Here is a 288,358-nt window from a genome sequence, read left to right as displayed (position 1 = left end):
TAAGTTTAACTCAAAAATCTCATTTTCTTTCAAAGATTCAATCTTTATACATTGGAAAGGTCTAGTAACAGAATTGGCAGCTTTATTGTGGTATTTTTCAATCAAAGATTCAATCTTCAGTCATTAAAACACTCTTCGCGATTTCATAGGTAACTCGAATAAGTTAAACTCAAAACACTCATTTTCTTTCAAAGATTCAATCTTTATACATTACAAAGGTCTAGTGGTAGAATAGGTACCTTGATTGAGGTAATTTCATTCAAAGATTTAATCTTTACTCATTAAAACACTCTTCATGACGTCAAAGTTAACTCGAATAACTTTAACTCAAAACTCTCATTTCTTTTCAAAGATTCAATCTTTATACAATAAAAATTTCTAGTGACTTAATAGGTACCTCGATTGAGGTAATTTCATTCAAAGATTCAATCTTTATTCATTAAAACACTCTTCGGGATGTCAAAAGGAACTCGAATAAGTTTAACTCAAAACTCTAATTTTCTTTCAAAGATTCAATCTTTATACATCAAAAAGATCTAGTAACATAATAGGTTCCTGTATTGAGGAATTTTCATTTGAAGATTCAATCTTTGGTCACAAAAACACTCTTCGCGACTTCATAGGTAACTCGAATAAGTTAAACTCAATACTCTCATTTTTTTCAAAGATTCCATCTTTATACACTAAAAAGGTCTACCGACATAATAGGTACATTGATTGAGATAATTTCGTTCAAAGATTCAATCTTTACTAATTAAAACACGCTTCGTGACGTCAAAGGGAACTCAAATAACTTTAACTCAAAACTCGTAGTTCTTTACAAATATTCAATCTTTATACATTAAAAAGGTCTAGTGACATAATAGGTACCTGGATTGAGGTAATTTTATTCAAAGATTCAATATTTACTCTTTAAAACACTCTTCGAGACGTCGCAGGGAACTCGAATATGTTTAACTCCAAACTCTCATTTTCTTTCAAAGATTAAACCTTTATACATTAAAAATGTCTAGTGACATAATAAGTACCTCTATTGAGGTAATTTCATACAAAGATTCAATCCTTACGCGTTAAAACACTATTCGGGACGTCATAGGGAACTCGGATAGGTTTAACTCATAACGTTTATTTCTTTTTAAAGATTCAATCTTTATATATAAAAGGTCCAGGAACAAAATAAGTCCCTTGATTCAAGTAATTTCAATCAAAGATTCAATCTTTACTCGTTGAAATACTCTTCGGGATGTCATAGGGAACTCGAATAAGTTTAACTCAAAACAGTCATTTTCTTTCCAAGATTCAATCTTTATACATTAAAAAGGTCTTGTAACATAATAGGCACCTTTACTAAGGTATTTTCATTCAAAGATTCATTATTTAGTCATTAAAACACTGTTCACGACTTCATAGGTAAATCGAATAAGTTGAACTCAGAACTATCATTTTATTCCAAAGATTCAATCTTTAGACATTAAAAAGGTCTAGTAACGTAATAGGTACCTTTATTGAGGTGTTTTCATTCAAAGATTCAATCTTTATTCATTAAAACACTCTTCGCGACTTCATAGGTAACAAGAATAAGTTAAACTCAAAACTCTCACTTTCTTTCCAAGATTCAATCTTTGTACATTAAAAAGGTCTAGTGACATAATAGCTACTTTGATTGAGGTAATTACATTCAAAGATTCGATATTTACTCATTAAAACACTCTTTGGGACGTTACAGGGAACGTGAATAAGTTTAACTCAAAACTCTCATTTTCTTTCAAAGATACAGTCTTTATACATTAAAAAGGTCTACTAACAAAATAAGTACCTTTATTGAGGTATTTTCATTCAAAGATTTAATCTTTAGTCATTAAAACACTCTTCGCAACTTCATAGGTAGCTCGAATAAGTTGAACTCAAAACTCTCATGTTCTTTCAAAGATTCAATCTTTATACATTAAAAAGGTTTAGTGACAGAATAGGTACCTTGATTGAGGTAATTTCATTCAAAGACTCAATCTTTACTCATTAAAACACTCTTCGTGACGTCAAAGGGAACTGGAAAAACTTTAACTCGAAACACTCATTTCTTTTCAAAACGTCAATCTTTATAAATTAAAAAGGTCTAGTGATGTAATAGCTACCTTGATTGAGGTAATTTCATTCAATGATTCAATCTTTACTCATTAAAACACTCTTCGGGACGTTACAGGGAACTCGAATAAGTTTAACTCAAAAATCTCATTTTCTTTCAAATATTAAATCTTTATACATTGGAAAGGTCTAGTAACAGAATTCGTACCTTTATTGTGGTATTTTTCATTCAAAGATTCAATCTTAAGTCATTAAAATACTCTTCGCGATTTCATAGGTAACTCGAATAAGTTAAACTTAAAACACTCATTTTCTTTCCAAGATTCAATCTTTATACATTACAAAGGTCTAGTGGTAGAATAGGTACCTTGATTGAGGTAATTTCATTCAAAGATTCAATCCTTACTCATTAAAACACTCTTCGTGACGTCAAAGGGAACTCGAATAACTTTAACTCAAAACTCTCATTTCTTTTTAAAGATTCAATCTTTATACAATAAAAATTTCTAGTGACTTAATAGGTACCTCGATTGAGGTAATTTCATTCAAAGATTCAATCTTTATTCATTAAAACACTCTTCGGGATGTCAAAAGTAACTCGAATAAGTTTAACTCAAAACTCTAATTTTCTTTCAAAGATTCAATCTTTATACATCAAAAAGATCTAGTAACATAATAGGTTCCTGTATTGAGGAATTTTCATTTGAAGATTCAATCTTTGGTCACTAAAACACTCTTCGCGACTTCATAGGTAACTCGAATAAGTTAAACTCAATACTCTCATTTTTTTCAAAGATTCCATCTTTATACATTAAAAAGGTCTACCGACATAATAGGTACATTGATTGAGATAATTTCGTTCAAAGATTCAATCTTTACTCATTAAAACACGCTTCGTGACGTCAAAGGGAACTCAAATAACTTTAACTCAAAACTCGTAGTTCTTTACAAATATTCAATCTTTATACATTAAAAAGGTCTAGTGACATAATAGGTACCTTGATTGAGGTAATTTTATTCAAAGATTCAATATTTACTCTTTAAAACACTCTTCGAGACGTCGCAGGGAACTCGAATATGTTTAACACCAAACTCTCATTTTCTTTCAAAGATTAAACCTTTATACATTAAAAATGTCTAGTGACATAATAAGTACCTCTATTGTGGTAATTTCATACAAAGATTCAATCCTTACGCATTAAAACACTATTCGGGACGTCATAGGGAACTCGGATAGGTTTAACTCATAACGCTTATTTCTTTTTAAAGATTCAATCTTTATATATAAAAGGTCCAGGGACAAAATAAGTCCCTTGATTCAAGTAATTTCAATCAAAGATTCAATCTTTACTCGTTGAAATACTCTTCGGGATGTCATAGGGAACTCGAATAAGTTTAACTCAAAACAGTCATTTTCTTTCCAAGATTCAATCTTTATACATTAAAAAGGTCTTGTAACATAATAGGTACCTTTACTAAGGTATTTTCATTCAAAGATTCATTATTTAGTCATTAAAACACTGTTCACGACTTCATAGGTAAATCGAATAAGTTAAACTCAGAACTATCATTTTATTCCAAAGATTCAATCTTTAGACATTAAAAAGGTCTAGTAACATAATAGGTACCTTTATTGAGGTGTTTTCATTCAAAGATTCAATCTTTATTCATTAAAACACTCTTCGCGACTTCATAGGTAACTCGAATAAGTTAAACTCAAAACTCTCACTTTCTTTCCAAGATTCAATCTTTGCACATTAAAAAGGTCTAGTGACATAATAGCTACCTTGATTGAGGTAATTACATTCAAAGATTCAATATTTACTCATTAAAACACTCTTTGGGACGTTACAGGGAACGTGAATAAGTTTAACTCAAAACTCTCATTTTCTTTCAAAGATACAGTCTTTATACATTAAAAAGGTCTACTAACAAAATAAGTACCTTTATTGAGGTATTTTCATTCAAAGATTCAATCTTTAGTCATTAAAACACTCTTCGCAACTTCATAGGTAGCTCGAATAAGTTGAACTCAAAACTCTCATGTTCTTTCAAAGATTCAATCTTTATACATTAAAAAGGTTTAGTGACAGAATCGGTACCTTGATTGAGGAAATTTCATTCAAAGATTCAATCTTTACTCATTAAAACACTCTTCGTGACGTCAAAGGGAACTGGAATAACTTTAACTCGAAACACTCATTTCTTTTCAAAACGTCAATCTTTACAAATTAAAAAGGTCTAGTGATGTAATAGCTACCTTGATTGAGGTAATTTCATTCAATGATTCAATCTTTACTCATTAAAACACTCTTCGGGACGTTACAGGGAACTCGAATAAGTTTAACTCAAAAATCTCATTTTCTTTCAAAGATTCAATCTTTATACATTGGAAAGGTCTAGTAACAGAATTGGTACCTTTATTGTGGTATTTTTCATTCAAAGATTCAATCTTCAGTCATTAAAACACTCTTCGCGATTTCATAGGTAACTCGAATAAGTTAAACTCAAAACACTCATTTTCTTTCAAAGATTCAATCTTTATACATTACAAGTCTAGTGGTAGAATAGGTACCTTAATTGAGGTAATTTCATTCAAAGATTCAATCTTTACTCATTAAAACACTCTTCGTTACGTCAAAGGGAAATCGAATAACTTTAACTCAAAACTCTCATTTCTTTTCAAAGATTCAATCTTTATACAATAAAAATTTCTAGTGACTTAATAGGTACCTCGATTGAGGTAATTTCATTCAAAAATTCAATCTTTATTCATTAAAACACTCTTCGGGATGTCAAAAGGAACTCAAATAAGTTTAACTCAAAACTCTATTTTTCTTTCAAAGATTCAATCTTTATACATCAAAAAGATCTAGTAACATAATAGGTTCCTGTATTGAGGAATTTTCATTTGAAGATTCAATCTTTGGTCATTAAAACACTCTTCGCGACTTCATAGGTAACTCGAATAAGTTAAACTCAATACTCTCATTTTTTTCAAAGATTCCATCTTTATACATTAAAAAGGTCTACCGACATAATAGGTATATTGATTGAGATAATTTCGTTCAAAGATTCAATCTTTACTCATTAAAACACGCTTCGTGACGTCAAAGGGAACTCAAATAACTTTAACTCAAAACTCGTAGTTCTTTACAAATATTCAATCTTTATACATTAAAAAGGTCTAGTGACATAATAGGTACCTTGATTGAGGTAATTTTATTCAAAGATTCAATATTTACTCTTTAAAACACTCTTCGAGACGTCGCATGGAACTCGAATATGTTTAACTCCAAACTCTCATTTTCTTTTAAAGATTAAACCTTTATACATTAAAAAGGTCTAGTGACATAATAAGTACCTCTATTGAGGTAATTTCATACAAAGATTCAATCCTTACGCGTTAAAACACTATTCGGGACGTCATAGGGAACTCGGATAGGTTTAACTCATAACGCTTATTTCTTTTTAAAGATTCAATCTTTATATATAAAAGGTCCAGGGACAAAATAAGTCCCTTGATTCAAGTAATTTCAATCAAAGATTCAATCTTTACTCGTTGAAATACTCTTCGGGATGTCATAGGGAACTCGAATAAGTTTAACTCAAAACAGTCATTTTCTTTCCAAGATTCAATCTTTATACATTAAAAAGGTCTTGTAACATAATAGGTACCTTTACTAAGGTATTTTCATTCAAAGATTCATTATTTAGTCATGAAAACACTGTTCACGACTTCATAGGTAAATCGAATAAGTTGAACTCAGAACTATCATTTTATTCCAAAGATTCAATCTGTAGACATTAAAAAGGTCTAGTAACATAATAGGTACTTTTATTGAGGTGTTTTCATCCAAAGATTCAATCTTTATTCATTAAAACACTCTTCGCGACTTCATAGGTAACTCGAATAAGTTAAACTCAAAACTCTCACTTTCTTTCCAAGATTCAATCTTTGTACATTAAAAAGGTCTAGTGACATAATAGCTACCTTGATTGAGGTAATTACATTCAAAGATTCAATATTTACTCATTAAAACACTCTTTGGGACGTTACAGGGAACGTGAATAAGTTTAACTCAAAACTCTCATTTTCTTTCAAAGATACAGTCTTTATACATTAAAAAGGTTTACCAACAAAATAAGTACCTTTATTGAGGTATTTTCATTCAAAGATTCAATCTTTAGTCATTAAAACACTCTTCGCAACTTCATAGGTAGCTCGAATAAGTTGAACTCAAAACTCTCATGTTCTTTCAAAGATTCAATCTTTATACATTAAAAAGGTTTGGTGACAGAATAGGTACCTTGATTGAGGTAATTTCATTCAAAGATTCAATCTTTACTCATTAAAACACTCTTCGTGACGTCAAAGGGAACTGAAATAACTTTAACTCGAAACACTCATTTATTTTCAAAACGTCAATCTTTATAAATTAAAAAGGTCTAGTGATGTAATAGCTACCTTGATTGAGGTAATTTCATTCAATGATTCAATCTTTACTCATTAAAACACTCTTCGGGACGTTACAGGGAACTCGAATAAGTTTAACTCAAAAATCTCATTTTCTTTCAAAGATTCAATCTTTATACATTGGAAAGGTCTAGTAACAGAATTGGTACCTTTATTGTGGTATTTTTCATTCAAAGATTCAATCTTCAGTCATTAAAACACTCTTCGCGATTTCATAGGTAACTCGAATAAGTTAAACTCAAAACACTCATTTTCTTTCAAAGATTCAATCTTTATACATTACAAAGGTCTAGTGGTAGAATAGGTACCTTGATTGAGGTAATTTCATTCAAAGATTCAATCTTTACTCATTAAAACACTCTTCGTGACATCAAAGGGAACTCGAATAACTTTAACTCAAAACTCTCATTTCTTTTCAAAGATTCAATCTTTATACAATAAAAATTTCTAGTGACTTAGAGGTAATTTCATTCAAAGATTCAATCTTTATTCATTAAAACACTCTTCGGGATGTCAAAAGGAACTCGAATAAGTTTAACTCAAAACTCTAATTTTCTTTCAAAGATTCAATCTTTATACATCAAAAAGATCTAGTAACATAATAGGTTCCTGTATTGAGGAATTTTCATTTGAAGATTCAATCTTTGGTCACTAAAACACTCTTCGCGACTTCATAGGTAACTCGAATAAGTTAAACTCAATACTCTCATTTTTTTCAAAGATTCCATCTTTATACATTAAAAAGGTCTACCGACATAATAGGTACATTGATTGAGATAATTTCGTTCAAAGATTCAATCTTTACTCATTAAAACACGCTTCGTGACGTCAAAGGGAACTAAAATAACTTTAACTCAAAACTCGTAGTTCTTTACAAATATTCAATCTTTATACATTAAAAAGGTCTAGTGACATAATAGGTACCTTGATTGAGGTAATTTTATTCAAAGATTCAATATTTACTCTTTAAAACACTCTTCGAGACGTCGCAGGGAACTCGAATATGTTTAACTCGAAACTCTCATTTTCTTTCAAAGATTAAACCTTTATACATTAAAAAGGTCTAGTTACATAATAAGTACCTCTATTGAGGTAATTTCATACAAAGATTCAATCCTTACGCGTTAAAACACTATTCGGGACGTCATAGGGAACTCGGATAGGTTTAACTCATAACGCTTATTTCTTTTTAAAGATTCAATCTTTATATATAAAAGGTCCAGGGACAAAATAAGTCCCTTGATTCAAGTAATTTCAATCAAAGATTCAATCTTTACTCGTTGAAATACTCTTCGGGATGTCATAGGGAACTCGAATAAGTTTAACTCAAAACAGTCATTTTCTTTCCAAGATTCAATCTTTATACATTAAAAAGGTCTTGTAACATAATAGGTACCTTTACTAAGGTATTTTCATTCAAAGATTCATTATTTAGTCATTAAAACACGGTTCACGACTTCGTAGGTAAATCGAATAAGTTGAACTCAGAACTATCATTTTATTCCAAAGATTCAATCTTTAGACATTAAAAAGGTCTAGTAACATAATAGGTACCTTTATTGAGGTGTTTTCATTCAAAGATTCAATCTTTATTCATTAAAACACTCTTCGCGACTTCATAGGTAACTCGAATAAGTTAAACTCAAAACTCTCACTTTTTTTCCAAGATTCAATCTTTGTACATTAAAAAGGTCTAGTGACATAATAGCTACCTTGATTGAGGTAATTACATTCAAAGATTCAATATTTACTCATTAAAACACTCTTTGGGACGTTACAGGGAACGTGAATAAGTTTAACTCAAAACTCTCATTTTCTTTCAAAGATACAGTCTTTATACATTAAAAAGGTCTACAAACAAAATAAGTACCTTTATTGAGGTATTTTCATTCAAAGATTCAATCTTTGGTCATTAAAACACTCTTCGCAACTTCATAGGTAGCTCGAATAAGTTGAACTCAAAACTCTCATGTTCTTTCAAAGATTCAATCTTTATACATTAAAAAGGTTTAGTGACAGAATAGGTACCTTGATTGAGGTAATTTCATTCAAAGATTCAATCTTTACTCATTAAAACACTCTTCGTGACGTCAAATGTAACTGGAATAACTTTAACTCGAAACACTCATTTCTTTTCAAAACGTCAATCTTTATAAATTAAAAAGGTCTAGTGAAGTAATAGCTACCTTGATTGAGGTAATTTCATTCAATGATTCAATCTTTACTCATTAAAACACTCTTCGGGACGTTACAGGGAACTCGAATAAGTTTAACTCAAAAATCTCATTTTCTTTCAAAGATTCAATCTTTATACATTGGAAAGGTCTAGTAACAGAATTGGTGCCTTTATTATGGTATTTTTCATTCAAAGATTCAATCTTCAGTCATTAAAACACTCTTCGCGATTTCATAGGTAACTCGAATAAGTTAAACTCAAAACACTCATTTTCTTTCAAAGATTCAATCTTTATACATTACAAAGGTCTAGTGGTAGAATAGGTACCTTGATTGAGGTAATTTCATTCAAAGATTCAATCTTTACTCATTAAAACACTCTTTGTGACGTCAAAAGGAACTCGAATAACTTTAACTCAAAACTCTCATTTCTTTTCAAAGATTCAATCTTTATACAATAGAAATTTCTAGTGACTTAGAGGTAATTTCATTCAAAGATTTAATCTTTATTCATTAAAACACTCTTCGGGATGTCAAAAGGAACTCGAATAAGTTTAACTCAAAACTCTAATTTTCTTTCAAAGATTCAATCTTTATAAATCAAAAAGATCTAGTAACATAATAGGTTCCTGTATTGAGGAATTTTCATTTGAAGATTCAATCTTTGGTCACTAAAACACTCTTCGCGACTTCATAGGTAACTCGAATAAGTTAAACTCAATACTCTCATTTTTTTCAAAGATTCCATCTTTATACATTAAAAAGGTCTACCGACATAATAGGTACATTGATTGAGATAATTTCGTTCAAAGATTCAATCTTTACTCATTAAAACACGCTTCGTGACGTCAAAAGGAACTCAAATAGCTTTAACTCAAAACTCGTAGTTCTTAACAAATATTCAATCTTTATACATTAAAAAGGTCTAGTGACATAATAGGTACCTTGATTGAGGTAATTTTATTCAAAGATTCAATATTTACTCTTTAAAACACTCTTCGAGACGTCGCAGGGAACTCGAATATGTTTAACTCCAAACTCTCATTTTCTTTCGAAGATTAAACCTTTATACATTAAAAAGGTCTAGTGACATAATAAGTACCTCTATTGAGGTAATTTCATACCAAGATTCAATCCTTACGCGTTAAAACACTATTCGGGACGTCATAGGGAACTCGGATAGGTTTAACTCATAACGCTTATTTCTTTTTAAAGATTCAATCTTTATATATAAAAGGTCCAGGGACAAAATAAGTCCCTTGATTCAAGTAATTTCAATCAAAGATTCAATCTTTACTCGTTGAAATACTCTTCGGGATGTCATAGGGAACTCGAATAAGTTTAACTCAAAACAGTCATTTTCTTTCCAAGATTCAATCTTTATACATTAAAAAGGTCTTGTAACATAATAGGTACCTTTACTAAGGTATTTTCATTCAAAGATTCATTATTTAGTCATGAAAACACTGTTCACGACTTCATAGGTAAATCGAATAAGTTGAACTCAGAACTATCATTTTATTCCAAAGATTCAATCTGTAGACATTAAAAAGGTCTAGTAACATAATATGTACTTTTATTGAGGTGTTTTCATTCAAAGATTCAATCTTTATTCATTAAAACACTATTCGCGACGTCATAGGTAACTCGAATAAGTTAAACTCAAAACTCTCACTTTCTTTCCAAGATTCAATCTTTGTACATTAAAAAGGTCTAGTGACATAATAGCTACCTTGATTGAGGTAATTACATTCAAAGATTCAATATTTACTCATTAAAACACTCTTTGGGACGTTACAGGGAACGTGAATAAGTTTAACTCAAAACTCTCATTTTCTTTCAAAGATACAGTCTTTATACATTAAAAAGGTTTACTAACAAAAGAAGTACCTTTATTGAGGTATTTTCATTCAAAGATTCAATCTTTAGTCATTAAAACACTCTTCGCAACTTCATAGGTAGCTCGAATAAGTTGAACTCAAAACTCTCATGTTCTTTCAAAGATTCAATCTTTATACATTAAAAAGGTTTAGTGACAGAATAGGTACCTTGATTGAGGTAATTTCATTCAAAGATTCAATCTTTACTCATTAAAACACTCTTCGTGACGTCAAAGGGAACTGAAATAACTTTAACTCGAAACACTCATTTCTTTTCAAAACGTCAATCTTTATAAATTAAAAAGGTCTAGTGATGTAATAGCTACCTTGATTGAGGTAATTTCATTCAATAATTCAATCTTTACTCATTAAAACACTCTTCGGGACGTTACAGGGAACTCGAATAAGTTTAACTCAAAAATCTCATTTTCTTTCAAAGATTCAATCTTTATACATTGGAAAGGTCTAGTAACAGAATTGGTACCTTTATTGTGGTATTTTTCATTCAAAGATTCAATCTTCAGTCATTAAAACACTCTTCGCGATTTCATAGGTAACTCGAATAAGTTAAACTCAAAACACTCATTTTCTTTCAAAGATTCAATCTTTATACATTACAAAGGTCTAGTGGTAGAATAGGTACCTTGATTGAGGTAATTTCATTCAAAGATTCAATCTTTACTCATTAAAACACTCTTCGTGACATCAAAGGGAACTCGAATAACTTTAACTCAAAACTCTCATTTCTTTTCAAAGATTCAATCTTTATACAATAAAAATTTCTAGTGACTTAGAGGTAATTTCATTCAAAGATTCAATCTTTATTCATTAAAACACTCTTCGGGATGTCAAAAGGAACTCAAATAAGTTTAACTCAAAACTCTAATTTTCTTTCAAAGATTCAATCTTTATACATCAAAAAGATCTAGTAACATAATAGGTTCCTGTATTGAGGAATTTTCATTTGAAGATTCAATCTTTGGTCACTAAAACACTCTTCGCGACTTCATAGGTAACTCGAATAAGTTAAACTCAATACTCTCATTTTTTTCAAAGATTCCATCTTTATACATTAAAAAGGTCTACCGACATAATAGGCACATTGATTGAGATAATTTCGTTCAAAGATTCAATCTTTACTCATTAAAACACGCTTCGTGACGTCAAAGGGAACTAAAATAACTTTAACTCAAAACTCGTAGTTCTTTACAAATATTCAATCTTTATACATTAAAAAGGTCTAGTGACATAATAGGTACCTTGATTGAGGTAATTTTATTCAAAGATTCAATATTTACTCTTTAAAACACTCTTCGAGACGTCGCAGGGAACTCGAATATGTTTAACTCGAAACTCTCATTTTCTTTCAAAGATTAAACCTTTATACATTAAAAAGGTCTAGTTACATAATAAGTACCTCTATTGAGGTAATTTCATACAAAGATTCAATCCTTACGCGTTAAAACACTATTCAGGACGTCATAGGGAACTCGGATAGGTTTAACTCATAACGCTTATTTCTTTTTAAAGATTCAATCTTTATATATAAAAGGTCCAGGGACAAAATAAGTCCCTTGATTCAAGTAATTTCAATCAAAGATTCAATCTTTACTCGTTGAAATACTCTTCGGGATGTCATAGGGAACTCGAATAAGTTTAACTCAAAACAGTCATTTTCTTTCCAAGATTCAATCTTTATACATTAAAAAGGTCTTGTAACATAATAGGTACCTTTACTAAGGTATTTTCATTCAAAGATTCATTATTTAGTCATTAAAACACGGTTCACGACTTCGTAGGTAAATCGAATAAGTTGAACTCAGAACTATCATTTTATTCCAAAGATTCAATCTTTAGACATTAAAAAGGTCTAGTAACATAATAGGTACCTTTATTGAGGTGTTTTCATTCAAAGATTCAATCTTTATTCAATAAAACACTCTTCGCGACTTCATAGGTAACTCGAATAAGTTAAACTCAAAACTCTCACTTTTTTTCCAAGATTCAATCTTTGTACATTAAAAAGGTCTAGTGACATAATAGCTACCTTGATTGAGGTAATTACATTCAAAGATTCAATATTTACTCATTAAAACACTCTTTGGGACGTTACAGGGAACGTGAATAAGTTTAACTCAAAACTCTCATTTTCTTTCAAAGATACAGTCTTTATACATTAAAAAGGTCTACAAACAAAATAAGTACCTTTATTGAGGTATTTTCATTCAAAGATTCAATCTTTGGTCATTAAAACACTCTTCGCAACTTCATAGGTGGCTCGAATAGGTTGAACTCAAAACTCTCATGTTCTTTCAAAGATTCAATCTTTATACATTAAAAAGGTTTAGTGACAGAATAGGTACCTTAATTGAGGTAATTTCATTCAAAGATTCAATCTTTACTCATTAAAACACTCTTCGTGACGTCAAATGGAACTGGAATAACTTTAACTCGAAACACTCATTTCTTTTCAAAATGTCAATCTTTATAAATTAAAAAGGTCTAGTGAAGTAATAGCTACCTTGATTGAGGTAATTTCATTCAATGATTCAATCTTTACTCATTAAAACACTCTTCGGGACGTTACAGGGAACTCGAATAAGTTTAACTCAAAAATCTCATTTTCTTTCAAAGATTCAATCTTTATACATTGGAAAGGTCTAGTAACAGAATTGGTACCTTTATTATGGTATTTTTCATTCAAAGATTCAATCTTCAGTCATTAAAACACTCTTCGCGATTTCATAGGTAACTCGAATAAGTTAAACTCAAAACACTCATTTTCTTTCAAAGATTCAATCTTTATACATTACAAAGGTCTAGTGGTAGAATAGGTACCTTGATTGAGGTAATTTCATTCAAAGATTCAATCTTTACTCATTAAAACACTCTTTGTGACGTCAAAAGGAACTCGAATAACTTTAACTCAAAACTCTCATTTCTTTTCAAAGATTCAATCTTTATACAATAGAAATTTCTAGTGACTTAGAGGTAATTTCATTCAAAGATTTAATCTTTATTCATTAAAACACTCTTCGGGATGTCAAAAGGAACTCGAATAAGTTTAACTCAAAACTCTAATTTTCTTTCAAAGATTCAATCTTTATAAATCAAAAAGATCTAGTAACATAATAGGTTCCTGTATTGAGGAATTTTCATTTGAAGATTCAATCTTTGGTCACTAAAACACTCTTCGCGACTTCATAGGTAACTCGAATAAGTTAAACTCAATACTCTCATTTTTTTCAAAGATTCCATCTTTATACATTAAAAAGGTCTACCGACATAATAGGTACATTGATTGAGATAATTTCGTTCAAAGATTCAATCTTTAGTCATTAAAACACTCTTCGCAACTTCATAGGTAGCTCGAATAAGTTGAACTCAAAACTCTCATGTTCTTTCAAAGATTCAATCTTTATACATTAAAAAGGTTTAGTGACAGAATCGGTACCTTGATTGAGGAAATTTCATTCAAAGATTCAATCTTTACTCATTAAAACACTCTTCGTGACGTCAAAGGGAACTGGAATAACTTTAACTCGAAACACTCATTTCTTTTCAAAACGTCAATCTTTACAAATTAAAAAGGTCTAGTGATGTAATAGCTACCTTGATTGAGGTAATTTCATTCAATGATTCAATCTTTACTCATTAAAACACTCTTCGGGACGTTACAGGGAACTCGAATAAGTTTAACTCAAAAATCTCATTTTCTTTCAAAGATTCAATCTTTATACATTGGAAAGGTCTACTAATAGAATTGGTACCTTTATTGTGGTATTTTTCATACAAAGACTCAATCTTCAGTCATTAAAACACTCTTCGCGATTTCATAGGTAACTCGAATAAGTTAAACTCAAAACACTCATTTTCTTTCAAAGATTCAATCTTTATACATTACAAACGTCTAGTGGTAGAATAGGTACCTTGATTGAGGAAATTTTATTCAAAGATTCAATATTTACTCTTTAAAACACTCTTCGAGACGTCGCAGGGAACTCGAATATGTTTAACTCCAAACTCTCATTTTCTTTCGAAGATTAAACCTTTATACATTAAAAAGGTCTAGTGACATAATAAGTACCTCTATTGAGGTAATTTCATACCAAGATTCAATCCTTACGCGTTAAAACACTATTCGGGACGTCATAGGGAACTCGGATAGGTTTAACTCATAACGCTTATTTCTTTTTAAAGATTCAATCTTTATATATAAAAGGTCCAGGGACAAAATAAGTCCCTTGATTCAAGTAATTTCAATCAAAGATTCAATCTTTACTCGTTGAAATACTCTTCGGGATGTCATAGGGAACTCGAATAAGTTTAACTCAAAACAGTCATTTTCTTTCCAAGATTCAATCTTTATACATTAAAAAGGTCTTGTAACATAATAGGTACCTTTACTAAGGTATTTTCATTCAAAGATTCATTATTTAGTCATGAAAACACTGTTCACGACTTCATAGGTAAATCGAATAAGTTGAACTCAGAACTATCATTTTATTCCAAAGATTCAATCTGTAGACATTAAAAAGGTCTAGTAACATAATATGTACTTTTATTGAGGTGTTTTCATTCAAAGATTCAATCTTTATTCATTAAAACACTCTTCGCGACGTCATAGGTAACTCGAATAAGTTAAACTCAAAACTCTCACTTTCTTTCCAAGATTCAATCTTTGTACATTAAAAAGGTCTAGTGACATAATAGCTACCTTGATTGAGGTAATTACATTCAAAGATTCAATATTTACTCATTAAAACACTCTTTGGGACGTTACAGGGAACGTGAATAAGTTTAACTCAAAACTCTCATTTTCTTTCAAAGATACAGTCTTTATACATTAAAAAGGTTTACTAACAAAAGAAGTACCTTTATTGAGGTATTTTCATTCAAAGATTCAATCTTTAGTCATTAAAACACTCTTCGCAACTTCATAGGTAGCTCGAATAAGTTGAACTCAAAACTCTCATGTTCTTTCAAAGATTCAATCTTTATACATTAAAAAGGTTTAGTGACAGAATAGGTACCTTGATTGAGGTAATTTCATTCAAAGATTCAATCTTTACTCATTAAAACACTCTTCGTGACGTCAAAGGGAACTGAAATAACTTTAACTCGAAACACTCATTTCTTTTCAAAACGTCAATCTTTATAAATTAAAAAGGTCTAGTGATGTAATAGCTACCTTGATTGAGGTAATTTCATTCAATGATTCAATCTTTACTCATTAAAACACTCTTCGGGACGTTACAGGGAACTCGAATAAGTTTAACTCAAAAATCTCATTTTCTTTCAAAGATTCAATCTTTATATATTGGAAAGGTCTAGTAACAGAATTGGTACCTTTATTGTGGTATTTTTCATTCAAAGATTCAATCTTCAGTCATTAAAACACTCTTCGCGATTTCGTAGGTAACTCGAATAAGTTAAACTCAAAACACTCATTTTCTTTCAAAGATTCAATCTTTATACATTACAAAGGTCTAGTGGTAGAATAGGTACCTTGATTGAGGTAATTTCATTCAAAGATTCAATCTTTACTCATTAAAACACTCTTCGTGACGTCAAAGGGAACTCGAATAACTTTAACTCAAAACTCTCATTTCTTTTCAAAGATTCAATCTTTATACAATAAAAATTTCTAGTGACTTAGAGGTAATTTCATTCAAAGATTCAATCTTTATTCATTAAAACACTCTTCGGGATGTCAAAAGGAACTCGAATAAGTTTAACTCAAAACTCTAATTTTCTTTCAAAGATTCAATCTTTATACATCAAAAAGATCTAGTAACATAATAGGTTCCTGTATTGAGGAATTTTCATTTGAAGATTCAATCTTTGGTCACTAAAACACTCTTCGCGACTTCATAGGTAACTCGAATAAGTTAAACTCAATACTCTCATTTTTTTCAAAGATTCCATCTTTATACATTAAAAAGGTCTACCGACATAATAGGTACATTGATTGAGATAATTTCGTTCAAAGATTCAATCTTTACTCATTAAAACACGCTTCGTGACGTCAAAGGGAACTAAAATAACTTTAACTCAAAACTCGTAGTTCTTTACAAATATTCAATCTTTATACATTAAAAAGGTCTAGTGACATAATAGGTACCTTGATTGAGGTAATTTTATTCAAAGATTCAATATTTACTCTTTAAAACACTCTTCGAGACGTCGCAGGGAACTCGAATATGTTTAACTCGAAACTCTCATTTTCTTTCAAAGATTAAACCTTTATACATTAAAAAGGTCTAGTTACATAATAAGTACCTCTATTGAGGTAATTTCATACAAAGATTCAATCCTTACGCGTTAAAACACTATTCAGGACGTCATAGGGAACTCGGATAGGTTTAACTCATAACGCTTATTTCTTTTTAAAGATTCAATCTTTATATATAAAAGGTCCAGGGACAAAATAAGTCCCTTGATTCAAGTAATTTCAATCAAAGATTCAATCTTTACTCGTTGAAATACTCTTCGGGATGTCATAGGGAACTCGAATAAGTTTAACTCAAAACAGTCATTTTCTTTCCAAGATTCAATCTTTATACATTAAAAAGGTCTTGTAACATAATAGGTACCTTTACTAAGGTATTTTCATTCAAAGATTCATTATTTAGTCATTAAAACACGGTTCACGACTTCGTAGGTAAATCGAATAAGTTGAACTCAGAACTATCATTTTATTCCAAAGATTCAATCTTTAGACATTAAAAAGGTCTAGTAACATAATAGGTACCTTTATTGAGGTGTTTTCATTCAAAGATTCAATCTTTATTCAATAAAACACTCTTCGCGACTTCATAGGTAACTCGAATAAGTTAAACTCAAAACTCTCACTTTTTTTCCAAGATTCAATCTTTGTACATTAAAAAGGTCTAGTGACATAATAGCTACCTTGATTGAGGTAATTACATTCAAAGATTCAATATTTACTCATTAAAACACTCTTTGGGACGTTACAGGGAACGTGAATAAGTTTAACTCAAAACTCTCATTTTCTTTCAAAGATACAGTCTTTATACATTAAAAAGGTCTACAAACAAAATAAGTACCTTTATTGAGGTATTTTCATTCAAAGATTCAATCTTTGGTCATTAAAACACTCTTCGCAACTTCATAGGTGGCTCGAATAGGTTGAACTCAAAACTCTCATGTTCTTTCAAAGATTCAATCTTTATACATTAAAAAGGTTTAGTGACAGAATAGGTACCTTAATTGAGGTAATTTCATTCAAAGATTCAATCTTTACTCATTAAAACACTCTTCGTGACGTCAAATGGAACTGGAATAACTTTAACTCGAAACACTCATTTCTTTTCAAAATGTCAATCTTTATAAATTAAAAAGGTCTAGTGAAGTAATAGCTACCTTGATTGAGGTAATTTCATTCAATGATTCAATCTTTACTCATTAAAACACTCTTCGGGACGTTACAGGGAACTCGAATAAGTTTAACTCAAAAATCTCATTTTCTTTCAAAGATTCAATCTTTATACATTGGAAAGGTCTAGTAACAGAATTGGTACCTTTATTATGGTATTTTTCATTCAAAGATTCAATCTTCAGTCATTAAAACACTCTTCGCGATTTCATAGGTAACTCGAATAAGTTAAACTCAAAACACTCATTTTCTTTCAAAGATTCAATCTTTATACATTACAAAGGTCTAGTGGTAGAATAGGTACCTTGATTGAGGTAATTTCATTCAAAGATTCAATCTTTACTCATTAAAACACTCTTTGTGACGTCAAAAGGAACTCGAATAACTTTAACTCAAAACTCTCATTTCTTTTCAAAGATTCAATCTTTATACAATAGAAATTTCTAGTGACTTAGAGGTAATTTCATTCAAAGATTTAATCTTTATTCATTAAAACACTCTTCGGGATGTCAAAAGGAATTCGAATAAGTTTAACTCAAAACTCTAATTTTCTTTCAAAGATTCAATCTTTATAAATCAAAAAGATCTAGTAACATAATAGGTTCCTGTATTGAGGAATTTTCATTTGAAGATTCAATCTTTGGTCACTAAAACACTCTTCGCGACTTCATAGGTAACTCGAATAAGTTAAACTCAATACTCTCATTTTTTTCAAAGATTCCATCTTTATACATTAAAAAGGTCTACCGACATAATAGGTACATTGATTGAGATAATTTCGTTCAAAGATTCAATCTTTAGTCATTAAAACACTCTTCGCAACTTCATAGGTAGCTCGAATAAGTTGAACTCAAAACTCTCATGTTCTTTCAAAGATTCAATCTTTATACATTAAAAAGGTTTAGTGACAGAATCGGTACCTTGATTGAGGAAATTTCATTCAAAGATTCAATCTTTACTCATTAAAACACTCTTCGTGACGTCAAAGGGAACTGGAATAACTTTAACTCGAAACACTCATTTCTTTTCAAAACGTCAATCTTTACAAATTAAAAAGGTCTAGTGATGTAATAGCTACCTTGATTGAGGTAATTTCATTCAATGATTCAATCTTTACTCATTAAAACACTCTTCGGGACGTTACAGGGAACTCGAATAAGTTTAACTCAAAAATCTCATTTTCTTTCAAAGATTCAATCTTTATACATTGGAAAGGTCTAGTAACAGAATTGGTACCTTTATTGTGGTATTTTTCATTCAAAGATTCAATCTTCAGTCATTAAAACACTCTTCGCGATTTCATAGGTAACTCGAATAAGTTAAACTCAAAACACTCATTTTCTTTCAAAGATTCAATCTTTATACATTACAAGTCTAGTGGTAGAATAGGTACCTTAATTGAGGTAATTTCATTCAAAGATTCAATCTTTACTCATTAAAACACTCTTCGTTACGTCAAAGGGAAATCGAATAACTTTAACTCAAAACTCTCATTTCTTTTCAAAGATTTAATCTTTATACAATAAAAATTTCTAGTGACTTAATAGGTACCTCGATTGAGGTAATTTCATTCAAAAATTCAATCTTTATTCATTAAAACACTCTTCGGGATGTCAAAAGGAACTCAAATAAGTTTAACTCAAAACTCTATTTTTCTTTCAAAGATTCAATCTTTATACATCAAAAAGATCTAGTAACATAATAGGTTCCTGTATTGAGGAATTTTCATTTGAAGATTCAATCTTTGGTCATTAAAACACTCTTCGCGACTTCATAGGTAACTCGAATAAGTTAAACTCAATACTCTCATTTTTTTCAAAGATTCCATCTTTATACATTAAAAAGGTCTACCGACATAATAGGTATATTGATTGAGATAATTTCGTTCAAAGATTCAATCTTTACTCATTAAAACACGCTTCGTGACGTCAAAGGGAACTCAAATAACTTTAACTCAAAACTCGTAGTTCTTTACAAATATTCAATCTTTATACATTAAAAAGGTCTAGTGACATAATAGGTACCTTGATTGAGGAAATTTTATTCAAAGATTCAATATTTACTCTTTAAAACACTCTTCGAGACGTCGCAGGGAACTCGAATATGTTTAACTCCAAACTCTCATTTTCTTTCGAAGATTAAACCTTTATACATTAAAAAGGTCTAGTGACATAATAAGTACCTCTATTGAGGTAATTTCATACCAAGATTCAATCCTTACGCGTTAAAACACTATTCGGGACGTCATAGGGAACTCGGATAGGTTTAACTCATAACGCTTATTTCTTTTTAAAGATTCAATCTTTATATATAAAAGGTCCAGGGACAAAATAAGTCCCTTGATTCAAGTAATTTCAATCAAAGATTCAATCTTTACTCGTTGAAATACTCTTCGGGATGTCATAGGGAACTCGAATAAGTTTAACTCAAAACAGTCATTTTCTTTCCAAGATTCAATCTTTATACATTAAAAAGGTCTTGTAACATAATAGGTACCTTTACTAAGGTATTTTCATTCAAAGATTCATTATTTAGTCATGAAAACACTGTTCACGACTTCATAGGTAAATCGAATAAGTTGAACTCAGAACTATCATTTTATTCCAAAGATTCAATCTGTAGACATTAAAAAGGTCTAGTAACATAATATGTACTTTTATTGAGGTGTTTTCATTCAAAGATTCAATCTTTATTCATTAAAACACTCTTCGCGACGTCATAGGTAACTCGAATAAGTTAAACTCAAAACTCTCACTTTCTTTCCAAGATTCAATCTTTGTACATTAAAAAGGTCTAGTGACATAATAGCTACCTTGATTGAGGTAATTACATTCAAAGATTCAATATTTACTCATTAAAACACTCTTTGGGACGTTACAGGGAACGTGAATAAGTTTAACTCAAAACTCTCATTTTCTTTCAAAGATACAGTCTTTATACATTAAAAAGGTTTACTAACAAAAGAAGTACCTTTATTGAGGTATTTTCATTCAAAGATTCAATCTTTAGTCATTAAAACACTCTTCGCAACTTCATAGGTAGCTCGAATAAGTTGAACTCAAAACTCTCATGTTCTTTCAAAGATTCAATCTTTATACATTAAAAAGGTTTAGTGACAGAATAGGTACCTTGATTGAGGTAATTTCATTCAAAGATTCAATCTTTACTCATTAAAACACTCTTCGTGACGTCAAAGGGAACTGAAATAACTTTAACTCGAAACACTCATTTCTTTTCAAAACGTCAATCTTTATAAATTAAAAAGGTCTAGTGATGTAATAGCTACCTTGATTGAGGTAATTTCATTCAATGATTCAATCTTTACTCATTAAAACACTCTTCGGGACGTTACAGGGAACTCGAATAAGTTTAACTCAACAATCTCATTTTCTTTCAAAGATTCAATCTTTATACATTGGAAAGGTCTAGTAACAGAATTGGTACCTTTATTGTGGTATTTTTCATTCAAAGATTCAATCTTCAGTCATTAAAACACTCTTCGCGATTTCATAGGTAACTCGAATAAGTTAAACTCAAAACACTCATTTTCTTTCAAAGATTCAATCTTTATACATTACAAAGGTCTAGTGGTAGAATAGGTACCTTGATTGAGGTAATTTCATTCAAAGATTCAATCTTTACTCATTAAAACACTCTTCGTGACGTCAAAGGGAACTCGAATAACTTTAACTCAAAACTCTCATTTCTTTTCAAAGATTCAATCTTTATACAATAAAAATTTCTAGTGACTTAGAGGTAATTTCATTCAAAGATTCAATCTTTATTCATTAAAACACTCTTCGGGATGTCAAAAGGAACTCGAATAAGTTTAACTCAAAACTCTAATTTTCTTTCAAAGATTCAATCTTTATACATCAAAAAGATCTAGTAACATAATAGGTTCCTGTATTGAGGAATTTTCATTTGAAGATTCAATCTTTGGTCACTAAAACACTCTTCGCGACTTCATAGGTAACTCGAATAAGTTAAACTCAATACTCTCATTTTTTTCAAAGATTCCATCTTTATACATTAAAAAGGTCTACCGACATAATAGGTACATTGATTGAGATAATTTCGTTCAAAGATTCAATCTTTACTCATTAAAACACGCTTCGTGACGTCAAAGGGAACTAAAATAACTTTAACTCAAAACTCGTAGTTCTTTACAAATATTCAATCTTTATACATTAAAAAGGTCTAGTGACATAATAGGTACCTTGATTGAGGTAATTTTATTCAAAGATTCAATATTTACTCTTTAAAACACTCTTCGAGACGTCGCAGGGAACTCGAATATGTTTAACTCGAAACTCTCATTTTCTTTCAAAGATTAAACCTTTATACATTAAAAAGGTCTAGTTACATAATAAGTACCTCTATTGAGGTAATTTCATACAAAGATTCAATCCTTACGCGTTAAAACACTATTCAGGACGTCATAGGGAACTCGGATAGGTTTAACTCATAACGCTTATTTCTTTTTAAAGATTCAATCTTTATATATAAAAGGTCCAGGGACAAAATAAGTCCCTTGATTCAAGTAATTTCAATCAAAGATTCAATCTTTACTCGTTGAAATACTCTTCGGGATGTCATAGGGAACTCGAATAAGTTTAACTCAAAACAGTCATTTTCTTTCCAAGATTCAATCTTTATACATTAAAAAGGTCTTGTAACATAATAGGTACCTTTACTAAGGTATTTTCATTCAAAGATTCATTATTTAGTCATTAAAACACGGTTCACGACTTCGTAGGTAAATCGAATAAGTTGAACTCAGAACTATCATTTTATTCCAAAGATTCAATCTTTAGACATTAAAAAGGTCTAGTAACATAATAGGTACCTTTATTGAGGTGTTTTCATTCAAAGATTCAATCTTTATTCAATAAAACACTCTTCGCGACTTCATAGGTAACTCGAATAAGTTAAACTCAAAACTCTCACTTTTTTTCCAAGATTCAATCTTTGTACATTAAAAAGGTCTAGTGACATAATAGCTACCTTGATTGAGGTAATTACATTCAAAGATTCAATATTTACTCATTAAAACACTCTTTGGGACGTTACAGGGAACGTGAATAAGTTTAACTCAAAACTCTCATTTTCTTTCAAAGATACAGTCTTTATACATTAAAAAGGTCTACAAACAAAATAAGTACCTTTATTGAGGTATTTTCATTCAAAGATTCAATCTTTGGTCATTAAAACACTCTTCGCAACTTCATAGGTGGCTCGAATAAGTTGAACTCAAAACTCTCATGTTCTTTCAAAGATTCAATCTTTATACATTAAAAAGGTTTAGTGACAGAATAGGTACCTTAATTGAGGTAATTTCATTCAAAGATTCAATCTTTACTCATTAAAACACTCTTCGTGACGTCAAATGGAACTGGAATAACTTTAACTCGAAACACTCATTTCTTTTCAAAATGTCAATCTTTATAAATTAAAAAGGTCTAGTGAAGTAATAGCTACCTTGATTGAGGTAATTTCATTCAATGATTCAATCTTTACTCATTAAAACACTCTTCGGGACGTTACAGGGAACTCGAATAAGTTTAACTCAAAAATCTCATTTTCTTTCAAAGATTCAATCTTTATACATTGGAAAGGTCTAGTAACAGAATTGGTACCTTTATTATGGTATTTTTCATTCAAAGATTCAATCTTCAGTCATTAAAACACTCTTCGCGATTTCATAGGTAACTCGAATAAGTTAAACTCAAAACACTCATTTTCTTTCAAAGATTCAATCTTTATACATTACAAAGGTCTAGTGGTAGAATAGGTACCTTGATTGAGGTAATTTCATTCAAAGATTCAATCTTTACTCATTAAAACACTCTTTGTGACGTCAAAAGGAACTCGAATAACTTTAACTCAAAACTCTCATTTCTTTTCAAAGATTCAATCTTTATACAATAGAAATTTCTAGTGACTTAGAGGTAATTTCATTCAAAGATTTAATCTTTATTCATTAAAACACTCTTCGGGATGTCAAAAGGAACTCGAATAAGTTTAACTCAAAACTCTAATTTTCTTTCAAAGATTCAATCTTTATAAATCAAAAAGATCTAGTAACATAATAGGTTCCTGTATTGAGGAATTTTCATTTGAAGATTCAATCTTTGGTCACTAAAACACTCTTCGCGACTTCATAGGTAACTCGAATAAGTTAAACTCAATACTCTCATTTTTTTCAAAGATTCCATCTTTATACATTAAAAAGGTCTACCGACATAATAGGTACATTGATTGAGATAATTTCGTTCAAAGATTCAATCTTTAGTCATTAAAACACTCTTCGCAACTTCATAGGTAGCTCGAATAAGTTGAACTCAAAACTCTCATGTTCTTTCAAAGATTCAATCTTTATACATTAAAAAGGTTTAGTGACAGAATCGGTACCTTGATTGAGGAAATTTCATTCAAAGATTCAATCTTTACTCATTAAAACACTCTTCGTGACGTCAAAGGGAACTGGAATAACTTTAACTCGAAACACTCATTTCTTTTCAAAACGTCAATCTTTACAAATTAAAAAGGTCTAGTGATGTAATAGCTACCTTGATTGAGGTAATTTCATTCAATGATTCAATCTTTACTCATTAAAACACTCTTCGGGACGTTACAGGGAACTCGAATAAGTTTAACTCAAAAATCTCATTTTCTTTCAAAGATTCAATCTTTATACATTGGAAAGGTCTAGTAACAGAATTGGTACCTTTATTGTGGTATTTTTCATTCAAAGATTCAATCTTCAGTCATTAAAACACTCTTCGCGATTTCATAGGTAACTCGAATAAGTTAAACTCAAAACACTCATTTTCTTTCAAAGATTCAATCTTTATACATTACAAGTCTAGTGGTAGAATAGGTACCTTAATTGAGGTAATTTCATTCAAAGATTCAATCTTTACTCATTAAAACACTCTTCGTTACGTCAAAGGGAAATCGAATAACTTTAACTCAAAACTCTCATTTCTTTTCAAAGATTTAATCTTTATACAATAAAAATTTCTAGTGACTTAATAGGTACCTCGATTGAGGTAATTTCATTCAAAAATTCAATCTTTATTCATTAAAACACTCTTCGGGATGTCAAAAGGAACTCAAATAAGTTTAACTCAAAACTCTATTTTTCTTTCAAAGATTCAATCTTTATACATCAAAAAGATCTAGTAACATAATAGGTTCCTGTATTGAGGAATTTTCATTTGAAGATTCAATCTTTGGTCATTAAAACACTCTTCGCGACTTCATAGGTAACTCGAATAAGTTAAACTCAATACTCTCATTTTTTTCAAAGATTCCATCTTTATACATTAAAAAGGTCTACCGACATAATAGGTATATTGATTGAGATAATTTCGTTCAAAGATTCAATCTTTACTCATTAAAACACGCTTCGTGACGTCAAAGGGAACTCAAATAACTTTAACTCAAAACTCGTAGTTCTTTACAAATATTCAATCTTTATACATTAAAAAGGTCTAGTGACATAATAGGTACCTTGATTGAGGTAATTTTATTCAAAGATTCAATATTTACTCTTTAAAACACTCTTCGAGACGTCGCATGGAACTCGAATATGATTAACTCCAAACTCTCATTTTCTTTTAAAGATTAAACCTTTATACATTAAAAAGGTCTAGTGACATAATAAGTACCTCTATTGAGGTAATTTCATACAAAGATTCAATCCTTACGCGTTAAAACACTATTCGGGACGTCATAGGGAACTCGGATAGGTTTAACTCATAACGCTTATTTCTTTTTAAAGATTCAATCTTTATATATAAAAGGTCCAGGGACAAAATAAGTCCCTTGATTCAAGTAATTTCAATCAAAGATTCAATCTTTACTCGTTGAAATACTCTTCGGGATGTCATAGGGAACTCGAATAAGTTTAACTCAAAACAGTCATTTTCTTTCCAAGATTCAATCTTTATACATTAAAAAGGTCTTGTAACATAATAGGTACCTTTACTAAGGTATTTTCATTCAAAGATTCATTATTTAGTCATGAAAACACTGTTCACGACTTCATAGGTAAATCGAATAAGTTGAACTCAGAACTATCATTTTATTCCAAAGATTCAATCTGTAGACATTAAAAAGGTCTAGTAACATAATAGGTACTTTTATTGAGGTGTTTTCATCCAAAGATTCAATCTTTATTCATTAAAACACTCTTCGCGACTTCATAGGTAACTCGAATAAGTTAAACTCAAAACTCTCACTTTCTTTCCAAGATTCAATCTTTGTACATTAAAAAGGTCTAGTGACATAATAGCTACCTTGATTGAGGTAATTACATTCAAAGATTCAATATTTACTCATTAAAACACTCTTTGGGACGTTACAGGGAACGTGAATAAGTTTAACTCAAAACTCTCATTTTCTTTCAAAGATACAGTCTTTATACATTAAAAAGGTTTACCAACAAAATAAGTACCTTTATTGAGGTATTTTCATTCAAAGATTCAATCTTTAGTCATTAAAACACTCTTCGCAACTTCATAGGTAGCTCGAATAAGTTGAACTCAAAACTCTCATGTTCTTTCAAAGATTCAATCTTTATACATTAAAAAGGTTTGGTGACAGAATAGGTACCTTGATTGAGGTAATTTCATTCAAAGATTCAATCTTTACTCATTAAAACACTCTTCGTGACGTCAAAGGGAACTGAAATAACTTTAACTCGAAACACTCATTTATTTTCAAAACGTCAATCTTTATAAATTAAAAAGGTCTAGTGATGTAATAGCTACCTTGATTGAGGTAATTTCATTCAATGATTCAATCTTTACTCATTAAAACACTCTTCGGGACGTTACAGGGAACTCGAATAAGTTTAACTCAAAAATCTCATTTTCTTTCAAAGATTCAATCTTTATACATTGGAAAGGTCTAGTAACAGAATTGGTACCTTTATTGTGGTATTTTTCATTCAAAGATTCAATCTTCAGTCATTAAAACACTCTTCGCGATTTCATAGGTAACTCGAATAAGTTAAACTCAAAACACTCATTTTCTTTCAAAGATTCAATCTTTATACATTACAAAGGTCTAGTGGTAGAATAGGTACCTTGATTGAGGTAATTTCATTCAAAGATTCAATCTTTACTCATTAAAACACTCTTCGTGACATCAAAGGGAACTCGAATAACTTTAACTCAAAACTCTCATTTCTTTTCAAAGATTCAATCTTTATACAATAAAAATTTCTAGTGACTTAGAGGTAATTTCATTCAAAGATTCAATCTTTATTCATTAAAACACTCTTCGGGATGTCAAAAGGAACTCGAATAAGTTTAACTCAAAACTCTAATTTTCTTTCAAAGATTCAATCTTTATACATCAAAAAGATCTAGTAACATAATAGGTTCCTGTATTGAGGAATTTTCATTTGAAGATTCAATCTTTGGTCACTAAAACACTCTTCGCGACTTCATAGGTAACTCGAATAAGTTAAACTCAATACTCTCATTTTTTTCAAAGATTCCATCTTTATACATTAAAAAGGTCTACCGACATAATAGGTACATTGATTGAGATAATTTCGTTCAAAGATTCAATCTTTACTCATTAAAACACGCTTCGTGACGTCAAAGGGAACTAAAATAACTTTAACTCAAAACTCGTAGTTCTTTACAAATATTCAATCTTTATACATTAAAAAGGTCTAGTGACATAATAGGTACCTTGATTGAGGTAATTTTATTCAAAGATTCAATATTTACTCTTTAAAACACTCTTCGAGACGTCGCAGGGAACTCGAATATGTTTAACTCGAAACTCTCATTTTCTTTCAAAGATTAAACCTTTATACATTAAAAAGGTCTAGTTACATAATAAGTACCTCTATTGAAGTAATTTCATACAAAGATTCAATCCTTACGCGTTAAAACACTATTCGGGACGTCATAGGGAACTCGGATAGGTTTAACTCATAACGCTTATTTCTTTTTAAAGATTCAATCTTTATATATAAAAGGTCCAGGGACAAAATAAGTCCCTTGATTCAAGTAATTTCAATCAAAGATTCAATCTTTACTCGTTGAAATACTCTTCGGGATGTCATAGGGAACTCGAATAAGTTTAACTCAAAACAGTCATTTTCTTTCCAAGATTCAATCTTTATACATTAAAAAGGTCTTGTAACATAATAGGTACCTTTACTAAGGTATTTTCATTCAAAGATTCATTATTTAGTCATTAAAACACGGTTCACGACTTCGTAGGTAAATCGAATAAGTTGAACTCAGAACTATCATTTTATTCCAAAGATTCAATCTTTAGACATTAAAAAGGTCTAGTAACATAATAGGTACCTTTATTGAGGTGTTTTCATTCAAAGATTCAATCTTTATTCATTAAAACACTCTTCGCGACTTCATAGGTAACTCGAATAAGTTAAACTCAAAACTCTCACTTTTTTTCCAAGATTCAATCTTTGTACATTAAAAAGGTCTAGTGACATAATAGCTACCTTGATTGAGGTAATTACATTCAAAGATTCAATATTTACTCATTAAAACACTCTTTGGGACGTTACAGGGAACGTGAATAAGTTTAACTCAAAACTCTCATTTTCTTTCAAAGATACAGTCTTTATACATTAAAAAGGTCTACAAACAAAATAAGTACCTTTATTGAGGTATTTTCATTCAAAGATTCAATCTTTGGTCATTAAAACACTCTTCGCAACTTCATAGGTAGCTCGAATAAGTTGAACTCAAAACTCTCATGTTCTTTCAAAGATTCAATCTTTATACATTAAAAAGGTTTAGTGACAGAATAGGTACCTTGATTGAGGTAATTTCATTCAAAGATTCAATCTTTACTCATTAAAACACTCTTCGTGACGTCAAATGTAACTGGAATAACTTTAACTCGAAACACTCATTTCTTTTCAAAACGTCAATCTTTATAAATTAAAAAGGTCTAGTGAAGTAATAGCTACCTTGATTGAGGTAATTTCATTCAATGATTCAATCTTTACTCATTAAAACACTCTTCGGGACGTTACAGGGAACTCGAATAAGTTTAACTCAAAAATCTCATTTTCTTTCAAAGATTCAATCTTTATACATTGGAAAGGTCTAGTAACAGAATTGGTGCCTTTATTATGGTATTTTTCATTCAAAGATTCAATCTTCAGTCATTAAAACACTCTTCGCGATTTCATAGGTAACTCGAATAAGTTAAACTCAAAACACTCATTTTCTTTCAAAGATTCAATCTTTATACATTACAAAGGTCTAGTGGTAGAATAGGTACCTTGATTGAGGTAATTTCATTCAAAGATTCAATCTTTACTCATTAAAACACTCTTTGTGACGTCAAAACGAACTCGAATAACTTTAACTCAAAACTCTCATTTCTTTTCAAAGATTCAATCTTTATACAATAGAAATTTCTAGTGACTTAGAGGTAATTTCATTCAAAGATTTAATCTTTATTCATTAAAACACTCTTCGGGATGTCAAAAGGAACTCGAATAAGTTTAACTCAAAACTCTAATTTTCTTTCAAAGATTCAATCTTTATAAATCAAAAAGATCTAGTAACATAATAGGTTCCTGTATTGAGGAATTTTCATTTGAAGATTCAATCTTTGGTCACTAAAACACTCTTCGCGACTTCATAGGTAACTCGAATAAGTTAAACTCAATACTCTCATTTTTTTCAAAGATTCCATCTTTATACATTAAAAAGGTCTACCGACATAATAGGTACATTGATTGAGATAATTTCGTTCAAAGATTCAATCTTTACTCATTAAAACACGCTTCGTGACGTCAAAAGGAACTCAAATAGCTTTAACTCAAAACTCGTAGTTCTTAACAAATATTCAATCTTTATACATTAAAAAGGTCTAGTGACATAATAGGTACCTTGATTGAGGTAATTTTATTCAAAGATTCAATATTTACTCTTTAAAACACTCTTCGAGACGTCGCAGGGAACTCGAATATGTTTAACTCCAAACTCTCATTTTCTTTCGAAGATTAAACCTTTATACATTAAAAAGGTCTAGTGACATAATAAGTACCTCTATTGAGGTAATTTCATACCAAGATTCAATCCTTACGCGTTAAAACACTATTCGGGACGTCATAGGGAACTCGGATAGGTTTAACTCATAACGCTTATTTCTTTTTAAAGATTCAATCTTTATATATAAAAGGTCCAGGGACAAAATAAGTCCCTTGATTCAAGTAATTTCAATCAAAGATTCAATCTTTACTCGTTGAAATACTCTTCGGGATGTCATAGGGAACTCGAATAAGTTTAACTCAAAACAGTCATTTTCTTTCCAAGATTCAATCTTTATACATTAAAAAGGTCTTGTAACATAATAGGTACCTTTACTAAGGTATTTTCATTCAAAGATTCATTATTTAGTCATGAAAACACTGTTCACGACTTCATAGGTAAATCGAATAAGTTGAACTCAGAACTATCATTTTATTCCAAAGATTCAATCTGTAGACATTAAAAAGGTCTAGTAACATAATATGTACTTTTATTGAGGTGTTTTCATTCAAAGATTCAATCTTTATTCATTAAAACACTCTTCGCGACGTCATAGGTAACTCGAATAAGTTAAACTCAAAACTCTCACTTTCTTTCCAAGATTCAATCTTTGTACATTAAAAAGGTCTAGTGACATAATAGCTACCTTGATTGAGGTAATTACATTCAAAGATTCAATATTTACTCATTAAAACACTCTTTGGGACGTTACAGGGAACGTGAATAAGTTTAACTCAAAACTCTCATTTTCTTTCAAAGATACAGTCTTTATACATTAAAAAGGTTTACTAACAAAAGAAGTACCTTTATTGAGGTATTTTCATTCAAAGATTCAATCTTTAGTCATTAAAACACTCTTCGCAACTTCATAGGTAGCTCGAATAAGTTGAACTCAAAACTCTCATGTTCTTTCAAAGATTCAATCTTTATACATTAAAAAGGTTTAGTGACAGAATAGGTACCTTGATTGAGGTAATTTCATTCAAAGATTCAATCTTTACTCATTAAAACACTCTTCGTGACGTCAAAGGGAACTGAAATAACTTTAACTCGAAACACTCATTTCTTTTCAAAACGTCAATCTTTATAAATTAAAAAGGTCTAGTGATGTAATAGCTACCTTGATTGAGGTAATTTCATTCAATGATTCAATCTTTACTCATTAAAACACTCTTCGGGACGTTACAGGGAACTCGAATAAGTTTAACTCAAAAATCTCATTTTCTTTCAAAGATTCAATCTTTATACATTGGAAAGGTCTAGTAACAGAATTGGTACCTTTATTGTGGTATTTTTCATTCAAGGATTCAATCTTCAGTCATTAAAACACTCTTCGCGATTTCATAGGTAACTCGAATAAGTTAAACTCAAAACACTCATTTTCTTTCAAAGATTCAATCTTTATACATTACAAAGGTCTAGTGGTAGAATAGGTACCTTGATTGAGGTAATTTCATTCAAAGATTCAATCTTTACTCATTAAAACACTCTTCGTGACGTCAAAGGGAACTCGAATAACTTTAACTCAAAACTCTCATTTCTTTTCAAAGATTCAATCTTTATACAATAAAAATTTCTAGTGACTTAGAGGTAATTTCATTCAAAGATTCAATCTTTATTCATTAAAACACTCTTCGGGATGTCAAAAGGAACTCGAATAAGTTTAACTCAAAACTCTAATTTTCTTTCAAAGATTCAATCTTTATACATCAAAAAGATCTAGTAACATAATAGGTTCCTGTATTGAGGAATTTTCATTTGAAGATTCAATCTTTGGTCACTAAAACACTCTTCGCGACTTCATAGGTAACTCGAATAAGTTAAACTCAATACTCTCATTTTTTTCAAAGATTCCATCTTTATACATTAAAAAGGTCTACCGACATAATAGGTACATTGATTGAGATAATTTCGTTCAAAGATTCAATCTTTACTCATTAAAACACGCTTCGTGACGTCAAAGGGAACTAAAATAACTTTAACTCAAAACTCGTAGTTCTTTACAAATATTCAATCTTTATACATTAAAAAGGTCTAGTGACATAATAGGTACCTTGATTGAGGTAATTTTATTCAAAGATTCAATATTTACTCTTTAAAACACTCTTCGAGACGTCGCAGGGAACTCGAATATGTTTAACTCGAAACTCTCATTTTCTTTCAAAGATTAAACCTTTATACATTAAAAAGGTCTAGTTACATAATAAGTACCTCTATTGAGGTAATTTCATACAAAGATTCAATCCTTACGCGTTAAAACACTATTCAGGACGTCATAGGGAACTCGGATAGGTTTAACTCATAACGCTTATTTCTTTTTAAAGATTCAATCTTTATATATAAAAGGTCCAGGGACAAAATAAGTCCCTTGATTCAAGTAATTTCAATCAAAGATTCAATCTTTACTCGTTGAAATACTCTTCGGGATGTCATAGGGAACTCGAATAAGTTTAACTCAAAACAGTCATTTTCTTTCCAAGATTCAATCTTTATACATTAAAAAGGTCTTGTAACATAATAGGTACCTTTACTAAGGTATTTTCATTCAAAGATTCATTATTTAGTCATTAAAACACGGTTCACGACTTCGTAGGTAAATCGAATAAGTTGAACTCAGAACTATCATTTTATTCCAAAGATTCAATCTTTAGACATTAAAAAGGTCTAGTAACATAATAGGTACCTTTATTGAGGTGTTTTCATTCAAAGATTCAATCTTTATTCAATAAAACACTCTTCGCGACTTCATAGGTAACTCGAATAAGTTAAACTCAAAACTCTCACTTTTTTTCCAAGATTCAATCTTTGTACATTAAAAAGGTCTAGTGACATAATAGCTACCTTGATTGAGGTAATTACATTCAAAGATTCAATATTTACTCATTAAAAAACTCTTTGGGACGTTACAGGGAACGTGAATAAGTTTAACTCAAAACTCTCATTTTCTTTCAAAGATACAGTCTTTATACATTAAAAAGGTCTACAAACAAAATAAGTACCTTTATTGAGGTATTTTCATTCAAAGATTCAATCTTTGGTCATTAAAACACTCTTCGCAACTTCATAGGTGGCTCGAATAAGTTGAACTCAAAACTCTCATGTTCTTTCAAAGATTCAATCTTTATACATTAAAAAGGTTTAGTGACAGAATAGGTACCTTAATTGAGGTAATTTCATTCAAAGATTCAATCTTTACTCATTAAAACACTCTTCGTGACGTCAAATGGAACTGGAATAACTTTAACTCGAAACACTCATTTCTTTTCAAAATGTCAATCTTTATAAATTAAAAAGGTCTAGTGAAGTAATAGCTACCTTGATTGAGGTAATTTCATTCAATGATTCAATCTTTACTCATTAAAACACTCTTCGGGACGTTACAGGGAACTCGAATAAGTTTAACTCAAAAATCTCATTTTCTTTCAAAGATTCAATCTTTATACATTGGAAAGGTCTAGTAACAGAATTGGTACCTTTATTATGGTATTTTTCATTCAAAGATTCAATCTTCAGTCATTAAAACACTCTTCGCGATTTCATAGGTAACTCGAATAAGTTAAACTCAAAACACTCATTTTCTTTCAAAGATTCAATCTTTATACATTACAAAGGTCTAGTGGTAGAATAGGTACCTTGATTGAGGTAATTTCATTCAAAGATTCAATCTTTACTCATTAAAACACTCTTTGTGACGTCAAAAGGAACTCGAATAACTTTAACTCAAAACTCTCATTTCTTTTCAAAGATTCAATCTTTATACAATAGAAATTTCTAGTGACTTAGAGGTAATTTCATTCAAAGATTTAATCTTTATAAATCAAAAAGATCTAGTAACATAATAGGTTCCTGTATTGAGGAATTTTCATTTGAAGATTCAATCTTTGGTCACTAAAACACTCTTCGCGACTTCATAGGTAACTCGAATAAGTTAAACTCAATACTCTCATTTTTTTCAAAGATTCCATCTTTATACATTAAAAAGGTCTACCGACATAATAGGTACATTGATTGAGATAATTTCGTTCAAAGATTCAATCTTTACTCATTAAAACACGCTTCGTGACGTCAAAGGGAACTCAAATAACTTTAACTCAAAACTCGTAGTTCTTAACAAATATTCAATCTTTATACATTAAAAAGGTCTAGTGACATAATAGGTACCTTGATTGAGGTAATTTTATTCAAAGATTCAATATTTACTCTTTAAAACACTCTTCGAGACGTCGCAGGGAACTCGAATATGTTTAACTCCAAACTCTCATTTTCTTTCAAAGATTAAACCTTTATACATTAAAAAGGTCTAGTGACATAATAAGTACCTCTATTGAGGTAATTTCATACAAAGATTCAATCCTTACGCGTTAAAACACTATTCGGGACGTCATAGGGAACTCGGATAGGTTTAACTCATAACGCTTATTTCTTTTTAAAGATTCAATCTTTATATATAAAAGGTGCAGGGACAAAATAAGTCCCTTGATTCAAGTAATTTCAATCAAAGATTCAATCTTTACTCGTTGAAATACTCTTCGGGATGTCCTAGGGAACTCGAATAAGTTTAACTCAAAACAGTCATTTTCTTTCCAAGATTCAATCTTTATACATTAAAAAGGTCTTGTAACATAATAGGTACCTTTACTAAGGTATTTTCATTCAAAGATTCATTATTTAGTCATTAAAACACTGTTCACGACTTCATAGGTAAATCGAATAAGTTGAATTCAGAACTATCATTTTATTCCAAAGATTCAATCTTTAGACATTAAAAAGGTCTAGTAACATAATAGGTACCTTTATTGAGGTGTTTTCATTCAAAGATTCAATCTTTATTCATTAAAACACTCTTCGCGACTTCATAGGTAACTCGAATAAGTTAAACTCAAAACTCTCACTTTCTTTCCAAGATTCAATCTTTGTACATTAAAAAGGTCTAGTGACATAATAGCTACCTTGATTGAGGTAATTACATTCAAAGATTCTATATTTACTCATTAAAACACTCTTTAGGACGTTACAGGGAACGTGAATAAGTTTAACTCAAAACTCTCATTTTCTTTCAAAGATATAGTCTTTATACATTAAAAAGGTCTACTAACAAAATAAGTACCTTTATTGAGGTATTTTCATTCAAAGATTCAATCTTTAGTCATTAAAACACTCTTCGCAACTTCATAGGTAGCTCGAATAAGTTGAACTCAAACCTCTCATGTTCTTTCAAAGATTCAATCTTTATACATTAAAAAGGTTTAGTGACAGAGTAGGTACCTTGATTGAGGTAATTTCATTCAAAGATTCAATCTTTACTCATCAAAACACTCTTTTCAAAACATCAATCTTTATAAATTAAAAAGGTCTAGCGATGTAATAGTTACCTTGATTGAGGTAATTTCATTCAATGATTCAATCTTTACTCATTAAAACACTCTTCGGGACGTTATAGGGAACTCGAACAAGTTTAACTCAAAAATCTCATTTTCTTTCAAAGATTCAATCTTTATACATTGGAAAGGTCTAGGAACAGAATTGGTACCTTTATTGTGGTATTTTTCATTCAAAGATTCAATCTTCAGTCATTAAAACACTCTTCGTGATTTCATAGGTAACTCGAATAAGTTAAACTCAAAACACTCATTTTCTTTCAAAGATTCAATCTTTATACATTACAAAGGTCTAGTGGTAGAATAGGTACCTTGATTGAGGTAATTTCATTCAAAGATTCAATCTTTACTCATTAAAACACTCTTCGTGACGTCAAAGGGAACTCGAATAACTTTAACTCAAAACTCTCATTTCTTTTCAAAGATTCAATCTTTATACAATAAAAATTTCTAATGACTTAATAGGTACCTCGATTGAGGTAATTTCATTCAAAAATTCAATCTTTATTCATTAAAACACTCTTCGGGATGTCAAAAGGAACTCAAATAAGTTTAACTCAAAACTCTATTTTTCTTTCAAAGATTCAATCTTTATACATCAAAAAGATCTAGTAACATAATAGGTTCCTGTATTGAGGAATTTTCATTTGAAGATTCAATCTTTGGTCATTAAAACACTCTTCGCGACTTCATAGGTAACTCGAATAAGTTAAACTTGAATAACTCGAAGATTCAAAGATTCCATCTTTATACATTAAAAAGGTCTACCGACATAATAGGTACATTGATTGAGATAATTTCGTTCAAAGATTCAATCTTTACTCATTAAAACACGCTTCGTGACGTCAAAGGGAACTCAAATAACTTTAACTCAAAACTCGTAGTTCTTTACAAATATTCAATCTTTATACAATAAAAATTTCTAGTGACTTAATAGGTACCTCGATTGAGGTAATTTCATTCAAAGATTCAATCTTTATTCATTAAAACACTCTTCGGGATGTCAAAAGGAACTCGAATAAGTTTAACTCAAAACTTTAATTTTCTTTCAAAGATTCAATCTTTATACATCAAAAAGATCTAGTAACATAATAGGTTCCTGTATTGAGGAATTTTCATTTGAAGATTCAATCTTTGGTCATTAAAATACTCTTCGCGACTTCATAGGTAACTCGAATAAGTTAAACTCAATACTCTCATTTTTTTCAAAGATTCCATCTTTATACATTAAAAAGGTCTACCGACATAATAGGTACATTGATTGAGATAATTTCGTTCAAAGATTCAATCTTTACTCATTAAAACACGCTTCGTGACGTCAAAGGGAACTCAAATAACTTTAACTCAAAACTCGTAGTTCTTTACAAATATTTAATCTTTATACATTAAAAAGGTCTAGTGACATAATAGGTACCTTGATTGAGGTAATTTTATTCAAAGATTCAATATTAACTCTTTAAAACACTCTTCGAGATGTCGCAGGGAACTCGAATATGTTTAACTCCAAACTCTCATTTTCTTTCAAAGATTAAACCTTTATACATTAAAAAGGTCTAGTGACATAATAAGTACCTCTATTGAGGTAATTTCATACAAAGATTCAATCCTTACTCGTTAAAACACTATTCGGGACGTCATAGGGAACTCGGATAGGTTTAACTCATAACGCTTATTTCTTTTTAAAGATTCAATCTTTATATATAAAAGGTGCAGGGACAAAATAAGTCCCTTGATTCAAGTAATTTCAATCAAAGATTCAATCTTTACTCGTTGAAATACTCTTCGGGATGTCATAGGGAACTCGAATAAGTTTAACTCAAAACAGTCATTTTCTTTCCAAGATTCAATCTTTATACATTAAAAAGGTCTTGTAGCATAATAGGTACCTTTACTAAGGTATTTTCATTCAAAGATTCATTATTTAGTCAGTAAAACACTGTTCACGACTTCATAGGTAAATTGAATAAGTTGGACTCAGAACTATCATTTTATTCCAAAGATTCAATCTTTAGACATTAAAAAGGTCTAGTAACATAATAGGTACCTTTATTGAGGTGTTTTCATTCAAAGATTCAATCTTTATTCATTAAAACACTCTTCGCGACTTCATAGGTAACTCGAATAAGTTAAACTCAAAACTCTCACTTTCTTTCCAAGATTCAATCTTTGTACATTAAAAAGGTCTAGTGACATAATAGCTACCGTGATTGAGGTAATTACATTCAAAGATTCAATATTTACTCATTAAAACACTCTTTGGGACGTTACAGGGAACGTGAATAAGTTTAACTCAAAACTCTCATTTTCTTTCAAAGATACAGTCTTTATACATTAAAAAGGTCTACTAACAAAATAAGTACCTTTATTGAGGTATTTTCATTCAAAGATTCAATCTTTAGTCATTAAAACACTCTTCGCAACTTCATAGGTAGCTCGAATAAGTTGAACTCAAAACTCTCATGTTCTTTCAAAGATTCAATATTTATACATTAAAAAGGTTTAGTGACAGAATTGGTACCTTGATTGAGGTAATTTCATTCAAAGATTCAATCTTTACTGATTAAAACACTCTTCGTGACGTCAAAGGGAACTTGAATAACTTTAACTCGAAACACTCATTTCTTTTCAAAACGTCAATCTTTATAAATTAAAAAGGTCTAGTGATGTAATAGCTACCTTGATTGAGGTAATTTCATTCAATGATTCAATCTTTACTCATTAAAACACTCTTCGGGACGTTACAGGGAACTCGAATAAGTTTAACTCAAAAATCTCATTTTCTTTCAAAGATTCAATCTTTACACGTTGGAAAGATCTAGTAACAGAATTTGTACCTTTATTGTGGTATTTTTCATTCAAAGATTCAATCTTCAGTCATTAAAACACTCTTCGCGATTTCATAGGTAACTCGAATAAGTTAAACTCAAAACACTCATTTTCTTTCAAAGATTCAATCTTTATACATTACAAAGCTCTAGTGGTAGAATAGGTACCGTGATTGAGGTAATTTCATTCAAAGATTCAATCTTTACTCATTAAAACACTCTTCGTGACGTCAAAGTGAACTCGAATAACTTTAACTCAAAACTCTCATTTCTTTTCAAAGATTCAATCTTTATACAATAAAAATTTCTAGTAACTTAATAGGTACCTCGATTGAGGTAATTTCATTCAAAGATTCAATCTTTATTCATTAAAACACTCTTCGGGATGTCAAAAGGAACTCGAATAAGTTTAACTCAAAACTCTAATTTTCTTTCAAGGATTCAATCTTTATACATCAAAAAGATCTAGTAACATAATAGGTTCCTGTATTGAGGAATTTTCATTTGAAGATTCAATCTTTGGTCACTAAAACACTCTTCGCGACTTCATAGGTAACTCGAATAAGTTAAACTCAATACTCTCATTTTTTTCAAAGATTCCATCTTTATACATTAAAAAGGTCTACCGACATAATGGATACATTGATTGAGATAATTTCGTTCAAAGATTCAATCTTTACTCATTCAAACACGCATCGTGACGTCAAAGGGAACTCAAATAACTTTAACTCAAAACTCGTAGTTCTTTACAAATATTCAATCTTTATACATTAAAAAGGTCTAGTGACATAATAGGTACCTTGATTGAGGTAATTTTATTCAAAGATTCAATATTTACTCTTTAAAACACTCTTCGAGACGTCGCAGGGAACTCGAATATCTTTAACTCCAAACTCTCATTTTCTTTCAAAGATTAAACCTTTATACATTAAAAAGGTCTAGTGACATAATAAGTACCTCTATTGAAGTAATTTCATACAAAGATTCAATCCTTACTCGTTAAAACACTATTCGGGACGTCATAGGGAACTCGGATAGGTTTAACTCATAACGCTTATTTGTTTTTAAAGATTCAATCTTTATATATAAAAGGTCCAGGGACAAAATAAGTCCCTTGATTCAAGTAATTTCAATCAAAGATTCAATCTTTACTCGTTGAAATACTCTTCGGGATGTCATAGGGAACTCGAATAAGTTTAACTCAAAGCAGTCATTTTCTTTCCAAGATTCAATCTTTATACATTAAAAAGGTCTTGTAACATAATAGGTACCTTTACTAAGGTATTTTCATTCAAAGATTCATTATTTAGTCATTAAAACACTGTTCACGACTTCATAGGTAAATCGAATAAGTTGAACTCAGAACTATCATTTTATTCCAAAGATTCAATCTTTAGACATTAAAAAGATCTAGTAACATAATAGGTACCTTTATTGAGGTGTTTTCATTCAAAGATTCAATCTTTATTCATTAAAACACTCTTCGCGACTTCATAGGTAACTCGAATAAGTTAAACTCAAAACTCTCACTTTCTTTCCAAGATTCAATCTTTGTACATTAAAAAGGTCTAGTGACATAATAGCTACCTTGATTGAGGTAATTACATTCAAAGATTCAATATTTACTCATTAAAACACTCTTTAGGACGTTACAGGGAACGTGAATAAGTTTAACTCAAAACTCTCATTTTCTTTCAAAGATACAGTCTTTATACATTAAAAAGGTCTACTAACAAAATAAGTACCATTATTGAGGTATTTTAATTCAAAGATTCAATCTTTACTCATTAAAACACGCTTCTTGACGTCAAAGGGAACTCAAATAACTTTAACTCAAAACTCGTAGTTCTTTACAAATATTCATTCTTTTTACATTAAAAAGGTCTAATGACATAATAGGTACCTTGATTGAGGTAATTTTATTCATAGATTCAATATTAACTTTTTAAAACACTCTTCGAGACGTTGCAGGGAACTCGAATATGTTTAACTCCAAACTCTCATTTTCTTTGAAAGATTAAACCTTTATACATTAAAAAGGTCTAGTGACATAATAAGTACCTCTATTGAGGTAATTTCATACAAAGATTCAATCCTTACTCGTTAAAACACTATTCGGGACGTCATAGGGAACTCGGATAGTTTTAACTCATAACGCTTATTTCTTTTTAAAGATTCAATCTTTATATATAAAAGGTGCAGGGACAAAATAAGTCCCTTGATTCAAGTAATTTCAATCAAAGATTCAATCTTTACTCGTTGAAATACTCTTCGGGATGTCATAGGGAACTCGAATAAGTTTAACCCAAAACAGTCATTTTCTTTCCAAGATTCAATCTTTATACATTAAAAAGGTCTTGTAGCATAATAGGTACCTTTACTAAGGTATTTGCATTCAAAGATTCATTATTTAGTCATTAAAACACTGTTCACGACTTCATAGGTAAATCGAATAAGTTGAACTCAGAACTATCATTTTATTCCAAAGTTTCAATCTTTAGACATTAAAAAGGTCTAGTAACATAATAGGTACCTTTATTGAGGTGTTTTCATTCAAAGATTCAATCTTTATTCATTAAAACACTCTTCGCGACTTCATAGGTAACTCGAATAAGTTAAACTCAAAACTCTCACTTTCTTTCCAAGATTCAATCTTTGTACATTAAAAAGGTCTAGTGACATAATAGCTACTTTGATTGAGGTAATTACATTCAAAGATTCAATATTTACTCATTAAAACACTCTTTGGGACGTTACAGGGAACGTGAATAAGTTTAACTCAAAACTCTCATTTTCTTTCAAAGATATAGTCTTTATACATTAAAAAGGTCTACTAACAAAATAAGTACCTTTATTGAGGTATTTTCATTCAAAGATTCAATCTTTAGTCATTAAAACACTCTTCGCAACTTCATAGGTAGCTCGAATAAGTTGAACTCAAAACTCTTATGTTCTTTCAAAGATTCAATCTTTATACATTAAAAAGGTTTAGTGACAGAATAGGTACCTTGATTGAGGTAATTTCATTCAAAGATTCAATCTTTACTCATTAAAACACTCTTCGTGACGTCAAAGGGAACTTGAATAACTTTAACTCGAAACACTCATTTCTTTTCAAAACGTCAATCTTTATAAATTAAAAAGGTCTAGTGATGTAATAGCTACCTATTGGGAAACGTGCTAGTTTTAAAAACTTTTCGAGGGATTTAAATTCATAGATCTTGATTCATCACATAGAGACAAGTTTTATGCAAAAAATAAAATAAAATATGATTTATTATTCAACTAAAAGATTGAATACTTACATCAAGGTTTGAGTAAACCTCAGATCTCTCCTCTAAAGTGAATGTTCTCACTTATTGTAGATCCCTTTTGCTAGACATCTTTTCCATGGATCTCCATCTTCTTGGTAATGGTCTTGCCTTTAGGAATCACTCATAAGCCTCCTTGAATGACCTTGGAAAACTAGGCTTGTGGGAGCCTCCATTAGATGAGAACATAAACCCTAATTTTCTAGAGAGAGAAAATTTATTCCTTTTTCCTTCTCATAAAAATCACCCCCTAAAATATACATAGACCATGTATATTTATAAGCAACATAAAAATAAAGAAAAAGAAACAACAAATCCTTCTCCATCTCTAATTCATATGTCTCAAATCTAATATGATTCCAATATCAAGTTGGGCTATGAGTGAGAATCCATTGGGCCTATTATTTTATTGGCTACAATGAATTAATAATTGGCCCGGTCCATGGACCCAATTCAATTAATTCATAAATTAATTTCTTCTCCACTGAAAGAAATTAATTGAACTCCAATTAAATAATAAATAACCTCTAAGTCAATATTGCACTTTGACCCCTCTATGCATAATTAGTTATCGGATAAATATAGTCATCAATCCGACTACTTAATTAATATATTTATTTTGGTACCTTTGATTATTTCTGGCTCGATCACAATAAAACATTTGTTTGACAAAAATAATAATTTAAATAAATAAATATATTATAAATCATTTTGTCTAAAAACACACGAAGGCCTTCGAATTTACTTTGTGATCAACCATAATCAATACAAAATAAATACAAGTAGCAATGATGCAAATATTGAAAATATAACCCTCTAACTATTAATTACATAACTACCCAAAGTGTCGGTCTAAGGATCCCGAAGAATCCGCCGAACAAATCAAAGTAATTATTAATTAATAAAAGAGTCTATACTTTTCTCATGCTTAAGAGTCAAATGCCATGACGGTGATAGGGAGTAATTGCATACGACGGCTCTCGCAATATATCTCAACCTAACGCGGATCCAGTTCAAGTCTTAATTAATTATGAGTCCATCCATAATTACCGACTATGAACAATTTATAATTACTATTTATATATCATGCATTGATTGTCATCACATACATATATATAAATATTTCTTGTAATTAACTGGACACTATCAATTTCATAGTGAATTGAAACATAATACATTGAATTCACCAATTATATAAATCATAAATATTTCAGATATGTCAGGAACATATGTCACTATAATCCAGATAGGAATTTGCTATGCCAGGGCATATAAATCCCAACAGCTCCCACTTGCCCTCATAGCCAATTCAAATTGCACCTAACTCCAATATTATCCAGATGATGATCAAAATTATTGATCAATGACACCTTTGATAATGGATCAACAAAGTTGTGTTCCAATGCAATGTTCTAACTACAAGTGCATTTTCTTGTCGGACAATATCATATAGAACATGATACTTCCTCTCAGTGTATTTTGTTCCTCTATGGAACCTTGGGTCATTGGTTTGGACTACTTCTGCACTATTGTCACAACATAGCTCAATAGGCAGGCTAGTATGCTCCACAACCTCTAAATCAGTGAGATCAAACCAATAGGCTTATATTGCCACCTTTAAGGCTGCAATATGTTCCACCTGCAGGTTTGAGTCAACAGTTGAAATCTGCTTGACAATCTACCAACTGATTTCCCTTCCATTAAGTGAACATACACTAAGTCATGAACCTCATAGTATCTACTTCTGATTGAAAATCAGAACTAGCATACCTGACTAGGACCATATCATCACATCCATAAATGAGTATGATATCATTGATTCTCCTTAGGTACTTAATGATATTTTTCACAATAGACCAGTTGTCAAGTCCAGTATTGGACTGATCTCTACTGACTATCCCTACCATGTAGCGGATGTCCTGTTTGGTATAGACCATGGCATATATGAGACTCTCATATGCCGAAACATATTATTCCAGTCTCATTTGCTCAATCTCCTCTGCTAGTCTTGAAAAACGACTTACTAGAGAGAGCGATCCATATCAATAAAGCAAGAACTCATTCTTTGAGTTATGCATACCAAACCTGGTCAAAACTTTATCAATGTAGGATTATTAAGATAAGCCTATTTTCCTTTTAACCTGATCTTGCAAAAGCTTGATCCTAGGAATATAGCTTACATCTTGAAAATCCTTCATTTAAAAGTAATTGAACAACTACCTTATAATTGATGACAAAACTTCCACGTCATTATAAATGAGTAGGATGTCATCAATATATAGAATTAAGAAAAAATAATGACATTCCCTTGTACACTCATGATTTATTCACTAAGAAATCTTCTGGTATCTTTTTGTAGATTAACTTGTCTTCCATAGGAATCACCCTACTAGATAGTTCTACAAGATCCCAGAATTTATTAGAATACATAGATTCCAACTCTGATTTCATAGTAACTCATCAAAACGATCTGTATCCACATCGGTTCACGCTTCCGTGTAGCTTACTGGGTCCAACTCATGTTTAACAGGGATGTCCATAATGGTCTCACCTAAAAACATGATTCTGTCGAATTGGATGATAATCCTCCCACTACATCAATGTACCGATGCAAGAATCTGTGTAATAGATGATGCTAACGCATCAATAGGGAATTCATATATTATTCTCAATCTCTATAATAAGTGTGTTCACATGTGGTACATCTGGTACTCATACCAAATTCTCTAACATTATGCTACTAAGTATGTGATTCATAATATGATTCTCCTATAGATAAACAGTGAGTCAAAACAATTTACTTTTATCTTTGAGATCATAAAATAATCCATCCTAGTGACACTTAGAGTAGCTATCAAATCTAGCATGCCTATGATCTGCTTCCAACTTACTTGTCCATATCAAGCGCACATGTGCAAGACTACCCCATATGTGCATATGATTCAAACTAATATTTAGTCAAAAACACAGCTTAACGGTATCCTTGAGACAGACTAAGATGGAATGCAGTTCATAATGCGCATCGATGTCATTAACGCTAAACTCTTAAATGAAAGAGATAATGTGGCATAACTGATCATAGATCTAACCATGTTAAGTGGAATTCTGTTATTCTTATTTGACACCTAAATTAATTTAGCGTCAATTGCGGAAAACTGGTACACAACACCCTCATTGACCATATAGTCTTTGCACTATACCAAGAAATACTCATATCCTCAATCAGATCGAAGTGTCTTGATAAGTTTACCTAATCTGTGCTCCACATTAATCTTGACCCTCTCGGAATATACCAAAAGTATAAGACTTGTGTCGCATCAGATAAACTTATCCAAAACGTGAGTAATCTTGCTTGGATGTTCATAAGACCACACGTGTTAGTGTGTACCAACTCCAATTGTCCTTTATGTCTATTTCATCTGGCTGATTAAGCCCTAAGAGTTATCTATCCTTCAAAACAGGGTTCACAAGTTTGGTTTAGGCTCCCCTGCCTCACTAGGTAATTAACCTTCTTTGACCAATCTTTGAATCTTATTTTGATTGATAACAACCCAAAAATAGACATTAAAAATACAATGAGTCAGGAATAACAAATTTTCTCTTATCACTCAATCTAGAAGATGCAACATTTGTTTATACATCCTGCAAATCTTAAGAATTTGTGATTATAGTATATTAACCATCTTTCAATACACCAGAAGTAATCGCATATCTATTCAATTTTATAAAACCAGTTTTACAAAATAACAACACAGTTTTTATAAATCACAAGTGAAACAAGAATAAGATAGCGTCTAACTTCTGTGCATAAAAATAGTTCTCTAATACTAATATCCTCATACTCTCTATTTTCAGATGTAATACTCCCACTGACTTAGCTACAACCTTGGCATCAGGTCAAAAGATAAATATATACCCATATCATCAAGGCTTCTGGATTCCTGAAATCCTTACAATAAATTGCAAACATGTTTAGTGGCTCCAAAATCTATCCATCAGGAATCAATAGATACAACCACATAACATGGCTCAATGATTAAATATATATTTTCCTATACCACGTCATTGCTTAGACAGTTTGTCCTTTAGTGTCTTAGTTAACGGCAAAAGAAACAGTTTCATTCGCCCTCAACATACACTGCCTTATTCCCTTTAACCTTTTAGATACCTATGTTTTGTGCTAGCCTAGTCCTATTATCATCATTCTTCTTTGCTTTGCCCGTCCACTTGGGCCTAGAAGAAGATGGTATAGACTAGGTTAGATTGATAGGAACGCCCATACTTTTGATTATCCCTTCTTCTGTTACCAATTCTATAAGAATATCAGCGAGTGTGAACTCAAACTGATTCCTTATTTAGTTCACTCTAACAGAGTCGAATGAGTTTGGTAACAAGGCAATAATCATGTCAACTTGAAACTTACCACCCAAGTCAGCCTTATTGATCTCCAGCTAATTTTTAAATAATAAACAATCATTTTCCAAAATTTGATTTCAAACTGGAGTTCATCAGGCTATCTTGATGGTATTTAAATTTGACACAGTACTTAGGCATATGCTCTATCTAATCTCACCAAAATATCTCATTGACATTTAATATGATGCTTGAAGAAAATAAAATAATACAAATGCTAGCTTTGGAGTGTATTTGAGCTAAACTCTAGAATATTGCACCAAGTCATATCATTTGCCTTATCTAATTTATTAAAAGCATTAATGTCAAATTTGGTATCTCAAAGTAAAAGAGATAGGTATAGGAGTAATAAACACATTTTGTACCCTTACGTTGTGAATAAAATATCTAAGTTCATTTTCCAGTCATTATAAATAAGGTCCAATATCATAGAATATGTAAGCAAGTAGATAAACTGGATTAGACATAATTAATCTGAATATAAATGCATTCATATAATATGCAAGGTGAATTATTAATTCTGTCATGCATATTTAAAATTAAAATGAGTTTGTTAACCACATAATATAATAAATCTCAATCGAACAAGAGATCATTATCATTATTGGTGAACAATCCCTTTTAATTAATGCGGGTCCCTCAACTCTGTAGCATAATAAATCAACCAATCAATATGTCAATAACTTATCCTGTTGGAGGAGTTCATTATTCCTATTATTGAGATTCATTTACTATTAGGTGAGCACTTCCATTAAAATAGTATGTGGGTCCCTTAACCACTGCATGAAAAATCGGATAACCAATACACCAATAACTTATTCGGTTGGCGAAGTTCATTATTGCTATTGGAGGGCAAATCCCATCATCTCCATATCTCTTAAGACAATGCCTTGTCTATCTATATGAAATGACTCCCGATTATGTTTAGCCTTTCTAAAATCACCTAGTGTAGACCACTCCGTTGGGGAGCTAACACTATTGATTTTAGATTGAGTGTATAACATTATTAATGCTCTAATGAAAAATAAAACATTAAATATGTTGTCATTATAATCTAGACTCTTTAAATCATGCGTAGGGCCTTATTTTTAAAGATCTAATTACAATGAACATTTAATATTTTTATTTTCATGAGACAACCATTCTTGTAATATTAAGACTCTTCAAATCATGCGTGGGGCCTTATTTTTGAAGATCTAATTACAATGGTTTTAATAACGAAGGCCATGGGGCAATGTATAAAAATCCCCGCTCCCACTCAATTTTTAATCATTCATAATTAGGGTTTTCATTTTATTCATTTACATGATATAATGCATGCAAAACGTCTTGATTTTAATCCAATTAAATTTAGAAAATATTTGGACTTTAAACGATTCACTAATATTTAACTTGAGGCACACTTCAAAAATAATTTATAAAAATAATTTTTCGTTTCCCAATAAGTGCCCTCTAATTAATTAGTAATCAAATCCAATTAATTTTCATAATTTAACTAATATAAATCAAGCCATTTAAATAAATATTATGGATCCAATGCATGAACAATAATAATTAGCAATTTATTATTTCATGCATCACATACAACAATAAATGACAGATAAAGCAAATTAAATGGCCAATGGATTCAGCTTTTAACATTTAATTACTCTAAGTATTGCGCGAGGATCTTCCATCAGCTTGCAAACACCCGCAGGAGGTAGATACGTGCTAGGAGAAGCAAAACACTGCTTGGAACGTGACTGGAGGGCCCCACACGTGCTCACACGCGCCTGGGGCATGCTGTAGGTGAAGCCACGCGCCCCCACGCGCTGGCATGCGCCTGGGGCGCGTGGGACGCGCCCCCACGCGCTGGCACGCGTGTGGGACGCGTGGGACGCGCCTCCACGCGCCTGCATGCGCGTGGAGGCCATACACACTTGGCTGGCGCGTGCAATGCACGCGCCAGCATATGTCACCTCCTGGCGCGTGTTCCTCACGCGCCAGGCTCACCCCACCGCTGCCACACCTGATTCTAGCCTCCTCCGATATCTCTTCTCGCCGCCGGTGATGCTCCGGCCACCGGAAAAACGCCGAAAAATCCAGAAAAATTAATAAAAATTTCCAAAAATTAAATTAGGTCTTAAAAAATTCCAGAAAAATTCTGAAAAATTGCTAAAAAATCCCAGAAAATTTCTGAAGCCTAATTTAACCCTCTTGGACCTTCTTGAAGCTTCATAGCATCCTTTGATGAATATTACATGGCTTTAAAATATTTACAACTTGAAATACAATGGGAAAAATAAATTACATCATTGAACTTTCAAACGGCTAAATCAAGGCCTTAATTACATTCATCCAAAGATAAAATTACATGTAATATTCCTATAAGCTTCATCCATGGCCCAATCATACATCATCATTCATTCACAATTATTCATACATCATCATGTATTAATATATATCAACATATTAAATCATACATCAACATACATCAATAAAAATATATATGAATATAATTTTGGATCCATGAATGATGATTTTCATAAAATCATGATCTCTAATAATGAATCAAACCATGCTCTGATACCACTGTTGGGAAACGTGCTAGTTTTAAAAAATTTTCGAGGGATTTAAATTCATACATCTTGATTCATCACATAGAGACAAGTTTTATGCAAAAAATAAAATAAAATATGATGTATTATTCAACTAAAAGATTGAATACTTACATCAAGGTTTGAGTAAACCTCGGATCTCTCCTCTAAAGTGAATGTTCTCACTTATTGTAGATCCCTTTTGCTAGACATCTTTTCCATGGATCTCCATCTTCTTGGTAATGGTCTTGCCTTTAGGAATCACTCATAAGCCTCCTTGAATGACCTTGGAAAACTAGGCTTGTGAGAGCCTCCATTAGATGAGAACATAAACCCTAATTTTCTAGAGAGAGAAAATTTATTCCTTTTTCCTTCTCATAAAAATCACCCCCTAAAATATACATAGACCATGTATATTTATAGGCAACATAAAAATAAAGAAAAGAAAACAACAAATCCTTCTCCATCTCTAATTCATATGTCTCAAATCTAATATGATTCCAATATCAAGTTGGGCTATGAGTGAGAATCCATTGGGCCTATTATTTTATTGGCTATAATGAATTAATAATTGGCCCGGTCCATGGACCCAATTCAATTAATTCATAAATTAATTTCTACTCCACTAAAAGAAATTAATTGAACTCCAATTAAATAATAAATAACCTCTAAGTCAATATTGCACTTTGACCCCTCTATGCATAATTAGTTATCGGATAAATATAGCCATCAATCCGACTACTTAATTAATATATTTATTTTGGTACCTTTGATTATTTCTGGCTCGATCACAATAAAACATTTGTTTGACAAAAATAATAATTTAAATAAATAAATATATAATAAATCATTTTGTCTAAAAACACACGAAGGCCTTCGAATTTACTTTGTGATCAACCATAATCAATACAAAATAAATACAAGTAGCAATGATGCAAATATTGAAAATATAACCCTCTAACTATTAATTACATAACTACCCAAAGTGTCGGTCTAAGGATCCCGAAGAATCCGCTGAACAAATCAAAGTAATTATTAATTAATAAAAGAGTCTATACTTTTCTCATGCTTAAGAGTCAAATGCCATGACGGTGATAGGGAGTAATTGCATACGACGGCTCTTGCAATATATCTCAACCTAACGCGAATCCAGTTCAAGTCTTAATTAATTATGAGTCCATCCATAATTACCGACTATGAACAATTTATAATTACTATTTATATATCATGCATTGATTGTCATCACATACATATATATAAATATTTCTTGTAATTAACTGGACACTATCAATTTCATAGTGAATTGAAACATAATACATTGAATTCACCAATTATATAAATCATAAATATTTCAGATATGTCAGGAACATATGTCACTATAATCCAGATAGGAATTTGCTATGCCAGGGCATATAAATCCCAACACTACCTTGATTGAGGTAATTTCATTCAATGATTCAATCTTTACTCATTAAAACACTCTTTGGGAAGTTACAGGGAACTCGAATAAGTTTAACTCAAAAATCTCATTTTTTTTCAAAGATTCAATCTTTATAGATTGGAAAGGTCTAGTGACAGAATTGGTACCTTTATTGTGGTATTTTTCATTCAAAGATTCAATCTTCAGTCATTAAAACACTCTTCGCGATTTCATAGGTAACTCGAATAAGTTAAACTCAAAACACTCATTTTCTTTCACAGATTCAATCTTTATACATTACAAAGCTCTTGTGGTAGAATAGGTACCTTGATTGAGGTAATTTCATTCAAAGATTCAATCTTTACTCATTAAAATACTCTTCGTGACGTCAAAGGGAACTCGAATAACTTTAACTCAAAACTCTCATTTCTTTTCAAAGATTCAATCTTTATACAATAAAAATTTCTAGTGACTTAATAGGTACCTCGATTGAGGTAATTTCATTCAAAGATTCAATCTTTATTCATTAAAACACTCTTCGGGATGTCAAAAGGAACTCGAATAAGTTTATCTCAAAACTCTAATTTTCTTTCAAAGATTCAATCTTTATACATCAAAAAGATCTAGTAACATAAAAGGTTCCTGTATTGAGGAATTTTCATTTGAAGATTCAATCTTTGGTCATTAAAACACTCTTCGCGACTTCATAGGTAACTCGAATAAGTTAAACTCAATACTCTCATTTTTTTCAAAGATTCCATCTTTATACATTAAAAAGGTCTACTGACTGACATAATAGGTACATTGATTGAGTTAATTTCGTTCAAAGACTCAATATTTACTCATTAAAACACGCTTCGTGACGTCAAAGGGAACTCAAATAACTTTAACTCAAAACTCGTAGTTCTTTACAAATATTCAATCTTTATACATTAAAAAGGTCTAGTGACATAATAGGTACCTTGATTGAGGTAATTTCGTTCAAAGATTCAATATTCACTCTTTAAAACACTCTTCGAGACGTCGCAGGGAACTCGAATATGTTGAACTCAAAACTCTCATTTTCTTTCGAAGATTAAACCTTTATACATTAAAAAGGTCTAGTGACATAATAAGTACCTCTATTGAGGTACTTTCATACAAAGATTCAATCCTTACGCGTTAAAACACTATTTGGGACGTCATATGGAACTCGGATAGGTTTAACTCATAACGCTCATTTCTTTTTAAAGATTCAATCTTTATATATAAAAGGTCCAGGGACAAAATAAGTCCCTTGATTCAAGTAATTTCAATCAAAGATTCAATCTTAACTCGTTGAAATACTCTTCGGGATGTCATAGGGAACTCGAATAAGTTTAACTCAAAACAGTCATTTTCTTTCCAAGATTCAATCTTTATACATTAAAAAGGTCTAGTAACATAATAGGTACTTTTACTAAGGTATTTTCATTCAAAGATTCATTATTTAGTCATTAAAACACTGTTCACGACTTCATAGGTAAATCGAATAAGTTAAACTCAGAACTTTCATTTTATTCCAAAGATTCAATCTTTAGATATTAAAAAGGTTTAGTAACATAATAGGTACCTTTATTGAGGTGTTTTCATTCAAAGATTCAATCTTTATTCATTAAAACACTCTTCGCGACTTCATAGGTAACTCGAATAAGTTAAACTCAAAACTCTCATTTTCTTTCCAAGATTCAATCTTTGTACATTAAAAAGGTCTACTGACATAATTGTTGGGATTTATATGCCCTGGCATAGCAAATTCCTATATGGATTATAGTGACATATGTTCCTGACATATCTGAAATATTTATGATTTATATAATTGGTGAACTCAATGTATTATGTTTCGATTCACTATGAAATTGATAGTGTCCATGTAATTACAAGAAATATTTATATATATGTATGTGATGACAATCAATGCATGATATATAAATAGTAATTATAAATTGTTCATAGTCGGTAATTATGGATGGACTCATAATTAATTAAGACTTGAACTGGATCCGCGTTAGGTTGAGATATATTGCGAGAGCCGTCGTATGCAATTACTCCTTATCACCGTCATGGCATTTGACTCTTAAGCATGAGAAAAGTATAGACTCTTTTATTAATTAATAATTACTTTGATTTGTTCGGCAGATTCTTCGGGATCCTTAGACCGACACTTTGGGTAGTTATGTAATTAATAGTTAGAGGGTTATATTTTCAATATTTGCATCATTGCTACTTGTATTTATTTTGTATTGATTATGGTTGATCACAAAGTAAATTCGAAGGCCTTCGTGTGTTTTTAGACAAAATGATTTATTATATATTTATTTATTTAAATTATTATTTTTGTCAAACAAATGTTTTATTGTGATCGAGCCAGAAATAATCAAAAGTACCAAAATAAATATATTAATTAAGTAGTCGGATTGATGGCTATATTTATCCGATAACTAATTATGCATAGAGGGGTCAAAGTGCAATATTGACTTAGAGGTTATTTATTATTTAATTGGAGTTCAATTAATTTCTTTTAGTGGAGTAGAAATTAATTTATGAATTAATTGAATTGGGTCCATGGACCGGGCCAATTATTAATTCATTGTAGCCAATAAAATAATAGGCCCAATGGATTCTCACTCATAGCCCAACTTGATATTGGAATCATATTAGATTTAAGACATATGAATTAGAGATGGAGAAAGATTTGTTGTTTCCTTTTCTTTATTTTTATGTTGCCTATAAATATACATGGTCTATGTATATTTTAGGGGTTGATTTTTATGAGAAGGAAAAAGGAATAAATTTTCTCTCTCTAGAAAATTAGGGTTTATGTTCTCATCTAATGGAGGCTCCCACAAGCCTAGTTTTCCAAGGTAATTCATGGAGGCTTATGAGTGATTCCTAAAGGCAAAATAATTACCAAGAAGATGGAGATCCAAGGAGAAGGCATCTTGCTAAGGGATCTACAATAAGTGAGAACATTCACTTTAGAGAAAAGTTTTAAAGGTTTACTCAGACCTTTGATGTAAGTATTCAATCTGTTAATTGAATGATACATCATATTTTATTTTTGCGTAAAACTTGTCTCTATGTAATGAATCAAGATCTACGAATTTAAATCCCTCGAAAAGTTTTTAAAACTTGCACATTTCCCAACAATAATAGCTACCTTGATTGAGGTAATTACATTCAAAGATTCAATATTTACTCCTTAAAACACACTTTGGGACGTTACAGGGAACATGAATAAGTTTAACTCAAAATCTCATTTTCTTTCAAAGATACAATCTTTAGACATTAAAAAGGTCTACTAAAAAAATAAGTACCTTTATTGAGGTATTTTCTTTCGAAGATTCAATCTTTAGTCATTAAAACACTCTTCGCAACTTCATATGTAACTCGAATAAGTTGAACTCAAAACTCTCATGTTCTTTCAAAGATTCAATCTTTATACATTAAAAAGGTTTAGTGACAGAATAGGTACCTTGATTGAGGTAATTTCATTCAAAGATTCCATCTTTACTCATTAAAACATTCTTCGTGGCGTCAAAGGGAACTTTAATAACTTTAACTCGAAACACTCATTTCTTTTCAAAACATCAATCTTTATAAATTAAAAAGGTCTAGTGATGTAATAGCTACCTTGATTAAGGTAATTTCATTCCATAATTCAATCTTTACTCATTAAAACACTTTTCGGGACGTTACAGGGAACTCGAATAAATTTAACTCAAAAATCTCATTTTCTTTCGAAGATTCAATCTTTATACATTAAAAAGGTCTAGTAACAGAATTGGTACCTTTATTGTGGTATTTTTCATTCAAAGATTCAATCTTCAGTCATTAAAAAACTCTTCGCGATTTCATAGGTAACTCGAATAAGTTAAACTCAAAACACTCATTTTCTTTCAAAGATTCAATCTTTATACATTACAAAGGTCTAGTGGTAGAATAGGTACCTTGATTGAGGTAATTTCATTCAAAGATTCAATCTTTACTCATTAAAACACTCTTCGTGACATGAAAGGGAACTCGAATAACTTTAACTCAAAACACTCATTTCTTTTCAAAGATTCAATCTTTATACAATAAAAATTTCTAGTGACTTAGTAGGTACCTTGATCGAGGTAATTTCATTCAAAGATTCAATCTTTATTCATTAAAACACTCTTCGGGATGTCAAAAGGAACTCGAATAACTTTAACTCAAAACACTCATTTCTTTCCAAAGATTCAATCTTTATACATCAAAAAGATCTAGTAACATAATAGGTTCCTTTATTGAGGAATTTTCATTTGAAGATTCAATCTTTGGTCATTAAAACACTCTTCGCGACTTCATAGGTAACTCGAATAAGTTAAAACTCAATACTCTCATTTTTTTCAAAGATTCCATCTTTATACATTAAAAAGGTCTACTGACTGACATAATAGGTACATTGATTGAGATAATTTCGTTCAAAGACTCAATCTTTACTCATTAAAACACGCTTAGTGACGTCAAAGGGAACTCAAATAACTTTAACTCAAAACTCGTAGTTCTTTACAAATATTCAATCTTTATACATTAAAAAGGTCTAGTGACATAATAGGTACCTTGATTGAGGTAATTTCATTCAAAGATTCAATATTTACTCTTTAAAACACTCTTCGAGACGTCGCAGGGAACTCGAATATGTTTAACTCAAAACTCTCATTTTCTTTCGAAGATTAAACCTTTATACATTCAAAAGGTCTAGTGACATAATAAGTACCTCTATTGAGGTAATTTCATACAAAGATTCAATCCTTATGCGTTAAAACAGTATTCGGGACGTCATAGGGAACTCGGATAGGTTTAACTCATAACGCTCATTTCTTTTTAAAGATTCAATCTTTATATATAAAAGGTCCAGGGACAAAATAAGTCCCTTGATTCAAGTAATTTCAATCAAAGATTCAATCTTTACTCGTTGAAATACTCTTCGGGATGTCATAGGGAACTCGAATAAGTTTAACTCAAAACTGTCATTTTCTTTCCAAGATTCAATCTTTGTACATTAAAAAGGTCTAGTAACATAATAGGTACCTTTACTAAGGTATTTTCATTCAAAGATTCAATATTTAGTCATTAAAACACTGTTCACGACTTTATAGGTAAATCGAATAAGTTAAACTCAGAACTATCATTTTATTCCAAAGATTCAATCCTTAGATATTAAAAAGGTCTAGTAACATAATAGGTATCTTTATTGAGGTGTTTTCATTCAAAGATTCAATCTTTATTCATTAAAACACTCTTCGCGACTTTATAGGTAACTCGAATCAGTTAAACTCAAAACTCTCATTTTCTTTCCAAAATTCAATCTTTGTACATTAAAAAGGTCTAGTGACATAATAGCTACCTTGATTGAGGTAATTACATTCAAAGATTCAATATTTACTCCTTAAAACACTCTTTGGGACGTTACAGGGAACATGAATAAGTTTAACTCAAAACTCTCATTTTCTTTCAAAGATACAATCTTTATACATTAAAAAGGTCTACTAACAAAATAAGTACCTTTATTGAGGTATTTTCATTCAAAGATTCAATCTTTAGTCATTAAAACACTCTTCGCAACTTCATAGGTAATTCGAATAAGTTGAACTCAAAACTCTCATGTTCTTTCAAAGATTCAATCTTTATACATTAAAAAGGTTTAGTGACAGAATAGGTACCTTGATTGAGATAATTTCATTCAAAGATTCAATCTTTACTCATTAAAACACTCTTCGTGGCGTCAAAGGGAACTTGAATAACTTTAACTCGAAACACTCAATTCTTTTCAAAACGTCAAACTTTATAAATTAAAAAGGTCTTGTGATGTAATAGCTACCTTGATCGAGGTAATTTCATTCAATGATTCAATCTTTACTCATTAAAACACTCTTCGGGACGTTACAGGGAACTCGAATAAGTTTAACTCAAAAATCACATTTTCTTTCGAAGATTCAATCTTTATACATTAAAAAGGTCTAGTAACAGAATTGGTACCTTTATTGTTGTATTTTTCATTCAAAGATTCAATCTTCAGTCATTAAAACACTCTTCGCGATTTCGTAGGTAACTCGAATAAGTTAAACTCAAAACACTCATTTTCTTTCAAAGATTCAATCTTTATACATTACAAAGGTCTAGTGGTAGAATAGGTACCTTGATTGAGGTAATTTCATTCAAAGATTCAATCTTTATTCATTAAAACACTCTTCGTGACGTCAAAGAGAACTCGAATAACTTTAACTCAAAACTCTCATTTCTTTTCAAAGATTCAATCTTTATACAATAAAAATTTCTAGTGACTTAATAGGTACCTTGATCGAGGTAATTTCATTCAAAGATTCAATCTTTATTCATTTAAACACTCTTCGGGATGTCAAAAGGAACTCGAATAAGTTTAACTCAAAACTCTAATTTTCTTTTAAAGATTCAATCTTTATACATCAAAAAGATCTAGTAACATAATAGGTTCCTTTATTGAGGAATTTTCATTTGAAGATTCAATCTTTGGTCATTAAAACACTCTTCGCGACTTCATAGGTAACTCGAATAAGTTAAAACTCAATACTCTCATTTTTTTCAAAGATTCCATCTTTATACATTAAAAAGGTCTACTGACTGACATAATAGGTACATTGATTGAGATAATTTCGTTCAAAGATTCAATCTTTACTCATTAAAACACGCTTCGTGACGTCAAAGGGAACTCAAATAACTTTAACTCAATACTCGTAGTTCCTTACAAATATTCAATCTTTATACATTAAAAAGGTCTAGTGGCATAATAGGTACCTTGATTGAGGTAATTTCATTCAAAGATTCAATATTTACTCTTTAAAACACTCTTCGAGACGTCGCAGGGAACTCGAATATGTTTAACTCAAAACTCTCATTTTCTTTCGAAGATTAAACCTTTATATATTAAAATGGCTAGTGACATAATAAGTACCTCTATTGAGGTAATTTCATACAAAGATTCAATCCTTATGCGTTAAAACACTATTCGGGACGTCATAGGGAACTCGGATAGGTTTAACTCATAACGCTCATTTCTTTTTAAAGATTCAATCTTTATATATAAAAGGTCCAGGGACAAAATAAGTCCCTTGATTCAAGTAATTTCAATCAAAGATTCAATCTTTATTCGTTGAAATACTCTTCGGGATGTCATAGGGAACTCGAATAAGTTTAACTCAAAACAGTCATTTTCTTTCCAAGATTCAATCTTTATACTTTAAAAAGGTCTAGTAACATAATAGGTACCTTTACTAAGGTATTTTCATTCGAAGATTCATTATTTAGTCATTAAAACACTGTTCACGACTTCATAGGTAAATCGAATAAGTGAAACTCAGAACTATCATTTTATTCCAAAGATTCAATCTTTAGATATTAAAAAGGTCTAGTAACATAATAGGTACCTTTATTGAGGTGTTTTCATTCAAAGATTCAATCTTTATTCATTAAAACACTCTTCGCGACTTCATAGGTAACTCGAAAAAGTTCAACTCAAAACTCTCATTTTCTTTCCAAGATTCAATCTTTGTACATTAAAAAGGTCTAGTGACATAATAGCTACCTTGATTGAGGTAATTACATTCAAAGATTCAATATTTACTCCTTAAAACACTCTTTGGGACGTTACAGGGAACATGAATAAGTTTAACTCAAAACTCTCATTTTCTTTCAAAGATACAATCTTTATACATTAAAAAGGTCTACTAACAAAAGAAGTACCTTTATTGAGGTATTTTCATTCAAAGATTCAATCTTTAGTCATTAAAACACTCTTCGGAACTTCATAGGTAACTCGAATACGTTGAACTCAAAACTCTCATGTTCTTTCAAAGATTCAATCTTTATACATTAAAAAGGTTTAGTGACAGAATAGGTACCTTGATTGAGGTAATTTCATTCAAAGATTCAATCTTTACTCATTAAAACACTCTTCGTGGCGTCAAAGGGAACTTGAATAACTTTAACTCGAAACACTCATTTCTTTTCAAAACGTCAATCTTTATAAATTAAAAAGGTCTTGTGATGTAATAGCTACCTTGATTGAGGTAATTTCATTCACAGATTCAATCTTTACTCATTAAAACACTCTTCGTGGCGTCAAAGGGAACTTGAATAACTTTAACTCGAAACACTCATTTCGTTTCAAAACGTCAATCTTTATAAATTAAAAAGGTCTAGTGATGTAATAGCTACCGTGATTGAGGTAATTTCATTCCATGATTCAATCTTTACTCATTAAAACACTCTTCGGGACGTTACAGGGAACTCGAATAAGTTTAACTCAAAAATCTCATTTTCTTTCGAAGATTCAATCTTTATACATTAAAAAGGTCTAGTAACAGAATTGGTACCTTTATTGTGGTATTTTTCATTCAAAGATTCAATCTTCAGTCATTAAAACAGTCTTCGCGATTTCATAGGTAACTCGAATAAGTTAAACTCAAAACACTCATTTTCTTTCAAAGATTCAATCTTTATACATTACAAAGGTCTAGTGGTAGAATAGGTACCTTGATTGAGTTAATTTCATTCTTAGATTCAATCTTTACTCATTAAAACACTCTTCGTGACGTCAAAGGGAACTCGAATAACTTTAACTCAAAACTCTCATTTCTTTTCAAAGATTCAATCTTTATACAATAAAAATTTCTAGTGACTTAATAGGTACCTTGATCGAGGTAATTTGATTCAAAAATTCAATCTTTATTCATTAAAACACTCTTCGGGATGTCAAAAGGAACTCGAATAAGTTTAACTCAAAACTCTAATTTTCTTTCAAAGATTCAATCTTTATACATCAAAAAGATCTAGTAACATAATAGCTTCCTTTATTGAGGAATTTTCATTTGAAGATTCAATCTTTGGTCATTAAAACACTCTTCGCGACTTCATAGGTAACTCGAATAAGTTAAAACTCAATACTCTCATTTTTTTCAAAGATTCCATCTTTATACATTAAAAAGGTCTACTGACTGACATAATAGGTACATTGATTGAGATAATTTCGTTCAAAGATTCAATCTTTACTCATTAAAACACGCTTCGTGACGTCAAAGGGAACTCAAATAACTTTAACTCAATACTCGTAGTTCCTTACAAATATTCAATCTTTATACATTAAAAAGGTCTAGTGGCATAATAGGTACCTTGATTGAGGTAATTTCATTCAAAGATTCAATATTTACTCTTTAAAACACTCTTCGAGACGTCGCAGGGAACTCGAATATGTTTAACTCAAAACTCTCATTTTCTTTCGAAGATTAAACCTTTATACTTTAAAAAGGCTAGTGACATAATAAGTACCTCTATTGAGGTAATTTCATACAAAGATTCAATCCTTATGCGTTAAAACACTATTCGGGACGTCATAGGGAACTCGGATAGGTTTAACTCATAACGCTCATTTCTTTTTAAAGATTCAATCTTTATATATAAAAGGTCCAGGGACAAAATAAGTCCCTTGATTCAAGTAATTTCAATCAAAGATTCAATCTTTATTCGTTGAAATACTCTTCGGGATGTCATAGGGAACTCGAATAAGTTTAACTCAAAACAGTCATTTTCTTTCCAAGATTCAATCTTTATACATTAAAAAGGTCTAGTAACATAATAGGTACCTTTACTAAGGTATTTTCATTCAAAGATTCATTATTTAGTCATTAAAACACTGTTCACGACTTCATAGGTAAATCGAATAAGTGAAACTCAGAACTATCATTTTATTCCAAAGATTCAATCTTTAGATATTAAAAAGGTCTAGTAACATAATAGGTACCTTTATTGAGGTGTTTTCATTCAAAGATTCAATCTTTATTCATTAAAACACTCTTCGCGACTTCATAGGTAACTCGAAAAAGTTCAACTCAAAACTCTCATTTTCTTTCCAGGATTCAATCTTTGTACATTAAAAAGGTCTAGTGACATAATAGCTACCTTGATTGAGGTAATTACATTCAAAGATTCAATATTTACTCCTTAAAACACTCTTTGGGACGTTACAGGGAACATGAATAAGTTTAACTCAAAACTCTCATTTTCTTTCAAAGATACAATCTTTATACATTAAAAAGGTCTACTAACAAAAGAAGTACCTTTATTGAGGTATTTTCATTCAAAGATTCAATCTTTAGTCATTAAAACACTCTTCGGAACTTCATAGGTAACTCGAATACGTTGAACTCAAAACTCTCATGTTCTTTCAAAGATTCAATCTTTATACATTAAAAAGGTTTAGTGACAGAATAGGTACCTTGATTGAGGTAATTTCATTCAAAGATTCAATCTTTACTCATTAAAACACTCTTCGTGGCGTCAAAGGGAACTTGAATAACTTAAACTCGAAACACTCATTTTTTTTCAAAACGTCAATCTTTATAAATTAAACAGGTCTTGTGATGTAATAGCTACCTTGATTGAGGTAATTTCATTCACAGATTCAATCTTTACTCATTAAAACACTCTTCGTGGCGTCAAAGGGAACTTGAATAACTTTAACTCGAAACACTCATTTCGTTTCAAAACGTCAATCTTTATAAATTAAAAAGGTCTAGTGATGTAATAGCTACCGTGATTGAGGTAATTTCATTCCATGATTCAATCTTTACTCATTAAAACACTCTTCGGGACGTTACAGGGAACTCGAATAAGTTTAACTCAAAAATCTCATTTTCTTTCGAAGATTCAATCTTTATACATTAAAAAGGTCTAGTAACAGAATTGGTACCTTTATTGTGGTATTTTTCATTCAAAGATTCAATCTTCAGTCATTAAAACAGTCTTCGCGATTTCATAGGTAACTCGAATAAGTTAAACTCAAAACACTCATTTTCTTTCAAAGATTCAATCTTTATACATTACAAAGGTCTAGTGGTAGAATAGGTACCTTGATTGAGTTAATTTCATTCTTAGATTCAATCTTTACTCATTAAAACACTCTTCGTGACGTCAAAGGTAACTCGAATAACTTTAACTCAAAACTCTCATTTCTTTTCAAAGATTCAATCTTTATACAATAAAAATTTCTAGTGACTTAATAGGTACCTTGATCGAGGTAATTTGATTCAAAAATTCAATCTTTATTCATTAAAACACTCTTCGGGATGTCAAAAGGAACTCGAATAAGTTTAACTCAAAACTCTAATTTTCTTTCAAAGACTCAATCTTTATACATCAAAAAGATCTAGTAACATAATAGGTTCCTTTATTGAGGAATTTTCATTTGAAGATTCAATCTTTGGTCATTAAAACACTCTTCGCGACTTCATAGGTAACTCGAATAAGTTAAAACTCAATACTCTCATTTTTTTCAAAGATTCCATCTTTATACATTAAAAAGGTCTACTGACTGACATAACAGGTACATTGATTGAGATAATTTCGTTCAAAGACTCAATCTTTACTCATTAAAACACGCTTCATGACGTCAAAGGGTACTCAAATAACTTTAACTCAAAACTCGTAGTTCTTTACAAATATTCAATCTTTATACATTAAAAAGGTCTAGTGACATAATAGGTACCTTGATTGAGGTAATTTCATTCATAGATTCAATATTTACTCTTTAAAACACTCTTCGAGACGTCGCAAGAAACTCGAATATGTTTAACTCAAAACTCTCATTTTCTTTCAGAGATTAAAACTTTATACATTAAAAAGGTCTAGTGACATAATAAGTACCTCTATTGAGGTAATTTCATACAAAGATTCAATCCTTACGCTTTAAAACACTATTCGGGACGTCATAGGGAACTCGGATAGGTTTAACTCAGAACGCTCATTTCTTTTTAAAGATTCAATATTTATATATAAAAGGTCCAGAGACAAAATAAGTCCCTTGATTCAAGTAATTTCAATCAAAGATTCAATCTTTACTCGTTGAAATACTCTTCGGGATGTCATAGGGAACTCGAATAAGTTTAACTCAAAACAGTCATTTTCTTTCCAAGATTCAATCTTTATACATTAAAAAGGTTTAGTAACATAATAGGTACCTTTACTAAGGTATTTTCATTCAAAGATTCATTATTTAGTCATTAAAACACTGTTCACGACTTCATAGGTAAATCGAATAAGTTAAACTCAGAACTATCATTTTATTCCAAAGATTCAATCTTTAGATATTAAAAAGGTCTAGTAACATAATAGGTACCTTTATTGAGGTGTTTTCATTCAAAGATTCAATCTTTATTCATTAAAACACTCTTCGCGACTTCATAGGTAACTCGAACAAGTTAAACTCAAAACTCTCATTTTCTTTCCAAGATTCAATCTTTGTACATTAAAAAGGTCTAGTGACATAATAGCTACCATGATTGAGGTAATTACATTCAAAGATTCAATATTTACTCCTTAAAACACTCTTTGGGACGTTACAGGGAACATGAATAAGTTTAACTCAAAACTCTCATTTTCTTTCAAAGATACAATATTTATACATTAAAAAGGTCTACTAACAAAATAAGTACCTTTATTGAGGTATTTTCGTTCAAAGATTCAATCTTTAGTCATTAAAACACTCTTCGCAACTTCATAGGTAACTCGAATAAGTTGAACTCAAAACTCTCATGTTTTTTCAAAGATTCAATCTTTATACATTAAAAAGGTTTAGTGACAGAATAGGTACCTTGATTGAGGTAATTTCATTCAAAGATTCAATCTTTAATCATTAAAACACTCTTCGTGGGGTCAAAGGGAACTTGAATAACTTTAACTCGAAACACTCATTTCTTTTCAAAACGTCAATCTTTATAAATTGAAAAGGTCCAGTGATGTAATAGCTACCTTGATTGAGGTAATTTCATTCAATGATTCAATCTTTACTCGTTAAAACACTCTTCGGGACGTTACAGGGAACCCGAATAAGTTTAACTCAATAATCTCATTTTCTTTCGAAGATTCAATCTTTATACATTAAAAAGGTCTAGTAACAGAATTGGTACCTTTATTGTGGTATTTTTCATTCAATGATTCAATCTTCAGTCATTAAAAACACTCTTCGCGATTTCATAGGTAACTCGAATAAGTTAAACTCAAAACACTCATTTTCTTTCAAAGATTCAATCTTTATACATTACAAAGGTCTAGTGGTCGAATAGGTACCTTGATTGAGGTAATTTCATTCAAAGATTCAATCTTTACTCATAAAAACACTCTTCGTGACGTCAAAGGGAACTCGAATAACTTTAACTCACAACTCTCATTTCTTTTCAAAGATTCAATCTTTATACAATAAAAATTTCTAGTGACTTAATAGGTACCTTGATCGAGGTAATTTCATTCAAAGATTCAATCCTTATTCATTAAAATACTCTTCAGGATGTCAAAAGGAACTCGAATAAGTTTAACTCAAAACTCTAATTTTCTTTCATAGATTCAATCTTTATACATCAGAAAGATCTAGTAACATAATAGGTTCCTTTATTGAGGAATTTTCATTTGAAGATTCAATCTTTGGTCATTAAAACACTCTTCGCGACTCCATAGGTAACTCGAATAAGTTAAAACTCAATACTCTCATTTTTTTCAAAGATTCCATCTTTATACATTCAAAAGGTCTACTGACTGACATAATAGGTACATTGATTAAGATAATTTCGTTCAAAGATTCAATCTTTACTCATTAAAACACGCTTCGTGACGTCAAAGGGAACTCAAATAACTTTAACTCAAAACTCGTAGTTCTTTACAAATATTCAATCTTTATACATTAAAAAGGTCTAGTGACATAATAGGTACCTTGATTGAGGTAATTTCATTCAAAGATTCAATATTTACTTTCTAAAACACTCTTCGAGACGTCGCAGGGAACTCGAATATGTTTAACTCAAACCTCTCATTTTCTTTCGAAGATTAAACCTTTATACATTAAAAAGGTCTAGTGACATAATAAGTACCTCTATTGAGGTAATTTCATACAAAGATTCAATCCTTACGGTTTAAAACACTATTCGGGACATCATAGGGAACTCGGATAGGTTTAACTCATAACGCTCATTTCTTTTTAAAGATTTAATCTTTATATATAAAAGGTCCAGGGACAAAATAAGTCCCTTGATTCAAGTAATTTCAATCAAAGATTCAATCTTTACTCGTTGAAATACTCTTCGGGATGTCATAGGGAACTCGAATAAGTTTAACTCAAAACAGTCATTTTCTTTCCAAGATTCAATCTTTATACATTAAAAAGGTCTAGTAACATAATAGGTACCTTTACTAAGGTATTTTCATTCAAAGATTCATTATTTAGTCATTAAAACACTGTTCACGACTTCATAGGTAAATCGAATAAGTTAAACTCAGAACTTTCATTTTATTCCAAAGATTCAATCTTTAGATATTAAAAAGGTTTAATAACATAATAGGTACCTTTATTGAGGTGTTTTCATTCAAAGATTCAATCTTTATTCATTAAAACACTCTTCGCGACTTCATAGGTAACTCGAATAAGTTAAACTCAAAACTCTCATTTTCTTTCCAAGATTCAATCTTTGTACATTAAAAAGGTCTACTGACGTAATTGTTGGGATTTATATGCCCTGGCATAGCAAATTCCTATATGGATTATAGTGACATATGTTTCTGACATATCTGAAATATTTATGATTTATATAATTGGTGAGCTCAATGTATTATGTTTCGATTCACTATGAAATTGATAGTGTCCATGTAATTACAAGAAATATTTATATATATGTATGTGATGACAATCAATGCATGATGTATAAATAGTAATTATAAATTGTTCATAGTCGGTAATTATGGATGGACTCATAATTAATTAAGACTTGAACTGGATCCGCGTTAGGTTGAGATATATTGCGAGAGCCGTCGTATGCAATTACTCCCTATCACCGTCATGGCATTTGACTCTTAACCATGAGAAAAGTATAGACTCTTTTATTAATTAATAATTACTTTGATTTGTTCGGCGGATTCTTCGAGATCCTTAGACCGACACTTTGCGTAGTTATGTAATTAATAGTTAGAGGGTTATATTTTCAATATTTGCATCATTGCTACTTGTATTTATTTTGTATTGATTATGGTTGATCACAAAGTAAATTCGAAGGCCTTCGTGTGTTTTTAGACAAAATGATTTATTATATATTTATTTATTTAAATTATTATTTTTGTCAAACACATGTTTTATTGTGATCGAGCCAGAAATAATCAAAAGTACCAAAATAAATATATTAATTAAGTAGTCGGATTGATGGCTATATTTATCCGATAACTAATTATGCATAGAGGGGTCAAAGTGCAATATTGACTTAGAGGTTATTTATTATTTAATTGGAGTTCAATTAATTTCTTTTAGTGGAGTAGAAATTAATTTATGAATTAATTGAATTGGGTCCATGGACTGGGCCAATTATTAATTCATTGTAGCCAATAAAATAATAGGCCCAATGGATTCTCACTCATAGCCCAACTTGATATTGGAATCATATTAGATTTGAGACATATGAATTAGAGATGGAGAAAGATTTGTTGTTTCCTTTTCTTTATTTTTATGTTGCCTATAAATATACATGGTCTATGTATATTTTAGGGGTTGATTTTTATGAGAAGGAAAAAGGAATAAAATTTCTCTCTCTAGAAAATTAGGGTTTATGTTCTCATCTAATGGAGGCTCCCACAAGCCTAGTTTTCCAAGGTAATTCATGGAGGCTTATGAGTGATTCCTAAAGGCAAAATAATTACCAAGAAGATGGAGATCCAAGGATAAGGCATCTTGCTAAGGGATCTACAATAAGTGAGAACATTCACTTTAGAGAAAAGTTTTAAAGGTTTACTCAGACCTTTGATGTAAGTATTCAATCTGTTAATTGAATGATACATCATATTTTATTTTTGCGTAAAACTTGTCTCTATGTAATGAATCAAGATCTACGAATTTAAATCCCTCGAAAAGTTTTCAAAACTTGCATATTTCCCAACAATAATAGCTACCTTGATTGAGGTAATTACATTCAAAGATTCAATATTTACTCCTTAAAACACACTTTGGGACGTTACAGGGAACATGAATAAGTTTAACTCAAAATCTCATTTTCTTTCAAAGATACAATCTTTAGACATTAAAAAGGTCTACTAACAAAATAAGTACCTTTATTGAGGTATTTTCTTTCGAAGATTCAATCTTTAGTCATTAAAACACTCTTCGCAACTTCATAGGTAACTCGAATAAGTTGAACTCAAAACTCTCATGTTCTTTCAAAGATTCAATCTTTATACATTAAAAAGGTTTAGTGACGGAATAGGTACCTTGATTGACGTAATTTCATCCAAAGATTCAATCTTTACTTATTAAAACACTCTTCGTGGCGTCAAAGGGAACTTGAATAACTTTAACTCGAAACACTCATTTCTTTTCAAAACGTCAATCTTTATAAATTAAAAAGGTCTAGTGATGTAATAGCTACCTTGATTGAGGTAATTTCATTCCATGATTCAATCTTTACTCATTAAAACACTCTTCGGGACGTTACAGGGAACTCGAATAAGTTTAACTCAAAAATCTCATTTTCTTTCGAAGATTCAATCTTTATACATTAAAAAGGTCTAGTAACAGAATTGGTACCTTTATTGTGGTATTTTTCATTCAAAGATTCAATCTTCAGTCATTAAAACACTCTTCGCGATTTCATAGGTAACTCGAATAAGTTAAACTCAAAACACTCATTTTCTTTCAAAGATTCAATCTTTATACATTACAAAGGTCTAGTGGTAGAATAGGTACCGTGATTGAGGTAATTTCATTCAAAGATTCAATCTTTACTCATTAAAACACTCTTCGTGACGTCAAAGGGAACTCGAATAACTTTAACTCAAAACTCTCATTTCTTTTCAAAGATTCAATCTTTATACAATAAAAATTTCTAGTGACTTCATTGGTACCTTCATCGAGGTAATTTCATTCAAAGATTCAATCTTTATTCATTAAAACACTCTTCGGGATGTCAAAAGGAACTCGAATAAGTTTAACTCAAAACTCTAATTTTCTTTCAAAGATTCAATCTTTATACATAAAAAAGATCTAGTAACATAATAGGTTCCTTTATTGAGGAATTTTCATTTGAAGATTCAATCTTTGGTCATTAAAACACTCTTCGCGACTTCATAGGTAACTCGAATAAGTTAAAACTCAATACTCTCATTTTTTTCAAAGATTCCATCTTTATACATTAAAAAGGTCTACTGACTGACATAATAGGTACATTGATTGAGATAATTTCGTTCAAAGACTCAATCTTTACTCATTAAAACACGCTTAGTGATGTCAAAGGGAACTCAAATAACTATAACTCAAAACTCGTAGTTCTTTACAAATATTCAATCTTTATACATTAAAAAGGTCTAGTGACATAATAGGTACCTTGATTGAGGTAATTTCATTCAAAGATTCAATATTTACTCTTTAAAACACTCTTCGAGATGTCGCAGGGAACTCGAATATGTTTAACTCAAAACTCTCATTTTCTTTCGAAGATTAAACCTTTATACATTAAAAAGGTCTAGTGACATAATAAGTACCTCTATTGAGGTAATTTCATACAAAGATTCAATCCTTATGCGTTAAAACACTATTCGGGACGTCATAGGGAACTCGGATAGGTTTAACTCATAACGCTCATTTCTTTTTAAAGATTCAATCTTTATATATAAAAGGTCCAGGGACAAAATAAGTCCCTTGATTCAAGTAATTTCAATCAAAGATTCAATCTTTACTCGTTGAAATACTCTTCGGGATGTCATAGGGAACTCGAATAAGTTTAACTCAAAACTGTCATTTTCTTTCCAAGATTCAATCTTTATACATTAGAAAGGTCTAGTAACATAATAGGTACCTTTACTAAGGTATTTTCATTCAAAGATTCAATATTTAGTCATTAAAACACTGTTCACGACTTTATAGGTAAATCGAATAAGTTAAACTCAGAACTATCATTTTATTCCAAAGATTCAATCCTTAGATATTAAAAAGGTCTAGTAGCATAATAGGTATCTTTATTGAGGTGTTTTCATTCAAAGATTCAATCTTTATTCATTAAAACACTCTTCGCGACTTTATAGGTAACTCGAATAAGTTAAACTCAAAACTCTCATTTTCTTTCCAAAATTCAATCTTTGTACATTAAAAAGGTCTAGTGACATAATAGCTACCTTGATTGAGGTAATTACATTCAAAGATTCAATATTTACTCCTTAAAACACTCTTTGGGACGTTACAGGGAACATGAATAAGTTTAACTCAAAACTCTCATTTTCTTTCAAAGATACAATCTTTATACATTAAAAAGGTCTACTAACAAAATAAGTACCTTTATTGAGGTATTTTCATTCAAAGATTCAATCTTTAGTCATTAAAACACTCTTCGCAACTTCATAGGTAATTCGAATAAGTTGAACTCAAAACTCTCAAGTTCTTTCAAAGATTCAATCTTTATACATTAAAAAGGTTTAGTGACAGAATAGGTACCTTGATTGAGATAATTTCATTCAAAGATTCAATCTTTACTCATTAAAACACTCTTCGTGGCGTCAAAGGGAACTTGAATAACTTTAACTCGAAACACTCAATTCTTTTCAAAACGTCAAACTTTATAAATTAAAAAGGTCTTGTGATGTAATAGCTACCTTGATTGAGGTAATTTCATTCAATGATCCAATCTTTACTCATTAAAACACTCTTCGGGACGTTACAGGGAACTCGAATAAGTTTAACTCAAAAATCACATTTTCTTTCGAAGATTCAATCTTTATACATTAAAAAGGTCTAGTAACAGAATTGGTACCTTTATTGTGGTATTTTTCATTCAAAGATTCAATCTTCAGTCATTAAAACACTCTTCGCGATTTCATAGGTAACTCGAATAAGTTAAACTCAAAACACTCATTTTCTTTCAAAGATTCCATCTTTATACATTACAAAGGTCTAGTGGTAGAATAGGTACCTTGATTGAGGTAATTTCATTCAAAGATTCAATGTTTACTCATTAAAACACTCTTCGTGACGTCAAAGGGAACTCAAATAACTTTAACTCAAAACTCTCATTTCTTTTCAAAGAATCAATCTTTATACAATAAAAATTTCTAGTGACTTAATAGGTACCTTGATCGAGGTAATTTCATTCAAAGATTCAATCTTTATTCATTAAAACACTCTTCGGGATGTCAAAAGGAACTCGAATAAGTTTAACTCAAAACTCTAATTTTCTTTTAAAGATTCAATCTTTATACATCAAAAAGATCTAGTAACATAATAGGTTCCTTTATTAAGGAATTTTCATTTGAAGTTTCAATCTTTGGTCATTAAAACACTCTTCGCGACTTCATAGGTAACTCGAATAAGTTAAAACTCAATACTCTCATTTTTTTCAAAGATTCCATCTTTATACATTAAAAAGGTCTACTGACTGACATAATAGGTACATTGATTGAGATAATTTCGTTCAAAGATTCAATCTTTACTCACTAAAACACGCTTCGTGACGTCAAAGGGAACTCAAATAACTTTAACTCAAAACTCGTAGTTCCTTACAAATATTCAATCTTTATATATTAAAAAGGTCTAGTGGCATAATAGGTACCTTGATTGAGGTAATTTCATTCAAAGATTCAATATTTACTCTTTAAAACACTCTTCGAGACGTCGTAGGGAACTCGAATATGTTTAACTCAAAACTCTCATTTTCTTTCGAAGATTAAACCTTTATACATTAAAAAGGCTAGTGACATAATAAGTACCTCTATTGAGGTAATTTCATACAAAGATTCAATCCTTATGCGTTAAAACACTATTCGGGACGTCATAGGGAACTCGGATAGGTTTAACTCATAACGCTCATTTCTTTTTAAAGATTCAATCTTTATATATAAAAGGTCCAGGGACAAAATAAGTCCCTTGATTCAAGTAATTTCAATCAAAGATTCAATCTTTATTCGTTGAAATACTTTTCGGAATGTCATAGGGAACTCGAATAAGTTTAACTCAAAACAGTCATTTTCTTTCCAAGATTCAATCTTTATACATTAAAAAGGTCTAGTAACATAATAGGTACCTTTACTAAGGTATTTTAATTCAAAGATTCATTATTTAGTCATTAAAACACTGTTCACGACTTCATAGGTAAATCGAATAAGTTAAACTCAGAACTATCATTTTATTCCAAAGATTCAATCTTTAGATATTAAAAAGGTCTAGTAACATAATAGGTACCTTTATTGAGGTGTTTTCATTCAAAGATTCAATCTTTATTCATTAAAACACTCTTCGCGACTTCATAGGTAACTCGAAAAAGTTCAACTCAAAACTCTCATTTTCTTTCCAGGATTCAATCTTTGTACATTAAAAAGGTCTAGTGACATAATAGCTACCTTGATTGAGGTAATTACATTCAAAGATTCAATATTTACTCCTTAAAACACTCTTTGGGACGTTACAGGGAACATGAATAAGTTTAACTCAAAACTCTCATTTTCTTTCAAAGATACAATCTTTATACATTAAAAAGGTCTACTAACAAAATAAGTACCTTTATTGAGGTATTTTCATTCAAAGATTCAATCTTTAGTCATTAAAACACTCTTCGGAACTTCATAGGTAACTCGAATAAGTTGAACTCAAAACTCTCATGTTCTTTCAAAGATTCAATCTTTATACATTAAAAAGGTTTAGTGACAGAATAGGTACCTTGATTGAGGTAATTTCATTCAAAGATTCAATCTTTATATATAAAAGGTCCAGGGACAAAATAAGTCCCTTGATTCAAGTAATTTCAATCAAAGATTCAATCTTTACTCGTTGAAATACTCTTCGGGATGTCATAGGGAACTCGAATAAGTTTAACTCAAAACAGTCATTTTCTTTCCAAGATTCAATCTTTATACATTAAAAAGGTCTAGTAACATAATAGGTACCTTTACTAAGGTATTTTCATTCAAAGATTCAATATTTAGTCATTAAAACACTGTTCACGACTTTAAAGGTAAATCGAATAAGTTAAACTCAGAACTATCATTTTATTCCAAAGATTCAATCCTTAGATATTAAAAAGGTCTAGTAACATAATAGGTATCTTTATTGAGGTGTTTTCATTCAAAGATTCAATCTTTATTCATTAAAACACTCTTCGCGACTTTATAGGTAACTCGAATAAGTTAAACTCAAAACTCTCATTTTCTTTCCAAAATTCAATCTTTGTACATTAAAAAGGTCTAGTGACATAATAGCTACCTTGATTGAGGTAATTACATTCAAAGATTCAATATTTACTCCTTAAAACACTCTTTGGGACGTTACAGGGAACATGAATAAGTTTAACTCAAAACTCTCATTTTCTTTCAAAGATACAATCTTTATACATTAAAAAGGTCTACTAACAAAATAAGTACCTTTATTGAGGTATTTTCATTCAAAGATTCAATCTTTAGTCATTAAAACACTCTTCGCAACTTCATAGGTAATTCGAATAAGTTGAACTCAAAACTCTCATGTTCTTTCGAAGATTCAATCTTTATACATTAAAAAGGTTTAGTGACAGAATAGGTACCTTGATTGAGGTAATTTCATTCAAAGATTCAATCTTTACTCATTAAAACACTCTTCGTGGCGTCAAAGGGAACTTGAATAACTTTAGCCCGAAACACTCAATTCTTTTCAAAACGTCAATCTTTATTAATTAAAAAGGTCTAGTGATGTAATAGCTACCTTGATTGAGGTAATTTCATTCAATGATTCAATCTTTACTCATTAAAACACTCTTCGGGACGTTACAGGGAACTCGAATAAGTTTAACTCAAAAATCTCATTTTCTTTCGAAGATTCAATCTTTATATATTAAAAAGGTCTACTAATAGAATTGGTACCTTTATTGTGGTATTTTTCATTCAAAGATTCAATCTTCAGTCATTAAAACACTCTTCGCGATTTCATAGGTAACTCGAATAAGTTAAACTCAAAACACTTATTTTCTTTCAAAGATTCAATCTTTATACAATAAAAATTTCTAATGACTTAATAGGTACCTTGATCGAGGTAATTTCATTCAAAGATTCAATGTTTATTCATTAAAACACTCTTCGGGATGTCAATAGGGACTCGAATAAGTTTAACTCAAAACTCTAATTTTCTTTCAAAGATTTAATCTTTATACATCAAAAAGATCTAGTAACATAATAGGTTCCTTTATTGAGGAATTTTCATTTGAAGATTCTATCTTTGGTCATTAAAACACTCTTCGCGACTTCATAGGTAACTCGAATAAGTTAAAACTCAATACTCTCATTTTTTTCAAAGATTCCATCTTTATACATTAAAAAGGTCTACTGACTGACATAATAGGTACATTGATTGAGATAATTTCGTTCAAAGACTCAATCTTTACTCATTAAAACACGCTTAGTGACGTCAAAGGGAACTCAAATAACTTTAACTCAAAACTCGTAGTTCTTTACAAATATTCAATCTTTGTACATTAAAAAGGTCTAGTGACATAATAGGTACCTTGATTGAGGTAATTTGATTCAAAGATTCAGTATTTACTCTTTAAAACACTCTTCGAGACGTCGCAGAGAACTCGAATATGTTTAACTCTAAACTCTCATTTTCTTTCTAAGATTAAACCTTTATACATTAAAAAGGTCTAGTGACATAATAAGTACCTCTATTGAGGTAATTTCATACAAAGATTCAATCCTTACGCGTTAAAACACTATTCGAGACGTCATAGGGAACTCGGATAGGTTTAACTCATAACGCTCATTTCTTTTTCAAGATTCAATCTTTATATATAAGAGGTCCAGGGACAAAATAAGTCCCTTTATTTAAGTAATTTCAATCAAAGATTCAATCTTTACTTGTTGAAATACTCTTCGGGATGTCATAGGGAACTCGAATAAGTTTAACTAAAAACAGTCATTTTCTTTCCAAGATTCAATCTTTATACTTTAAAAAGGTCTAGTAACATAATAGGTACCTTTACTAAGGTATTTTCATTCAAAGATTCATTATTTTGTCATTAAAACACTGTTCACGACTTTATAGGTAAATCGAATAAGTTAAACTCAGAACTATCATTTTATTCCAAAGATTCAATCCTTAGATATTAAAAAGGTCTAGTAACATAATAGGTATCTTTATTGAGGTGTTTTCATTCAAAGATTCAATCTTTATTCATTAAAACACTCTTCGCGACTTTATAGGTAACTCGAATAAGTTAAACTCAAAACTCTCATTTTCTTTCCAAAATTCAATCTTTGTACATTAAAAAGGTCTAGTGACATAATAGCTACCTTGATTGAGGTAATTACATTCAAAGATTCAATATTTACTCCTTAAAACACTCTTTGGGACGTTACAGGGAACATGAATAAGTTTAACTCAAAACTCTCATTTTCTTTCAAAGATACAATCTTTATACATTAAAAAGGTCTACTAACAAAATAAGTACCTTTATTGAGGTATTTTCATTCAAAGATTTAATATTTAGTCATTAAAACACTCTTCGCAACTTCATAGGTAAGTCGAATAAGTTGAACTCAAAACTCTCATGTTCTTTCAAAGATTCAATCTTTATACATTAAAAAGGTTTAGTGACAGAATAGGTACCTTGATTGAGGTAATTTCATTCAAAGATTCAATCTTTACTCATTAAAACACTCTTCGTGGCGTCAAAGGGAACTTGAATAACTTTAACTCGAAACACTCATTTCGTTTCAAAACGTCAATCTTTATAAATTAAAAAGGTCTAGTGATGTAATAGCTACCGTGATTGAGGTAATTTCATTCCATGATTCAATCTTTACTCGTTAAAACATTCTTCGGGATGTTACAGGAAACTCGAATAAGTTTAACTCAAAAATCTAATTTTCTTTCGAAGATTCAATCTTTATACATTAAAAAGGTTTAGTAACAGAATTGGTACCTTTATTGTGGTATTTTTCATTCAAAGATTCAATCTTCAGTCATTAAAACACTCTTCGTGATTTCATAGGTAACTCGAATAAGTTAAACTCAAAACACTCATTTTCTTTCAAAGATTCAATCTTTATACATTACAAAGGTCTAGTGGTAGAATAGGTACCTGATTGAGGTAATTTCATTCAAAGATTCAATCTTTACTCATTAAAACCCTCTTCGTGACGTCAAAGGGAACTCGAATAACTTTAACTCAAAACTCTCATTTCTTTTCAAAGATTTAATCTTTATACAATAAAAATTTCTAGTGACTTAATAGGTACCTTGATCGAGGTAATTTGATTCAAAAATTCAATCTTTATTCATTAAAACACTCTTCGGGATGTCAAAAGGAACTCGAATAAGTTTAACTCAAAACTCTAATTTTCTTTCAAAGATTCAATCTTTATACATCAAAAAGATCTAGTAACATAATAGGTTCCTTTATTGAGGAATCTTCATTTGAAGATTCAATCTTTGGTCATTAAAACACTCTTCGCGACTTCATAGGTAACTCGAATAAGTTAAAACTCAATACTCTCATTTTTTTCAAGGATTCCATCTTTATACATTAAAAAGGTTTACTGACTGACATAATAGGTACATTGATTGAGATAATTTCGTTCAAAGATTCAATCTTTACTCATTAAGACACGTTTCGTGACGTCAAAGGGAACTCAAATAACTTTAACTCAAAACTCGTAGTTCTTTACAAATATTCAATCTTTATACATTAAAAAGGTCTAGTGACATAATTGGTACCTTGATTGAGGTAATTTCATTCAAAGATTCAACATTTACTCTTTAAAACACTCTTCGAGATGTCGTAGGGAACTCGAATATGTTTAACTCAAAACTCTCATTTTCTTTCGAAGATTAAACCTTTATACATTAAAAAGGTCTAGTGACATAATAAGTACCACTATTGAGGTAATTTCATACAAAAATTCAATCCTTACGCGTTAAAACACTATTCGGGACGTCATAGGGAACTCGGATAGGTTTAACTCATAACGCTCATTTCTTTTTAAAGATTCAATCTTTATATATAAGAGGTGCAGGGACAAAATAAGTCCCTTGATTCAAGTAATTTCAATCAAAGATTCAATCTTTACTCGTTGAAATACTCTTCGGGATGTCATAGGGAACTCGAATAAGTTTAACTCAAAACAGTCATTTTCTTTCCAAGATTCAATCTTTATACATTAAAAAGGTCTAGTAACATAATAGGTACCTTTACTAAGGTATTTTCATTCAAAGATTCATTATTTAGTCATTAAAACACTGTTCACGACTTCATAGGTAAATCGAATAAGTTAAACTCAGAACTATCATTTTTTCCAAAGATTCAATCTTTAGATATTAAAAAGGTCTAGTAACATAATAGGTACCTTTATTGAGGTGTTTTCATTCAAAGATTCAATCTTTATTCATTAAAACACTCTCCGCGACTTCATAGGTAACTCGAATAAGTTAAACTAAAAACTCTCATTTTCTTTCCAAGATTCAATCTTTGTACATTAAAAAGGTCTAGTGACATAATAGCTACCTTGATTGAAGTAATTACATTCAAAGATTCAATATTTACTCCTTAAAACACTCTTTGGGACGTTACAGGGAACATGAATAAGTTTAATTCAAAACTCTCATTTTCTTTCAAAGATACAATCTTTATACATTTAAAAGCTCTACTAACAAAATATGTACCTTTATTGAGGTATTTTCATTCAAAGATTCAATCTTTAGTCATTAAAACACTCTTCGCAACTTCATAGGTAACTCGAATAAGTTGAACTCAAAACTCTCAAGTTCTTTCAAAGATTCAATCTTTATACATTAAAAAGGTTTAGTGACAGAATAGGTACCTTGATTGAGGTAATTTCATTCAAAGATTCAATCTTTACTCATTAAAACACTCTTCGTGGCGTCAAAGGGAACTTGAATAACTTTAACTCGAAACACTCATTTCTTTTCAAAACGTCAATCTTTATTAATTAAAAAGGTCTAGTGATGTAATAGCTACCTTGATTGAGGTAATTTCATTCAATGATTCAATCTTTACTCATTAAAACACTCTTCGGGACGTTACAGGGAACTCGAATAAGTTTAACTCAAAAATCTCATTTTCTTTCGAAGATTCAATCTTTATAAATTAAAAAGGTCTAGTAACAGAATTGACACCTTTATTGTGGTATTTTTCATTCAAAGATTCAATCTTAAGTCATTAAAACACTCTTCGCGATTTCATAGGTAACTCGAAGAAGTTAAACTCAAAACACTGATTTTCTTTCAAAGATTCAATCTTTATACATTACAAAGGTCTAGTGGTAGAATAGGTACCTTGATTGAGGTAATTTCATTCAAATATTCAATCTTTACTCATTAAAACACTCTTCGTGACGTCAAAGGGAACTCGAATAACTTTAACTCAAAACTCTCATTTCTTTTCAAAGATTCAATCTTTATACAATAAAAATTTCTAGTGACTTAATAGGTACCTTGATCGAGGTAATTTCATTCAAAGATTCAATCTTTATTCATTAAAACACTCTTCGGGATGTCAATAGGGACTCGAATAAGTTTAACTCAAAACTCTAATTTTCTTTCAAAGATTCAATCTTTATACATCAAAAAGATCTAGTAACATAATAGGTTACTTTATTGAGGAATTTTCATTTGAAGATTCAATCTTTGGTCATTAAAACACTCTTCGCTACTTCATAGGTAACTCGAATAAGTTAAAACTCAATACTCTCATTTTTTTCAAAGATTCCATCTTTATACATTAAAAAGGTCTACTGAATGACATAATAGGTAAACTGATTGAGATAATTTCGTTCAAAGATTCAATCTTTACTCATTAAAACATGCTTCGTGACGTCAAAGGGAACTCAAGTAACTTTAACTCAAAACTCGTAGTTCTTTACAAATATTCAATCTTTATACATTAAAAAGGTCTAGTGACATAATAGGTTCCTTAATTGAGGTAATTTCATTCAAAGATTCAATATTTACTCTTTAAAACACTCTTCGAGACGTTGCAGGGAACTCGAATATGTTTAACTCAAAACTCTCATTTTCTTTCGAAGATTAAACCTTTATACATTAAAAAGGTCTAGTGACATAATAAGTACCTCTATTGAGGTAATTTCATACAAAGATTCAATCCTTACGCGTTAAAACACTATTCGGGACGTCATAGGGAACTCGGATAGGTTTAACTCATAACGCTCATTTCTTTTTAAAGATTCAATCTTTATATATAAGATGTCCAGGGACAAAATGAGTCCCTTGATTCAAGTAATTTCAATCAAAGATTCAATCTTTAATCGTTGAAATACTCTTCGGAATGTCAAGGGAACTCGAATAAGTTTAACTCAAAACAGTCATTTTCTTTCCAAGATTCAATCTTTATACATTAAAAAGGTCTAGTAACATAATAGGTACCTTTACTAAGGTATTTTCATTCAAAGATTTATTATTTAGTCATCAAACACTATTCACGACTTCATAGGCAAATCGAATAAGTTAAACTCAGAACTATCATTTTATTCCAAAGATTCAATCTTTAGATATTAAAAAGGTCTAGTAACATAATAGGTACCTTTATTGAGGTGTTTTCATTCAAAGATTCAATCTTTATTCATTAAAAGACTCTTCGCGACTTCATAGGTAACTCGAATAAGTTAAACTCAAAACTCTCATTTTCTTTCCAAGATTCAATCTTTGTACATTAAAAAGATCTAGTGACATAATAGCTACCTTGATTGAGGTAATTACATTCAAAGATTCAATATTTACTCCTTAAAACACTCTTTGGGACGTTACAGGGAACATGAATAAGTTTAACTCAAAACTCTCATTTTCTTTCAAAGATACAATCTTTAGACATTAAAAAGGTCTACTAACAAAATAAGTACCTTTATTGAGGTATTTTCATTCAAAGATTCAATCTTTAGTCATTAAAACACTCTTCGCAACTTCATAGGTAACTTGAATAAGTTGAACTCAAAACTCTCATGTTCTTTCAAAGATTCAATCTTTATACATTAAAAAGGTTTAGTGACAGAATAGGTACCTTGATTGAGGTAATTTCATTCAAAGATTCAATCTTTACTCATTAAAACACTCTTCGTGGCGTCAAAGGGAACTTGAATAACTTTATCCCGAAACACTCATTTATTTTCAAAACGTCAACTTTATTAATTAAAAAGGTCTAGTGATGTAATAGCTACCTTGATTGAGGTAATTTCATTCAATGATTCAATCTTTACTCATTAAAACACTCTTCGGGACGTTACAGGGAACTCGAATAAGTTTAACTCAAAAATCTCATTTTCTTTCGAAGATTCAATCTTTATATATTAAAAAGGTCTAGTAACAGAATTGGTACCTTTATTGTGGTATTTTTCATTCAAAGATTCAATCTTCAGTCATTAAAACACTCTTCGCGATTTCATAAGTAACTCGAATAAGTTAAACTCAAAACACTCATTTTCTTTCAAAGATTCAATCTTTATACAATAAAAATTTCTAATGACTTAATAGGTACCTTGATCGAGGTAATTTCATTCAAAGATTCAATCTTTATTCATTAAAATACTCTTCGGGATGTCAATAGGGACTCGAATAAGTTTAACTCAAAACTCTAATTTTCTTTCAAAGATTTAATCTTTATACATCAAAAAGATCTAGTAACATAATAGGTTCCTTTATTGAGGAATTTTCATTTGAAGATTCAATCTTTGGTCATTAAAACACTCTTCGCGACTTCATAGGTAACTCGAATAAGTTAAAACTCAATACTCTCATTTTTTTCGAAGATTCTATCTTTATACATTAAAAAGGTCTACTGACTGACATAATTGGTACATTGATTGAGATAATTTCGTTCAAAGATTCAATCTTTATACATTACAAAGGTCTAGTGGTAGAATAGGTACCTTGATTGAGGTAATTTCATTAAAAGATTCAATCTTTACTCATTAAAACACTCTTCCTGACGTCAAAGGAAACTCGAATAACTTTAACTCAAAACTCTCATTTCTTTTCAAAGATTCAATCTTTATACAATAAAAATTTCTAATGACTTAATAGGTACCTTGATCGAGGTAATTTCATTCAAAGATTCAATCTTTATTCATTAAAACACTCTTCGGGATGTCAAAAGGAACTCGAATAAGTTTAACTCAAAACTCTAATTTTGTTTCAAAGATTCAATCTTTATACATCAAAAAGATCTAGTAACATAATAGGTTCCTTTATTGAGGAATTTTCATTTGAAGATTCAATCTTTGGTCATTAAAACACTCTTCGCGACTTCATAGGTAACTCGAATAAGTTAAAACTCAATACTCTCATTTTTTTCAAAGATTCCATCTTTATACATTAAAAAGGTCTACTGACTGACATAATAGGTACATTGATTGAGATAATTTCGTTCAAAGATTCAATCTTTACTCATTAAAACACGCTTCGTGACGTCAAAGGGAACTCAAATAACTTTAACTCAAAACTCGTAATTCTTTACAAATATTCAATCTTTATACATTAAAAAGGTCTAGTGACATAATAGGTACCTTGATTGAGATAATTTCATTGAAAGATTCAATATTTACTCTTTAAAACACTCCTCGAGACGTCGCAGGGAACTCGAATATGTTTAACTCAAAACTCTCATTTTCTTTCGAAGATTAAACCTTTATACATTAAAAAGGCTAGTGACATAATACGTATCTCTATTGAGGCAATTTCATACAAAGATTCAATCCTTACGCGTTAAAACACTATTCGGGACGTCATAGGGAACTCGGATAGGTTTAACTCATAACGCTCATTTCTTTTTAAAGATTCAATCTTTATATATAAAAGGTCTAGCGACAAAATAAGTCCCTTGATTCAAGTAATTTCAATCAAAGATTCAATCTTTACTCGTTGAAATACTCTTCGGGATGTCATAGGGAACTCGAATAAGTTTAACTCAAAACAGTCATTTTCTTTCCAAGATTCAATCTTTATACATTAAAAAGGTCTAGTAATATAATAGGTACCTTTATTAAGGTATTTTCATTCAAAGATTCATTATTTAGTCATTAAAACACTGTTCACGACTTCATAGGTAAATCGAATAAGTTAAACTCAGAACTATCATTTTATTCCAAAGATTCAATCTTTAGATATTAAAAAGGTCTAGTAACATAATAGGTACCTTTATTGAGGTGTTTTCATTCAAAGATTCAATCTTTATTCTTTAAAACACTATTCGCGACTTCATAGGTAACTCGAATAAGTTAAACTCAAAACTCGCATTTTCTTTCCAAGATTCAATCTTTGTACATTAAAAAGGTCTAGTGACATAATTGCTACCGTGATTGAGGTAATTACATTCAAAAATTCAATATTTACTCCTTAAAACACCCTTTGGGACGTTACAGGGACCATGAATAAGTTTAACTCAAAACTCTCATTTTCTTTCAAAGATACAATCTTTATACATTAAGAAGGTCTACTAACAAAATAAGTACCTTTATTGAGGTATTTTCATTCAAAGATTCAATCTTTAGTCATTAAAACACTCTTCGCAACTTCATAGGTAACTCGAATAAGTTGAACTCAAAACTCTCATATTCTTTCAAAGATTCAATCTTTATACATTAAAAAGGTCTAGTGATAGAATAGGTACCTTGATTGAGGTAATTTCATTCAAAGATTCAATCTTTACTCATTAAAACACTCTTCGTGGCGTCAAAGGGAACTTGAATAACTTTAACTCGAAACAATCATTTCTTTTCAAAACGTCAATCTTTATAAATTAAAAAGGTCTAGTGATCTAATAGCTACCTTGATTGAGGTAATTTCATTCAATGATTCAATCTTTACTTATTAAAACACTCTTCGGGACGTTACAGGGAACTCGAATAAGTTTAACTCAAAAATCTCATTTTCTTTCGAAGATTCAATCTTTATACATTAAAAAGGTCTAGTAACAGAATTGGTACCTTTATTGTGGTATTTTTCATTCAAAGATTCAATCTTTAGTCCTTCAAACACTCTTCGCGATTTCATAGGTAACTCGAATAAGTTAAACTCAAAACGCTCATTTTCTTTCAAAGTTTCAATCTTTATACATTACAAAGGTCTAGTGGTAGAATAGGTACCTTGATTGAGGTAATTTCATTCAAAGATTCAATCTTTACTCATTAAAACATTCTTCGTGACGTCAAAGGGAACTCGAATAACTTTAACTCAAAACTCTCATTTCTTTTCAAAGATTCAATCTTTATACAATAAAAATTTCTAGTGACTTAATTGGTACCTTGATTGAGGTAATTTTATTCAAAGATTCAATCTTTATTCATTAAAACACTCCTCGAGATTTCAATAGGGACTCGAATAAGTTTAACTCAAAACTCTAATTTTCTTTCAAAGATTTAATCTTTATATATCAAAAAAATCTAGTAACATAATAGGTTCCTTTATTGAGGAATTTTCATTTGAAGATTCAATCTTTGGTTATTAAAACTCAATACACCCATTTTTTTCAAAGATTCCATCTTTATACATTAAAAAGGTCTACTGACTGACATAATAGTTACATTGATTGAGATAATTTGGTTCAAAGATTCAATCCTTATTCATTAAAACACGCTTCGTGACGTCAATGGGAACTCAAATAACTTTAACTCAAAACTCGTAGTTCTTTACAAATATTCAATCTTTATACATTAAAAAGGTCTAGTGACATAATAGGTACCTTGATTGAGGTAATTTCATTCAAAGATTCAATATTTACTCTTTAAAACACTCTTCGAGACGTCGCAGGGAATTCGAATATGTTTAACTCAAAACTCTTATTTTCTTTCGAAGATTAAACCTTTATACATTAAAAAGGTCTGGTGACATAATAAGTACCTCTATTGAGGTAATTTCATACAAAGATTCAATCCTTACGCGTTAAAACACTATTCAGGACGTCATAGGGAACTCGGATAGGTTTAACTCATAACGCTCATTTCTTTTTAAAGATTCAATCTTTATATATAAAAGGTCCAGGGACAAAATAAGTCCCTTGATTCAAGTAATTTCAATCAAAGATTCAATCTTTACTCGTTGAAATACTCTTCGGGATGTCATAGGGAACTCGAATAAGTTTAACTCAAAACAGTCATTTTCTTTCCAAGATTCAGTCTTTATACATTAAAAAGGTCTAGTAACATAATAGGTACCTTTACTAAGGTATTTTCATTCAAAGATTCATTATTTAGCCATTAAAACACTGTCCACGACTTCATAGGTAAATCGAAAAAGTTAAACTCAGAACTATCATTTTATTCCAAAGATTCAATCTTTAGATATTAAAAAGGTCTAGTAACATAATAGGTACCTTTATTGAGGTGTTTTCATTCAAAGATTCAATCTTTATTCATTAAAACACTCTTCGCGACTTCATAGGTAACTCGAATAAGTTAAACTCAAAACTCGCATTTTCTTTCCAAGATTCAATCTTTGTACATTAAAAAGGTCTAGTGACATAATAGCTACCTTGATTGAGCTAATTACATTGAAAGATTCAATATTTACTCCTTAAAACCTTCTTTGGGACGTTATAGGGAACATAAATAAGTTTAACTCAAAACTCTCATTTTCTTTCAAAGATACAATCTTTATACATTAAAAAGGTCTACTAACAAAATAAGTACCTTTATTGAGGTATTTTCATTCAAAGATTCAATCTTTAGTCATTAAAATACTCTTCGCAACTTCATAGGTAACTCGAATAAGTTGAACTCAAAACTCTATTGTTCTTCCAAAGATTCAATCTTTATACATTTAAAAGGTTTAGTGACAGTATAGGTACCTTAACTGAGGTAATTTCATTCAATGATTCAATCTTTACTCATTAAAACGCTCTTCGGGACGTTACAGGGAACTCGAATAAGTTTAACTCAAAAATCTCATTTTCTTTCGAAGATTCAATCTTTATACATTAAAAAGGTCTAGTAACAGAATTGGTACCTTTATTGTGGTATTTTTCATTCAAAGATTCAATCTTCAGTCATTAAAACCCTCTTCGCGATTTCCTAGGTAACTCGAATAAGTTAAACTCAAAACACTCATTTTCTTTTAAAGATTCAATCTTTATACATTACAAAGGTCTAGTGGTCGAATAGGTACCTTGATTGAGGTAATTTCATTTAAAGATTCAATCTTTACTTATTAAAACACTCTTCTTGACGTCAAAGGGAACTCGAATAACTTTAACTCAAAACTCTCATTTCTTTTCAAAGATTCAATCTTTATACAATAAAAATTTCTAGTGACTTAATAGGTACCTTGATCGAGGTAATTTCATTCAAAGATTCAATCTTTATTCATTAAAACACTCTTCGGGATGTCAAAAGGAACTCGAAATATCTAGTAACATAATAGGTTCCTTTATTGAGGAATTTTCATTTGAAGATTCAATCTTGGGTCATTAAAACACTCTTCGCGACTTAATAGGTAACTCGAATAAGTTAAAACTCAATACTCTCATTTTTTTCTAAGATTCCATCTTTATACATTAAAAAGGTCTACTAACTGACATAATAGGTACATTGATTGAGATAATTTCGTTCAAAGATTCAATCTTTACTCATTAAAACACGCTTCGTGACGTCAAAGGGAACTCAAATAACTTGAACTCAAAACTCGTAGTTCTTTACAAATATTCAATCTTTATACGTTAAAAAGGTCTAGTGACATAATAGGTACCTTGATTGAGGTAATTTCATTCAAAGATTCAATATTTACTCTTCAAAACACTCTTCGAGACGTCGTAGGGAACTCGAATATGTTTAACTCAAAACTCTCATTTTCTTTCGAAGATTAAACCTTTATACATTAAAAAGGTCTAGTGACATAATAAGTACCTCTATTGAGGTAATTTCATACAAAGATTCAATCCTTACGCATTAAAACACTATTCGGGACGTCATAGGGAACTCGAATAAGTTTAACTCATAACGCTCATTTCTTTTTAAAGATTCAATCTTTATATATAAAAGGTCCAGGGACAAAATAAGTCCCGTGATTCAAGTAATTTCAATCAAAGATTCAATCTTTACTCGTTGAAATACTCTTCGGGATGTCATAGGGAACTCGAATAAGTTTAACACAAAACAGTCATTTTCTTTCCAAGATTCAATCTTTATACATTAAAAAGGTCTAGTAACATAATAGGTACCTTTATTAAGGTATTTTCATTCAAAGATTCATTATTTAGTCATTAAAGCACTGTTCACGACTTCATAGGTAAATCGAATAAGTTAAACTCAGAACTATCATTTTATTCCAAAGATTCAATCTTTAGAGATTAAAAAGGTCTAGTAACAAAATAGGTACCTTTATTGAGGTGTTTTCATTCAAAGATTCAATCTTTATTCATTAAAACACTCTTCGCGACTTCATAGGTAACTCGAATAAGTTAAACTCAAAACTCTCATTTTCTTTCCAAGATTCAATCTTTGTACATTAAAAAGGTCTAGTGACATAATCGCTACCTTGATTGAGGTAATTACGTTCAAAGATTCAATATTTACTCCTTAAAACACTCTTTGGGACGTTACAGGGAACATGAATAAGTTTAACTCAAAACTCTCATTTTCTTTCAAAGATACAATCTTTATACATTAAAAAGGTCTACTAACAAAATATGTACCTTTATTGAGGTATTTTCATTCAAAGATTCAATCTTTAGTCATTAAAACACTCTTCGCAACTTCATAGGTAACTCGAATAAGTTGAACTCAAAACTCTCATGTTCTTTCAAAGATTCAATCTTTATACATTAAAAAGGTTTAGTGACAGAATAGGTACCTTGATTGAGGTAATTTCATTCAAAGATTCAATCTTTACTCATTAAAACACTCTTCGTGGCGTCAAAGGGAACTTGAATAACTTTAACTCGAAACACTCATTTCTTTTCAAAACGTCAATCTTTATAAATTAAAAAGGTCTAGTGATGTAATAGCTACCTTGATTGAGGTAATTTCATTCAATGATTCAATCTTTACTCATTAAAACACTCTTCGGGACGTTACAGGGAACTCGAATAAGTTTAACTCAAAAATCTCATTTTCTTTCGAAGATTCAATCTTTATACATTAAAAAGGTCTAGTAGCAGAATTGGTACCTTTATTGTGGTATTTTTCATTCAAAGATTCAATCTTTAGTCATTAAAACACTCTTCGCGATTTCATAGGTAACTCGAATAAGTTAAACTCAAAACACTCATTTTCTTTCAAAGATTCAATCTTTATACATTACAAAGGTCTAGTGGTAGAATAGGTACCTTGATTGAGGTAATTTCATTCAAAGATTCAATCTTTACTCACTAAAAAACTCTTCGTGATGTCAAAGGGAACTCGAATAATTATAACTCAAAACTCTCATTTCTTTTCAAAGATTCAATCTTTATACAATAAAAATTTGTAGTGACTGAATAGGTACCTTGATCGAGGTAATTTCATTCAAAGATTCAATCTTTATTCATTAAAACACTCTTCGGGATGTCAAAAGGAACTCGAATAAGTTTAACTCAAAACTCTAATTTTCTTTCAAAGATTCAATCTTTATACATCAAAAAGATCTAGTAACATAATAGGTTCCTTTATTGAGGAATTTTCATTTGAAGATTCAATCTTTGGTCATTAAAACACTCTTCGCGACTTCATAGGTAACTCGAATAAGTTAAAACTCAATACTCTCATTTTTTTCAAAGATTCCATCTTTATACATTAAAAAGGTCTACTGACTGACATAATAGGTCCATTGATTGAGATAATTTCCTTCAAAGATTCAATCTTTACTCATTAAAACACGCTTCGTGACGTCAAAGGGAACTCAAATAACTTTAACTCAAAACTCGTAGTTCTTTACAAATATTCCAACTTTATACCTTAAAAAGGTCTAGTGACATACTAGGGACCTTGATTGAGATAATTTCATTCAAAGATTCAATATTTACTCTTTAAAACACTCTTCGAGACGTCGCAGGGAACTCAAATATGTTTAACTCAAAACTCTCATTTCCTTTCGAAGATTAAACCTTTATACATTAAAAAGTTCTAGTGACATAATAAGTACCTCTATTGAGGTAATTTCATACAAAGATTCAATCCTTACGCGTTAAAACACTATTCGGGACGTCATAGGGAACTCGGATAGGTTTAACTCATAACGCTCATTTCTTTTTAAAGATTCAATCTTTATATATAAAAGGTCCAAGGACAAAATAAGTCCCTTGATTCAAGTAATTTCAATCAAAGATTCAATCTTTACTCGTTGAAATACTCTTCGGGATGTCATAGGGAACTCGAATAAGTTTAACTCAAAACAGTCATTTTCTTTCCAAGATTCAATCTTTATACATTAAAAAGGTCTGGTAACATAATAGGTACCTTTACTAAGGTATTTTCATTCAAAGATTCATTATTTAGTCATTAAAACACTGTTCACGACTTCGTAGGTAAATCGAATAAGTTAAACTCAGAACTATCATTTTATTCCAAAGATTCAATCTTTAGACATTAAAAAGGTCTAGTAACATAATAGGTACCTTTATTGAGGTGTTTTCATTCAAAGATTCAATCTTTAGTCGTTAAAACACTCTTCGCAACATCATAGGTAACTCTAATAGGTTGAACTCAAAACTCTCATGTTCTTTCAAAGATTCAATCTTTATACATTAAAAAGGTTTAGTGACAGAATAGGTACCTTGATTGAGGTAATTTCATTCAAAGATTCAATCTTTACTCATTAAAACACTCTTCGTGACGTCAAAGGGAACTTGAATAACTTTAACTCAAAACACTCATTTCCTTTCAAAACGTCAATCTTTTTAAATTAAAAAGGTCTAGTGATGTAATAGCTACCTTGATTGAGGTAATTTCATTCAATGATTCAATCTTTACTCATTAAAACACTCTTCGGGACGTTACAGGGAACTCGAATAAGTTTAACTCAAAAATCTCATTTTCTTTCAAATATTCAATCTTTATACATTAAAAAGGTCTAGTAACAGAATTGGTACCTTTATTGTGGTATTTTTCATTCAAAGATTCAATCTTCAGTCATTAAAGCACTCTTCGCGATTTCATAGGTAACTCGAATAAGTTAAACTCAAAACACTCATTTTCTTTCAAAGATTCAATCTTTATACATTACAAAGGTCTAGTGGTAAAATTGGTACATTGATTGAGGTAATTTCATTCAAAGATTCAATCTTTACTCATTAAAACACTCTTCGTGACGTCAAAGGGAACTCGAATAACTTTAACTCAAAACTCTCATTTCTTTTCAAAGATTCAATTTTTATACAATAAAAATTTCTAGTGACTTAATAGGTACCTTGATTGAGGTAATTTCATTCAAAGATTCAATCTTTATTCATTAAAACACTCTTCGGGATGTCAAAAGGAACTCGAACAAGTTTAACTCAAAACTCTAATTTTCTTTCAAAGATTCAATCTTTATACATCAAAAAGATCTAATAACATAATTGGTTCCTTTATGGAGGGATTTTCATTTGAAGATTCAATCTTTGGTCATTAAAACACTCTTCGCGACTTCATAGGTAACTCAAATAAGTTAAAACTCAATACTCTCATTTTTTTCAAAGATTCCATCTTTATACATTAAAAAAGTCTACTGACATAATAGGTACATTGATTGAGATAATTTCGTTCAAAGATTCAATCTTTACTCATTAAAACACGCTTCGTGACGTCAAAGGGAACTCAAATAACTTTAACTCAAAACTCGTAGTTCTTTACAAATATTCGATCTTTATACATTAAAAAGGTCTAGTGACATAACAGGTACCTTGATTGAGGTAATTTCATTCAAAGATTCAATATTTACTCTTTAAAACACTCTTCGAGACGTCGCAGGGAACTCGAATATGTTTAACTCAAAACTCTCATTTTCTTTCAAAGATTAAACCTTTATACATTAAAAAGGTCTAGTGACATAATAAGTACCTCTATTAAGGTAATTTCAAACAAAGATTCAATCCTTACGCGTTAAAACACTATTCGGGACGTCATAGGGAACTCGGACAGGTTTAACTCATAACGCTCATTTCTTTTTAAAGATTCAATCTTTATATATAAAAGGTCCAGGGACAAAATCAGTTCATTGTTTCAAGTAATTTCAATCAAAGATTCAATCTTTACTCGTTGAAATACTCTTCGGGATGTCATAGAGAACTCGAATAAGTTTAACTCAAAACAGTCATTTTCTTTCTAAGATTCAATCTTTATACATTAAAAAGGTCTAGTAACATAATAGGTACCTTTACTAAGGTATTTTCATTCAAAGATTCATTATTTAGCCATTAAAACACTGTTCACGACTTCATAGGTAAATCGAATAAGTTAAACTCAGAACTATCATTTTATTCCAAAGATTCAATCTTTAGACATTAAAAAGGTCTAGTAACATAATAGGTACCTTTATTGAGGTGTTTTCATTCAAAGATTCAATCTTTATTCATTAAAACACTCTTCGCGACTTCATAGGTAACTCGAATAAGTTAAACTCAAAACTCTCATTTTCTTTCCAAGATTCAATCTTTGTACATTAAAAAGGTCTAGTGAGATAATAGCTACCTTGATTGAGGTAATTACGTTCAAAGATTCAATATTTACTCCTTAAAACACTCTTTGGGACGTTACAGGGAACATGATTAAGTTTAACTCAAAACTCTCATTTTCTTTAAAAGATACAATCTTTATACATTAAAAAGGTCTACTAACAAAATAAGTACCTTTATTGAGGCAATTTCATTCAAAGATTCAATCTTTAGTCATTAAAACACTCTTCGCAACTTCGTAGGTAACTCGAATAAGTTGAACTCAAAACTCTCATGTTCTTTCAAAGATTCAATCTTTATACATTAAAAAGGTTTAGTGACAGAATAGGTACCTTGATTGAGGTAATTTCATTCAAAGATTCAATCTTTACTCATTAAAACACTCTTCGTGGCGTCAAAGGGAACTTGAATAACTTTAACTCGAAACACTCATTTCTTTTCAAAACGTCAATCTTTATAAATTAAAAAGGTCTAGTGATGTAATAGCTACCTTGATTGAGGTAATTTCATTCAATGATTCAATCTTTACTCATTAAAACACTCTTCGGGACGTTACAGGGAACTCGAATAAGTTTAACTCAAAAATCTCATTTTCTTTCGAAGATTCAATCTTTATACATTAAAAAGGTCTAGTAGCAGAATTGGTACCTTTATTGTGGTATTTTTCATTCAAAGATTCAATCTTTAGTCATTAAAACACTCTTCGCGATTTCATAGGTAACTCGAATAAGTTAAACTCAAAACACTCATTTTCTTTCAAAGATTCAATCTTTATACATTACAAAGGTCTAGTGGTAGAATAGGTACCTTGATTGAGATAATTTCATTCAAAGATTCAATCTTTACTCACTAAAAAACTCTTCGTGACGTCAAAGGGAACTCGAATAATTTTAACTCAAAACTCTCATTTCTTTTCAAAGATTCAATCTTTATACAATAAAAATTTGTAGTGACTGAATAGGTACCTTGATCGAGGTAATTTCATTCAAAGATTCAATCTTTATTCATTAAAACACTCTTCGGGATGTCAAAAGGAACTCGAATAAGTTTAACTCAAAACTCTAATTTTCTTTCAAAGATTCAATCTTTATACATCAAAAAGATCTAGTAACATAATAGGTTCCTTTATTGAGGAATTTTCATTTGAAGATTCAATCTTTGGTCATTAAAACACTCTTCGCGATTTCACAGGTAACTCGAATAAGTTAAAACTCAATACTCTCATTTTTTTCAAAGATTCCATCTTTATACATTAAAAAGGTCTACTGACTGACATAATAGGTACATTGATTGAGATAATTTCGTTCAAAGATTCAATCTTTACTCATTAAAACACGCTTCGTGACGTCAAAGGGAACTCAAATAACTTTAACTCAAAACTCGTAGTTCTTTACAAATATTCCATCTTTATACCTTAAAAAGGTCAAGTGACATACTAGGTACCTTGATTGAGATAATTTCATTCAAAGATTCAATATTTACTCTTTAAAACACTCTTCGAGACGTCGCAGGGAACTCAAATATGTTTAACTCAAAACTCTCATTTCCTTTCGAAGATTAAACCTTTATACATTAAAAAGTTCTAGTGACATAATAAGTACCTCTATTGAGGTAATTTCATACAAAGATTCAATCCTTACGCGTTAAAACACTATTCGGGACGTCATAGGGAACTCGGATAGGTTTAACTCATAACGCTCATTTCTTTTTAAAGATTCAATATTTATATATAAAAGGTCCAAGGATAAAATAAGTCCCATGATTCAAGTAATTTCAATCAAAGATTCAATCTTTACTCGTTGAAATACTCTTCGGGATGTCATAGGGAACTCGAATAAGTTTAACTCAAAACAGTCATCTTCTTTCCAAGATTCAATCTTTATACATTAAAAAGGTCTGGTAACATAATAGGTACCTTTACTAAGGTATTTTCATTCAAAGATTCATTATTTAGTCATTAAAACACTGTTCACGACTTCGTAGGTAAATCGAATAAGTTAAACTCAGAACTATCATTTTATTCCAAAGATTCAATCTTTAGACATTAAAAAGGTCTAGTAACATAATAGGTACCTTTATTGAGGGGTTTTCATTCAAAGATTCAATCTTTAGTCGTTAAAACACTCTTCGCAACATCATAGGTAACTCTAATAGGTTGAACTCAAAACTCTCATGTTCTTTCAAAGATTCAATCTTTATACATTAAAAAGGTTTAGTAACAGAATAGGTACCTTGATTGAGGTAATTTCATTCAAAGATTCAATCTTTACTCATTAAAACACTCTTCGTGACGTCAAAGGGAACTTGAATAACTTTAACTCGAAACACTCATTTCTTTTCAAAACGTCAATCTTTTTAAATTAAAAAGGTCTAGTGATGTAATAGCTACCTTGATTGAGGTAATTTCATTCAATGATTCAATCTTTACTCATTAAAACACTCTTCGGGACGTTACAGGGAACTCGAATAAGTTTAACTCAAAAATCTCATTTTCTTTCAAATATTCAATCTTTATACATTAAAAAGGTCTAGTAACAGAATTGGTACCTTTATTGTGGTATTTTTCATTCAAAGATTCAATCTTCAGTCATTAAAGCACTCTTCGCGATTTCATAGGTAACTCGAATAAGTTAAACTCAAAACACTCATTTTCTTTCAAAGATTCAATCTTTATACATTACAAAGGTCTAGTGGTAAAATTGGTACATTGATTGAGATAATTTCATTCAAAGATTCAATCTTTACTCATTAAAACACTCTTCGTGACGTCAAAGGGAACTCGAATAACTTTAACTCAAAACTCTCATTTCTTTTCAAAGATTCAATTTTTATACAATAAAAATTTCTAGTGACTTAATAGGTACCTTGATTGAGGTAATTTCATTCAAAGATTCAATCTTTATTCATTAAAACACTCTTCGGGATGTCAAAATGAACTCGAACAAGTTGAACTCAAAACTCTAATTTTCTTTCAAAGATTCAATCTTTATACATCAAAAAGATCTAATAACATAATAGGTTCCAATGTGGAGGAATTTTCATTTGAAGATTCAATCTTTGGTCATTAAAACACTCTTCGCGACTTCATAGGTAACTCAAATAAGTTAAAACTCAGTACTCTCACTTTTTTCAAAGATTCCATCTTTATACATTAAAAAAGTCTACTGACATAATAGGTACATTGATTGAGATAATTTCGTTCAAAGATTCAATCTTTACTCATTAAAACACGCTTCGTGACGTCAAAGGGAACTCAAATAACTTTAACTCAAAACTCGTAGTTCTTTACAAATATTCGATCTTTATACATTAAAAAGGTCTAGTGACAAAATAGGTACTTTGATTGAGGTAATTTCATTCAAAGATTCAATATTTACTCTTTAAAACACTCTTCGAGACGTCGCAGTGAACTCGAATATGTTTAACTCAAAACTCTCATTTTCTTTCAAAGATTAAACCTTTATACATTAAAAAGGTCTAGTGACATAATAAGTACCTCTATTGAGGTAATTTCAAACAAAGATTCAATCCTTACGCGTTAAAACACTATTCGGGACGTCATAGGGAACTCGTACAGGTTTAACTCATAATGCTCATTTCTTTTTAAAGATTCAATCTTTATATATAAAAGGTCCAGTGACAAAATCAGTTCATTGTTTCAAGTAATTTCAATCAAAGATTCAATCTTTACTCGTTGAAATACTCTTCGGGATGTCATAGAGAACTCGAATAAGTTTAACTCAAAACAGTCATTTTCTTTCCAAGATTCAATCTTTATACATTAAAAAGGTCTAGTAACATAATAGGTACCTTTACTAAGGTATTTTCATTCAAAGATTCATTATTTAGTCATTAAAACACTGTTCACGACTTCATAGGTAAATCGAATAAGTTAAACTCAGAACTATCATTTTATTCCAAAGATTCAATCTTTAGATATTAAAAAGTTCTAGTAACATAATAGGTACCTTTATTGAGGAGTTTTCATTCAAAGATTCAATCTTTATTTATTAAAACACTCTTCGCGACTTTATAGGTAACTCGAATAAGTTAAACTCCAAACTCCCATTTTCTTTCCAAGATTCAGTCTTTGTACATTAAAAAGGTCTAGTGACATAATAGCTACCTTGATTGAGGTAATTACATTCAAAGTTTCAATATTTACTCCTTAAAACTCTCTTTGGGACGTTACAGGGAACATGAATAAGTTTAACTCAAAACTCTCATTCTCTTTCAAAGATACAATCTTTATACATTAAAAAGGTCTACTAACAAAATAAGTACCTTTATTGAGGTATTTTCATTGAAAGATTCAATCTTTAGTCATTAAAACACTCTTCGCAACTTCATAGGTAACTCGAATAGGTGGAACTCAAAAATCTCACGTTCTTTCAAACATTCAAACTTTATACAGTAAAAAGGTTTAGTGACAGAATAGGTACCTTGATTGAGGTAATTTCATTCAAAGATTCAATCTTTACTCATTAAAACACTCTTCGTGATGTTAAAGGGAACTTGAATAACTTTAACTCGAAACACTCATTTCTTTTCAAAACGTCAATCTTTTTAAATTAAAAAGGTCTAGTGATGTAATAGCTACCTTGATTGAGGTAATTTCATTCAATGATTCAATCTTTACTCATTAAAACACTCTTTGGGACGTTACAGGGAACTCGAATAAGTTTAACTCAAAAATCTCATTTTCTTTCAATGAGTCAATCTTTATACATTAAAAAGGTCTAGTAACAGAATTGGTACCTTTATTGTGGTATTTTTCATTCAAAGATTCAATCTTCAGTCATTAAAACACTCTTTGCGATTTCATAGGTAACTCGAATAAGTTAAACTCAAAACACTCATTTTCTTTCAAAGATTCAATCTTTATACATTACAAAGGTCTAGTGGTAGAATAGGTACCTTGATTGAGGTAATTTCATTCAAAGATTCAATCTTTACTCATTAAAACACTATTCGTGACGTCAAAGGGAACTCGAATAACTTTAAATCAAAACTCTCATTTCTTTTCAAAGATTCAATCTTTATACAATAAAAATTTCTAGTGACTTAATAGGTACCTTGATTGAGGTAATTTCATTCAAAGATTCAATCTTTATTCATTAAAACACTCTTCGTGACGTCAAAAGGAACTCGAATAAGTTTAACTCAAAACTCTAATTTTCTTTTAAAGATTCAATCTTTATATATCAAAAAGATCTAGTAACATAATAGGTTCCTTTATTGAGGAATTTTCATTTGAAGATTCAATCTTTGGTCATTAAAACACTCTTCGCGACTTCATAGGTAACTCGAATAAGTTAAAATTCAATACTCTCATTTTTTTCAAAGATTCCATCTTTATACATTAAAAAGGTCTACTGACATAATAGGTACATAGATTGAGATAATTTCGTTCAAAGATTCAATCTTTACTCATTAAAACACGCTTCGTGATGTCAAAGGGAACTCAAATAACTTTAACTCAAAACTCGTAGTCCTTTACAAATATTCGATCTTTATACATTAAAAAGGTCTAGTGACATAACAGGTACCTTGATTGAGGTAATTTCATTCAAAGATTCAGTATTTACTCTTTAAAACACTCTTCGAGACGTCGCAGGGAACTCGAATATGTTTAACTCAAAACTCTTATTTTCTTTCAAAGATTAAACCTTTATACATTAAAAAGGTCTAGTGACATAATAAGTACCTCTATTGAGGTAATTTCATACAAAGATTCAATCCTTAAGCGTTAAAACACTATTCGGGACGTCATAGGGAACTCGGATAGGTTTAACTCGTAACGCTCATTTCTTTTTAAAGATTCAATCTTTATATATAAAAGGTCTAGCGACAAAATCAGTTCATTGTTTCAAGTAATTTCAATCAAAGATTCAATCTTTACTCGTTGAAATACTCTTCGGGATGTCATAGGGAACTCAAATAAGTTTAACTCAAAACCGTCATTTTCTTTCCAAGATTCAATCTTTATACATTAAAAAGGTCTAGTAACATAATAGGTACCTTTACTAAGGTATTTTCATTCAAAGATTCATTATTTAGTCCTTAAAACACTGTTCCCGACATCATAGGTAAATCGAATAAGTTAAACTCAGAACTATCATTTTATTCCAAAGTTTCAATCTTTAGACATTAAAAAGGTCTAGTAACATAATAGGTACCTTTATTGAGGTGTTTTCATTCAAAGATTCAATATTTATTCATTAAAACACTCTCCGCGACTTCATAGGTAACTCGAATAAGTTAAACTCCAAACTCTCATTTTCTTTCCAAGATTCAATCTTTGTACATTAAAAAGGTCTAGTGACACAATAGCTACCTTGATTGAGGTAATTACATTCAAATATTCAATATTTACTCCTTAAAACACTCTTTGGGACGTTACAGGGAACATGAATAAGTTTAACTCAAAACTCTCATTTTCTTTCAAAGATACAATCTTTATACATTAAAAAGGTCTACTAACAAAATAAGTACCTTTATTGAGGTATTTTCATTGAAAGATTCAATCTTTAGTCATTAAAACACTCTTCGCAACTTCATAGGTAACTCGAATAGGTTGAACTCAAAACTCTCATGTTCTTTCAAAGATTCAATCTTTATACATTAAAAAGGTTTAGTGACAGAATAGGTACCTTGATTGAGGTAATTTCATTTAAAGATTCAATCTTTACTCATTAAAACACTCTTCGTGACGTCAAAGGGAACTTGAAGAACTTTAACTCGAAACACTCATTTCTTTTCAAAACGTCAATCTTTTTAAATTAAAAAGGTCTAGTGATGTAATAGCTACCTTGATTGAGGTAATTTCATTCATTGATTGAATCTTTACTCATTAAAACACTCTTCGGGACGTTACAGGGAACTCGAATAAGTTTAACTCAAAAATCTCATTTTCTTTCAAAGATTCAATATTTATACATTAAAAAGGTCTAGTAACAGAATTGGTACCTTTATTGTGGTATTTTTCATTCATAGATTCAATCTTCAGTCACTAAAACACTCTTTGCGATTTCATAGGTAACTCGAATAAGTTAAACTCAAAACACTCATTTTCTTTCAAAGATTCAATCTTTATACATTACAAAGGTCTAGTGGTAGAATAGGTACCTTGATTGAGGTAATTTCATTCAAAGATTCAATCTTTACTCATTAAAACACTCTTTGGTGACGTCAAAGGGAACTCGAATAACTTTAACTCAAAACTCTCATTTCTTTTCAAAGATTCAATCTTTATACAATAAAAATTTCTAGTGACTTAATAGGTACCTTGATTGAGGTAATTTCATTCAAAGATTCAATCTTTATTCCTTAAAACACTCTTCGAGATGTCAAAAGGAACTCGAATAAGTTTAACTCAAAACTCTAATTTTCTTTCAAAGATTCAATCTTTATACATCAAAAAGATCTAGTAACATAATAGGTTCCTTTATTGAGGAATTTTCATTTGAAGATTCAATCTTTGGTCGTTAAAACACTCTTCGCGACTTCATAGGTAACTCAAATAAGTTAAAATTCAATACTCTCATTTTTTTCAAAGATTCCATCTTTATACATTAAAAAGGTCTACTGACATAATAGGTACATTGATTGAGATAATTTCGTTCAAAGATTCAATCTTTACTCATTAAAACACACTTCGTGATGTCAAAGGGAACTCAAATAACTTTAACTCAAAACTCGTAGTCCTTTACAAATATTCGATCTTTATACATTAAAAAGGTCTAGTGACATAACAGGTGCCTTGATTGAGTTACTTTCATTCAAAGATTCAATATTTACTCTTTAAAACACTCTTCGAGACGTCGCAGGGAACTCGAATATGTTTAACTCAAAACTCTCATTTTCTTTCAAAGATTAAACCTTTATACATTGAAAAGGTCTAGTGACATAATAAGTACCTCTATTGAGGTAATTTCATACAAAGATTCAATCCTTACGCGTTAAAACACTATTCGGGACGTCATAGGGAACTCGGATAGGTTTAACTCATAACGCTCATTCCTTTTTAAAGATTCAATCTTTATATATAAAAGGTCCAGGGACAAAATCAGTTCATTGTTTCAAGTAATTTCAATCAAAGATTCAATCTTTACTCGTTGAAATACTCTTCGGGATGTCATAGGGAACTCGAATACGTTTAACTCAAAACAGTCATTTTCTTTCCAAGATTCAATCTTTATACATTAAAACGATCTAGTGACATAATAGGTACCTTTACTAAGGTATTTTCATTCAAAGATTTATTATTTAGTCATTCAAACACTGTTCACGACTTCATAGGTAAATCGAATAAGTTAAACTCAGAACTATCATTTTATTCCAAAGATTCAATCTTTAGACATTAAAAAGGTTTAGTAACATAATAGGTACCTTTATTGAGGTGTTTTCATTCGAAGATTCAATCTTTATTCATTACAACACTCTTCGCGACTTCATAGGTAACTCGAATAAGTTAAACTCAAAACTCTCATTTTCTTTCCAAGATTCAATCTTTGTACATTAAAAAGGTCTAGTAACATAATAGCTACCTTGATTGAGGTAATTCCATTCAAAGATTCAATATTTACTCCTTAAAACACTCTTTGGGACGTTACAGGCAACATGAATAAGTTGAACTCAAAACTCTCATTTTCTTTCAAAGATACAATCTTTATACATTAAAAAGGTCTACTAACAAAATAAGTACCTTTATTGAGGTATTTTCATTCAAAGATTCAATCTTTACTCATTAAAAGACTCTTCGCAACTTCATAGGTAACTCGAATAGGTTGAAATCAAAACTCTCATGTTCTTTCAAAGATTCAATCTTTATACATTAAAAAGGTTTAGTGACAGAATAGGTACCTTGATTGAGGTAATTTCATTCAAAGAGTCAATCTTTACTCATTAAAACACCATTCGTGACGTCAAAGGGAACTTGAATAACTTTAACTCGAACACTCATTTCTTTTCAAAACGTCAATCTTTTTAAATTAAAATGGTCTAGTGATGTAATAGCTACCTTGATTGAGGTAATTTCATTCAATGATTCAATCTTTACTAATTAAAACACTCTTCGGGACGTTACAGGGAACTCGAATAAGTTTAACTGAAAAATCTCATTTTCTTTCAAAGATTCAATATTTATACATTAAAAAGGTCTAATAACAGAATTGGTACCTTTATTGTGGTATTTTTCATTCACAGATTCAATCTTCAGTCACTAAAACACTCTTTGCGATTTCATAGGTAACTCGAATAAGTTAAACTCAAAACACTCATTTTCTTTCAAAGATTCAATCTTTATACATTACAAAGGTCTAGTGGTAGAATAGGTACCTTGATTGAGGTAATTTCATTCAAAGATTCAATCTTTACTCATTAAAACACTCTTCGTGACGTCAAAGGGAACTCGAATAACTTTAACTCAAAACTCTCATTTCTTTTCAAAGATTCAATCTTTATACAATAAAAATTTCTAGTGACTTAATAGGTACCTTGATTGAGGTAATTTCATTCAAAGATTCAATCTTTATTCCTTAAAACACTCTTCGAGATGTCAAAAGGAACTCAAAAAAGTTTAACTCAAAACTCTAATTTTCTTTCAAAGATTCAATCTTTATACATCAAAAAGATCTAGTAACATAATAGGTTCCTATATTGAGGAATTTTCATTTGAAGATTCAATCTTTGGTCATTAAAACACTCTTCGCGACTTCATAGGTAACTCGAATAAGTTAAACTCAATACTCTCACTTTTTTCAAAGATTCCATCTTTATACATTAAAAAGGTCTACTGACATAATTGGTACATTGATTGAGATAATTTTGTTCAAAGATTCAATCTTTACTCATTAAAACACGCTTCGTGACGTCAAAGGGAACTCACATAACTTTAACTCAAAACTCGTAGTTCTTTACAAATATTCGATCTTTATACATTAAAAAGGTCTAGTGACATAACAGGTACCTTGATTGAGGTAATTTCATTCAAAGATTCAATATTTACTCTTTAAAACACTCTTCGAGACGTCGCAGGGAACTCAAATATGTTTAACTCAAAACTCTCATTTTCTTTCAAAGATTAAACCTTTATACATTAAAAAGGTCTAGTGACATAATAAGTACCTCTATTGAGGTAATTTCACACAAAGATTCAATCCTTACGCGTTAAAACACTATTCAGGACGTCATAGGGAACTCGGATAGGTTTAACTCATAACGCTCATTTCTTTTTAAAGATTCAATCTTTATATATAAAAGGTCCAGGGAAAAAATCAGTTCATTGTTTCAAGTAATTTCAATCAAAGATTCAATCTTTACTCGTTGAAATACTCTTCGGGATGTCATGGAGAACTCGAATAAGTTTAACTCAAAAGAGTCATTTTCTTTCCAAGATTCAATCTTTATACATTAAAAAGGTCTAGTAACATAATAGGTACCTTTACTAAGGTATTTTCATTCAAAGATTCATTATTTAGTCGTTCAAACACTGTTCACGACTTCATAGGTAAATCGAATAAGTTAAACTCAGAACTATCATTTTATTCCAAAGATCCAATCTTTATACATTAAAAAGGTCTAGTAACATAATAGGTACCTCTTTTGAGGTGTTTTCATTCAAAGATTCAATCTTTATTCATTAAAACACTCTTCGCGACTTCATAAGTAACTCGAATAAGTTAAACTCAAAACTCTCATTTTCTTTCCAAGATTCAATCTTTGTACATTAAAAAGGTCTAGTGACATAATAGCTACCTTGATTGAGGTAATTACATTCAAAGATTCAGTATGTACTCCTTAAAACACTCTTTGGGACGTTACAGGGAACATGAATAAGTTTAACTCAAAACTCTCATTTTCTTTCAAAGATACAATCTTTATACATTAAAAAGGTCTACTAACAAAATAAGTACCTTTATTGAGGTACTTTCATTCAAAGATTCAATCTTTAGTCATTAAAAGACTCTTCGCAACTTCATAGGTAACTCGAATAGGTTGAAATCAAAACTCTCATGTTCTTTCAAAGATTCAATCTTTATACATTAAAAAGGTTTAGTGACAGAATAGGTACCTTGATTGAGGTAATTTCATTCAAAGAGTCAATCTTTACTCATTAAAATACTCTTCGTGTCGTCAAAGGGAACTTGAATAACTTTAACTCCAAACACTCATTTCTTTTCAAAACGTCAATTTTTTTAAATTAAAAAGGTCTAGTGATGTAATAGCTACCTTGGTTGAGGTAATTTCATTCAATGATTCAATCTTTACTCATTAAAACACTCTTCGGGACGTTACAGGGAACTCGAATAAGTTTAACTCAAAAATCTCATTTTCTTTCAAAGATTCAATCTTTATACATTAAAAAGGTCTAGTAACAGAATTGGTACCTTTATTGTGGTATTTTTCATTCAAAGATTCAATCTTCAGTCATTAAAACACTCTTCGCGATTTCATAGGTAACTCGAATAAGTTAAACTCAAAACACTCATTTTCTTTCAATGATTCAATCTTTATAAATTACAAAGGTCTAGCGGTAGAATAGGTACCTTGATTGAGGTAATTTCATTCAAAGATTCAATATTTACTCATTAAAACACTCTTCGTGACGTCAAAGGGAACTCGAATAACTTTAACTCAAAACACTCATTTCTTTTCAAAGATTCAATCTTTATACAATAAAAATTTCTAGTGACTTAATAGGTACCTTGATTGAGGTAATTTCATTCAAAGATTCAATCTTTATTCCTTAAAACACTCTTCGAGATGTCAAAAGGAACTCGAATAAGTTTAACTCAAAACTCTAATTTTCTTTCAAAGATTCAATCTTTATACATCAAAAAGATCTAGTAACATAATAGGTTCCTTTATTGACGAATTTTCATTTGAAGATTCAATCTTTGGTCATTAAAACACTCTTCGCGACTTCATAGGTAACTCGAATTAGTTAAACTCAATACTCTCACTTTTTTCAAAGATTCCATCTTTATACATTAAAAAGGTTTGGTGACAGAATAGGTACCTTGATTGAGGTAATTTCATTCAAAGATTCAATCTTTACTCATTAAAACACTCTTCGTGGCGTCAAAGGGAACTTGAATAACTTTAACCCGAAACACTCATTTCTTTTCAAAACGTCAATCTTTATTAATTAAAAAGGTCTAGTGATGTAATAGCTACCTTGATTGAGGTAATTTCATTCAATGATTCAATCTTTACTCATTAAAAACTCGTCGGGACGTTATAGGTAACTCGAATAAGTTAAACTCAAAACACTCATTTTCTTTCAAAATTTCAATCTTTATACATTACAAAGGTTTAGTGGTAGAATAGGTACCTTGATTGAGGTAATTTCATTCAAAGATTCAATCTTTACTCATTAAAACACTCTTCGTGACGTCAAAGGGAACTCGAATAACTTTAACTCAAAACTCTCATTTCTTTTCAAAGATTCAATCTTTATACAATAGAAATTTCTAGGGACTTAATAGGTAACTTGATTGAGGTAATTTCATTCAAAGATTCAATCTTTATTCATTAAAACACTCTTCGGGATGTCAAAAGGAACTCGAATAAGTTTAACTCAAAACTCTAATTTTCTTTCAAAGATTCAATCTTTATACATCAAGAAGATTTAGTAACAAAATAGGTTCCTTTATTGAGGAATTTTCATTTGAAGATTCAATCTTTGGTCATTAAAACACTGTTCGCGACCTCATAGGTAACTCGAATAAGTTAAAACTCAATACTCTCATTTTTTTCAAAGATTCCATCTTTATACATTAAAAAGGTCTACTGACAGACATAATAGGTACATTGATTGAGATAATTTCCTTTAAAGATTCAATCTTTACTCATTAAAACACCCTTCGCGACGTCAAAGGGAACTCAAATAACTTTAACTCAAAACTCGTAGTTCTTTACAAATATTCAATCTTTATATATTAAAAAGGTCTAGTGACATAATATGTACCTTGATTGAGGTAATTTCATTCAAAGATTCAATATTTACTCTTTAAAACACTCTTCGAAACGTCGCAGGGAACTCGAATATGTTTAACTCAAAACTCTCATTTTCTTTCAAAGATTAAACCTTTATACATTAAAAGGTCTAGTGACATAATAAGTACCTCTATTGAGGAAATTTCATACAAAGATTCAATCCTCACGCGTTAAAACACTATTCGGGACGTCATAGGGAACTCGGATAGGTTTAACTCATAACGCTCATTTCTTTTTAAATATTCAATCTTTATATATAAAAGGTCCAGGGACAAAATAAGTCCCTTGATTCAAGTAATTTCAATCAAAGATTCAATCTTTACTCGTTGAAATACTCTTCGGGATGTCATAGGGAACTCGAATAAGTTTAACTCAAAACAGTCATTTTCTTTCCAAGATTCAATCTATATACATTAAAAAGGTCTAGTAACATAATAGGTACCATTACTAAGGTATTTTCATTCAAAGATTCATTATTTAGTCATTAAAACACTGTTCACGACTTCATAGGTAAATCGAATAAGTTAAACTCAGAACTATCATTTTATTCCAAAGATTCAATCCTTATTCATTTAAACACTCTTCGCGACTTCATAGGTAACTCGAATAAGTTAAACTCAAAACTCTCATTTTCTTTCCAAGATTCAATCTTTGTAAATTAAAAAGGTCTAGTGACATAATAGCTACCTTGATTGAGGTAATTAGATTCAAAGATTCAATATTTACTCCTTAAAACACTCTTTGGGACGTTACAGGGAACATAAATAAGTTTAACTCCAAACTCTCATTTTCTTTCAAAGATACAATCTTTAAACATTAAAAAGGTCTACTAACAAAATAAGTTCCTTTATTGAGGTATTTTCATTCAAAGATTCAATCTTTAGTCATTAAAACACTCTTCGTAACTTCATAGGTAACTCGAATAAGTTGAACTCAAAACTCTCATGTTCTTTCAAAGATTCAATCTTTATACATTAAAAAGGTTTAGTTACAGAATAGGTACCTTGATTGAGGTAATTTCATTCAAAGATTCAATCTTTACTCATTAAAACACTCTTTGTGGCGTCAAAAGGAACTTGAATAACTTTAACTCGAAACACTCATTTCTTTTCGAAACGTCAATCTTTATAAATTAAAAAGGTCAAGTGATGTAATAGCTACCTTGATTGAGATAATTTAATTCAGTGATTCAATCTTTACTCATTAAAACACTCTTCGGAACGTTACAGGGAACTTGAATAAGTTTAACTCAAAAATCTCATTTTCTTTCGAAGATTCAATCTTTATACGTTAAAAAGGTCTAGTAACAGAATTGGTACCTTTATTGTGGTATTTTTCATTCAAAGATTCAATCTTCAATTATTAAAACACTCTTCGCGATTACATAGGTAACTCAAATAAGTTAAACTCAAAACACTCATTTTCTTTCAAAGATTTAATCTTTATACATTACAAAGGTCTAGTGACAGAATTGACACCTTGATTGAGGTAATTTCATTCAAAGATTCAATCTTTACTCATTAAAACACTCTTCGTGACGTCAAGGGGAACTCGAATAACTTTAACTCAAAACTCCCATTTCTTTTCAAAGATTCAATCTTTATACAATAAAAATTTCTAGTGACTTAATAGGTACCTTGATCAAGGTAATTTCATTCAAAGATTCAATTTTTATTCATTAAAACACTCTTCGGGATGTCAAAAGGAACTCGAATAAGTTTAACTCAAAACTCTAATTTTCTTTCAAAGATTCAATCTTTATACATCAAAAAGATCTAGTAACATAATAGGTTTCTTTATTGACGAATTTTCATTTGAAGATTCAATCTTTGGTCATTAAAACACTCTTCGCGACTTCATAGGTAACTCGAATAAGTTAAAACTCAATACTCTCATTTTTTTCAAAGATTCCATCTTTATACATTAAAAAGGTCTACTGACTGACATAATAGGTACATTGATTGAGATAATTTCGTTCAAAGATTCAATCTTTACTCATTAAAACACGCTTCGTGACGTCAAATGGAACTCAAATAACTTTTACTCAAAACTCGTAATTCTTTACAAATATTCAATCTTTATACATTAAAAAGGTCTAGTGACATAATAGGTACCTTGATTGAGGTAATTTCATTCAAAGATTCAATATTTACTCTTTAAAACACTCTTCGAGACGTCGCAGGGAACTCGAATATGTTTAACTCAAAACTCTCATTTTCTTTCAAAGATTAGACCTTTATACATTAAAAAGGTCTAGTGACATAATAAGTACCTCTATAGAGGTAATTTCATACAAAGATTCAATCCTTACGCGTTAAAACACTATTCGGGACGTCAAAGGGAACTCGGATAGGTTTAACTCATAACGCTCATTTCTTTTTGAACATTCAATCTTTATATATAAAAGGTCCAGGGACAAAATAAGTCCCTTGATTCAAGTAATTTCAATCAAAGATTCAATCTTTACTCGTTGAAATACTCTTCGGGATGTCATAGGGAACTCGAATAAGTTTAACTCAAAACAGTCATTTTCTTTCCATGATTCAATCTTTATACATTAAAAAGGTCTAGTAACATAATAGCTACCTTTACTAAGGTATTTTCATTCAAAGATTCATTATTCAGTCATTAAAACACTGTTCACGACTTCATAGGTAAATCGAATAAGTTAAACTTAGAACTATCATTTTATTCCAAAGATTCAATCTTTAGATATTAAAAAGGTCTAGTAACATAAGAGGTACCTTTATTGAGGTGTTTTCATTCAAAGATTCAATCTTTATTCATTAAAACACTCTTCGCGACTTCATAGGTAACTCGAATATGTTAAACTCAAAATCTCGTTTTCTTTCCAAGATTCAATCTTTGTATATTTAAAAGGTCTAGTGACATAATAGCTACCTTGATGGAGGTAATTACATTCAAAGATTCAATATTTACTCCTTAAAACACTCTTTGGGACGTTACAGGGAACATGAATAAGTTTAACTCAAAACTCTCATTTTCTTTCAAAGATACAATCTTTATACATTAAAAAGCTCTACTAACAAAATAAGTACCTTTATTGAGGTATTTTCGTTCAAAGGTTCAATCTTTAGTCATTAAAACACTCTTCGCAACTTCATAGGTAACTCGAATAAGTTAAACTCAAAATTCTCATGTTCTTTCAAAGATTCAATCTTTATACATTAAAAAGGTTTACTGACAGAATAGGTACCTTGATTGAGGTAATTTCATTCAAAGATTCAATCTTTACTCATTAAAACACTCTTCGTGGTGTCAAAGAGAACTTGAATAACTTTAACTCGAAACACTCATTTCTTTTCAAAACGTCAATCTTTATAAATTAAAAAGGTCTAGTGATGTAATAACTACCTTGATTGAGGTAATTTCATTCAATGATTCAATCTTTACTCATTAAAACACTCTTCGGGACGTTACAGGGAACTCGAATAAGTTTAACTCAAAAATCTCATTTTCTTTCGAAGATTCAATCTTTATACATTAAAAAGGTCTAGTAACAGAATTGGTACCTTTATTGTGGTATTTTTCATTCCAAGATTCAATCTTCAGTCATTAAAACACTCTTCGCGATTTCATAGGTAACTCGAATAAGTTAAACTCAAAACACTCATTTTCTTTCAAAGATTCAATCTTTATACATTACAAAGGTTTAGTGGTAGAATAGGTACCTTGATTGAGGTAATTTCATTCAAAGATTCAATCTTTACTCATTAAAACACTCTTCGTGACGTCAAAGGGAACTCGAATAACTTTAACTCAAAACTCTCATTTCTTTTCAAAGATTCAGTCTTTATACAATAAAAATTTCTAGAGACTGAATAGGTACCTCGATCGAGGTAATTTCATTTAAAGATTCAATCTTTTTTCATTAAAACACTCTTCGGGATGTCAAAAGGAACTCGAATATGTTAAACTCAAAACTCTAATTTTCTTTCAAAGATTCAATCTTTATACATCAAAAATATCTAGTAACATAATAGGTTCCTTTATTGAGGAATTTTCATTTGAAGATTCAATCTTTGGTCATTAAAACACTCTTCGCGACTTCATAGGTAACTCGAATAAGTTAAAACTCAATACTCTCATTTTTTTCAAAGATTCCATCTTTATACATTAAAAAGGCCTACTGACTGACATAATAGGTACCTTGATTGAGATAATTTCGTTCAAAGATTCAATCTTTACTCATTAAAACACGCTTCGTGACGTCAAAGGGAACTCAAATAACTTTAACTCAAAACTCGTAATTCTTTACAAATATTCAATCTTTATACATTAAAAAGGCCTAGTGACATAATAGGTACCTTGATTGAGGTAATTTCATTCAAAGATTCAATATTTACTCTTTAAAACACTCTTCGAGACGTCGCAGGGAACTCGAATATGTTTAACTCAAAACTCTCATTTTCTTTCAAAGATTAAACCTTTAAACATTAAAAAGGTCTCGTGACATAATAAGTACCTCTATTGAGGTAATTTCATACAAAGATTCAATCCTTACGCGTTAAAACACTATTCGGGACGTCATAGGGAACTCGGATAGGTTTAACTCATAACGCTCATTTCTTTTTAAAGATTCAATCTTTATATATAAAAGGTCCAGGGACAAAATAAGTCCCTTGATTCAAGTAATTTCAATCAAAGATTCAATCTTTACTCGTTGAAATACTCTTCGGGATGTCATAGGGAACTCGAATAAGTTTAACTCAAAACAGTCATTTTCTTTCCAAGATTCAATCTTTATACATTAAAAAGGTCTAGTAACATAATAGGTACCTTTACTAAGGTATTTTCATTCAAAGATTCATTATTTAGTCATTAAAACACTGTTCACGACTTCATAGGTAAATCGAATAAGTTAAACTCAGAACTATCATTTTATTCCAAAGATTCAATCTTTAGGTATTAAAAAGGTCTAGTAACATAATAGGTACCTTTATTGAGGTGTTTTCATTCAAAGATTCAATCTTTATTCATTAAAACACTCTTCGCGACTTCAAAGGTAACTCGAATATGCTAAACTCAAAACTCTCATTTTCTTTCCAAGATTCAATCTTTGTACATTAAAAAGGTCTAGTGACATAATAGCTACCTTGATGGAGGTAATTACATTCAAAGATTCAATATTTACTCCTTAAAACACTCTTTGGGACGTTACAGGGAACATGAATAAGTTTAACTCAAAACTCTCATTTTCTTTCAAAGATACAATCTTTATACCTTAAAAAGGTCTACTAACAAAATAAGTACCTTTATTGAGGTATTTTCATTCAAAGATTCAATCTTTAGTCATTAAAACACTCTTCGCAACTTCATAAGTAACTCGAATAAGTTGAACACGAAACTCTCATGTTCTTTCAAAGATTCAATCTTTAGTCATTAAAACACTCTTCGCAACTTCATAGGTAACTCGAATAAGTTGAACTCGAAACTCTCATGTTCTTTCAAAGATTCAATCTTTATACATTAAAAATGTTTAGTGACAGAATAGGTACCTTGATTGAGGTAATTTCATTCAAAGATTCAATCTTTACTCATTAAAACAATCTTCGTGGCGTCAAAGGGAACTTGAATAACTTTAACTCGAAACACTCATTTCTTTTCAAAACGTCAATCTTTATAAATTAAAAAGGTCTAGTGATGCAATAGCTACCTTGATTGAGGTGATTTCATTCAATGATTCAATCTTTACTCAATAAAACACTTTTCGGGACGTTACTGGGAACTCGAATAAGTTTAACTCAAAAATCTCATTTTCTTTCGAAGATTTAATCTTTATACATTAAAAAGGTCTAGTAACAGAATTGGTACCTTTATTGTGGTATTTTTCATTCAAAGATTCAATCTTCAGTCATTAAAACACTCTTCGCAATTTCATAGGTAACTCGAATAAGTTAAACTCAAAACACTCATTTTCTTCCAAAGATTCAATCTTTATACATTACAAAGGTCTAGTGGTAGAATAGGTACCTTGATTGAGGTAATTTCATTCAAAGATTCAATCTTTACTCATTAAAACACTCTTCGTGACGTCAAAGGGAACTCGAATAACTTTAACTCAAAACTCTCATTTCTTTTCAAAGATTCAATCTTTATACAATAAAAATTTCTAGTGACTTAATAGGTTCCTTGATCGAGGTAATTTCATTCAAAGATTCAATCTTTATTCATTAAAACACTCTTCGGGATGTGAAAAGGAACTCGAATAAGTTTAACTCAAAACTCTAATTTTCTTTCAAAGATTCAATCTTTATACATCAAAAAGATCTAGAAACATAATAGGTTCCATTATTGAGGAATTTTCATTTGAAGATTCAATCTTTGGTCATTAAAACGCTCTTCGCGACTTCATAGGTAACTCGAATAAGTTAAAACTCAATACTCTCATTTTTTTCAAAGATTCCATCTTTATACATTAAAAAGGTCTACTGACTGACATAATAGGTACATTGATTGAGATAATTTCGTTCAAAGATTCAATCTTTACACATTAAAACACGCTTCGTGACGTCAAAGGGAACTCAAATAACTTTAACTCAAAACTCGTAGTTCTTTACAAATATTCAATCTTTATACATTAAAAAGGTCTAGTGACATAATAGGTACCTTGATTGAGGTAATTTCATTCAAAGATTCAATATTTACTCTTTAAAACACTCTTCGAGACGTCGTAGGGAACTCGAATATGTTTAACTCAAAACTCTCATTTTCTTTCAAAGATTAGACCTTTATACATTAAAAAGGTCTAGTGACATAATAAGTACCTCTATAGAGGTAATTTCATACAAAGATTCAATCCTTACGCGTTAAAACACTATTCGGGACATCAAAGGGAACTCGGATAGGTTTAACTCATAACGCTCATTTCTTTTTGAACATTCAATCTTTATATATAAAAGGTCCAGGGACAAAATAAGTCCCTTGATTCAAGTAATTTCAATCAAAGATTCAATCTTTACTCATTGAAATACTCTTCGGGATGTCATTGGGAACTCGAATAAGTTTAACTCAAAACAGTCATTTTCTTTCCATGATTCAATCTTTATACATTAAAAAGGTCTAGTAACATAATAGCTACCTTTACTAAGGTATTTTCATTCAAAGATTCATTATTTAGTCATTAAAACACTGTTCACGACTTCATAGGTAAATCGAATAAGTTAAACTTAGAACTGTCATTTTATTCCAAAGATTCAATCTTTAGATATTAAAAAGGTCTAGTAACATAAGAGGTACCTTTATTGAGGTGTTTTCATTCAAAGATTCAATCTTTATTCATTAAAACACTCTTCGCGACTTCATAGGTAACTCGAATATGTTAAACTCAAAACTCTCGTTTTCTTTCCAAGATTCAATCTTTGTATATTTAAAAGGTCTAGTGACATAATAGCTACCTTGATGGAGATAATTACATTCAAAGATTCAATATTTACTCCTTAAAACACTCTTTGGGACGTTACAGGGAACATGAATAAGTTTAACTCAAAACTCTCATTTTCTTTCAAAGATACAATCTTTATACATTAAAAAGCTCTACTAACAAAATAAGTACCTTTATTGAGGTATTTTCGTTCAAAGGTTCAATCTTTAGTCATTAAAACACTCTTCGCAACTTCATAGGTAACTCGAATAAGTTGAACTCAAAACTCTCATGTTCTTTCAAAGATTCAATCTTTATACATTAAAAAGGTTTAGTGACAGAATAGGTACCTTGATTGAGGTAATTTCATTCAAAGATTCAATCTTTACTCATTAAAACACTCTTCGTGGCGTCAAAGAGAACTTGAATAACTTTAACTCGAAACGCTCATTTCTTTTCAAAACGTCAATCTTTATAAATTAAAAAGGTCTAGTGATGTAATAACTACCTTGATTGAGGTAATTTCATTCAATGATTCAATCTTTACTCATTAAAACACTCTTCGGGACGCTACAGGGAACTTGAATAAGTTTAACTCAAAAATCTCATTTTCTTTCGAAGATTCAATCTTTATACATTAAAAAGGTCTAGTAACAGAATTGGTACCTTTATTGTGGTATTTTTCATTCAAAGATTCAATCTTCAGTCATTAAAACACTCTTCGCGATTTCATAGGTAACTCGAATAAGTTAAACTCAAAACACTCATTTTCTTTCAAAGATTCAATCTTTATACATTACAAAGGTTTAGTGGTAGAATAGGTACCTTGATTGAGGTAATTTCATTCAAAGATTCAATCTTTACTCATTAAAACACTCTTCGTGACGTCAAAGGGAACTCGAATAACTTTAACTCAAAACTCTCATTTCTTTTCAAAGATTCAATCTTTATACAATAAAAATTTCTAGAGACTGAATAAGTACCTCGATCGAGGTAATTTCATTCAAAGATTCAATCTTTTTTCATTAAAACACTCTTCGGGATGTCAAAAGGAACTCGAATAAGTTAAACTCAAAACTCTAATTTTCTTTCAAAGATTCAATCTTTATACATCAAAAATATCTAGTAACATAATAGGTTCCTTTATTGAGGAATTTTCATTTGAAGATTCAATCTTTGGTCATTAAAACACTCTTCGCGACTTCATAGGTAACTCGAATAAGTTAAAACTCAATACTCTCATTTTTTTCAAAGATTCCATCTTTATACATTAAAAAGGTCTACTGACTGACATAATAGGTACCTTGATTGAGATAATTTCGTTCAAAGATTCAATCTTTACTCATTAAAACACGCTTCGTGACGTCAAAGGGAACTCAAATAACTTTAACTCAAAACTCGTAATTCTTTACAAATATTCAATCTTTATACATTAAAAAGGCCTAGTGACATAATAGGTACCTTGATTGAGGTAATTTCATTCAAAGATTCAATATTTACTCTTTAAAACACTCTTCGAGACGTCGCAGGGAACTCGAATATGTTTAACTCAAAACTCTCATTTTCTTTCAAAGATTAAACCTTTAAACATTAAAAAGGTCTCGTGACATAATAAGTACCTCTATTGAGGTAATTTCATACAAAGATTCAATCCTTACGCATTAAAACACTATTCGGGACGTCATAGGGAACTCGGATAGGTTTAACTCATAACGCTCATTTCTTTTTAAAGATTCAATCTTTATATATAAAAGGTCCAAGGACAAAATAAGTCCCTTGATTCAAGTAATTTCAATCAAAGATTCAATCTTTACTCGTTGAAATACTCTTCGGGATGTCATAAGGAACTCGAATAAGTTTAACTCAAAACAGTCATTTTCTTTCCAAGATTCAATCTTTATACATTAAAAAGGTCTAGTAACATAATAGCTACCTTTACTAAGGTATTTTCATTCAAAGATTCATTATTTAGTCATTAAAACACTGTTCACGACTTCATAGGTAAATCGAATAAGTTAAACTCAGAACTATCATTTTATTCCAAAGATTCAATCTTTAGATATTAAAAAGGTCTAGTAACATAATAGGTACCTTTATTGAGGTGTTTTCATTCAAAGATTCAATCTTTATTCATTAAAACACTCTTCGCGACTTCAAAGGTAACTCGAATATGTTAAACTCAAAACTCTCATTTTCTTTCCAAGATTCAATCTTTGTACATTAAAAAGGTCTAGTGACATAATAGCTACCTTGATGGAGGTAATTACATTCAAAGATTCAATATTTACTCCTTAAAACACTCTTTGGGACGTTACAGGGAACATGAATAAGTTTAACTCAAAACTCTCATTTTCTTTCAACGATACAATCTTTATACCATAAAAAGGTCTACTAACAAAATAAGTACCTTTATTGAGGTATTTTCATTCAAAGATTCAATCTTTAGTCATTAAAACACTCTTCGCAACTTCATAAGTAACTCGAATAAGTTGAACTCGAAACTCTCAAGTTCTTTCAAAGATTCAATCTTTAGTCATTAAAACACTCTTCGCAACTTCATAGGTAACTCGAATAAGTTGAACTCGAAACTCTCATGTTCTTTCAAAGATTCAATCTTTATACATTAAAAATGTTTAGTGACAGAATAGGTACCTTGATTGAGGTAATTTCATTCAAAGATTCAATCTTTACTCATTAAAACACTCTTCGTGGCATCAAAGGGAACTTGAATAACTTTAACTCGAAACACTCATTTCTTTTCAAAACGTCAATCTTTATAAATTAAAAAGGTCTAGTGATGCAATAGCTACCTTGATTGAGGTAATTTCATTCAATGATTCAATCTTTACTCAATAAAACACTCTTCGGGACGTTACTGGGAACTCGAATAAGTTTAACTCAAAAATCTCATTTTCTTTCGAAGATTTAATCTTTATACATTAAAAAGGTCGAGTAACAGAATTGGTACTTTTATTGTGGTATTTTTCATTCAAAGATTCAATCTTCAGTCATTAAAACACTCTTCGCAATTTCATAGGTAACTCGAATAAGTTAACCTCAAAACACTCATTTTCTTTCAAAGATTCAATCTTTATACATTACAAAGGTCTAGTGGTAGAATAGGTAATTTCATTCAAAAATTCAATCTTTACTCATTAAAACACTCTTCGTGACGTCAAAGGGAACTCGAATAACTTTAACTCAAAACTCTCATTTCTTTTCAAAGATTCAATCTTTATACAATAAAAATTTCTAGTGACTTAATAGGTACATTGATCGAGGTAATTTCATTCAAAGATTCAATCTTTATTCATTAAAACACTCTTCGGGATGTCAAAAGGAACTCGAATAAGTTTAACTCAAAACTCTAATTTTCTTTCAAAGATTCAATCTTTATACATCAAAAAGATTTAGTAACATAATAGGTTCCTTTATTGAGGAATTTTCATTTGAAGATTCAATCTTTGGTCATTAAAACACTCTTCGCGACTTCATAGGTAACTCGAATAAGTTAAAACTCAATACTCTTATTTTTTTCAAAGATTCCATCTTTATACATTAAAAAGGTCTACTGACTGACGTAATCGGTACATTGATTGAGTTAATTTCGTTCAAAGATTCAATCTTTACTCATTAAAACACGCTTCGTGACGTCAAAGGGAACTCAAATAACTTTAACTTAAAACTCGTAATTCTTTACAAATATTCAATCTTTATACATTAAAAAGGTCTAGTGACATAATAGGTACCTTGATTGAGGAAATTACATTCAAAGATTCAATATTTACTCCTTAAAACACTCTTTGGGACGTTACAGGGAACATGAATAAGTTTAACTCAAAATTCTCATTTTCTTTCAAAGATACAATCTTTATACATTAAAAAGGTCTACTAACAAAATAAGTACCTTTATTGAGGTATTTTCATTCAAAGATTCAATCTTTAATCATTAAAACACTCTTCCCAACCTCATAGGTAACTCGAATAAGTTGAACTCAAAACTCTCATGTTCTTTCAAAGATTCAATCTTTATACATTAAAAAGGTTTAGTGACAGAATAGGTACCTTGATTGAGGTAATTTCATTCAAAGATTCAATCTTTACTCATTAAAACACTCTTCGTGGCGTCAAAGGGAACTTGAATAACTGTAACTCGAAACACTCATTTCTTTTCAAAACGTCAATCTTTATAAATTAAAAAGGTCTAGTGATGTAATAGCTACCTTAATTGAGGTAATTTCATTCAATGATTCAATCTTTACTCATTAAAACACTCTTCGGGACGTTACAGGGAACTCGAATAAGTTTAACTCAAAAATCTCATTTTCTTTCGAAGATTCAATCTTTATACATTAAAAAGGTCTAGTAACAGAATTGGTACCTTTATTGTGGTATTTTTCATTCAAAGATTCAATCTTCGGTCATTAAAACGCTCTTCGCGATTTCATAGGTAACTCGAATAAGTTAAACTCAAAACACTCATTTTCTTTCAAAGATTTAATCTTTATACATTACAAAGGTCTAGTGGTAGAATAGGTACCTAGGTTGAGGTAATTTCATTCAAAGATTCAATCTTTACTCATTAAGACACTCTTCGTGACGTCAAAGGGAACTCGAATAACTGTAACTCAAAACTCTCATTTCTTTTCAAAGATTCAATCTTTATACAATAAAAATTTCTAGTGACTTAATAGGTACCTTGATCGAGGTAATTTCATTCAAAGAATCAATTTTTATTCATTAAAACACTCTTCGGGATGTCAAAAGGAACTCGAATAAGTTTAACTCAAAACTCTAATTTTCTTTCAAAGATTCAATCTTTATACATCAAAAAGATCTAGTAACATAATAGGTTCCTTTATTGAGAAATTTTCATTTGAAAATTCAATCTTTGGTCATTAAAACACTCTTCGCTACTTCATATGTATCTCGAATAAGTTAAAACTCAATACTCTCATTTTTTTCAAAGATTCCATCTTTATACATTAAAATGGTCTACTGACTGACATAATAGGTACATTGATTGAGATAATTTCGTTCAAAGATTCAATCTTTACTCATTAAAACACGCTTCGTGACGTCGAAGGGAACTCAAATAACTTTAACTCAAAACTCGTAGTTCTTTACAAATATTCTATCTTTATATATTAAAAAGGTCTAGTGACATAATAGGTACCGTGATTGAGGTACTTTCATTCAAAGATTCAATATTTAATCTTTAAAACACTCTTCGAGACGTCGCAGGAAACTCGAATATGTTTAACTCAAAACTCTCATTTTCTTTCAAAGATTACACCTTTATACATTAAAAAGGTCTAGTGACATAATAAGGACGTCTATTGAGGTAATTTCATACAAAGATTCAATCCTTACGCGTTAAAACACTATTCGGGACGTCATAGGGAACTCGGATAGGTTTAACTCATAACGCTCATTTCATTTTAAAGATTCAATCTTTATATATAAAAGGTCCGGGGACAAAATAAGTCCCTTGATTCAAGTAATTTCAATCAAAGATTCAATCTTTACTCGTTGAAATACTCTTCGGGATGTCATAGGAAACTCGAATAAATTTAACTCAAAACAGTCATTTTCTTTCCAAGATTCAATCTTTATAAATTAAAAAGGTCTAGTAACATAATAGGTACCTTTACTAAGGTATTTTCATTCAAAGATTCATTATTTAGTCATTAAAACACTGTTCATGACTTCATAGGTAAATCGAATAAGTTAAACTCAGAACTATCATTTTATTCCAAAGATTCAATCTTTAGATATTAAAAAGGTGTAGTAACAGAATAGGTACCTTTATTGAGGTGTTTTCATTCAAAGATTCAATCTTTATTCATTAAAACACTCTTCGCGACTTCAAAGGTAACTCGAATAATTTAAACTCAAAACTCTCATTTTCTTTCCAAGATTCAATCTTTGTACATTAAAAAGGTCTAGTGACATAATAGCTACCTTGATTGAGGTAATTACATTCAAAGATTCAATATTTACTCCTTAAAACACTCTTTGGGACGTTACAGGGAACATGAATAAGTTTAACTCAAAACTCTTATTTTCTTTCAAAGATACAATCTTTATACATTAAAAAGGTATACTAACAAAATAAGTACCTTTATTGAGGTATTTTAATTCAAAGATTCAATCTTTAGTCATTAAAATACTCTTCGCAACTTCATAGGTAACTCGAATAAGTTGAACTCAAAACTCTCATATTCTTTCAAAGATTCAATCTTTATACATTAAAAAGGTTTAGTGATAGAATAGGTACCTTGATTTAGGTAATTTCATTCAAAGATTCAATCTTTACTCATTAAAACACTCTTCGTGGCGTCAAAGGGAACTTGAATAACTTTAACTCGAAACACTCATTTCTTTTAAAAACGTCAATCTTTATAAATTAAAAAGGTCTAGTGATGTAATAGCTACCTTGATTGAGGTAATTTCATTCAATGATTCAATCTTTACTCATTAAAACACTCTTCGGGATGTTACAGGGAACTCGAATAAGTTTAGCTCAAAAATCTAATTTTCTTTCGAAGATTCAATCTTTATACATTAAAAAGGTCTAGTAACAGAATTGGTACCTTTATTGTGGTATTTTTCATTCAATGATTCAATCTTCAGTCATTAAAACACTCTTCACGATTTCATAGGTAACTCGAATAAGTTAAACTCAAAACACTCATTTTCTTTCAAAGATTCAATCTTTATACATTACAAAGGTCTAGTGGTAGAATAGGTACCTTGATTGAGGTAATTTCATTCAAAGATTCAATCTTTACTCATTAAAACACTCTTCGTGACGTCAAAGGGAACTCGAGTACCTTTAACTCAAAACTCTCATTTCTTTTCAAAGATTCAATCTTTATACAATAAAAATTTCTAGGGACTTAATAGGTACCTTGATCGAGATAATTTCATTCAAAGATTCAATCTTTATTCATTAAAACACTCTTCGGGATGTCAAAAGGAACTCGAATAAGTTTAACTCAAAACTCTAATTTTCTTTCAAAGATTCAATCTTTATACATCAAAAAGATCTAGTAACATAATAGGGTCTTTTATTGAGGAATTTTCATTGGAAGATTCAATCTTTGGTCATTAAAACACTCTTCGCAACTTCATAGGTAACTCGAATAAGTTAAAACTCAATACCCTCATTTTTTTCAAAGATTACATCTTTATACATTAAAAAGGTCTACTGACTGACATAATAGGTACATTGATTGAGATAATTTCGTTCAAAGATTAAATCTTTACTCGTTAAAACACGCTTCGTGACGTCAAAGGGAACTCAAATAACTTTAACTCAAAACTCGTAGTTCTTTACAAATATTTAATCTTTATACAATAAAAAGGTCTAGTGACATAATAGGTACCTTGATTGAGGTAATTTCATTCAGAGATTCAATATTTACTCTTTAAAACACTCTTCGAGACGTCGCAGGGAACTCGAATATGTTTAACTCAAAACTCTCAATTTCTTTCAAAGATTAAACCTTTATACATTAAAAAGGTCTAGTGACATAATAAGTACCTCTATTGAGGTAATTTTATACAAAGATTCAATCCTTACGCGTTAAAACACTATTCGGGACGTCATGGGGAACTCGGATAGGTTTAACTCATAACGCTCATTTCTTTTTAAAGATTCAATCTTTATATATAAAAGGTCCAGGGACAAAATAAGTCCCTTGATTCAAGTAATTTCAATCAAAGATTCATTCTTTACTCGTTGAAATACTCTTCGGGATGTCATAGGGAACTCGAATAAGTTTAACTCAAAACAGTCTTTTTCTTTCCAAGATTCAATCTTTATACATTAAAAAGGTCTAGTAACATAATAGGTACCTTTACTAAGGTATTTTCATTCAAAGATTCATTATTTAGTCATTAAAACACTGTTCATGACTTCATAGGTAAATCGAATAAGTTAAACTCAGAACTATCATTTTATTCCAAAGATTCAATCTTTAGATATTAAAAAGGTCTAGTAACATAATAGGTACCTTTATTGAGGTGTTTTCATTCAAAGATTCAATCTTTATTCATTAAAACAATCTTCGCGACTTCATAGGTAACACAAATATGTTAAACTCAAAACTCGCATTTTCTTTCCAAGATTCAATCTTTGTACATTAAAAAGGTCTAGTGACATAATAGCTACCTTGATGGAGGTAATTACATTCAAAGATTCAATATTTACTCCTTAAAACACTCTTTGGGACGTTACAGGGAACATGAATAAGTTTAACTCAAAACTCTCATTTTCTTTCAAAGATACAATCTTTATACATTAAAAAGGTCTACTAACAAAATAAGTACCTTTATTGAGGTATTTTCATTCAAAGATTCAATCTTTAGTCATTAAAACACTCTTCGTAACTTCATAGGTAACTCGAATAAGTTGAACTCAGAACTCTCATGTTCTTTCAAAGATTCAATCTTTATACATTAAAAAGGTTTAGTGACAGAATAGGTACCTTGATTGAGGTAATTTCATTCAAAGATTCAATCTTTACTTATTAAAACACACTTCGTAGCGTCAAAGGGAACTTGAATACCTTTAACTCGAAACACTCATTTCTTTTTAAAACGTCAATCTTTATAAATTAAAAAGGTCTAGTGATGTAATAGCTACCTTGATTGAGGTAATTTCATTCAATGATTCAATCTTTACTCATTAAAACACTCTTCGGGACGTTACAGGGAACTCGAATAAGTTTAACTCAAAAATATCATTTTCTTTCGAAGATTCAATCTTTATACATTAAAAAGGTCTAGTAACAGAATTGGTACCTTTATTGTGGTATTTTTCATTCAAAGATTCAATCTTTAGTCTTTAAAACACTCTTCGCGATTTCAAAGGTAACTCGAATAAGTTAAACTCAAAACACTCATTTTATTTCAAAGATTCAATCTTTATACATTACAAAGGTCTAATGGTAGAATAGGTACCTTGATTGAGGTAATTTCATTCAAAGATTCAATCTTTACTCATTAAAACACTCTTCGTGACGTCAAAGGGAACTCAAATAACTTTAACTCAAAACTCTCATTTCTTTTCAAAGATTCAATCTTTATACAATAAAAATTTCTAGTGACTTAAGAGATACCTTGATCGAGGTAATTTCTTTCAAAGATTCAATCTTTATTCATTAAAACACTCTTCGGGATGTCAAAAGGAACTCGAATAAGTTTAACTCAAAACTCTAATTTTCTTTCAAGGATTCATTCTTTATACTTCAAAAAGATCTAGTAACATAATAGGTTCCTTTATTGAGGAATTTTCATTTGAAGATTCAATCTTTGGTCATTAAAACACTCTTCGCGACTTCATAGGTAACTCGAATAAGTTAAAACTCAATACTCTCATTTTTTTCAAAGATTCCATCTTTATACATTAAAAAGGTCTACTGACTGACATAATAGGTACATTGATTGAGATAATTTCGTTCAAAGATTCAATCTTTACTCATTAAAACACGCTTCGTGACGACAAACGGAACTCAAATAACTTTAACTCAAAACTCGTAGTTCTTTACAAATATTCAATCTTTATACAGTAAAAAGTTCTAGCGACATAATAGGTACCTTGATTGAGGTAATTTCATTCAAAGATTCAATATTTACTCTTTAAAACACTCTTCGAGACGTCGCAGGGAACTCGAATATGTTTAACTCAAACTCTCATTTTCTTTCAAAGATTAAACCTTTATACATTAAAAAGGTCTAGTGACATAATAAGTACCTCTATTGAGGTAATTTCATACAAAGATTCAATCCTTACGCGTTAAAACACTATTCGGGACGTCATAGGGAACTCGGATAGGTTTAACTCATAACGCTCATTTCTTTTTAAACATTCAATCTTTATATATAAAAGGTCCAGGGACAAAATAAGTCCCTTGATTCAAGTAATTTCAATCAAAGATTCAATCTTTACTCGTTGAAATACTCTTCGGGATGTCATAGGGAACTAGAATAAGTTTAACTCAAAACAGTCATTTTCTTTCCAAGATTCAATCTTTATACATTAAAAAGGTCTAGTAACATAATAGGTACCTTTACTAAGGTATTTTCATTCAAAGATTCATTATTTAGTCATTAAAACACTGTTCATGACTTCATAGGTAAATCGAATAAGTTAAACTCAGAACTATCATTTTATTCCAAAGATTCAATCTTTATTCATTTAAACACTCTTCGCGACTTCATAGGTAACTCGAATAAGTTAAACTCAAAACTCTCATTTTCTTTCCAAGATTCAATCTTTGTACATTAAAAAGGTCTAGTGACATAATAGCTACCTTGATTGAGGTAATTCAGAAAGCTAATTCAGAGCTCTAAATATTTCATGTTTTGGTGGAGATCCAATTCTTAAGGATGGTTGGTCGAAAATGAAGATCAAGGCAGAATTTCATTGCTGCCAGGCAGTTCTGCGCACCTCTGGTAACAAGGCCATAACTCTCTGCTCCAAGCTCTGAATGACAAACCGTTTGAAGATTTAGAAAGATAATTCAGAGCTCTAAATCTTTCATGTTATGAGGGAAGTCCAGTTCTCGAGTTTGGAAGGTCAAAATGGCAAGCAAAGTCCAGGTTCTACTGCTGCCAGAATTCAGCATTGGCACCTTTTGTTGCTCAAGATTCCACAAGGCCTTATTCTTGTTCCATTTTGGCCAATGAACCTGAAAATGCATAAAAACATAGAAATGAAGATAATCTACATAAATTAACATACAACGGACTTTACTAATGCAATTTAGGGCGCTTGAATATACAATATTCGGCGCTTATCACACCCCCAAACTTACATTTTGCTAGTCCCTTAGCAAAACTACAATGAAAAACTTAATGAAAAGACAACCATGGGCTTGCTACTACAAAAATATCATCCATGGTAAAATAAGATATATACATTGCTCAAAAATAACTTGAAATAGAAAAAGAGCTGGAGATGGGGTCATTGGGAAGACTACCTTGCATATATGAAGCATTGATACAAAAATTGGCTAAATAGATTTCCACATATATGCATCAACATCAAAGTCTATATAAATAACTCAATTATCATCTCTTGAATGGAAATCAACTCTAGCTTCAGTGAAAGTGAATTGGATTCTCAACATGCGGCTTTTACTTTCTTTTCCAATTCCAAAGCACAAGTTTTCAAATCATTGAATTCCCCTTTAAATGAGGTCCCTAAGGCATGATTTTATTTACAAGACAACTTTTGTTGCTTGTTGACAATTTATTGTAACTTATAAGCGAAACATAGAATGGTTGTGCAATGCTGAAGTCCCTTAAGCTTTCTAACCAACCTATGTAGCAAGCGTTAGGCCAACAACTTCCAAACCAGATGGCTTTAGGGTGTTAAGTGTAAAGACACTCCATAGGGCTTAATAGCTCAAGTTGGAAAGGCTACGAACTCCAACGAACCATGTTTATTACCAGTTTATTTTTTGAATGACTGTGCAATGTTTAAGTCCTTTAAGCTTTCTAACCAACCCTTGTAGCAAGCGTTAGGCCAACAACTCCCAAACCAGATGGCTTTAGGGTGTTAAGTGTAGAGACACTCCTAGGGCTTAATAGCTCGAGTTGGAAAGGCTACGAACGTCATCTGGTCATTATTTTCTTTCCTTTTCAGTTTTTTTTTTTTTTTTTTAGACAACTTAAATCATTCCAAAGATATTCATCTATCAGGTTCATCAAATCAAATTAACTAGGCCAAGGTCAAGGTCGATCAAGTTGCATGCCTCATAGCTAAGTTTCCAATGTGCATCTGTGCATTGTGAAGCTTAAAAGAGTGTCAAATCCAGCGAGAATTTAATTGAGACATTTATACAGACTAATTTGAATCTACATGATCATTTCAACTCAAATTTTTCTTTATTTTCAAAAATGTCAATTGCTTCTATACACAAGGTATTAAACATATGCTTCGTCTCCGACAAGTTCCAAGTTACACTATCATTGCTTAGCAAAAATTATAAAACCAAAAATGTCAAAATGTGAAACCAAAAATGTCCTATTGCACCCCCAAACTTGAATGTCACATTGTCCTCAATGTGTGAAGACAAGTGAAACAAAATAAGAGTAAAGGGGGGAAAAGAACAATAATACCAAGTGGAGTGACGACGACGTAGATGGTCAGCCATGTGAGTGTGCAAATGCATCCCCCAAACTTGGACATGAAGACCTATCAAAACACAACTAATGTACACAGGTAAAAATCAAAACATAAATAATAAGAAAAACAGGACTTATTTATTTATTTATATATATATATATATTTTGTTATAATATTATTATTATATATATATAGTATTATGTTTTTTTTTTTTTTTTTTTTTTTTTTTTGGAATGAATGGCATGCATGAGTGAGAAGGTGAGGTGGGTGAGGGTGGATGCCGAGGGTGAAGGGGATAGAAGCCAAGTTTGGTTGGTTTGGGTAGGGTGGCTGCATGGTTGGCAAGGTTGGCGTGCATGATGGGAGGTTGATGTGCCGAGAGGGTGGCATGGGAGAGTGAGGTTGGGTTGTATGAAGTGGGTTGTTTGGTTGGAGATGAGAGAGGAGTTGAGGTAGGTGGTGAAGCTTGAGGAGGTTGGTTGGTTGGTTGTGAGAGGGAAGAATGGTGAGGTGAGGAGGATAGAAGATGGTGGAGCTGCCGAGAGGAGAGGTGTTTATAGGGGTGATGGTTGGATGGTTTGAGGAGTGGAAGGTGGTTTCTGCCGAGAAGGGAGAGGGTGTGTTAGGTTTAGGTGGGTTGTGGGTGGGTTGGAGGTTGGTGGAGAGGATGGTTGAGGGGCATGCATGCATGGGCGTGCATGCATGCATGCAGAAGGGTTGAGGTTGGTTGCAAGTGGGCTGGAGTTTGAGGAGATGAGTTGGTTAAGTGGTTGGCATGGTTGGTTTGAGAGGGGTAAGAGGGGCATGCAATGGGTGGCTGAGAGAGGTGGTGCCGAGAGGTGAAGAGGTGGTGATAGCTAAAGAGAGATGGTAGCATGCATGTCTTAGGGATGGGTTGGGTTGGTTGAGAGGAGGAAGAAAGGTGGTAAGGTTGGTGGTTCAATGAATGGTGAAGATGGTTGGGTGGTGTGTCTTGGGTTGTGAGTTTTGGTTGGGTTTGGATGGTTCAGGCAAGATGCCGAGAGGGTGATGTTTGTGGTAGCCGAGATTGGTTTGTGGTGGCACCTGCATGGTTGCATGCATGCATGGTGTGTGGTTAGGTTGCTTTGGTTGCATAAGGATTGCATGGTGGAAAGGGAAGTTGGTTTGTGACTCGGTTGGATGCATGGTGATTCATGCATTGTGGTTGCTTGGGTTAAGAGAGAGAGAAGAAGAAAGTTGAGTGGTGAGAGTGAAGTTGCGAGAGAGAGAAGGTGAGGGTTGGTTTGGTGAGATGTTGGTGAGGCTCGAGCACTCTAAATGGGAGCTGGAGTGCTCGAGCTCTGGGCAGTGAGATTGGCCAAGATGTGGTAGGAATGTCGAGCACTCGAAATGCCAATTCGAGTGCTCGAAATTGGATCAGTAAGCTCGGGGAAATAAGGAGGATTGTGGGATGAAATGTTGAGCACTCGGAATGGGTGCTAGAACTTTCGAGCACTCTAAATGGGTGCTAGAGCTCTCAAACTGGAGGCAGTGAGTAGGCTATTGACGTATTGAAATGGACTTATGCAACAGTGAGATGGAAGTTGTAAAGTGAGGAACATTATGCAACATAGCAACATTATTCAAATTGGATGGAAATCTCAAAAATGAAATTTTCAAGCTTCAAAACATTGCAACCTTATGCAAACTGGATTGAATTTGCAAAAATGAAATTTTCATGCATAGAGAATTTTTGAAAATGTGTATGTCATCCTAAATTCAAGCCATGCATGGAAAATTTGAAACTTTGCACATTATTCCAATCCAATGCATGGATGGATTTTTAGAAAAATTTTGAAAACTTTTCAACTTCTTTCCAATGCATGGGAAATTCTCAAACTTTTGAACTTCAATCCATTCTAATGCAAGGAGGGAAAAATTGAAATTGCATATCATCTTAAATGCATGGAAATTATTTTTTATTTTTTATTTTTTATTTTTTAAAAAAAAACTTTGCAATATCTAATGCATGGAAGAAAAAAAAAAAAAAAAAAAAAATGCCAACTTTCAGAACATCACACAAAGCATGGGTGGATGTAAGAAAATTTTCAAACCTTTGCAACATCACACAATGCATGAATGAAATTTCTGGAGAAAATTTTTAAACTTGCAAATTCATTCCATTCCAATGCATGGGAAATTGTGAAAGTTTTGTTTTGAAACCTTGCAATTTTTCAACTTTTTAAACATCTCAAATGCATGAAGAATTTTGAGAAAATTTTCAAACTTTTTAGTAAAAATGAGAAAATATGCACATGAGTCGCATTTGAAAAATCAAATGAAATTGCTAGAAAGCGATGGAGACTTCCGGGAATGAAAATTAAAGTTGAGAAGGTCTAAGAAAAATCAAATTTTTGGCTTTTCTAAACCGTTTCCCAGAAATTTTTTTTAAGGCACGAGCAATTTCAAAGAGAAGGAAGCTTGGAACATCGAAAGAATTTATTCCCTTGCTTTGCTAAATTTAATGTCGATAGCTAGACCAAGCTAGAGCAGGCACTAATCCTCATAAATTGGATCCGTCAAGAGGACTTCCTCAACTTTTCGGGTTAGAATTGTGCCGTCAATGCAAGGCTTAAGCCTTTGGCCATTTACCTTGAAGAGTGATCCACTTGCAGGATCATGAAGTTCGATTGCTCCATGAGGAAAGACGGGAGTGACAATGTATGGACCATCCCATCTTGACCGGAGTTTACCGGGAAAGAGTTTCAAGCAGGAATTGAAAAGCCAGACCTTTTGTCCCGGGGCAAAAGACTTTTTGACGATGTGTTTGTCATGAAAAGCTTTAGTCTTTGCCTTGTAAATTTTTGCGTTTTCATACGCGTCATTACGCAATTCCTCAAGTTCATTTAATTGCAACGCACGATTAGAGCCGGCTTGTTGGAGATCAAAATTGAACCTTTTTATGGCCCAATAAGCACGGTGCTCTAATTCTACTGGGAGATGATATGCTTTGCCAAAGACAAGTCGATATGGTGACATGCCAATGGGTGTCTTATAAGCTGTCCGGTAAGCCCACAGTGCATCGTTTAGCCTTAATGACCAATCTTTGCGGTCCGGTCTAACCGTTTTTTCTAAAATATGCTTAATCTCCCGGTTAGAAATCTCTACTTGACCACTCGTTTGAGGGTGGTAAGGTGTAGCAACCTTATGAATGACCGAATACTTAGCAAGGACGGATTTGAGATAACGATTTCGGAAATGAGATCCGCCATCACTAATGATTGCTCGGGGTGTACCAAAACGACTAAAGATGTGAGATTGAATGAAATGGATCACGACTTTATGATCATCAGTTTTGGTAGCCGCGGCTTCAACCCATTTAGGCACATAATCCACCGCTACAAGGATGTACTCATAGCCATAAGAAGATGGAAATAGTCCCATGAAGTTAATCCCCCACACATCAAAAATTTCAACAATTAAAATGTTGGTGAGGGGCATCATGTCTCTTCGGGACATGGATCCAAGTTTTTGACATCGTTCACACGATTTGCAAAAATTGTATGCATCCCGGAACAAGGTAGGCCAAAAGAATCCGCTTTGAAGGATTTTGTTAGCGGTCTTTTTGGCACTGAAATGGCCTCCACAAGCAAGAGTATGGCAAAAATTTAAAATGCTTGGGGCCTCAGTTTCAGGAATACATCGCCGGATGATTTGGTCCGGGCAATACTTGAATAGTTCCGGATCTTCCCAAAAGAAATGCTTGACTTGGGAGAAAAACCGGTCCCTCTCTTGTTTGGACCAATGAGCTGGAATTTTGCCAACCGCAAGATAATTGACAATATCCGCAAACCATGGAAGAGTAGAATGTGAAACTTGAAGAAGTTGCTCATCCGGAAAGGAATCACGGATGGCTGCAAATTCTGAAGATTTCTCAATAAGTAAGCGAGAGAGATGATCGGCGACAACATTGTCGGTCCCTTTTTTGTCCCGGATGTCAATGTCAAACTCTTGAAGTAAGAGGATCCATCGAATTAAGCGGGGTTTTGTCTCTTTTTTCGCTAACAAATGCCTAAGAGCGGCATGATCTGAAAAGACGATGACCTTGGAGCCAAGAAGATAGGAGCGAAATTTATCCAAGGCGTACACCACAGCTAGCAATTCTTCTTCAGTGGTGGTGTAGTTCAATTGGGCATCGCAGAGAGTTTTGCTAGCATAATAAATGACATGCGGAAGTTTATCCACACGTTGGCCCAAAACCGCCCCTAATGCATAGTCGGATGCATCACACATGATCTCAAAGGGAAGAGACCAATTAGGGGGTTTCATGATCGGGGCAGAGGAGAGGAGAATGCGAAGTTTGATGAAAGCTTCCATGCAAGCGTCATCAAAATTGAACAGAACATCCTTGGCTAAGAGATTACACAAGGGCCGTGAGATTTTGCTAAAATCTTTGATGAAGCGACGATAGAATCCGGCATGGCCAAGAAAAGAACGGATTTGACGGACGGAATTCGGAGGAGGAAGATTAGAGATTAACTCAACTTTGGCCTTGTCTACCTCGATTCCCCGCTTAGAAATGACATGTCCTAAAACAATGCCTTCTTGGACCATAAAGTGGCTTTTCTCCCAACTTAGAATGAGATTCGTCTCTTTGCATCTTTGGAGCACAAGAGATAAATTTTTGAGACACGAGTCAAAGGAGGAGCCAAATACGGAAAAATCATCCATGAAAACTTCCAAGAACCTTTCAACCATATCGGAGAATATGGACATCATGCACCTTTGGAACGTTGCTGGTGCATTGCATAGACCAAAAGGTATGCGTCGATAGGCAAAAGTACCAAAGGGACATGTGAATGTTGTTTTCTCTTGATCTTGGGGGGCGATGGCCACTTGGTTATAGCCGGAATAACCATCAAGAAAATAATAGAAGCTTTGGCCGGCTAACCTTTCTAGGATTTGATCAATAAATGGGAGTGGGAAATGATCCTTCCTAGTTGATGAGTTGAGTTTACGATAGTCAATGCACACACGCCACCCGGTGGTGGTTCATTGTGGCACGAACTCGCCCGCTGAATTTTCAACAACGGTGAGCCCGGATTTTTTGGGGACAACTTGTGTGGGGCTCACCCACTTGCTATCAGAGATAGGATAGATGATTCCCGCATCTAGCAATTTGATCACCTCTTTCATGACCACTTCCTTCATGTTTGGATTTAACCGGCGCTGGACCTCTCTAGTAGGCTTTGCGTCATCCTCCATATGAATGCGGTGCATACAAATGGAGGGGTCAATTCATTTCAAATCCGTCACTGTCCAACCAATAGCTTCTTTATGCTCTTGGAGCACCGCTAAAAGGTTGGTCTCTTGGTCTTTTTGAAGGTCCGAGGCAATAATGACCGGAAGGGTTTGCTTTGGACCAAGGAACACATACTTGAGATGGGCCGGGAGCGGCTTAAGCTCAAGTTGTGGCGGAGATAATAATGATGGGACCGGAGGAGTGGTGGAAAGTTGGCGAAGTGGTTCTTTTGGAATTTTCCAAGGAGGTACATCCATGATAGCATTAATATCAAGCAAGGAATTGACTTCTTGAATGGCTTGATCAACATCAAAGTTTGAGAAGTCAAAATGGGACATGCAAGTTTCAAGGGGATCTTTGCTTAGGATGAAGGGGAGAGATTCTTCGACCACTTCATCGATGACATCCACAAGAAAACAATCATCCTCATTGGAGGGATGTTGAGTTGCATGAAAGATGTGGAGTTTGACTTGTATGTTTCCAAAAGCAATGTCTATCACCCCGGTTTGGCAATTAATTGATGCATTAGCCGTGGCTAAAAATGGCCTACCAAGGATCACGGGAATGTGCTTTTTTGGGTCATGGACTGGTTCCGTATCAAGAACCACAAAATCTACCGGGAAGTAGAATTTGTCCACTTTGATGATAACGTCCTCAAGAATACCTCGTGGATGCTTGACCGATCTATCGGCAAGTTGCAAAACCACGGAAGTCGGCTTAAGATCTCCCAAACCAAGTTGTAGGTAGACCGAGTATGGAATTAAATTCACACTAGCTCCTAAGTCAAGGAGGGCCCTCTCGATTTTGCTGTCACCAATGACGCACGAGATTGTGGGGGCACCCGGATCCTTATACTTCGGGGGAGTGATGTGCTGAATGATAGCACTAACATTTTCAGTCAACCTCACTTTTTTTGGCAAATGATTTTTAGAAGTGCGCTTTTGAGTGCACAAATCTTTGAGAAATTTTGCATAGGGAGGGATTTGCTTGATAGCATCCAACAGGGGCAAGTTAATCTTCACTTGCTTGAAAACTTCCCACATGTCTTGAATTTTACAATTCTTGTTCCCAAAATGTGTCGACTCTTGAAGACGTTGAGGAAACGGAGCTTTTGGCTCATAAGTAGTTTCCATATTTGGGAAGACATGTATGGGATTTCCGTGAATGGTATTGGGACAAGAATTTGGATTAGAAGAGCTTGAATTTGGATTTTTCAACGGAGAAATTTCCTCACTTTTGTCTCCATCGACCTTGTTGTCAACCACTCTACCACTCCGAAGGGTGGTGATAGCTTGAACTTGTTCATGAGTCGGCCCACTCGGAGGAGGGGTTTCGTCAATCACATGCATTCCTCTAGGATTTTCAAAAGGTTGAGAGGGAAGCTTGCCCTTGTCCTTTTGAAGCAATTGATTCACTGAGTTAGCTATTTGGCCCACTTGATTTTCGAGATTAGCTATGGATTGAGTATGAGAGTGAACCATTTGGAGAGTAGGCTGCAAGGATGTCAAGAGTTGCTTGTTGGCATCCATTATTTGCTTATTTAATGATTCCATCATTTGCTTGTTTGCAGCTACTATCTCGTCAGTTGGACACACAGGAGGTTGATTGGAGACATTTGGATTGTAAGGAGGACGGTAGCTTGAAGAGGCTTGGAAAGGTCTACCTTGATATTGAGAAGAGGGCTGATTTTGCCGCCCTTGGTTTTGGAATTGGGAATTCTGTGGGGCTTGTTGCCGCCACGAGAAATTCGGATGATCTCGCCAACTCGGATTGTAGGTGTTGGAATATGGATTGTTCCCGGGCCGCGGGAACATGGCATTAGCTTGCTCTTGGTTGGGACTAGAAAATTGCTCCGGTGTGGGGCAATCTTCCGAGAGATGGAATGGACTAGTACAGGAAGCACAAACTGAACTTGCCGAATTTTGAGGCAATGAAGGAGGAAGATGTGGTGCCATCAATTGGTAGAATTTATGAGCGATGGCATCCACTTGAGATGATTCCTCCCGTATTGACTTTGGTTGACAAGGGTTGGTGTTGTTTGGAGTGGTTGCGGTCGGAGCCCTACGAGAATTGTGTTGAAGTGAATTTTCACTCAAATTCTCAAGTAAGGTCCAAGCCTCATCCGCATTGTTGGACATGAACATCCCACCACAAGAAGAATCAACCATGAATCCATGGGTTTCGGTCAAGCCAGCATAGAAAGCTTGCACTAATTGCCATTTTGGGATCAAATGATGAGGACATTTTCGAAGAAGATCTTGTAGCCTTTCCCAAGTCTCGTGGAGTTGTTCTCTATCAACTTGAGAAAAGCTTAGAATGGAACGCCTCATTTGGTTGGTTTTACTCACCGGATAGTACTTCTTAAGAAATTCTTGTTGCAATTGAGCCCAAGAAGTAATAGAGTTGGGAGCGAGGGAGTTCAACTAATATTTTGCCTTATCCTTTAGGGAGAATGGGAAAAGATGGAGATGAAGTGCATTGTCCGGAAAACCTCTCAACCGGATGGTCGAACAGATTTCAAGGAACTCATCAAGATGCTTATATGGATCTTCATTATCAAAGCCATGAAATGATGGAAGCATTTGAATGGTACTAGACTTGATCTCATATTGAGCTGCATCGATGTTTGGCATCACTATACAAGAAGGAGAAGCATAGGTGGTAGGAATGAAATGATCTCTAAGAGTCATTGGTTCTACATTAGGAATTTCAACGCGTTCATTCCCCGGATTTCCTACATTATCCCCCATTATATTGAATTCAGTTTCAAGGTCCCTTGTAAGAGTGGGTTCCCTAAGGTTCCGTCTAAGAGTTCTTTCAAGTGAATTTATATCAATAGGTGAGTCAAGTGTGGGAAGAGAGAGTGACCTACGGCCAAACATCAACAATTCACAACAACAGCATCACAACAAATCTTTATCATCAACTCCACATACGATGTTCCCTTTCTCCTCAATTATCAAGACAGAAAATAAATGGCCACGACAAGGACCGATGCTTGAACACAAAATTAAAACAATAATATAGCCTCAACAAGGGCTTGTAAATAAATTAACTACTTCTAAGCTTAACACATGCACAAAATATAACCATGCGAAACTAAAAGGTCAAGAAGCTTACCTAGGGTCCTCTAGACTTACACTTTGCTAGCGTTCCCACGGCGAGAGTCAAGTCCCTAGAATCTTACAACATAAAAATGGTTAAACCACACGAGAAATATGCACAAAACACAATATTAACAATCACACTAAGTTTAACCCTAGAACTTTGGTCGCTAAACTGTTTGCAATCCCCGGCAACGGCGCCAAAAATTGATCTGTTGATCAACTATACATCAACCTTCGCAATAGCACGAATCATTGTAAAATAGGGCTATTGGTCGGGTAAGTCGAACCACTGGGACTGCGCTAGTTTAAGGCAACCTAAGCGTCTAGAATTGTTTTAGAATGATAAGGGGGAATAGGGTGTTTGCTTGGTTTGTCACTAAAGCTACGAAATTAAGATGCATAAAATAGAACTTGCAAGAATTTAAAAGAGATAAAATGTCGGTAAAAGAGACTAGGGAAGTAACTTCACCACCTACAATATAAACATGCTAGAATATGATTCATTCGGGGAAAAACAACATAAATATGTGGCTATGATAAGTAGTTACTCATGGTTACTACATTACCTTCAAAGGATTCATGGAATCAATAGGCAAGAACAATTTATCAAAGATTTTACATGCTCAATTACCTAAACTAAAGTGTAATTTAAGACATGTTCACTAAGCTAGAAATTGTCAAACCATCAATCACATGATAAGAGCACATGAAGCTAAGAATTAAGAATAAGCCATCAAAGGAAGAACCTAAGCTATGGCCTATCAAATCTCTCAACAACATGCCATTAAAACCATTCCAAAAATCTCATCTTCATTGTCACCATGAAAATGTAAACCATACAACCATGAAAACATACATTCTAAGACAAGAAAGTAGGTCCAACATGATCATTAAATCAAAATCAATTCATTACATCAAGTAAGAGTTCTAGATTATGGAATCACCACAAAAATACATTATTTTTCCCAAACTAGAATCAAAAGTAAAGCATGCTTACAATGAGGGGTTCCATTACTTCCCTAGAGGAGGAGTTAGTTACACATAGGAGCCTTAGAATGAAGAAGAACCATAGATCCTCCTTCCATTTTCGAGCTCCCCTTTCTTGCTCCAAGAACTCTCCTTCCTTTGCTCTCTTCTCTCTCCTCTAATCTTGTAGAATGAAGCTCTCTCATATTGTGTGGCTCTTATCCCTCTTATCTACCACCCAAAAGGCCACCAACCAACATCTCCAACCACTTCATTAAAGAGGAAAACAAAATGAAGAAACCAAGGTGCAAGTGGGCTGAAATGAGCCATTTCCGAAGGGCATTCTGCCCAAAATTCGAGCACTCTAAGCAAGGCCTCGAGCACTCGAATTTAGTGTAAAAAGCTCCATGCTTCACTTGCTCCGCCCAGACCTACTTTGGTTAAACAGCCATAACTTTGCGCTCCGAACTCCGAATGATGAACCGTTTGAAGATTTAGAAATCTAATTCAGAGCTCTAAATATTTTATGTTTTGGTGGAGATCCAATTCTCAAGTATGGTTGGTCGAAAATGAAGATCAAGGCAGAATTTCATTGCTGCCAGGCAGTTCTGCGCACCTCTGGTAAGAAGGCCATAACTCTCTGCTCCAAGCTCCGAATGACAAACCGATTAAAGATTTAGAAAGCTAATTCAGAGCTCTAAATCTTTCATGTTATGAGGGAAGTCCAGTTCTCGAGTTTGGAAGGTCAAAATGGCGAGCAAAGTCCAGGTTCTACTGCTGCCAGAATTCAGCATTGGCACCTTTTGTTGCTCAAGATTCCACAAGGCCTTATTCTTGTTCCATTTTGGACAATGAACCTGAAAATGCATAAAAACATAGAAATGAAGATAATCTACATAAATTAACATACAACGGACTTTACTGATGCAATTTAGGACGCTTGAATGTACAATATTCGGCGCTTATCAGATGTCAAAAGGAACTCGAATAAGTTTAACTCAAAACTCTAATTTTTTTTCAAAGATTCAATCTTTATACATCAAAAAGATCTAGTAACATAATAGGTTCCTTTATAGAGGAATTTTCATTTGAAGATTCAATCTTTGGTCATTAAAACACTCTTCGCGACTTCATAGGTAACTCGAATAAGTTAAAACTCAATACTCTCATTTTTTTCAAAGATTCCATCTTTATACATTAAAAAGGTCTCCTGACTGACATAATAGGTACATTGATTGAGATAATTTCGTTCAAAGATTCAATCTTTACTCATTAAAACACGCTTCGTGACGTCAAAGGGAACTCAAATAACTTTAACTTAAAACTCGTAATTCTTTACAAATATTCAATCTTTATACAATAAAAAGGTCTAGTGACATAATAGGTACCTTGATTGAGGTAATTTCATTCAAAGATTCAATATTTACTCTTTAAAACACTCTTCGAGACGTTGCAGGGAACTCGAATATGTTTAACTCAAAACTCTCATTTTCTTTCAAAGATTAAACCTTTATACATTAAAAAGGTCTAGTGACATAATAAGTACCTCTATTGAGGTAATTTCATACAAAGATTCAATCCTTACGCGTTAAAACACTATTCGGGACGTCATAGGGAACTCGGATAGGTTTAACTCATAACGCTCATTTCTTTTTAAACATTCAATCTTTATATATAAAAGGTCCAGGGACAAAATAAGTCCCTTGATTCAAGTAATTTCAATCAAAGATTCAATCTTTACTCGTTGAAATACTCTTCGGGATGTCATAGGGAACTCGAATAAGTTTAATTCAAAACAGTCATTTTCTTTCCAAGATTCAATCTTTATACATTAAAAAGGTCTATAACATAATAGGTACCTTTACTAAGGTATTTTCATTCAAAGATTCATTATTTAGTCATTAAAACACTGTTCACGACTTCATAGGTAAATCAAATAAGTTAAACTCAGAACTATCATTTTATTCCAAAGATTCAATCTTTAGATATTAAAAAGGTCTAGTAACATAATAGGTACCTTTATTGAGGTGTTTTCATTCAAAGATTCAATCTTTATTCATTAAAACACTCTTCGCGACTTCAAAGGTAACTCGAATATGTTAAACTCAAAACTCTCATTTTCTTTCCAAGATTCAATCTTTGTACATTAAAAAGGTCTAGTGACATAATAGCTACCTTGATGGAGGTAATTACATTCAAAGATTCAATATTTACTCCTTAAAACACTATTTGGGACGTTACAGGGAACATGAATAAGTTTAACTCAAAACTCTCATTTTCTTTCAAAGATACAATCTTTATACATTAAAAAGGTCTACTAACAAAATAAGTACCTTTATTGAGGTATTTTCATTCAAAGATTCAATCTTTAGTCATTCAAACACTCTTCGCAACTTCGTAGGTAACTCGAATAAGTTGAACTCAAAACTCTCATGTTCTTTCAAAGATTCAATCTTTATACATTAAAATGGTTTAGTGACAGAATAGGCACCTTGATTGAGGTAATTTCATTCAAAGATTCAATCTTTACTCATTAAAACACTCTTCGTGGCGTCAAAGGGAACTTGAATAACTTTAACTCGAAACACTCATTTCTTTTCAAAACGTCAATCTTTATAAATTATAAAGGTCTTGTGATGTAATAGCTACCTTGATTGAGGTAATTTCATTCAATGATTCAATCTTTACTCATTAAAACACTCTTCGGGACGTTAAAGGGAACTCGAATAAGTTTAACTCAAAAATCTCATTTTCTTTCGAATATTCAATCTTTATACATTACAAAGGTCTAGTAACAAAATTGGTACCTTTATTGTGGTATTTTTCATTCAAAGATTCAATCTTCAGTCATTAAAACACTCTTCGCGATTTCATAGTCGAATAAGTTAAACTCAAAACACTCATTTTCTTTCAAATATTCAATCTTTATACATTACAAAGGTCTAGTGGTAGAATAGGTACCTTGATTGAGGTAATTTCATTCAAAGATTCAATCTTTACTCATAAAAACACTCTTCGCGACGTCAAAGGGAACTCGAATAACTTTAACTCAAAACTCTCATTTCTTTTCAAATATTCAATCTTTATACAATAAAAATTTCTAGTGACTTAATAGGTACCTTGATCGAGGTAATTTCATTCAAAGATTCAATCTTTATTCATTAAAACACTCTTCGGGATGTCAAAAGGAACTCGAATAAGTTTAACTCAAAACTTTAATTTTCTTTCAAAGATTCAACCTTTATACATCAAAAAGATCTAGTAACATAATAGGTTCCTTTATTGAGGAATTTTCCTTTGAAGATTCAATCTTTGGTCATTAAAACACTCTTCGCGACTTCATAGGTAACTCGAATAAGTTAAAACTCAATACTCTCATTTTTTTCAAAGATTCCATCTTTATACATTAAAAAGGTCTACTGACTGACATAATAGGTACATTGATTGAGATAATTTCGTTCAAAGATTCAATCTTTACTCATTAAAACACGTTTAGTGACGTCAAAGGGAACTCAAATAACTTTAACTTAAAACTCGTAATTCTTTACAAATATTCAATCTTTATACATTAAAAAGGTCTAGTGACATAATAGGTACCTTGATTGAGGTAATTTCATTCAAATATTAAATATTTACTCTTTAAAACACTCTTCGAGACGTCGCGGGGAACTCGAATATGTTTAACTCAAAACTCTCATTTTCTTTCAAAGATTAAACCTTTATACATTAAAAAGGTCTAGTGACATAATAAGTACCTCTATTGAGGTAATTTCATACAAAGATCAATCCTTACGCGTTAAAACACTATTCGGGACGTCATAGGGAACTCGGATAGGTTTAACTCATAACGCTCATTTCTTTTTAAACATTCAATCTTTATATATAAAAGGTCCAGGGACAAAATAAGTCCCTTGATTCAAGTAATTTCAATCAAAGATTCAATCTTTACTCGTTGAAATACTCTTCGGGATGTCATAGGGAACTCGAATAAGTTTAACTCAAAACAGTCTTTTTCTTTCCAAGATTCAATCTTTATACATTGAAAAGGTCTAGTAACATAATAGGTACCTTTACTACGGTATTTTCATTCAAAGATTCATTATTTAGTCATTAAAACACTGTTCACGACTTCATAGGTAAATCGAATAAGTTAAACTCAGAACTATCATTTTATTCCAAAGATTCAATCTTTAGATATTAAAAAGGTCTAGTAACATAATAGGTACCTTTATTGAGGTGTTTTCATTCAAAGATTCAATCTTTATTCATTAAAACATTCTTCGCGACTTCATAGGTAACTCGAATATGTTAAACTCAAAACTCTCATTTTCTTTCCAAGATTCAATTTTTGTACATTAAAAAGGTCTAGTGACATAATAGCTACCTTGATGGAGGTAATTACATTCAAAGATTCAATATTTACTCCTTAAAACACTCTTTGGGACGTTACAGGGAACATGAATAAGTTTAACTCAAAAATCTCATTTTCTTTCAAAGATACAATCTTTATACATTAAAAAGGTCTACTAACAAAATAAGTACCTTTATTGAGGTATTTTCATTCAAAGATTCAATCTTTAGTCATTAAAACACTCTTAGCAACTTCCTAGGTAAGTCGAATAAGTTGAACTCAAAACTCTCATGTTCTTTCACAGATTCAATCTTTATACATTAAAAAGGTTTAGTGACAGAATAGGTACCTTGATTGAGGTAATTTCATTCAAAGATTCAATCTTTACTTATTAAAACACTCTTCGTGGCGTCAAAGGGAACTTGAATAACTTTAACTCGAAACACTCAGTTCCTTTCAAAACGTCAATCTTTATAAATTAAAAAGGTCTAGTGATGTAATAGCTACCTTGATTGAGGTAATTTCACTCAATGATTCAATCTTTACTCATTAAAACACTCTTCAGGACGTTACAGGGAACTCGAATAAGTTTAACTCAAAAATCTCATTTTCTTTCGAAAATTCAATCTTTATAAATTAAAAAGGTCTAGTAACAGAATTGGTACCTTTAATGTGGTATTTTTCATTCAAAGATTCAATCTTCGGTCATTAAAACGCTCTTCGCGATTTCATAGGTAACTCGAATAAGTTAAACTCAAAACACTCATTTTCTTTTAAATATTCAATCTTTATACATTACAAAGGTCTAGTGGTAGAATAGGTATCTTGATTGAGGTAATTTCATTCAAAGATTCAATCTTTACTCATTAAAACACTCTTCGTGACGTTAAAGGGAACTCGAATAACTTTAACTCAAAACTCTCATTTCTTTTCAAAGATTCAATCTTTATACAATAAAAATTTCTAGTGACTTAATAGGTACCTTGATCGAGGTAGTTTCATTCAAAGATTCAACCTTTATTCATTAAAACACTCGTCGGGATGTCAAAAGGAACTCAAATAAGTTTAACTCAAAACTCTAATTTTCCTTCAAAGATTCAATCTTTATACATCAAAAAGATCTAGTAACATAATAGGTTCCTTTCTTGAGGAATTTTCATTTGAAGATTCAATCTTTGGTCATTAAAACACTCTTCGCGACTTCATAGGTAACTCGAATAAGTTAAAACTCAATACTCTCATTTTTTTCAAAGATTCCATCTTTATACATTAAAAAGGTCTACTGACTGACATAATAGGTACATTGATTGAGATAATTTCGTTCAAAGATTCAATCTTTACTCATTAAAACACGCTTCGTGACGTCAAAGGGGACTCAAACAACTTTAACTAAAAACTCGTAGTTCTTTACAAATATTCAATCTTTATACATTAAAAAGGTCTAGTGACATAATAGGTACCTTGATTGAGGTAATTTCGTTCAAATATTCAATATTTACTCTTTAAAACACTCTTCGAGACGTCGCAGGGAACTCGAATATGTTTAACTCAAAACTCTCATTTTCTTTCAAAGATTAAACCTTTATACATTAAAAAGGTCTAGTGACATAATAAGTACCTCTATTGAGGTAATTTCATACAAAGATTCAATCCTTACGCGTTAAAACGCTATTCGGCACGTCATAGGGAACTCAGATAGGTTTAACTCATAACGCTCATTTCTTTTTAAAAATTCAATCTTTATATATAAAAGGTCTAGGGACAAAATAAGTCCCTTGATTCAAGTAATTTCAATCAAAGATTCAATCTTTACTCATTGAAATACTCTTCGGGATGTCATAGGGAACTCCAATAAATTTAACTCAAAACAGTCATTTTCTATCCAAGATTCAATCTTTATACATTAAAAAAGTCTAGTAACATAATAGGTACCTTTACGAAGGTATTTTCATTCAAAGATTCATTATTTAGTCATTAAAACACTGTTCACGACTTCATAGGTAAATCGAATAAGTTAAACTCAGAACTATCATTTTATTCCAAAGATTCAATCTTTAGATATTAAAAAGGTCTAGTAACATAATAGGTACCTTTATTGAGGTGTTTTCATTCAAAGATTCAAACTTTATTCATTAAAACACTCTTCGCGACTTCATAGGTAACTCGAATAAGTTAAACTCAAAACTCTCATTCTCTTTCCAAGATTCAATCTTTGTACATTAAAAAGGTCTAGTGACATAATAGCAACCTTGATTGAGGTAATTACATTCAAAGATTCAATATTTACTCCTTAAAACACTCTTTGGGACGTTACAGGGAACATGAATAAGTTTAACTCAAAACTCTCATTTTCTTTCAAAGATACAATCTTTGTACATTAAAAAAGGTCTACTAACAAAATAATTACCTTTATTGAGGTATTTTCATTCAAAGATTCAATCTTTAGTCATTAAAACACTCTTCGCAACTTTATAGGTAACTCGAATAAGTTGAACTCAAAAGTCTCGTGTTCTTTCAAAGATTCAATCTTTATACATTAAAAAGGTTTAGTGATAGAATAGGTACCTTGATTGAGGTAATTTCATTCAAAGATTCAATCTTTACTCATTAAAACACTCTTCGTGGCGTCAAAGGGAACTTGAATAACTTTAACTCGAAACACTCATTTCTTTTCAAAACGTCAATCTTTATAAATTAAAAAGGTCTAGTGATGTAATAGCTACCTTGATTGAGGAAATTTCATTCAATGATTCAATCTTTACTCATTAAAACACTCTTCGGGACGTTACAGGGAACTCGAATAAGTTTAACTCAAAAATCTCATTTTCTTTCGAAGATTCAATCTTTGTACATTAAAAAGGTCTAGTAACAGAATTGGTACCTTTATTGGGGTATTTTTCGTTCAAAGATTCAATCTTCAGTCATTAAAACACTCTTCGTGATTTCATAGGTAACTCGAATAAGTTAAACTCAAAACACTCATTTTCTTTCAAAGATTCAATCTTTATACATTACAAAGGTCTAGTGGTAGAATAGGTACCTTGATTGAGGTAATTTCATTCAAAGATTCAATCTTTACTCTTTAAAACACTCTTCGTGACGTCAAAGGGAACTCGAATAACTTTAACTCAAAACCCTCATTTCTTTTCAAAGATTCAGTCTTTATACAATAAAAATTTCTTGTGACTTAATAGGTACCTTGATCGAGGTAATTTCATTCAAAGATTCAATCTTTATTCATTAAAACACTCTTCGGGATGTCAAAAGGAACTCTAATAAGTTTAACTCAAAACTCTAATTTTCTTTCAAAGATTCAATCTTTATACATCAAAAAGATCTAGTAACATAATAGGTTCCTTTATTGAGGAATTTTCATTTGAAGATTCAATCTTTAGTCATTAAAACACTCTACGCGACTTCATAATTAACTCGAATAAGTTAAAACTCAATACTCTCATTTTTTTCAAAGATTCCATCTTTATATATTAAAAAGGTCTACAGACTGACATAATAGGTACATTGATTGAGATAATTTCGTTCAAAGATTCAATCTTTACTCATTAAAACACGCTTCGTGACGTCAAAGGGAACTCAAATAACTTTAACTCAAAACTCGTTGTTCTTTACAAATATTCAATCTTTATACATTAAAAAGGTTTAGTGACATAATAGGTACCTTGATTGAGGTAATTTCTTCAAAGATTCAATATTTACTCTTTAAAACACTCTTCATGACGTCGCAGGGAACTCGAATATGTTTAACTCAAAACTCTCATTTTCTTTCAAAGATTAAACCTTTATACATTAAAAAGGTCTAGTGACATAATAAGTACCTCTATTGAGGTAATTTCATACAAAGTTTCAATCCTTACGCGTTAAAACGCTATTCGGGACGTCATAGGGAACTCGGATAGGTTTAACTCATAACGCTCATTTCTTTTTAAAAATTCAATCTTTATATATAAAAGGTCCAGGGACAAAATAAGTCCCTTGATTCAAGTAATTTCAATCAAAGATTCAATCTTTACTCGTTGAAATACTCTTCGGGATGTCATAGGGAACTCGAATAAATTTAACTCAAAATAGTCATTTTCTTTCCAAGATTCAATCTTTATACATTAAAAAGGTCTAGTAACATAATAGGTACCTTTACTAAGGTATTTTCATTCAAAGATTCATTATTTAGTCATTAAAACACTGTTCACGACTTCATAGGTACATCGAATAAGTTATACTCAGAACTATCATTTTATTCCAAAGATTCAATCTTTAGATATTAAAAAGGTCTAGTAACATAATAGGTACCTTTATTGAGGTGTTTTCATTCAAAGATTCAATCTTTATTAAATAAAACACTCTTCGCGACTTCATAGGTAACTCGAATAAGTTAAACTCAAAACTGTCATTTTCTTTCCAAGATTCAATTTTTGTACATTAAGAAGGTCTAGTGACATAATAGCTACCGTGATTGAGGTAATTACATTCAAAGATTCAATATTTACTCCTTAAAACACTCTTTGGGACGTTACAGGGAACATGAATAAGTTTAACTCAAAACTCTCATTTTCTTTCAAAGATACAATCTATGTACATTAAAAAGGTCTACTAACAAAATAAGTACCTTTATTGAGGTATTTTTAATGAAAGATTTAATCTTTAGTTATTAAAACACTCTTCGCAACTTCATAGGTAACTCGAATAAGTTGAACTCAAAACTCTCATGTTCTTTCAAAGATTCAATCTTTATACATTAAAAAGGTTTAGTGACAGAATAGGTACCTTGATTGAGGTAATTTCATTCAAAGATTCAATCTTTACTCATTAAAACACTCTTCGTGGCGTCAAAGGGAACTTGAATAACTTTAACTCGAAACACTCATTTCTTTTCAAAATGTCAATCTTTATAAATTAAAAAGGTCTAGTGATGTAATAGCTACCTTAATTGAGGTAATTTCATTCAATGATTCAATCTTTACTCATTAAAACACTCTTCGGGATGTTACAGGGAACTCGAATAAGTTTAACTTAAAAATCTCATTTTCTTTCGAAGATTCGATCTTTATACATTAAAAAGGTCTAGTAACAGAATTGGTACCTTTATTTTGGTATTTTTTATTCAAAGATTTAATCTTCAGTCATTAAAACACTCTTTTCGATTTCATAGGTAACTCGAATAAGTTAAACTCAAAACACTCATTTTCTTTCAAAGATTCAATGTTTATACATTACGAAGGTCTACTGGTAGAATAGGTACTTTGATTGAGGTAATTTCATTCAAAGATTCAATCTTTACTCATTAAAACACTCTTCGTGACGTCAAAGGGAACTCGAATAACTTTAACTCAAAACTCTCTTATCTTTTCAAAGATTCAATCTTTATACAATAAAAATTTCTAGTGACTTAATAGGTACCTTGATCGAGGTAATTTCATTCAAAGATTCAATCTTTATTCATTAAAACACTCTTCGGGATGTGAAAAGGAACTTGAATAAGTTTAACTCAAAACTCTAATTTTCTTTCAAAGATTCAATCTTTATACATCAAAAAGATCTAGTAACATAATAGGTTCCTTTATTGAGGAATTTTAATTTGAAGATTCAATCTTTGGTCATTAAAACACTATTCGCGACTTCATAGGTAACTCGAATAAGTTAAAACTCAATACTCTCATTTTTTTCAAAGATTCCATCTTTATACATTAAAAAGGTCTACTGACTGACATAATAGGTACATTGATTGAGATAATTTCGTTCAAAGATTTAATCTTTACTCATTAAAACACGCTTCGTAACGTCAAAGGGAACTCAAATAACTTTAACTCAAAACTCGTAGTTCTTTACAAATATTCAATCTTTATACATTAAAAAGGTCTAGTGACATAATAGGTACCTTGATTGAGGTAATTTCATTCAAAGATTCAATATTTACTCTTTAAAACACCTTTCGAGACGTCGCAGGGAACTCGAATATGTATAACTCAAAACTCTAATTTTCTTTCAAAGATTAAACCTTTATACATTAAAAAGGTTTAGTGACATAATAAGTACCTCTATTGAGGTAATTTCATACAAAAATTCAATCCTTACGCGTTAAAACACTATTCGGGACGTCATAGGGATATCGGATAGGTTTAACTCATAACGCTCATTTCTTTTTAAAGATTCAATCTTTATATATAAAAGGTCCAGGGACAAAATAAGTCCCTTGATTCAAGTAATTTCAATCAAAGATTCAATCTTTACTCGTTGAAATACTCTTCGGGATGTGATAGGGAAGTCGAATAAATTTAACTCAAAACAGTCCTTTTCTTTCCAAGATTCAATCTTTATACATTAAAAAGGTCTACTAACATAATAGATACCTTTACTAAGGTATTTTCATTCAAAAATTCATTATTTAGTCATTAAAACACTGTTCACGACTTCATAGGTAAATCGAATAAGTTAAACTCAGAACTATCATTTTATTCCAAAGATTCAATCTTTAGATATTAAAAAGGTCTAGTAACATAATAGGTACCTATATTGAGGTGTTTTCATTCAAAGATTCAATCTTTATTCATTAAAACACTCTTCGCGACTTCATAGGTAACTCGAATAAGTTAAACTCAAGACTCTCATATTCTTTCCAAGATTCAATCTTTGTACATTAAAAAGGTCTAGTGACATAATAGCTACCTTGATTGAGGTAATTACATTCAAAGATTCAATATTTACTCCTTAAAACACTCTTTGGGACGTTACAGGGAACATGAATAAGTTTAACTCAAAACTCTCATTTTCTTTCAAAGATACAATCTTTATACATTAAAAAGGTCTACTAACAAAATAAGTAACTTTATTGAGGTATTTTCATCAAAAGATTCAATCTTTAGTCATTAGAACACTCTTCGCAACTTCATAGGTAACTCGAATAAGTTGAACTCAAAACTCTCATGTTCTTTCAAAGATTCAATCTTTATATATTAAAAAGGTTTAGTGACAGAATAGGTACCTTGATTGAGGTAATTTCATTCAAAGATTCAATCTTTACTCATTAAAACACTCTTCGTCGCGTCAAAGGGAACTTGAATAACTTTAACTCGAAACACTCATTTCTTTTCAAAACGTCAATCTTTATAAATTAAAAAGGTCTAGTGATGTAATAGCTACTTTGATTAAGGTAATTTCATTCGATGATTCAATCTTTACTCATTAAAACACTCTTCGGGACGTTACAGGGAACTCGAATAAGTTTAACTCAAAAATCTCATTTTCTTTCGAAGATTCAATCTTTATACATTAAAAAGGTCTAGTAATAGAATTGGTACCTTTATTGTGGAATTTTCCATTCAAAGATTCAATCTTCAGTCATTAAAACACTCTTCGCGATTTCATAGGTAACTCGAATAAGTTAAACTCAAAACACTCATTTTCTTTCAAAAATTCAATCGTTATACATTACAAAGGTCTAGTGGTAGAATAGGTACCTTGATTGAGGTAATTTCATTCAAAGATGCAATCTTTACCCATTAAAACACTCTTCGTGACGTCAAAGGGAACTCGAATAACTTTAACTCAAAACTCTCATTTCTTTTCAAAGATTCAATCTTTATACAATAAAAATTTCTAGTGACTTAATAGGTACCTTGATCGAGGTAATTTCATTCAAAGATTCAATCTTTATTCATTAAAACACTCTTCGGGATGTCAAAAGGAACTCGAATAACTTTAACTCAAAACTCTAATTTTCTTTCAAAGATTCAATCTTTATACATCAAAAAGATCTAGTAACATAATAGGTTCCTTTATTGAGGAATTTTCATTTGAATATTCAATCTTTGGTCATTAAAACACTCTTCGCGACTTCATAGGTAACTCGAATAAGTTAAAACTCAATACTCTCATTTTTTTCAAAGATTCCATCTTTATACATTAAAAAGGTCTACTGACTGACATAATAGGTACATTGATTGAGATAATTTCGTTCAAAGATTCAATCTTTACTCATTAAAACACGCTTCGTGACGTCAAAGGGAACTCAAATAACTTTAACTCAAAACTCGTAGTTCTTTACAAATATTCAATCTTTAGACATTAAAAAGGTCTAGTGACATAATAGGTACCTTGATTGAGGTAATTTCATTCAAAGATTCAATATTTACTCTTTAAAACCTTCTTCGAGACGTCGCGGGGAACTCGAATATGTTTAACTCAAAACTCTCATTTTCTTTCAAAGATTAAACCTTTATACATTAAAAAGGTCTAGTGACATAATAAGTACCTCTATTGAGGTAATTTCATACAAAGATTCAATCCTTACGCGTTAAAACACTATTCGGGACGTCATAGGGAACTCGGATAGGTTTAACTCATAACGCTCATTTCTTTTTAAACATTCAATCTTTATATATAAAAGGTCTAGGGACAAAATAAGTCCCTTGATTCAAGTAATTTCAATCAAAGATTCAATCTTTACTCGTTGAAATACTCTTCGGGATGTCATAGGGAACTCGAATAAGTTTAACTCAAAACAGTCATTTTCTTTCCAAGATTCAATCTTTATACAATAAAAAGGTCTAGTAACATAATAGGTACCTTTACTAAGGTATTTTCATTCAAAGATTCATTATTTAGTCATTAAAACACTGTTCACGACTTCATAGGTAAATCAAATAAGTTAAACTCAGAACTATCATTTTATTCCAAAGATTCAATCTTTAGATATTAAAAAGGTCTAATAACATAATAGGTACCTTTATTAAGGTGTTTTCATTCAAAGATTCAATCTTTATTCATTAAAACACTCTTCGCGACTTCATAGGTAACTCGAATAAGTTAAACTCAAAACTCTCATTTTCTTTCCAAGATTCAGTCTTTGTACATTAAAAAGGTCTAATGACATAATAGCTGCCTTGATTGAGGTAATTACATTCAAAGATTCAATATTTACTCCTTAAAAAACTCTTTGGGACCTTACAGGGAATATGAATAAGTTTAACTCAAAACTCTCATTTTCTTTCAAAGATACAATCTTTATACATTAAAAAGTTCTACTAACAAAATAAGTACCTTTATTGAGGTATTTTCATTGAAAGATTCAATCTTTAGTCATTAAAACACTCTTCGCAACTTCATAGGTAACTCGAATAAGTTGAACTCAAAACTCTCATGTTCTTTCAAAGATTCAATCTTTATACATTAAAATGGTTTAGTGACAGAATAGGTACCTTGATTGAGGTAATTTCATTCAAAGATTCAATCTTTACTCATTAAAACACTCTTCGTGGCGTCAAAGGGAACTTGAATAACTTTAACTCGAAACACTCATTTCTTTTCAAAACGTCAATCTTTATAAATTAAAAAGGTCTAGTGATGTAATAGCTACCTTGATTGAGGTAATTTCATTCAATGATTCAATCTTTACTCATTAAAACACTATTCGGGACGTTACAGGGAACTCGAATAAGTTTAACTCAAAAATCTCGTTTTCTTTCGAAAATTCAATCTTTATACATTAAAAAGGTCTAGTAACATAATTGGTACCTTTATTGTGGTATTTTTCATTCAAAGATTCAATCTTCAGTCATTAAAACACTCTTCGCGATTTCATAGGTAACTCGAATAAGTTAAACTCAAAACACTCATTTTCTTTCAAAGATTCAATCTTTATTCATTACAAAGGTCTAGTGGTAGAATAGGTACCTTGATTGAGGTAATTTTATTGAAAGATTCAATCTTTACTCATTAAAACACTCTTCGTGACGTCAAAGGGAACTCGAATAACTTTAACTCAAAACTCTCATTTCTTTTCAAAGATTCAATCTTTATACAATAAAAATTTCTAGTGACTTAATAGGTACCTTGATCGAGGTAATTTCATTCAAAGATTCAATCTTTTTTCATTAAAACACTCTTCGGGATGTCAAAAGGAACTCGAATAAGTTTAACTCAAAACTCTAATTTTCTTTTAAAGATTCAATCTTTATACATCAAAAAGATCTAGCAACATAATAGGTTCCTTTATTGAGGAATTTTCACTTGAAGATTCAATCTTTGGTCATTAAAACACTCTTCCCGACTTCATAGGTAACTCGAATAAGTTAAAACTCAATACTCTCATTTTTTTCAAAGATTCCATCTTTATACATTAAAAAGGTCTACTGACTGACATAATAGGTACATTGATTGAGATAATTTCGTTCAAAGATTCAATCTTTACTCATTAAAACACGCTTCGTGACGTCAAAGGGAACTCAAATAACTTTAACTCAAAACTCGTAGTTCTTTACAAATATTCAATCTTTATACATTAAAAAGATCTACTGACATAATAGGTACCTTGATTGAGGTTATTTCATTCAAAGATTCAATATTTACTCTTTAAAACACTCTTTGAGACGTCGCAGGGAACTCGAATATGTTTAACTCAAAACTCTCATTTTCTTTCAAAGATTAAACCTTTATACATTAAAAAGGTCTAGTGACATAATAAGTACCTCTATTGAGGTAATTTCATACAAAGATTCAATCCTTACGCGTTAAAACCCTATCCGGGACGTCATAGGGAACTCGGATAGGTTTAACTCATAACGCTCATTTCATTTTAAAGATTCAATCTTTATATATAAAAGGTCTAGGGACAAAATAAGTCCATTGATTCAAGTAATTTATTCCAAAGATTCAATCTTTACTCGTTGAAATACTTTTCGGGATGTCATAGGGAACTCGAATAAGTTTAACTCAAAACAGACATTTTCTTTCCAAGATTCAATCTTTATACATTAAAAAGGTCTAGTAACATAATAGGTACCTTTACTAAGGTATTTTCATTCAAAGATTCATTATTTAGTCAATAGAACACTGTTCACGACTTCATAGGTAAATCGAATAAGTTAAACATAGAACTATCATTTTATTCCAAAGATTCAATCTTTAGATATTAAAAAGGTCTAGTAACATAATAGGTACCTTTATTGAGGTGTTTTCAATCAAAGATTCAGTCTTTATTCATTAAAATACTCTTCGCGACTTCATAGGTAACTCGAATAAGTTAAACTCAAAACTCTCATTTTCTTTCCAAGATTCAATCTTTGTACATTAAAAAGGTCTAGTGACATAATAGCTACCGTGATTGAGGTAATTACATTCAAAGATTCAATATTTACTCCGTAAAACACTCTTTGGGACGTTACAGGGAACATGAATAAGTTTAACTCAAAACTCTCATTTTCTTTCAAAGATACAATCTTTATACGTTAAAAAGGTCTACTAACAAAATAAGTAACTTTATAGAGGTATTTTCATTCAAAGATTCAATCTTTAGTCATTAAAACACTCTTCGCAACTTCATAGGTATCTCGAATAAGTTGAACACAAAACTCTCATGTTTTTTCAAAGATTCAATCTTTATATATTAAAAAGGTTTAGTGACAGAATAGGTACCTTGATTGAGGTAATTTCATTCAAAGATTCAATCTTTACTCATTAAAACACTCTTCGTGGCGTCAAAGGGAACTTGAATAACTTTAACTCGAAACACTCATTTCTTTTCAAAAGGTCAATCTTTATAAATAAAAAAGGTCTAGTGATGTAATAGCTACCTTGATTGAGGTAATTTCATTCAATGATTCAATCTTTACTCATTAAAACACTCTTCGGGACGTTACAGGGAACTCGAATAAGTTTAACTCAAAAATCTCATTTTCTTTCGATGATTCAATCTTTATACATTAAAAAGGTCTAGTAACAGAATTGGTACCTTTATTGTGGAATTTTTCATTCAAAGATTCAATCTTTAGTCATTAAAACACTCTTTGCGATTTCATATGTAACTCGAATAAGTTAAACTCAAAACACTCATTTTCTTTCAAAGATTCAATCTTTATACATTACAAAGGTCTAGTGGTAGAATAGGTACCTTGATTGAGGTAATTTCATTCAAAGATTCAATCTTTACTCATTAAAACACTCTTCGTGACGTCAAAGGGAACTCGAATAACTTTAACTCAAAATCTCATTTCTTTTCAAAGATTCAATCTTTATACAATAAAAATTTCTAGTGGCTTAATAGGTACCTTGATCGAGGTAATTTCATTCAAAGATTCAATCTTTATTCATTAAACCACTCTTCGGGATGTCGAAAGGAACTCGAATAAGTTTAACTCAAAACTCTAATTTTCTTTCAAAGATTCAATCTTTATACATCAAAAAGATCTAGTTACATAATAGGTTCTTTTATTGAGGAATTTTCATTTGAAGATTCAATCTTTGGTTATTAAAACACTCTTCGCGACTTCATAGGTAACTCGAATAAGTTAAAACTCAATACTCTCATTTTTTTCAAAGATTCCATCTTTATACATTAAAAAGGTCTACTGACTGACATAATAGGTACATTGATTGAGATAATTTCGTTCAAAGATTCAATCTTTACTCATTAAAACACGCTTCGTGACGTCAAAGGGAACCCAAATAATTTTAACTCAAAACTCGTAGTTCTTTACCAATATTCAATCTTTATACATTAAAAAGGTCTAGTGACATAATAGGTACCTTGATTGAGGTAATTTCATTCAAAGATTCAATATTTACTCTTTAAAACACTCTTCGAGACGTCGCAGGGAACTCGAATATGTTTAACTCAAAACTCTCATTTTCTTTCAAAGATTAAACCTTTATACATTAAAAAGGTCTAGTGACATAATAAGTACCTCTATTGAGGTAATTTCATACAAAGATTCAATCCTTACGCGTTAAAATACTATTTGGGACGTCATAGGGAACTCGGATAGGTTTAACTCGTAACGCTCATTTCTTTTTAAAGATTCAATCTTTATATATAAAAGGTCCAGGGACAAAATAAGTCCATTGATTCAAGTAATTTCAATCAAAGATTAAATCTTTACTCGTTGAAATACTCTTCGGGATGTGATAGGGAACTCGAATCAATTTAACTCAAAACAGTCATTTTCTTTCCAAGATTTAATCTTTATACATTAAAAAGGTCTAGTAACATAATAGGTACCTTTACTAAGGTATTTTCATTCAAAGATTCATTATTTAGTCATTAAAACACTGTTCACGACTTCATAGGTAAATCGAATAAGTTAAACTCAGAACTATCATTTTATTCCAAAGATTCAATCTTTAGACATTAAAAAGGTCTAGTAACATAATAGGTACCTTTATTGAGGTGTTTTCATTCAAAGATTCAATCTTTATTCATTAAAACACTCTTCGCGACTTCATAGGTAACTCGAATAAGTTAAACTCAAAACTCTCATTTTCTTTCCAAGATTCAATCTTTGTACATCAAAAAGGTCTAGTGACATAATAGCTACCTTGATTGAGGTAATTACATTCAAAGATTCAATATTTACTCCTTAAAACACTCTTTGGGACGTTACAGGGAACATGAATAAGTTTAACTCAAAACCCTCATTTTCTTTTAAAGATACAATCTTTATACATTAAAAAGGTCTACTAACAGAATAAGTAACTTTATTGAGGTATTTTCATTCAAAGATTCAATCTTTAGTCATTAGAACACTCTTCTCAACTTCATAGGTAACTCGAATAAGTTAAACTCAAAACTCTCATGTTCTTTCAAAGATTCAATCTTTATACATTAAAAAGGTTTAGTGACAGAATAGGTACCTTGATTGAGGTAATTTCATTCAAAGATTCAATTTTACTCGTTAAAACACTCTTCGTGGCGTCAAAGGGAACTTGAATAACTTTAACTCGAAACACTCGTTTCTTTTCAAAACGTCAATCTTTATAAGTTAAAAAGGTCTAGTGATGTAATAGCTACCTTAATTGAGGTAATTTCATTCAATGATTCAATCTTTACTCATTAAAACACTCTTCGGGATGTTACAGGGAACTCGAATAAGTTTAACTCAAAAATCTCATTTTCTTTCGAAGATTCAATCTTTATACATTAAAAAGGTCTAGTAACAGAATCGGTACCTTTATTGTGGAATTTTTCATTCAAAGATTCAACCTTCAGCCATTAAAACACTCTTCGCGATTTCGTAGCTAACTCGAATAAGTTAAACTCAAAACACTCATTTTCTTTCAAAGATTCAATCTTTATACATTACAAAGGTCTAGTGGTAGAAATGGTACCTTGATTGAGGTAATTTCATTCAAAGATTCAATCTTTACTCATTAAAACACTCTTCGTGACGTCAAAGGGAACTCGAATAACTTTAACTCAAAACTCTCATTTCTTTTCAAAGATTCAATCTTTATACAGTAAAAATTTCTAGTGACTTAATAGGTACCTTGATCGAGGTAATTTCATTCAAAGATTCAATCTTTATTCATTAAAACACCCTTCGGGATGTCAATAGGAACTCGAATAAGTTTAACTCAAAACTCTAATTTTCTTTCAAAGATTCAATCTTCATACATCAAAAAGATCTAGTAACATAATAGGTTCCTTTATTGAGGAATTTTAATTTGAAGATTCAATCTTTGGTCATTAAAACACTCTTCGCGACTTCATAGGTAACTCGAATAAGTTAAAACTCAATACTCTCATTTTTTTCAAAGATTCCATCTTTATACATTAAAAAGGTCTACTGACTGACATAATAGGTACATTGATTGAGATAATTTCATTCACAGATTCAATCTTTACTCATTAAAACACGCTTCGTGACGTCAAAGGGAACTCAAATAACTTTAACTCAAAACTCGTAGTTCTTTACAAATATTCAATCTTTATACATTAAAAAGGTCTAGTGACATAATAGGTACCTTGATTGAGGTAATTTCATTCAAAGATTCAATATTTACTCTTTAAAACACTCTTCGAGACGTCGTAGGGAACTCGAATATGTTTAACTCAAAACTCTCATTTTCTTTCAAAGATGAAACCTTTATACATTAAAAAGATCTAGTGACATAATAAGTACCTCAATTGAGGTAATTTCATACAAAGATTCAATCCTTACGCGTTAAAACACTATTCGGGACGTCATAGGGAACTCGGATAGGTTTAACTCATAACGCTGATTTCTTTTTAAAGATTCAATCTTTATATATAAAAGGTCCAGGGACAAAATAATTCCCTTGATTCATGTAATTGCAATCAAAGATTCAATCTTTACTTGTTGAAATACTCTTCGGGATGTGATAGGGAACTCGAATAAATTTAACTCAAAACAGTCATTTTCTTTCCAAGATTCAATCTTTATACATTAAAATGGTCTTGTAACATAATAGGTACCTTTACTAAGGTATTTTCATTCAAAGATTCATTATTTAGTCATTAAAACACTGTTCACGACTTCATAGGTAGATCGAATAAGTTAAACTCAGAACTATCATTTTATTCCAAAGATTCAATCTTTAGATATTAAAAAGGTCTAGTAACATAATAGGTACCTTTATTGAGGTGTTTTAATTCAAAGATTCAATCTTTATTCATTAAAACACTCTTCGCGACTTCATAGGTAACTCGAATAAGTTAAACTCAAAACTCTCATTTTCTTTCCAAGATTCAATCTTTGTACATTAAAAAGGTTTAATGACAGAATAGGTACCTTGATTGAGGTAATTTCATTCAAAGATTCAATCTTTACTCATTAAAACACTCTTCGTGGCGTCAAAGGGAACAAGAATAACTTTAACTCGAAACACTCATTTCTTTTCAAAACTTCAATCTTTATAAATTAAAAAGGTCTAGTGATGTAATAGCTACCTTGATTGAGGTAATTTCATTCAATGATTCAATCTTTACTCATTAAAACACTCTTCGGGACGTTACAGGGAACTCGAATAAGTTTAACTCAAAAATCTCATTTTCTTTCGAAGATTCAATCTTTGTACATTAAAAAGGTCTAGTAGTAGAATTGGTACCTTTATTGTGGAATTTTTCATTCAAAGATTCAATCTTCACCCATTAAAACACTCTTCGTGACGTCAAAGGGAACTCGAATAACTTTAACTCAAAACTCTCATTTCTTTTCAAAGATTCAATCTTTATACAATAAAAATTTCTACTGACTTAATAGGTACCTTGATCGAGGTAATTTCATTCAAAGATTGAATCTTTATTCATTAAAACACTTTTCGGGATGTCAAAAGGAACTCGAATAAGTTTAACTCGAAACTCTAATTTTCTTTCAAAGATTCAATCTTTATACATCAAAAAGATCTAGTAACATAATAGGTTCCTTTATTGAGGAATTTTCATTTGAAGATTCAATCTTTGGTCATTAAAATACTCTTCGCGACTTCATAGGTAACTCGAATAAGTTAAAACTCAATACTCTCATTTTTTTCAAAGATTCCATCTTTATACATTAAAAAGGTCTACTGACTAACATAATAGGTATATTGATTGAGATAATTTCGTTCAAAGATTCAATCTTTACTCATTAAAAAACGCTTCGTGACGTCAAAGGGAACTCAAATAACTTTAACTCAAAACTCGTAGTTCTTTACAAATATTCAATCTTTATACATTAAACAGGCTTAGTGATATAATAGGTACCTTGATTGAGGTAATTTCATTCAAAGATTCAATATTTACTCTTTAAAACACTCTTCGAGACGTCGCAGGGAACTCGAATATGTTTAACTCAAAACTCTCATTTTCTTTCAAAGATTAAACCTTTATACATTAAAAAGGTCTAGTGACATAATAAGTACCTCTATTGAGGTAATTTCATACAAAGATTCAATCCTTACGCGTTAAAACGCTATTCGGGACGTCATAGGGAACTCGGATAGGTTTAACTCATAACGCTCATTTCTTTTTAAAGATTCAATCTTTATTTATAAAAGGTCCAGGGACAAAATATGTCCCTTGATTGAAGTAATTTCAATCAAAGATTCAATCTTTACTCGTTGAAATACTCTTCGGGATGTCATAGGGAACTCGAATAAGTTTAACTCAGAACAGTCATTTTCTTTCCAAGATTCAATCTTTATACACTAAAAAGGTCTAGTAACATAATAGGTACCTTTACTAAGGTATTTTCATTCAAAGATTCATTATTTAATTATTAAAACACTGTTCACGACTTCATAGGTAAATCGAATAAGTTAAACTCAGAACTATCATTTTATTCCAAAGATTCAATCTTTAGATAATAAAAAGGTCTAGTAACATAATAGGCACCTTTATTGAGGTGTTTTCATTCAAAGATTCAATCTTTATTCATTAAAACACTCTTCGCGACTTCATAGGTAACTTGAATAAGTTGAACTCAAAACTCTCATTTTTTTTCCAAGATTCAATCTTTCTACATTAAAAAGGTCTAGTGACATAATAGCTACCTTGATTGAGGTAATTACATTCAAAGATTCAATATTTACTCCTTAAAACACTCTTTGGGACGTTACAGGGAATATGAATAAGTTTAACTCAAAACTCTCATTTTCTTTCAAAGATACAATCTTTATACATTAAAAAGTTCTACAAACAAAATAAGTACCTTTATTGTGGTATTTTCATTCAAAGATTCAATCTTTAGTTATTAAAACACTCTTCGCAACTTCATAGGTAACTCGAATAAGTTGAACTCAAAACTCTCATGTTCTTTCAAAGATTCAATCTTTATACATTAAAAAGGTTTAGTGACAGAATAGGTACCTTGATTGAGGTAATTTCATTCTAATATTCAATCTTTACTCATTAAAACACTCTTCGTGGCGTCAAAGGGAACTTGAATAACTTTAACTCGAAACACTCATTTCTTTTCAAAACGTCAATCTTTATAAATTAAAAACGTCTAGTGATGTAATAGCTACCTTGATTGAGGTAATTTCATTCAATGATTCAAACTTTACTCATTAAAACACTCTTCGGGACGTTACAGGGAACTCGAATAAGTTTAACTCAAAAATGTCATTTTCTTTCGAAGATTCAATCTTTATACATTAAAAAGGTCTAGTAACAGAATTGGTACCTTTATTGTGGTATTTTTCATTCAAAGATTCAATCTTCAGTCATTAAAACACTCTTCGCGATTTCTTAGGTAACAATCTTTATACATTACAAAGGTCTACTGGTAGAATAGGTACCTTGATTGAGGTAATTTCATTCAAAGATTCGATCTTTACTCATTAAAACACTCTTCGTGACGTCGAAGGGAACTCGAATAACTTTAACTCAAAACTCTCATTTCTTTTCAAAGATTCAATCTTTATACAATAAAAATTTCTAGTGACTTAATAGGTACCTTGATCGAGGTAATTTCATTCAAAGATTCAATCTTTTTTCATTAAAACACTCTTCGGGATGTCAAAAGGAACTCGAATAAGTTTAACTCAAAACTCTAATTTTCTTTTAAAGATTCAATCTTTATACATCAAAAAGATCTAGTAACATAATAGGTTCCTTTATTGAGGAATTTTCATTTGAAGATTCAATCTTTGGTCATTAAAACACTCTTCCCGACTTCATAGGTAACTCGAATTAGTTAAAACTCAATACTCTCATTTTTTTCAAAGATTCCATCTTTATACATTAAAAAGGTCTACTGACTGACATAATAGGTACATTGATTGAGATAATTTCGTTCAAAGATTCAATCTTTACTCATTAAAACACGCTTTGTGACGTCAAAGGGAACTCAAATAACTTTAACTCAAAACTCGTAGTTCTTTAAAAATATTCAATCTTTATACATTACAAAGATCAAGTGACATAATAGGTACCTTGATTGAGGTTATTTCATTCAAAGATTCAATATTTACTCTTTAAAACACTCTTTGAGACGTCGCAGGGAACTCGATTATGTTTAACTCAAAACTCTCATTTTCTTTCAAAGATTAAACCTTTATACATTAAAAAGGTCTAGTGACATAATAAGTACCTCTATTGAGGTAATTTCATACAAAGATTCAATCCTTACGCGTTAAAACGCTATTCGGGACGTCATAGGGAACTCGGATAGGTTTAACTCATAACGCTCATTTCTTTTTAAAGATTCAATCTTTATATATAAAAGGTCCAGGGACAAAATAAGTCCCTTGATTCAAGTAATTTCAGTCAAAGATTCAATCTTTACTCGTTGAAATACTCTTCGGGATGTCATAGGGAACTCGAATAAGTTTAACTCAAAACAGTCATTTTCTTTCCAAGATTCAATCTTTATACGTTAAAAAGGTCTAGTAACATAATAGGTACCTTTACTAAGGTATTTTCATTCAAAGATTCATTATTTAGTTATTAAAACAATGTTCACGACTTCATAGGTAAATCGAATAAGTTAAACTCAGAACTATCATTTTATTCCAAAGATTCAATCTTTAGATATTAAAAAGCTCTAGTAACAAAATAGGTACCTTTATTGAGGTGTTTTCATTCAAAGATTCAATCTTTATTCATTAAAACACTCTTCGCGACTTCATAGGTAACTCGAATAAGTTAAACTCAAAACTCTCATTTTCTTTCCAAGATTCAATCTTTGTACATTAAAAAGGTCTACTGACATAATAGCTACCTTGATTGAGGTAATTACATTCGAAGATTCAATATCTACTCCTTAAAACACTCTTTGGGACGTTACAGGGAACATGAATAAGTTTAACACAAAACTTTCATTTTCTTTCAAAGATACAATCTTTATACATTAAAAAGGTCTACTAACAAAATAAGTACCTTTACTGAGGTATTTTCATTCAAAGATTCAATCTTTAGTCATTAGAACACTCTTCGCAACTTCATAGGTAGCTCGAATAAGTTGAACTCAAAACTCTCATGTTCTTTCAAAGATTCAATCTTTATACATTAAAAACGTTTAGTGACAGAATAGGTACCTTGATTGAGGTAATTTCATTCAAAGATTCAATCTTTACTCATTAAAACAGTCTTCGTGGCGTCAAAGGGAACTTGAATAACTTTAACTCGAAACACTCATTTCTTTTCAAAACGTCAATCTTTATAAATTAAAAAGGTCTAGTGATGTAATAGCTACCTTGATTGAGATAATTTCATTCAATGATTCAATCTTTACTCATTAGAACACTCTTCAGGACGTTACAGGGAACTCGAATAAGTTTAACTCAAAAATCTCATTTTCTTTCGAAGATTCAATCTTTATACATTAAAAAGGTCTACTAACAGAATTGGTACCTTTATTGTGGTATTTTTCATTCAAAGATTCAATCTTCAGTCATCAAAACACTCTTCGCGATTTCATAGGTAACTCGAATAAGTTAAACTCAAAACACTCATTGTCTTTCAAAGATTCAATCTTTATACATTACAAAGGTCTAGTGGTAGAATAGGTACCTTGATTGAGGTAATTTCATTCAAAGATTCGATCTTTACTCATTAAAACACTCTTCGTGACGTCAAAGGGAACTCGAATAACTTTAACTCAAAACTCTCATTTCTTTTCAAAGATTCAATCTTTATACAATAAAAATTTCTAGTGACTTAATAGGTACCTTGATCGAGGTAATTTCATTCAAAGATTCAATCTTTATTCATTAAAACACTCTTCGGGATGTCAAAAGGAACTCGAATAAGTTTAACTCAAAACTCTAATTTTCTTTCAAAGATTCAATCTTTATACATCAAAAAGATCTAGTAACATAATAGGTTCCTTTATTGAGGAATTTTCATTCGAAGATTCAATCTTTGGTCATTAAAACACTCTTCGCGACTTCATAGGTAACTCGAATAAGTTAAAACTCAATACTCTCATTTTTTTCAAAGATTCCATCTTTATACATTAAAAAGGTCTACTGACTGACATAATATGTACATTGATTGAGATAATTTCGTTCAAAGATTCAATCTTTACTCATTAAAACACGCTTCGTGACCTCAAAGGGAACTCAAATAACTTTAACTCAAAACTCGTAGTTCTTTACAAATATTCAATCTTTATACATTAAAAAGGTCTAGTGACATAATAGCTACCTTGATTGAGGTAATTACAATCAAAGATTCAATATTTATTCCTTAAAACACTCTTTGGGACGTTACAGGGAACATGAACAAGTTTAACTCAAAACTATCATTTTCTTTCAAAGATACAATCTTTTTACATTAAAAAGGTCTACTAACAAAATAAGTACCTTTATTGAGGTATTTTCATTCAAAGATTCAATCTTTAGTCATTAAAACACTCTTCACAACTTCTTAGGTAACTCGAATAAGTTGAACTCAAAACTCTCATGTTCTTTCAAAGATTCAGTCTTTATACATTAAAAAGGTTTAGTGATAGAATAGGAACCTTGATTGAGGTAATTTCATTCAAAGATTCAATCTTTACTCATTAAAACACTATTCGTGGCGTCAAAGGGAACTTGAATAACTTTAACTCGAAACACTCATTTGTTTTCAAAACGTCAATCTTTATAAATTAAAAAGGTCTAGTGATGTAATAGCTACCTTGATTAAGGTAATTTCATTTAATGATTTAATCTTTACTCATTAAAACACTCTTCGGGACGTTAAAGGGAACTCGAATAAGTTTAACTCAAAAATCTCATTTTCTTTCGAAGATTCAATCTTTATTGTGGAATTTTTCATTCAAAGATTCAATCTTCAGTCATTAAAACACTCTTCGCGATTTCATAGGTAACTCGAATAAGTTAAACTCAAAACACTCATTTTCTTTCAAAGATTCAAACTTGAAACATTACAAAGGTCTAGTGGTAGAATTGGTACCTTGATTGAGGTAATTTCATTCTAAGATTCAATCTTTACTCATTAAAACACTCTTCGTGACGTCAAAGGGAACTCGAATAACTTTAACTCAAAACTCTCATTTCTTTTCAAAGATTCAATCTTTATACAATAAAAATTTCTAGTGACTTAATAGGTACCTTGATCGAGGTAATTTCATTCAAAGATTCAATCTTTATTAATTAAAACACTCTTCGGGATGTCAAAAGGAACTCGAATAAGTTTAACTCAAAACTCCAATTTTCTTTCAAAGATTCAATCTTTATACATCAAAAAGAACTAGTAACATAATAGGTTTCTTTATTGAGGAATTTTCATTTGAAGATTCAATCTTTGGTCATTAAAACACTCTTCGCGACTTCATAGGTAACTCGAATAAGTTAAAACTCAATACTCACATTTTTTTCAAGGATTCCATCTTTATACATTAAAAAGGTCTACTGCCTAACACAATAGGTACATTGATTGAGATAATTTCGTTCAAAGATTCAATCTTTACTCGTTAAAACACGCTTCGTGACGTCGAAGGGAACTCAAATAACTTTAACTCAAAACTCGTAGTTCTTTACAAATATTCAATCTTTATACATTAAAAAGGTCTAGTGACATAATAGGTACCTTGATTGAGGTAATTTCATTCAAAGATTCAATATTTACTCTTTAAAACACTCTTCGAGACGTCGCAGGGAACTCGAATATGTTTAACTCAAAACTCTCATTTTCTTTCAAAGATTAAACCTTTATACATTAAAAAGGTCTAGTGACATAATAAGTACCTCTATTGAGGTAATTTCATACAAAGATTCAATCCTTACGCGTTAAAACGCTATTCGGGACGTCATAGGGAACTCGGATAGGTTTAACTCATAACGCTCATTTCTTTTTAAAGATTCAATCTTTATTTATAAAAGGTCCAGGGACAAAATATGTCCCTTGATTGAAGTAATTTCAATCAAAGATTCAATCTTTACTCGTTGAAATACTCTTCGGGATGTCATAGGGAACTCGAATAAGTTTAACTCAGAACAGTCATTTTCTTTCCAAGATTCAATCTTTATACACTAAAAAGGTCTAGTAACATAATAGGTACCTTTACTAAGGTATTTTCATTCAAAGATTCATTATTTAATTATTAAAACACTGTTCACGACTTCATAGGTAAATCGAATAAGTTAAACTCAGAACTATCATTTTATTCCAAAGATTCAATCTTTAGATAATAAAAAGGTCTAGTAACATAATAGGCACCTTTATTGAGGTGTTTTCATTCAAAGATTCAATCTTTATTCATTAAAACACTCTTCGTGACTTCATAGGTAACTTGAATAAGTTGAACTCAAAACTCTCATTTTCTTTCCAAGATTCAATCTTTGTACATTAAAAAGGTCTAGTGACATAATAGCTACCTTGATTGAGGTAATTACATTCAAAGATTCAATATTTACTCCTTAAAACACTCTTTGGGACGTTACAGGGAATATGAATAAGTTTAACTCAAAACTCTCATTTTCTTTCAAAGATACAATCTTTATACATTAAAAAGTTCTACAAACAAAATAAGTACCTTTATTGTGGTATTTTCATTCAAAGATTCAATCTTTAGTTATTAAAACACTCTTCGCAACTTCATAGGTAACTCGAATAAGTTGAACTCAAAACTCTCATGTTCTTTCAAAGATTCAATCTTTATACATTAAAAAGGTTTAGTGACAGAATAGGTACATTGATTGAGGTAATTTCATTCTAATATTCAATCTTTACTCATTAAAACACTCTTCGTGGCGTCAAAGGGAACTTGAATAACTTTAACTCGAAACACTCATTTCTTTTCAAAACGTCAATCTTTATAAATTAAAAAGGTCTAGTGATGTAATAGCTACCTTGATTGAGATAATTTCATTCAATGATTCAAACTTTACTCATTAAAACACTCTTCGGGACGTTACAGGGAACTCGAATAAGTTTCACTCAAAAATGTCATTTTCTTTCGAAGATTCAATCTTTATACATTAAAAAGGTCTAGTAACAGAATTGGTACCTTTATTGTGGTATTTTTCATTCAAAGATTCAATCTTCAGTCATTAAAACACTCTTCGCGATTTCTTAGGTAACTCGAATAAGTTAAACTCAAAATACTCATTTTCTTTCAAAGATTCAATCTTTATACATTACAAAGGTCTACTGGTAGAATAGGTACCTTGATTGAGGTAATTTCATTCAAAGATTCGATCTTTACTCATTAAAACACTCTTCGTGACGTCGAAGGGAACTCGAATAACTTTAACTCAAAACTCTTATTTCTTTTCAAAGATTCAATCTTTATACAATAAAAATTTCTAGTGACTTAATAGGTACCTTGATCGAGGTAATTTCATTCAAAAATTCAATCTTTTTTCATTAAAACACTCTTTGGGATGTCAAAAGGAACTCGAATAAGTTTAACTCAAAACTCTAATTTTCTTTTAAAGATTCAATCTTTATACATCAAAAAGATCTAGTAACATAATAGGTTCCTTTATTGAGGAATTTTCATTTGAAGATTCAATCTTTGGTCATTAAAACACTCTTCCCGACTTCATAGGTAACTCGAATTTGTTAAAACTCAATACTCTCATTTTTTTCAAAGATTCCATCTTTATACATTAAAAAGGTCTACTGACTGACATAATAGGTACATTGATTGAGATAATTTCGTTCAAAGATTCAATCTTTACTCATTAAAACACGCTTCGTGACGTCAAAGGGAACTCAAATAACTTTAACTCAAAACTCGTAGTTCTTTAGAAATATTCAATCTTTATACATTACAAAGATCTAGTGACATAATAGGTACCTTGATTGAGGTTATTTCATTCAAAGATTCAATATTTACTCTTTAAAACACTCTTTGAGACGTCGCAGGGAACTCGAATATGTTTAACTCAAAACTCTCATTTTCTTTCAAAGATTAAACCTTTATACATTAACGCTCATTTCTTTTTAAAACACTCTTCGGGACGTCATAGGGAACTCGGATAGTTTTAACTCATAACGCTCATTTCTTTTTAAAGATTCAATCTTTATATATAAAAGGTCCAGGGACAAAATAAGTCCCTTGATTCAAGTAATTTCAATCAAAGATTCAATCTTTACTCGTTGAAATACTCTTCGGGATGTCATAGGGAACTCGAATAAGTTTAACTCAAAACAGTCATTTTCTTTCCAAGATTCAATCTTTATACATTAAAAAGGTCTAGTAAAATAATAGGTACCTTTACTAAGGTATTTTCATTCGAAGATTCATTATTTAGTCATTAAAACACTGTTCACGACATCATAGGTAAATCGAATAAGTTAAACTCAGAACTATCATTTTATTCCAAAGATTCAATCTTTATATATTAAAAAGGTCTAGTAACATAATAGGTACCTTTATTGTGGTGTTTTCATTCAAAGATTCAATCTTTATTCATTAAAACACTCTTCGCGACTTCATAGGTAACTCGAATAAGTTAAACTCAAAACTCTCATTTTCTTCCCAAGATCCAATCTTTGTACATTAAAAAGGTCTAGTGACATAATAGCTACCTTGATTGAGGTAATTATATTCAAAGATTCAATATTTACTCCTTAAAACACTCTTTGGGACGTTACAGGGAACATGAATAAGTTTAACTCAAAACTCTCATTTTTTTTCAAAGATACAATCTTTATACATTAAAAAGGTCTACTAACAAAATAAGTACCTTTATTGAGGTATTTTCATTCAAAGATTCAATCTTTAGTCATTAAAACACTCTTTGTGACTTCATAGGTAGCTCGAATAATTTGAACTCAAAACTCTCATGTTCTTTCAAAGATTCAATCTTTATACATTAAAAAGGTTTTGTGACAGAATAGGTACCTTGATTGAGGTAATTTCATTCAAAGATTCAATCTTTACACATTAAAACACTCTTCGTGGCGTCAAAGGGAACTTGAATAACTTTAACTCGAAACACTCATTTCTTTTCAAAACGTCAATCTTTATAAATTAAAAAGGTCTAGTGATGTAATAGCTACCTTGACTGAGGTAATTTCATTCAATGAATCAATCTTTACTCATTAGAACACTCTTCGGGACGTTACAGGGAACTCGAATAAGTTTAACTCAAAAATCTCATTTTCTTTCGAAGATTCAATCTTTATACATTAAAAAGGTCTAGTAACAGAATTGGTACCTTTATTGTGGTATTTTTCATTCCAAGATACAATCTTCAGTCATTAAAACACTCTTCGCGATTTCATAGGTAACTCAATTAAGTTAAACTCAAAACAGTCATTGTCTTTCAAAGATTCAATCTTTATACATTACAAAGGTCTAGTGGTAGAATAGGTACCTTGATTGAGGTAATTTCATTCAAAGATTCGATCTTTACTCATTAAAACGCTCTTCGTGACGTCAAAGGGAACTCGAATAACTTTAACTCAAAACTCTCATTTCTTTTCAAAGATTCAATCTTTATACAATAAAAATTTCTAGTGACTTAATAGGTACCTTGATCGAGGTAATTTCATTCAAAGATTCAATCTTTATTCATTAAAACACTCTTCGGGATGTCAAAAGGAACTCGAATAAGTTTAACTCAAAACTCTAATTTTCTTTCAAAGATTCAATCTTCATACATCAAAAAGATCTAGTAACATAATAGGTTCCTTTATTGAGGAATTTTCATTTGAAGATTCAATCTTTGGTCATTAAAACACTCTTCGCGACTTCATAGGTAACTCGAATAAGTTAAAACTCAATACTCTCATTTTTTTCAAAGATTCCATCTTTATACATTAAAAAGGTCTACTGACTGACATAATAGGTACATTGATTGAGATAATTTCGTTCAAAGATTCAATCTTTACTCATTAAAACACGCTTCGTGACCTCAAAGGGAACTCAAATAACTTTAACTCAAAACTCGTAGTTCTTTACAAATATTCAATCTTTATACATTAAAAAGGTCTAGTGACATAATAGCTACCTTGATTGAGGTAATTACAATCAAAGATTCAATATTTATTCCTTAAAACACTCTTTGGGACGTTACAGGGAACATGAATAAGTTTAACTCAAAACTATCATTTTCTTTCAAAGATACAATCTTTATACATTAAAAAGGTCTACTAACAAAATAAGTATCTTTATTGAGGTATTTTCATTCAAAGATTCAATCTTTAGTCATTAAAACACTCTTCGCAACTTCATAGGTAACTCGAATAAGTTGAACTCAAAACTCTCATGTTCTTTCAAAGATTCAGTCTTTATACATTAAAAAGGTTTAGTGATAGAATAGGAACCTTGATTGAGGTAATTTCATTCAAAGATTCAATCTTTACTCATTAAAACACTCTTCGTGGCGTCAAAGGGAACTTGAATAACTTTAACTCGAAACACTCATTTGTTTTCAAAACGTCAATCTTTATAAATTAAAAAGGTCTAGTGATGTAATAGCTACCTTGATTGAGGTAATTTCATTCAATGATTCAATCTTTACTCATTAAAACACTCTTCGGGACGTTAAAGGGAACTCGAATAAGTTTAACTCAAAAATCTCATTTTCTTTCGAAGATTCAATTTTTATTGTGGAATTTTTCATTCAAAGATTCAATCTTCAGTAATTAAAACACTCTTCGCGATTTCATAGGTAACTCAAATAAGTTAAACTCAAAACACTCATTTTCTTTCAAAGATTCAAACTTGATACATTACAAAGGTCTAGTGGTAGAATAGGTACCTTGATTGAGGTAATTTCATTCAAAGATTCAATCTTTACTCATTAAAACACTCTTCGTGACGTCAAATGGAACTCAAATAACTTTAACTCAAAACTCTCATTTCTTTTCAAAGATTCAATCTTTATACAATAAAAATTTCTAGTGACTTAATAGGTACCTTGATCGAGGTAATTTCATTCAAAGATTCAATCTTTATTCATTAAAACACCCTTCGGGATGTCAAAAGGAACTCGAATAAGTTTAACTCAAAACTCTAATATTCTTTCAAAGATTCAATCTTTATACATCAAAAAGATCTAGTAACATAATAGGTTTCTTTATTGAGGAATTTTCATTTGAAGATTCAATCTTTGGTCATTAAAACACTCTTCGCGACTTCATAGGTAACTCGAATAAGTTAAAACTCAATACTCTCATTTTTTTCAAGGATTCCATCTTTATACATTAAAAAGGTCTACTGCCTAACATAATAGGTACATTGATTGAGATAATTTCGTTCAAAGATTCAATCTTTACTCGTTAAAACACGCATCGTGACGTCGAAGAGAACTCAAATAACTTTAACTCAAAACTCGTAGTTCTTTACAAATATTCAATCTTTATACATTAAAAAGGTCTAGTGACATAATAGGTACCTTGATTGAGGTAATTTCATTCAAAGATTCAATATTTACTCTTTAAAACACTCTTCGAGACGTCGCAGGGAACTCGAATATGTTTAACTCAAAACTCTCATTTTCTTTCAAAGATTAAACCTTTATACATTAAAAAGGTCTAGTGACATAATAAGTACCTCTATTGAGGTAATTTCATACAAAGATTCAATCCTTACGCGTTAAAACACTATTCGGGACGTCATAGGGAACTCGGATAGGTTTAACTCATAACGCTCATTTCTTTTTAAAGATTCAATCTTTATATATTAAAGGTCCAGGGACAAAATAAGTCCCTTGATTCAAGTAATTTCAATCAAAGATTCAATCTTTACTCGTTGAAATACTCTTCGGGATGTCATAGGGAACTCGAATAAGTTTAACTCAAAACAGTCGTTTTCTTTCCAAGATTCAATCTTTATACATTAAAAAGCTCTAGTAACATAATAGGTACCTTTACTAAGGTATTTTCATTCGAAGATTCATTATTTAGTCATTAAAACACTGTTCACGACGTCATAGGTAAATCGAATAAGTTAAACTCAGAACCATCATTTTATTCCAAAGATTCAATCTTTAGATATTAAAAAGGTCTAGTAACATAATAGGTACCTTTATTGTGGTGTTTTCAGTCAAAGATTCAATTTTTATTCATTAAAACACTCTTCGCGACTTCATAGGTAACTCGAATAAGTGAAACTCAAAACTCTCATTTTCTTCTCAAGATTCAATCATTGTACATTAAAAAGGTCTAGTGACATAATAGCTACCTTGATTGAGGTAATTACATTCAAAGATTCAATATTTACTCCTTAAAACACTCTTTGGGACGTTACAGGGAACATGAATAAGTTAAACACAAAACTCTCATTTTCTTTCAAAGATACAATCTTTATACATTAAAAAGGTCTACTAACAAAATAAGTACTTTTATCGAGGTATTTTCATTCAAAGATTCAATCTTTAGTCATTAAAACACTCTTTGTAACTTCCTAGGTAGCTCGAATAATTTGAACTCAAAACTCTCATGTTCTTTCAAAGATTCAATCTTTATACATTAAAAAGGTTTAGTGATAGAATAGGTACCTTGATTGAGGTAATTTCATTCTAATATTCAATCTTTACTCATTAAAACACTCTTCGTGGCGTCAAAGGGAACTTGAATAACTTTAACTCGAAACACTCATTTCTTTTCAAAACGTCAATCTTTATAAATTAAAAACGTCTAGTGATGTAATAGCTACCTTGATTGAGGTAATTTCATTCAATGATTCAAACTTTACTCATTAAAACACTCTTCGGGACGTTACAGAGAACTCGAATAAGTTTAACTCAAAAATGTCATTTTCTTTCGAAGATTCAATCTTTATACATTAAAAAGGTCTAGTAACAGAATTGGTACCTTTATTGTGGTATTTTTCATTCAAAGATTCAATCTTCAGTCATTAAAACACTCTTCGCGATTTCTTAGGTAACTCGAATAAGTTAAACTCAAAATACTCATTTTCTTTCAAAGATTCAATCTTTATACATTACAAAGGTCTACTGGTAGAATAGGTACCTTGATTGAGGTAATTTCATTCAAAGATTCGATCTTTACTCATTAAAACACTCTTCGTGACGTCGAAGGGAACTCGAATAACTTTAACTCAAAACTCTCATTTCTTTTCAAAGATTCAATCTTTACACAATAAAAATTTCTAGTGACTTAATAGGTACCTTGATCGAGGTAATTTCATTCAAAGATTCAATCTTTTTTCATTAAAACACTCTTCGGGATGTCAAAAGGAACTCGAATAAGTTTAACTCAAAACTCTAATTTTCTTTTAAAGATTCAATCTTTATACATCAAAAAGATCTAGTAACATAATAGGTTCCTTTATTGAGGAATTTTCATTTGAAGATTCAATCTTTGGTCATTAAAACACTCTTCCCGACTTCATAGGTAACTCGAATTAGTTAAAACTCAATACTCTCATTTTTTTCAAAGATTCCATCTTTATACATTAAAAAGGTCTACTGACTGACATAATAGGTACATTGATTGAGATAATTTCGTTCAAAGATTCAATCTTTACTCATTAAAACACGCTTCGTGACGTCAAAGGGAACTCAAATAACTTTAACTCAAAACTCGTAGTTCTTTAGAAATATTCAATCTTTATACATTACAAAGATCTAGTGACATAATAGGTACCTTGATTGAGGTTATTTCATTCAAAGATTCAATATTTACTCTTTAAAACACTCTTTGAGACGTCGCAGGGAACTCGAATATGTTTAACTCAAAACTCTCATTTTCTTTCAAAGATTAAACCTTTATACATTAACGCTCATTTCTTTTTAAAACACTCTTCGGGACGTCATAGGGAACTCGGATAGTTTTAACTCATAACGCTCATTTCTTTTTAAAGATTCAATCTTTATATATAAAAGGTCCAGGGACAAAATAAGTCCCTTGATTCAAGTAATTTCAATCAAAGATTCAATCTTTACTCGTTGAAATACTCTTCGGGATGTCATAGGGAACTTGAATAAGTTTAACTCAAAACAGTCATTTTCTTTCCAAGATTCAATCTTTATACATTAAAAAGGTCTAGTAAAATAATAGGTACCTTTACTAAGGTATTTTCATTCGAAGATTCATTATTTAGTCATTAAAACACTGTTCACGACATCATAGGTAAATCGAATAAGTTAAACTCAGAACTATCATTTTATTCCAAAGATTCAATCTTTATATATTAAAAAGGTCTAGTAACATAATAGGTACCTTTATTGTGGTGTTTTCATTCAAAGATTCAATCTTTATTCATTAAAACACTCTTCGCGACTTCATAGGTAACTCGAATAAGTTAAACTCAAAACTCTCATTTTCTTCCCAAGATCCAATCTTTGTACATTAAAAAGGTCTAGTGACATAATAGCTACCTTGATTGAGGTAATTACATTCAAAGATTCAATATTTACTCCTTAAAACACTCTTTGGGACGTTACAGGGAACATGAATAAGTTTAACTCAAAACTCTCATTTTTTTTCAAAGATACAATCTTTATACATTAAAAAGGTCTACTAACAAAATAAGTACCTTTATTGAGGTATTTTCATTCAAAGATTCAATCTTTAGTCATTAAAACACTCTTTGTGACTTCATAGGCAGCTCGAATAATTTGAACTCAAAACTCTCATGTTCTTTCAAAGATTCAATCTTTATACATTAAAAAGGTTTTGTGACAGAATAGGTACCTTGATTGAGGTAATTTCATTCAAAGATTCAATCTTTACACATTAAAACACTCTTCGTGGCGTCAAAGGGAACTTGAATAACTTTAACTCGAAACACTCATTTCTTTTCAAAACGTCAATCTTTATAAATTAAAAAGGTCTAGTGATGTAATAGCTACCTTGACTGAGGTAATTTCATTCAATGAATCAATCTTTACTCATTAGAACACTCTTCGGGACGTTACAGGGAACTCGAATAAGTTTAACTCAAAAATCTCATTTTCTTTCGAAGATTCAATCTTTATACATTAAAAAGGTCTAGTAACAGAATTGGTACCTTTATTGTGGTATTTTTCATTCCAAGATACAATCTTCAGTCATTAAAACACTCTTCGCGATTTCATAGGTAACTCAATTAAGTTAAACTCAAAACAGTCATTGTCTTTCAAAGATTCAATCTTTATACATTACAAAGGTCTAGTGGTAGAATAGGTACCTTGATTGAGGTAATTTCATTCAAAGATTCGATCTTTACTCATTAAAACGCTCTTCGTGACGTCAAAGGGAACTCGAATAACTTTAACTCAAAACTCTCATTTCTTTTCAAAGATTCAATCTTTATACAATAAAAATTTCTAGTGACTTAATAGGTACCTTGATCGAGGTAATTTCATTCAAAGATTCAATCTTTATTCATTAAAACACTCTTCGGGATGTCAAAAGGAACTCGAATAAGTTTAACTCAAAACTCTAATTTTCTTTCAAAGATTCAATCTTCATACATCAAAAAGATCTAGTAACATAATAGGTTCCTTTATTGAGGAATTTTCATTTGAAGATTCAATCTTTGGTCATTAAAACACTCTTCGCGACTTCATAGGTAACTCGAATAAGTTAAAACTCAATACTCTCATTTTTTTCAAAGATTCCATCTTTATACATTAAAAAGGTCTACTGACTGACATAATAGGTACATTGATTGAGATAATTTCGTTCAAAGATTCAATCTTTACTCATTAAAACACGCTTCGTGACCTCAAAGGGAACTCAAATAACTTTAACTCAAAACTCGTAGTTCTTTACAAATATTCAATCTTTATACATTAAAAAGGTCTAGTGACATAATAGCTACCTTGATTGATGTAATTACAATCAAAGATTCAATATTTATTCCTTAAAACACTCTTTGGGACGTTACAGGGAACATGAATAAGTTTAACTCAAAACTATCATTTTCTTTCAAAGATACAATCTTTATACATTAAAAAGGTCTACTAACAAAATAAGTATCTTTATTGAGGTATTTTCATTCAAAGATTCAATCTTTAGTCATTAAAACACTCTTCGCAACTTCATAGGTAACTCGAATAAGTTGAACTCAAAACTCTCATGTTCTTTCAAAGATTCAGTCTTTATACATTAAAAAGGTTTAGTGATAGAATAGGAACCTTAATTGAGGTAATTTCATTCAAAGATTCAATCTTTACTCATTAAAACACTCTTCGTGGCGTCAAAGGGAACTTGAATAACTTTAACTCGAAACACTCATTTGTTTTCAAAACGTCAATCTTTATAAATTAAAAAGGTCTAGTGATGTAATAGCTACCTTGATTGAGGTAATTTCATTCAATGATTCAATCTTTACTCATTAAAACACTCTTCGGGACGTTAAAGGGAACTCGAATAAGTTTAACTCAAAAATCTCATTTTCTTTCGAAGATTCAATTTTTATTGTGGAATTTTTCATTCAAAGATTCAATCTTCAGTAATTAAAACACTCTTCGCGATTTCGTAGGTAACTCAAATAAGTTAAACTCAAAACACTCATTTTCTTTCAAAGATTCAAACTTGATACATTACAAAGGTCTAGTGGTAGAATAGGTACCTTGATTGAGGTAATTTCATTCAAAGATTCAATCTTTACTCATTAAAACACTCTTCGTGACGTCAAATGGAACTCGAATAACTTTAACTCAAAACTCTCATTTCTTTTCAAAGATTCAATCTTTATACAATAAAAATTTCTAGTGACTTAATAGGTACCTTGATCGAGGTAATTTCATTCAAAGATTCAATCTTTATTCATTAAAACACCCTTCGGGATGTCAAAAGGAACTCGAATAAGTTTAACTCAAAACTCTAATATTCTTTCAAAGATTCAATCTTTATACATCAAAAAGATCTAGTAACATAATAGGTTTCTTTATTGAGGAATTTTCATTTGAAGATTCAATCTTTGGTCATTAAAACACTCTTCGCGACTTCATAGGTAACTCGAATAAGTTAAAACTCAATACTCTCATTTTTTTCAAGGATTCCATCTTTATACATTAAAAAGGTCTACTGCCTAACATAATAGGTACATTGATTGAGATAATTTCGTTCAAAGATTCAATCTTTACTCGTTAAAACACGCATCGTGACGTCGAAGAGAACTCAAATAACTTTAACTCAAAACTCGAAGTTCTTTACAAATATTCAATCTTTATACATTAAAAAGGTCTAGTGACATAATAGGTACCTTGATTGAGGTAATTTCATTCAAAGATTCAATATTTACTCTTTAAAACACTCTTCGAGACGTCGCAGGGAACTCGAATATGTTTAACTCAAAACTCTCATTTTCTTTCAAAGATTAAACCTTTATACATTAAAAAGGTCTAAGTACCTCTATTGAGGTAATTTCATACAAAGATTCAATCCTTACGCGTTAAAACACTATTCGGGACGTCATAGGGAACTCGGATAGGTTTAACTCATAACGCTCATTTCTTTTTAAAGATTCAATCTTTATATATTAAAGGTCCAGGGACAAAATAAGTCCCTTGATTCAAGTAATTTCAATCAAAGATTCAATCTTTACTCGTTGAAATACTCTTCGGGATGTCATAGGGAACTCGAATAAGTTTAACTCAAAACAGTCGTTTTCTTTCCAAGATTCAATCTTTATACATTAAAAAGCTCTAGTAACATAATAGGTACCTTTACTAAGGTATTTTCATTCGAAGATTCATTATTTAGTCATTAAAACACTGTTCACGACATCATAGGTAAATCGAATAAGTTAAACTCAGAACTATCATTTTATTCCAAAGATTCAATCTTTAGATATTAAAAAGGTCTAGTAACATAATAGGTACCTTTATTGTGGTGTTTTCATTCAAAGATTCAATTTTTATTCATTAAAACACTCTTCGCGACTTCATAGGTAACTCGAATAAGTGAAACTCAAAACTCTCATTTTCTTCTCAAGATTCAATCATTGTACATTAAAAAGGTCTAGTGACATAATAGCTACCTTGATTGAGGTAATTACATTCAAAGATTCAATATTTACTCCTTAAAACACTCTTTGGGACGTTACAGGGAACATGAATAAGTTAAACACAAAACTCTCATTTTCTTTCAAAGATACAATCTTTATACATTAAAAAGGTCTACTAACAAAATAAGTACTTTTATTGAGGTATTTTCATTCAAAGATTCAATCTTTAGTCATTAAAACACTCTTTGTAACTTCATAGGTAACTCGAATAATTTGAACTCAAAACTCTCATGTTCTTTCAAAGATTCAATCTTTATACATTAAAAAGGTTTAGTGATAGAATAGGTACCTTGATTGAGGTAATTTCATTCTAATATTCAATCTCTACTCATTAAAACACTCTTCGTGGCGTCAAAGGGAACTTGAATAACTTTAACTCGAAACAGTCATTTCTTTTCAAAACGTCAATCTTTATAAATTAAAAACGTCTAGTGATGTAATAGCTACCTTGATTGAGGTAATTTCATTCAATGATTCAAACTTTACTCATTAAAACACTCTTCGGGACGTTACAGGGAACTCGAATAAGTTTAACTCAAAAATGTCATTTTCTTTCGAAGATTCAATCTTTATACATTAGAAAGGTCTAGTAACAGAATTGGTACCTTTATTGTGGTATTTTTCATTCAAAGATTCAATCTTCAGTCATTAAAACACTCTTCGCGATTTCTTAGGTAACTCGAATAAGTTAAACTCAAAATACTCATTTTCTTTCAAAGATTCAATCTTTATACATTACAAAGGTCTACTGGTAGAATAGGTACCTTGATTGAGGTAATTTCATTCAAAGATTCGATCTTTACTCATTAAAACACTCTTCGTGACGTCGAAGGGAACTCGAATAACTTTAACTCAAAACTCTCATTTCTTTTCAAAGATTCAATCTTTATACAATAAAAATTTCTAGTGACTTAATAGGTACCTTGATCGAGGTAATTTCATTCAAAGATTCAATCTTTTTTCATTAAAACACTCTTCGGGATGTCAAAAGGAACTCGAATAAGTTTAACTCAAAACTCTAATTTTCTTTTAAAGATTCAATCTTTATACATCAAAAAGATCTAGTAACATAATAGGTTCCTTTATTGAGAAATTTTCATTTGAAGATTCAATCTTTGGTCATTAAAACACTCTTCCCGACTTCATAGGTAACTCGAATTAGTTAAAACTCAATACTCTCATTTTTTTCAAAGATTCCATCTTTATACATTAAAAAGGTCTACTGACTGACATAATAGGTACATTGATTGAGATAATTTCGTTCAAAGATTCAATCTTTACTCATTAAAACACGCTTCGTGACGTCAAAGGGAACTCAAATAACTTTAACTCAAAACTCGTAGTTCTTTAGAAATATTCAATCTTTATACATTACAAAGATCTAGTGACATAATAGGTACCTTGATTGAGGTTATTTCATTCAAAGATTCAATATTTACTCTTTAAAACACTCTTTGAGACGTCGCAGGGAACTCGAATATGTTTAACTCAAAACTCTCATTTTCTTTCAAAGATTAAACCTTTATACATTAACGCTCATTTCTTTTTAAAACACTCTTCGGGACGTCATAGGGAACTCGGATAGTTTTAACTCATAACGCTCATTTCTTTTTAAAGATTCAATCTTTATATATAAAAGGTCCAGGGACAAAATAAGTCCCTTGATTCAAGTAATTTCAATCAAAGATTCAATCTTTACTCGTTGAAATACTCTTCAGGATGTCATAGGGAACTCGAATAAGTTTAACTCAAAACAGTCATTTTCTTTCCAAGATTCAATCTTTATACATTAAAAAGGTCTAGTAAAATAATAGGTACCTTTACTAAGGTATTTTCATTCGAAGATTCATTATTTAGTCATTAAAACACTGTTCACGACATCATAGGTAAATCGAATAAGTTAAACTCAGAACTATCATTTTATTCCAAAGATTCAATCTTTATATATTAAAAAGGTCTAGTAACATAATAGGTACCTTTATTGTGGTGTTTTCATTCAAAGATTCAATCTTTATTCATTAAAACACTCTTCGCGACTTCATAGGTAACTCGAATAAGTTAAACTCAAAACTCTCATTTTCTTCCCAAGATCCAATCTTTGTACATTAAAAAGGTCTAGTGACATAATAGCTACCTTGATTGAGGTAATTACATTCAAAGATTCAATATTTACTCCTTAAAACACTCTTTGGGACGTTACAGGGAACATGAATAAGTTTAACTCAAAACTCTCATTTTTTTTCAAAGATACAATCTTTATACATTAAAAAGGTCTACTAACAAAATAAGTACCTTTATTGAGGTATTTTCATTCAAAGATTCAATCTTTAGTCATTAAAACACTCTTTGTAACTTCATAGGTAGCTCGAATAATTTGAACTCAAAACTCTCATGTTCTTTCAAAGATTCAATCTTTATACATTAAAAAGGTTTTGTGACAGAATAGGTACCTTGATTGAGGTAATTTCATTCAAAGATTCAATCTTTACACATTAAAACACTCTTCGTGGCGTCAAAGGGAACTTGAATAACTTTAACTCGAAACACTCATTTCTTTTCAAAACGTCAATCTTTATAAATTAAAAAGGTCTAGTGATGTAATAGCTACCTTGACTGAGGTAATTTCATTCAATGAATCAATCTTTACTCATTAGAACACTCTTCGGGACGTTACAGGGAACTCGAATAAGTTTAACTCAAAAATCTCATTTTCTTTCGAAGATTCAATCTTTATACATTAAAAAGGTCTAGTAACAGAATTGGTACCTTTATTGTGGTATTTTTCATTCCAAGATACAATCTTCAGTCATTAAAACACTCTTCGCGATTTCATAGGTAACTCAATTAAGTTAAACTCAAAACAGTCATTGTCTTTCAAAGATTCAATCTTTATACATTACAAAGGTCTAGTGGTAGAATAGGTACCTTGATTGAGGTAATTTCATTCAAAGATTCGATCTTTACTCATTAAAACACTCTTTGTGACGTCAAAGGGAACTCGAATAACTTTAACTCAAAACTCTCATTTCTTTTCAAAGATTCAATCTTTATACAATAAAAATTTCTAGTGACTTAATAGGTACCTTGATCGAGGTAATTTCATTCAAAGATTCAATCTTTATTCATTAAAACACTCTTCGGGATGTCAAAAGGAACTCGAATAAGTTTAACTCAAAACTCTAATTTTCTTTCAAAGATTCAATCTGCATACATCAAAAAGATCTAGTAACATAATAGGTTCCTTTATTGAGGAATTTTCATTTGAAGATTCAATCTTTGGTCATTAAAACACTCTTCGCGACTTCATAGGTAACTCGAATAAGTTAAAACTCAATACTCTCATTTTTTTCAAAGATTCCATCTTTATACATTAAAAAGGTCTACTGACTGACATAATAGGTACATTGATTGAGATAATTTCGTTCAAAGATTCAATCTTTACTCATTAAAACACGCTTCGTGACCTCAAAGGAAACTCAAATAACTTTAACTCAAAACTCGTAGTTCTTTACAAATATTCAATCTTTATACATTAAAAAGGTCTAGTGACATAATAGCTACCTTGATTGAGGTAATTACAATCAAAGATTCAATATTTATTCCTTAAAACACTCTTTGGGACGTTACAGGGAACATGAATAAGTTTAACTCAAAACTATCATTTTCTTTCAAAGATACAATCTTTATACATTAAAAAGGTCTACTAACAAAATAAGTATCTTTATTGAGGTATTTTCATTCAAAGATTCAATCTTTAGTCATTAAAACACTCTTCGCAACTTCATAGGTAACTCGAATAAGTTGAACTCAAAACTCTCATGTTCTTTCAAAGATTCAGTCTTTATACATTAAAAAGGTTTAGTGATAGAATAGGAACCTTGATTGAGGTAATTTCATTCAAAGATTCAATCTTTACTCATTAAAACACTCTTCGTGGCGTCAAAGGGAACTTGAATAACTTTAACTCAAAACACTCATTTGTTTTCAAAACGTCAATCTTTATAAATTTAGAAGGTCTAGTGATGTAATAGCTACCTTGATTGAGGTAATTTCATTCAATGATTCAATCTTTACTCATTAAAACACTCTTCGGGACGTTAAAGGGAACTCGAATAAGTTTAACTCAAAAATCTCATTTTCTTTCGAAGATTCAATCTTTATTGTGGAATTTTTCATTCAAAGATTCAATCTTCAGTAATTAAAACACTCTTCGCGATTTCATAGGTAACTCAAATAAGTTAAACTCAAAACACTCATTTTCTTTCAAAGATTCAAACTTGATACATTACAAAGGTCTAGTGGTAGAATAGGTACCTTGATTGAGGTAATTTCATTCAAAGATTCAATCTTTACTCATTAAAACACTCTTCGTGACGTCAAATGGAACTCGAATAACTTTAACTCAAAACTCTCATTTCTTTTCAAAGATTCTATCTTTATACAATAAAAATTTCTAGTGACTTAATAGGTACCTTGATCGAGGTAATTTCATTCAAAGATTCAATCTTTATTCATTAAAACACCCTTCGGGATGTCAAAAGGAACTCGAATAAGTTTAACTCAAAACTCTAATATTCTTTCAAAGATTCAATCTTTATACATCAAAAAGATCTAGTAACATAATAGGTTTCTTTATTGAGGAATTTTCATTTGAAGATTTAATCTTTGGTCATTAAAACACTCTTCGCGACTTCATAGGTAACTCGAATAAGTTAAAACTCAATACTCTCATTTTTTTCAAGGATTCCATCTTTATACATTAAAAAGGTCTACTGCCTAACATAATAGGTACATTGATTGAGATAATTTCGTTCAAAGATTCAATCTTTACTCGTTAAAACACGCATCGTGACGTCGAAGAGAACTCAAATAACTTTAACTCAAAACTCGTAGTTCTTTACAAATATTCAATCTTTATACATTAAAAAGGTCTAGTGACATAATAGGTACCTTGATTGAGGTAATTTCATTCAAAGATTCAATATTTACTCTTTAAAACACTCTTCGAGACGTCGCAGGGAACTCGAATATGTTTAACTCAAAACTCTCATTTTCTTTCAAAGATTAAACCTTTATACATTAAAAAGGTCTAGTGACATAATAAGTACCTCTATTGAGGTAATTTCATACAAAGATTCAATCCTTACGCGTTAAAACACTATTCGGGACGTCATAGGGAACTCGGATAGGTTTAACTCATAACGCTCATTTCTTTTTAAAGATTCAATCTTTATATATTAAAGGTCCAGGGACAAAATAAGTCCCTTGATTCAAGTAATTTCAATCAAAGATTCAATCTTTACTCGTTGAAATACTCTTCGGGATGTCATAGGGAACTCGAATAAGTTTAACTCAAAACAGTCGTTTTCTTTCCAAGATTCAATCTTTATACATTAAAAAGCTCTAGTAACATAATAGGTACCTTTACTAAGGTATTTTCATTCGAAGATTCATTATTTAGTCATTAAAACACTGTTCACGACATCATAGGTAAATCGAATAAGTTAAACTCAGAACTATCATTTTATTCCAAAGATTCAATCTTTAGATATTAAAAAGGTCCTGTAACATAATAGGTACCTTTATTGTGGTGTTTTCATTCAAAGATTCAATTTTTATTCATTAAAACACTCTTCGCGAATTCATAGGTAACTCGAATAAGTGAAACTCAAAACTCTCATTTTCTTCTCAAGATTCAATCATTGTACATTAAAAAGGTCTAGTGACATAATAGCTACCTTGATTGAGGTAATTACATTCAAAGATTCAATATTTACTCCTTAAAACACTCTTTGGGACGTTACAGGGAACATGAATAAGTAAAACACAAAACTCTCATTTTCTTTCAAAGATACAATCTTTATACATTAAAAAGGTCTACTAACAAAATAAGTACTTTTATTGAGGTATTTTCATTCAAAGATTCAATCTTTAGTCATTAAAACACTCTTTGTAACTTCATAGGTAGCTCGAATAATTTGAACTCAAAACTCTCATGTTCTTTCAAAGATTCAATCTTTATACATTAAAAAGGTTTAGTGATAGAATAGGTACCTTGATTGAGGTAATTTCATTCTAATATTCAATCTTTACTCATTAAAACACTCTTCGTGGCGTCAAAGGGAACTTGAATAACTTTAACTCGAAACACTCATTTCTTTTCAAAACGTCAATCTTTATAAATTAAAAACGTCTAGTGATGTAATAGCTACCTTGATTGAGGTAATTTCATTCAATGATTCAAACTTTACTCATTAAAACACTCTTCGGGACGTTACAGGGAACTCGAATAAGTTTAACTCAAAAATGTCATTTTCTTTCGAAGATTCAATCTTTATACATTAAAAAGGTCTAGTAACAGAATTGGTACCTTTATTGTGGTATTTTTCATTCAAAGATTCAATCTTCAGTCATTAAAACACTCTTCGCGATTTCTTAGGTAACTCGAATAAGTTAAACTCAAAATACTCATTTTCTTTCAAAGATTCAATCTTTATACATTACAAAGGTCTACTGGTAGAATAGGTACCTTGAGTGAGGTAATTTCATTCAAAGATTCGATCTTTACTCATTAAAACACTCTTCGTGACGTCGAAGGGAACTCGAATAACTTTAACTCAAAACTCTCATTTCTTTTCAAAGATTCAATCTTTATACAATAAAAATTTCTAGTGACTTAATAGGTACCTTGATCGAGGTAATTTCATTCAAAGATTCAATCTTTTTTCATTAAAACACTCTTCGGGATGTCAGAAGGAACTCGAATAAGTTTAACTCAAAACTCTAATTTTCTTTTAAAGATTCAATCTTTATACATCAAAAAGATCTAGTAACATAATAGGTTCCTTTATTGAGGAATTTTCATTTGAAGATTCAATCTTTGGTCATTAAAACACTCTTACCGACTTCATAGGTAACTCGAATTAGTTAAAACTTAATACTCTCATTTTTTTCAAAGATTCCATCTTTATACATTAAAAAGGTCTACTGACTGACATAATAGGTACATTGATTGAGATAATTTCGTTCAAAGATTCAATCTTTACTCATTAAAACACGCTTCGTGACGTCAAAGGGAACTCAAATAACTTTAACTCAAAACTCGTAGTTCTTTAGAAATATTCAATCTTTATACATTACAAAGATCTAGTGACATAATAGGTACCTTGATTGAGGTTATTTCATTCAAAGATTCAATATTTACTCTTTAAAACACTCTTTGAGACGTCGCAGGGAACTCGAATATGTTTAACTCAAAACTCTCATTTTCTTTCAAAGATTAAACCTTTATACATTAACGCTCATTTCTTTTTAAAACACTCTTCGGGACGTCATAGGGAACTCGGATAGTTTTAACTCATAACGCTCATTTCTTTTTAAAGATTCAATCTTTATATATAAAAGGTCCAGGGACAAAATAAGTCCCTTGATTCAAGTAATTTCAATCAAAGATTCAATCTTTACTCGTTGAAATACTCTTCGGGATGTCATAGGGAACTCGAATAAGTTTAACTCAAAACAGTCATTTTCTTTCCAAGATTCAATCTTTATACATTAAAAAGGTCTAGTAAAATAATAGGTACCGTTACTAAGGTATTTTCATTCGAAGATTCATTGTTTAGTCATTAAAACACTGTTCACGACATCATAGGTAAATCGAATAAGTTAAACTCAGAACTATCATTTTATTCCAAAGATTCAATCTTTATATATTAAAAAGGTCTAGTAACATAATAGGTACCTTTATTGTGGTGTTTTCATTCAAAGATTCAATCTTTATTCATTAAAACACTCTTCGCGACTTCATAGGTAACTCGAATAAGTTAAACTCAAAACTCTCATTTTCTTCCCAAGATCCAATCTTTGTACATTAAAAAGGTCTAGTGACATAATAGCTACCTTGATTGAGGTAATTACATTCAAAGATTCAATATTTACTCCTTAAAACACTCTTTGGGACGTTACAGGGAACATGAATAAGTTTAACTCAAAACTCTCATTTTTTTTCAAAGATACAATCTTTATACATTAAAAAGGTCTACTAACAAAATAAGTACCTTTATTGAGGTATTTTCATTCAAAGATTCAATCTTTAGTCATTAAAACACTCTTTGTAACTTCATAGGTAGCTCGAATAATTTGAACTCAAAACTCTCATGTTCTTTCAAAGATTCAATCTTTATACATTAAAAAGGTTTTGTGACAGAATAGGTACCTTGATTGAGGTAATTTCATTCAAAGATTCAATCTTTACACATTAAAACACTCTTCGTGGCGTCAAAGGGAACTTGAATAACTTTAACTCGAAACACTCATTTCTTTTCAAAACGTCAATCTTTATAAATTAAAAAGGTCTAGTGATGTAATAGCTACCTTGACTGAGGTAATTTCATTCAATGAATCAATCTTTACTCATTAGAACACTCTTCGGGACGTTACAGGGAACTCGAATAAGTTAAACTCAAAACTCTCATTTTCTTCCCAAGATCCAATCTTTGTACATTAAAAAGGTCTAGTGACATAATAGCTACCTTGATTGAGGTAATTACATTCAAAGATTCAATATTTACTCCTTAAAACACTCTTTGGGACGTTACAGGGAACATGAATAAGTTTAACTCAAAACTCTCATTTTTTTTCAAAGATACAATCTTTATACATTAAAAAGGTCTACTAACAAAATAAGTACCTTTATTGAGGTATTTTCATTCAAAGATTCAATCTTTAGTCATTAAAACACTCTTTGTAACTTCATAGGTAGCTCGAATAATTTGAACTCAAAACTCTCATGTTCTTTCAAAGATTCAATCTTTATACATTAAAAAGGTTTTGTGACAGAATAGGTACCTTGATTGAGGTAATTTCATTCAAAGATTCAATCTTTACACATTAAAACACTCTTCGTGGCGTCAAAGGGAACTTGAATAACTTTAACTCGAAACACTCATTTCTTTTCAAAACGTCAATCTTTATAAATTAAAAAGGTCTAGTGATGTAATAGCTACCTTGACTGAGGTAATTTCATTCAATGAATCAATCTTTACTCATTAGAACACTCTTCGGGACGTTACAGGGAACTCGAATAAGTTTAACTCAAAAATCTCATTTTCTTTCGAAGATTCAATCTTTATACATTAAAAAGGTCTAGTAACAGAATTGGTACCTTTATTGTGGTATTTTTCATTCCAAGATACAATCTTCAGTCATTAAAACACTCTTCGCGATTTCATAGGTAACTCAATTAAGTTAAACTCAAAACAGTCATTGTCTTTCAAAGATTCAATCTTTATACATTACAAAGGTCTAGTGGTAGAATAGGTACCTTGATTGAGGTAATTTCATTCAAAGATTCGATCTTTACTCATTAAAACACTCTTCGTGACGTCAAAGGGAACTCGAATAACTTTAACTCAAAACTCTCATTTCTTTTCAAAGATTCAATCTTTATACAATAAAAATTTCTAGTGACTTAATAGGTACCTTGATCGAGGTAATTTCATTCAAAGATTCAATCTTTATTCATTAAAACACTCTACGGGATGTCAAAAGGAACTCGAATAAGTTTAACTCAAAACTCTAATTTTCTTTCAAAGATTCAATCTTCATACATCGAAAAGATCTAGTAACATAATAGGTTCCTTTATTGAGGAATTTTCATTTGAAGATTCAATCTTTGGTCATTAAAACACTCTTCGCGACTTCATAGGTAACTCGAATAAGTTAAAACTCAATACTCTCATTTTTTTCAAAGATTCCATCTTTATACATTAAAAAGGTCTACTGACTGACATAATAGGTACATTGATTGAGATAATTTCGTTCAAAGATTCAATCTTTACTCATTAAAACACGCTTCGTGACCTCAAAGGAAACTCAAATAACTTTAACTCAAAACTCGTAGTTCTTTACAAATATTCAATCTTTATACATTAAAAAGGTCTAGTGACATAATAGCTACCTTGATTGAGGTAATTACAATCAAAGATTCAATATTTATTCCTTAAAACACTCTTTGGGACGTTACAGGGAACATGAATAAGTTTAACTCAAAACTATCATTTTCTTTCAAAGATACAATCTTTATACATTAAAAAGGTCTACTAACAAAATAAGTATCTTTATTGAAGTATTTTCATTCAAAGATTCAATCTTTAGTCATTAAAACACTCTTCGCAACTTCATAGGTAACTCGAATAAGTTGAACTCAAAACTCTCATGTTCTTTCAAAGATTCAGTCTTTATACATTAAAAAGGTTTAGTGATAGAATAGGAACCTTGATTGAGGTAATTTCATTCAAAGATTCAGTCTTTACTCATTAAAACACTCTTCGTGGCGTCAAAGGGAACTTGAATAACTTTAACTCAAAACACTCATTTGTTTTCAAAACGTCAATCTTTATAAATTTAAAAGGTCTAGTGATGTAATAGCTACCTTGATTGAGGTAATTTCATTCAATGATTCAATCTTTACTCATTAAAACACTCTTCGGGACGTTAAAGGGAACTCGAATAAGTTTAACTCAAAAATCTCATTTTCTTTCGAAGATTCAATCTTTATTGTGGAATTTTTCATTCAAAGATTCAATCTTCAGTAATTAAAACACTCTTCGCGATTTCATAGGTAACTCAAATAAGTTAAACTCAAAACACTCATTTTCTTTCAAAGATTCAAACTTGATACATTACAAAGGTCTAGTGGTAGAATAGGTACCTTGATTGAGGTAATTTCATTCAAAGATTCAATCTTTACTCATTAAAACACTCTTCGTGACGTCAAATGGAACTCGAATAACTTTAACTCAAAACTCTCATTTCTTTTCAAAGATTCAATCTTTATACAATAAAAATTTCTAGTGACTTAATAGGTACCTTGATCGAGGTAATTTCTTTCAAAGATTCAATCTTTATTCATTAAAACTCTTCGGGATGTCAAAAGGAACTCGAATAAGTTTAACTCAAAACTCTAATATTCTTTCAAAGATTCAATCTTTATACATCGAAAAGATCTAGTAACATAATAGGTTTCTTTATTGAGGAATTTTCATTTGAAGATTCAATCTTTGGTCATTAAAACACTCTTCGCGACTTCATAGGTAACTCGAATAAGTTAAAACTCAATACTCTCATTTTTTTCAAGGATTCCATCTTTATACATTAAAAAGGTCTACTGCCTAACATAATAGGTACATTGATTGAGATAATTTCGTTCAAAGATTCAATCTTTACTCGTTAAAACACGCATCGTGACGTCGAAGAGAACTCAAATAACTTTAACTCAAAACTCGTAGTTCTTTACAAATATTCAATCTTTATACATTAAAAAGGTCTAGTGACATAATAGGTACCTTGATTGAGGTAATTTCATTCAAAGATTCAATATTTACTCTTTAAAACACTCTTCGAGACGTCGCAGGGAACTCGAATATGTTTCACTCAAAACTCTCATTTTCTTTCAAAGATTAAACCTTTATACATTAAAAAGGTCTAGTGACATAATAAGTACCTCTATTGAGGTAATTTCATACAAAGATTCAATCCTTACGCGTTAAAACACTATTCGGGACGTCATAGGGAACTCGGATAGGTTTAACTCATAACGCTCATTTCTTTTTAAAGATTCAATCTTTATATATTAAAGGTCCAGGGACAAAATAAGTCCCTTGATTCAAGTAATTTCAATCAAAGATTCAATCTTTACTCGTTGAAATACTCCTCGGGATGTCATAGGGAACTCGAATAAGTTTAACTCAAAACAGTCATTTTCTTTCCAAGATTCAATCTTTATACATTAAAAAGCTCTAGTAACATAATAGGTACCTTTACTAAGGTATTTTCATTCGAAGATTCATTATTTAGTCATTAAAACACTGTTCACGACATCATAGGTAAATCGAATAAGTTAAACTCAGAACTATCATTTTATTCCAAAGATTCAATCTTTAGATATTAAAAAGGTCTAGTAACATAATAGGTACCTTTATTGTGGTGTTTTCATTCAAAGATTCAATCTTTATTCATTAAAACACTCTTCGCGACTTCATAGGTAACTCGAATAAGTGAAACTCAAAACTCTCATTTTCTTCTCAAGATTCAATCATTGTACATTAAAAAGGTCTAGTGACATAATAGCTACCTTGATTGAGGTAATTACATTCAAAGATTCAATATTTACTCCTTAAAACACTCTTTGGGACGTTACAGGGAACATGAATAAGTTAAACACAAAACTCTCATTTTCTTTCAAAGATACAATCTTTATACATTAAAAAGGTCTACTAACAAAATAAGTACCTTTATTGAGGTATTTTCATTCAAAGATTCAATCTTTAGTCATTAAAACACTCTTTGTAACTTCATAGGTAGCTCGAATAATTTGAACTCAAAACTCTCATGTTCTTTCAAAGATTCAATCTTTATACATTAAAAAGGTTTAGTGATAGAATAGGTACCTAGATTGAGGTAATTTCATTCAAAGATTCAATCTTTACTCATTAAAACACTCTTCGTGGCGTCAAAGGGAACTTGAATAACTTTAACTCGAAACACTCATTTCTTTTCAAAACGTCAATCTTTATAAATTAAAAAGGTCTAGTGATGTAATAGCTACCTTGATTGAGGTAATTTCATTCAATGATTCAATCTTTACTCATTAGAACACTCTTCGGGACGTTACAAGGAACTCGAATAAGTTTAACTCAAAAATCTCATTTTCTTTCGAAGATTCAATCTTTATACATTAAAAAGGTCTAGTAACAGAATTGGTACCTTTATTGTGGTATTTTTCATTCCAAGATACAATCTTCAGTCATTAAAACACTCTTCGCGATTTCATAGGTAACTCAATTAAGTTAAACTCAAAACACTCATTGTCTTTCAAAGATTCAATCTTTATACATTACAAAGGTCTAGTGGTAGAAGAGGTACCTTGATTGAGGTAATTTCATTCAAAGATTCGATCTTTACTCATTAAAACACTCTTCATGACGTCAAAGGGAACTCGAATAACTTTAACTCAAAACTCTCATTTCTTTTCAAAGATTCAATCTTTATACAATAAAAATTTCTAGTGACTTAATAGGTACCTTGATCGAGGTAATTTCATTCAAAGATTCAATCTTTATTCATTAAAACACTCTTCGGGATGTCAAAAGGAACTCGAATAAGTATAACTTAAAACTCTAATTTTCTTTCAAAGATTCAATCTTTATACATCAAAAAGATCTAGTAACATAATTGGTTCCTTTATTGAGGAATTTTCATTTGAAGATTCAATCTTTGGTCATTAAAACACTCTTCGCGACTTCATAGGTAACTCGAATAAGTTAAACTCAAAACTCTCATTTTCTTTCCAAGATTCAATCTTTGTACATTAAAAAGGTCTAGTGACATAATAACTACCTTGATTGAGGTAATTACATTCAAAGATTCAATATTTACTCCTTAAAACACTCTTTGGGACGTTACAGGGAACATGAATAAGTTTAACTCAAAACTCTCATTTTCTTTCAAAGATACAATCTTTATACATTAAAAAGGTCTACTAACAAAATAAGTACCTTTATTAAGGTATTTTCATTCAAAGATTCAATCTTTAGTCATTAAAACACTCTTTGCAACTTCATAGGTAGCTCGAATAATTTGAACTCAAAACTCTCATGTTCTTTCAAAGATTCAATCTTTATACATTAAAAAGGTTTATTGACAGAATAGGTACCTTGATTGAGGTAATTTCATTCAAAGATTCAATCTTTACACATTAAAACACTCTTCGTGGCGTCAAAGGGAACTTGAATAACTTTAACTCGAAACACTCATTTCTTTTCAAAACGTCAATCTTTATAAATTAAAAAGGTCTAGTGATGTAATAGCTACCTTGATTGAGGTAATTTCATTCAATGATTCAATCTTTACTCATTAGAACACTCTTCGGGACGTTACAGGGAACTCGAATAAGTTTAACTCAAAAATCTCATTTTCTTTCGAAGATTCAATCTTTATACATTAAAAAGGTCTAGTAACAGAATTGGTACCTTTATTGTGGTATTTTTCATTCCAAGATACAATCTTCAGTCATTAAAACACTCTTCGCGATTTCATAGGTAACTCAATTAAGTTAAACTCAAAACACTCATTGTCTTTCAAAGATTCAATCTTTATACATTACAAAGGTCTAGTGGTAGAATAGGTACCTTGATTGAGGTAATTTCATTCAAAGATTCGATCTTTACTCATTAAAACACTCTTCGTGACGTCAAAGGGAACTCGAATAACTTTAACTCAAAACTCTCATTTCTTTTCAAAGATTCAATCTTTATACAATAAAAATTTCTAGTGACTTAATAGGTACCTTGATCGAGGTAATTTCATTCAAAGATTCAATCTTTATTCATTAAAGCACTCTTCGAGATGTCAAAAGGAACTCGAATAAGTATAACTCAAAACTCTAATTTTCTTTCAAAGATTCAATCTTTATACATCAAAAAGATCTAGTAACATAATTGGTTCCTTTACTGAGGAATTTTCATTTGAAGATTCAATCTTTGGTCATTAAAACACTCTTCGCGACTTCATAGGTAACTCGAATAAGTTAAAACTCAATACTCTCGTTTTTTTCAAAGATTCCATCTTTATACATTAAAAAGGTCTACTGACTGACATAATAGGTACATTGATTGAAATAATTTCGTTCAAAGATTCAATCTTTACTCATTAAAACACGCTTCGTGACGTCAAAGGGAACTCAAATAACTTTAACTCAAAACATGTAGTTCTTTACAAATATTCAACCTTTATACAGTAAAAAGGTATAGTGACATAATAGGTACCTTGATTGAAGTAATTTCATTCAAAGATTCAATATTTACTCTTTAAAACACTCTTCGAGACGTCGCAGGGAACTCGAATGTGTTTAACTCAAACTCTCATTTTCTTTCAAAGATTAAACCTTTATACATTAAAAAGGTCTAGTGACATAATAAGTACCTCTATTGAGGTAATTTCATACAAAGATTCAATCCTTACGCATTAAAACACTATTCGGGACGTCATAGGAAACTCGGATAGGTTTAACTCATAACGCTCATTTCTTTTTAAAGATTCAATCTTTATATATAAAAGGTCCAGGAATAAGTCCCTTGATTCAAGTAATTTCAATCAAAGATTCAATCTTTACTCGTTCAAATACTCTTCGGGATGTCATAGGGAACTCGAATAAGTTTAACTCAAAACAGTCATTTTCTTTCCAAGATTCAATCTTTATACATTAATAAGGTCTAGTAACATAATAGGTACCGTTACTAAGGTATTTTCATTCAAAGATTCATTATTTAGTCATTAAAACACTGTTCACGACTTCATAGGTAAATCGAATAAGTTAAACTCAGAACTATCATTTTATTCCAAAGATTCAATCATTAGACATTAAAAAGGTCTAGTAACATAATAGGTACCTTTATTGAGGTGTTTTCATTCAAAGATTCAATCTTTATTCATTAAAACACTCTTCGCGACTTCATAGGTAACTCGAATAAGTTAAACTCAAAACTCTCATTTTCTTTACAAGATTCAATCTTTGTACATCAAAAAGGTCTAGTGACATAATAGCTACCTTGATTGAGGTATTACATTCAAAGATTCAATATTTACTCCTTAAAACACTCTTTGGGACGTTACCGGGAACATTAATAAGTTTAACTGAAAACTCTCATTTTCTTTCAAAGATACAATCTTTATACATTAAAACGTCTACTAACAAAATAAGTACCTTTATTGAGGTATTTTCATTCAAAGATTCAATCTTTAGTCATTAAAACACTCTTCGCAACTTCATAGGTAACTCGAATAAGTTGAACTCAAAACTCTCATGTTCTTTCAAAGATTCAATCTTTATACATTAAAAAGGTTTAGTGACAGAATAGTTACCTTGATTGAGGTAATTTCATTCAAAGATTCAATCTTTACTCATTAAAACACTCTTCGTGGCGTCAAAGGGAACTTGAATAACTTTAACTCGAAACACTCATTTCTTTTCAAAATGTCAATCTTTATAAATTAAAAAGGTCTAGTGATGTAATAGCTACCTTGATTAAGGTAATTTCATTCAATGATTCAATCTTTACTCATTAAAACACTCTTCGGGACGTTAAAGGGAACTCGAATAAGTTTAACTCAAAAATGTCATTTTCTTTCGAAGATTCAATCTTTATACATTAAAAAGGTCTAGTAACAGAATTGGTACCTTTACTGTGTAATTTTTCATTTAAAGATTCAATCTTCAGTCATTAAAACACTCTTCGCGATTTCATAGGTAACTCGAATAAGTTAAACTCAAAACACTCATTTTCTTTCAAAGATTCAATCTTTATACATTACAAAGGTCTAGTGGTAGAATAGGTACCTTGATTGAGGTAATTTCATTCAAAGATTCAATCTTTACTCATTAAAACACTCTTCGTGACGTCAAAGGGAACTCGAATAACTTTAACTCAAAACTCTCATTTCTTTTCAAAGATTCAATCTTTATACTATAAAAATTTCTAGTGATTTAATAGGTACCTAAATCGAGGTAATTTCATTCAAAGATTCAATCTTTATTCATTAAAACACTCTTCGGGATGTCAAAAGGAACTCAAAACTCTAATTTTATTTTAAAGGTTCAATCTTTATACATCAAAAAGATCTAGTAACATAATAGGTTCCTTTATTGAAGAATTTTCATTTGAAGATTCAATCTTTGTTCATTAAAACACTCTTCGCGACTTCATAGTTAACTCGAATAAGTTAAAACTCAATACTCTCATTTTTTTCAAAGATTCCATCTTTATACATTAAAAAGGTCTACTGACTGACATAATAGGTACATTGATTGAGATAATTTCGTTCAAAGATTCAATCTTTACTCATTAAAACACGCTTCGTGACGTCAAAGGGAACTCAAATAACGTTAACTCAAAACTCGTAGTTCTTTACAAATATTCAATCTTTATACATTAAAAAGGTCTAGTGACATAATAGGTACCTTGATTGAGGTAATTTCATTCAAAGATTCAATATTTACTCTTTAAAACACTCTTCGAGACGTCACAGGGAACTCGAACATGCTTAACTCAAAACTCTCATTTTTTTTCAAAGATTAAACCTTTATACATTAAAAAGGTCTAGCGACATAATAAGTACCTCTATTGAGGTAATTTCATACAAAGATTCAATCCTTACGCATTAAAACACTATTCGGGACGTCATTGGGAACTCGGATAGGTTTAACTCATAACGCTCATTTCTTTTTAAAGATTCAATCTTTATATATAACAGGTCCAGGGACAAAATAAGTCCCTTGATTCAAGTAATTTCAATCAAGGATTCAATCTTTGCTTGTTGAAATACTCTTCGGGATGTCATAGGGAACTCGAATAAGTTTAACTCAAAACAGTCATTTTCTTTCCAACATTTAATCTTTATACATTAATAAGGTCTAGTAACATAATAGGTACCTTTACTAAGGTATTTTCATTCAAAGATTCATTATTTAGTCATTAAAACACTGTTCATGACTTCATAGGTAAATCGAATAAGTTAAATTTAGAACTATCATTTTATTCCAAAGATTCAATCTTTAGACATTAAAAAGGTCTAGTAACATAATAGGTACCTTTATTGAGGTGTTTTCATTCAAAGATTCAATCTTTATTCGTTAAAACACTCTTCGCGACTTCATAGGTAACTCGAATAAGTTAAACTCAAAACTCTCATTTTCTTTCCAAGATTCCATCTTTGTATATTAAAAAGGCCTAGTGACATAATAGCTACCTTGATTAAGGTAATTACATTCAAAGATTTAATATTTACTCCTTAAAACACTCTTTGGGATGTTACAAGGAACATGAATAAGTTTAACTGAAAACTCTCATTTTGTTTCAAAGATACAATCTTTATACATTAAAAAGGTCTACTAACAAAATAAGTACCTTTATTGAGGTATTTTCATTCAAAGATTCAATCTTTAGTCATTAAAACACTCTTCGCAACTTCATAGGTAACTCGAATAAGTTGAACTCAAAACTCTCATGTTCTTTCAAAGATTCAATCTTTATACATTAAAAAGGTTTAGTGACAGAATAGGCACCTTGATTGAGGTAATTTCATTCAAAGATTCAATCTTTACTCATTAAAACACTCTTCGTGGCGTCAAAGGGAACTTGAATAACTTTAACTCGAGACACTCATTTCTTTTCAAAACGTCAATCTTTATAAATTAAAAAGGTCTAGTGATGTAATAGCTACCTTGATTGAGGTAATTTCATTCAATGATTCAATATTTACTCATTAAAACACTCTTCGGGACGTTAAAGGGAACTCGAATAAGTTTAACTCAAAAATGTCATTTTCTTTCGAAAATTCAATCTTTATACATTAAAAAGGTCTAGTAACAGAATTGGTACCTTTACTGTGTAATTTTTCATTCAAAGATTCAGTCTTCAGTCATTAAAACACTCTTCGCAATTTCATAGGTAACTCGAATAAGGTAAACTCAAAACACTCATTTTCTTTCAAAGATTCAATCTTTATACATTACAAAGGTCTAGTGGTAGAATAGGTACCTTGATTGAGGTAATTTCATTCAAAGATTCAATCTTTACTCATTAAAACACTCTTCGTGACGTCAAAGGGAACTCGAATAACTTTAACTCAAAACTCTCATTTCTTTGCAAAGATTCAATCTTTATACTATAAAGATTTCTAGTGACTTAATAGGTACCTTAATCGAGGTAATTTCATTCAAAGATTCAATCTTTATTCATTAAAACACTCTTCGGGATGTCAAAAGGAACTCGAATAAGTTTAACTCAAAACTCTAATTTTATTTTAAGGATTCAATCTTTATACATCACAAAGATCTAGTAACATAATAGGTTCCTTTATTGAAGAATTTTCATTTGAAGATTCAATCTTTGTTCATTAAAACACTCTTCGTGACTTCATAGGTAACTCGAATATGTTAAAACTCAATACTCTCATTTTTTTCAAAGATTTCATCTTTATACATTAAAAAGGTCTACTGACTGACATAATAGGTACGTTGATTGAGATAATTTCTTTCAAAGATTCAATCTTTACTCATTAAAACACGCTTCGTGACGTCAAAGGGAACTCAAATAACTTTAACTCAAAACTCGTAGTTCTTTACAAATATTCAATCTTTATACATTAAAAAGGTCTAGTGACATAATAGGTACCTTGATTGAGGTAATTTCATTCAAAGATTCAATATTTACTCTTTAAAACACTCTTCGAGACGTCGCAGGGAACTCGAATATGTTTAACTCAAAACTCTCATTTTCTTTCAAAGATTAAACCGTTATACATTAAAAAGGTCTAGTGACATAATAAGTACCTCTATTGAGGTAATTTCATACAAAGATTCAATCCTTACGCGTTAAAACACTATTCGGGACGTCATTGGGAATTCGGATAGGTTTAACTCATAACACTCATTTCTTTTTAAAAATTCAATCTTTATATATAACAGGTCCAGGGACAAAATAAGTCCCTTGATTCAAGTAATTTCAATCAAAGATACAATCTTTACTCGTTGAAATACTCTTCGGGATGTCATATGGAACTCGAATAAGTTTAACTCAAAACAGTCATTTTCTTTCCAAGATTTAATCTTTATACATTAATAAGGTCTAGTAACATAATAGGTACCTTTACTAAGGTATTTTCATTCAAAGATTCATTATTTAGTCATTAAAACACTATTCACGACTTCATAGGTAAATCGAATAAGTTAAACTCAGAACTATCATTTTATTCCAAAGATTCAATCTTTAGACATTAAAAAGGTCTAGTAACATAATAGGTACCTTTATTGAGGTGTTTTCATTCAAAGATTCAATCTTTATTCATTAAAACACTCTTCGCGACTTCATAGGTAACTCGAATAAGTTAAACTCAAAACTCTCATTTTCTTTCCAAGATTCACTCTTTGTACATTAAAAAGGCCCAGTGACATAATAGCTACCTTGATTAAGGTAATTACATTCAAAGATTCAATATTTACTCCTTAAAACACTCTTTGGGATGTTACAGGGAACATAAATAAGTTTAACTGAAAACTCTCATTTTCTTTCAAAGATACAATCTTTATATATTAAAAAGGTCTACTAACAAAATAAGTACCTTTATTGAGGTATTTTCATTCAAATATTCAATCTTTAGTCATTAAAACACTCTTCGCAACTTCATAGGTAACTCGGATAAGTTGAACTCAAAACTCTCATGTTCTTTCAAAGATTCAATCTTTATACATTACAAAGGTTTAGTGACAGAATAGGTACCTTGATTGAGGTAATTTCATTCAAAGATTAAATCTTTACTCATTAAAACACTCTTCGTGGCGTCAAAGGAAACTTGAATAAGTTTAACTCGAGTAACTCATTTCTTTTCAAAACGTCAATCTTTATAAATTAAAAAGGTCTAGTGATGTAATAGCTACCTTGATTGAGGTAATTTCATTCAATGATTCAATCTTTACTCATTAAAACACTATTCGGGACGTTAAAGGGAACTCGAATAAGTTTAACTCAAAAATGTCATTTTCTTTCGAAGATTCAATCTTTATATATTAAAAAGGTCTAGTAACAGAATTGGTACCTTTACTATGTAATTTTTCATTCAAAGATTCAATCTTCAGTCATTAAAACACTCTTCGCGATTTCATAGGTAACTCGAATAAGTTAAACTCAAAACACTCATTTTCTTTCAAAGATTCAATCTTTATACATTACAAAGGTCTAGTGGTAGAATAGGTACCTTGATTGAGGTAATTTCATTCAAAGATTCAATCTTTACTCATTAAAATACTCTTCGTGACGTCAAAGGGAACTCGAATAACTTTAACTCAGAACACTCATTTCTTTTCAAAGATTCAATCTTTATACTATAAAAATTTCTAGTGACTTAATAGGTACCTTAATCGAGGTAATTTCATTCAAAGATTCAATCTTTATTCATTAAAACACTCTTCGGGATGTCAAAAGGAACTCGAATAAGTTTAACTCAAAACTCTAATTTTATTTCAAAGATTCAATCTTTATACATCAAAAAGATCTAGTAACATAATAGGTTCCTTTATTGAAGAATTTTCATTTGAAGATTCAATCTTTGTTCATTAAAACACTCTTCGCGACTTCATAGGTAACTCGAATAAGTTAAAACTCAATACTCTCATTTTTTTCAAAGATTCCATCTTTATACATTAAAAAGGTCTACTGACTGACATAATAGGTACATTGATTGAGATAATTTCGTTCAAAGATTCAATCTTTACTCATTAAAACACGCTTCGTGACGTCAAAGGGAACTCAAATAACTTTAACTCAAAACTCGTAGTTCTTTACAAATATTCAATCTTTATACATTAAAAAGGTCTAGTGACATAATAGGTACCTTGATTGAGGTAATTTCATTCAAAGATTCAATATTTACTCTTTAAAACACTCTTTGAGACGTCGCAGGGAACTCGAATATGTTTAACTCAAAACTCTCATTTTCTTTCAAAGATTAAACCTTTATACATTAAAAAGGTCTAGTGACATAATAAGTACCTCTATTGAGGTAATTTCATGCAAAGATTCAATCCTTACGCGTTAAAACACTATTCGGGACGTCATAGGGAACTCGGATAGGTTTAACTCATAACGCTCATTTCTTTTTAAAGATTCAATCTTTATATATAAAAGGTCCAGGGACAAAATAAGTCCCTTCATTCAAGTAATTTCAATCAAAGATTCAATCTTTACTCGATGAAATACTCTTCGGGATGTCATAAGGAACTCGAATAAGTTTAACTCAAAACAGTCATTTTCTTTCCAAAATTCAATCTTTATACATTAATAAGGTCTAGTAACATAATAGGTACCTTTACTAAGGTATTTTCATTCAAAGATTCATTATTTAGTCATTAAAACACAGTTCAGGACTTCATAGGTAAATCGAATAAGTTAAACTCAGAACTATCATTTTATTCCAAAGATTCAATCTTTAGACATTAAAAAGGTCTACTAACAAAATAAGTACCTTTATTGAGGTATTTTCATTCAAAGATTCAATCTTTAGTCATTAAAACACTCTTCGCAATTTCATAGGTAACTCGAATAGGTTGAACTCAAAACTCTCATGTTCTTTCAAAGATTCAATCTTTATACATTACAAAGGTTTAGTGACAGAATAGGTACATTGATTGAGGTAATTTCATTTAAAGATTCAATCTTTACTCATTAAAACACTATTCGTGGCGTCAAAGGGAACTTGAATAACTTTAACTCGAAAAACTCATTTCTTTTCAAAACGTCAATCTTTATAAATTAAAAAGGTCTAGTGATGTAATAGCTACCTTGATTGAGGTAATTTCATTCAATGATTCAATCTTTACTCATTAAAACACTCTTCGGGTCGTTACAGGGATCTCGAATAAGTTTAACTCAAAAATCTCATTTTCTTTCGAAGATTCAATCTTTATACATTAAAAAGGTCTACTAACAAAATAAGTACCTTTATTGAGGTATTTTCTTTCAAAGATTCAATCTTTAGTCATTAAAACACTCTTCGCAACTTCATAGGTAACTCGAATAAGTTGAACTCAAAACTCTCATGTTCTTTCAAAGATTCAATCTTTATACATTAAAAAGGTTTAGTGACACAATAGGTACCTTGATTGAGGTAATTTCATTCAAAGATTCAATCTTTACTCATTAAAACACTCTTCGTGGCGTCAAAGGGAACTTGAATAACTTTAACTCGAAACACTCATTTCTTTTCAAAACGTCAATCTTTATAAATTAAAAAGGTCTAGTGATGTAATAGCTACCTTGATTGAGGTAATTTCATTCAATGATTCAATCTTTACTCATTAAAACACTCTTCGGGACGTTACAGGGAACTCGAATAAGTTTAACTCAAAAATCTCATTTTCTTTCAAAGATTCAATCTTTATACATCAAAAAGATCTAGTAACATAATTGGTTCCTTTATTGAGGAATTTTCATTTGAAGATTCAATCTTTGATCATTAAAACACTCTTCGCGACTTCATAGGTAACTCGAATAAGTTAAAACTCAATACTCTCATTTTGTTCAAAGATTTCATCTTTATACATTAAAAAGGTCTACTGACTGACATAATAGGTACATTGATTGTGATAATTTAGTTCAAAGATTCAATCTTTACTCATTAAAACACGCTTCGTGACGTCAAAGGGAACTCAAATAACTTTAACTCAAAACTCGTAGTTCTTTACAAATATTCAATCTTTATACATTAAAAAGGTCTAGTGACATAATAGGTACCTTGATTGAGGTAATTTCATTCAAAGATTCAATATTTACTCTTCAAAACACTCTTCGAGACGTCGCAGGAAACTCGAATATGTTTAACTCAAAACTCTCTTTTTCTTTCAAAGATTAAACCTTTATACATTAAAAAGGTCTAGTGTCATAATAAGTACCTCTATTGAGGTAATTTCATAAAAAGATTCAATCCTTACGCGTTAAAACACTATTCGGGACGTCATAGGGAACTCGGATAGGTTTAACTCATAACGCTCATTTCTTTTTAAAGATTCAATCTTTATATATAAAAGGTCCAGGGACAAAATAAGTCCCTTGATTCAAGTAATTTTAATCAAAGATTCAATCTTTACTCGTTGAAATACTCTTCGGGATGTCATAGGGAACTCGAATAAGTTTAACTCAGAACAGTCATTTTCTTTCCAAGATTCAATCTTTATACATTAATAAGGTCTAGTAACATAATAGGTACCTTTACTAAGGTATTTTCATTCAAAGATTCATTATTTAGTCATTAAAACACTGTTCCCGACTTCATAGGTAAATCGAATAAGTTAAACTCAGAACTATCATTTTATTCCAAAGATTCAATCTTTAGACATTAAAAAGGTCTAGTAACATAATAGGTACCTTTATTGAGGTGTTTTCATTCAAAGATTCAATCTTTATTTATTAAAACACTCTTTGCGACGTCATAGGTAACTCGAATAAGTTAAACTCAAAACTCTCATTTTCTTTCCAAGATTCTATCTTTGTACATTAAAAAGGTCTAGTGACATAATAGCTACCTTGATTGAGGTAATTACATTCAAATATTCAATATTTACTCCTTAAAACACTCTTTGGGACGTTACAGGGAACATGAATAAGTTTAACTCAAAACTCTCATTTTCTTTCAAAGATACAATCTTTATACATTAAAAAGGTCTACCAACAAAATAAGTACCTTTATTGAGGTATTTTCATTCAAAGATTCAATCTTCAGTCATTAAAACACTCTTCGCAATTTCATAGGTAACTCGAATAGGTTGAAATCAAAACTCTCATGTTCTTTCAAAGATTCAATCTTTATACATTAAAAAGGTTTAGTGACAGAATAGGTACATTGATTGAGGTAATTTCATTTAAAGATTCAATCTTTACTCATTAAAACACTATTCGCGGCGTCAAAGGGAACTTGAATAACTTTAACTCGAAACACTCATTTCTTTTCAAAACGTCAATCTATATAAATTAAAATGGTCTAGTGATGTAATATCTACCTTGATTGAGGTAATTTCATTCAATGATTCAATCTTTACTCATTAAAACACTCTTCGGGACGATACAGGGAACTCGAATAAGTTTAACTCAAAAATCTCATTTTCTTTTGAAGATTCAATCTTTATACATTAAAAAGGTCTACTAAAAAAATAAGTACCTTTATTGAGGTATTTTCTTTCAAAGATTCAATCTTTAGTCATTAAAACACTCTTCGCAACTTCATAGGTAACTCGAATTAGTTGAATTCAAAACTCTCGTGTTCTTCCAAAGATTCAATCTTTATACATTAAAAAGGTTTAGTGACAGAATAGGTACCTTGATTGAGGTAATTTCATTCAAAGATTCAATTTTTACTCATTAAAACACTCTTCGTGGCGTCAAAGGGAACCTGAATAACTTTAACTCGAAACACTCATTTCTTTTCAAAACGTCAATCTTAATAATTTAAAAGGTCTAGTGATGTAATAGCTACCTTGATTGAGGTAATTTCATTCAATGATTCAATCTTTACTCATTAAAACACTCTTCGGGACGTTACAGGGAACTCGAATAAGTTTAACTCAAAAATCTCATTTTCTTTCGAAGATTCAATCTTTATACATTAAAAAGGTCTAGTAACAGAATTGGTACCTTTATTGTGGAATTTTTCATTCAAAGATTCAATCTTCAGTCATTAAAACACTCTTCGCGATTTTATAGGTAACTCGAATAAGTTAAACTCACAACACTCATTTTCTTTCAAAGATTCAATCTTTATACATTACAAAGGTCTAGTGGTAGAATAGGTACCTTGATTGAGGTAATTTCATTCAAAGATTCAATCTTTACTCGTTAAAACACTCTTCGTGACGTCAAAGGGAACTCGAATAACTTTAACTCAAAACTCTCATTTCTTTTCAAAGATTCAATCTTTATACAATAAAAATTTCTAGTGACTTAATAGGTACCTTGATCGAGGTAATTTCATCCAAAGATTCAATCTTTATTCATTAAAACACTCTTCGCAACTTCATAGGTAACTCGAATAACTCGAATAAGTTTAACTCAAAACTCTAATTTTCTTTCAAAGATTCAATCTTTATACATCAAAAAGATCTAGTAACATAATAGGTTCCTTTATTAAGGAATTTTCATTTGAAGATTCAATCCTTTGTCATTAAAACACTCTTCGCGACTTCATAGGTAACTCGAATAAGTTAAAACTCAATACTCTCATTTTTTTCAAAGATTCCATCTTTATACATTAAAAAGGTCTACTGACTGACATAATAGGTACATTGATTGAGATAATTTCGTTCAAAGATTCAATCTTTACTCATTAAAACACGCTTCGTGACGTCAAAGGGAACTCAAATAACTTTAACTCAAAACTCGTAGTTCTTTACAAATATTCAATATTAATACATTAAAAAGGTCTAGTGACATAATAGGTACCTTGATTGAGGTAATTTCATTCAAAGATTCAATCTTTACTCTTCAAAACACTCTTCGAGACGTCACAGGGAACTCGAATATGTTTAACTCAAAACTTTCATTTTCTTTCAAAGATTAAACCTTTATACATTAAAAAGGTCTAGTGTCATAATAAGTACCTCTATTGAGGTAATTTCATACAAAGATTCAATCCTTACGCGTTAAAACACTATTCGGGACGTCATAGGGAACTCGGATAGGTTTAACTCATAACGCTCATTTCTTTTTAAAGATTCAATCTTTATATATAAAAGGTCCAGGGACAAAATAAGTCCCTTGATTCAAGTAATTTCAATCAAAGATTCAATCTTTACTCGTTGAAATACTCTTCGGGATGTCATAGGGAACTCGAATAAGTTTAACTCAAAACAATCATTTTCTTTCCAAGATTCAATCTTTATACATTAATAAGGTCTAGTAACATAATAGGTACCTTTACTAAGGTATTTTCATTCAAAGATTCATTATTTAGTCATTAAAACACTGTTCACGACTTCATAGGTAAATCGAATAAGTTAAACTCAGAACTATCATTTTATTCCAAAGATTCAATCTTTAGACATTAAAAAGGTCTAATAACATAATAGGTACCTTTATTGAGGTGTTTTCATTCAAAGATTCAATCTTTATTCATTAAAACACTCTTCGTGACTTCATAGGTAACTCGAATAAATTAAACTCAAAACTCTCATTTTCTTCCCAAGATTCAGTCTTTGAACATTAAAAAGGTCTAGTGACATAATAGCTACCTTGATTGAGGTAATTACATTCAAAGATTCAATATTTACTCCTTAAAACACTCTTTGGGACCTTACAGGGAACATGAATAAGTTTAACTCAAAACTCTCATTTTCTTTCAAAGATACAATCTTTATACATTAAAAAGGTCTGCTAACAAAATAAGTACCTTTATTGAGGTATTTTCATTCAAAGATTCAATCTTTAGTCATTAAAACACTCTTCGCAACTTCATAGGTAACTCGAATAGGTTGAACTCAAAACTCTTATGTTCTTTCAAAGATTCAATCTTTATACATTAAAAAGGGTTAGTGACAGAATAGATACCTTGATTGAGGTAATTTCATTCAAAGATTCAATCTTTACTCATTAAAACACTCTTCGTGGCGTCAAAGGGAACTTGAATAACTTTAACTCGAAACACTCATTTCTTTTCAAAACGTCAATCTTTATAAATTAAAAAGGTCTAGTGATGTAATAGCTACCTTGATTGAGGTAATTTCATTCAATGATTCAATCTTTACTCATTAAAACACTCTTCGGGCCGTTACGGGGAACTCGAATAAGTTTAACTCAAAAATCTCATTTTCTTTCGAAGATTCAATCTTTATACATTAAAAAGGTCTAGTAAGAGAATTGGTACCTTTATTGTGGAATTTTTCATTCAAAGATTCAATCTTCAGTCTTTAAAACACTCTTCGCGATTTCATAGGTAACTCGAATAAGTTAAACTCAAAACACTCATTTTCTTTCAAAGATTCAATCTTTGTACATTACAAAGGTCTAGTGGTAGAATCGGTACCTTGATTGAGGTAATTTCATTCAAAGATTCAATCTTTACTCATTAAAACACTCTTCGTGACGTCAAAGGGAACTCGAATAACTTTAACTCAAAACTCTCATTTCTTTTCAAAGATTCAATCTTTATACAATAAAAATTTCTAGTGACTTAATAGGTACCTTGATCGAGGTAATTTCATTCAAAGATTCAATCTTTATTCATTAAAACACTCTTCGGGATGTCAAAAGGAACTCGAATAAGTTTAACTCAAAACTCTAATTTTCTTTCAAAGATTCAATCTTTATACATCAAAAAGATCTAGTAACATAATAGGTTCCTTTATTGAGGAATTTTCATTTGAAGATTCAATCTTTGGTCATTAAAACACTCTTCGCGACTTCATAGGTAACTCGAATAAGTTAAAACTCAATACTCTCATTTTTTTCAAAGATTCCATCTTTATACATTAAAAAGGTCTACTGACTGACATAATAGGTACATTGATTAAGATAATTTCGTTCAAAGATTCAATCTTTACTCATTAAAACACGCTTCGTGATGTCAAAGGGAACTCAAATAACTTTAACTCAAAACTCGTAGTTCTTTACAAATGTTCAATCTTTATACATTAAAAAGGTCTAGTGGCATAATAGGTACCTTGATTGAGGTAATTTCATTCAAAGATTCAATCTTTACTCTTCAAAACACTCTCCGAGACGTCACACGGAACTCGAATATGTTTAACTCAAAACTCTTATTTTCTTTCAAAGATTAAACCTTTATACATTAAAAAGGTGTAGTGTCATAATAAGTACCTCTATTGAGGTAATTTCATACAAAGATTCAATCCTTACGCGTTAAAACACTATTCGGGACGTCATAGGGAACTCGGATAGGTTTAACTCATAACGCTCATTTCTTTTTAAAGATTCAATCTTTATATATAAAAGGTCCAGGGTCAAAATAAGTCCCTTGATTAAAGTAATTTCAATCAAAGATTCAATCTTTACTCGTTGAAATACTCTTCGGGATGTCATAGGGAACTCGAATAAGTTTAACTCAAAAGAGTCATTTTCTTTCCAAGATTCAATCTTTATACATTAATAAGGTCTAGTAACATAATAGGTACCTTTACTAAGGTATTTTCATTCAAAGATTCATTATTTAGTCATTAAAACACTGTTCACGACTTCATAGGTAAATCGAATAAGTTAAACTCAGAACTATCATTTTATTCCAAAGATTCAATCTTTAGACATTAAAAAGGTCTAGTAACATAATAGGTACCTTTATTGAGGTGTTTTCATTCAAAGATTCAATCTTTATTCATTAAAACACTCTTCGCGACTTCATAGGTAACTCGAATAAGTGAAACTCAAAACTCTCATTTTCTTCCCAAGATTCAATCTTTGTACATTAAAAAGGTCTAGTGACATAATAGCTACCTTGATTGAGTTAATTACATTCAAAGATTCAATATTTACTCCTTAAAACACTCTTTGGGACGTTACAGGGAATATGAATAAGTTTAACTCAAAACTCTCATTTTTTTTCAAAGATACAATCTTTATACATTAAAAAGGTCTACTAACAAAATAAGTACCTTTATTGAGGTATTTTCATTCAAAGATTCAATCTTTAGTCATTAAAACACTCTTCGCAACTTCATAGGTAACTCGAATAGGTTGAACTCAAAACTCTCATGTTCTTTCAAAGATTGAATCTTTATATATTAAAAAGGTTTAGTGACAGAATAGGTACCTTGATTGAGGTAATTTCATTCAAATATTCAATCTTTGCTCATTAAAACACTCTTCGTGGCGTCAAAGGGAACTTGAATAACTTTAACTCGAAACACTCATTTCTTTTCAAAACATCAATCTTTATAAATTAAAAAGGTCTAGTGATGTAATAGCTACCTTGATTGAGGTAATTTCATTTAATGATTCAATCTTTACTCATTAAAACACTCTTCGGGACGTTATAGGGAACTCGAATAAGTTTAACTCAAAAAACTCATTTTCTTTCGAAGATTCAATCTTTATACAATAAAAAGGTCTAGTAAAAGAATTGGTTCCTTTAAACACTCATTTTTCATTCAAAGATTCAATCTTCAGTCATTAAAACACTCTTCGCGATTTCATAGGTAACTCGAATAAGTTAAACTCAAAACACTCATTTTCTTACAAAGATTCAATCTTTGTACATTACAAAGGTCTAGTGGTAGAATAGGTACCTTGATTGAGGTAATTTCATTCAAAGATTCAATCTTTACTCATTAAAACACTCTTCGTGACGTCAAAGGGAACTCGAATAACTTTAACTCAAAACTCTCATTTCTTTTCAAAGATTCAATCTTTATACATTAAAAGATCTAGTAACATAATAGGTTCCTTTATTGAGGAATTTTCATTTGAAGATTCAATCTTTGGTCATTAAAACACTCTTCGCGACTTCATAGGTAACTCGAATAAGTTAAAACTCACTACTCTCATTTTTTTCAAAGATTCCATCTTTATACATTAAAAAGGTACACTGACTGACATAATAGGTACATTGATTAAGATAATTTCGTTCAAAGATTCAATCTTTACTCATTAAAACACGCTTCGTGACGTCAAAGGGAACTCAAATAACTTTAACTCAAAACTCGTAGTTCTTTACAAATATTCAATCTTTATACATTAAAAAGGTCTAGTGACATAATAGGTACCTTGATTGAGGTAATTTCATTCAAAGATTCAATCTTTACTCTTCAAAACACTCTTCGAGACGTCACAGGGAACTCGAATATGTTTAACTCAAAACTCTCATTTTCTTTCAAAGATTAAACCTTTATACATTAAAAAGGTCTAGTGTCATAATAAGTACCTCTATTGAGGTAATTTCTTACAAAGATTCAATCCTTACGCGTTAAAACACTATTCGGGACGTCATAGGGAACTCGGATAGGTTTAACTCATAACGCTCATTTCTTTTTAAAAATTCAATCTTTATATATAAAAGGTCCGGGGACAAAATAAGTCCCTTGATTCAAGTAATTTCAATCAAAGATTCAATCTTTACTCGTTGAAATACTCTTCGGGATGTCATAGGGAACTCGAATAAGTTTAACTCAAAAGAGTCATTTTCTTTCCAAGATTCAATCTTTATACATTAATAAGGTCTAGTAACATAATAGGTACCTTTACTAAGTTATTTTCATTCAAAGATTCATTATTTAGTCATTAAAACACTGTTCACGACTTCATAGGTAAATCGAATAAGTTAAACTCAGAACTATCATTTTATTCCAAAGATTCAATCTTTAGACATTAAAAAGGTCTAGTAACATAATAGGTACCGTTATTGAGGTGTTTTCATTCAAAGATTCAATCTTTATTCATTAAAACACTCTTCGCGACTTCATAGGTAACTCGAATAAGTTAAACTCAAAACTCTCATTTTCTTCCCAAGATTCAATCTTTGTACATTAAAAAGGTCTAGTGACATAATAGCTACCTTGATTGAGGTAATTATATTCAAAGATTCAATATTTACTCCTTAAAACACTCTTTGGGACGTTACAGGGAACATGAATAAGTTTAACTCAAAACTCTCATTTTCTTTCAAAGATACAATCTTTATACATTAAAAAGGTCTACTAACAAAATAAGTACCTTTATTGAGGTATTTTCATTCAAAGATTCAATCTTTAGTCATTAAAATACTCTTCGCAACTTCATAGGTAACTCGAATAGGTTGAACTCAAAACTCTCATGTTCTTTCAAAGATTCAATCTTTATACATTAAAAAGGTTTAGTGACAGAATAGGTACCTTGATTGAGGTAATTTCATTCAAAGATTCAATCTTTACTGATTAAAACACTCTTCGTGGCGTCAAAGGGAACTTGAGTAACTTTAACTCGAAACACTCATTTCTTTTCAAAACGTCAATCTTTATAAATTAAAAAGGTCTACTGATGTAATAGCTACCTTGATTGAGGTAATTTCATTCAATGATTCAATCTTTACTCATTAAAACACTCTTTGGGACATTACGGGGAACTCGAATAAGTTTAACTCAAAAATCTCATTTTCTTTCGAAGATTCAATCTTTATACATTAAAAAGGTCTAGTAACAGAATTGGTACCTTTATTATGGAATTTTTCATTCAAAGATTCAATCTTCAGTCATTAAAACACTCTTCGCGATTTCATAGGTAACTCGAATAAGTTAAACTCAAAACACTCATTTTCTTTCAAAGATTCAATCTTTGTACCTTACAAAGGTCTAGTGGTAGAATAGGTACCTTGATTGAGGTAATTTCATTCAAAGATTCAATCTTTACTCATTAAAACACTCTTCGTGACGTCAAAGGGAACTCGAATAACTTTAACACAAAACTCTCATTTCTTTTCAAAGATTCAATCTTTGGTCATTAAAACACTCTTCGTGACGTCAAAGGGAACTCGAATAACTTTAACTCAAAATTCTCATTTCTTTTCAAAGATTCAATCTTTATACAATAAAAATTTCTAGTGACTTAATAGGTACCTTGATCGAGGTAATTTCATTCAAAGATTCAATCTTTATTCATTAAAACACTCTTCGGGATGTCAAAAGGAACTCGAATAAGTTTAACTCAAAACTCTAATTTTCTTTCAAAGATTTAATCTTTATACATCAAAAAGATCTAGTAACATAATAGGTTCCTTTTTTGAGGAATTTTCATTTGAAGATTCAATCTTTGGTCATTAAAACACTCTTCGCGACTTCATTGGTAACTCGAATAAGTTAAAACTCAATACTCTCATTTTTTTCAAAGATTCCATCTTTATACATTAAAAAGGTCTACTGACTGACATAATAGGTACATTGATTGAGATAATTTCGTTCAAAGATTCAATCTTTACTCATTAAAACACGCTTCGTGACGTCAAAGGGAACTCAAATAACTTTAACTCAAAACTCATAGTTCTTTACAAATATTCAATCTTTATACATTAAAAAGGTCTAGTGACATAATAGGTACCTTGATTGAGGTAATTTCATTCAAAGATTCAATCTTTACTCTTCAAAACACTCTTCGAGACGTTACAGGGAACTCGAATATGTTTAACTCAAAACTCTCATTTTCTTTCAAAGATTAAACCTTTATACATTAAAAAGGTCTAGTGTCATAACATGTACCTCTATTGAGGTAATTTCATACAAAGATTCAATCCTTACGCGTTAAAACACTATTCGGGACGTCATAGGGAACTCGGATAGGTTTAACTCATAACGCTCATTTCTTTTTAAAGATTCAATCTTTATATATAAAAGGTCCAGGGACAAAATAAGTCCCTTGATTCAAGTAATTTCAATCAAAGATTCAATCTTTACTCGTTGAAATACTCTTCGGGATGTCATAGGGAACTCGAATAAGTTTAACTCAAAACAGTCATTTTCTTTCCAAGATTCAATCTTTATACATTAATAAGGTCTAGTAACATAATAGGTACCTTTACTAAGGTATTTTCATTCAAAGATTCATTATTTAGTTATTAAAACACTGTTCACGACTTCATAGGTAAATCGAATAAGTTAAACTCAGAACTATCATTTTATTCCAAAAATTAAATCTTTAGACATTAAAAAGGGCTAGTAACATAATAGGTACCTTTATTGAGGTGTTTTCATTCAAAGATTCAATCTTTATTCATTAAAACACTCTTCGCGACTTCATAGGTAACTCGAATAAGTTAAACTCAAAACTCTCATTTTCTTCCCAAGATTCAATCTTTGTACATTAAAAAGGTCTAGTGGCATAATAGCTACCTTGATTGAGGTAATTACATTCAAAGATTCAATATTTACTCCTTAAAACACTCTTTGGGACGTTACAGGGAATATGAATAAGTTTAACTCAAAACTCTCACTTTCTTTCAAAGATAAAATCTTTATACATTAAAAAGGTCTACTAACAAAATAAGTACCTTTATTGAGGTATTTTCATTCAAAGATTCAATCTTTAGTCATTAAAACACTCTTCGCAACTTCATAGGTAACTCGAATAGGTTGAACTCAAAACTCTCATGTTCTTTCAACGATTCAATCTTTATACATTAAAAAGGTTTAGTGACAGAATAGGTACCTTGATTGAGGTAATTTCATTCAAAGATTCGATCTTTACTCATTAAAACACTCTTCGTGGCGTCAAAGGGAACTTGAATAACTTTAACTCGAAACACTCATTTCTTTTCAAAACGTCAATCTTTATAAATTAAAAAGGTCTAGTGATGTAATAGCTACCTTGGTTGACGTAATTTCATTCAATGATTCAATCTTTACTCATTAAAACACTCTTCGGGACGTTACAGGGAACTCGAATAAGTTTAACTCAAAAATCTCATTTTCTTTCGAAGATTCAATCTTTATACATTAAAAAGGTCTAGTAACAGAATTGGTACCTTTATTGTGGAATTTTTCATTCAAAGATTCAATCTTCAGTCATTAAAACACTCTTCACGATTTCATAGGTAACTCGAATAAGTTAAACTCAAAACACTCATTTTCTTTCAAAGATTCAATCTTTGTACATTACAAAGGTCTAATGGTAGAATAGGTACCTTGATTGAGATAATTTCATTCAAAGATTCAATCTTTACTCATTAAAACACTCTTCGTGACGTCAAAGGGAACTCGAATAACTTTAACTCAAAATTCTCATTTCTTTTCAAAGATTCAATCTTTATACAATAAAAATTTCTAGTGACTTAGTAGGTACCTTGATCGAGGTAATTTCATTCAAAGATTCTATCTTTATTCATTAAAACACTCTTCGGGATGTCAAAAGGAACTCGAATAATTTAACTCAAAACTCTAATTTTCTTTCAAAGATTCAATCTTTATACATCAAAAAGATCTAGTAACATAATAGGTTCCTTTTTTTAGGAATTTTCATTTGAAGATTCAATCTTTGGTCATTAAAACACTCTTCGCGACGTTACAGGGAACTCGAATAAGTTTAACTCAAAAATCTCATTTTCTTTCGAAGATTCAATCTTTATACATTAAAAAGGTCTAGTAACAGAATTGGTACCTTTATTGTGGAATTTTTCATTCAAAGATTCAATCTTCAGTCATTAAAACACTCTTCACGATTTCATAGGTAACTCGAATAAGTTAAACTCAAAACACTCATTTTCTTTCAAAGATTCAATCTTTGTACATTACAAAGGTCTAATGGTAGAATAGGTACCTTGATTGAGATAATTTCATTCAAAGGTAACTTGAATAACTTTAACTCGAAACACTCATTTCTTTTCAAAACGTCAATCTTTATAAATTAAAAAGGTCTAGTGATGTAATAGCTACCTTGATTGACGTAATTTCATTCAATGATTCAATCTTTACTCATTAAAACACTCTTCGGGACGTTACAGGGAACTCGAATAAGTTTAACTCAAAAATCTCATTTTCTTTCGAAGATTCAATCTTTATACATTAAAAAGGTCTAGTAATAGAATTGGTACCTTTATTGTGGAATTTTTCATTCAAAGATTCAATCTTCAGTCATTAAAACACTCTTCACGATTTCATAGGTAACTCGAATAAGTTAAACTCAAAACACTCATTTTCTTTCAAAGATTCAATCTTTGTACATTACAAAGGTCTAATGGTAGAATAGGTACCTTGATTGAGATAATTTCATTCAAAGATTCAATCTTTACTCATTAAAACACTCTTCGTGACGTCAAAGGGAACTCGAATAACTTTAACTCAAAATTCTCATTTCCTTTCAAAGATTCAATCTTTATACAATAAAAATTTCTAGTGACTTAATAGGTACCTTGATCGAGGTAATTTCATTCAAAGATTCAATCTTTATTCATTAAAACACTCTTCGGGATGTCAAAAGGAACTCGAATAAGTTTAACTCAAAACACTAATTTTCTTTCAAAGATTCAATCTTTATACATCAAAAAGATCTAGTAACATAATAGGTTCCTTTTTTGAGGAATTTTCATTTGAATATTCAATCTTTGGTCATTAAAACACTCTTCGCGACTTCATAGGTAACTCGAATAAGTTAAAACTCAATACTCTCATTTTTTTCAAAGATTCCATCTTTATACATTAAAAAGGTCTACTGACTGACATAATAGGTACATTGATTGAGATAATTTCGTTCAAAGATTCAATCTTTACTCATTAAAACACGCTTCGTGACGTCAAAGGGAACTCAAATAACTTTAACTCAAAACTCGTAGTTCTTTACAAATATTCAATCTTTATACATTAAAAAGGTCTAGTGACATAATAGGTACCTTGATTGAGGTAATTTCATTCAAAGATTCAATCTTTACTCTTCAAAACACTCTTCGAGACGTCACATGGAACTCGAATATGTTTAACTCAAAACTCTCATTTTCTTTCAAAGATTAAACCTTTATACATTAAAAAGGTCTAGTGTCATAATAAGTACCTCTATTGAGGTAATTTCATACAAAGATTCAATCCTTACGCGTTAAAACACTATTCGGGACGTCATAGGGAACTCGGATAGGTTTAACTCATAACGCTCATTTCTTTTTAAAGATTCAATCTTTATATATAAAAGGTCCAGGGACAAAATAAGTCCCTTGATTCAAGTAATTTCAATCAAAGATTCAATCTTTACTCGTTGAAATACTCTTCGGGATGTCATAGGGAACTCGAATAAGTTTAACTCAAAACAGTCATTTTCTTTCCAAGATTCAATCTTTATACATTAATAAGGTCTAGTAACATAATAGGTACCTTTACTAAGGTATTTTCATTCAAAGATTCATTATTTAGTCATTAAAACACTGTTCACGACTTCATAGGTAAATTGAATAAGTTAAACTCAGAACTATCATTTTATTCCAAAGATTCAATCTTTAGACATTAAAAAGGTCTAGTAACATAATAGGTACCTTTATTGAGGTGTTTTCATTCAAAGATTCAATCTTTATTCATTAAAACACTCTTCGCGACTTCATAGGTAACTCGAATAAGTTAAACTCAAAACTCTCATTTTCTTCCCAAGATTCAATCTTTGTACATTAAAAAGGTCTATGACATAATAGCTACCTTGATTGAGGTAATTACATTCAAAGATTCAATATTTACTCCTTAAAACACTCTTTGGGACGTTACAGGGAATATGAATAAGTTTAACTCAAAACTCTCATTTTCTTTCAAAGATACAATCTTTATACATTAAAAAGGTCTACTAACAAAATAAGTACCTTTATTAAGGTATTTTCATTCAAAGATTCAATCTTTAGTCATTAAAACACTCTTCGCAACTTCATAGGTAACTCGAATAGGTTGAACTCAAAACTTTCATGTTCTTTCAAAGATTCAATCTTTATACATTAAAAAGGTTTAGTGACAGAATAGGTACCTTGATTGAGGTAATTTCATTCAAAGATTCAATCTTTACTCATTAAAACACTCTTCGTGGCGTCAAAGGAAACTTGAATAACTTTAACTCGAAACACTCATTTCTTTTCAAAACGTCAATCTTTATAAATTAAAAAGGTCTAGTGATGTAATAGCTACCTTGATTGACGTAATTTCATTCAATGATTCAATCTTTACTCATTAAGACACTCTTCGGGACGTTACAGGGAACTCGAATAAGTTTAACTCAAAAATCTCATTTTCTTTCGAAGATTCAATCTTTATACATTAAAAAGGTCTAGTAATAGAATTGGTACCTTTATTGTGGAATTTTTCATTCAAAGATTCAATCTTCAGTCATTAAAACACTCTTCACGATTTCATAGGTAACTCGAATAAGTTAAACTCGAAACACTCATTTTCTTTCAAAGATTCAATCTTTGTACATTACAAAGGTCTAATGGTAGAATAGGTACCTTGATTGAGATAATTTCATTCAAAGATTCAATCTTTACTCATTAAAACACTCTTCGTGACGTCAAAGGGAACTCGAATAACTTTAACTCAAAATTCTCATTTCTTTTCAAAGATTCAATCTTTATACAATAAAAATTTGTAGTGACTTAATAGGTACCTTGATCGAGGTAATTTCATTCAAAGATTCAATCTTTATTCATTAAAACACTCTTCGGGGATGTCAAAAGGAACTCGAATAAGTTTAACTCAAAACTCTAATTTTCTTTCAAAGATTCAATCTTTATACATCAAAAAGATCTAGTAACATAATAGGTTCCTTTTTTGAGGAATTTTCATTTGAAGATTCAATCTTTGGTCATTAAAACACTCTTCGCGACTTCATAGGTAACTCGAATAAGTTAAAACTCAATACTCTCATTTTTTTCAAAGATTCCATCTTTATACATTAAAAAGGTCTACTGACTGACATAATAGGTACATTGATTGAGATAATTTCGTTCAAAGATTCAATATTTACTCATTAAAACACGCTTCGTGACGTCAAAGGGAACTCAAATAACTTTAACTCAAAACTCATAGTTCTTTACAAATATTCAATCTTTATACATTCAAAAGGTCTAGTGACATAATAGGTACCTTGAATGAGGTAATTTCATTCAAAGATTCAATATTTAGTCTTTAAAACACTCTTCGAGACGTCGCAGGGAACTCGAATATGTTTAACTCAAAACTCTCATTTTCTTTCAAAGATTAAACCTTTATACATTAAAAAGGTCTAGTGACATAATAAGTACCTCTATTGAGGTAATTTCATACAAAGATTCAATCCTTACGCGTTAAAACACTATTCGGGACGTCATAGGGAACTCGGATAGGTTTAACTCATAACGCTCATTTGTTTTTAAAGATTCTATCTTTGTATATAAAAGGTCCAGGGACAAAATAAGTCCCTTGATTCAAGTAATTTCAATCAAAGATTCAATCTTTACTCGTTGAAATACTCTTCGGGATGTCATAGGGAACTCGAATAAGTTTAACTCAAAAGAGTCATTTTCTTTCCAAGATTCAATCTTTATACATTAATAAGGTCTACTAAAATAATAGGCACCTTTACTAAGGTATTTTCATTCAAAGATTCATTATTTAGTCATTAAAACAATGTTCACGACTTCATAGGTAAATCGAATAAGTTAAACTCAGAACTATCATTTTATTCCAAAGATTCAATCTTTAGACATTAAAAAGGTCTAGTAACATAATAGGTACCTTTATTGAGGTGTTTTCATTCAAAGATTCAATCTTTATTCATAAAAACACTCTTCGCGACTTCATAGGTAACTCGAATAAGTTAAACTCAAAACTCTCATTTTCTTCCCAAGATTCAATCTTTGTACATTAAAAAGGTCTAGTGACATAATAGCTACCTTGATTGAGGTAATTACATTCAAATATTCAATATTTACTCCTTAAAACACTCTTTGGGACGTTACAGGGAACATGAATAAGTTTAACTCAAAACTCTCATTTTCTTTCAAAGTACAATCTTTATACATTAAAAAGGTCTACTAACAAAATAAGTACCTTTATTGAGGTATTTTCATTCAAAGATTCAATCTTTAGTCATTAAAACATTCTTCGCAACTTCATAGGTAACTCGAATAGGTTGAACTCAAAACTCTCATGTTCTTTCAAAGATTCAATCTTTATACATTAAAAAGGTTTAGTGACAGAATAGGTACCTTGATTGAGGTAATTTCATTCAAAGATTCAATCTTTACTCATTAAAACACTCTTCGTGGCGTCAAAGGGAACTTGAATAACTTTAACTCGAAACACTCATTTCTTTTCAAAAACGTCAATCTTTATAAATTAAAAAGGTCTAGTGATGTAATAGCTACCTTGATTGAGGTAATTTCATTCAATGATTCAATCTTTACTCATTAAAACACTCTTCGGGCCGTTACGGGGAACTCGAATAAGTTTAACTCAAAAATCTCATTTTCTTTCGAAGATTCAATCTTTATACATTAAAAAGGTCTAGTAACAGAATTGGTACCTTTATTGTGGAATTTTTCATTCAAAGATTCAATCTTCAGTCATTAAAACACTATTCGCGATTTCATAGGTAACTCGAATAAGTTAAACTCAAAACACTCATTTTCTTTCAAAGATTCAATCTTTGTACATTACAAAGGTCTAGTGGTAGAATAGGTACCTTGATTGAGGTAATTTTATTCAAAGATTCAATCTTTACTCATTAAAACACTCTTCGTGACGTCAAAGGGAACTCGAATAACTTTAACTCAAAACTCTCATTTCTTTTCAAAGATTCAATCTTTAAACAATAAAAATTTCTAGTGCCTTAATAGGTACCTTGATCGAGGTAATTTCATTCAAAGATTCAATCTTTATTCATTAAAACACTCTTCGGGATGTCAAAAGGAACTCGAATAAGTTTAACTCAAAACTCTAATTTTCTTTCAAAGATTCAATCTTTATACATCAAAAAGATCTAGTAACATAATAGGTTCCTTTTTTGAGGAATTTTCATTTGAAGATTCAATCTTTGGTCATTAAAACACTCTTCGCGACTTCATAGGTAACTCGAATAAGTTAAAACTCAATACTCTCATTTTTTTCAAAGATTCCATCTTTATACATTAAAAAGGTCTACTGACTGACATAATAGGTACATTGATTGAGATAATTTCGTTCAAAGATTCAATCTTTACTCATTAAAACACGCTTCGTGACGTCAAAGGGAACTCAAATAACTTTAACTCAAAACTCGTAGTTCTTTACAAATATTCAATCTTTATACATTAAAAAGGTCTAGTGACATAATAGGTACCTTGATTGAGGTAATTTCAATCAAAGATTCAATCTTTACTCTTCAAAACACTCTTCGAGACCTCACAGGGAACTCGAATATGTTTAACTCAAAACTCTCATTTTCTTTCAAAGATTAAACGTTTATACATTAAAAAGGTCTAGTGTCATAATAAGTACCTCTATTGAGGTAATTTCATACAAAGATTCAATCCTTACGCGTTAAAACACTATTCGGGACGTCATAGGGAACTCGGATAGGTTTAACTCATAACGCTCATTTCTTTTTTAAAGATTCAATCTTTATATATAAAAGGCCTAGGGACAAAATAAGTCCCTTGATTCAAGTAATTTCAATCAAAGATTCAATCTTTACTCGTTGAAATACTCTTCGGGATGTCATAGGGAACTCGAATAAGTTTAACTCAAAACAGTCATTTTCTTTCCAAGATTCAATCTTTATATATTAATAAGGTCTAGTAACATAATAGGTACCTTTACTAAGGTATTTTCATTCAAAGATTCATTATTTAGTCATTAAAACACTGTTCACGACTTCATAGGTAAATCGAATAAGTTAAACTCAGAACTATCATATTATTCCAAAGATTCAATCTTTAGACATTAAAAAGGTCTAGTAACATAATAGGTACCTTTATTGAGGTGTTTTCATTCAAAGATTCAATCTTTATTTATTAAAACACTCTTCACGACTTCATAGGTAACTCGAATAAGTTAAACTCAAAACTCTCATTTTCTTCCCAAGATTCAAAATTTGTACATTAAAAAGGTCTAGTGACATAATAGCTACCTTGATTGAGGTAATTACATTCAAAGATTCAATATTTACTCCTTAAAACACTCTTTGGGACGTTACAGGGAACATGAATAAGTTTAACTCAAAACTCTCATTTTCTTTCAAAGATACAATCTTTATATATTAAAAAGGTCTACTAACAAAATAAGTACCTTTATTGTGGTATTTTCATTCAAAGATTCAATCTTTAGTCATTAAAACACTATTCGCAACTTCATAGGTAACTTGAATAGGTTGAACTCAAAACTCTCATGTTCTTTGAAAGATTTAATCTTTATACATTAAAAAGGTTTAGTGACAGAATAGGTACCTTGATTGAGGTAATTTCGTTCAAAGATTCAATCTTTACACATTAAAACACTCTTCGTGGCGTCAAAGGGAACTTGAATAACTTTAACTCGAAACACTCATTTCTTTTCAAAACGTCAATCTTTATAAATTAAAAAGGTCTACTGATGTAATAGCTACCTTGATTGAGGTAATTTCATTCAATGATTCAATCTTTACTCATTAAAACACTCTTCGGGACGTTACGGGGAACTCGAATAAGTTTAACTCAAAAATCTCATTTTCTTTCGAAGATTCAATCTTTATACATTAAAAAGTTCTAGTAACAGAATTGGTACCTTTATTGTGGAATTTTTCATTCAAAGATTCAATCTTCAGTCATTAAAACACTCTTCGCGATTTCATAGGTAACTCGAATGAGTTAAACTCAAAACACTCATTTTCTTTCAAAGATTCAATCTTTGTACATTACGAAGGTCTAGTGGTAGAATAGGTACCTTGATTGAGGTAATTTCATTCAAAGATTCAATCTTTACTCATTAAAACACTCTTCGTGACGTCAAAGGGAACTCGAATAACTTTAACTCAAAACTCTCATTTTTTTTCAAAGATTCAATCTTTATACAATAAAAATTTCTAGTGACTTAATAGGTACCTTGATCGAGGTAATTTCATTCAAAGATTCAATCTTTATTCATTAAAACACTCTTCGGGATGTCAACAGGAACTCGAATAAGTTTAACTCAAAACTCTAATTTTCTTTCAAAGATTCAATCTTTATGCATCAAAAAGATCTAGTAACATAATAGGTTCCTTTATTGAGGAATTTTCATTTGAAGATTCAATCTTTGGTCATTAAAACACTCTTCGCGACTTCATAGGTAACTCGAATAAGTTAAAACTCAATACTCTTTTTTTTTTCAAAGATTCCATCTTTATACATTAAAAAAGTCTACTGACTGACATAATAGGTACATTGATTGAGATAATTTCGTTCAAAGATTCAATCTATGCTCATTAAAACACGCTTCGTGACGTCAAAGGGAACTCAAATAACTTTAACTCAAAACTCGTAGTTCTTTACAAATATTCAATCTTTATACATTAAAAAGGTCTAGTGACATAATAGGTACCTTGATTGAGGTAATTTCATTCAAAGATTCAATCTTTACTCTTCAAAACACTCTTCGAGACGTCACAGGGAACTCGAATATGTTTAACTCAAAACTCTCATTTTCTTTCAAAGATTAAACCTTTATACATTAAAAAGGTCTAGTGTCGTAATAAGTACCTCTATTGAGGTAATTTCATACAAAGATTCAATCCTTACGCGTTAAAACACTATTCGGGACGTCATAGGGAACTCGGATAGGTTTAACTCATAACGCTCATTTCTTTTTAAAGATTCAATCTTTATATATAAAAGGTCCAGGGACAAAATAAGTCCCTTGATTCAAGTAATTTCAATCAAAGATTCAATCTTTACTCGTTGAAATACTCTTCGGGCTGTCATAGGGAACTCGAATAAGTTTAACTCAAAATAGTCATTTTCTTTCCAAGATTCAATCTTTATACATTAATAAGGTCTAGTAACATAATAGGTACCTTTACTAAGGTATTTTCATTCAAAGATTCATTATTTAGTCATTAAAACACTATTCACGACTTCATAGGTAAATCGAATAAGTTAAACTCAGAACTATCATTTTATTCCAAAGATTCAATCTTTAGACATTAAAAAGGTCTAGTAACATAATAGGTACCTTTATTGAGGTGTTTTCATTCAAAGATTCAATCTTTATTCATTAAAACACTCTTCGCGACTTCATAGGTAACTCGAATAAGTTAAACTCAAAACTCTCATTTTCTTCCCAAGATTCAATCTTTGTACATTAAAAAGGTCTAGTGACATAATAGCTACCTTGATTGAGGTAATTACATTCAAAGATTCAATATTTACTCCTTAAAACACTCTTTGGGACGTTACAGGGAACATGAATAAGTTTAACTCAAAACTCTCATTTTCTTTCAAAGATACAATCTTTATATATTAAAAAGGTCTACTAACAAAATAAGTACCTTTATTGTGGTATTTTCATTCAAAGATTCAATCTTTAGTCATTAAAACACTATTCGCAACTTCATAGGTAACTTGAATAGGTTGAACTCAAAACTCTCATGTTCTTTCAAAGATTCAATCTTTATACATTAAAAAGGTTTAGTGACAGAATAGGTACCTTGATTGAGGTAATTTCATTCAAAGATTCAATCTTTACTCATTAAAACACTCTTCGTGGTGTCAAAGGGAACTTGAATAACTTTAACTTGAAACACTCATTTCTTTTCAAAACATCGATCTTTATAAATTAAAAAGGTCTACTGATGTAATAGCTACCTTGATTGAGGTAATTTCATTCAATGATTCAATCTTTACTCATTAAAACACTCTTCGGGCCGTTACAGGGAACTCGAATAAGTTTAACTCAAAAATCTCATTTTCTTTCGAAGATTCAATCTTTATACATTAGAAAGGTCTAGTAACAGAATTGGTACCTTTATTGTGGAATTTTTCATTCAAAGATTCAATCTTCAGTCATTAAAACACTCTTCGCGATTTCATAGGTAACTCGAATAAATTAAACTCAAAACACTCATTTTCTTTCAAAGATTCAATCTTTGTACAATACAAAGGTCTAGTGGTAGAATAGGTACCTTGATTGAGGTAATTTCATTCAAAGATTCAATCTTTATTCATTAAAACACTCTTCGTGACGTCAAAGGGAACTCGAATAACTTTAACTCAAAACTCTCATTTCTTTTCAAAGATTCAATCTTTATACAATAAAAATTTCTAGTGACTTAATAGGTACCTTGATCGAGGTAATTTCATTCAAAGATTCAATCTTTATTCATTAAAACACTCTTCGGGATGTCAAAAGGAACTCGAATAAGTTTAACTCAAAACTCTAATTTTCTTTCGAAGATTCAATCTTTATACATCAAAAAGATCTAGTAACATAATAGGTTCCTTTATTGAGGAATTTTCATTTGAAGATTCAATCTTTGGTCATTAAAACACTCTTCGCGACTTCATAGGTAACTCGAATAAGTTAAAACTCAATACTCTCATTTTTCTCAAAGATTCCATCTTTATACATTAAAAAGGTCTACTGACTGACATAATAGGTACATTGATTGAGATAATTTCGTTCAAAGATTCAATCTTTACTCATTAAAACACGCTTGGTGACGTCAAAGGGAACTCAAATAACTTTAACTCAAAACTTGTAGTTCTTTACAAATATTCAATCTTTATACATTAAAAAGGTCTAGTGAAATAATAGGTACCTTGATTGAGGTAATTTCATTCAAAGATTCAATCTTTACTCTTCAAAACACTATTCGAGGCGTCACAGGGAACTCGAATATGTTTAACTCAAAACTCTCATTTTCTTTCAAAGATTAAACCTTTATACATTAAAAAGGTCTAGTGTCATAATAAGTACCTCTATTGAGGTAATTTTAATACAAAGATTCAATCCTTACGCGTTAAAACACTATTCGGGACGTCATAGGGAACTCGGATAGGTTTAACTCATAACGCTCATTTCTTTTTAAAGATTCAATCTTTATATATAAAAGGTCCAGGGACAAAATAAGTCGCTTGATTCAAGTAATTTCAATCAAAGATTCAATCTTTACTCGTTGAAATACTCTTCGGGATGTCATAGGGAACTCGAATAAGTTTAACTCAAAACAGTCATTTTCTTTCCAAGATTCAATCTTTATACATTAATAAGGTCTAGTAACATAATAGGTACCTTTACTAAGGTAATTTCATTCAAAGATTCATTATTTAGTCATTAAAACACTGTTCACGACTTCATAGGTAATTCGAATAAGTTAAACTCAGAACTATCATTTTATTCCAAAGATTCAATCTTTAGACATTAAAAAGGTCTAGTAACATAATAGCTACCTTTATTGAGGTGTTTTCATTCAAAGATTCAATCTTTATTCATTAAAACACTCTTCGCGACTTCATAGGTTACTCGAATAAGTTAAACTCAAAACTCTCATTTTCTTCCCAAGATTCAATCTTTGTACATTAAAAAGGTCTAGTGACATAATAGCTACCTTGATTGAGGTAATTACATTCAAAGATTCAATATTTACTCCTTAAAACACTCTTTGGGACGTTACAGGGAACATGAATAAGTTTAACTCAAAACTCTCATTTTCTTTCAAAGATACAATCTTTATACATTAAAAAAGGTCTACTAACAAAATAAGTACCTTTATTGAGGTATTTTCGTTCAAAGATTCAATCTTTAGTCATTAAAACACTCTTCGCAACTTCGTAGGTAACTCGAATAGGTTGAACTCAAAACTCTCATGTTCTTTCAAAGATTCAATCTTTATACATTAAAAAGGTTTAGTGACAGAATAGGTACCTTGATTGAGGTAATTTCATTCAAAGATTCAATCTTTACTCATTAAAACACTCTTCGTGGCGTCAAAGGGAACTTGAATAACTTTAACTCGAAACACTCATTTCTTTTTAAAACGCCAATCTTTATAAATTAAAAAGGTCTAGTGATGTAATAGCTACCTTGATTGAGGTAATTTCATTCAATGGCTCAATCTTTACTCATTAAAACACTCTTCGGGACGTTACGGGGAACTTGAATAAGTTTAACTCAAAAATCTCATTTTCTTTCGAAGATTCAATCTTTATACATTAAAAAGGTCTAGTAACAGAATTGGTACCTTTATTGTGGAATTTTTCATTCAAAGATTCAATGTTCAGTCATTAAAACACTCTTCGCGATTTCCTAGGTAACTCGAATAAGTTAAACTCAAAACACTCATTTTCTTTCAAAGATTCAATCTTTGTACAATACAAAGGTCTAGTGGTAGAATAGGTACCGTGATTGAGGTAATTTCATTCAAAGATTCAATCTTTACTCATTAAAACACTCTTCGTGACGTCAAAGGGAACTCGAATAACTTTAACTCAGAACTCTCATTTCTTTTCAAAGATTCAATCTTTATACAATAAGAATTTCTAGTGACTTAATACGTACCTTGATCGAGGTAATTTCGTTCAAAGATTCAATATTTATTCATTAAAACACTCTTCGGGATGTCAAAAGGAACTCGAATAAGTTTAACTCAAAACTCTAATTTTCTTTCAAAGATTCAATCTTTATACATCAAAAAGATCTAGTAACATAATAGGTTCCTTTATTGAGAAATTTTCATTTGAAGATTCAATCTTTGGTCATTAAAACACTCTTCGCGACTTCATAGGTAACTCGAATAAGTTAAAACTCAATACTCTCATTTTTTTCAAAGATTCCATCTTTATACATTAAAAAGGTCTACTGACTGACATAATAGGTACATTGATTGAGATAATTTCGTTCAAAGATTCAATCTTTACTCATTAAAACACGCTTCGTGATGTCAAAGGGAACTTAAATAACTTTAACTCAAAACTCGTAGTTCTTTACAAATATTCAATTTTTATACATTAAAAAGGTCTAGTGACATAATAGGTACCTTGATTGAGGTAATTTCATTCAAAGATTCAATCTTTACTCTTCAAAACACTCTTCGAGACGTCACAGGGAACTCGAATATGTTTAACTCAAAACTCTCATTTTATTTCAAAGATTAAACCTTTATACATTAAAAAGGTCTAGTGTCATAATAAGTACCTCTATTGAGGTAATTTCATACAAAGATTCAATCCTTACGCGTTAAAACACTATTCGGGACGTCATAGGGAACTCGGATAGGTTTAACTCATAACGCTCATTTCTTTTTAAAGATTCAATCTTTATATATAAAAGGTCCAGGGACAAAATAAGTCCCTTGATTCAAGTAATTTCAATCAAAGATTCAATCTTTACTCGTTGAAATACTCTTCGGGATGTCATAGGGAACTCGAATAAGTTTAACTCAAAACAGTCATTTTCTTTCCAAGATTCAATCTTTATACATTAATAAGGTCTAGTAACATAATAGGTACCTTTACTAAGGTATTTTCATTCAAAGATTCATTATTTAGTCATTAAAACACTGTTCACGACTTCATAGGTAAATCGAATAAGTTAAACTCAGAACTATCATTTTATTCCAAAGATTCAATCTTTAGACATTAAAAAGGTCTAGTAACATAATAGGTACCTTTATTGAGGTGTTTTCATTCAAAGATTCAATCTTTATTCATTAAAACACTCTTCGCGACTTCTTAGGTAACTCGAATAAGTTAAACTCAAAACTCTCATTTTCTTCCCAAGATTCAAAATTTGTACATTAAAAAGGTCTAGTGACATAATAGCAACCTTGATTGAGGTAATTACATTCAAAGATTCAATATTCGCTCCTTAAAACACTCTTTGGGACGTTACAGGGAACATGAATAAGTTTAACTCAAAACTCTCATTTTCTTTCAAAGATACAATCTTTATATATTAAAAAGGTCTACTAACAAAATAAGTACCTTTATTGTGGTATTTTCATTCAAAGATTCAATCTTTAGTCATTAAAACACTCTTCGCAGCTTCATAGGTAACTCGAATAGGTTAAACTCAAAACTCTCATGTTCTTTCAAAGATTCAATCTTTATACATTAAAAAGGTTTAGTGACAGAATAGGTACCTTGATTGAGGTAATTTCATTCAAAGATTCAATCTTTACTCATTAAAACACTCTTCGTGGCGTCAAAGGGAACTTGAATAACTTTAACTCGAAACACTCATTTCTTTTCAAAACGTCAATCTTTATAAATTAAAAAGGTCTACTGACTGACATAATAGGTACATTGATTGAGATAATTTCGTTCAAAGATTCAATCTTTACTCATTAAAACACGCTTGGTGACGTCAAAGGGAACTCAAATAACTTTAACTCAAAACTTGTAGTTCTTTACAAATATTCAATCTTTATACATTAAAAAGGTCTAGTGAAATAATAGGTACCTTGATTGAGGTAATTTCATTCAAAGATTCAATCTTTACTCTTCAAAACACTCTTCGAGACGTCACAGGGAACTCGAATATGTTTAACTCAAAACTCTCATTTTCTTTCAAAGATTAAACCTTTATACATTAAAAAGGTCTAGTGTCATAATAAGTACCTCTATTGAGGTAATTTTAATACAAAGATTCAATCCTTACGCGTTAAAACACTATTCGGGACGTCATAGGGAACTCGTATAGGTTTAACTCATAACGCTCATTTCTTTTTAAAGATTCAATCTTTATATATAAAAGGTCCAGGGACAAAATAAGTCTCTTGATTCAAGTAATTTCAATCAAAGATTCAATCTTTACTCGTTGAAATACTCTTCGGGATGTCATAGGGAACTCGAATAAGTTTAACTCAAAACAGTCATTTTCTTTCCAAGATTCAATCTTTATACATTAATAAGGTCTAGTAACATAATAGGTACCTTTACTAAGGTAATTTCATTCAAAGATTCATTATTTAGTCATTAAAACACTGTTCACGACTTCATAGGTAAATCGAATAAGTTAAACTCAGAACTATCATTTTATTCCAAAGATTTAATCTTTAGACATTAAAAAGGTCTAGTAACATAATAGATACCTTTATTGAGGTGTTTTCCTTCAAAGATTCAATCTTTATTCATTAAAACACTCTTCGCGACTTCATAGGTAACTCGAATAAGTTAAACTCAAAACTCTCATTTTCTTCCCAAGATTCAATCTTTGTACATTAAAAAGGTCTAGTGACATAATAGCTACCTTGATTGAGGTAATTACATTCAAAGATTCAATATTTACTCCTTAAAACACTCTTTGGGACGTTACAGGGAACATGTATAAGTTTAACTCAAAACTCTCATTTTCTTTCAAAGATACAATCTTTATACATTAAAAAGGTCTACTAACAAAATAAGTACCTTTATTGAGGTATTTTCGTTCAAAGATTCAATCTTTAGTCATTAAAACACTCTTCGCAACTTCGTAGGTAACTCGAATAGGTTGAACTCAAAACTCTCATGTTCTTTCAAAGATTCAATCTTTATACATTAAAAAGGTTTAGTGACAGAATAGGTACCTTGATTGAGGTAATTTCATTCAAAGATTCAATCTTAACTCATTAAAACACTCTTCATGGCGTCAAAGGGAACTTGAATAACTTTAACTCGAAACACTCATTTCTTTTCAAAACGCCAATCTTTATAAATTAAAAAGGTCTAGTGATGTAATAGCTACCTTGATTGAGGTAATTTCATTCAATGGCTCAATCTTTACTCATTAAAACACTCTTCGGGACGTTACGGGGAACTTGAATAAGTTTAACTCAAAAATCTCATTTTCTTTCGAAGATTCAATCTTTATACATTAAAAAGGTCTAGTAACAGAATTGGTACCTTTATTGTGGAATTTTTCATTCAAAGATTCAATCTTCAGTCATTAAAACACTCTTCGCGATTTCATAGGTAACTCGAATAAGTTAAACTCAAAACACTCATTTTCTTTCAAAGATTCAATCTTTGTACATTACAAAGGTCTAGTGGTAGAATAGGTACCTTGATTGAGGTAATTTCATTCAAAGATTCAATCTTTACTCATTAAAACACTCTTCGTGACGTCAAAGGGAACTCGAATAACTTTAACTCAAAACTCTCATTTCTTTTCAAAGATTCAATCTTTATACAATAAAAATTTCTAGTGACTTAATACGTACCTTGATCGAGGTAATTTCGTTCAAAGATTCAATATTTATTCATTAAAACACTCTTCGGGATGTCAAAAGGAACTCGAATAAGTTTAACTCAAAACTCTAATTTTCTTTCAAAGATTCAATCTTTATACATCAAAAAGATCTAGTAACATAATAGGTTCCTTTATTGAGGAATTTTCATTTGAAGATTCAATCTTTGGTCATTAAAACACTCTTCGCGACTTCATAGGTAACTCGAATAAGTTAAAACTCAATACTCTCATTTTTTTCAAAGATTCCATCTTTATACATTAAAAAGGTCTACTGACTGACATAATAGGTGCATTGATTGAGAGAATTTCGTTCAAAGATTCAATCTTTACTCATTAAAACACGCTTCGTGACGTCAAAGGGAACTCAAATAACTTTGACTCAAAACTCGTAGCTCTTTACAAATATTCAATCTTTATACATTAAAAAGGTCTAGTGACATAATAGGTACCTTGATCGAGGTAATTTCATTCAAAGATTCAATCTTTACTCTTCAAAACACTCTTCGAGACGTCACAGGGAACTCGAATATGTTTAACTCAAAACTCTCATTTTCTTTTAAAGATTAAACCTTTATACATTAAAAAGGTCTAGTGTCATAATAAGTACCTCTATTGAGGTAATTTCATACAAAGATTCAATCCTTACGCGTTAAAACACTATTCGGGACGTCATAGAGAACTCGGATAGGTTTAACTCACAACGCTCATTTCTTTTTAAAGATTCAATCTTTATATATAAAAGGTCCAGGGACAAAATATGTCCCTTGATTCAAGTAATTTCAATCAAAGATTCAATCTTTACTCGTTGAAATACTCTTCGGGATGTCATAGGGAACTTGAATAAGTTTAACTCAAAACAGTCATTTTCTTTCCAAGATTCAATCTTTATACATTAATAAGGTCTAGTAACATAATAGGTACCTTTACTAAGGTATTTTCATTCAAAGATTCATTATTTAGTCATTAAAACACTGTTCACGACTTCATAGGTAAATCGAATAAGTTAAACTCAGAACTATCATTTTATTCCAAAGATTCAATTTTTAGACATTAAAAAGGTCTAGTAACATAATAGGTACCTTTATTGAGGTGTTTTCATTCCAAGATTCAATCTTTATTCATTAAAACACTCTTCGCGACTTCATAGGTAACTCGAATAAGTTAAACTCAAAACTCTCATTTTCTTCCCAAGATTCAATCTTTGTACATTAAAAAGGTCTAATGACATAATAGCTACATTGATTGAGGTAATTACATTCAAAGATTCAATATTTACTCCTTAAAACACTCTTTGGGACGTTACAGGGAACATGAATAAGTTTAACTCAAAACTCTCATTTTCTTTCAAAGATACAATCTTTATACATTAAAAAGGTCTACTAACAAAATAAGTACCTTTATTGAGGAATTTTCATTCAAAGATTCAATCTTTAATCATTAAAACACTCTTCGCAACTTCATAGGTAACTCGAATAGGTTGAACTCAAAACTCTCATGTTCTTTCAAAGATTCAATCTTTATATATTAAAAAGGTTTAGTGACAGAATAGGTACCTTGATTGAGGTAATTTCATTCAAAGATTCAATCTTTACTCATTAAAACACTCTTCGTGGCGTCAAAGGGAACTTGAATAACTTTAACTCGAAACACTCATTTCTTTTCAAAACGTCAAGCTTTATAAATTAAAAGGGTCTAGTGATGTAATAGCTACCTTGATTGAGGTAATTTCATTCAATGATTCAATCTTTACTCATTAAAACACTCTTCGGGACGTTACGGGGAACTCGAATAAGTTTAACTCAAAAATCTCATTTTCTTTCGAAGATTCAATCTTTATACATTAAAAAGGTCTAGTAACAGAATTGGTACCTTTATTGTGGAATTTTTCATTCAAAGATTCAATCTTCAGTCATTAAAACACTCTTCGCAATTGCATAGGTAACTCGAATAAGTTAAACTCAAAACACTCATTTTCTTTCAAAGATTCAATCTTTGTACATTACAAAGGTCTAGTGGTAGAATAGGTACCTTGATTGAGGTAATTTCATTCAAAGATTCAATCTTTACTAATTAAAACACTCTTCGTGACGTCAAAGGGAACTCGAATAACTTTAACTCAAAACTCTCATTTCTTTTCAAAGATTCAATCTTTATACAATAAAAATTTCTAGTGACTTAATAGGTACCTTGATCGAGGTAATTTCATTCAAAGATTCAATCTTTATTCATTAAAACACACTTCGGGATGTTAAAAGGAACTCGAATAAGTTTAACTCAAAACTCTAATTTTCTTTCAAAGATTCAATCTTTATACATCAAAAAGATCTAGTAACATAATAGGTTCCTTTGTTGAGGAATTTTCATTTGAAGATTCAATCTTTGGTCATTAAAACACTCTTCGCGACTTCATAGGTAACTCGAATAAGTTAAAACTCAATATTCTCATTTTTTTCAAAGATTCCATCTTTATACATTAAAAAGGTCTACTGACTGACATAATAGGTACATTGATTGAGATAATTTCGTTCAAAGATTCAATCTTTACTCATTAAAACACGCTTCGTGACGTCAAAGCGAACTCAAATAACTTTAACTCAAAACTCGTAGTTCTTTACAAATATTCAATCTTTATACATTAAAAAGGTCTACTGACATAATAGGTACCTTGATTGAGGTAATTTCATTCAAAGATTCAATATTTACTCTTCAAAACACTCTTCGAGACGTCACAGGGAACTCGAATATGTTTAACTCAAAACTCTCATTTTCTTTCAAAGATTAAACCTTTATACATTAAAATGGTCTAGTGTCATAATATGTACCTCTATTGAGGTAATGTCATACAAAGATTCAATCCTTACGCGTTAAAACACTATTCGGGACGTCATAGGGAACTCGGATAGGTTTAACTCAAAACTCTCATTTTCTTTGAAAGATTAAACCTTTATACATTAAAAAGGTCTAGTGACATATTAAGTACCTCTATTGAGGTAATTTCATACAAAGATTCAATCCTTACGTGTTAAAACTCTGTTCGGGACGTCATAGGGAACTCGGATAGGTTTAACTCATAACGCTCATTTCTTTTTAAAGATTCAATCTTTATATATAAAAGGTCCAGGGACAAAATAAGTCCCTTGATTCAGGTAATTTCAATCAAAGATTCAATCTTTACTCGTTGAAATACTCTTCGGGATGTCATAGGGAACTCGAATAAGTTTAACTCAAAACAGTCATTTTCTTTCCAAGATTCAATCTTTATACATTCATAAGGTCTAGTAACATAATAGGTACCTTTACTAAGGTATTTTCATTCAAAGATTCATTATTTAGTCATTAAAACACTGTTCACGACTTCATAGGTAAATCGAATAAGTTAAACTCAGAACTATTATTTTATTCCAAAGATTCAATCTTTAGATATTAAAAAGGTCTAGTAACATAATAGGTACCTTTATTGAGGTGTTTTCATTCAAAGATTCAATCTTTATTCATTAAAACACTCTTCGCGACTTCATAGGTAACTCGAATAAGTTAAACTCAAAACTCTCATTTTCTTTCCAAGATTCAATCTTTGTACATTAAAAAGGTCTAGTGACATATTAGCTACCTAGATTGAGGTAACTACATTCAAAGATTCAATATTTACTCCTTAAAACACTCTTTGGGACGTTACTGGGAACATGAATAAGTTTAACTCAAAACTCTCATTTTCTTTCAAAGATATAATCTTTATACATTAAAAAGGTCTACTAACAAAATAAGTGCCTTTATTGAGGTATTTTCATTCAAAGATTCAATCTTTAGTCATTAAAACACTCTTCGCAACTTCATAGGTAACTCGAATAAGTTGAACTCAAAACTCTCATGTTCTTTCAAAGATTCAATCTTTATACATTAAAAAGGTTTAGTGACAGAATAGGTACCTTGATTGAGGTAATTTCATTCAAAGATTCAATCTTTACTTATTAAAACACTCTTCGCGGTGTCAAAGGGAACTTGAATAACTTTAACTCGAAACACTCATTTCTTTTCAAAACGTCAAGCTTTATAAATTAAAAGGGTCTAGTGATGTAATAGCTACCTTGATTGAGGTAATTTCATTCAATGATTCAATTTTTACTCATTAAAACACTCTTCGGGACGTTACAGGGAACTCGAATAAGTTTAACTCAAAAATCTCATTTTCTTTCGAAGATTCAATCTTTATACATTAAAAAGGTCTAGTAACAGAATTGGTACCTTTATTGTGGAATTTTTCATTCAAAGATTCAATCTTCAGTCATTAAAACACTCTTCGCGATTTCATAGGTAACTCGAATGAATTAAACTCAAAACACTCATTTTCTTTCAAAGATTCAATCTTTGTACATTACAAAGGTCTAGTGGTAGAATAGGTACCTTGATTGAGGTAATTTCATTCAAAGATTCAATCTTTACTCATTAAAACACTCTTCGTGACGTCAAAGGGAACTCGAATAACTTTAACTCAAAACTCTCATTTCTTTTCAAAGATTCAATCTTTATACAATAAAAATTTCTAGTGACTTAATAGGTACCTTGATCGAGGTAATTTCATTCAAAGATTCAATCTTTATTCATTAAAACACTCTTCGGGATGTCAAAAGGAACTCGAATAAGTTTAACTCAAAACTCTAATTTTCTTTCGAAGATTCAATCTTTATACATCAAAAAGATCTAGTAACATAATAGGTTCCTTTATTGAGGAATTTTCATTTGAAGATTTAATCTTTGGTCATTAAAACACTCTTCGCGACTTCATAGGTAACTCGAATAAGTTAAAACTCAATACTCTCATATTTTTCAAAGATTCCATTTTTATACATTAAAAAGGTCTACTGACTGACATAATAGGTACATTGATTGAGATAATTTCGTTCAAAGATTCAATCTTTACTTATTAAAACACGCTTCGTGACGTCAAAGAGAACTCAAATAACTTTAACTCAAAACTCGTAGTTCTTTACACATATTCAATCTTTGTACATTAAAAAGGTCTAGTGACATAATAGGTACCTTGATTGAGGCAATTTCATTCAAAGATTCAATATTTACTCTTTAAAACACTCTTCGAGACGTCGCAGGGAACTCGAAAATGTTTAACTCAAAACTCTCATTTTCTTTGAAAGATTAAACCTTTATACATTAAAAAGGTCTAGTGACATAATAAGTGCCTCTATTGAGGTAATTTCATACAAAGATTCAATCCTTACGCGTTAAAACACTGTTCGGGACGTCATAGGGAACTCGGATAGGTTTAACTCATAACGCTCATTTCTTTTTAAAGATTCAATCTTTATATATAAAAGGTCCAGGGACAAAATAAGTCCCTTGATTCAGGTAATTTCAATCAAAGATTCAATCTTTACTCGTTGAAATACTCTTCGGGATGTCATAGGGAACTCGAATAAGTTTAACTCAAAACAGTCATTTTCTTTCCAAGATTCAATCTTTATACATTAATAAGGTCTAGTAACATAATAGGTACCTTTACTAAGGTATTTTCATTCAAAGATTCATTATTTAGTCATTAAAACACTTTTCACGACTTCATAGGTAAATCGAATATGTTAAACTCAGAACTATTATTTTATTCCAAAGATTCAATCTTTAGATATTAAAAAGGTCTAGTAACATAATAGGTACCTTTATTGAGGTGTTTTCATTCAAAGATTCAATCTTTATTCATTAAAACACTCTTCGCGACTTCATAGGTAACTCGAATAAGTTAAACTCAAAACTCTCATTTTCTTTCCAAGATTCAATCTTTGTACATTAAAAAGGTCTAGTGACATATTAGCTACCTAGATTGAGGTAATTACATTCAAAGATTCAATATTTACTCCTTAAAACACTCTTTGGGGCGTTACTGGGAACATGAATAAGTTTAACTCAAAACTCTCATTTTCTTTCAAAGATATAATCTTTATACATTAAAAAGGTCTACTAACAAAATAAGTGCCTTTATTGAGGTATTTTCATTCAAAGATTCAATCTTTAGTCATTAAAACACTCTTCGCAACTTCATAGGTAACTCGAATAAGTTGAACTCAAAACTCTCATGTTCTTTCAAAGATTCAATCTTTATACATTAAAAAGGTTTAGTGACAGAATAGGTACCTTGATTGAGGTAATTTCTTTCAAAGATTCAATATTTACTTATTAAAACACTCTTCGTGGTGTCAAAGGGAACTTGAATAACTTTAACTCGAAACACTCATTTCTTTTCAAAACGTCAATCTTTATAAATTCAAAAGGTCTAGTGATGTAACAGCTACCTTGATTGAGGTAATTTCATTCAATGATTCAATTTTTACTCATTAAAACACTCTTCGGGACGTTACAGGGAACTCGAATAAGTTTAACTCAAAAATCTCATTTTCTTTCGAAGATTCAATCTTTATACATTAAAAAGGTCTAGTAACAGAATTGGTACCTTTATTGTGGAATTTTTCATTCAAAGATTCAATCTTCAGTCATTAAAACACTCTTCGCGATTTCATAGGTAACTCGAATAAGTTAAACTCAAAACACTCATTTTCTTTCAAAGATTCAATCTTTGTACATTACAAAGGTCTAGTGGTAGAATAGGTACCTTGATTGAGGTAATTTCATTCAAAGATTCAATCTTTACTCATTAAAACACTCTTCATGACGTCAAAGGGAACTCGAATAACTTTAACTCAAAACTCTCATTTCTTTTCAAAGATTCAATCTTTATACAATAAAAATTTCTAGTGACTTAATAGGTACCTTGATCGAGGTAATTTCATTCAAAGATTCAATCTTTATTCATTAAAACACTCTTCGGGATGTCAAAAGGAAATCGAATAAGTTTAACTCAAAACTCAAATTTTCTTTCAAAGATTCAATCTTTTTACATCAAAAAGATCTAGTAACAAAATAGGTTCCTTTATTGAGGAATTTTCATTTGAAGATTTAATCTTTGGTCATTAAAACACTCTTCGTGACTTCATAGGTAACTCGAATAAGTTAAAACTCAATACTCTCATTTTTTTCAAAGATTCCTTCTTTATACATTAAAAAGGTCTACTGACTGACATAATAGGTACATTGATTAAGATAATTTCGATCAAAGATTCAATCTTTACTCATTAAAACATGCTTCGTGACGTCAAAGGGAATTCAAATAACTTTAACTCAAAACTCGTAGTTCTTTACAAATATTCTATCTTTATACATTAAAAAGGTCTAGTGACATAATAGGTACCTTGATTGAGGTAATTTCATTCAAAGATTCAATATTTACTCTTTAAAACACTCTTCGAGACGTCGCAGGGAACTCGAATATGTTTAACTCAAAACTTTCATTTTCTTTCAAAGATTAAACCTTTATACATTAAAATGGTCTACTGACTGACATAATAGGTACATTGATTGAGATAATTTCGTTCAAAGATTCAATCTTTACTCATTAAAACACGCTTCGTGACGTCAAAGCGAACTCAAATAACTTTAACTCAAAACTCGTAGTTCTTTACAAATATTCAATCTTTATACATTAAAAAGGTCTACTGACATAATAGGTACCTTGATTGAGGTAATTTCATTCAAAGATTCAATATTTACTCTTCAAAACACTCTTCGAGACGTCACAGGGAACTCGAATATGTTTAACTCAAAACTCTCATTTTCTTTCAAAGATTAAACCTTTATACATTAAAATGGTCTAGTGTCATAATATGTACCTCTATTGAGGTAATTTCTTACAAAGATTCAATCCTTACGCGTTAAAACACTATTCGGGACGTCATAGGGAACTCGGATAGGTTTAACTCAAAACTCTCATTTTCTTTGAAAGATTAAACCTTTATACATTAAAAAGGTCTAGTGACATATTAAGTACCTCTATTGAGGTAATTTCATACAAAGATTCAATCCTTACGTGTTAAAACTCTGTTCGGGACGTCATAGGGAACTCGGATAGGTTTAACTCATAACGCTCATTTCTTTTTAAAGATTCAATCTTTATATATAAAAGGTCCAGGGACAAAATAAGTCCCTTGATTCAGGTAATTTCAATCAAAGATTCAATCTTTACTCGTTGAAATACTCTTCGGGATGTCATAGGGAACTCGAATAAGTTTAACTCAAAACAGTCATTTTCTTTCCAAGATTCAATCTTTATACATTCATAAGGTCTAGTAACATAATAGGTACCTTTACTAAGGTATTTTCATTCAAAGATTCATTATTTAGTCATTAAAACACTGTTCACGACTTCATAGGTAAATCGAATAAGTTAAACTCAGAACTATTATTTTATTCCAAAGATTCAATCTTTAGATATTAAAAAGGTCTAGTAACATAATAGGTACCTTTATTGAGGTGTTTTCATTCAAAGATTCAATCTTTATTCATTAAAACACTCTTCGCGACTTCATAGGTAACTCGAATAAGTTAAACTCAAAACTCTCATTTTCTTTCCAAGATTCAATCCTTGTACATTAAAAAGGTCTAGTGACATATTAGCTACCTAGATTGAGGTAACTACATTCAAAGATTCAATATTTACTCCTTAAAACACTCTTTGGGACGTTACTGGGAACATGAATAAGTTTAACTCAAAACTCTCATTTTCTTTCAAAGATATAATCTTTATACATTAAAAAGGTCTACTAACAAAATAAGTGCCTTTATTGAGGTATTTTCATTCAAAGATTCAATCTTTAGTCATTAAAACACTCTTCGCAACTTCATAGGTAACTCGAATAAGTTGAACTCAAAACTCTCATGTTCTTTCAAAGATTCAATCTTTATACATTAAAAAGGTTTAGTGACAGAATATGTACCTTGATTGAGGTAATTTCATTCAAAGATTCAATCTTTACTTATTAAAACACTCTTCGCGGTGTCAAAGGGAACTTGAATAACTTTAACTCAAAACACTCATTTCTTTTCAAAACGTCAAGCTTTATAAATTAAAAGGGTCTAGTGATGTAATAGCTACCTTGATTGAGGTAATTTCATTCAATGATTCAATTTTTACTCATTAAAACACTCTTCGGGACGTTACAGGGAACTCGAATAAGTTTAACTCAAAAATCTCATTTTCTTTCGAAGATTCAATCTTTATACATTAAAAAGGTCTAGTAACAGAATTGGTACCTTTATTGTGGAATTTTTCATTCAAAGATTCAATCTTCAGTCATTAAAACACTCTTCGCGATTTCATAGGTAACTCGAATAAGTTAAACTCAAAACACTCATTTTCTTTCAAAGATTCAATCTTTGTACATTACAAAGGTCTAGTGGTAGAATAGGTACCTTGATTGAGGTAATTTCATTCAAAGATTCAATCTTTACTCATTAAAACACTCTTCATGACGTCAAAGGGAACTCGAATAACTTTAACTCAAAACTCTCATTTCTTTTCAAAGATTCAATCTTTATACAATAAAAATTTCTAGTGACTTAATAGGTACCTTGATCGAGGTAATTTCATTCAAAGATTCAATCTTTATTCATTAAAACACTCTTCGGGATGTCAAAAGGAAATCGAATAAGTTTAACTCAAAACTCAAATTTTCTTTCAAAGATTCAATCTTTATACATCAAAAAGATCTAGTAACAAAATAGGTTCCTTTATTGAGGAATTTTCATTTGAAGATTTAATCTTTGGTCATTAAAACACTCTTCGTGACTTCATAGGTAACTCGAATAAGTTAAAACTCAATACTCTCATTTTTTTCAAAGATTCCTTCTTTATACATTAAAAAGGTCTACTGACTGACATAATAGGTACATTGATTAAGATAATTTCGTTCAAAGATTCAATCTTTACTCATTAAAACATGCTTCGTGACGTCAAAGGGAATTCAAATAACTTTAACTCAAAACTCGTAGTTCTTTACAAATATTCTATCTTTATACATTAAAAAGGTCTAGTGACATAATAGGTACCTTGATTGAGGTAATTTCATTCAAAGATTCAATATTTACTCTTTAAAACACTCTTCGAGACGTCGCAGGGAACTCGAATATGTTTAACTCAAAACTTTCATTTTCTTTCAAAGATTAAACCTTTATACATTAAAAAGGTCTAGTGACATAATAAGTACCTCTATTGAGGTAATTTCATACAAAGATTCAATCCTTACGCGTTAAAACACTATTCGGGACGTCATAGGGAACTCGGATAAGTTTAACTCGTAACGCTCATTTCTTTTTAAAGATTCAATCTTTATATATAAAAGGTCCTGGGACAAAATAATTCCCTTGATTCAAGTAATTTCAATCAAAGATTCAATCTTTACTCGTTGAAATACTCTTCGGGATGTCATAGGGAACTCGAATAAGTTTAACTCAAAACAGTCATTTTCTTTCCAAGATTCAATCTTTATACATTAATAAGGTCTAGTAACATAATAGGTACCTTTACTCAGGTATTTTCATTCAACGATTCATTATTTAGTCATTAAAACACTGTTCACGACTTTATATGTAAATCGAATAAGTTAAACTCAGAACTATCATTTTATTCCAAAGATCCAATCTTTAGATATTAAAAAGGTCTAGTAACATAATAGGTACCTTTATTGAGGTGTTTTCATTCAAAGATTCAATCTTTATTCATTAAAACACTCTTCGCGACTTCATAGGTAACTCGAATAAGTTAAACTCAAAACTCTCATTTTCTTTCCAAGATTCAATCTTTGTACATTAAAAAGGTCTAGTGACATAATAGCTACCTTGATTGAGGTAATTACATTCAAAGATTCAATATTTACTCCTTAAAACACTCTTTGGGACGTTACAGGGAACATGAATAAGTTTAACTCAAAACTCTCATTTTCTTTCAAAGATACAATCTTTATACATTAAAAAGGTCTACTAACAAAATAAGTACCTTTATTGAGGTATTTTCATTCAAAGATTCAATCTTTAGTCATTAAAACACTCTTCGCAACTTCATAGGTAACTCGAATAAGTGAAACTCAAAACTCTCATGTTCTTTCAAAGATTCAATCTTTATACATTAAAAAGGTTTAGTGACAGAATAGGTACCTTGATTGAGGTAATTTCATTCAAAGATTCAATCTTTACTCATTAAAACACTCTTCGTGGCGTCAAAGGGAACTGGAATAACTTTAACTCGAAACACTCATTTCTTTTTAAAACGTCAATCTTTATAAATTAAAAAGGTATAGTGATGTAATAGCTACCTTGATTGAGGTAATTTCATTCAATGATTCAATCTTTACTCATTAAAACACTCTTCGGGATGTTACAGGGAACTCGAATAAGTTTAACTCAAAAATCTCATTTTCTTTCGAAGATTCAATCTTTATACATTAAAAAGGTCTAGTAACAGAATTGTACCTTTATTGTGGAATTTTTCATTCAAAGATTCAATCTTCAGTCATTAAAACACTCTTCGCGATTTCATAGGTAACTCGAATAAGTTAAACTCAAAACACTCATTTTCTTTCAAAGATTCAATCTTTGTACATTACAAAGGTCTAGTGGTAGAATAGGTACCTTAATTGAGGTAATTTCATTCAAAGATTCAATCTTTACTCATTAAAACACTCTTCGTGACGTCAAAGGGACCTCGAATAACTTTAACTCAAAACTCTCATTTCTTTTCAAAGATTCAATCTTTATACAATAAAAATTTCTAGTGACTTAATAGGTACCTTGATCGAGGTAATTTCATTCAAAGATTCAATCTTTATTCATTAAAACACTCTTCGGGATGTCAAAAGGAACTCGAATAAATTTAACTCAAAACTCTAATTTTCTTTCAAAGATTCAATCTTTATACATCAAAAAGATCTAGTAACATAATAGGTTCCTTTATTGAGGAATTTTCATTTGAAGATTCAATCTTTGGTCATTAAAACACTCTTCGCGACTTCATAGGTAACTCGAATAAGTTAAAACTCAATACTCTCATATTTTTCAAAGATTCCATCTTTATACATTAAAAAGGTCTACTGACTGACATAATAGGTACATTGATTGAGATAATTTCGTTCAAAGATTCAATCTTTACTTATTAAAACACGCTTCGTGACGTCAAAGAGAACTCAAATAACTTTAACTCAAAACTCGTAGTTCTTTACACATATTCAATCTTTGTACATTAAAAAGGTCTAGTGACATAATAGGTACCTTGATTGAGGCAATTTCATTCAAAGATTCAATATTTACTCTTTAAAACACTCTTCGAGACGTCGCAGGGAACTCGAAAATGTTTAACTCAAAACTCTCATTTTCTTTGAAAGATTAAACCTTTATACATTAAAAAGGTCTAGTGACATAATAAGTGCCTCTATTGAGGTAATTTCATACAAAGATTCAATCCTTACGCGTTAAAACACTGTTCGGGACGTCATAGGGAACTCGGATAGGTTTAACTCATAACGCTCATTTCTTTTTAAAGATTCAATCTTTATATATAAAAGGTCCAGGGACAAAATAAGTCCCTTGATTCAGGTAATTTCAATCAAAGATTCAATCTTTACTCGTTGAAATACTCTTCGGGATGTCATAGGGAACTCGAATAAGTTTAACTCAAAACAGTCATTTTCTTTCCAAGATTCAATCTTTATACATTAATAAGGTCTAGTAACATAATAGGTACCTTTACTAAGGTATTTTCATTCAAAGATTCATTATTTAGTCATTAAAACACTTTTCACGACTTCATAGGTAAATCGAATATGTTAAACTCAGAACTATTATTTTATTCCAAAGATTCAATCTTTAGATATTAAAAAGGTCTAGTAACATAATAGGTACCTTTATTGAGGTGTTTTCATTCAAAGATTCAATCTTTATTCATTAAAACACTCTTCGCGACTTCATAGGTAACTCGAATAAGTTAAACTCAAAACTCTCATTTTCTTTCCAAGATTCAATCTTTGTACATTAAAAAGGTCTAGTGACATATTAGCTACCTAGATTGAGGTAATTACATTCAAAGATTCAATATTTACTCCTTAAAACACTCTTTGGGGCGTTATTGGGAACATGAATAAGTTTAACTCAAAACTCTCATTTTCTTTCAAGGATATAATCTTTATACATTAAAAAGGTCTACTAACAAAATAAGTGCCTTTATTGAGGTATTTTCATTCAAAGATTCAATCTTTAGTCATTAAAACACTCTTCGCAACTTCATAGGTAACTCGAATAAGTTGAACTCAAAACTCTCATGTTCTTTCAAAGATTCAATCTTTATACATTAAAAAGGTTTAGTGACAGAATAGGTACCTTGATTGAGGTAATTTCATTCAAAGATTCAATATTTACTTATTAAAACACTCTTCGTGGTGTCAAAGGGAACTTGAATAACTTTAACTCGAAACACTCATTTCTTTTCAAAACGTCAATCTTTATAAATTCAAAAGGTCTAGTGATGTAACAGCTACCTTGATTGAGGTAATTTCATTCAATGATTCAATTTTTACTCATTAAAACACTCTTCGGGACGTTACAGGGAACTCGAATAAGTTTAACTCAAAAATCTCATTTTCTTTCGAAGATTCAATCTTTATACATTAAAAAGGTCTAGTAACAGAATTGGTACCTTTATTGTGGAATTTTTCATTCAAAGATTCAATCTTCAGTCATTAAAACACTCTTCGCGATTTCATAGGTAACTCGAATAAGTTAAACTCAAAACACTCATTTTCTTTCAAAGATTCAATCTTTGTACATTACAAAGGTCTAGTGGTAGAATAGGTACCTTGATTGAGGTAATTTCATTCAAAGATTCAATCTTTACTCATTAAAACACTCTTCATGACGTCAAAGGGAACTCGAATAACTTTAACTCAAAACTCTCATTTCATTTCAAAGATTCAATCTTTATACAATAAAAATTTCTAGTGACTTAATAGGTACCTTGATCGAGGTAATTTCATTCAAAGATTCAATCTTTATTCATTAAAACACTCTTCAGGATGTCAAAAGGAACTCGAATAAATTTAACTCAAAACTCTAATTTTCTTTCAAAGATTCAATCTTTATACATCAAAAAGATCTAGTAACATAATAGGTTCCTTTATTGAGGAATTTTCATTTACAGATTCAATCTTTGGTCATTAAAACACTCTTCGCGACTTCATAGGTAACTCGAATATGTTAAAACTCAATACTCTCGTATTTTTCAAAGATTCCTTCTTTATACATTAAAAAGGTCTACTGACTGACATAATAGGTACATTGATTGTGATAATTTCGTTCAAAGATTCAATCTTTACTTATTAAAACACGCTTTGTGACGTCAAAGAGAACTCAAATAACTTTAACTCAAAACTCGTAGTTCTTTACAAATATTCAATCTTTGTACATTAAAAAGGTCTAGTGACATAATAGGTACCTTGATTGAGGCAATTTCTTTCAAAGATTCAATATTTTCTCTTTAGAACACTCTTCGAGACGTCGTAGGGAACTCGAATATGTTTAACTCAAAACTCTCATTTTCTTTCAAAGATTAAACCTTTATACATTAAAAAGGTCTAGTGACATAATAAGTACCTCTATTGAGGTAATTTCATACAAAGATTCAATCCTTACGCGTTAAAACACTATTCGGGACGTCATAAGGAACTCGGATAGGTAATACTCATAACGCTCATTTCTTTTTAAAGATTCAATCTTTATATATAAAAGGTCCAGGGACAAAATAAGTCCCTTGATTCAAGTAATTTCAATCAAAGATTCAATCTTTACTCGTTGAAATACTCTTCGGGATGTCATAGGGAACTCGAATAAGTTTAACTCAAAACAGTCATTTTCTTTCCAAGATTCAATCTTTACACATTAATAAGGTCTAGTAACATAATAGGTACCTTTACTAAGGTATTTTCATTCAAAGATTCATTATTTAGTCATTAAAACACTGTTCACGACTTCATAGGTAAATCGAATAAGTTAAACTCAGAACTATTATTTTATTCCAAAGGTTCAATCTTTAGATATTAAAAAGGTCTAGTAACATAATAGGTACCTTTATTGAGGTGTTTTCATTCAAAGATTCAATCTTTATTCATTAAAACACTCTTCGCGACTTCATAGGTAACTCGAATAAGTTAAACTCAAAACTCTCATTTTCTTTCCAAGATTCAATCTTTGTACATTAAAAAGGTCTAGTGACATATTCGCTACCTAGATTGAGGTAATTACATTCAAAGATTCAATATTTACTCCTTAAAACACTGTTTGGGACGTTACTGAGAACATGAATAAGTTTAACTCAAAACTCTCATTTTCTTTCAAAGATATAATCTTTATACATTAAAAAGGTCTACTAACAAAATAAGTACCTTTATTGAGGTATTTTAATTCAAAGATTCAATCTTTAGTCATTAAAACACTCTTCGCAACTTCATAGGTAACTCGAATAAGTTGAACTCAAAACTCTCATGTTATTTCAAAGATTCAATCTTTATACATTAAAAAGGTTTAGTGACAGAATAGGTACCTTGATTGAGGTAATTTCATTCAAAGATTCAATCTTTACTTATTAAAACACTCTTCGTGGTGTCAAAGGGAACTTGAATAACTTTAACTCGAAACACTCATTTCTTTTCAAAACGTCAATCTTTATAAATTCAAAAGGTCTAGTGATGTAATAGCTTCCTTGATTGAGGTAATTTGATTCAATGATTCAATCTTTACTCATTAAAACACTCTTCGGGACGTTACAGGGAACTCGAATAAGTTTAACTCAAAAATCTGATTTTCTTTGTAAGATTCAATCTTTATACATTAAAAAGGTCTAGTAACAAAATTGGTACCTTTATTGTGGAATTTTTCATTCAGAGATTCAATCTTCAGTCATTAAAACACTCTTCGCGATTTCATAGGTAACTCGAATAAGTTAAACTCAAAACACTCATTTTCTTTCAAAGATTCAATCTTTGTACATTACAAAGGTCTAGTGGTAGAATAGGTACCTTGATTGAGCTAATTTCATTCAAAGATTCAATCTTTACTCATTAAAACACTCTTCATGACGTCAAAGGGAACTCGAATAACTTTAACTCAAAACTCTCATTTCTTTTCAAAGATTCAATCTTTATACAATAAAAATTTCTAGTGACTTAATAGGTACCTTGATCGAGGTAATTTCATTCAAAGATTCAATCTTTATTCATTAAAACACTCTTCGGGATGTCAAAAGGAACTCGAATAAGTTTAACTCAAAACTCAAATTTTCTTTCAAAGATTCAATCTTTATACATCAAAAAGATCTAGTAACATAATAGGTTCCTTTATTGAGGAATTTTCATTTGAAGATTCAATCTTTGGTCATTAAAACACTCTTCGCGACTTCATAGGTAACTCGAATAAGTTAAAACTCAATACTCTCATTTTTTTCAAAGATTCCTTCTTTATACATTAAAAAGGTCTACTGACTGACATAATAGGTTCATTGATTGAGATAATTTCGTTCAAAGATTCAATCTTTACTCATTAAAACATGCTTCGTGACGTCAAAGGGAATTCAAATAACTTTAACTCAAAACTCGTAGTTCTATACAAATATTCTATCTTTATACATTAAAAAGGTCTAGTGACATAATAGGTACCTTGATTGAGGTAATTTCATTCAAAGATTCAATATTTACTCTTTAAAACACTCTTCGAGACGTCGCAGGGAACTCGAATATGTTTAACTCAAAACTCTCATTTTCTTTCAAAGATTAAACCTTTATACATTAAAAAGGTCTAGTGACATAATAAGTACCTCTATTGAGGTAATTTCATACAAAGATTCAATCCTTACGCGTTAAAACACTATTCGGGACGTCATAGGGAACTCGGATAAGTTTAACTCGTAACGCTCATTTCTTTTTAAAGATTCAATCTTTATATATAAAAGGTCCTGGGACAAAATAAGTCCCTTGATTCAAGTAATTTCAATCAAAGATTCAATCTTTACTCGTTGAAATACTCTTCGGGATGTCATAGGGAACTCGAATAAGTTTAACTCAAAACAGTCATTTTCTTTCCAAGATTCAATCTTTATACATTAATAAGGTCTAGTAACATAATAGGTACCTTTACTCAGGTATTTTCATTCAAAGATTCATTATTTAGTCATTAAAACACTGTTCACGACTTCATAGGTAAATCGAATAAGTTAAACTCAGAGCTATTATTTTATTCCAAAGATTCAATCTTTAGATATTAAAAAGGTCTAGTAACATAATAGATACCTTTGTTGAGGTGTTTTCATTCAAAGATTCAATCTTTATTCATTAAAACACTCTTCGCGACTTCATAGGTAACTCGAATAAGTTAAACTCAAAACTCTCATTTTCTTTCCAAGATTCAATCTTTGTACATTAACAAGGTCTAGTGACATATTCGCTACCTAGATTGAGGTAATTACATTCAAAGATTCAATATTTACTCCTTAAAACACTCTTTGGGACGTTACTGGGAACATGAATAAGTTTAACTCAAAACTCTCATTTTCTTTCAAAGATATAATCTTTATACATTAAAAAGGTCTACTAACAAAATAAGAACCTTTATTGAGGTATTTTCATTCAAAGATTCAATCTTTAGTCATTAAAACACTCTTCGCAACTTCATAGGTAACTCGAATAAGTTGAACTCAAAACTCTCATGTTCTTTCAAAGATTCAGTCTTTATACATTAAAAAGGTTTAGTGACAGAATAGGTACCTTGATTGAGGTAATTTCATTCAAAGATTCAATCTTTACTTATTAAAACACTCTTCGTGGTGTCAAAGGGAACTTGAATAACTTTAACTCGAAACACTCATTTCTTTTCAAAACGTCAATCTTTATAAATTCAAAAGGTCTAGTGATGTAATAGCTTCCTTGATTGAGGTACTTTGATTCAATGATTCAATCTTTACTCATTAAAACACTCTTCGGGACGTTACAGGGAACTCGAATAAGTTTAACTCAAAAATCTCATTTTCTTTGGAAGATTCAATCTTTATACATTAAAAAGGTCTAGTAACAAAATTGGTACCTTTATTGTGGAATTTTTCATTCAGAGATTCAATCTTCAGTCATTAAAACACTCTTCGCGATTTCATAGGTAACTCGAATAAGTTAATCTCAAAACACTCATTTTCTTTCAAAGATTCAATCTTTGTACATTACAAAGGTCTAGTAGTAGAATAGGTACCTTGATTGAGCTAATTTCATTCAAAGACTCAATCTTTACTCATTAAAACACTCTTCGTGACGTCAAAGGGACCTCGAATAACTTTAACTCAAAACTCTCATTTCTTTTCAAAGATTCAATCTTTATACAATAAAAATTTCTAGTGACTTAATAGGTAACTTGATCGAGGTAATTTCATTCAAAGATTCAATCTTTATTCATTAAAACACTCTTCGGGATGTCAAAAGGAACTCGAATAAATTTAACTCAAAACTCTAATTTTCTTTCAAAGATTCAATCTTTATACATCAAAAAGATCTAGTAACATAATAGGTTCCTTTATTGAGGAATTTTCATTTGAAGATTCAATCTTTGGTCATTAAAACAATTTTCGCGACTTCATAGGTAACTCGAATAAGTTAAAACTCAATACTCTCATATTTTTCAAAGATTCCGTCTTTATACATTAAAAAGGTCTACTGACTGACATAATAGGTACATTGATTGAGATAATTTCGTTCAAAGATTCAATCTTTACTTATTAAAACACGCTTTGTGACGTCAAAGAGAACTCAAATAACTTTAACTCAAAACTCGCAGTTCTTTACAAATATTCAATCTTTGTACATTAAAAAGGTCTAGTGACATAATAGGCACCTTGATTGAGGCAATTTCATTCAAAGATTCAATATTTACTCTTTAAAACACTCTTCGAGACGTCGTAGGGAACTCGAATATGTTTAACTCAAAACTCTCATTTTCTTTCAAAGATTAAACCTTTATACATTAAAAACGTCTAGTGACAAAATAAGTACCTCTATTGAGGTAATTTCATACAAAGATTCAATCTTTACACGTTAAAACACTATTCGGGACGTCATAGGGAACTCGGATAGGTTTAACTCATAACGCTCATTTCTTTTTAAAGATTCAATCTTTATATATAAAAGGTCCAAGGACAAAATAAGTCCCTTGATTCAAGTAATTTCAATCAAAGATTCAATCTTTACTCGTTGAAATACTCTTCGGGATGTCATAGGGAACTCGAATAAGTTTAACTCAAAACAGTCATTTTCTTTCCAAGATTCAATCTTTACACATTAATAAGGTCTAGTAACATAATAGGTACCTTTACTAAGGTATTTTCATTCTAAAATTCATTATTTAGTCATTAAAGCACTGTTCACGACTTCATAGGTAAATCGAATATGTTAAACTCAGAACTATTATTTTATTCCAAAGATTCAATCTTTAGATATCAAAAAGGTCTAGTAACATAATAGGTACCTTTATTGAGGTGTTTTCATTCAAAGATTCAATCTTTATTCATTAAAACACTCTTCGCGACTTCATAGGTAACTCGAATAAGTTAAACTCAAAACTCTCATTTTCTTTCCAAGATTCAATCTTTGTACATTAAAAAGGTCTAGTGACATATTCGCTACCTAGATTGAGGTAATTACATTCAAAGATTCAATATTTACTCCTTCAAACACTCTTTGGGACGTTACTGGGAACATGAATAAGTTTAACTCAAAACTCTCATTTTCTTTCAAAGATATAATCTTTATACATTAAAAAGGTCCACTAACAAAATAAGTACCTTTATTGAGGTATTTTCATTCAAAGATTCAATTTTTAGTCATTAAAACACTCTTCGCAACTTCATAGGTAACTCGAATAAGTTGAACTCAAAACTCTCATGTTCTTTCAAAGATTCAATCTTTATACATTAAAAAGGTTTAGTGACAGAATAGATACCTTGATTGAGGTAATTTCATTCAAAGATTCAATCTTTACTTATTAAAACACTCTTCGTGGTGTCAAAGGGAACTTGAATAACTTTAACTCGAAACACTCATTTCTTTTCAAAGCGTCAATCTTTATAAATTAAAAAGGTCTAGTGATGTAATAGCTTCCTTGATTGAGGTAATTTCATTCAATGATTCAATCTTTACTCATTAAAACACTCTTCGGGACGTTACAGGGAACTCGAATAAGTTTAACTCAAAAATCTCATTTTCTTTCGAAGATTCAATCTTTATACATTAAAAAGGTCTAGTAACAGAATTGGTACCTTTATTGTGGAATTTTTCATTCAAAGATTCAATCTTCAGTCATTAAAACACTCTTCGCGATTTCATAGGTAACTCGAATAAGTTAAACTCAAAACACTCATTTTCTTTCAAAGATTCAATCTTTGTACATTACAAAGGTCTAGTGGTAGAATAGGTACCTTGATTGAGGTAATTTCATTCAAAGACTCAATCTTTACTCATTAAAACACTGTTCGTGACGTCAAAGGGACCTCGAATAACTTTAACTCAAAACTCTCATTTCTTTTCAAAGATTCAATCTTTATACAATAAAAATTTCTAGTGACTTAATAGGTACCTTGATCGAGGTAATTTCATTCAAAGATTCAATCTTTATTCATTAAAACACTCTTCGGGATGTCAAAAGGAACTCGAATAAGTTTAACTCAAAACTCAAATTTTCTTTCAAAGATTCAATCATTATACATCAAAAAGATCTAGTAACATAATAGGTTCCTTTATTGAGGAATTTTCATTTGAAGATTCAATCTTTGGTCATTAAAACACTCTTCGCGACTTCATAGGTAACTCGAATATGTTAAAACTCAATACTCTCATTTTTTTCAAAGATTCCTTCTTTATACATTAAAAAGGTCTACTGACTGACATAATAGGTACATTGATTGAGATAATTTCGTTCAAAGATTCAATCTTTACTCATTAAAACAGGCTTCGTGACGTCAAAAGGAATTCAAATAACTTTAACTCAAAACTCGTAGTTCTTTACAAATATTCTATCTTTATACATTCAAAAGGTCTAGTGACATAATAGGTACCTTGATTGAGGTAATTTCATTCAAAGATTCAATATTTACTCTTTAAAACACTCTTCGAGACGTCGCAGGGAACTCGAATATGTTTAACTCAAAACTCTCATTTTCTTTCAAATATTAAACCTTTATACATTAAAAAGGTCTAGTGACATAATAAGTACCTCTATTGAGGTAATTTCATACAAAGATTCAATCCTTACGCGTTAAAACACTATTCGGGACGTCATAGGGAACTCGGATAAGTTTAACCCGTAACGCTCATTTCTTTTTAAAGATTCAATCTTTATATATAAAAGGTCCTGGGACAAAATAAGTCCCTTGATTCAAGTAATTTCAATCAAAGATTCAATCTTTACTCGTTGAAATACTCTTCGGGATGTCATAGGGAACTCGAATAAGTTTAACTCAAAACAGTCATTTTCTTTCCAAGATTCAATCTTTATACATTAATAAAGTCTAGTAACATAATAGGTACCTTTACTCAGGTACTTTCATTCAAAGATTCATTATTTAGTCATTAAAACACTGTTCACGACTTTATAGGTAAATCGAATAAGTTAAACTCAGAACTATCATTTTATTTCAAAGATCCAATCTTTAGATATTAAAAAGGTCTAGTAACATAATAGGTACCTTTATTGAGGTGTTTTCATTCAAAGATTCAATCTTTATTCATTAAAACACTCTTCGCGACTTCATAGGTAACTCGAATAAGTTAAACTCAAAACTCTCATTTTCTTTCCAAGATTCAATCTTTGTACATTAAAAAGGTCTAGTGACATAATAGCTACCTTGATTGAGGTAATTACATTCAAAGATTCAATATTTACTCTTTAAAACACTCTTTGGGACGTTACAGGGAACATGAATAAGTTTAACTCAAAACTCTCATTTTCTTTCAAAGATACAATCTTTATACATTAAAAAGGTCTACTAACAAAATAAGTACCTTTATTGAGGTATTTTCATTCAAAGATTCAGTCTTTAGTCATTAAAACACTCTTCGCAACTTCATAGGTAACTCGAATAAGTTGAACTCAAAACTCTCATATTCTTTCAAAGATTCAATCTTTATACATTAAAAAGGTTTAGTGACAAAATAGGTACCTTGATTGAGGTAATTTCATTCAAATATTCAATCTTTACTCATTAAAACACTCTTCGTGGCGTCAAAGGGAACTGGAATAACTTTAACTCGAAACACTCATTTCTTTTTAAAACGTCAATCTTTATAAATTAAAAAGGTCTAGTGATGTAATAGCTACCTTGATTGAGGTAATTTCATTCAATGATTCAATCTTTACTCATTAAAACACTCTTTGGGATGTTACAGGGAACTCGAATAAGTTTAACTCAAAAATCTCATTTTCTTTCGAAGATTCAATCTTTATACATTAAAAAGGTCTAGTAACAGAATTGTACCTTTATTGTGGAATTTTTCATTCAAAGATTCAATCTTCAGTCATTAAAACACTCTTCGCGATTTCATAGGTAACTCGAATAAGTTAAACTCAAAACACTCATTTTCTTTCAAATATTCAATCTTTGTACATTACAAAGGTCTAGTGGTAGAATAGGTACCTTGATTGAGGTAATTTCATTCAAAGATTCAAAATTTACTCATTAAAACACTCTTCGTGACGTCAAAGGGATCTCGAATAACTTTAACTCAAAACTCTCATATCTTTTCAAAGATTCAATCTTTATACAATAAAAATTTCAAGTGACTTAATAGGTACCTTGATCGAGGTAATTTCATTCAAAGATTCAATCTTTATTCATTAAAACACTCTTCGGGATGTCCAAAGGAACTCGAATAAATTTAACTCAAAACTCTAATTTTCTTTCAAAGATTCAATCTTTATACATCAAAAAGATCTAGTAACATAATAGGTTCCTTTATTGAGGAATTTTCATTTGAAGATTCAATCTTTGGTCATTAAAACACTCTTCGCGACTTCATAGGTAACTCGAATAAGTTAAAACTCAATACTCTCATATTTTTCAAAGATTCCGTCTTTATACATTAAAAAGGTCTACTGACTGACATAATAGGTACATTGATTGAGATAATTTCGTTCAAAGATTCAATCTTTACTTATTAAAACACGCTTCGTGACGTCAAAGAGAACTCAAATAACTTTAACTCAAAACTCGTAGTTCTTTACAAATATTCAATCTTTGTACATTAAAAAGGTCTAGTGACATAATAGGTACCTTGATTGAGGCAATTTCATTCAAAGATTCAATATTTACTCTTTAAAACACTCTTCGAGACGTCGCAGGGAACTCGAATATGTTTAACTCAAAACTCTCATTTTCTTTGAAAGATTAAACCTTTATACATTAAAAAGGTCTAGTGACATAATAAGTACCTCTATTGAGGTAATTTCATACAAAGATTCAATCCTTACGCGTTAAAACACTGTTCGGGACGTCATAGGGAACTCGGATAGGTTTAACTCATAACGCTCATTTCTTTTTAAAGATTCAATCTTTATATATAAAAGGTCCAGGGACAAAATAAGTCCCTTGATTCAGGTAATTTCAATCAAAGATTCAATCTTTACTCGTTGAAATACTCTTCGGGATGTCATAGGGAACTCGAATAAGTTTAACTCAAAACAGTCATTTTCTTTCCAAAATTCAATCTTTATACATTAATACGGTCTAGTAACATAATAGGTACCTTTACTCAGGTATTTTCATTCAAAGATTCATTATTTAGTCATTAAAACACTGTTCACGACTTCATAGGTAAATCGAATAAGTTAAACTCAGAGCTATTATTTTATTCCAAAGATTCAATCTTTAGATATTAAAAAGGTCTAGTAACATAATAGGTACCTTTATTGAGGTGTTTTCATTCAAAGATTCAATCTTTATTCATTAAAACACTCTTCGCGACTTCATAGGTAACTCGAATAAGTTAAACTCAAAACTCTCATTTTCTTTCCAAGATTCAATCTTTGTACATTAAAAATGTCTAGTGACATATTAGCTACCTAGATTGAGGTAATTACATTCAAAGATTCAATATTTACTCCTTAAAACACTTTTTGGGACGTTACTGGGAACATGATAAGTTTAACTCAAAACTCTCATTTTCTTTCAAAGATATAATCTTTATACATTAAAAAGGTCTACTAACAAAATAAGTACCTTTATTGAGGTATTTTCATTCAAAGATTCAATCTTTAGTCATTAAAACACTCTTCGCAACTTCATAGGTAACTCGAATAAGTTGAACTCAAAACTCTCATGTTCTTTCAAAGATTCAATCTTTATACATTAAAAAGGTTTAGTGACAGAATAGGTACCTTGATTGAGGTAATTTCATTCAAAGATTCAATCTTTACTTATTAAAACACTCTTCGTGGTGTCAAAGGGAACTTGAATAACTTTAACTCGAAACACTCATTTCTTTTCAAAACGTCAATCTTTATAAATTAAAAAGGTCTAGTGATGTAATAGCTACCTTGATTGAGGTAATTTCATTCAATGATTCAATTTTTACTCATTAAAACACTCTTCGGGACGTTACAGGTAACTTGAATAAGTTTAACTCAAAAATCTCATTTTCTTTCGAAGATTCAATCTTTATACATTAAAAAGGTCTAGTAACAGAATTGGTACCTTTATTGTGGAATTTTTCATTCAAAGATTCAAACTTCAGTCATTAAAACACTCTTCGCGATTTCATAGGTAACTCGAATAAGTTAAACTCAAAATACTCATTTTCTTTCAAAGATTCAATCTTTGTACATTACAAAGGTCTAGTGGTAGAATAGGTACCTTGATTGGGGTAATTTCATTCAAAGATTCAATCTTTACTCATTAAAACACTCTTCATGACGTCAAAGGGAACTCGAATAACTTTAACTCAAAACTCTCATTTCTTTTCAAAGATTCAATCTTTATACAATAAAAATTTCTAGTGACTTAATAGGTACCTTGAACGAGGTAATTTCATTCAAAGATTCAATCTTTATTCATTAAAACACTCTTCGGGATGTCCAAAGGAACTCGAATAAATTTAACTCAAAACTCTAATTTTCTTTCAAAGATTCAATCTTTATACATCAAAAAGATCTAGTAACATAATAGGTTCCTTTATTGAGGAATTTTCATTTGAAAATTCAATCTTTGGTCATTAAAACACTCTTCGCGACTTCATAGGTAACTCGAATATGTTAAAACTCAATACTCTCATATTTTTCAAAGATTCCATCTTTATACATTAAACAGGTCTACTGACTGACATAATAGGTACATTGATTGAGATAATTTCGTTCAAAGATTCAATCTTTACTTATTAAAACACGCTTTGTGACGTCAAAGAGAACTCAAATAACTTTAACTCAAAACTCGTAGTTCTTTACAAATATTCAATCTTTGTACATTAAAAAGGTCTAGTGACATAATAGGTACCTTGATTGAGGCAATTTCATTCAAAGATTCAATATTTACTCTTTAAAACACTCTTCGAGACGTCGTAGGGAACTCGAATATGTTTAATTCAAAACTCTCATTTTCTTTCAAAGATTAAACCTTTATACATTAAAAAGGTCTAGTGACATAATAAGTACCTCTATTGAGGTAATTTCATACAAAGATTCAATCCTTACACGTTAAAACACTATTCGGGACGTCATAGGGAACTCGGATAGGTTTAACTCATAACGCTCATTTCATTTTAAAGATTCAATCTTTATATATAAAAGGTCCAGGGACAAAATAAGTCCCCTGATTCAAGTAATTTCAATCAAAGATTCAGTCTTTACTCGTTGAAATACTCTTCGGGATGTCATAGGGAACTCGAATAAGTTTAACTCAAAACAGTCATTTTCTTTCAAAGATTCAATCTTTACACGTTAATAAGGTCTAGTAACATAATAGGTACCTTTACTAAGGTATTTTCATTCAAAGAGTCATTATTTAGTCGTTAAAGCACTGTTCACGACTTCATAGGTAAATCGAATAAGTTAAACTCAGAACTATTATTTTATTCCAAAGATTCAATCTTTAGATATTAAAATGGTCTAGTAACATAATAGGTACCTTTATTGAGGTGTTTTCATTCAAAAATTCAATCTTTATTCATTAAAACACTCTTCGCAACTTCATAGGTAACTTGAATAAGTTAAACTCAAAACTCTCATTTTCTTTCCAAGATTCAATCTTTGTACATTAAAAAGGTCTAGTGACATATTCGATACCTAGATTGAGGTAATTACATTCAAAGATTCAATATTTACTCCTTAAAACACTCTTTGGGACGTTACTGGGAACATGAATAAATTTAACTCAAAACTCTCATTTTCTTTCAAAGATATAATCTTTATACATTAAAAAGGTCTACTAACAAAATAAGTACCTTTATTGAGGTATTTTCATTCAAAGATTCAATCTTTAGTCATTAAAACACTCTTCGCAACTTCATAGGTAACTCGAATAAGTTGAACTCAAAACTCTCATGTTCTTTCAAAGATTCAATCTTTATACATTAAAAAGGTTTAGTGACAGAATAGGTACCTTGATTGAGGTAATTTCATTCAAAGATTCAATCTTTATTTATTAAAACACTCTTCGTGGTGTCAAAGGGAACTTGAATAACTTTAACTCGAAACACTCATTTCTTTTCAAAACGTCAATCTTTATAAATTAAAAAGGTCTAGTGATGTAATAGCTTCCTTGATTGAGGTAATTTCATTCAATGATTCAATCTTTCCTCATTAAAACACTCTTCGGGACGTTACAGGGAACTCGAATAAGTTTAACTCAAAAATCTCATTTTCTTTCGAAGATTCAATCTTTATACATTAAAAAGGTCTAGTAACAGAATTGGTACCTTTATTGTGGAATTTTTCATTCAAAGATTCAATCTTCAGTCATTAAAACACTCTTCGCGATTTCATAGGTAACTCGAATAAATTAAACTCAAAACACTCATTTTCTTTCAAAGATTCAATCTTTGTACATTACAAAGGTCTAGTGGTAGAGTAGGTACCCAGATTGAGGTAATTTCATTCAAAGATTCAATCTTTACTCATTAAAACACTCTTCATGACGTCAAAGGGAACTCGAATAACTTTAACTCAAAACTCTCATTTCTTGTCAAAGATTCAATCTTTATACAATAAAAATTTCTAGTGACTTAATAGGTACCTTGATCGAGGTAATTTCATTCAAAGATTCAATCTTTATTCATTAAAACACTCTTCGGGATGTCAAAAGGAACTCGAATAAATTTAACTCAAAACTCTAATTTTCTTTCAAAGATTCAATCTTTATACATCAAAAAGATCTAGTAACATAATAGGTTCCTTTATTGAGGAATTTTCATTTGAAGATTCAATCTTTGGTCATTAAAACACTCTTCGCGACTTCATAGTTAACTCGAATATGTTAAAACTCAATACTCTCGTATTTTTCAAAGATTCCATCTTTATACATTAAAAAGGTCTACTGACTGACATAATAGGTACATTGATTGAGATAATTTCGTTCAAAGATTCAATCTTTACTTATTAAAACACGCTTTGTGACGTCAAAGAGAACTCAAATAACTTTAACTCAAAACTCGTAGTTCTTTACAAATATTCAATCTTTGCAAATTAAAAAGGTCTAGTGACATAATAGGTACCTTGATTGAGGCAATTTCATTCAAAGATTCAATATTTACTCTTAAAAACACTCTTCGAGACGTCGTAGGGAACTCGAATTTGTTTAACTCAAAACTCTCATTTTCTTTCAAAGATTAAACCTTTATACATTAAAAAGGTCTAGTGACATAATAAGTACCTCTATTGAGGTAATTTCATACAAAAATTAAATCCTTAGGCGTTAAAACACTATTCGGGACGTCATAGGGAACTCGGATAGGTTTAACTCATAACGCTCATTTCTTTTTAAAGATTCAATCTTTATATATAAAAGGTCCAGGGACAAAATAAGTCCCTTGATTCAAGTAATTTCAATCAAAGATTCAATCTTTACTCGTTGAAATACTCTTCGGGATGTCATAGGGAACTCGAATAAGTTTAACTCAAAACAGTCATTTTCTTTCCAATATTCAATCTTTACACATTAATAAGGTCTAGTAACATAATAGGTACCTTTACTAAGGTATTTTCATTCAAAGATTCATTATTTAGTCATTAAAACACTGTTCACGACTTCATAGGTAAATCGAATAAGTTAAACTCAGAACTATTATTTTATTCCAAAGGTTCAATCTTTAGATATTAAAAAGGTCTAGTAACATAATAGGTACCTTTATTGAGGTGTTTTCATTCAAAGATTCAATCTTTATTCATTAAAACACTCTTCGCGACTTCATAGGTATCTCGAATAAGTTAAACTCAAAACTCTCATTTTCTTTCCAAGATTCAATCTTTGTACATTAAAAAGGTCTAGTGACATATTCGCTACCTAGATTGAGGTAATTACATTCAAAGATTCAATATTTACTCCTTAAAACACTGTTTGGGACGTTACTGGGAACATGAATAAGTTTAACTCAAAACTCTCATTTTCTTTCAAAGATATAATCTTTATACATTAAAAAGGTCTACTAAAAAAATAAGTACCTTTATTGAGGTATTTTCATTCAAAGATTCAGTCTTTAGTCATTAAAACACTCTTCGCAACTTCATAGGTAACTCGAATAAGTTGAACTCAAAACTCTCATATTCTTTCAAAGATTCAATTTTTATACATTAAAAAGGTTTAGTGACAAAATAGGTACCTTGATTGAGGTAATTTCATTCAAATATTCAATCTTTACTCATTAAAACACTCTTCGTGGCGTCAAAGGGAACTGGAATAACTTTAACTCGAAACACTCATTTCTTTTTAAAACGTCAATCTTTATAAATTAAAAAGGTCTAGTGATGTAATAGCTACCTTGATTGAGGTAATTTCATTCAATGATTCAATCTTTACTCATTAAAACACTCTTCGGGATGTTACAGGGAACTCGAATAAGTTTAACTCAAAAATCTCATTTTCTTTCGAAGATTCAATCTTTATACATTAAAAAGGTCTAGTAACAGAATTGTACCTTTATTGTGGAATTTTTCATTCAAAGATTCAATCTTCAGTCATTAAAACACTCTTCGCGATTTCATAGGTAACTCGAATAAGTTAAACTCAAAACACTCATTTTCTTTCAAATATTCAATCTTTGTACATTACAAAGGTCTAGTGGTAGAATAGGTACCTTGATTGAGGTAATTTCATTCAAAGATTCAAAATTTACTCATTAAAACACTCTTCGTGACGTCAAAGGGATCTCGAATAACTTTAACTCAAAACTCTCATTTCTTTTCAAAGATTCAATCTTTATACAATAAAAATTTCAAGTGACTTAATAGGTACCTTGATCGAGGTAATTTCATTCAAAGATTCAATCTTTATTCATTAAAACACTCTTCGGGATGTCCAAAGGAACTCGAATAAATTTAACTCAAAACTCTAATTTTCTTTCAAAGATTCAATCTTTATACATCAAAAAGATCTAGTAACATAATAGGTTCCTTTATTGAGGAATTTTCATTTGAAGATTCAATCTTTGGTCATTAAAACACTCTTCGCGACTTCATAGGTAACTCGAATAAGTTAAAACTCAATACTCTCATATTTTTCAAAGATTCCGTCTTTATACATTAAAAAGGTCTACTGACTGACATAATAGGTACATTGATTGAGATAATTTCGTTCAAAGATTCAATCTTTACTTATTAAAACACGCTTCGTGACGTCAAAGAGAACTCAAATAACTTTAACTCAAAACTCGTAGTTCTTTACAAATATTCAATCTTTGTACATTAAAAAGGTCTAGTGACATAATAGGTACCTTGATTGAGGCAATTTCATTCAAAGATTCAATATTTACTCTTTAAAACACTCTTCGAGACGTCGCAGGGAACTCGAATATGTTTAACTCAAAACTCTCATTTTCTTTGAAAGATTAAACCTTTATACATTAAAAAGGTCTAGTGACATAATAAGTACCTCTATTGAGGTAATTTCATACAAAGATTCAATCCTTACGCGTTAAAACACTGTTCGGGACGTCATAGGGAACTCGGATAGGTTTAACTCATAACGCTCATTTCTTTTTAAAGATTCAATCTTTATATATAAAAGGTCCAGGGACAAAATAAGTCCCTTGATTCAGGTAATTTCAATCAAAGATTCAATCTTTACTCGTTGAAATACTCTTCGGGATGTCATAGGGAACTCGAATAAGTTTAACTCAAAACAGTCATTTTCTTTCCAAGATTCAATCTTTATACATTAATACGGTCTAGTAACATAATAGGTACCTTTACTCAGGTATTTTCATTCAAAGATTCATTATTTAGTCATTAAAACACTGTTCACGACTTCATAGGTAAATCGAATAAGTTAAACTCAGAGCTATTATTTTATTCCAAAGATTCAATCTTTAGATATTAAAAAGGTCTAGTAACATAATAGGTACCTTTATTGAGGTGTTTTCATTCAAAGATTCAATCTTTATTCATTAAAACACTCTTCGCGACTTCATAGGTAACTCGAATAAGTTAAACTCAAAACTCTCATTTTCTTTCCAAGATTCAATCTTTGTACATTAAAAATGTCTAGTGACATATTAGCTACCTAGATTGAGGTAATTACATTCAAAGATTCAATATTTACTCCTTAAAACACTTTTTGGGACGTTACTGGGAACATGATAAGTTTAACTCAAAACTCTCATTTTCTTTCAAAGATATAATCTTTATACATTAAAAAGGTCTACTAACAAAATAAGTACCTTTATTGAGGTATTTTCATTCAAAGATTCAATCTTTAGTCATTAAAACACTCTTCGCAACTTCATAGGTAACTCGAATAAGTTGAACTCAAAACTCTCATGTTCTTTCAAAGATTCAATCTTTATACATTAAAAAGGTTTAGTGACAGAATAGGTACCTTGATTGAGGTAATTTCATTCAAAGATTCAATCTTTACTTATTAAAACACTCTTCGTGGTGTCAAAGGGAACTTGAATAACTTTAACTCGAAACACTCATTTCTTTTCAAAACGTCAATCTTTATAAATTAAAAAGGTCTAGTGATGTAATAGCTACCTTGATTGAGGTAATTTCATTCAATGATTCAATTTTTACTCATTAAAACACTCTTCGGGACGTTACAGGTAACTTGAATAAGTTTAACTCAAAAATCTCATTTTCTTTCGAAGATTCAATCTTTATACATTAAAAAGGTCTAGTAACAGAATTGGTACCTTTATTGTGGAATTTTTCATTCAAAGATTCAAACTTCAGTCATTAAAACACACTTCGCGATTTCATAGGTAACTCGAATAAGTTAAACTCAAAATACTCATTTTCTTTCAAAGATTCAATCTTTGTACATTACAAAGGTCTAGTGGTAGAATAGGTACCTTGATTGGGGTAATTTCATTCAAAGATTCGATCTTTACTCATTAAAACACTCTTCATGACGTCAAAGGGAACTCGAATAACTTTAACTCAAAACTCTCATTTCTTTTCAAAGATTCAATCTTTATACAATAAAAATTTCTAGTGACTTAATAGGTACCTTGATCGAGGTAATTTCATTCAAAGATTCAATCTTTATTCATTAAAACACTCTTCGGGATGTCCAAAGGAACTCGAATAAATTTAACTCAAAACTCTAATTTTCTTTCAAAGATTCAATCTTTATACATCAAAAAGATCTAGTAACATAATAGGTTCCTTTATTGAGGAATTTTCATTTGAAAATTCAATCTTTGGTCATTAAAACACTCTTCGCGACTTCATAGGTAACTCGAATATGTTAAAACTCAATACTCTCATATTTTTCAAAGATTCCATCTTTATACATTAAACAGGTCTACTGACTGACATAATAGGTACATTGATTGAGATAATTTCGTTCAAAGATTCAATCTTTACTTATTAAAACACGCTTTGTGACGTCAAAGAGAACTCAAATAACTTTAACTCAAAACTCGTAGTTCTTTACAAATATTCAATCTTTGTACATTAAAAAGGTCTAGTGACATAATAGGTACCTTGATTGAGGCAATTTCATTCAAAGATTCAATATTTACTCTTTAAAACACTCTTCGAGACGTCGTAGGGAACTCGAATATGTTTAATTCAAAACTCTCATTTTCTTTCAAAGATTAAACCTTTATACATTAAAAAGGTCTAGTGACATAATAAGTACCTCTATTGAGGTAATTTCATACAAAGATTCAATCCTTACACGTTAAAACACTATTCGGGACGTCATAGGGAACTCGGATAGGTTTAACTCATAACGCTCATTTCTTTTTAAAGATTCAATCTTTATATATAAAAGGTCCAGGGACAAAATAAGTCCCTTGATTCAAGTAATTTCAATCAAAGATTCAATCTTTACTCGTTGAAATACTCTTCGGGATGTCATAGGGAACTCGAATAAGTTTAACTCAAAACAGTCATTTTCTTTCAAAGATTCAATCTTTACACGTTAATAAGGTCTAGTAACATAATAGGTACCTTTACTAAGGTATTTTCATTCAAAGAGTCATTATTTAGTCGTTAAAGCACTGTTCACGACTTCATAGGTAAATCGAATAAGTTAAACTCAGAACTATTATTTTATTCCAAAGATTCAATCTTTAGATATTAAAATGGTCTAGTAACATAATAGGTACCTTTATTGAGGTGTTTTCATTCAAAGATTCAATCTTTATTCATTAAAACACTCTTCGCGACTTCATAGGTAACTTGAATAAGTTAAACTCAAAACTCTCATTTTCTTTCCAAGATTCAATCTTTGTACATTAAAAAGGTCTAGTGACATATTCGATACCTAGATTGAGGTAATTACATTCAAAGATTCAATATTTACTCCTTAAAACACTCTTTGGGACGTTACTGGGAACATGAATAAATTTAACTCAAAACTCTCATTTTCTTTCAAAGATATAATCTTTATACATTAAAAAGGTCTACTAACAAAATAAGTACCTTTATTGAGGTATTTTCATTCAAAGATTCAATCTTTAGTCATTAAAACACTCTTCGCAACTTCATAGGTAACTCGAATAAGTTGAACTCAAAACTCTCATGTTCTTTCAAAGATTCAATCTTTATACATTAAAAAGGTTTAGTGACAGAATAGGTACCTTGATTGAGGTAATTTCATTCAAAGATTCAATCTTTATTTATTAAAACACTCTTCGTGGTGTCAAAGGGAACTTGAATAACTTTAACTCGAAACACTCATTTCTTTTCAAAACGTCAATCTTTATAAATTAAAAAGGTCTAGTGATGTAATAGCTTCCTTGATTGAGGTAATTTCATTCAATGATTCAATCTTTCCTCATTAAAACACTCTTCGGGACGTTACAGGGAACTCGAATAAGTTTAACTCAAAAATCTCATTTTCTTTCGAAGATTCAATCTTTATACATTAAAAAGGTCTAGTAACAGAATTGGTACCTTTATTGTGGAATTTTTCATTCAAAGATTCAATCTTCAGTCATTAAAACACTCTTCGCGATTTCATAGGTAACTGGAATAAATTAAACTCAAAACACTCATTTTCTTTCAAAGATTCAATCTTTGTACATTACAAAGGTCTAGTGGTAGAGTAGGTACCCAGATTGAGGTAATTTCATTCAAAGATTCAATCTTTACTCATTAAAACACTCTTCATGACGTCAAAGGGAACTCGAATAACTTTAACTCAAAACTCTCATTTCTTGTCAAAGATTCAATCTTTATACAATAAAAATTTCTAGTGACTTAATAGGTACCTTGATCGAGGTAATTTCATTCAAAGATTCAATCTTTATTCATTAAAACACTCTTCGGGATGTCAAAAGGAACTTGAATAAATTTAACTCAAAACTCTAATTTTCTTTCAAAGATTCAATCTTTATACATCAAAAAGATCTAGTAACATAATAGGTTCCTTTATTGAGGAATTTTCATTTGAAGATTCAATCTTTGGTCATTAAAACACTCTTCGCGACTTCATAGTTAACTCGAATATGTTAAAACTCAATACTCTCGTATTTTTCAAAGATTCCATCTTTATACATTAAAAAGGTCTACTGACTGACATAATAGGTACATTGATTGAGATAATTTCGTTCAAAGATTCAATCTTTACTTATTAAAACACGCTTTGTGACGTCAAAGAGAACTCAAATAACTTTAACTCAAAACTCGTAGTTCTTTACAAATATTCAATCTTTGCAAATTAAAAAGGTCTAGTGACATAATAGGTACCTTGATTGAGGCAATTTCATTCAAAGATTCAATATTTACTCTTAAAAACACTCTTCGAGACGTCGTAGGGAACTCGAATTTGTTTAACTCAAAACTCTCATTTTCTTTCAAAGATTAAACCTTTATACATTAAAAAGGTCTAGTGACATAATAAGTACCTCTATTGAGGTAATTTTGATACAAAGATTCAATCCTTACACGTTAAAACACTATTCGGGACGTCATAGGGAACTCGGATAGGTTTAACTCATAACGCTCATTTCTTTTTAAAGATTCAATCTTTATATATAAAAGGTCCAGGGACAAAATAAGTCCCTTGATTCAAGTAATTTCAATCAAAGATTCAATCTTTACTCGTTGAAATACTCTTCGGGATGTCATAGGGAACTCGAATAAGTTTAACTCAAAACAGTCATTTTCTTTCCAATATTCAATCTTTACACATTAATAAGGTCTAGTAACATAATAGGTACCTTTACTAAGGTATTTTCATTCAAAGATTCATTATTTAGTCATTAAAACACTGTTCACGACTTCATAGGTAAATCGAATAAGTTAAACTCAGAACTATTATTTTATTCCAAAGGTTCAATCTTTAGATATTAAAAAGGTCTAGTAATATAATAGGTACCTTTATTGAGGTGTTTTCATTCAAAGATTCAATCTTTATTCATTAAAACACTCTTCGCGACTTCATAGGTAACTCGAATAAGTTAAACTCAAAACTCTCATTTTCTTTCCAAGATTCAATCTTTGTACATTAAAAAGGTCTAGTGACATATTCGCTACCTAGATTGAGGTAATTACATTCAAAGATTCAATATTTACTCCTTAAAACACTGTTTGGGACGTTACTGGGAACATGAATAAGTTTAACTCAAAACTCTCATTTTCTTTCAAAGATATAATCTTTATACATTAAAAAGGTCTACTAACAAAATAAGTACCTTTATTGAGGTATTTTAATTCAAAGATTCAATCTTTAGTCATTAAAACACTATTCGCAACTTCATAGGTAACTCGAATAAGTTGAACTCAAAACTCTCATGTTCTTTCAAAGATTCAATCTTTATACATTAAAAAGGTTTAGTGACAGAATAGGTACCTTGATTGAGGTAATTTCATTCAAAGATTCAATCTTTACTTATAAAAACACTCTTCGTGGTGTCAAAGGGAACTTGAATAACTTTAACTCGAAACACTCATTTCTTTTCAAAACGTCAATCTTTATAAATTCAAAAGGTCTAGTGATGTAATAGCTTCCTTGATTGAGGTAATTTCATTCAACGATTCAATCTTTACTCATTAAAACACTCTTCGGGACGTTACAGGGAACTCGAATAAGTTTAACTGAAAAATCTCATTTTCTTTCGAAGATTCAATCTTTATACATTAAAAAGGTCTAGTAACAGAATTGTACCTTTATTGTGGAATTTTTCATTCAAAGATTCAATCTTCAGTCATTAAAACACTCTTCGTGATTTCATAGGTAACTTGAATAAGTTAAACTCAAAACACTCATTTTCTTTCAAAGATTCAATCTTTGTACATTACAAAGGTCTAGTGGTAAAATAGGTACCTTGATTGAGGTAATTTCATTCAAAGACTCAATCTTTACTCATTAAAACACTCTTCGTGACGTCAAAGGGACCTCGAGTAACTTTAACTCAAAACTCTCATTTCTTTTCAAAGATTCAATCTTTATACAATAAAAATTTCTAGTGACTTAATAGGTACCTTGATCGAGGTAATTTCATTCAAAGATTCAATCTTTATTCATTAAAACACTCTTCGGGATGTCAAAAGGAACTCGAATAAGTTTAACTCAAAACTCAAATTTTCTTTCAAAGATTCAATCTTTATACATCAAAAAGATCTAGTAACATAATAGGTTCCTTTATTGAGGAATTTTCATTTGAAGATTCAATCTTTGGTAATTAAAACACTCTTCGCGACTTCATAGGTAACTCGAATAAGTTTAAACTCAATACTCTCATTTTTTCCAAAGATTCTTCCTTTATACATTAAAAAGGTCTACTGACTGACATAATAGGTACATTGATTGAGATAATTTCGTTCAAAGATTCAATCTTTACTCATTAAAACATGCTTCGTGACGTCAAAGGGAATTCAAATAACTTTAACTCAAAACTCGTAGTTCTTTACAAATATTCTATCTTTAAACATTAAAAAGGTCTAGTGACATAATAGGTACCTTGATTGAGGTAATTTCATTCAAAGATTCAATATTTACTCTTTAAAACACTCTTCGAGACGTCGCAGGGAACTCGAATATGTTTAACTCAAAACTCTCATTTTCTTTCAAAGATTAAACCTTTATACATTAAAAAGGTCTAGTGACATAATAAGTACCTCTATTGAGGTAATTTCATACAAAGATTCAATCCTTACGCGTTAAAACACTATTTGGGACGTCATAGGGAACTCGGATAAGTTTAACTCGTAACGCTCATTTCTTTTTAAAGATTCAATCTTTATATATAAAAGGTCCTGGGACAAAATAAGTCCCTTGATTCAAGTAATTTCAATCAAAGATTCAATCTTTACTCGTTGAAATACTCTTCGGGATGTCACAGGGAACTCGGATAGGTTTAACTCATAACGCTCATTTCTTTTTAAAGATTCAATCTTTATATATAAAAGGTCCAGGGACAAAATAAGTCCCTTGATTCAGGTAATTTCAATCAAAGATTCAATCTTTACTCGTTGAAATACTCTTCGGGATGTCATAGGGAACTCGAATAAGTTTAACTCAAAACAGTCATTTTCTTTCCAAGATTCAATCTTTATACATTAATACGTTCTAGTAACATAATAGGTACCTTTACTCAGGTATTTTCATTCAAAGATTCATTATTTAGTCATTAAAACACTGTTCACGACTTCATAGGTAAATCGAATAAGTTAAACTCAGAGCTATTATTTTATTCCAAAGATTCAATCTTTAGATATTAAAAAGGTCTAGTAACATAATAGGTACCTTTATTGAGGTGTTTTCATTCAAAGATTCAATCTTTATTCATTAAAACACTCTTCGCGACTTCATAGGTAACTCGAATAAGTTAAACTCAAAACTCTCATTTTCTTTCCAAGATTCAATCTTTGTACATTAAAAAGGTCTAGTGACATATTAGCTACCTAGATTGAGGTAATTACATTCAAAGATTCAATATTTACTCCTTAAAACACTCTTTGGGACGTTACTGGGAACATGATAAGTTTAACTCAAAACTCTCATTTTCTTTCAAAGATATAATCTTTATACATTAAAAAGGTCTACTAACAAAATAAGTACCTTTATTGAGGTATTTTCATTCAAAGATTCAATCTTTAGTCATTAAAACACTCTTCGCAACTTCATAGGTAACTCAAATAAGTTGAACTCAAAACTCTCATGTTCTTTAAAAGATTTAATCTTTATACATTAAAAAGGTTTAGTGACAGAATAGGTACCTTGATTGAGATAATTTCATTCAAAGATTCAATCTTTAATTATTAAAACACTCTTCGTGGTGTCAAAGGGAACTTGAATAACTTTAACTCGAAACACTCATTTCTTTTCAAAATGTCAATCTTTATAAATTCAAAAGGTCTAGTGATGTAATAGCTACCTTGATTGAGGTAATTTCATTCAATGATTCAATTTTTACTCATTAAAACACTCTTCGGGACGTTACAGGGAACTCGAATAAGTTTAACTCAAAAATCTCATTTTCTTTCGAAGATTCAATCTTTATACATTAAAAAGGTCTAGTAACAGAATTGGTACCTTTATTGTGGAATTTTTCATTCAAAGATTCAATCTTCAGTCATTAAAACACTCTTCTCGATTTCATAGGTAACTCGAATAAGTTAAACTCAAAACACTCATTTTCTTTCAAAGATTCAATCTTTGTACATTACAAAGGTCTAGTGGTAGAATAGGTACCTTGATTGAGGTAATTTCATTCAAAGATTCAATCTTTACTCATTAAAACACTCTTCATGACGTCAAAGGGAACTCGAATAACTTTAACTCAAAACTCTCATTTCTTTTCAAAGAGTCAATCTTTATACAATAAAAATTTCTAGTGACTTAATAGGTACCTTGATCGAGGTAATTTCATTCAAAGATTCAATCTTTATTCATTAAAACACTCTTCGGGATGTCAAAAGGAACTCGAATAAATTTAACTCAAAACTCTAATTTTCTTTCAAAGATTCAATCTTTATACATCAAAAAGATCTAGTAACATAATAGGTTCCTTTATTGAGGAATTTTCATTTGAAGATTCAATCTTTGGTCATTAAAACACCCTTCGCGACTTCATAGGTAACTCGAATATGTTAAAACTCAATACTCTCATATTTTTCAAAGATTCCATCTTTATACATTAAAAAGGTCTACTGACTGACATAATAGGTACATTGATTGAGATAATTTCGTTCAAAGATTCAATCTTTACTTATTAAAACACGTTTTGTGACGTCAAAGAGAACTCAAATAACTTTAACTCAAAACTCGTAGTTCTTTACAAATATTCAATCTTTGTACATTAAAAAGGTCTAGTGACATAATAGGTACCTTGATTGAGGCAATTTCATTCAAAGATTCAATATTTACTCTTTAAAACACTCTTCGAGACGTCGCAGGGAACTCGAATATGTTTAACTCAAAACTCTCATTTTCTTTCAAAGATTAAACCTTTATACATTAAAAAGGTCTAGTGACATAATAAGTACCTCTATTGAGGTAATTTCATACAAAGATTCAATCCTTACGCGTTAAAACACTATTTGGGACGTCATAGGGAACTCGGATAAGTTTAACTCGTAACGCTCATTCCTTTTTAAAGATTCAATCTTTATATATAAAAGGTCCTGGGACAAAATAAGTCCCTTGATTCAAGTAATTTCAATCAAAGATTCAATCTTTACTCGTTGAAACACTCTTCGGGATGTCATAGGGAACTCTAATAAGTTTAACTCAAAATAGTCATTTTCTTTCCAAGCTTCAATCTTAATACATTAAAAAGGTCTAATAACATAATAGGAACTTTTACTAGGGTATTTTCATTCAAAGATTCATTATTTAGTAATTAAAACACTATTCACGACTTCATAGGTAAATCGAATAAGTTAAACTCAGAACTATCATTTTATTCCAAAGATTCAATCTTTAGACATTAAAAAGGTCTAGTAACATAATAGGTACCTTTATTGAGGTGTTTTCATTCAAAGATTCAATCTTTATTCATTAAAACACTCTTCGCGACCTCATAGGTAACTCGAATAAGTTAAACTCAAAACTCTCATTTTCTTTCCGAGATTCAATCTTTGTACATTAAAAAGGTCTAGTGACATAACAGCTACCTTGATTGAGGTAATTACATTCAAAGATTCAATATTTACTCCTTAAAACACTTTTTGGGATGTTACAGGGAACATGAATAAGTTTAACTCAAAACTCTCATTTTCTTTCAAAGATACAATCTTTATACATTAAAAAGGCCTACCAACAAAATAAGTACCTTTATTGAGGTATTTTCATTCAAAGATTCAATCTTTAGTCATTAAAACACTCTTCGCAACTTCATAGGTAACTCGAATAAGTTGCAGTCAAAACTCTAATGTTCTTTCAAAGATTCAATCTTTATACATTAAAAAGGTTTAGTGACAGAATAGGTACCTTGATTGTGGTAATTTCATTCAAAGATTCAATCTTTACTCATTAAAACACTCTTCGTGGCGTCAAAGGGAACTTGAATAACTTTAACTCAAAACACTCATTTCTTTTCAAAACGTCAATCTTTATAAATTAAAAAGGTCTAGTGATGTAATAGCTACCTTGATTGAGGTAATTTCATGCAATGATTCAATCTTTACTCATTAAAACACTTTTCGGGACGTTACAGGGAACTCGAATAAGTTTAAATTAAAAATCTCATTTTCTTTCGAAGATTCAATCTTTATACATTAAAAAGGTCTAGTAACAGAATTGGTACCTTTATTGTGGTATTTTTCATTCAAAGATTCAATCTACAGTCATTAAAACACTCTTCGCGATTTCATAGGTAACTCGAATAAGTTAAACTCAAAACACTCATTTTCTTTCAAAGATTCAATCTTTATACATTACAAAGGTCTAGTGGTAGAATAGGTACCTTGATTGAGGTAATTTCATTCAAAGATTCAATCTTTACTCATTAAAACACTCTTCGTGACGTTAAAGGGAACTCGAATAACTTTAATTCAAAATTCTCATTTCTTTTCAAAGATTCAATCATTATACAATAAAAATTTCTAGTGACTTCATAGGTACCTTGATCGAGGTAATTTCATTCAAAGATTCAATCTTTATTCATTAAAACACTCTTCGCAACTTCATAGGTAACTCGAATAAGTTGAACTCAAAACTCTCATGTTCTTTCAAAGATTCAATCTTTATACATTAAAAAGGTTTAGTGACAAAATAGGTACCTTGATTGAGGTAATTTCATTCAAAGATTCAATCTTTACTCATTAAAACACTCTTCGTGGCGTCAAAGGGAACTTGAATAACTTTAACTCAAAACTCGTAGTTCTTTACAAATATTCAATCTTTATACATTAAAAAGGACTATTGACATAATAGGTACCTTGATTGAGGTAATTTCATTCAAAGATTCAATATTTACTCTTTAAAACACTCTTCGAGACGTCGGAGGGAACTCGAATATGTTTAACTCAAAACTCTCAGTTTCTTTCAAACATTAAACCTTTATACATTTAAAAGGTCTAGTGACATAATAAGTTACTCTGTTGAGGTAATTTCGTACAAAGACTCAATTCTTACGCGTTAAAACTCATAACGCTCATTTCTTTTTAAAGATTCAATCTTTATATATAAAAGGTCCAGGGACAAAATAAGTCCCTTGATTCAAGTAATTTCAATCAAAGATTCAATCTTTACTAGTTGAAATACTCTTCGGGAAGTCATAGGGAACTCGAATAAGTTTAACTCAAAATAGTCATTTTCTTTCCAAGATTCAATCTTTATACATTACTAAGGTCTAGTAACATAATAGGTACCTTTACTAAGGTATTTTCATTCAAAGATTCATTATTTAGTCATTAAAACACTGTTCACGACTTCATAGGTAAATCGAATAAGTTAAACTCAGAACTATCATTTTATTCCAAAGATTCAATCTTTAGATATTAAAAAGGTCTAGTAACATAATAGGTACCTTTATTGTGGTGTTTTCATTCAAAGATTCAATCTTTATTCATTAAAACACTCTTCGCGACTTCATAGGTAACTCGAATAAGTTAAACTCAAAACTCTCATTTTCTTTCCAAGATTCAATCTTTGTACATTAAAAAGGTCTAGTGACATAATAGCTACCTTGATTGAGGTAATTACATTCAAAGATTCAATATTTACCCCTTAAAACACTCTTTGGGACGTTACAGGGAACATGAATAAATTTAACTCAAAACTCTTATTTTCTTTCAAAGATACAATCTTTATACATTAAAAAGGTCTAATAACAAAATAACTACCTTTATTAAGGTATTTTCATTCAAAGATTCAATCTTTAGTCATTAAAACACTCTTCGCAACTTCATAGGTAACTCGAATAAGTTGAACTCAAAACTCTCATGTTCTTTCAAAGATTCAATCTTTATACATTAAAAAGGATTTGTGACAGAATAGGTACCTTGATTGAGGTAATTTCATTCAAAGATTCAATCTTTACTCATTAAAACACTCTTCGTGTCGTCAAAGGGAACTTGAATAACTTTAACTCGAAACAATCATTTCTTTTCGAAATGTCAATTTTTATAAATTAAAAAGGTCTAGTGATGTAATAGCTACCTTGATTGAGGTAATTTCATTCAATGATTCAATCTTTACTCATTAAAACACTCTTCGGGACATTACAGGAAACTCGAATAAGTTTAACTCAAAAATCTCATTTTCCTTCGAAGATTCAATCTCTATGCATTAAAAAGGTCTAGTAACAGAATTGGTACCTTTATTGTGGTATTTTTCATTCAAAGATTCAATCTTCAGTCATTAAAACACTCTTCGCGATTTCATAGGTAACTCGAATATGTTAAACTCAAAACACTCATTTTCTTTCAAAGATTCAATCTGTATACATTACAAAGGTCTAGTGGTAGAATAGGTACTTTGATTGAGGTAATTTCATTCAAAGACTCAATCTTTACTCATTAAAACACTCTTCGTGATGTCAAAGGGAACTCGAATAACTTTAACTCAAAACTCTCATTTCTTTTCAAAGATTCAATCTTTATACAATAAAAATTTCTAGTGACTTAATAGGTACCTTGATCGAGGTAATTTCATTCAAAGATTCAATCTTTATTCATTAAAACACTCTTCGGGATGTCAAAAGGAACTCGAATAAGTTTAACTCAAAACCCTAATTTTCTTTCAATGATTTAATCTTTATACATCAAAAAGATCTAGTAACATAATAGGTTACTTTATTGAGGAATTTTCATTTGAAGATTCAATCTTTGGTCATTAAAACACTCTTCGCGACTTCATAGGTAACTCGAATAAGTTAAAACTCAATACTCTCATTTTTTCCAAAGATTCCTTCTTTATACATTAAAAAGGTCTACTGACTGACATAATAGGCACATTGATTGAGATAATTTCGTTCAAAGATTCAATCTTTACTCATTAAAACAAGCTTCGTGACGTCAAAGGGAATTCAAATAACTTTAACTCAAAACTCGTAGTTCTTTACAAATATTCAATCTTTATACTTTAAAAAGGTCTAGTGTCATAATAGGTACCTTGATTGAGGTAATTTAATTCAAAGATTTAATATTTACTCTTTAAAACACTCTTCGAGACGTCGCAGGGAACTCGAATATGTTTTACTCAAAACTCTCATTTTCTTTCAAAGATTGAACCTTTATACATTAAAAAGGTCTAGTGACATAATAAGTACCTCTATTGAGGTAATTTCATACAAAGATTCAATCCTTACGCGTTGAAACACTATTCGGGACGTCATAGAGAACTCGGATAGGTTTCACTGATAACGCTCATTTCTTTTTAAAGATTCACTCTTTATATATAAAAGGTCCAGGGACAAAATAAGTCCCTTGATTCAAGTAATTTCAATCAAAGATTCAATCTTTACTCGTTGAAATACTCTTCGGGATGTCATAGGGAACTCGAATAAGTTTAACTCAAAATAGTCATTTTCTTTCCAAGATTCAATCTTTATACATTACTAAGGTCTAGTAACATAATAGGTACCTTTACTAAGGTATTTTCATTCAAAGATTCATTATTTAGTCATTAAAACACTGTTCACGACTTCATAGGTAAATCGAATAAGTTAAACTCAGAACTATCATTTTATTCCAAAGATTCAATCTTTAGATATTAAAAAGGTCTAGTAATATAATAGGTACCTTTATTGAGGTGTTTTCATTCAAAGATTCAATCTTTATTCATTAAAACACTCTTCGCGACTTTATAGGTAACTTGAATAAGTTAAACTCAAAACTCTCATTTTCTTTCCAAGATTCAATCTTTGTACATTAAAAAGGTCTAGTGACATAATAGCTACCTTGATTGAGGTAATTACATTCAAAGATTCAATATTTACTCCTTAAAACACACTTTGGGACGTTACAGGGAACATGAATAATTTTAACTCAAAACTCTCATTTTCTTTCAAAGATACAATCTTTATACATTAAAAAGGTCTACTAACAAAATAAGTACTTTTATTGAGGTATTTTCATTCAAAGATTCAATCTTTAGTCATTAAAACACTCTTCGCAACTTCATAGGTAACTCGAATAAGTTGAACTCAAAACTCTCATGTTCTTTCAAAGATTCAATCTTTATACATTAAAAAGGTTTAGTGACAGAATAGGTACCTTAATTGAGGTAATTTCATTCAAAGATTCAATCTTTACTCATTAAAACACTCTTCGTGGTGTCAAAGGGAACTTGAATAACTTTAACTCGAAACACTCATTTCTTTTCAAAACGTCAATCTTTATAAATTAAAAAGGTCTAGTGATGTAATTGCTACCTTGATTGAGGTAATTTCATTCAATGATTCAAACTTTACTGATTAAAACACTCTTCGGGACGTTACAGGGAACTCGAATAAGTTTAACTCAAAAATCTCATTTTCTTTCGAATATTCAATTTTTATACATTAAAAAGGTCTAGTAACAGAATTGGTACCTTTATTGTGGTATTTTTCATTCAAAAATTCAATCTTCAGTCATTAACACACTCTTCGCGATTTCATAGGTAACTCGAATAAGTTAAACTCTAAACACTCATTTTCTTTCAAAGATTCAATCTTTATACATTACAAAGGTCTAGTGGTAGAATAGGTACCTTGATTGAGGTAATTTCATTCAAAGATTCAATCTTTACTCATTAAAACACTCTTCGTGACGTCAAAGGGAACTCGAATAACTTTAACAAAAAACTCTCATTTCTTTTCAAAGATTCAATCTTTATACAATAAAAATTTCTAGTGACTTAATAGGTACCTTGATCGAGGTAATTTCATTCAAAGATTCAATCTATATTCATTAAAACACTCTTCGGGATGTCAAAAGGAACTCGAATAAGTTTAACTCAAAACTCTAATTTTCTTTCAAAGATTCAATCTTTATACATCAAAAAGATCTAGTAACATAAAAGGTTCCTTTATTGAGGAATTTTCATTTGAAGATTCAATCTTTGGTCATTAAAACACTCTTCGCGACTTCATAGGTAACTCGAATAAGTTAAAACTCAATACTCTCATTTTTTTCAAAGATTCTTTCTTTGTACATTAAAAAGGTCTACTGACTGACATAATAGGTACATTGATTGAGATAATTTCGTTCAACGATTCAATCTTTACTCATTAAAACACGCTTCGTGACGTCAAAGGGAACTCAAATAACTTTAACTCAAAACTCGTAGTTCTTTACAAATATTCAATCTTTATACATTAGAAAGGTCAAGTGACATAATAGCTACCTTGATTGAGGTAATTACATTCAAAGATTCAATATTTACTCCTTAAAACACTCTTTGGGACGTTACAGGGAACATGAATAAGTTTAACTCAAAACTCTCATTTTCTTTCAAAGATACAATCTTTATACATTTAAAAGGTCTACTAACAAAATAAGTACCTTTATTGAGGTATTTTCATTCAAAAATTCAATCTTTAGTCATTAAAACACTCTTCGCAACTTCATAGGTAACTCGAATACGTTGAACTCAAAACTCTCATGTTCTTTCAAAGAATTAATCTTTATACATTAAAAAGGTTTAGTGACAGAATAGGTACCTAGATTGAGGTAATTTCATTCAAAGATTCAATCTTTATTCATTAAAACACTCTTCGGGATGTCAAAAGGAACTCGAATGAGTTTAACTCAAAACTATAATTTTCTTTCAAAGATTCAGTCTTTATATATCAAAAAGATCTAGTAACATAATAGGTTCCTTTATTGAAGAATTTTCATTTGAAGATTCAATCTTTGGTCATTAAAACACTCTTCGCGACTTCATAGGTAACTCGAATAAGTTAAAACTCAATACTCTCATTTTTTTTCAAAGATTCCATCTTTATACATTAAAAAGGTCTACTGACTGACATAATAGGTACATTGACTGAGATAATTTCGTTCAAAGATTCAATCTTTACTCATTAAAACACGCGTCGTGACGTCAAAGGGAACTCAAATAACTTTAACTCAGAACTCGTAGTTCTTTACAAATATTCAATCTTTATACATTGAAAAGGTCTAGTGACATAATAGGTCCCTTGATTGAGGTAATTTCATTCAAAGATTCAATATTTACTCTTTAAAACACTCTTCGAGACGTCGTAGGGAACCCGAATATGTTTAACTCAAAACTCTCATTTTCTTTCAAAGATTAAACCTTTATACATTAAAAAGGTCTAGTGACATAATAAGTTACTCTGTTGAGGTAATTTAGTACAAAGACTCAATTCTTACGCGTTAAAACACTATTCGGGACGTCATAGAGAACTCGGATAGGTTTAACTCATAACGCTCATTTCTTTTTAAAGATTCAATCTTTATATATAAAAGGTCCAGGGACAAAATAAGTCCCTTGATTCAAGTAATTTCAATCAAAGATTCATTCTTTACTCGTTGAAATACTCTTCGGGAAGTCATAGGGAACTCGAATAAGTTTAACTCAAAATAGTCATTTTCTTTCCAAGATTCAATCTTTATACATTACTAAGGTCTAGTAACATAATAGGTACCTTTACTAAGGTATTTTCATTCAAAGATTCATTATTTAGTCATTAAAACACTGTTCACGACTTCATAGGTAAATCGAATAAGTTAAACTCAGAACTATCATTTTATTCCAAAGATTCAATCTTTAGATATTAAAAAGGTCTAGTAACATAATAGGTACCATTATTGAGGTGTTTTCATTCAAAGATTCAATCTTTATTCATTAAAACACTCTTCGCGACTTCATAGGTAACTCGAATAAGTTAAACTCAAAACTCTCCTTTTCTTTCCAAGATTCAATCTTTGTACATTAAAAAGGTCTAGTGACATAATACCTACCTTGATTGAGGTAATTACATTCAAAGATTCAATATTTACTCCTTAAAACACTCTTTGGGACGTTACAGGGAACATGAATAAGTTTAACTCAAAACTCACATTTTCTTTCAAAAATACAATCTTTTTACATTAAAAAGTCTACTAACAAAATAAGTACCTTTATTGAGGTATTTTCATTCAAAGATTCAATCTTTAGTCATTAAAACACTCTTCGCAACTTCATAGGTAACTCGAATAAGTTGAACTCAAAACTCTCATGTTCTTTCAAAGATTCAATCTTTATACATTAAAAAGGTTTAGTGACAGAATAGGTACCTTGATTGAGGTAATTTCATTCAAAGATTCAATCTTTACTCATTAAAACACTCTTCGTGGCGTCAAAGGGAACCTGAATAACTTTAACTCGAAACACTCATTTCTTTTCACAACGTCAATCTTTATAAATTAAGAAGGTCTAGTGATGTAATAGCTACCTTGATTTAACTCAAAAATCTCATTTTCTTTCGAAGATTCAATCTTTATACATTAAAAAGGTCTAGTAACAGAATTGGTACCATTATTGTGGTATTTTTCATTCAAAGATTCAATCTTCAGTCATTAAAACACTCTTCGCGATTTCATAGGTAACTCGAATAAGTTAAACTCAAAACACTCATTTTCTTTCAAAGATTCAATCTTTATACATTACAAAGGTCTAGTGGTAGAATAGGTACCGTGATTGAGGTAATTTCATTCAAAGATTCAATCTATACTCATTAAAACACTCTTCGTGACGTCAAAGGGAACTCGAATAACTTTAACTCAAAACTCTCATTTCTTTTCAAAGATTCAATCTTTATACAATAAAAATTTCTAGTGACTTAATAGGTACCTTGATCGAGGTAATTTCATTCAAAGATTCAATCTTTATTTATTACAACACTCTTCAGGATGTCAAAAGGAACTCGAATAAGTTTAACTCGAAACTCTAATTTTCTTTCAAAGATTCAATCTTTATACATCAAAAAGATCTAGTAACATAATAGGTTCCTTTATTGAGGAATTTTCATTTGAAGATTCAATCTTTGGTCATTAAAACACTCTTCGCGACTTCATAGGTAACTCGAATATGGTAAAACTCAATACTCTCATTTTTTTCAAAGATTCCATCTTTATACATTAAAAAGGTCTACTGACTGATATAATAGGTACATTGATTGAGATAATTTCATTCAAAGATTCAATCTTTACTCATTAAAACACTCTTCGTGACGTCAAAGGGAACTCAAATAACTTTAACTCAAAACTCGTAGTTCTTTACAAATATTCAATCTTTATACATTGAAAAGGTCTAGTAACAAAATAGGTACGTTGATTGAGGTAATTTCATTCAAAGATTCAATATTTACTCTTTAAAACACTCTTCGAGACGTCGCAGGGAACTCGAATATGTTTAACTCAAAACTCTCATTTTCTTTCAAAGATTAAACCTTTATACCTTAAAAAGGTCTAGTGACATAATAAGTACCTCTATTGAGGTAATTTCATACAAAAATTCAATCCTTACGCGTTAAAACACTATTCGGGACGTCATAGGGAACTCGGATAGGTTTAACTCATAACGCTCATTTCTTTTTAAAGATTCAATCTTTATATATAAAAGGTCCAGGGACAAAATAAGTTCCTTGATTCTAGTAATTTCAATCAAAGATTCAATCTTTACTCGTTGAAATACTCTTCGGGATGTCATAGGGAACTCGAATAAGTTTAACTCAAAACACTCATTTTCTTTCCAAGATTCAATCTTTATACATTAAAAAGGTCTAGTAACATAATAGGTACCTTCACTAAGGTATTTTCATTCAAAGATTCATTATTTAGTTATTAAAACACTGTTCACGACTTCATAGGTAAATCGAATATGTTAAACTCAGAACTATCATTTTATTCCAAAGATTCAATCTTTAGACATTAAAAAGGTCTAGTAACATAATAGGTACCTTTATTGAGATGTTTTCATTCAAAGATTCAATGTTTATTCATTAAAACACTCTTCGCGACTTCATAGGTAACTCGAATAAGTTAAACTCAAAACACTCATTTTCTTTCCAAGATTCAATCTTTGTACATTAAAAAGGTCTAGTGACATAATAGCTACCTTGATTGAGGTAATTACATTCAACGATTCAATATTTACTCCTTAAAACACTCTTTGGGACGTTACAGGGAACATGAATAAGTTTAACTCAAAACTCTTATTTTCTTTCAAAGATACAATCTTTATACATTAAAAAGGTCTACTAACAAAATAAGTACCTTTATTGAGGTATTTTCATTCAACGATTCAATCTTTAGTCATTAAAACACTCTTCGCAACTTCATAGGTAACTCGAATAGTTGAACTCAAAACTCTCATGTTCTTTCAAAGATTCAATCTTTATACATTAAAAAGGTTTAGTGACAGAATAGGTACCTTGATTGAGGTAATTTCATTCAAAGATTCAATCTTTACTCAATAAAACACTCTTCGTGGCTTCAAAGGGAACTTGAATAACTTTAACTCGAAACACTCATTTCTTTTCACAACGTCAATCTTTATAAATTAAAAAGGTCTAGTGATGTAATAGCTACCTTGATTGAGGTAATTTCATTCAATGATTCAATCTTTACTCATTAAAACACTCTTCGGGACGTTACAGCGAACTCGAATAAGTTTAACTCAAAAATCTCATTTTCTTTCGAAGATTCAATCTTTATACATTAAAAAGGTCTACTAATAGAATTGGTACCTTTATTGTGGTATTTTTCATACAAAGATTCAATCTTCAGTCATTAAAACACTCTTCGCGATTTCATAGGTAACTCGAATAAGTTAAACTCAAAACACTCATTTTCTTTCAAAGATTCAATCTTTATACATTACAAACGTCTAGTGGTAGAATAGGTACCTTGATTGGGGTAATTTCATTCAAAGATTCAATCTTTACTCATTAAAACACTCTTCGTGACGTCAAAGGGAACTCGAATAACTTTAACTCAAAACTCTCATTTCTTTTCAAAGATTCAATCTTTATACAATAAAAATTTCTAGTGACTTAATAGGTACTTGATCGAGGTAATTTCATTCAAAGACTCAATCTTTATTCATTAAAACACTCTTCGGGATGTCAAAAGGAACTCGAATGAGTTTAACTCAAAACTCTAATTTTCTTTCAAAGATTCAATCTTTATACATCAAAAAGATCTAGTAACATAATAGGTTCCTTTATTGAGGAATTTTCATTTGAAGATTCAATCTTTGGTCGTTAAAACACTCTTCGCGACTTCATAGGTAACTCGAATAAGTTAAAACTCAATACTCTCATTTTTTTCAAAGATTCCATCTTTATACATTAAAAAGGTCTTCTGACATAATAGGTACATTGATTGAGATAATTTCGTTCAGAGATTCAATCTTTAATCATTAAAACACGCTTCGTGACGTCAAAGGGAACTCAAATAACTTTAACTCAAAACTCGTAGTTCTTTACAAATATTCAATCTTTATACATTAAAAAGGTCTAGTGACATAATAGGTACCTTGATTCAGGTAATTTCATTCAAAGATTCAATATTTACTGTTTAAAACACTCTTCGAGACGTCGCAGGGAACTCGAATATGTTTAACTCAAAACTCTCATTTTATTTCAAAGATTAAACCTTTATACCTTAAAAAGGTCTAGTGACATAATAAGTACCTCTATTGAGGTAATTTCATACAAAAATTCAATCCTTACGCGTTAAAACACTATTTGGGACGTCATAGGGAACTCGGATAGGTTTAACTCATAACGCTCATTTCTTTTTAAAGATTCAATCTTTATATATAAAAGGTCCAGGGACAAAATAAGTTCCTTGATTCTAGTAATTTCAATCAAAGATTCAATCTTTACTCGTTGAAATACTCTTCGGGATGTCATAGGGAACTCGAATAAGTTTAACTCAAAACACTCATTTTCTTTCCAAGATTCAATCTTTATACATTAAAAAGGTCTAGTAACATAATAGGTACCTTCACTAAGGTATTTTCATTCAAAGATTCATTATTTAGTTATTAAAACACTGTTCACGACTTCATAGGTAAATCGAATATGTTAAACTCAGAACTATCATTTTATTCCAAAGATTCAATCTTTAGACATTAAAAAGGTCTAGTAACATAATAGGTACCTTTATTGAGATGTTTTCATTCAAAGATTCAATGTTTATTCATTAAAACACTCTTCGCGACTTCATAGGTAACTCGAATAAGTTAAACTCAAAACACTCATTTTCTTTCCAAGATTCAATCTTTGTACATTAAAAAGGTCTAGTGACATAATAGCTACCTTGATTGAGGTAATTACATTCAACGATTCAATATTTACTCCTTAAAACACTCTTTGGGACGTTACAGGGAACATGAATAAGTTTAACTCAAAACTCTTATTTTCTTTCAAAGATACAATCTTTATACATTAAAAAGGTCTACTAACAAAATAAGTACCTTTATTGAGGTATTTTCATTCAACGATTCAATCTTTAGTCATTAAAACACTCTTCGCAACTTCATAGGTAACTCGAATAGTTGAACTCAAAACTCTCATGTTCTTTCAAAGATTCAATCTTTATACATTAAAAAGGTTTAGTGACAGAATAGGTACCTTGATTGAGGTAATTTCATTCAAAGATTCAATCTTTACTCAATAAAACACTCTTCGTGGCTTCAAAGGGAACTTGAATAACTTTAACTCGAAACACTCATTTCTTTTCACAACGTCAATCTTTATAAATTAAAAAGGTCTAGTGATGTAATAGCTACCTTGATTGAGGTAATTTCATTCAATGATTCAATCTTTACTCATTAAAACACTCTTCGGGACGTTACAGCGAACTCGAATAAGTTTAACTCAAAAATCTCATTTTCTTTCGAAGATTCAATCTTTATACATTAAAAAGGTCTACTAATAGAATTGGTACCTTTATTGTGGTATTTTTCATACAAAGATTCAATCTTCAGTCATTAAAACACTCTTCGCGATTTCATAGGTAACTCGAATAAGTTAAACTCAAAACACTCATTTTCTTTCAAAGATTCAATCTTTATACATTACAAACGTCTAGTGGTAGAATAGGTACCTTGATTGGGGTAATTTCATTCAAAGATTCAATCTTTACTCATTAAAACACTCTTCGTGACGTCAAAGGGAACTCGAATAACTTTAACTCAAAACTCTCATTTCTTTTCAAAGATTCAATCTTTATACAATAAAAATTTCTAGTGACTTAATAGGTACTTGATCGAGGTAATTTCATTCAAAGACTCAATCTTTATTCATTAAAACACTCTTCGGGATGTCAAAAGGAACTCGAATGAGTTTAACTCAAAACTCTAATTTTCTTTCAAAGATTCAATCTTTATACATCAAAAAGATCTAGTAACATAATAGGTTCCTTTATTGAGGAATTTTCATTTGAAGATTCAATCTTTGGTCGTTAAAACACTCTTCGCGACTTCATAGGTAACTCGAATAAGTTAAAACTCAATACTCTCATTTTTTTCAAAGATTCCATCTTTATACATTAAAAAGGTCTTCTGACATAATAGGTACATTGATTGAGATAATTTCGTTCAGAGATTCAATCTTTAATCATTAAAACACGCTTCGTGACGTCAAAGGGAACTCAAATAACTTTAACTCAAAACTCGTAGTTCTTTACAAATATTCAATCTTTATACATTAAAAAGGTCTAGTGACATAATAGGTACCTTGATTAAGGTAATTTCATTCAAAGATTCAATATTTACTGTTTAAAACACTCTTCGAGACGTCGCAGGGAACTCGAATATGTTTAACTCAAAACTCTCATTTTATTTCAAAGATTAAACCTTTATACCTTAAAAAGGTCTAGTGACATAATAAGTACCTCTATTGAGGTAATTTCATACAAAAATTCAATCCTTACGCGTTAAAACACTATTCGGGACGTCATAGGGAACTCGGATAGGTTTAACTTATAACGCTCATTTCTTTTTAAAGATTCAATCTTTATATATAAAAGGTCCAGGGACAAAATAAGTTCCTTGATTCTAGTAATTTCAATCAAAGATTCAATCTTTACTCGTTGAAATACTCTTCGGGATGTCATAGGGAACTCGAATAAGTTTAACTCAAAACACTCATTTTCTTTCCAAGATTCAATCTTTATACATTAAAAAGGTCTAGTAACATAATAGGTACCTTCACTAAGGTATTTTCATTCAAAGATTCATTATTTAGTTATTAAAACACTGTTCACGACTTCATAGGTAAATCGAATATGTTAAACTCAGAACTATCATTTTATTCCAAAGATTCAATCTTTAGACATTAAAAAGGTCTAGTAACATAATAGGTACCTTTATTGAGATGTTTTCATTCAAAGATTCAATGTTTATTCATTAAAACACTCTTCGCGACTTCATAGGTAACTCGAATAAGTTAAACTCAAAACACTCATTTTCTTTCCAAGATTCAATCTTTGTACATTAAAAAGGTCTAGTGACATAATAGCTACCTTGATTGAGGTAATTACATTCAACGATTCAATATTTACTCCTTAAAACACTCTTTGGGACGTTACAGGGAACATGAATAAGTTTAACTCAAAACTCTTATTTTCTTTCAAAGATACAATCTTTATACATTAAAAAGGTCTACTAACAAAATAAGTACCTTTATTGAGGTATTTTCATTCAACGATTCAATCTTTAGTCATTAAAACACTCTTCGCAACTTCATAGGTAACTCGAATAGTTGAACTCAAAACTCTCATGTTCTTTCAAAGATTCAATCTTTATACATTAAAAAGGTTTAGTGACAGAATAGGTACCTTGATTGAGGTAATTTCATTCAAAGATTCAATCTTTACTCAATAAAACACTCTTCGTGGCTTCAAAGGGAACTTGAATAACTTTAACTCGAAACACTCATTTCTTTTCACAACGTCAATCTTTATAAATTAAAAAGGTCTAGTGATGTAATAGCTACCTTGATTGAGGTAATTTCATTCAATGATTCAATCTTTACTCATTAAAACACTCTTCGGGACGTTACAGCGAACTCGAATAAGTTTAACTCAAAAATCTCATTTTCTTTCGAAGATTCAATCTTTATACATTAAAAAGGTCTACTAATAGAATTGGTACCTTTATTGTGGTATTTTTCATACAAAGATTCAATCTTCAGTCATTAAAACACTCTTCGCGATTTCATAGGTAACTCGAATAAGTTAAACTCAAAACACTCATTTTCTTTCAAAGATTCAATCTTTATACATTACAAACGTCTAGTGGTAGAATAGGTACCTTGATTGGGGTAATTTCATTCAAAGATTCAATCTTTACTCATTAAAACACTCTTCGTGACGTCAAAGGGAACTCGAATAACTTTAACTCAAAACTCTCATTTCTTTTCAAAGATTCAATCTTTATACAATAAAAATTTCTAGTGACTTAATAGGTACTTGATCGAGGTAATTTCATTCAAAGACTCAATCTTTATTCATTAAAACACTCTTCGGGATGTCAAAAGGAACTCGAATGAGTTTAACTCAAAACTCTAATTTTCTTTCAAAGATTCAATCTTTATACATCAAAAAGATCTAGTAACATAATAGGTTCCTTTATTGAGGAATTTTCATTTGAAGATTCAATCTTTGGTCGTTAAAACACTCTTCGCGACTTCATAGGTAACTCGAATAAGTTAAAACTCAATACTCTCATTTTTTTCAAAGATTCCATCTTTATACATTAAAAAGGTCTTCTGACATAATAGGTACATTGATTGAGATAATTTCGTTCAGAGATTCAATCTTTACTCATTAAAACACGCTTCGTGACGTCAAAGGAAACTCAAATAACTTTAACTCAAAACTCGTAGTTCTTTACAAATATTCAATCTTTATACGTCAAAAAGGTCTAGTGACATAATAGGTACCTTGATTGAGGTAATTTCATTCAAAGATTCAATATTTACTCTTTAAAACACTCTTCGAGACATCGCTGGGAACTCGAATATGTTTAACTCAAAACTCTCATTTTCTTTCAAAGATTAAACCTTTATACATTAAAAAGGTCTAGTGACATAATAAGTACCTCTATTGAGGTAATTTCATACAAAGATTCAATCCTTACGCATTAAAACACTATTCGGGACGTCATAGGGAACTCGGATAGGTTTAACTCATAACGCTCATTTCTTTTTAAAGATTCAATCTTTATATATAAAAGGTCCAGGGACAAAATAAGTCCCTTGATTCAAGTAATTTCAATCAAAGATTCAATCTTTACTAGTTGAAATACTCTTCGGGATGTCATAGGGAACTCGAATAAGTTTAACTCAAAACATTCATTTTCTTTCCAAGATTCAATCTTTAGACATTAAAAAGGTCTACTAACATAATAGGTACCTTTATTGAGGTGTTTTCATTCAAAGATTCAATCTTTATTCATTAAAACACTCTTCGCGACTTCATAGGTAACTCGAATAAGTTAAACTCAAAACTCTCATTTTCTTTCCAAGATTCTATCTTTGTACATTAAAAAGGTCTTGTGACATAATAGCTACCTTGATTGAGGTAATTACATTCAAAGATTCAATATTTACTCCTTAAAACACTCTTTGGGACGTTACAGGGAATATGAATAAGTTTAACTCAAAACTCTCATTTTCTTTCAAAGATACAATCTTTATACATAAAAAAGGTCTACTAACAAAATAAGTACCTTTATTGAGGTATTTTCATTCAAAGATTCAATCTTTAGTCATTAAAACACTATTCGCAACTTCATAGGTAACTCGAATAGGTTGAACTCAAAACTCTCACGTTCTTTCAAAGATTCAATCTTTGTACATTAAAAAGGTTTAGTGACAGAATAGGTACCTTGATTGAGGTAATTTCATTCTAAGATTCAATCTTTACTCATTAAAACACTCTTCGTGACGTCAAAGGGAACTTGTATAACTTTAAGACGAAACACTCATTTCTTTTCACAACGTCAATCTTTATAAATTAAAAGGTTTAGTGATGTAATAGCTACCTTGATTGAGGTAATTTCATTCAATGATTCAATCTTTACTCATTAAAACACTCTTCGGGATGTTACGGGGCACTCGAATAAGTTTAACTCAAAAATCTCATTTTCTTTCGAAGATTCAATCTTTATACATTAAAAAGGTCTAGTAATAGAATTGGTACCTTTATTGTGGTATTTTTCATTCAAAGATTCAATCTTCAGTCATTAAAACACTCTTCGCGATTTCATAGGTAACTCGAATAAGTTAAACTCAAAACACTCATTTTCATTCAAAGATTCAATCTTTATACATTACAAAGGTCTAGTGGTAGAATAGGTACCTTGATTGAGGTAATTTCATTCAAAGATTCAATCTTTACTCATTAAAACACTCTTCGTGACGTCAAAGGGAACTCGAATAACTTTAACTCAAAACTCTCATTTCTTTTCAAAGATTCAATCTTTATACAATAAAAATTTGTAGTGACTTAATTGGTACCTTGATCGAGGTAATTTCATTCAAAGATTCAATCTTTATTCATTAAAACACTCTTCGGGATGTCAAAAGGAACTCGAATGAGTTTAACTCAAAACTCTAATTTTCTTTCAAATATTCAATCTTTATACATCAAAAAGATCTAGTAACATAATAGGTTCCTTTATTAAGGAATTTTCATTTGAAGATTCAATCTTTGGTCATTAAAACACTCTTCGCGACTTCATAGGTAACTCGAATAAGTTAAAACTCAATACTATCATTTTTTCAAAGATTCCATCTTTATACATTAAAAAGGTCTACTGACTGACATAATAGGTACATTGATTGAGATAATTTCGTTCAAAGATTCAATCTTTACTCATTAAAACACGCTTCGTGACGTCAAAGGGAACTCAAATAACTTTAACTCAAAACTCGTAGTTCTTTACAAATATTCAATCTTTATACATTAAAAAGGTCTAGTGATATAATAGGTACCTTGATTGAGGTAATTTCATTCAAAGATTCAATATTTACTCTTTAAAACACTCTTCGAGACGTCGCAGGGAACTCGAATATGTTTAACTCAAAACTCTCATTTTCTTTCAAAGATTAAACCTTTATACATTAAAAAGGTCTAGTGACATAATAAGTACCTCTATTGAGGTAATTTCATACAAAGATTCAATCCTTACGCGTTAAAACACTATTCGGGACGTCATAGGGAACTCGGATAGGTTTAACTCATGATGCTCATTTCTTTTTAAAGATTCAATCTTTATATATAAAAGGTCCAGGGACAGAATAAGTCCCTTGATTCAAGTAATTTCAATCAAAGATTCAATCTTTACTCGTTGAAATACTCTTCGGGATGTCATAGGGAACTCGAATAAGTTTAACTCAAAACAGTCATTTTCTTTCCAAGATTCAATCTTTATACATTAAAAATGTCTAGTAACATAAAAGGTACCTTTACTAAGGTATTTTCATTCAAAGATTCGTTATTTAGTCATTAAAACACTGTTCACGACTTCATAGGTAAATCGAATAAGTTAAACTCAGAACTATCATTTTATTCCAAAGATTCAATCTTTAGATATTAAAAAGGTCTAGTAACATAATAGGTACCTTTATTGAGGTGTTTTCATTCAAAGATTCAATCTTTATTCATTAAAACACTCTTCGCGACTTCATAGGTAACTCGAATAAGTTAAACTCAAAACTCTCATTTTCTTTCCAAGATTCAATCTTTGTACACTAAAAAGGTCTAGTGACATAATAGCAACCTTGATTGAGATAATTACATTCAAAGATTCAATATTTACTCCTTAAAACACTCTTTGGGATGTTACAGGGAACATGAATAAGTTAAACTTAAAACTCTCATTTTCTTTCAAAGATACAATCTTTATACATTAAAAAGGTCTACTAACAAAATAAGTACCTTTATTGAGGTATTTTCTTTCAAAGATTCAATCTTTAGTCATTAAAACACTCTTCGCAACTTCATAGGTAACTCGAATAGGTTGAACTCAAAACTCTCATGTTGTTTCAAATATTCAATCTTTATACATTAAAAAGGTTTAGTGACAGAATAGGTACCTTGATTGAGGTAATTTCATTCAAAGATTCAATCTTTACTCATTAAAACACTCTTCGTGGCGTCAAAGGGAACTTGAATAACTTTAACTCGAAACACTCATTTCTTTTCACAACGTCAATCTTTATAAATTAAAAAGGTCTAGTGATGTAATAGCTACCTTGATTGAGGTAATTTCATTCAATGATTCAATTTTTACTCATTAAAACACGCTTCGGGATGTTACAGGGAACTCGAATAAGTTTAACTCAAAAATCTCATTTTCTTTGGAAGATTCAATCTTTATACATTAAAAAGGTCTAGTAATAGAATTGGTACCTTTATTGTGGTATTTTTCATTCAAAGATTCAATCTTTAGTCATTAAAACACTCTTCGCGATTTCATAGGTAACTCGAATAAGTTAAACTCAAAACACTCATTTTCATTCAAAGATTCAATCTTTATACATTACAAAGGTCTAGTGGTAGAATAGGTACCTTGATTGAGGTAATTTCATTCAAAGATTCAATCTTTACTCATTAAAACACTCTTCGTGACGTCAAAGGGAACTCGAATAACTTTAACTCAAAAATCTCATTTCTTTTCAAAGATTCAATCTTTATACAATAAAAATTTCTAGTGACTTAATAGGTACCTTGATCGAGGTAATTTCATTCAAAGATTCAATCTTTATTCATTAAAACAATCTTTGGGATGTCAAAAGGAACTCGAATGAGTTTAACTCAAAACTATAATTTTCTTTCAAAGATTCAATCTTTATACATCAAAAAGATCTAGTAACATAATAGGTTCCTTTATTGAGGAATTTTCATTTGAAGATTCAATCTTTGGTCTTTAAAACACTCTTCGCGACTTCATAGGTAACTCGAATAAGTTAAAACTTAATACTCTCATTTTTTTCAAAGATTCCATCTGTATACATTAAAAAGGTCTACTGATATAATAGGTACATTGATTGAGATAATTTCGTTCAGAGATTCAATCTTTACTCATTAAAACACGCTTCGTGACGTCAAAGGGAACTCAAATAACTTTAACTCAAAACTCGTAGTTCTTTACAAATATTCAATCTTTATACATTAAAAAGGTCTAGTGACATAATAGGTACCTTGATTGAGGTAATTTCATTCAAAGATTCAATATTTACTATTTAAAACACTCTTCGAGACGTCGCAGGGAACTCGAATATGTTTAACTCAAAACTCTCATTTTCTTTCAAAGATTAAACCTTTATACATTAAAAAGGTCTAGTGACATAATAAGTACCTCTATTGAGGTAATTTCATACAAAGATTCAATCCTTACGAGTTAAAACACTATTCCGGACGTCAAAGGGAACTCGGATAGGTTTAACTCATAACGCTCATTTCTTTCTAAAGATTCAATCTTTATATATAAAAGGTCCAGGGACTAAATAAGTCCCTTGATTCAAGTAATTTCAATCAAAGATTCAATCTTTACTCGTTGAAATACTCTTCGGGATGTCATAGGGAACTCGAATAAGTTTAACTCAAAACACTCATTTTCTTTCCAAGATTCAATCTTTATACATTAAAAAGGTCTAGTAACATAATAGGTACCTTTACTAAGGTATTTTCATTCAAAGATTCATTATTTAGTCTTTAAAACACTGTTCACGACTTCATAGGTAAATCGAATAAGTTAAACTCAGAACTATTATTTTATTCCAAAGATTCAATCTTAAGACATTAAAAAGGTCTAGTAACATAATAGGTACCTTTATTGAGGTGTTTTCATTCAAAGATTCAATCTTTATTCATTAAAACACTCTTCGCGACTTCATAGGTAACTCGAAAAAGCTAAACTCAAAACTCTCATTTTCTTTCCAAGATTCAATCTTTGTACACTAAAAAGGTCTAGTGACATAATAGCTACCTTGATTGAGATAATTACATTCAAAGATTCAATATTTACTCCTTAAAACACTCTTTGGGACGTTACAGGGAATATGAATAAGTTTAACTCAAAACTCTCATTTTCTTTCAAAGATACAATCTTTATACATTAAAAAGGTCTACTAACAAAATAAGTACCTTTATTGAGGTATTTTCATTGAAAGATTCAATCTTTAGTCATTAAAACACTCTTCGCAAGTTCATAGGTAACTCGAATAGGTTGAACTCAAAACTCTCATGTTCTTTCAAAGATTCAATCTTTATACATTAAAAAGGTTTAGTGACAGAATAGGTACCTTGATTGAGGTAATTTCATTCAAAGATTCAATCTTTACTCATTAAAACACTCTTCGTGGCGTCAAAGGAAACTTGAATAACTTTAACTTGAAACACTCATTTCTTTTCACAACGTCAATCTTTATAAATTAAAAAGGTCTAGTGATGTAATAGCTACCTTGATTGAGGTAATTTCATTCAATGATTCAATCTTTACTCATTAAAAGACTCTCCGGGAAGTTATAGGGAACTCGAAAATCTCATTTTCTTTCGAATATTCAATCTTTATACATTAAATAGGTCTAGTAATAGAATTGGTACCTTTATTGTGGTATTTTTCATACAAAGATTCAATCTTCAGTCATTAAAACACTCTTCGCGATTTCATAGGTAACTCGAATAAGTTAAATTCAAAACACTCGTTTTCTTTCAAAGATTCAATCTTTATACATTACAAACGTCTAGTGGTAGAAACGGTACCTTGATTGAGGTAATTTCATTCAAAGATTCAATCTTTACTCATTAAAACACTCTTCGTGACGTCAAAGGGAACTCGAATAACTTTAACTCAAAACTCTCATTTCTTTTCAAAGATTCAATCTTTATACAATAAAAATTTCTAGTGACTTAATAGGTACCTTGATCGAGGTAATTTCATTCAAAGATTCAATCTTTATTCATTAAAACACTCTTCGGGATGTCGAAAGGAACTCGAATGAGTTTAACTCAAAAGTCTAATTTTCTTTCAAAGATTCAATCTTTATACATCAAATAGATCTAGTAACATAATAGGTTCCTTTATTGAGGAATTTTCATTTGAAGATTCAATCTTTGGTCCTTAAAACACTCTTCGCGACTTCATAGGTAACTCGAATAAGTAAAAACTCAATACTCTCATTTTTTTCAAAGATTCCATCTTTATACATTGAAAAGGTCTTCTGACATAATAGGTACATTGATTGAGATAATTTCGTTCAGAGATTCAATCTTTACTCATTAAAACACGCTTCGTGACATCAAAGGGAACTCAAATAACTTTAACTCAAAACTCGTAGTTCTTTACAAATATTCAATCTTTATACATTAAAAAGGTCTAGTGACATAATAGGTACCTTGATTGAGGTAATTTTATTCAAAGATTCAATATTTACTCTTTAAAACACTCTTCGAGACGTCGCAGGGAACTCGAATATGTTTAACTCAAAACTCTCATTTTCTTTCAAAGATTAAACCTTTATACATTAAAAAGGTCTAGTGACATAATAAGTACCTCTATTGAGGTAATTTCATACAAAGATTCAATCCTTACATATAACGCTCATTTCTTTTTAAAGATTCAATCTTTATATATAAAAGGTCCAGGGACAGAATAAGTCCCTTGATTCAAGTAATTTCAATCAAAGATTCAATCTTTACTCGTTGAAATACTCTTCGGGATGTCATAGGGAACTCGAATAAGTTTAACTCAAAACAGTCATTTTCTTTCCAAGATTCAATCTTTATACATTAAAAATGTCTAGTAACATAATAGGTTCCTTTACTAAGGTATTTTCATTCAAAGATCCATTATTTAGTCATTAAAACACTGTTCACGACTTCATAGGTAAATCGAATAAGTTAAACTCAGAACTATCATTTTATTCGAAAGATTCAAACTTTAGATATTAAAAAGGTCTAGTAACAAAATAGGTACCTTTATTGAGGTGTTTTCATTCAAAGATTCAATCTTCATTCATTAAAACACTCTTCGCGACTTCATAGGTAACTCGAATAAGTTATACTCAAAACTCTCATTTTCTTTCCAAGATTCAATCTTTCTACATTAAAAGGTCTAGTGACATAATAGCTACCATAGGTAACTCGAATAAGTTAAAACTCAATACTCTCAATTTTTTCAAAGATTCCATCTTTATACATTAAAAAGGTCTTCTAACATAATAGGTACATTGATTGAGATAATTTCGTTCAGAGATTCAATCTTTACTTATTAAAACACGCTTCGTGACGTCAAAGGGAACTCAAATAACTTTAACTCAAAACTCGTAGTTCTTTACAAATATTCAATCTTTATACATTAAAAAGGTCTAGTGACATAATAGGTACCTTGATTGAGGTAATTTCATTCAAAGATTCAATATTTACTCTTTAAAACACTCTTCGAGACGTCGCAGGGAACTCGAATATGGTTAACTCAAAACTCTCATTTTCTTTCAAAGATCAAACCTTTATACATTAAAAAGGTCTAGTGACATAATAAGTACCTCTATTGAGGTAATTTCATACAAAGATTCAATCCTTACGCGTTAAAACACTATTCGGGACGTCATAGGGAACTCGGATAGGTTTAACTCATAACGCTCATTTCTTTTTAAAGATTCAATCTTTATATATAAAAGGTCTAGGGACAAAATAAGTCCCTTGATTCAAGTAATTTCAATCAAAGATTCAATCTTTACTCGATGAAATACTCTTCGGGATGTCATAGGGAACTCGAATAAGTTTAACTCAAAACACTCATTTTCTTTCCAAGATTCAATCTTTATACATTAAAAAGGTCTAGTAACATAATAGGTACCTTCACTAAGGTATTTTCATTCAAAGATTCATTATATAGTCATTAAAACACTATTCACGACTTCATAGGTAAATCGTATAAGTTAAACTCAGAACTATCATTTTATTCCAAAGATTCAATCTTTAGACATTAAAAAGGTCTAGTAACATAATAGGTACCTTTATTGAGGTGTTTTCAATCAAAGATTCAATCTTTATTCATTAAAACACTCTTCGCGACTTCATAGGTAACTCGAATAAGTTAAACTCAAAACTCTCATTTTCTTTCCAAGATTCAATCTTTGTACATTAAAAAGGTCTAGTGACATAATAGCTACCTTGATTGAGGTAATTACATTCAAAGATTCAATATTTACTCCTTAAAACACTCTTTGGGGCGTTACAGGGAACAAGAATAAGTTTAACTCAAAACTCTCATTTTCTTTCAAAGATACAATCTTTATACATTAAAAAGATCTACTAACAAAATAAGTACCTTTATTGAGGTATTTTCATTCAAAGATTCAATCTTTAGTCATTAAAACACTCTTCGCAACTTCATAGGTAACTCGAATAGGTTGAACTCAAAACTCTCATGTTCTTTCAAAGATTCAATCTTTATACATTAAAAAGGTTTAGTGACAGAATAGGTACCTTGATTGAGGTAATTTCATTCAAAGATTCAATCTTTACTCATTAAAACACTCTTCGTGGCGTCAAAGGGAACTTGAATAACTTTAACTCGAAACACTCATTTCTTTTCACAACGTCAATCTTTATAAATTAAAAAGGTCTAGTGATGTAATAGCTACCTTGATTGAGGTAATTTCATTCAATGATTCAATCTTTACTCATTAAAACACTCTTCGGGACGTTATAGGGAACTTGAATGAGTTTAACTCAAAAATCTCATTTTCTTTCGAAGATTAAATCTTTATACATTAAAAAGGTCTAGTAATAGAATTGGTACCTTTATTGTGCTATTTTTCTTTCAAAGATTCAATCTTCAGTCATTAAAACACTCTTCGCGATTTCATAGGTAACTCGAATAAGTTAAACTCAAAACACTCATTTTCTTTCAAAGATTTAATCTTTATACATTACAAAGGTCTAGAGGTAGAATAGGTACCTTGATTGAGGTAATTTCATTCAAAGATTCAATCTTTACTCATTAAAACACTCTTCGTGACGTCAAAGGGAACTCGAATAACTTTAACTCAAAACTCTCATTTCTTTTCAAAGATTCAATCTTTATACAATAAAAATTTCTAGTGACTTAATAGGTACCTTGATCAAGATAATTTCATTCAAAGATTCAATCTTTATTCATTAAAACACTCTTCGGGATGTCAAAAGGAACTCGAATGAGTTTAACTCAAAACTCTAATTTTCTTTCAAAGATTCAATCTTTATACATCAAAAAAATCTAGTAACATAATAGGTTCCTTTATTGAGGAATTTTCATTTGAAGATTCAATCTTTGGTCGTTAAAACACTCTTCACGACTTCATAGGTAACTCGAATAAGTTAAAACTCAATACACTCATTTTTTTCAAAGATTCCATCTTTATACATTAAAAAGGTCAACTGACATAATAGGTACATTGATTGAGATAATTTCGTTCAGAGATTCAATCTTTACTCATTCAAACACGCTTCATGACGTCAAAGGGAACTCAAATAACTTTAACTCAAAACTCGTAGTTCTTTACAAATATTCAATCTTTATACATTAAAAAGGTCTAGTGACATAATAGGTACCTTGATTGAGGTAATTTCATTCAAAGATTCAATATTTCCTCTTTAAAACACTCTTCGAGACGTCGCAGGGAACTCGAATATGTTTAACTCAAAACTCTCATTTTCTTTCAAAGATTAAACCTTTATACATTAAAAAGGTCTAGTGACATAATAAGTACCTCTATTGTGGTAATTTCATACAAAGATTCAATCCTTACGCATTAAAACACTATTCGGGACGTCATAGGGAACTCGGATAGGTTTAACTCATAACGCTCATTTCTTTTTAAAGATTCAATCTTTATATATAAAAGGTCCAGGGACAAAATAAGTCCCTTGATTCAAGTAATTTCAATCAAAGATTCAATCTTTACTCGTTGAAATACTCTTCGGGATGTCATAGGGAACTCGAATAAGTTTAACTCAAAACACTCATTTTCTTTCCAAGATTCAATCTTTATACATTAAAAAGGTCTAGTAACATAGTAGGTACCTTCACTAAGATATTTTCATTCAAAGATTCATTATATAGTCATTAAAACTCTATTCACGACTTCGTAGGTAAATCGAATAAGTTAAACTCAGAACTATCATTTTATTCCAAAGATTCAATCTTTAGACATTAAAAAGGTCTAGTAACATAATAGGTACCTTTATTGAGGTGTTTTCATTCAAAGATTCAATCTTTATTCATTAAAACACTCTTCGCGACTTCATAGGTAACTCGAATAAGTTAAACTCAAAACTCTCATTTTCTTTCCAAGATTCAATCTTTGTACATTAAAAAGGTCTAGTGACATAATAGCTACCTTGATTGAGGTAATTACATTCAAAGATTCAATATTTACTCCTTAAAACACTCTTTGGGACGTTACAGGGAACATGAATAAGTTTAACTCAAAACTCTCATTTTCTTTCAAAGATACAATCTTTATACATTAAAAAGGTCTACTAACAAAATAAGTACCTTTATTGAGGTATTTTCATTCAAAGATTGAATCTTTAGTCATTAAAACACTCTTCGCAACTTCATAGGTAACTCGAATAGGTTGAACTCAAAACTCTCATGTTCTTTCAAGGATTCAATCTTTATACATTAAAAAGGTTTAGTGACAGAATAGGTACCTTGATTGAGGTAATTTCATTCAAAGATTCAATCTTTACTTATTAAAACACTCTTCGTGGCGTCAAAGAGAACTTGAATAACTTTAACTCGAAACACTCATTTCTTTTCACAACGTCAATCTTTATAAATTAAAAAGGTCTAGTGATGTAATAGCTACCTTGATTGAGGTAATTTCATTCAATGATTCAATCTTTACTCATTAAAACACCCTTCGGGACGTTACAGGGAACTCGAATAAGTTTAACTCAAAAATCTCATTTTCTTTCGAAGATTCAATATTTATACATTAAAAAGGTCTAGTAATAGAATTGGTACCTTTATTGTGCTATTTTTTAATCAAAGATTCAATCTTTAGTCATTAAAACACTCTTCGCGATTTCATAGGTAACTCGAATAAGTTAAACACAAAACACTCATTTTCTTTCAAAGATTTAATCTTTATACATTACAAAGGTCTAGAGGTAGAATAGGTACCTTGATTGAGGTAATTTCATTCAAAGATTCAATCTTTACTCATTAAAACATTCTTCGTGACGTCAAAGGGAACTTGAATAACTTTAACTCAAAACTCTCATTTCTTTTCAAAGATTCAATCTTTATACAATAAAAATTTCTAGTGACTTAATAGGTACCTTGATCGAGGTAATTTCATTCAAAGATTCAATCTTTATTCACTAAAACACTCTTCGGGATGTCAAAAGGAACTCGAATGAGTTTAACTCAAAACTCTAATTTTTTTTCAAAGATTCAATCTGTATACATCAAAAAGATCTAGTAACATAAGAGGTTCCTTTATTGAGGAATTTTCATTTGAAGATTCAATCTTTGGTCATTAAAACACTCTTCGCGACTTCATAGGTAACTCGAATAAGTTAAAACTCAATACTCTCATTTTTTTCAAAGATTCCATCTTTATACATTAAAAAGGTCTACTGACATAATAGGTACATTGATTGAGATAATTTCGTTCAGAGATTCAATCTTTACTCATTCAAACACGTTTCGTGACGTTAAAAGGAACTCAAATAACTTTAACTCAAAACTCGTAGTTCTTTACAAATATTCAATCTTTATACATTAAAAAAGTCTAGTGACATAATAGGTACCTTGATTGAGGTAATTTCTTTCAAAGATTCAATATTTACTCTTTAAAACACTCTTCAAGACGTCGTAGGGAACTCGAATATGTTTAACTTAAAACTCTCATTTTCTTTCAAAGATTAAACCTTTATACATTAAAAAGGTCTAGTGACATAATAAGTACCTCTATTAAGGTAATTTCATACCAAGATTCATTCCTTACGCGTTAAAACACTATTCGGGACGTCATAGGGAACTCGGATAGGTTTAACTTATAACGCTCATTTTTTTTTAAAGTTTCAATCTTTATATATAAAAGGTTCAGGGACAAAATAAGTCCCTTGATTCAAGTAATTTCAATCAAAGATTCAATCTTTACTCGTTGAAATACTCTTCGGGATGTCATAGGGAACTCGAATAAGTTTAACTCAAAACACTCATTTTCTTTCCAAGATTCAACCTTTATACATTAAAAAGGTCTAGTAACATAATAGGTACCTTTACTAAGGTATTTTCATTCAAAGATTCATTATTTAGTCATTAAAACACTGTTCACGACTTCATAGGTAAATCGAATAAGTTAAACTCAGAACTATCATTTTATTCCAAAGATTCAATCTTTAGACATTAAAAAGGTCAAGTAACATAATAGGTACCTTTATTGAGGTGTTTTCATTCAAAGATTCAATCTTTATTCATTAAAACACTCTTCGCGACTTCATTGGTAACTCGAATAAGTTAAACTCAAAACTCTCATTTTCTTTCCAAGATTCAATCTTTGTACATTAAAAAGGTCTAGTGACATAATAGCTACCTTGATTAAGGTAATTACATTCAAAGATTCAATATTTACTCCTTAAAACACTCTTTGGGACGTTACAGGGAACATGAATAAGTTTAACTCAAAACTCCCATTTTCTTTCGAAGATTTAATCTTTATACATTAAAAAGGTCTAGTAACAGAATTTGTACCTTTATTGTTGTATTTTTCGTTCAAAGATTCAATCTTCAGTTATTAAAACACTCTTCGCGATTTCATCGGTAACTCGAATAAGTTAAACTCAAAACACTCATTTTCTTTCAAAGATTCAATCTTTATACATTAGAAACGTCTAGTGGTAGAATAGGTACCTTGATTGAGGTAATTTCATTCAAATATTCAATCTTTACTCATTAAAACACTCTTCGTGGCGTCAAAGGGAACTTGAATAACTTTAGCTGGAAACACTCATTTCTTTTCACAACGTCAATCTTTATAAATTAAAAAGGTCTAGTGATGTAATAGCTACCTTGATTGAGGTAATTTCATTCAATGATTCAATCTTTACTCATTAAAACACTCTTCGGGACGTTACAGGGAACTCGAATAAGTTTAACTCAAAAATCTCATTTTCTTTCGAAGATTCCATCTTTATACATTAAAAAGGTCTAGTAATAATATTGGTACCTTTATTGTGGTATTTTTCATACAAAGATTCAATCTTCAGTCATTAAAACACTCTTCGCGATTTCATAGGTAACTCGAATAAGTTAAACTCAAAACACTCATTTTCTTTCAAAGATTCAATCTTTATACATTACAAGGTCTAGAGGTAGAATAGGTACCTTGATTGAGGTAATTTCATTCAAAGATTCAATCTTTACTCATTAAAACACTCTTCGTGACGTCAAAGGGAACTCGAATAACTTTAACTCAAAACTCTCATTTCTTTTCAAAGATTCAATCTTTATACAATAAAAATTTCTAGTGACTTAATAGGTACCTTGATTGAGGTAATTTCATTCAAAGATTCAATCTTTATTCATTAAAACACTCTTCGGGATGTCAAAAGGAACTCGAATAAGTTTAACTCAAAACTCTAATTTTCTTTCAAAGATTCAATCTTTATACATCAAAAAGATCTAGTAACATAATAGGTTCCTTTGTTGAGGAATTTTCATTTGAAGATTCAATCTTTGGTCATTAAAACACTCTTCGCGACTTCATAGGTAACTCGAATAAGTTTAAACTCAA

The sequence above is a fragment of the Cornus florida genome, unplaced genomic scaffold (assembly GCF_030987335.1).
Source record: "Cornus florida cultivar Cherokee Brave unplaced genomic scaffold, ASM3098733v1 CherokeeBrave_3.0.0_Hap2_Chr03, whole genome shotgun sequence".
In the NCBI taxonomy this organism is placed as follows: domain Eukaryota; kingdom Viridiplantae; phylum Streptophyta; class Magnoliopsida; order Cornales; family Cornaceae; genus Cornus; species Cornus florida.
This window is presented reverse-complemented; position numbering follows the sequence as displayed.